This window comes from Ammospiza nelsoni, chromosome 6 (assembly GCF_027579445.1).
Source record: "Ammospiza nelsoni isolate bAmmNel1 chromosome 6, bAmmNel1.pri, whole genome shotgun sequence".
In the NCBI taxonomy this organism is placed as follows: domain Eukaryota; kingdom Metazoa; phylum Chordata; class Aves; order Passeriformes; family Passerellidae; genus Ammospiza; species Ammospiza nelsoni.
The window spans coordinates 50503650-50789572 of record NC_080638.1 but is presented as its reverse complement, the minus strand read 5'-3'; the positions used below and the strand labels follow the sequence as shown (position 1 = coordinate 50789572).

Sequence of the window (285923 nt, the reverse complement as noted above, 5' to 3'; positions counted from 1 at the left end):
ATCTGCTATTCTATACTTGAGCATGGCATGGAATCCTTCCTGTCATGCTACTGCACTGCATGGTGTTGGTGTTCATGTCCATGCTAGTCTACATCATATTTACATGACATGTAACAAAATATATGATTTGGGTAAGAACTGGTTTTCTCCAGTCTCTAATGGCACTAAAAAACTCTAAAAAAGTGTTACCACTAGGTGTCTCATTTGGTTTCAATGTACTACAACCCAAGAGCAAGAAATGCTCCACAAAATTTGACAAAAATACAATTGATTACCACTGACATCCTCTCCTTCATTACACTAGCACACCCTCAATTTAGTCACATGCATTATTGTAATCAAGCTGTCAATCAGATTTTGGAGTATTTCATTTTTTGACATAATTACAGCAGAATCCCTACAGTCTAGAACATGGGTATGGCAAGATTGATATTGTGTTACAAAATGTGATCTGACAAAAAAAGAAATGATGCTTCTGTGCAAAAATTAAAGAAACACTGAACTGCTAATGTATTTACCCTGGAAATGTGTTGCATAAGGTAGATTTTCAAGAGTCAATATAACTGCCTGCCCATTGTTCTTGTGCTTTAAATGTTTAAATGTTGTTGGTGTCATTTTTATTTTTGCTTACAAATATATAGCTTTAATTCTCTTAATTGGAACCAACTGTACGGAGAACTTTTTTGCTCTTAGGCTTACAGCAAAAGATTTAGAGAAACAATCAGAGGAGAAAGGGGATGCCAAGGAGAGACTTGGGCTGATGTTGATATTCCTCTGAGACAACCCCATCTATGAAGAACCACAAAGCCAATGGGCTGTTTCATTGGCATTTCTAAACAGCTCATTGATAAGACATTTAGAGTATATATTGATACCTTTTTCAAGAATTTCACATTCCTGGTTTTTGATGTATAGTAGAGAAAGTAATTTTTATTTTTAATAATTCAAAACATGAGAGGTGCAAGTAGAGGTGGAAGGCTCTTTAGATGGATGGAGATCCATCTGTCAGCAATTACAAGGGTTCCCCTGAACACATATGTTACAAACTTCAGCCTGGCTCAGGTGAGCGTTAGCCAGATAGAGGCCCTCTCACTTTTGGGACAGCAGTTTGTCTTTTAACCAAGAAGGTAATTTTTACCATCTGATGACTATTTCATGTCCTCTGTGAATGAGTTTGCAGACCCCAGCATCATTTTATGTAGACAGATGTCCCCCTTCACGAAAACAACTGTCACAATTGGCAATGGTTATCCCACGTGCTGGCAGCAGCACACAGGCTCAGGATGAATGGAAGGGAGACAGGAGAGCATCCTCTGGCTGCAGGGAGGCAGGAGAGGATGGTGGATGTCTGCAGTCCCTGTGGCTGCAGGGAAGCAGGAGAGGATGGTGGATGTCTGCAGTCCCTGTGGCTGCAGGGAAGCAGGAGAGGATGGTGGATGTCTGCAGTCCCTGTGGCTGCAGGGAGGCAGGTGGGGATGGTGGATGTTTGCAGTCCCTGTGGCTGCAGGGAGGCAGGAGAGGATGGTGGATGTCTGCAGTCCCTGTGGCTGCAGGGAGGCAGGAGAGGATGGTGGATGTCTGCAGTCCCTGTGGCTGCAGGGAGGCAGGAGAGGATGGTGGATGTCTGCAGTCCCTGTGGCTGCAGGGAGGCAGGTGGGGATGGTGGATGTTTGCAGTCCCACTGACCGTGCTGCATTTCAGTGTGCAGGACTGGTAGTGCAGGGAACTCCTGTGCTCTTTGCTTTAAAGGCCACTTGTTTGGATATTTGTAGACACATATTCCACTAGAATAGCTTGATGCAAATGTGTGTAGATAGCTTAGGACAGCTTCTTGTCTGATAATAAATTAATAATTGCTTTCTTTCTGATGGTAGGTGGGGAAAACTGCAAACACATTTTTCACTGAAGAGTTATGCATGGCTTTAAGAAACTGCAGAAACACACATGTAGCTTCACATACAGTCTCAGCACTTTTCCAACCTCGACTTCAGGAGACACACTGTAACTCTGCTCCTTCTCTCCATCTTCTTTCTGTCCTCAGGGTCTCATTTGCTTATTTTCCATATCACAGGCACTGGCCCTGTTATTCAGAGAACTACTGTTTTACTTGAGTATTATCTCACCTCCTAAGACCTCTGTTTTTAAGATCTGTTTTTTCAAGTTGAGTTGCTGTATTTTCATGCAGACATCTGCTGAAAGCATTGAATTAATTAATATAGTAGTAGCAGCTAGGAAAACATGATAATCAGTTTTGTCCTCTGCCACAGTGAAATTACCAGGGCAGAGAAAAATTGTGTAGAATCTGATGAGCTCTCTGTTTTTTGATTTGTTACTGGGACAATAGGTTAAATTTCTGGCTTTTCCTTCCATTCCTCCACCTCCTTTCCCTTCAAATGCTTGAACCTGACTCCATCCACCCATACAAAAGATGACCTTGCATATCTCATGGTGGAGGTGGTGAGTTCCACATTCCCTGCAGACTGGCTGCTTTTTGACAGGAGATGCTAAGTCTTGTCCCTCTCCAGCTGCCTGTAGCTCATATTTTGTTGAATTATACTAGGAAGAAAGTGTTTATTGTTAAAACAGCTAATTTTTTTCAGTAATGATGTGCCTTTGAAGATATTTAAATGGTATGAAACCTACATCAATGATATAAATAAAGAAGCAAGTTCAACAGTTTTTATGACACTGTATACTGACAGTATTCTAAACTGTCCACTAAACATTTTTCATTCTCCCTGGAATATCAGCATACTAACTGCAATATTTCCATCAATGTTCTTTTACTTGCTAATAATCAAATTGAAGCCATCAACCTTTTCATTTAGAACTACTTGCTCCAAAAAGTAAGCACAGCCATTTGAAACAATTTTGTAGCTATGTCAGATAGAATGTTAGTTTTAAATTGTTGAATTGTAAGACTGCCACCTCGTAAACATATTATAATGTATATTGGTCTATTTTGGTGAACAGCTGAATAATAATGTACTTTAAAAACAGTTTGAAATGCATCTTCTAAGATATAAAGCAGAGAGGATGACTAATATGAGAACATGGCATTTCACAGCAAACTTAATGAAAGCTTGTGAAAACTACAGTATCTCATCACCACACTGGCTGCATTGGCTGCAATACAGTCAATACTATATTGACTGCTAGAAAGGCTATAAGTATAAAGCATTCCATCTCTCCTGATGAAAGTAACTTAGCTGGGTCAAGATTGATGGGTAAAAGAGTAAATATTCCAGCTTCATGAATTTTATATAACTTATTCTTGAATATTTTTTAGAATTGTGTCCCGTCTCCTTGACCAAAGTAAACTTTGCTTTTCCTTCATTTTCAAAGAGCCTTTTGAGAATGATCATTAAAGTAGGAGCATATTTTTAATACATAATTTATCTGCGGAGCCCCAAAATAGAGCCTGTTTTGCCTGCATTTCTAGTTATAAAAACTTGAGAGGGTACAACTACTTTTAAAAGTAGATTGCCTGATGAGGTGTTTTAGCCTTTTTATTAAGTTATTTATTTAAAGTTGCAAATGTTTCCTGAGTGCTGCTCTTTACTTGGCTTTATATTGTTTGTGTGTGAGGCAGCCTCCTAGCAGAGGGCAGTTCTGGCTCAGGCATGAAATCATTGGTGCTGTTTGCTCGACCCTGCATGCAGACAGAGTTAAATTATCCCAAAGTGCACATGCTGTCTCTCTCTCCTGCTTGTGTAGATGTTATTCAAGCTCTTGTTTGGGGATGAAAAGCTCCCTTCCTGTAGTCAGCTACCATGGAGTACCTATTCAACATAGATTCTACATTGCCACTCACTCTTAATCAAGACCCCATGGTATGGCACACAGCGCTCACACTCCAGGCATCAAAAAAAACCAAAAACCTACATACTTTCCAAAATCTTTAAAAACTCCAAACAATATAACCTATATAACCAGAAACAATACAGTCCTATATAACCAGCTAAAGATACACTTGCTGCCACTTCAGCACTGATATCTTTGTTCTGTTGTTTAGATTAAGCTCAAAATGTAATTGTTTAGTGACTAATTTTTGTGTCATATGAAAGAGAGAAAGGCTATGTTTGGGAATGTTCAGAATGTGATGCAAGAAAATTTTCTCATATAAGAAAATTGAAAGGGGAAATCGTATGCATGGAAGTTTGCAATTGGTCAGATAGGCCACATAACCTTTTCCTGCAAATGTTGTTTGTCACATCTCTGAATTGGCAGAGCATCTGCTGGAAATAAAAAAACTATTATGTCATCCTAGAATCACAAAGGTGAATGGAAGGAAGAGGTATGCATGTGTAGGTGTGTACCTTCCTAGGGATATCCTGAAAAACATTTGTACCTGGTCTTTAGAACAAGCCACTTGTGAACAATTAATTCACATTACAGGTGTAATATACTGGGTAGAAGTATTTGAAGTTTTATTACTGATTAAGATTCTAATTTATTATGTATAATAATCTTTAGTTACTAAACACTCAAAAGATGGAAAGCATAAAAGACTGGAAGGACATATGGATAATTTTCTTCATAGAATGACATATTTAACTCACACACAGCCTCAAGATTGTTGGTTTATTTTTCCCCCAATGGAAAGCTAAGCATAAGGTAAGGGGTGCAGGTTATTATAAAGCATCTGAAAAGTTCCTTGTAAAACACCATTTTTAGATGAAGGGATTTTTTTTTTCAAATTAACAACATAGCATAATGCAAATCAACCTATCTGCCCTTGTGTGGTCATTTTTACCAGGGCAATATGATCCTGGATTGAACATGAATCCTTAAAGGTGTGGTCTTATAGTGTTTTATTCACTTTTGATGTGTTGTGAATTCATGTTTCACATCAATAATGAGCTGCAAAAACTTTCAGGGTACTAATAAACAAAATAGAGCATTGAAATAGTCTGTGCCCTACTAACAGAGGAAATAACACAAAAAAAAATCAAAACTATCATGAGAAATATGCACACAGAAATATTCAGAAAACCCATAGGAGATGTTCCAAGAAAGAACCAGAAGGGACATTTGCCTAGGAATAGAAGAAGCCTGGGGATTTAACAGATGAGTGACAGAGATGACAGCAGGTAGGAGTGGGCAGCTGAGGGGTTTGGTCTGGTGGCAAGGAGAAAAGAATTGCACCTGGTGTTCTGGGCACAAAAGTTGTTGGGAAATAGACAAAGCACAAAGAGGACAGACAGTCCAGACAGAAGAGGGCAAGGAGAACAAAACTGGAGTTACTGGAGAGAAGACATGGCCAACTGGAAAGCCTTTTCAAATCAGCACAGATTGTAGAGCAAAGGACAAGCAGAGGCAGGAGGAGGAAAAAGAAAATATGGCTCTTGCAAAGATCTCCACTACTCTAGTAAGATTTTTCCAGCTGAGGAAAGAGGGAAACTGAAGCAGACAAGGCAGCAGGTAGAAGATACTTGCCAACTTCAAGTTTCCCAGCCAAGTTTCTTTAGTATGGTCACACATGCTACTCTTGGCACCTGCCAAGTTGACCATTTATTTGTAATGGTTCAAAATTTTACTTGTTCCCTTTTCACTGCTTGAAATGATCCTGGGTGACTTGCATCAAAATCTAGTTTAGGATGTTATATGATGGGTGTCTGGAAAAATGTGAATTGTACAATTACACTGTATTAAGGAGCAGCTTTTTGCCTCTTACAATGCAGCTCTGCCAATGCACTTCAGGCTTAACTTGCAATACCCTGCATAAAAATCAGTGCTGTCTGTCTTCAGAGCAGTGACTCAGTCATGCTGAACTATGCCACCTCTGTGGCAGAATATAGTCTATTGTATCTGTTTTATAACCTTTATGACTCAGAATCCAACACAGTTATCACAAAAAACAGAGCAGTTCCAAAAGTGTATTTGTAATGCAGACAATTTAATACATCATCATTCAAAGAGCAGTTGAAATTTCAGGCTGGTAACAGCAAAATATGTCTTAAATAAAGACTTGCATTATTAACAAGCTGCATCATGTTTTTCAAGATCCATGGAAGAAGACAGGAAAGGGTGAGTTTGGTTCCTTTTTCCTGACCTCATTGCTAACCAAAACACATTGGACTGGACAACTCAGGGACCTGAAACATGGGTAGTTTTAGTTTCTAATCTTGTGCTGGATTTGAAGTATTGACCTGTATCAAGTCTGGTAAAAAAAAAGATTGCCAACTTATGTAAACAACTGCAAAGAGTTTAGTTGTTTCAGTACATTTCCTAGAGAAAAACAGGGTACAAATAACAAAAACAGCCTCATCTGCCTGTTTTGAAGTCGGTATTGCAGACTGAAGAGCAGCAAACTGTTAGGGAACTGTTCTGAAGTGTGTCTCTGTGGTTTCATGTCACACACAGACACAAGCTCCAACATTTACCTGACTTGGTTCCTGTTTAAGCCATGGTAAGGTGCAGCCATAACAACATTTCTTACCATGAATAGGCAAATTTTGAGCCACCAGGTTAGTGTTTACCTACTCTTCTTGATTCCTTAGTATCAAAAAGGAAACTCAGCTGCCAAAAGCTTTTTTTGCCCCCCACAGAGAAAATTTATATCCGTCTTTTACAGGAGGTTTTGAAAATGGTATTACAGAACTGTAGATAAAAGAAACTTCACAGTTTGCTATAACATGGCCATCATGGCTGCTCTGATCTTCATACCTTTAGCAAAATAGATTCTGATCCTCCTTGAGAAGTAGCTTCTTCACAAACTGAATAACTGAGTTTAACTTACACTGCTAACAGAGATTTCTTTTGTGACACATTGAGCCATCCAGTGGCACAGGCTGAAAAGACTACTGCATGTACTTGTTAATTTCTCCAGTGCCTTTCTCTATATCAGAGATGTATCAGTGGTTACAAAAAAAAACAAACATAAAAAAACAAAGCAACACACTCCCCCTCCCTCCCCTCCCAAAAAAACAAGAAAGCAAACACACAAAAAAAAAGCAACAAGACAATATCAAATCTCTGTTTAGTGATAACTGCAAAGAACTAAAGGTAATGAGCATTTCTATTCATTTAAAGTCAGACAGAAGTAGTTTCTTGACATTGATTTCATAGAGAAAGGAGATAGGGAAAAAAGAAAGAAGCAATGAAAAATTTCAAAAAGGAAAAGGTTAAAATTCCAGGTTGAGGCTGCATATCTGCCCTTAAGTCACTTCTTTACACATCTATGCTTTTCCAAGTTGAATAGTTAAAATTAGATCTCAGTCTTTGGCCACCTGCATATTCTTGTCATACCAGTTTGAGTTCATTAATTTACCCCACATCACCTCACTTTTGTCAATGCCAGAATCTTGTGACTGAAAAACAATACTTTAGTGTTTGAAATAGGTAGAGATAAGTATCTGAACACAGGAGAGAACCAATCATTGAGGGCTTAAATGAGCAACTAATTAAATATAGTGTGATTTTTAATTTTTTTTAAGATTGTAAGAAATTAAATGCTGAAGAATGGTGCTATAGCAGTAGTTGGTAGAGCTTGGCTCAGTGTGGGCAATGAAGAAAGATCATTAACAAATAAAATAGGGAGCACCTCAGGGGACACGCCTACAGACAGTCTGTCACCCACTGGTTTTAACATTTCATTTCAAAATTTAATTAGATATCAATTTCTGAATGCCTAAATGAAACCAGCCTCTCTCCATTGCACTAACATGCATCAGTTTTTAGTGATAAATTTAGGGCTGTAACAAAGTTCCTTGTCCTAAATTTTGAGGGGAAAGAATAACAACAGAAAAGCCAGAAATGACATTCTGGGTTCTAGCAACCAACAAACCATCCAACAAAAGTAAACAATTTTAATACCAATATTTAACTCATTACTGATGCACTGGAAGCAGTAGCAAGGCCTTATAAAAATAATATTTCTCACTAACTTCAGAAAGGGTAGGACTGGTGTCCCTGGTTAATAAGGAAATGCTTCATTGATCACAAAAGCAATGTGAGTCTTCCATCATTCTAGTAAAATTTATGACATGTAAGTCAGTAAGAACTATTGTAGACTGCATGGGACTCCCTACTGTCAAATAGATCATTGCAGAATCTGGCTGCAGCTACTTTAGGATGTCATAAAGAATGAAAAGTGTTCTATTTTGGAAACAAACTAAGCACTAGTCAATGTTTCCCTTTCTAAAGTAAGCAAGTCAGTTCAATGTCCAGATGATGGAGCAGGTGTACTCCATGTCACAATGTAGAGTCTTGATGTCTGCTTTCTTACTGAGACAATCAGTGTTTGGAAGAGACCAGTAGCATAGATCACCTCAAGATTTCAAGTTTGTTTGCCAAAAAATAACACAGCTACATTTTTTTGAAGTAATTGTTAGCTAGTGGGAAATATGAACTGTTGTGCAAACGTGAGAGCTGCCTTCATTACTGCTGTCATTTTCACTGGGGGTTTTTTGGACCAGCAGTTCCTATGCTTCACAAATAACACAGTTGTAGTAGGCTTAGCTGTGTTCTGCAGCAGGTGGGCAGGATGAGACTGTAAACCATCTGTCCATTCATCTATCTTAACACATATCTCCCCTATTTCAATTATACTCAGAAATCATTTCATTAGATGACTGATAAATTCATTTCCATTTATACATGGGAATGAAAGGCCTGGGGTGCTTCCATCTTTCCTTCAGACTGGGGCTCAAGTCTGTAGTGTCCATTCTTTTTGCAATAGTGCTCCACTCACTGGACAGTCTTCCTTCATCCTCTCCAGCATCTTTCCCTATCTGAGGCTCCCTATTTACCCCTTTGTATGGGCTGTAAAGAGTGAGTCAGTTTACAGAATTTGCCTCTTCATGTTAATTCACTTTATTCTGGATATTCAGCATATGAGGTATTCATAGGTACCTTAATGTAAATGGACTGATCCAGTCTTCAAGTTTCATAGCTGCACTATTCCCATTTCAGTGCAATCCTACCATTTCTCTGAGTATTGCAGTGAACTGTACTGAAGTAGCATACAGTATCCTGGGGTGATGTTAACTGTGGACTGTGTCTATCTAAAGTGAAACATCAGGGGGTTCATGTTCCCTCCAGCATGGGAAAGGACAATTTTACACAGGGTTGTTGAGCTCCTGTCAAAGAGCAGGTAGCTGTGCCAGCACTGGCAGGAGTGGCTGCATGGAGGAGACCCAAGGGTGGGCAAATGCTCCCTGGGGCTGCAGAATCTGAGACTGGGGCTGGGGCACTCTTGTACTGCAAGGGCAGGTGGAGGCTGCCCTGTGTGGAGGCTGCTGGCTCAAACAGCCCTGAAGGCTGTGCCTGTGCAGCCTGTGCCTCTCCCACGCCTCTGCAGAAGAGAGTTTCTACGGGCTAAGAATCATATGTCCTTCTTTTATTATTATTACTTTAAATTATCACCAATATTCATTACCTGGTTTGAAAGCGGGCAACACCTGGGCAAAAGGAGAATCTTTTCAGTAATGCTTACTGTCGAGTACATATTCATACAAATAGCAAAATTTTCACATGGAGCCAAACATGTTTGGACAAGGTCTTACGGGGAGGGCATCCCGTCTGCAGGCAGCTGACTGTGCAATTGGAACTGGAGCAGTCAGCTGAGAAGCTGCACCTCCTCTGATCAGTATTGCCCAAGATGACCCTGTTCCTGAGCAGATCAGCAGTGCACCTCGTGTCTCTGCCTTTCCCATAGACACTGTTGAAGTGCTAATGCGAGGAACATGGATGTCTTATTTGCTAGAAACCCTGCAAACAGAGAAATGATTAAACTGCAGAGGATAGGCACTAAGCTCAGCCCCACAACCCTGTTAATTGCTTAATATGGCATCGTGTGTAACAGATTCTCTCTGCCATGGTAAGGGGCTCTTTGTTGGGCACTTAGCCCAGTAGCAAACACAAGCTGGTTCAGCTTTGCAGGGCCCGTGGTACAGTGCAGGGGGGCTTCAAAGTCTTCCCAGAGATTGCTTCCAAACAAAGTTTCTGCCTGTACTCTGAACCAGGGGGAGGTTTCTGATGGGAATTCCTGTGCATAGAAGGGGCTGCATGTTCTCAAATCGACAGTGGACAGCAATAGCCCACTCATGCTCTGCAACAGCACTTGTGGTTGCAGCACTGAATTGATCTCTAAATTGTGAGACACTCTGAAGGTGCAAATCCTCCCACAGGCAGCACCTGGGGCCACTTCAAGGCCTCTGTTTTACTTAAACCTGAGCAACCTGCTAATGCATGGTAAGACCTGACACCTGGCCTTAGACTATTACCACATTTCCTTGATGTTTTCCTTAGCCATTGCCCTCACGATACATGCAGAAATTGAGGTACCTTCCCTCAGTGTGAAACCCCTTTATTCTGGCACAACAACAACAACAAAGCTTTTTTGTTCTTCAAAGCAGCACAAACACATCACGATAGTGAGAAGCCAGCCAAGTGTCTCCCGGGCCGACAGTGCATCCCGAGCTGCGTTCCCTGCAGGTCAGCGGGGCTCTCCGAGAGGTGCGAACCCCCACACCCCCAGAGCCAGAGAGCGCACGGGAGAAGCGGGGCGAGGAAGAGGAAGAGGAGGGTGCGCGCCCCGACGCCGCCAGCGCTGCCCTGCAAGCCCCGGCTGCATTGCTGCAAACACCGCATCCTCCTGCTGGGAGCGGGCTGCTTCTGCTGCCAGCCTCGGGACTGGAGCGAAATGAAATTAAACTCTGCTCCCAGCGAGCGGGAAGGTGAGGCGAACTTGGAGGAGCCGGGTATCATGCACGGCTCCTGCTTGCGGATGTGTTACGCACAGGCACACGCAGGCAAAGTCACACTCACCTGGGGGTCACGCAGCAGTGACAGCCACACTCCATCTGCTCACCAAGAAAGCCAACATAGTGTTAAAAAGCAGCCAGGATGCTCAGACCAGATTGGACTTTAGACAGGAAATTATCTTTTCAAATTTTGGTTGAACGATAAGAAGCTTTTAAAACTAAAGAAATGAATGATGTATGCAAAGCTGTACTTGAAATGATTCTGGTGTTGCAAATTGCCACGCTCTTACTGTGGAGCTGATGAAAATAAATGAAGCTCTGCGTTGCTGGGCTTTTTCCTCCCCCTTCTAATAAATGAAATGAAAAAGCCCCATTATTGAGCCACCTGCTTCAAATTCCTAATTGTGGTAACTGAATTCTGAAATTATTTGTTAGCTGTGTAATATCACACGCATTAAAAATACTGAGAGGCTATTAAGTTCTTTAAAACCCAGCACTGGATAAAAAGGTGCAGCTATCTTCAGATTTTTATTTCCATGAAATAACTTTTCCAGTAGAGAAATATGTTCAAATCCTACAAGTGCATCCTGAAAAAACCCTGTTAATTTACCAGTTAGAGAAGCTGCAAAGTAAAGACCCAGGAGAGGTCCATTGACATATTTAAATATTTTTAAATAGTGCTGTACGCCATGCTGTTCATATTTTTCTAGCATATAAATATAAATGTTTCAGAAGACAATAGAAGTCACATGAAATATAAATGTAATATTTCTAATGAACAGGTGAGTGTATGTACATGTCTCTGAAGTGTCTTGCAGTATGCCTGAACTATTGCTGCATGTGTGTATAAAGCATCTCATTTAATTCCTAACAGTTTCTCATTTTAATAATGTTCCAACTTAGATTTCTATGTATATAGTTTTTATAAATTAAAAAAAAGATAATTATCAGGACAAGCTAGAAAGAGTTGTTCTTGAAATATTTTTTTAATCAAAATAATGTTTCTAGTTGAAACTCATTGTTTTGATTTTTTTAATGTGAAAGGACTGGGATCTGTTAAAAAGATCTTCTGCAAAAAGTTGTTCCACACACATCCTATATGGTCTTTTTTTTTTCTCCCCACAAATACAAATATGGATAATACAAATATATATGCACACACAAATTTCTAGACAAGATGCAACCGTTTCTCTTAAATTAACTTCTTACACATAAAATCTCAGCACAGAAATGAGTAAAGGGTTAAAATAACAATCTCAGAATTCAACTCAGCTGTGACAACATCCAGCACATTGAACTGCTGAAATCTACATGGAATTAGACATCCTTTTGCCCATCGAACCAAATTAACTGGTTTGCTGTTACCTTGCACAAGCAGTATTTTCGAGGACGGGGCAGAGGAGGAAAAGGGATTCTATTGCCTATCACAGGCAGCTCTCGCAGAGCTCGCCCTCTTGCTGCCTTCCCCACTTCCAGCCTGGAGCCAGGAGTTCCCGAGCAGCCCAAGACCAAACCCCAGTGACAACAGTTCCCTCTCAGCTTTACACTGGCACACAAAGGTGTCCTGTTGGCAGCAAAACCTGGCTTCCTCAAACAAGAGGCTATTTCAAACACGAGTACAAACACTTGGAATCTGAATATTTTTAAAAGAAACAACGGAGTGAGAGGAAGGGAACAACCAAAGGGCTTTGTCGAGAAAGTGAATTTAACAAAAAAAGTTAATTGTAAATTGATTAAAACAGAGTAATTGCAAGTGGAATATAGCAGATGCTATTTAAATAACATTGTAAAAACGCTGCAAACAAGGAACAAATACAGATCTTGTGGGGATTAAGAGGAAAGAAAAAGTTACACATTCTCAGTTAATTTATTTGATTATTTTACCTCTTTGTCATATACAGATTGACAAATTCAAAGTTGTGTTTTGATTGAAATTTAAAATGATATGATGATTAATTTGTACGTACATATTTTAGCTCTTGACTTGCTTGCAAACTAGTTATTACAATTGCTGATTTGATTATGTGCTGGTTGTACTTCACAAAGAGCCTGAACCAAGGTGCTGGCAAATCATGCCTGCCTTGGAAGCTGTGCTGCCACATTGCATGCTTGGCCACCTAGGCCATATGCTGTTATTCCTGCCCCTCAGTTGGATAATGTTCTCCACCACAAAGAACTCCCAAAATGGCCACACAAAGATCTGTGCACTTTGACTTGCTGGAGATGAAGATTTCCGTGTATGCACATCTAGAAACATCGCGTTATATTAATTTCTGAGCAACATTTTCAAACAAAAATTTGGTGAGAAAGTATTTGTGAAAAATGTACAGAAGAGGGCAAAAATGTGAGTGATCCTAGTCTTGTGGCTCTTACACAAACAAATGTTTGTGAGTATTTCTGCAAAACTAACCACATCTTGTTTATAATACACTGCATGACATTAGAAAGGGAATATTTAAAAATACAGGCTCACATCTGCAGAAAGAGCAGTGCTAATTATGAGAAAAGACAGAAAATGGACATAAAATGCAGTAATATATGCAGAGGGTTTTTTTAACTCTTCTAAAAGTAAAAGGAATGAAAACCTGGTAAAAGGGGAATAAACCAAGCATTAAATATAAACATGCGTGACTATCTGTCCACAGTATCTTATTTAGATATTTCAGCTATTTATTGTCTGTTAATATCCTGTGTTCCTGTTCTTCTATTGAAGTATCAAACACCAAAGCACAAACCTTCAAACTGCTGCTGCATGTTTAATAAATACATACACACACACACACACACTTTCTGTGTGCTTAGTTAGACACTGAGAGTATGTGCTATATGTCCTGAAATACTTACATTTTTAGAGAGTGGCTAACACAAATCAGAAGTCTTTTTAATTCATCTCATGTAAAAGCCAAACTTTTCCTAACATGATTCCCTTTCAGTCTTTTGTAATGAACTTCAACAGAAAGCTGTAGGTAGCAAGTTTCATCTATATATCTAAGGCTCAATATGATTTTTTGTATTAAAAATAAAGGGAAAAGCAGGGGAAATATTTTGAAAGTCAATTAAAATTTTGTGTACGTTTTCATTTTTTAATGATAAATTAAGTTACTAATTTTGTCCGTGCTCTTTGTAGACACTGCAGGTTTAATTGCTAATTGTTAACTGCGAATGAATACATTTGCATATTAATTAGCTCCCAATTTACATTTTTAATTTGCTTCCTTCAAAAGGTGCAAGATAAAAGGTCGTGTTATTTTAAATAATTTATGCTTTATTGCATGAAATACGCTAATATGAAATGTGCCTACTAATTTTAACCCCTTTTCTAAGAAGCAAAGTGAAGAACATTAAAAAGAAAGACAAATCTGGGGGTGTTTTGAAAATCAACATTATGCCATGTTGTTCTTCTGTATTAGAACTTGCTTTTTTCCTGAAGCCCAATCTGGTTGAAAATTAATGCATTCTTTCCTTCACCATCAGTTTAGAAAGTGATAGGATATTTGAAGAACAAAACAGCTGCCAAAGGGGGATTGATTGTTGTGGTTTCCTGCAGAGGATTAACAAAAAAGGTTCTCTCTCTCTCCCTCCCCCCCACACCATTCCTTACCCCAATATATTTTCCAAGGAAAGGAAAACATTCAGTAAAAGGATAATTTCCCAAAAGTGTCTTGCTTATGAGGAAAAACTCCACATTTTTAAATAGCATGTGTACTTAACATGTCAGGCTTTTGATTTTAATAGTCTAGGATAATCAAACAGGAGAAGGATGTCCCACCTTCCATGATCACAACAAGATAAGCTTAAGGAAGAAAAGTCTGTCTGTTTATTTGTTTGTTTATTTTATGTGACCTCAAGCGTCTTCTTAGAGGGGAGTTTCAACATGCTGTTCTATACATATCAATACAAATATGGCCAGGCAAAGATGTTATTACAAGTGATCCTACTGTTTCATAAGAAAGTGTCAAATAGAAGCCTAAAAACACAGAGGCACAGAGCTGATCACATATTACCCCTGATTACATAAATATCTTCCTTTATTTTGATTTCCTTTTGTGTGCTACAGCAAATTCACTCTGAAGAGGGCTGTGCTTAGTAAGGCTTTTGTTCCCATAATTGTTGTACAAGTACAAAAGAATACTATTACTTGTATAATGTCAGAGAAAAATATATATATGTATACTTGGCTTGAGAAATAATTTTTCTTGTTAGGAAAAAAGCAGGTATACAGCCTGAACACTGTAATGCCTTTGACAGGAGGACTAGACCTGAAAAGAAGTTCTGTGTTGTGCTTTCTGCTGAACCACTATTAAATACTCATAACTGTGACCACTATATACATGAGAGATATTTGTGTCCTACATGGCAGAGGAAAATATAAGAAGCCTTAGGAACAAAATTTGCAGCACAATGGAAAAACACCTGTTTCCCTCAGCCTCCTAACCTGAATCCCTTTTCCTTTCTAGATTAAAAAGGGTATGCTCTTCCAGCCATATTCAGTAAAGTAGCTTTGATTAGATTTCCAGTAGCATATCAACTGCATTAGAGAATTTTAAACAGAACTTGTGGTTTTTGTTGCTTGACAAGTATAAAAAAAAATCTCCATAGTTCTACCACACAGAGAACACTGGGAGAAATAACAGCAACGAAGTATTATTCCCTCTAGATGTGTCAGCTGCATAATCAGATCTTCAACTGTATTAGTACAATTCTTGGATTTGTGGAGCTCTCTTTCCTTATATCTACACCAGGAAAAGTAAAGCACTGCCAATTTGTCCATTTAGAGCAATCAAGGTAACTATGAAACAGTCTCAATATTTTTAATTTCAAATTACACTGACATTACATGAAACCAACCAAGACCATCAAACTCCATCAGATTCTAGTAATGATAACTGCTAAAGGTAAGATTCTAATAACAAAATGGAGATAGCTGGAAAGAAATTGTCTTTAATAAGGAAGGGGGGAAAGGAATAAGAGAAAGGGAAGAAAAGACATGAGAGTTGTATTAACATATCAGTTACTTGGATACAGCTGATAGGGACTTTTCATAATGTACATGAAGCATGTAGTGAAGTTAGGAGCACTGTGATTTAAGAAAATCTCAGAGAACATCATCCTTTTATATGTCTTGTTCTTATCCTATCAGTATGATTGATGCTTCAGTGCATTGTACATAACACAATGCTTCCAAAAATCAAAGACTAACTGTAATTCTTTTAGATTTTTTTTTCTTTTACCTTGATCATAGGGTACAAAAAAATTCTGAAAAGCAGAAAAATGTGCAAAACTATAACTGCGGAAAAATAGCGCAGTGCTCTTTGCCACTGTTTACTTTTGAAGTTTTCCCAAACAAGCACGGAAATTTAGCAGTCAACTTCAGTTAATAAAGCTACTTATAAACAGCATAAAACATGCAGCTATGGATTTGTGCATGCAAGGATAATCTATGACATCCATCCTGATTTTGCTTAGAGTAGTAGTCAAAACATTTTTGCTTCTTGTAGGTCATGCTGGTCTGTGGCATAATTTGAATTCTCAAGCTGTTATCCATACATCATTCCCAACAACTTTCCAAAATAGAAAATAATTTCCACTTCTTTAATTAAAACAGGGAGCTACAGCGTGCATTTGGCTGGGTCCTGATTTGCTGCTGGGGAGAGCCTTGAGTTTAGGAGCAAGATCCTCAGCTGAGATAAACTGGTGAGGCTCAGCTGGAATTAACAGGGCTATCCCAGTTTATCCTGGATTTAGTCGTTCTGTATTTCTAGCATCAAGCACTGCCAACTGTTTTCAAATACACCTGAAGTGCCTGAATGTCATTATTGCTAATTGGTATCTATACAGCACCTTTGATGCAGATGGCTATAAAGCTCTTTACATATTTTTTATGCCAGATTCCACCCACAGGAAAACTAGATTAAATCAGGAGGAATGCCACCAAAAAAAAGCAGACTGAAGAGAGGGAGCAGCACATCTTGAAGCAGAAAGTGCATCTGGCTCTTAGCAGAGTGATTTTTTGCACACTGTTTGCAAATATAACCAGTTCTAGGGTAGAACAAGGCAGCAGTTCAACTGTATCCATGTACAACTAAACAAGTTGTGCATGGTAATAATTCCTTGATTTTACTTATGACAAACAGTAATTAGCTCATGATTATGTAAATATATTCTTATCCAGGTAACATTTTTCACTGCTTGTATTGCAGACAGGAGCTCTGCAGCTAAGAAATGTGCACAATTAGTAGGGAAAGAAAGTTTATAAATTATGATAAAGAGCTTCTAAGATTTACTGTGTCACAAAACCTCCCAGTGTTTCTCCCAGTTTCTTGCTACCTGTATAGTTAATCAAGCAATAATTGATCTGTAAAAAAGCACAAGGCATGCTGCAGTAGGATCAGAGTGAGACTTTCTGCTGAGGAAGACTGTTCTGTCCTGGGATAGAGGTTCTTCATCATAACCCGGAATGGTTATGTCCATTTCCCACTCAATTCATCCAGGGAGCAGTTGGCTGTATGAGTGAAGAGGTGCATGGAACCAAGAGGTGCTTCTTCACATAGAGGAGCATTAATCAGTTGAGGATTTACAAATCAAAGCCTGAGCTGATGCCAGCCACAGTCCTAGAGAAAAGAGTGGCTGTACAGAGCCCTGCTACACGTTCCACACTTGTTCTGGTGGAGACCGGGCCACTGTGCTCTGCAGTGCCACAATCTCTGTGCCGCTACTTCAGTTAGCTTTGCATGCAGTGAATCAAAGTTATCCACTTCAGATTTGACAGACTAGATTCAGTGGCCATATCCTCATCCATGTTGGAAGAGGTGCAGCCTTTTGGCAATGTTTTGGGTATGTCTGTATGGCACAAGTGCTGCTGCCCTGTGGGCACTCACATCAGCACAGTCCTGCACATGAGCCAAGGGACTACAGCAAAGAATACAGTATAGTGCTTGTGTAGATATAGATAGATATAGATATAGATATAGATATAGATATAGATATAGATATAGATATAGATATAGATATAGATTAGATATAGATATAGATATAGATATAGATATAGATATAGATATAGATATAGATATAGATACAAATTAGATATAGATATAGATATAGATATAGATATAGATATAGATATAGATTAGATATAGATATAGATATAGATATAGATATAGATATAGATATAGATATAGATATAGATATAGATATAGATATGTGCCAGGAATAGTTCAGAGCTGTAATCACAGGAGTCCACAGAAGCATTTGGCCAGACACCCTGCATGGAGGGTCTGGTCTTTGTTCCCATAATTGTTGTACAAGTACAAAAGAATACTATTACTTGTATAATGTCACAGAAAAAAAAAATATATATATATGTGGCTTGAGAAATAACCTTTCTTGTTAGGAAAAAAGCATGTATACACCCTGAACAGTGTAATGCCTTTGACAGGAAGACAAGATCTGAAAAGAAGTTGTTGGTTAACCCTCCAGAGTTCTTCCACCTTGGCTAGCTGCATAAACAGATTAGCAGCACTTTGTGGCCAGCTTGGTAGAAGGTGCAGAGATGGAGCAATGTAGTACAAGTGTCTGAGAGTTGACATTTGTACTACAACTAGAAGACAGAGATCAAGAAGTGACAAACATGCAACAGTCAAGAAAAGCTTGGGACCAGAGCAGAGCAGAGAAGGAGCTGCAAGAGGTGGACTGAAAGTTATTTCAAAGCTGATATTTCTAGTGCTATTTTATTTTTGTGAGGTATAAATGGAGCCTGGCATTTTAGAATACACTGTGACAGAGACAGGTTGTCAGAGTAGGCAGCTGACTATTCTCAATCTATCAGACCCCTGTAGCATCTGTGACTAGTTTAAAAGGCCTGTTGTAGTGTGTAAATGTGGGACATTGTGATGAATGTGTGTCACTTATGAAATGGTGGACTAGCCCTGAGAAATTATTTCATAGCAGAGGCTTGTGCCAAAGAATCACTGATGAATAAAGGGTTGCTTTCTTTGTTGAGCTGTCACTTGCTCCAGCATGCTTCTGGGACACAGAGGCAAGTTTGCCTCCTTATGAAATAGCCTTTTTTCAAGTACTTCCCAGAACTCATAAAGAGCATTACTTTTAACAAAATGCTCAATGATATTGAAAGTAGGAAGCCTGATTCTCCTTATGCTGGGTTGAGCCTTAGGACTAAAGCAACAACACAAAACAATTTGTCTGGTTTGTAAACTGAGAACATTTTCCATGTGACTGACTGGAACAGGAAGCACATGTTGAGAGCCCCCAAGTACCATTTCCGCAGAAGGATTCTGTTCACTGCAATGAGACCTTTAAGAAATATCCAAGATGTGAAAAGATATTTGAGAAATTTTCATGAAGAATTTTTAGTACCCTCTGCTGTAATAAGCAGAAGGTGTTTAATAAACATGATATGCAGCAGTTGCTAAGCAGAATCTGATTTATGTACAGTAGCAGCTAGAAGCATCTACACATCAGGGTTGTACACTTTATTTGACTGTGAATTCTGATTTTCTGATGGAAGCAATTCTGCTGAACTTTATTTATAATCAGCTTACAACATGGGTAGCAGTATTATAAATGCTTCTCGAATTACATAGCAAATCTTGTTGTCTTCTTGGGTAAATAATCATGAGCTTTAATTGTAATACAGGTCATTGTCAAGGGTATAACACTTTCCAAACCCTTCTGATAGTTGAAATCATGCAGCATTTTTAAACAGAATGCATGTCAACTCAGTGTACCTGAGATGGCATGGCATCTGCTCAGTATACATATATTTCAAAACAAATTGTTCCTAATTTTTAGTTCCTCCCATTAAATTAATTATTAAAATGTAATGGATTCCTGTATGGATCATTTGGGTTTGTGCAAGTGAAGAAGAGGGAGCCAGGAGCCCTGGTCTCTGCTCCATCAGTGTAAACAGAGCGCAGTTTCCACACCAACATAAACCTGTTATCTGTGTATCAGGGAAGCAGAGATCAGAGCCTGACCCAGAGAGAGAGCAAGGGACAGAAGTACAGGTTCAGTTCATGGTGTTCAAGAATCAAACATGGGTTTTGTCTGCAGACAGAACAGAGATGAGGATGTAAGCTGTGCCTCATATGGCATTATATGATTGCAGTGCTCTATCTTTATCTTACTAGAAGTCAATAAAATCAACAGAATAATGTTTACTTGCATCAGATGAACAACTTGACAAAGAGAAAGCAGACATAATATAGGGAAGTCTCCAAACCTCTCTTCCCCTTCCACTTCTCTTTCCAATTCCCTTTTCCTTTCTCAATATATTAGCATTTTTTAAATGAGACTTAATAGAGCTCCACAATGAATTTTCAGTGCCAGCAAGTGAATAATGACATTCATATCACTCAAGTCAAACAGATAAAAAAATCCTGCTTTAGAATGGTTCCTAAACCCAGTGAAAACATTTCTGGGCATGAATCTGTCTGCCTATTGGAGGGAAAGAAGCAACAGCACCTTGTCAAGGAATAAGCTTTACTTTTATCTGATTTAATTTGAAGTTATCAGATGGCTAGCATAATAATATTATATATAAGTATATATATACATGCTTTTTTACCCTTCTAGACAGTCTGATTTTTTTTTTTTTTGTTTCTTTCAATTCATAAGATTCCCCAAAATTTCTAAGTAGGACACTCCTCTAAGCCATTTGATGCACAGACCCTAGCATGCCAAACTTCCCCACTGAGGGACTATTCAAAGAGCAATAGTTCTTTGCTCTATTCTGCAGCAGAACACTGCACACTGCTATTTCTCAGGGTCACAACATCATATGCACAGAAATAAAAATGAAGGGGCTTCAGGAGACAGAACAAGAGGGAGTGGAAAGGATTCTTGCCTGGAGTGAGGTGGGGTTGGATCTTACGTCCTTGGCCAATGTTCTGTTCTCCTCTGTAGATGCAAAAACTTAAATGTTCCCTGCATTGTGCAGGTTCCAGGAAAATCTGTTGTGGTGCAGTGTCATGAATAAACACATCCTCAGCCATGCGAGAAGAGCACTCCAGTGTAAACCCAGCCAGACCTAACTCTGGCACGTGCAAAGGTATCACACAGCCCTCTCTGACAAAGCTACCTGAGGTGCACCAGTGCTGCCACACTGAACAGGAGCCAGACAGGGATCTGGCCCCATATTTTTCCTGAATTAGAGGATGTTTATTTCTCGAGAAAAAAATTTTCCTATATCAAAATCTGCAGAATGACCATGGATGAGGACACCTCCTCCTTGCACATGCAAGATGTGCTGGTGCTCCACCTGTGCACACACAGTGGATTCCTCTCTTGGTGTCCCACACCAAGACAGATCCTGCACTATAGTGGTAGCACAATAACCTTCAAAGTCCACTTTGTTTACAGTGTTAATGTGTTATGTCAAGCTAAGTTCTCACCTTTTTTTCTACAAGCCTGGTCTGTGAGGTTTGTATTTCCCTCTCTCAATCAATAATTGCTTAAGTAGCAAATAGAGTTCCCATCCCCCAGCACTAATAGACTCTCATGCAGTCAGGAAGCATCAAGATGAACCCTCAGTTACCACTGTGCACCCTGTTTAATGTATGCATTTTTATGGCCTCTGATGTATATGGTTCCATTACTGTCTATGAATTCAGAGTGCTGGAGCTAGTTAATGTATTATTTATTTTATTACCCCTTTGTATAAGCTGGTATTTGCAATTTGGAATTTTATATACTTTGGTTCTATAATGGTTTCATAATGTGTACACAGCTCAATAATTAAAAAAATATATCTTACCACCTCACCTCCAGAGCCAAGTGTGTTTGGGCTGCTAACTGCACGTTCTGGCCAGCACCAGTCCTGCCAGTCCCTCTGCTCCTGGCCCCAAAAACCTTGCCAGTCCCACTGTCAGGACACAGCCCTCACCCCACCCTGAGAAATGCAGCACCATTTTGTTCTTCCTCTTTGGGAAGTTTTTCAGAATTTTAGAATTTTCAGAATTTTAGACCTAATATGTGGCTGTCTGGCATGTCCCCTTCATTTCCAAGGATGGAGCCCCATGGGCACAAGGGCTGCCTCTGCCCCAGGCTCAGCCCATGCAGGATTTCACCTGAGCAGCAGCACAGGCAGTTTCCCTCACCAACAAAGCAAGTTCCTGCCAGTACAAGCCATCACTGGGCAACAGGAGGGACTGAAAAGAAGAGGTGATTTCTCTCTCCTGAAAGGGCAATCAGCATGTCCTACATCCAGCTCCAGATGCCCACTGCTAGCCTGGTGTCCTGCAGCACTGCTGATTCTCCTGCCAGCTCGTGATGAGGAGCTTGTCACTCCTCCAAATGGCTGGAAGTTCACTTTCAAAAGTTTACAGCCATATTCCTTGAGATATCACGGCCTTGCTGCCCAACTGTGGTTATGAATTTATTAAGTACTTTTTGCCTGGTTCAAATTTTCAAGCTAAATTATGACGTGTCCAAACACATACGTATAAGAAAGAACAGCACGCTATTCTTTTCTATCTTCCTCCTCATGGATGTCAGCCAAACCACATGGCACTTGCACAGAAACCCTCTGGCTTCAGTACTGGGTCTGCAAAATGCCACTCTGCCACCACAAAGGGTCTCTACCAGTTCCTTGGCTGGTAAAGGTCCTGCCCTTAAACCAGCTTGTCCACTGGACAGGAAGATAAATATTGGGGATTGTTTGATTGTGGTTCTTTGCAGCAGCACAAGCACGTGTTGGTTTTGGCTGAAAAGGCACCAGTAATTCACTGTCTGCAGAGGATTGTGCCTTACTGCTGCTGGGAGGGATTGGAGGCATTGTGAAGCTCTGGGAGAACATATTTAGGAAGGAGAGAAAAAAAGAGAAGTTATTGTGACCAGAGAAGAGAGGAGTAAGAATATACGAGAGGAGCAGCTCTGCAGGCACTCAGGTCAATGAAGAAGCAGTGGGAGGAAGGGCTCCAGGTGCTGCAGTGGGCTTCCCCTGCAGTGAAGACCATGGTGAAGCAGCTGTGCCCCTGCAGCTCATGAAGGTCCACAGAGATCCACCCACAGCCCCTGCAGGATCCCCACTCCAGAGCAGGTGGATGCCTAAAGGAAAGCTGTGATCCCAAGGGAAAGCCATGCTGGAGCGGCCTGTTCCAGAAGGACTGCACAGAGGGGGAAAAAGAGACCATGCTGAAGAGCTGTAGCCTGTGGGAAGGACTCACACTGGAGAAGTTTGTGGAGGACTCTCCTGTGTGAGGAAGCCCACACTGGAGCAGGGGAAAGACTCCTGAGGAAGAAGCAGCTGCAGAAAAAACATGTGATGAGCTGACCATGACCTCTATTCCCTGCACCATTGAGAGGGGAGAAGGCAGAGAATTGGGAATAAAGTTAACTCTGAGAAGGAGGGAGGGGCAGGGGGAAGGTGTTTTTAATAACCATTTTACTTCTCATTATCCTGCTCTGATTTGATTGGTAATAAATTCAATTAAGTCAAGTCTGTTTTGTCCATGATGGTAATCAGTGAGTGATTTCTCCCTGTCCTTATCTCAGCCCATGAGCCATTCATGAAATTTTCTCTCCCCTCTCCAGCTGAGGAGTGGAGTGGTTGAGCAGCTTTTGTGGGCAACTGGTCCAACCACAACAGATACAATCCTAAAAACACCAAATGACACAGAAAGGATTAAGGCAGGATCAGGCAGCCCAACACAGACAGGTCTTTGCACCCAGGTGTGGGAACCCAGGAAATTCCTCTGGCTGCCCTGGAGAACACGAGACCCTGTCAGGGGGCTAAATCAAAGGACCTCTGTGCCTTTGATTTAGCCCTTGGAAAAAACAATTACCAATGTTTATATGAAGAATTACAAGCCATGAAAGTTTAAGTAGAATGATACTGAATTTATCACAGGGTGAAAAATAGATTTTTTTGGGGTTTTTAGAACGGGGGTCAGGGAGCAAGATGGAGGAATATGGGTGTGTCCAGCCTTTCTCCTTCTTCTTCTTAGCCTCCATCTTCTGCTGTGATGTCAGCACTTTTAGATTGGTTTAGAGTAGAAGCTCACTGTCTAACATAGGTGATAGGTATTGGAAAGTAATTGTAAATATTATACACGCAGTTTTTAGTATAAAAAGATAACACTGCCCTGGGGGCAGGCAGAGTGCCTCTGTCTGTCCTGCTGAGCTGACCTCAGCAGGCTAGGAGAAAGAATTTTATAGATAAGATACAATAAACAACCTTGAGACCAAGAAATGAAGAGCTCTGACTCCTTCTTCAAGCGCTGGGCTGGGAAAAGAGACTTTTAACCTATCTCAGGGTCACTCTGACCAGCAGAGACCCCTGACCCAGGGGCCACCTTGCCCCAACAGAGACATCTGGCAGTGACCCTGTGCATGTAGACATGGGGAGCAGGGGCCAGAGGAGGGAGCTGAGGTGCTCAGAGCACAGTTCAAATCTGGGGAAGAACTGTGGGCCAGTAATGAGACCTGGGAAAGATTGAAATGAAGAAGCCTTAATCGTGTCATGTTCAGCACACAAAGGAGTGAGAATGCTCTCACTTTTTTCTCTCCATTTAATAAAATATCAAAGCTAACAGTATGAATAGAGAAAGAGAAAAAAAACCAAACCAAACTTTATTATGCAGGTGTTTAGGAGAAAGGAAAAACAAATGTGGGGTGAGGAGAGTTGCAGGCTATATGGCACCAAAACAGGGAAAAATATGGATCCAGACCCCACAACCCAGAGACAAAGACTGACAACACCTGGTAGAGAGGGTTAGACACCAGAAAGGATAATACTCTTCCATGACTATCAGCATTTGTATTCAAAATATTTGTGTCAGAGTATTAGATGGGAAGAGGACTGGATGACTCGTGGGTCTCCCCTGGGTAGGAAGGAGATGTGGGTTCAGTTTCAGTGTCTCTGTCACCTTCCTTGGTGAGCTGGCCGCATTCTCTCTCTGGCTCAGGTGCTGAGCACCACACCACAGAGGTTGCCTTGCTGGGTGTGTTTAAGTCCTCCTGGCACAGCCCACTGTGCTCCCAGGTGGGGACAGCAAGCACAACTCAAAGAAGTATTTCCAGTCATAAATTGTTTTATACCAGCTTCTACCCCACGAAACTGAGCTGATATAAATAACCAGTGCTAGTAACAGGTGATAGAAGCAGCAGAGTGTTTCAGAAAGAAAGCAGCTTTCCCTGTTTAATTTAACCAAGTACACACACACACACATGCAAATGAGACAGTTTTTCAAAAATGAGGATGCAGATGAGAGACTCAAGGACAGTTCTAACTTGCCCTCTGTCAATTTACAAGAGAATTTATTCCAGACTATTCATACATGAATATTTAGCGTGGCAACAATTACATCCAATGACACCCATGAGATACATAGTACTGAAGACCCTCTCCAAGGAACATGCACAATGCTTTAACTGGACTGAACATTTGATTTTTAAGTATTATTTTTTTTTTCTTTAGACCTTTCAATAATATTTCCTTTAATTATTATATTAATTTTATATCTATTGCTGCCATATTTTATAAATGAGAGGTATGATTGATTCACATGAGTAGAAATGGATACGTGACAGGAAGTAAAGGGGAGAGACAGTGGCTGCTGAGGCATGTTAAAATAGCCTGTGGTCAATCTTATTCTTAATGCAAAGACCTTGTTTTTGTTGTATAAAGGAAAAAGGAGGGGGAAGGGAGAGAGTCAGGAGCAATCACTCAGGGCTTAAATAGCATAAACCTAAAGACATATAAAAAAGAAAAGGCGCTTCAAGTCCATAAATAAGATTTAACACCAAAACCACAAAATAGCAAACATAAGGTCTATATATGGCTAGGCAGAATGCTTTTCTGTATGGATAATTCATTTATTCTCAATATGAAGCTCTCTGGTTATCATACCCTATTATAAGCTCTTGCTGTGGAACACATTATTAGTTAGGGAGGAGAAAAAAAAAGGCAATGAATATTCATGCTAACATTCCAGATACAAACCTCTGACAATTCCAGTAAAATGGAAACCAGGGAATACTGAGGTCACAACACATGCAACTAGAGTTGTGATGACTTATCTTGAGAGCTTATTTAATTCAGGGTCTACATTACACTGGACATCATTCCAAAGAGGATGTTTACCCAGGTTTGAGATGTCCTTTGCTGACCATGGAGCGTGCTTCCAAAGCAGGCAGTGCAGTGTCTGTGATCTTCAATTCACATGGATGCTGACTCCACTGCAGAAATAAATGCAACAGGCAAAGCACCAAACCAGCACCTGGAATCAGCTTTTTGGCTAAAGTAGAACCTTCCTCACTTCCAACAGCCTGCTAGTGCCTTCTAGCCCTCAAAATGCCATCCAGAGCCTGGATGATCACCCATCTCTTCTGCATTGTGCCAGGGAGAAAATCTTTTGCCAAAGTGGATTTTAGCAGTTTTACTAAGCGTTCTGACATGCAGTGAAAGAGGCATCTTAGCAGGTTAGTTTTCTGCTGGCCCACATTACTCAGTAAAAGACATTTATGGTAGTCCACTTACCACACTCTGTGTTTTCCACAAAACACAGAAAACCATATAACAATAATCCTTGGTTTAGAACAATGAAATTTCATTAAACAATAATGAGGTTTTACAGCCTGCTGAAAATGTGTTCTTTAGGAGAATGACAAGTTGCTTTACCTAAAAAAGTGGTCCTGGAAATCTTCCACAAGGCATGGGAGTGTATTTGCATCTGTGGCCTGAGAAGTACAATCCTCAGAGAAATCCACTCCAAACTCCACCTGCCATTGCATAGTTGAATTTGATAGAATAAACCCCAGACACTATGGGACTGTCTTCTAGGCAAAAGTATTAGGTTGCAGCACATTATTCACTGAGTTAGAAAAGAACAAACATTTAATTATTGCAAATTTAAAAGCAAAATTCTGTAGGACTGGGATAAGGAGATAAATCATTAAGGGATTAGATACTGCTGAACAGAGTAATGCAACGAGGTCAGGAGATGAAACTAAGCCTTTGGCTCATCAGCTTTCCCCTAAAAAAGCAATGGCACTTCCTCTCTGAAATTAATTTAGCCCTGTCCACACCACCCCTTAGACATTGTGGGAGAAGTCAGATATTTGCCTCTGTTCACTCATTTCTAAAAGAGTTTGTTTGGTAAAAAGTCTGCATCTCTGTCCTGTCCATCTGAGAACTATGACATTGGTGGCACCGTTTACCAAATTTATTCAGTAACATTTTCTTCACACATTGCAGCCAGTTTCTTGTTTTCCCACTAATAGTCCAGATGGTGACTGCTCTTTGTAAGAGGACTGTTTCTTAGTTTCCTACAGGCAAAGGTTTCTTCTGTGGTGGACATTTGAATTTGGGACTATGCCTCCTGTAGACTGTTTACCACTTACAGTTTAGCCAAGGCAGCAGAGACGAACATGAATATTTCAGGATTAGATTTGTCTCCTGTCTTGAGCATAGGCCTCCCCAAAACCCTGATAACTTATCCTACTGTATGCAAGCCTTAATATCTTTAAAAATAGTGCAGCAATAATCAGGAGCAGCTGAAGTCTCAGTTCTTATTGGGACAATACTATGAAGTCATACCATGAGGCAAAGGAGCAGCTGAAGCTGATTTGGACTCAACAGCAGCACCATCGCCCTTTCCCAATCAGGCTAATAACAGTGTTGATAAGGTCAGAATTCAGAGATAGAAAATTGTATAAATTTAAGGAATTCCTATCTGAATGAGAATTATCCAATTCTGCTCACTTTCTGTAAGCTCCATCTAAAATAGTTGCTGTTTTCTTGAGCAGGCATTAATCCAAGATTCAAAAAAGTACAAAATGAAGTTTATTTTCAATGTGTATGTTTTTCTATCAGTCAAACAAGTTTCCTCTCAGGTGAGACTTTATTAACACTTGCATTCTTTTTGAGGTGCTGTGACAAGCCGTGTGCATTGTGGCTTCTGATATCCTGAAGGATATTCCAGAGAGGATTTTAGGCACTTTGAGCCACATTGAAACTTTTATAGAGAAGCCTAAAATAAGACTAGAGCCTACACCTGGCTCAGTCTGGGCTGTCAAGGGAGGGGAGAAACCCTCCCAAATGTAATTTATCCCTTGAGATCTCAGCCACTCTATAGAAGTGTGTGTCTATTTTCACTTGGTTACTTAGGGTGCCTTTGGCAATTAGGCTCTTGCTGTAACTCAGATGTGTAAATGTGGGGACCAACTCAAGGCTTTGTGCCTTAGGGAAGAAGGTTAATGTATGCAAATGAGATTTACTTGAACTGTTTTGTCACTGTATTGCCAGAATTTTCATTTGGGCAATCATAGTATAATAAGGTTTTACTGGGCACTTAAGTTACAATTCCAGGACGTTTACAACTGCTCGAATATAGAGAAATATTTACGTATTTGTGCTATTATGGCATACAGAAGCTTTCTGATTTTGTTGCATAACCCTGACCTTGTGACACCATTTTCAGGTTTTATCTCTCTGCTCAGCATTTCCTCGTCTCATGGAGTGTTATCACTCTTGATTCATCGCCCTCAGTGACAGCTCACTCTGCTCAGTACAATCCCTGGTCTTGTACACTTTCTATTGCCTCTTCTTTCTTAACAGAAATTTTCTATTTAGTTCTAATACTAAATAAATTTGAAATAACTTAAGCTATCCTGGACAAATAAACAATGAAATCTTTAAAAATCAAATAAAACCTTCTTAATCTTTCCATCTATTACTGTAAGTAAAGTGAGATTTTTTTACTTTAATTTTTGGAGCTGCAGTCTGAGAAGAAAATAATTTTGTGCTGTGCTGACAATCATTGTTCTCAATGATGTTTGAAATACTGATTTCCTTGACTATAATCTGTAAGCCACAGATTCAGATCCTATTGAATTCACTTAGAGGAGTGGCTGAGGGAACCATTTGGTGCAGTGCCTTTTGTGACTTATGCCAGGTCACCCTCCTTCCAAGTTGTAACCACAATCCTGCAACCACTTCAGAAAGCTCCTTAATCTTCATGAAAGCTCACTGAAGACCAGTTTTCAAACGAAGAATTTTCCTGTGCACTGCTGTTTGTAATATTGGGGCCACTGTGAAGCCCAGCAAGTCCTATTCCCTCTCTGTGCTTCAGAATTTCCTGGATTTATGTTATCAGATAGAGAACAGCTTCTCAAGTGCAGCTCTTGTATGTTGAAATTACACACACATACACAAAGCCATCACTCATACAATGAATTCAGGAAAATGATGATTTAAAAAAACTCCTCTTGAAAGCATTTTGAATATGCAATAAAATAACAATACCACTGGTAAAAGAAAGGTCATAAAACAGGGCAGGGATTCAAGGCAAGAGTCAAGAAGAAATTGTACAGTTAAATTCAGAGGTTTACATTTGTGCCTGTGAATGCAAAAATTTGCATCCAAATATTTTTTTTAAATACAGCATGCTGACAAGAACAGCTATTTCGAGGAGCACATCAGCCTCTTTCTCCTCCTTTTCTTAAGTAACCTTTCAATTCAGGGACATTGCACAAAAGTTCTTACCCATGAAAATAATCCACTCACACCCAAATAGCTGCTATGGAATCAGAAAGGTAAGATAATTTTCCTTTGGCTCACCTCCCTCTGAAGGTCCTTCCATTCCCACAAAAGGCCCCTCAGTTTCCATCTCACTTCTCAGCAAATCCACATCCACAGTCACTCCAGAGCAGCACCATCCTGCCTTCATCCCTAGCATGAAGTTCCTGTCCAATTGCTGTAATTGGACATACTCTCCCTCCCTTATTTAAAAAAATAAAAAAGCCCTCCAAAAGCACACACGCTCTGCTTTCTTTGGGTCAGGTGGACAACTGAAGGTTTGCTGATGGTATTTCCAGCAATTCTCCCCCGCTATACTGTGAAAACAATGACAAGTGAACAAGAGGTACCAACCAGCTCACACTGAAACCTGTGATTCATGCAAAGAGCGTCCTTCCAGAAGTCTGTGGACTTTAAAAGCACACGTGCAGTGATTCAATAGAGCCATGCTGTGAATAGCTGGCATTGTAAATATGGAATTTATGGCCTTTCTAGCTATGATTTTTCTAACAAGCCTTTAGCAATGGTTGCTCATTCTTTCTTTGCATCTTTCAGTCTGGATTTATCTCAATGGCAGAAAAAGGCTGGGAAAATTAAAATCTGGGGCAGTGCTAGACAGCCTCTCATAAGACCACAGGTTGGAAAGCCAGGTGCAAAGGCAGGGGGTGGAAGCATCTGCTGTGTGAGAGGATAAAGCAGCTCAGCATGGCAGAGGTGGGGATGTCCCCACTACCACGAGTGGCAAATGTCCCAATAATGAGAAGTGAGGCAGAGATACAGAGTGCTATTTCTTGCCCTGTCCTTTGTATGAGGCAGGTAGAAAAATTAGTTCTTGCAGATATCTTTGTGCCAAATATGTTTCTCTTTCCTTCTGGCAGGAGTCCCTGGCAGCAAGAGGAATTCCCCTGGCTCAGAGGGGCAGCAAGCAGCAAGCACTGCTCCGAGAGGCCTGGGTGTGCCCCCTCTGCCTCCTTACCTGGCTGGAGACCTGGGTCAGGCAGGTTCTGCTTTCCTGCACATCTGGAGACCTGGGTCAGGCAGGTTCTGCTTTCCTGCACGTCTGGAGACCTGGATCAGGCAGGTTCTGCTTTCCTGCACATCTGGAGACCTGGGTCAGGCAGGTTCTGCTTTCCTGCACATCTGGAGACCTGGGTCAGGCGGGTTCTGCTTTCCTGCACACCATCCTGCCCTGAGCTGGGAGCTTGGAGGACCCACCAGGAGTTCAGGCCACCTTCTTGGTGTATTCTGCCAGAGGTCTTGCTGTGTACAGCATGACAGTATCCAGGCAGCATGTGGCACCTCCAGCTTCACCCCAGTCCCCTAGATACTCATCCAAATCTCAATGCCCATTAAGTTCTCTGATTGCCCACCTCTTTGCTCTCTACCTCTTTTCACCATCACTAATTTTGCTCCCATTTCTGCCAGAATTATGTCAGAAAGGGAAGGAGACAAGATTTCTGAGCCCCTCAAATATCCCAGTTATTGATGCTGCAAAAATAATATTAAAAATAAAAATGTGTATTGCACATACATTCCAAATATTGCCCAGCACTGGATCAATGTAAGTATATTTTTCCCTATTAAAATTATTGGGAAAAGAAGAGCCTTTTATTGGAGCTCTGATGATTTACACCAACTGATGTCCTGTCGCTTTATGCTCTTCTTATTTTCAGAACAGCAGGGAAAATTTCACTATTATAGAAAAACCCCACAGATGCTGTTATTAATTTCCTGTAAGTTTTGGAAGCTAGTAGTTGTGTTTGCTTCTCTTTTGCTCTCTCACTCTCTCTCTCTCTCAAGAACAATCAGAATAATAGAAAAATATACAATGTTGTTATGATTACATCTTTTTTTCCTGCCTTGGTCTAATTTTTCCTACACTTTTGTTTATACTCTTCTGGAAGAAGGAATTCTTTGAGCAAGAATCCTTACAAAGAGAAATTATAGTCATCTTAGACCTAATGTATCACTGAAGAAGAAAGAGGATTTATTATCCTTCAAGTATCTTTTCATGAAGAATTTATCTCAGCAGGTGGACTCAATCTATGTAGGGTAGGTAAGCATAAAATATGGTCCACAGATTTTAGAACTACTTTAAAACAGCTATTTATGCTGGTACCTTTACTAATAAGTGTTTCACTTTATACTGAAAGAGATTAAATTGAAGTTCCTCTACTCCTTGATGAAGTATACAATGGCAAATAAATGTTAAAACTGTTCTGTGGCTGGAAAGGCTTATTTTCTTACACAAAACTAATAAATTAAAAAGTATTTATCTCTTTTGTGTTTCATTTGCTTCCTCTGTTCCATCATCTTTCCTTTCCTTCCTCTTACATTCTCCCCTGCCCTAATTTTCACACGCACTCTATTACTTCACATTTTTTAGATTATCCTCTATGAGCAGAAGTAGCTTACGTGTTTGCAATACTGGTCAAGGATAACATTCATACCCTTGACAAGAGACTCTCTCAGCTTAATCTACTTCAATTCTAATTGCTGAGTTACTAAAGCCAGAGACCCTCTTGTGCTCTGTCAGTTCCTACCTTGCTGCTGAAACACCAGCAGTGATGGCAGTGCTGCTGCCAGCTTTGGGTTGCATCACATCTGCCTTGGAATTGTTTGGGAAGGGTCAGCAATTTCACATGAGCATGAAGAGATTCCCTTTACTTGAACCAGTTAGGGGAAAAATTCTATGTCTTACAAACAGTGTGGCTGTTATGAAGCTGTTGCAAAATATTAAGTACTCTTCAGCTACCAAAAAAATATTAAAAAACCCTCTTATAAGAAAAATTGAGCTAGCTACTTAGTTGAGCTATTAAATAGCCTCCTTGTTGATATGAAAGTGCCTGACAGTAAACATGACCATGTGAGGATAGACACTGTCTTTCTCATATCCCAGCAATACTCAGGTGGGTGCAGAATTGCAGCCTCTGGGGCATGGTCAAACCTGGTTTTCATAACCAGAAGAGCCATTTCTCGTTGTGCTCTTGCACGTGCCCTGGGGTAAAGCCAGGCTGGAAGGAAGCCAAGGGGCTGAGGTGGGCCATGGTTGCATGGGCCACTCCTGCTGCCTGCTCCTAAAGGCTGCTGTGAGTGTGCAGCATCTCCGCTGCTCTGTCTTCATCGTTGGCAACTGATCTCAAACAACTGAGACCAGCCAGTGTCATTTGTTTGCCTGGTGCCTGACTTTCAGTCCCTTCTGCGGCCATTCATGGTAGCTGGAACAGCAGTGAAAGTTATCACAGTGTGTGTGATATCACATCATCTGTAAGCTTTGTAGGAAATGCATTTGTGCCATGGTATTATGTGGCAAGGGCATTCTCACCACCCTGGTGACCTTTTCAAGTGTAAATCAAAATTACCTTAGTCTTAGCAAAGCCAATGTTGTTATTGCAAAGGCTGTTTTATGCTTATTGTTTCTATGTTTAGGGGTTTTTTTAAGTTTTTTTGGGTTTTTGGTTTTTTGGTTTTTTAGGTTTTTTTTGTTGGCCTTAGCACCAGAAAACCCCTTTTTTTGTAATGAAGCCTATAATTTGAGCCTAATGTGACCTGACAGAGTCAACTGACCATGCAGTTACTTGGCACCTGCTGAATGCCTCCCCGTTAAGCCAAATTTACATTAATAAACAGCAGTCATCACCATTCACTGTCACTGGCATAAATGAGTTACCTGAGACACCTCCCAGTCAGCACAAATCTTGATGAGGTGCATTCCAGTTTAGAGCCAAATTCTCCCTTCTCATCCCTTTTCACTGCTCACACCTTTGAATCCGAGTGCCCAGCAGGCCCTGGGGGCTCTGTGGCTCCTCTCCCGTGGTGGCCAAGGGCAGGATGGGCTGTGTGCTGCTGTGCTGCTGGCACACCCTGACAGCAAACAGGGCTGGCTTCCTGGCAATCTCCTCTGTGCTGCCCTGCAGCCTGGCAAACACACCGCAGGCTCTTATTTTTCCCATCCCCACCATGTGCAGAAGAAAAATGGGATCAATTGGAGACCTAGCTGAAGCCTTTCTCCTTCTCCTTCTCCTTCTCCTTCTCCTTCTCCTTCTCCTTCTCCTTCTCCTTCTCCTTCGTTTTTAACTTGTTCTTATTTTGTATAGAAGCGTTTTGAGTTCATTTAGCTTTCCAAAAGTTCTGAAACATACCTGCTCACACTACTGTAACATTTTGTTTCATTTTAAGAATATTTTTGCATGACTTTAGGACATGCCAGAAGTAGTAATGCATAATATGATTTATACAGTTCAAAGCTGTTGTGCTGTACTCTGTCCTGACATGATACAATTGTTAAATTGTTGACATAATTTATTTTATAGTTTATTGGTTTTAGCTTAGTGTAAGAATAAATAAGTCTAACTACTGCATAGTACAGTTTGAAATTCTGTCATTTGTAGATGAAGATGTGCCTTATTGGATGGCAATGACATTGTCTGACTATTTGCTTATATTCTGTTTTGGATGTGTTCTGTTTACATTGAAGTTAAATGAAGTTGAATGGTTTGGAGAATAAGTTAATGTAAAATGTTTATTTCAACACAAAACTTGTTGTAGGAAAGAAATATCTATATAGGTATTATATAATTTAAGTTGCCTTAAATTATTTAAAAAATAAAATAGAGCAAAATATAATATAAAGCAGCAGAATGTTCAGCTATCTTCAAGTTAATATTCTATCAGAATTAGCAAGGAACAACTATGACTCAACAAAGTGACAATAAATTTTAGTGGGGTTTTTCCGATAACACTAAGTCCTGTGAGAGGAAAAAAAATTGAAAACCTTAGCTTAGGTGCAGAACTTTGTTGAAAGTGATTCCACACACTCAGAAAATACACATTTTCCAAAACACTTCTTCCAATCAAAGTTTTACAGGTTCCTCCAAAACATTTCCCTTACATCATCATCTGAATAGCTCACATGGAGATAAAAAGAGGCTTTTTATTCTTAGTCTTTACTAATAATCTTATATTTTGGCACAGACATCCAGTGGTACAGGCCCACATCTCCCTCCTCCTAGGTGGTAGTGTTGGAGTTTGCACCATCTATCCCTATCCCATCAGCAGCTCAATGAACTGGTTTGGGTTGAAAACACTCATTTTTCAATCACATACAGCTGGGGAGGTGGTTCACTGAGGTGGGAGAAAGCAGCTGGAGTCAAGTACCCATAAATTGCTCATGTGTGTGCAGGAGGGGCTTTGCTGGGCCACAGAGACACAGTGACAAGCATTAAACATGTTGTCTCTGTTGCCAGGAGAAATCCTTGGAAAGAGTCACTGAAAGCTTTGGACTGGAAGGAACCTTCAAAGGTCACCTAGTCCAATCCCCCTGATAAGAGCTGGGACACCTTTCACTAGATCATATTTCTCAAAGTCCCATCCAATCTGATCTTGAACACTTCTGGCTATGGCACATCCACAGATCCTCTGGGCAACCCATTTCAGCGTCTCACCATCCTCATTGTAAAAAATTTCTCCTTAAATCCAGTCTAAATTTACTCTCATTTTTAAACTGTTATCCCTTGTGTCCTACAGGCAGAAGTATAAAATCCCTCTCCATCAATCCTGTAAGCCTTCTTTAAGTCTTGGAAGGTCACAAGAAGTGTTCCACAGCACTTTACCAGGTGTTAAAGACCTCAGCTCTCTCAGCCTTCATCTCAGACAAGATGTTCCAGCCTTCTGACAGTCATCATCAAATCTGCATCTCTGCAAGTTAGAGACAAGACTGTGGGGAACATATTAAAGGCCCTGCAGAAGCCAAATTAGATGACATCAGTAGCTCTTCCTTTGTCCAATGATGCAGTCATTCAATTCCTATGCAAGGCATGGAAAAAACAAACCCCAAGTTCTTTGTCTTTGTCAATATGGATTTCAGGTATGTGGGAGATTTTTTTTTATCTTGAGTTTGAGGAGTTTTTCCCACCTATCCAAGAATTCCTACGGGCTAGCAGAGGCATAGGTGTTGTGCATTCATTAAAAAAGTGCAACACCTCTAGAAACACTGAACCTAGTGATGTGGCATGGGCACGTTTCATTCCCAAGAAATCTTTGATGTAAATATGGAGGCCTTGGTACATGCACGTTTCTAGTGTCAGTCATCATGTTTCTCCAGGTAACCAAGAAGTTTGAAATGACAGACTAAGCCTCTTCCCCAATGACCCAATTAGCACACAGGACCACAATAATCCCACAGCTAAACACAGCACCACTTGTATGCACAAATTTAAATCCTTTCAATATTAGCAATAGTACCTGGCTCCTAGGACATCAGATCTCTGAATGCTTTACAAAGGAGCAGTATCCATCTCACAGCTGCTTTTTAGATGGTGAAACAAAGGTATCTCAGGGCAAGATGACTTGTCCCAATTCACCCTCAAGGCCAGCAGCAGAGCTGGGAACAACAATTCAAGTCTTTCTGATGCTAAAATTCCCACCTTCTCAAATAAAGCCAATGACCTCATTGCCATTTGTGATGAATAACCCATTTATTGTATACAATGAATGGAGCATTACAGCAATACAAATCTGTCATTTTCCTCTGTAGTGGATTCCTCTTGGGCTGTCATGAAGTGTCGCTTGAAACTGCTTTTTTTTTCTTACCCAAATGTGTACCCAGGGTTAAAATTCTCTGTATGCAGATGTTTATTTTTAGGTATCATCTGTATTGGTTGCTAGTGAATGCTTAACTTTCACAAAGGGTCAGAAAAGGTCATCACTATAGTAAAGCTTTGTATAAACTAACAACAACTGTCTTGGTTTCTTATTTAAGGGGAATAATATATTGCACAAAAAATACTCTGAAAATGTTCTATTGCAAAAAGAGATGAAAAATCTCTGTTTATTCAAGCCTGCAGCACGCCATAAAAATTTGGGAATTTTGAATATGCTGTATGACATACACCAATAGACAGATGATTTATGCATTGTGTAATGGGAGCAATAATAATATCACATCCTCACAAAAGAAACTTTTTTAAAGCAAAGTTAAGTTCATGCATGCATCACAATTAAACTAAAGAGCAAACCTGGCTCTGGTTCTAAAAAGAAAACATTGTCAGACATGGAAATTCCCTGTTTATGCCCAATTCAAATTTTTAACATTGGAAAGTCAGGCAGGTCATTCTTTAAGTCCTGCAATCAACGAGTGCCTTCCTGCCTGGCACTGATCTCCAGCAGCCATTTAGCTCACTGTAGGCAGAGGCCACTCCTTGGCTTTGCAAATCCAGAGTATCACAATCCCACATGAACCTGATTCCCAGTAACTGCCTGCTTGTTACCTGATATTCTTACAATCCCAGCAGCAGGATGTCCTGAACTGCTTGGGCCATTTTGTTACCATATCCTCTTCCAGCATGTTTGGAGAAGGAATTTGCAACTCTCTTTAGAAAATAAATGGAAATGCCATTTGTGAGCAAGCTTATTTGGTACCTGCAGGTCCTGAGTCTCTTCTTCTAGAAAAGGACCCTGTACTGACCTGGAGTTTTCTATTCTCTGCTCTTCTATAAGTGTGTATTGGGCTTTCTAGAGCATCCTGGATCTTGAGGTTGTAGGCTTCAAGTTTCCAAATTACCTGCTCAGATATCTGTGCACACTGTAGCTGCATGCAGTGACATTCTGAAGGATAAAAAGTCAATTATTAGTAGCACCTTAAGTCACAACAGCAACTAAAATATGAACAAACATTCGTGGTCCTTGTATGAGATGAAGCAGGAGAGAATATGGTTCTGTGTTCTGGATGATGGTTATTTGGAATAAGTGGGAAAAAATCATGGTGATTCAGGATTAGGCAATCCCTGGAGTTCAGTCCTTACTTATATTTGCAGGTTTAATACTGCTGCTCTTGTTCAGGGCATTGCTTTTGAAGAGGCTTGAATGACTAAGAAGTTCCGTTTGGGTGGCATTTGGCTGAGCAGTGCTCTGTCAGCTTGGAAGGAGCAGGGACAAAGGCACAGAAAGTCAAACCAAGTCACCATTTGGTGTAGGGCATCATTTGCACTTGAGTTACTCAGATGGAAGGAACTTCTGGAATTACATCCAGTCCTATTCTAGTTCCTCAGATTTCCCCACTCGGAAGCGTTTTACACTGCTGCAGCTGAATGCTTTTCAGAGTAATCAGACAATTTTGGACACAGTTGGACAAAGTCATTTTCTGGTTTGTGTTTCTGTACAAGAGCACATGGAATGTACATGACTTAGAAGAAAGCATTACCATTGTTCAGTGTTCCCTTTGAGGAAGGGAGGAAGAAAAATAAATCTTATCAGTGCTGAGGATTTTAAAACACTTAGATTTAACAGAAAAAAGAAGTTATTTTTAAATGTTGCCTTTTGTGAAATCTCTAGCTTTTCTTCACACTGTGTCAAGTGGCATAATAAAGTTGCCTCAGACATGAGAGGTTGTAGCAATTTCCCCTAGCCTTTCTTTTCCTTTCTATGGCAGCCCTGGGCACTGTCAGTTGTGCTCATTTTGTAGCAAACCTTGCAGTGGGAGGGAAATTGTGGGAGATCACTTGTGGAACGAGAAAATTAAAATAACAATGGAGTCATGTTGTGAGGTGCAGCCTTCTGGCACTGACTCACCACGTCCTTTTACATGTGGGTGATGGTCTGCATGACCTGTACTGACCTGGTTGACTCAATCAAAAAATTTGGAATAAAATGGTAATAACAACTATGGGATTTCAAGGGTTATTTAAATTGCCTACAAAAATCTTGGGCACATGGAGCAGGAAAAGGAAGGAAATTAATGTAGAAGCAGGATGTGAAAGGGGAATTCAACACAGAATTGTAGAATAAGTATGAATACTGCTTAGTATTTCTAATTTTAAAAAATTAGAAATACTCGTTAGAGCTACACAAAAACTGGTTAGAACTCATAATTTTAGTATGGTTCAACATGTGAAATTTTTTACTAAGGATTAGGTTCTTCAGTTGCCTTTAAACTTTAGCAGAAAGAATGGGGCAATGGATACCTTTGCTCCACACCAATGAACAGCAGAAAAAAAAAGTTGGGGGAACATCTGAGATGCTAGGACTGCTAAGAAGGGATGTGTTGTTAACAAAAGACAACAAACAAGCACATGGTATAGGGAAAAACCCTCCATGAGTTTGAAAACACGGTGAAACAAAGCAGCAGGAGACTATTGGTTTTGGAATAGTCTTCTTATCCTGCCTCCTTCAGCATTCAGATTTTGTCTTTGTCTCTCTCAGTCCTTCTATTACAGTGCTGTGTTGGTCTGGCCTTATCAGGAGGCACAGAGAGAGGCAAAGAGGGGAGTGTACCCTGTTCTGTGAAACCAGACATTCATCTGTCAATGGTCCAGAGAAACCCACAGTCCAGTGCACTGCAACAAACCTAAATTGTATTGGGAAAAAAGATGGAAATTATGCTTCCCTAGTGTCCCAAAGGAAGTGTGGGTTGGCATGGCTACACCCTGTGTAGGGTATGAGTAGAGCAGAGGGTGCTCAGCCACCATCCCATACAGGCATATTTGGTGTTCTGGGAGAGGGAGCAGGGGTAGGAGGAGGGAGCACAGTGACAGCTGTGAGTTTTCCATCAGCTTTGCTCCTCTGCAGCCCTGGCTGTGTGAGCAGGAGGGCTGGGCCATGGCTGGAGGCACACAGAGAGCTGGGCAACCCAGCCCTTCCAGGTGCTGCCACACTGAGACCTGTCCTCCACCTGCCTTTGAGAGCAGCCCACCTCCTCATTCCATGGGCAAGATGATGCCAGGTCCTGCTGTGCCTCTGCTCACTGGGGGTGAGGACTGAAATCCTTAGGCATTGCACAGGGCAGTATTAGCCAGAAGAGAGAATTTTTAATTGCACCTGTCTTCCAAAAACTTCCTAGTTTGCCTTGAGGAAATTGTCTATAGAAGCATGCACAGTACATACATACATGTCTCCTTGTTCAGAGAGAATTTGTGGGGAAGGATGTAGGATTTGTGGGAAAGGGGAAGGAAAACATCAGTATGACTTTAGTAGCATGACTGTAAAGGGAACAAAGTTGGATTAAATATAAAAATTATTCAGGTAAGGGAGAAATGTACCTTTCACCAAACTTAGACTATTGTTAGCTGTGCTTAGACTCAATTCTTAGTTTGGTTGGTGTGTGTGAAAACACAGAGAGATAGAGGGTGTGTCCTGAGTTCTGTTTGTAAGGTTTCATTGCAGCTGCTAGGATCGGATGTTTCTTTTTTTCTTTTTCATTTTTTTTCTTTTCTTTATTTTTTTTTTTTTTTTTTTGGTAAGGAAAAGAGAAACACTGTGAAAATTACTAGGCTTCTAAGGAAGTGCAGCTAGTGGAATACAGTTATCAGCAGATTGCATGCTTTGATTTGGTCTGAATAAGTTAGGTGCATGAAAAAAAGTGATTTACAGATTTCTCTGCAGTTTGCCTCTTTTGTGAGGTTGACTCACGTGCAGCAGATTAGATTGGTTTGGAATAATCACTGTGGAAAAACAAGTTGCATCTTCAAATGGTCTCCCTTTGAAAAACACTGTACAATGCACAAGTTGGAACTGAATAAAATGTTCATTCTGAGTAAATAATTCTTGATTATGTGTATCCTTTAGTTTTGTGGATTAGTGACCCACAGAAGGCCATTTCTCTTCATACCATTTTTTGTTAAGCTTCCCTTTTTTGCAAGTGTATTTCAATCTTGATTTTACTTCACTGATATCATTGCTGTTAGGAAGCATTTTATATCTGCAACTCTAAATTCTAAATTGGTCTGTCAGAGGCTCAGGCTATTGTTTTTATTCCCTAAATGCAAAACAGTGCATTTAAAACTGACCTAGTATTCTGTAACATTCATACCCTTCCCTATTCTGCATCCTTGTATAAAATGGATTATTATTTGTATAAAATGGATATTATATATAAAATACATTTCAGTATTTCAGACTTTTATATGTCCTGTGGTCCTTCCAGCCATTTGGCCCTCTGTGTTGAATGGCCGAACAATTGCATTTATTTTCCAATTATTTTTGTTGCAATGGCCAATTCTTAGACAGAGACACCAAGTATAAACAGGGGCCTCCAGGATTAAATGAACTGGTTCAGCATATGGCTGAGAGCTCAGACCTTGCCAATTCCCATCCTCTGCAGATCTCAACAAGGCATTCAGTTCACCAGAGGGTTTAATTTTCTCTCATCCCACTTTCAATATCATTATTCTTGGATATATCTTCATTGTCTCTGGAAATACATGTGGTCTGTTTCTATTAGCAGGAGCCTTGCACCACAGGTGCCTTCCACCACATCTGCCCTTGTGTATTTCTGTGGTGAATTGACCCTGGCTGCATGCCAGATGCCCACCAAAGCAACTCTGTCAGCTAGAAAGCTTCTTCTTCAGTTGGATAGGGAAGAGAAAATATAAGGAAATTATGATGATTGAGATAAGAACAGGGAGAGATCATTCACCCCTTACTGTCCCAGGGAAAGCAGACTCAACTCAGGGAAATCAGACTAATTTATCAACATTCAAATCTGGATAAGGTAATGAGAAAACCAAATCTTAAAAGCAACTTATTCCCACCTCTTCCTTCTTCCTGTGCTTAACTTCACTCCCAAATCCACTTCTTTCTCTGCACCAGGGGAGCCAGGACTGGGGGCTGTGGTCAGTTCTTCACATGGTCTGTTCCTCAAATGGGACAGTCCTACTCCAGCATGGGAGCCCTCCTACAGGAGACAATTCTCCACAAACTGGCATGGGTCCTTCCACAGGATGCAGCCCTTCAGGCCCATCCTGCTCCATTGTGGTCCCTCCCACAGGATGCAGCCCTTCAGGCTGCTCCATTGTGGTCCCTCCCACAGGATGCAGTCCTTCAGGCTGCTCCAGCTTGGGTCCCCCACATGATCCTAAGTCCAGGCACCAAACCTGCTCTAGAGTGGGCTCCTCTCTCCATGGGTGTGCAGGTCCTGCCCAGAGCCTGCTCCAGTGTGGGCTCCCCATGGGGTCACAGCCTCCTTTAGACATCCACCTGCTCTGGTGTGGGGTCCTGCATAGGCTGCAGGTGGATCTCTGCATCCTGTGGACCTCCATGGGCTGCAGGGGCACAGCTGTCTCACCATGGGCTGCAGGGGAATCTCAACTCTGGTGCCTGGAGCAGCTCCTGCCTCTTCTTCTCCACTGACCTGAGTGTGCATGTTTCTCTCACAGATTCTCACTACTCTCTTCTGCTGCAGCTGTGCAATGTTTTTCCCCTCTTTTTAACTAAATTATCCCAGAGACACTACTGGTGTCACTAAGGGGCTCAGCATTGACCAATGGCAGGTCCATCTTCTCTGGCACAGAAGCCACTCCTGTAGTCCGTAAAACCTTGTCATGCAAACCAAATAGAATTTGGCATGACAGCAATCTAATGAAGCATTTGAGTGTGGTTGGAGTCTGGGGGTGCTGGTCAGCAGCAGCTGAACGTGAGCCAGTGTGGGCCCAGGTGACCAAACAGGCCAAGGCCACCCTGGCCTGTGTCAGCCATGGTGTGGCCAGAAGGACCAGGGCAGGGATTGTCCCCCTGTACTCAGCACTGGTGAGGCCACACCTTGAACCTCTGGGTACATTCTGCTGTCCACCCTGGGCCATGAAATGTGTCCAGAGAAGGGCAGTGGAGCTGGTGAAGGGTCTGGAGTTCCTTACGAGGAGCAGCTGAGGGAGCTGGGGGCGTTTCTCCTGGAGAAAAGGAGGCCCAGGGGGGACCTTATCTCTGTCCTCAACCACCTGAAAGCAGACTGTAGCCAGATGGGGATTGGTCTCATCCCCCACTTAACAAGCAATAGGACAAGAGGAGATGGCCTCAGATTACACATGTGGAGGTTTAAATTGCATATTAAGAAAAAATTCTTCACTGAGAGGGTTGTCAAGCATTAGAGCAGGCTGCCCAGGGAAATGGTGGAATCACCATCCCTAGAGGTATTAGAAAGATGCATGGCTCTTAGGGTGCTTAGGGACATGGTTTAGCGTTGGACTTGGCAGTGCTGGGTTAATGGTTGCATTTGATGGTCCTAAAAAGTTCTTTTCCAATCAAAAAGATTCTATGAGTCTATTCTATATGTGATTGCATGATTTCCTGGTTGTCTCTTAAAGAAGAGAAAATGATGAGATATTTTTCTAAGACAAGATTCACCCTTTGTGCCAGAAGGTGAAAGCTGACCTTTGGATGCTAGAAACTTCATCCACAAATAACATTCATATTGTATTTGCCCATGAGCAGGTTTTCCCTATTTGGAAAAAAAAATCTATCTCAGTATTTTCTGAATTTATACAGTTCTTTTGTTAATGTAAAAGCTTTAGCAGGGGCTCACACACTCTAGTGTAAACACTCAGTGCAAGTGAGGACCAGAGGTGTATGCTTCTGTGAAACTGCCCTCTTCAGTTTTCACTTTATCAAATAAATTAAAGGTGCTTCATCTATACTTATAAGTACATCATTACTTCTAAGTGCTATATTATTATTATCGAAGTGTTCTTACACTGTCACAGGAAGACCTTGACATGCTGTAAATAACTTTGCCTCTCGCTTTGATACAGCACAGACTCCTGCAATTGTGTTTATTGTCTGCAGGCATTATGGAAACCTAATATGAAAGAACTGGAGAGCTCACACTCAAAATGAATGGATATACATTCTCTTTCTATTTAAGCTCATTTGCTACCTCAAGGAATGTTTGATACATCATCTTGGGCTTTGGGACTGAAAAGGTAGAAAGGGAAAGGAAAAAACCCATAAACTGAGACTTTCAGAGCTTATTTTTCTTCAGCACTCCTTCAGTAAAAGAAGGAGAGGCAAAGTATTATGGAGGTAGCAGTGCTGAACTTCAAAAGCTTCTTAGGTACAGGGTGGATGTTTAATTATCCACTCTTGTGGACAAAACCCTCTGATCACTAAACTCTCATATGATTTTTGATAGTTGCTGTCTTAAGCTAGGCAAGACAGCCTGCAAAAAACATTTCAAATATAGCAGTAATTTAGAATTTTGTCATCCAGGAGCAGAGCAGAGAGACAAATAAGCAGAAATCACACCACACAAATGGTACAATAATGGATCAAACTGCAAGATACATTAAATATCAATTTTTAATCTGTGAATATGGTGTCTTTAGCTCTAAACAAAATCTCTGGTAGCAGAAGAAAGAATGCTCATAACCATGAGTGTCTAACTAGGGAATAAAATATGGACAAATTCATAGCCACATCACCTTCCACAAAAGTCTGAAAACTTTTCTTGGTGAAAGAACTTCTTCCTAGCATTGAAACTTGCACCTATTTACACAACTGCAGCCAGAGACTTGATGAAGTCTGTAAGAGCCTTTATCGTACTGCATGCTCTTTGCAAATGAGACAGATCTATGGGAGAACAATGACATCAAAGCCCTGGAAAGAGAGTTTGCATTATTTCCAGCAACCAGAAAATTCTTACAGGATATTCTATAATAACCTGTACATTAAAATGGAATCACTTTTCAGCTATGCAGTAATCAGATATTTATACAGAGTGACAAAAATCCTTGAACCTGTTTCTTTCACCAGCCATTGCAGCTATCTCTTCCTATTAATGGCTGAGTTTCTGTTTTAACCATTCCTGTATTTCAGCTTCCATATAAACCAGATGTTGAGAGAAAAAGACTGAAAATAACAACAGCAATGGATGTAAGAGAAATACACATTCTGGCTTTGTATATAAGGCCACCCTCCCCACTACATCAAGAAAAAGCTACATTTACAACTGGCAGTGATTAAAATACCCAAATGGATATGTAAAGAATATGAAAGAAGTTGCTTATAGTGACTTCTAGCTGCCAGCTTTAGAATAACTTTCCAGTATAAGAATCATGTACAAAACCTCCAGGCAATTAGTTTTCTAATGAAGCTTGATAAATACAAGAACAGGATTATAGAGCTTCACTGCTTGTAACTGGGGGCCTGTGGATGACCTGAAGGGTCCCTTCTGGTGCTGTATCCTAATTTGCAACTAGGTTTGTTTCTGCTCAGATAGCAGAGCCAACCCAGGGCTTGAAAAGTTGGCTGGTTCAGATCTGCTTTCCTTTATCAAACAGCAGTTGCAGAATTTTTGTTGTTACTGAGATGTGAGCCAGAAGAAAGTCCCCTTAGGAAAAAGAAAAAGGCCACTGTGCTTTTACTTCTGTTTTACTTACTGTGTCTGGGAGAGAAAGCTGCTCCTAGAATATTCTATATTGAAATGCACTGATTTATGAGATTATGTATTGGATTGAAGTTTAAGAAGCATAATTATTTTAATCCCTGTGTATCCACCTTTAAATTCTGTGCCCATCACAAGGGTATCTGCACACTTTGGTAACTGAGTTGCAAGACAGAAATCATCATGAAAAATGCTGACTTTGACTTGTCACTCCAAAAGATGCCAGCAGTTTATTAGGATGTTTTTCTCAGGAAAACCTGAGTGACATCATTCAAATTTGTTATCTCTCCTACTGATTAATATAGAGAACAAAACTTTATTTTTATGTGAATAGAGGATCATTTGTTTTCAAAAGTAAATATGCCTGAAAATTGCTGTAATTTGTGGTCACATCAGACAGAAAAAAATTATGCTGCTCAGAGGTATATTGATCGCACTAAACAAATATCTAAAATATTGCCTTTTTCAGAGCAAAAGTTTTAATTTCATGCGTTAATGAGGTACAAATCTCTGTTCCAAAAGACTGTAATGACTTCTTCTTTAATTCCTCCTGGGTGGTGGGTTTTTTCAGGGCATTGAACGAGGTAGAGTGCAAACCTCTGCATGGCCTTCATAGGTCTATGGAAAATAATTTCAAATTTCAATGGCAATGCACATTATATGAGCACTACCACCTAGGCAATGACATTAGTTGCCATAGTAACCTCAGGTTGCATCACTAAGAATTTTAAATGTTGACAGTTGGGAAGCATAGCTTGAAACACTGGGAGAAGAGCAGGAAAGAGGCAGGTTTGACAGAAGTGTACAAAGTAATCAGGGGCATGAGTGCTTTCTGTTGTGCCAAGCCTGGATAGGGAACAATGGAGGACACCAATGGCATGGATATATCAAGTGTCTTCTTTCTTTCTTCCCAGATCATTGAAACAGAGGGGGAAAAAAGCTGTTTCCCACCTTTCTTATTTCTGTTTCTAAAAAAAAAACCCAGAAAGGCAACATGTCCACTTGAAACTGGTTTCTGATGATCTCATTTTGCATTTTAGACAAGCTAGAAGTACAAGTGTGTCTTGGCTGCACATGTACATGTACATCAGGGGAACCACATCTGGCTTCTCTGGACATGGTGTCGTTTTTTAGAACTTGGTTATTCTCATTCCCAGATCATTTGCACTGGTGTTGTTGTGTTGATTCTGATCATTAATGCATTAAACTCTCCTTTAACCAAAGCATTTACACCATTCCCTTTGCCACAGCATACCGTGGGCTAGTAAGTGTCAGGAATATCCAACTGTCATTTATAATAAACCATCTCTCCATCAAATCTCTCTTCAGCCACTAATTCACACAGGCAACTCAGCTTTTAGAAATACATTCCATCTAAACTTATATGAGCAGATTGAAGGAATTAGTGATTTCTTTTTGGACATATTCCCATTTAGTCCCTCATTCCAAAACTCTGCTTTTCCCAGTGGTTTTGTGGTGAAAGTAGGGGAATGCCAGGATGAGAGCCAGAGGAGCTGAATGAGGAGCTGGTGTTGCACTGCTATACCCTTACTATACCCTGTCCTTCCTGGGGTTTTTTTCTGTAGAACTCAACAGCTGTTAGTGACAGACTGACTTTGGAAAAGTATACTGGGACTTGAGTGTTTGTCCAGGAAAACCTTGAAAGAGGTCAAGTGTCAAGTGCAGCAGGAAAGTTTCATGTTTTCATTCTTAAGTTACTTGGCAAACATGATTGTGATTATATTTGAATGCTATAATAAACATTTGAAGGAATGTCCAAGTTCCAAACACAATTTCTGGATGAATTATGAGCAGCTGTCATCGTTTTCTGGGCCATGTTGTACAGAATGAACTTCTTCCTTTCTTTTTTTTTCTTTTTCTTTTTTTTTTTTTTTAATTTCTCCATCTCTTTTTTTGATCTGTGTTCCAAGTATCTGTCTGTGCTGGTGAGTCATCAACAGGTTCAAAAATCCCAGGCCCCACAGCTGTATTGGCTACAATAAAATACCTAGTATTCAAAATATATCAACAAAATGTCTTCCATGAAGCCTCTTGGTATAACATTACCTTCTGTGTCAGAGAATGAAGTGCCCTGGTGTCAAGAGCAGCTGTTTTAGGTGCAGATGTCAAACTCCCATGATGTGTCCCCAGCTCACAGCAGAGGCAAAGCTCTCTGAGTGCATCAGTGGAGTCTGGATGCCTCCAGGAAGATTTCAGCACTCTGCCACCCTTGCTCAGAACTGACTCTAGCCCATTAAGGTGAACTAGTTTTAAGCAGACTTTTGTCTTGGCTTGAGCAAAACAGTGCTCACATTTCTTCACTAACTCCCATAAAAACTGGGCACTTCTGGTAAAGATTTATGGTGAAAGACAGACCCTCCCCTGAGATACCTGCACAAGTGTTTCCTGTAACCACCACTAGTCATTTGTAGTCATTCACATAGCTCAAGTCACACTTAATTTTGATGCTTTAGGATTATAAAATATAAATTTCCACCCTTGATTTATCACTAATTTGTGATATCAGAATCCAAATGGGACATTAGACAAGCATATTAGGGCAAAGCCTAGCTGCTATGAAATGGCTATTAGAGATTACCTTTAAAATATATTTTACAGCAGCTATACTCATCTTGTTGTTGAATAATCAATGGCTGCACCTCTGTGTTAAATTTATTAGCATACCTACAAGGTGCAAGTGAGCTTTCATTATAGAAAAATGTACTGATGGCTATTTTCAAATTAAGAATAATCACATGGTGAGATATATTAAGCAGAATGGAATTGATATCAGCACTAATGTGTCACATACACTGATATTGGGTTTTCCACTAGAAAGTATATTTCTTTGCTGTTGGTTGAGATTTTTTTTAAACCCACTAAATTGGCTGACAAGCATATGCATTTCTGTGGGTCCTAATAAATGATAAAATCTCCCCTAGGCAAAGTAATTCTTCACTTTGGTTGTTTGCAAATAAACTATACACAACTGAATCAGAAAATCAGGAATTTTGTGCTATTGCTGACAGACAAGCATGTATTGTGACTAAGTCAACATATTCTACCATAGGCACAAATGTGCAAGTTCACTTTAATAATTGAGGGCTTAATTGAAATTGTTCATAAGGAATAAAGCAATCCTGTCAATTGTTTGCTGTTAATAATGACTAATGTTTACCATGGTAGTGTAACACACTGAATGGAGACGTGTTTCTCATCAGATTCTGCTTAAAAACTCTACCAGTCTCTTGCAAGAAAGTGCTTATAAAGAATGGCCACACCAGTGTGTCTCTTGTCCCATTCCAGCAACCCCCTGGGCTGTGCATGGCATCCTTCTGTGTGCATTCCATGCCTGTCATGTCCAGGAATTGGATAGTGTGGCTCACATGCCAGCACTGTCCCAAACATGGTTTCCAACAGCCATATCCAAAGGCCATGGAAAGGGGTCCCTCAGCTGGCTGTGTTGAGCCCTGCACAGGCAGGCAGCCTTACCTCACTCACCCTGGACCCCTGGCAGGGCAGGGCTCTGGACATGAATCCCAGGATCCATGGATCCATTTAACAACCTGGCTGTGGTGTCTGAGTTGCCTTGGTGGCCAGACAAGGACATGTCCTTTCTAGTCCCTTCAAGCAGCTAGGATAAGGACGTATCCTAGAGGAACTCCCAGATACGTTTTCACATCAATAGGCAGGTTTGTCAGTGGGCTTAGTAAGGAACAGCTTTGTGATGTGTGTCAGAGCTGGTCTGAAGGGATGCAAATAACTGTTGATGGTCTACACATCAGAATCCTCATTCCCAGTTTTGTTGCAAGGCAGTGGTTCTTCCACACTTGGAGGAAGTGTGGACTAGACTTCAGAGTCCACTCTCTGACAGCAACCACTCTCCCTTGCTGCTTGCAAGTGACAACAGGAAAGCAGTAGCAAAGTAGTGGGCTGTGGGATGGGTCTTTTGGGGGGTTGGGAGGATATAGTATGATATCTATATTAGTGCTATTCATAGGACCTCTAAAACCCATAAGAACACCACTTCCAGGACCTTCTGTACATGTTTCCTACTTGTGCAGATTAAAGATGTCTTTCTTTGGTGTTTTTACAGCATCTAGAACCATGAGGTCTCACTTCATGGACCATGACCCCAGGTCTGTGGACATGTAACTCAAGGATATGCTGATCCTTGAGCTGAGGTTCATGCACAGTGCTGTCACTTGCACCATTTCCATTGCAGGGACCATGAACTGAGAGCCTGAAGGCATTCCATCTAGAAAGACTCTGCTTGTCAGTCCTGTATGATGGCTACCATGACATTTTCTACTGTAGTCAGTGATGCCAAGCTGATCTTCACAAAAAACCTTTCACTGAGAGCATTCAAAAGACACAGGAAGACATGCAACTCCTTGTGGGCACTTTGGTTGCTGAGATAATGCTGGATACGGGATTCATCAGGAGACAAGCTCTGCTGGCAATTTCTCTGGCCTGTGGATGTCAGTGTTATATAGTGGGGGGAGGAAGATGTCAACATATCCCAAGGAACATTGAGAGAATGTCAAAATATCTCGAGACATTGCAGAAGCCAGAAGCCTCGTGCACACACATCTGTCATGGCTGCATGAGTGCCAAGATCATGGAGAGTGACAAAGGAGAGCAAGGAGTGTTCATGGTGACCCATGCAATCAGGCTGAAGACCAGGAAGCTCCTGTAGGGGAGCATCTTGTGAAGCCATGCCCCATTAATGCACAGTGGGTGTAACAGGGCACAGTGTTCTGAAATCTGAGATGGAGTTTGTGGTAGAAGGAATGATGTAGGAGAATGGTGGCATTCCAGAACTTTTTTGTACAGGCCACCCTGTGGATGGTCTTGCAAAAGGCCATCCCTGGGAGTGATCTAACAGAGAAGTATAGAGGTACCAGCAGCATCTGAGTTCTCAGAACAGACTTGGTGTTGTGCCTGACACAAGGACCAGAGAGCTGGTTCAGTGCTCAAGTACAAAGGGCTCTAATATCAATATAAAAATGCTGTGGTGGGAGAATAAATGTTATCTGAGGGGTATGGCTGACCCTGCCCTGTCAGGCACTCCTGAAACCATCTCTGCAGGCAGGAGAACTCTTGTACTTGGCTCTGCCTTGGGAAGACAGTTCATTTCTCACACTATTTTTTTTTAGTCTGTTAATGAAAGTGCTTTCCTAGGGTGCAAGAAGTACAAGGCAACAGGACATAATAACATGTATTAGCAGTCTCTGATATTAATAGTACAGATTGTCACATGATATGACAGTGATTAAAGTGGGCATGGATGGAGGTCTCCCTTTCTTCTGGGAGGCACTGTTCCTCTTTGCAAACAGAAAATAAACACAGCCCTTCCAGAGCATAAATGCCAATAACTGTGAAATTTTGATTAAATAATAGATATGTGTTCAGAAGGACTTTTTATAGTATGTGATTAAGAAAGATAACTAGACATCCTTACAGCTATAATGATAATAATTACTGCAATGTATAAAGTGCAGAATATGACACTGGAAAGGCCACTATTAACCTTTCCAAGGGTTATTTTTGTTGTGCTTTAGACACCATGGACAGCAGTGTTCAGAGAACTAAATAAAACTATAGCTGTGACAGTTCTTTCCAGGCATTCTCTGGTATGTTAAAAAGGAGGTGTAGAGGGGAGTGAAATACCTTCTATTCAAAACAGATGTTTGTTTAATATCTAACATCTATGTAGTCTTAGAAAAATTGTTTTGCTGAGATTTATGCAACTCTTGGTAGTTCAGAAAACTGACAACAGTGTTTCCCTGTTTAAAATAAGCTATAAATAACAGCTCCATGCCCCAGACCAAAGGCTTTTTTACTCCTAGCAAGCAAATTTGCTGTCTCTAAAGTGTGATGTCACGTTGTCCAGCAGATCACATCCATTATCGGGTAATGCTAATCTGTGAATTCCATGTTATGACATCTCTGTGCCTTGCAGCTCTGGTGGAGAATTACAGGCCAAACACCACTGTTCATAAAAACTGAATTGCTATTTTAGATCTTACCAGAATTACTTGGTGTGGAATGGCTGGGTAAGTAGGTTGGGAAAGGCAGAAGAGATTGTCTGTGATGGCATCAGGTTTTCCAGTAATAAAAGTGGATAATTTCCAGGAGCCTAAACATGAGTCAAAGCAGAATGTGAATGGAATGAATGAGTAATATCGGTACAAATCCCCTCAAAATTCTTGTAACTGGAAAAAGGGGAGCTGGCTCTGGAGCTTTGTAATTCACCTATCTGTAATAGAGTCTGGTCTCTGTACATCAGTCAAGCTTGCAAACACGTCACTGATATTCAGTTCTGCCTTCTACATTATAAAAAATTCCCTATTAGTCAGAGTCTCCACAGCTGCAAAAATTATTTTGTATGAAGGCAAGAGGATGCCATTATTTTAAATGATGGCATTGCAGTGTAATAGAGGGTGTGAAAGGAGGCTGTAAATTCTGGGTCACTGCTCTCTGTGGAGGCCCGCAAAAACATAAGCAATCCAGTCGTCCAAGCTGCTCAGGATGCTGTTTTTTTAAACACATTAATTAAATCATATTGAAGTAAATTCAGCTAAGCCAAGATTTCTTCAACAATTTATTATTGAAAACACAATTAGCTGGAGGCATTTGGAGGAGTTTTGTGAAATCAAAGGCTGCACTGCAACTGAGAGTAAGTTCTCCAACCATCAAGTCATTAATAGCAGAAAATGGACGTGCTGCTGCAAGGCACCAAATCAGAAGTAAATATATGGAACTTATTTCTGTGATTTCAAGAACAAATTCTGTATGTTAGAATATTTTCAAGCTGCTGTTACCACTTCCCTAACTTCATTCTTAAAGCTGAAACTCAGGCCCCTTATACCCAAAATTTTTGGTCTTTGGGTTCAATTAAAATGCTCATGGGTACAGCTATTGGGTTCAAAATCTCTTTTGGCCACAGAACTGATTTTTCAGGATCAGTTTCCTGACTAATTTCTCTCAATTTCATGCTTTCTTATGTAACTCACATTCTTCATTTTGCTGGATGCATCAAAAATAACTGTTACTGAAATAACAGCATGTTATCCAAACTCAGACCATGAGAAAGAAACCTCCATGCCACCCTGGGAACCATGTACTCTGGCAGCATGACTTCTCTGTGAAAGGAGCTGAGAGTTCAGTCCACAATAGCTGCGGAAGGGAGCAAATAGCAGAGGCAGCAAAATGTTCTTTAACCAGCAGAGCAGGGCCTGACACTCTCTGCAGGAGAGAGTAGCTGCATAGGCACAAAGGAAAAGCAGTTTTACATTAAATATCTGTGGGTAGTGAGGACTGAAGCCACCATTCCCATGTTAAGGCTGTAAGAGTGCTCCAAATATCCATAGTCCCATCAAACTTTTGCCCTAGTAGGAAAAAAAAAATTAAAAAAAAAAATTAAACTCAACTGACCCCAAGTATCCAAACCTAATTTCTTCCATTCATACAGCTGATAATGTAAAGGAAATCTTGAAATCCATATAGACATGGATCCTACTTCATTTAAAGTTGTGGATTCTCTTCTGTGCTGCTTCCTTTCCTGCATTACATTGAAAATAGAGGTAACAGGATTAAGGAATTTTGCCTTCCCACCTTCAGAAGCTCTTAAATGAATCAACCCAGAAGAAAAACATGTTCAGTACTTTACTTGCAAGTCCTACTGACTTTCACTGCTATTTGCTTTCAAAATAGATGTAGAAATGCTAATGTAATTTAAGGAACTCATAAGACTGCCTCAAATGCTTGAGTAGGAAGTACTAGGAAGTCACACGCAAGGCCTGATAAAGCTACATTTATTTAATTATTTTGTTGATGTGCTAAGTTCTGTTATTGAATCCCAGCTTAGCATCAGCTTTGGGGTCATAACATTGCAGGATTTATCTTAATCTGATTTGCCCAGGAAATTTAAGTTAAGATGTTCTACAAATTTGTGTTTGAGGGCTCATTCCTCTTTATGACATGGCAACTTAGTGGTCAGTTTCAAGAAAAAGTACTTAAAAGGTCCTATCAAGTATACTAACTCTCAATGAGTTCTGTGGAAACAGTTGATCAGAGGGAGGAACAACACTCTATATTCCAATAGGACATCACAGAACAGTGCCCCCACCAAAGGACAGATGCTTTTTGCCATGAGTGTGTGGGCTCCCCTGGCTGGTTTGGGTTATGCTGTGGGAATCTCTGACACTCTCAATTCTCAGGTTAGGTGGTTTATCACATTTAGCAGCCCCCTGCTACTGCCCAGGGCTCCAGGTACTTCCCTGTAATTTATACATGGCATCAGGATGAAGCAGGCAAAGACATCAATATCTGAAAGTACAGATCCTGTTACCAAGTAAGGGAAAAGGATATATTAACCTTTAAAAATCAAAAAAATAAATATTATATACTTATTATAATAAGACCAAAAAGGATATATTAACCTTTAAAAGTCTTGCAGAAACATGGGATCCTATAGGATTCACCATGGATGTGGAAAGTTATGAATTACATATTTTAGCACACACATATATATATAACTTATTTTGCAATCACTGATGGTGATAATTACATTAGGCACTTATGAAATGGCCCTCACCAAACCATCCATGCCCATTTGCAGAGGAGCCTCACAGCCCTCAGACAATACCAGGCACGTTTAGGAGCCAGCTGAAGTAAGCTGAACAAGCTGGATGTATGGCAAGGTTTGGTTACAGAGCTCTTCTGAATTTCACTGCTCCCATAAGGTGCCTGACAAAGCATTTTTGATATTTCACAATGGATGGATCACTTTTCATACATATAATAAGCACATGGAGACTGCTCTGATCTCTGAGAGTGAAACATCCAATAAGTAGTTCAGAAACTTCTAAGAGCACATATATAAACTTTAGGCAGCCCCATAAAAAGCAAAGCCTGAGCAATAAAGAGTAAAAATTAGTCTGGAATTATTTTCATGTCCTCACTGGTCTCAATTGTGACCCCCTGGAAGCTGCTAGGAATATTGTCACTGGCAGTACTGAAACATGAGGAGACCTCAAGCTGCTCTTGAAATATTACTACTGATTTCCTGATGTGAACTCCCTGACTTCACAGACAGCAGTGGAATTTGATCATGTGTGTTTAAGCTGCATTTAATATTTCTAAATGTGAGACACATCTAGAAAACAATACATCCACATATGTACATACAGGTATGGATCTCAATTAGTAATGGAAAAATTTGGCTTTTGGCAAAGTTCAGCATGGTGAGACTTTTCTGTCTCCTTTATCAAATGCTAAAATGTCCACATAAAATACATCAGTTTAAGCCAGGATGTGGCATTCCCAAGACATTATACAGGTATTTTCCCTGGGCAAAAAATGGGGTGGAAGAGCAGCCATGCCTATTCTTTGCTACTCCTCAGGTCAAATTTCAACCCCTGAGTGTGTTGTGCTGACAGCACTGTTGTTAGAAAGACAACTGTAACAGGATTTCCATGTTTACTGGAAAAGCTTTCTGTTATCTAATTCCAAAAGTTTAAGACCTCAAGATCCAAATAACCAGATGAGCACTAGTGTGTATGAAGCATGTACATGATATGTAAAATAATTTGGGCAATATTTTATTGCTAGAAAAGTGTTGTGGTTTAAACCCAACAGGCAAAAAAAGCATCACACAGCTGCTTGCTCACCTACCCTCATCCTGCTGGGAGGAAGAGTAAAAGTGAGAAAACTCAGGGATTGAAATAAGAGCAATTAAAGAATAGAAATAAATAATTATAATAGCAATAAAAACAATATTAACCATAATAATAATAATTAATTATACAATATAATAAAATAATGATATCATTAATAATAAAGTAATAGTAATGAAAAGGAAAATAAGACAGAGAGAAATAAAACCCAAGAAAGACAAGTGATGCACAGGAAAACAATTGGTCATCACCAACAGGCTGATGCCCAGACAGATCCTCAATAGTAGCCCCCAGACAACCTTCCCTACAGTTTTGTTACTGAGCATGGCATCACTTGGTGTGGGACATTCTTGTGGCCAGTTTGGGTCAGCCATCCCAGCTGTGTCCCCTCCCAAATCCCTGTGCACCCCTAGCCCACTTGCTGGGGGGATGACAGAGAGAAAAGTCCTTGGCCCTGTGCAATCTCTGCTCAGTGAGAACTAAAACATCCCCATATTATCAACAGTTTCCAGCATAAATCCATAGCACAGCCCCATGCCAGCATCTGTGAAGAAAATTAACTCTACCTCAGCCAAAACCATCACAAAAAGCAGCCTGAATTTCACAATTCCCTTTTGTGAACTCTAACAAAAATGTTAAGACACTATATTGTTGTAAAAAAGGCCATAACTGTTCATGAGTTGTGAGCTTGCCAGCTTCAGGTCCCGAAGCCATGGATAGGACACCTGTCCCCTGCACACAGACACCACAGCACCCTGAGATCACAGCTGCTCTGGTACCCATGGCTTCCTTCTCACCCAACACACTCTGGAAGGACACTTTGCACAGGTGCTCACAGGGTAGATGTGATATTAGACAGGATTTTTTAATGTATGTACAGGATATATTTCCTAATGTGTAGAGGAGAGTGAGCGCTCTCCCTTATGCTCACGGTTTGCATTTCTGATATCAGACAGTGAGCACTGCCTGGGTGTACTGATGCAGCTTTTTAACAAAACTCAAACTGAAAACATCCAGTTCTGACAGAACTGAACAGAACTCCAGAACCACAGTTCTGAGTTAGTTGGGATACAGGCAGACCCCCAGAGCACTTGGGTGTTTGCTCAGAACAGTCCTGGACACTTGACTGTGTAACTCCAAAAATATCACATAGCATCAAACTGACTTAAAATTTCCATTGGGGACCTACTGCTCCCTTGTCTAAGATATTCATAACAAAACAACAACATCAACAACAACAAAACCCAACCCAAAAAAAGTCCTGCAGGGATGACTAAGTTGCATTACTTCTCCCAGAGGTATAACGTATACAAATCAAATCAAAATATAAATCATTCCACCCTGTTGTGGGGTTTATGCACAGTTTCTTTTAATAAAATATGCAAATATTTTGCAGTAAATTGATTTCCCAGTTTCAGTTCTCTTATCTCCATATTTATTATTCATGATTCTTCTACTCCCCTACTTGAGTAGATAAAAAAGAGAAAAAAAAGGGGGGGAAAAAGCTGTGTAGAGTTCACTTTCTTTTAGGAACTAGCTTTATTATTGTTATTATTAGCACAATTTTATACTCCTAGGAGTGAAAGATAAATGTAGATATTACTTCTAATCTCAACCAAAGCTAAGAGGTAATACAATGACACTCTTTAATGCAAATCACTGCAATAAATGACTACATAGCCCAAGTGTTCTGCTGCATTACAAATTGTAATGAAAGTTTGAATTGCTGAGCAAAATGACTGTTGTTTAACCTGTGACCAAGCTGGATGGTATCAGCTCTGTTGTTAAAGGTTTATACACCATGACTGTACAGGAAATAAACCCAAATATTTCAGATATCCAAAGTTGTTGCCACATAGGCTTTCTGATTTAAAAAAAAAAAAAAGTGAATTGCTGGTCAGTTTTCTATTGCATTAGGTGATATTTTCTATTGCATTAGCTGATGTATTCAATTGCTGTTTTCCATCACTCTGTGGTTAACAAGTTCTGCAGCACAGAATCAAAACTGATCAAACGTGGGTGCACCCCTCTGGGTGCTAGAGGGGATGAAGGGCAGAGAGATGGGGAATCAGCAAAGGTCAGGGCAGCAGAGCAGGCACAGCTCTTCTCATGCCAAGAGAAGGTCAAAGACAAAGTCAAGCAAAGGAAAAATGAGACTCCAAAACCAATGTTGGGTTTCATTCCTGTATGGAGAAGATTCTGTCACAGTACAGGTATAAATTATTACAAGCATATGCTCCAAGTAAGCTCCATTTTCCTGCTACTTTCAATTTAATTAGGTATAATGATTTCTTTCCATTAAGATCCTCAGTGGATTACAGGTCTCATTTTTAAAAATGTGTCTGAGATTTAGCAATCCAATTGCTTTTTGAAGGATTTAAAGGTTTTATTACTTTAGGAATGAAGAATCAGACCTGTAAATATTCCAATAGGAATTACCGTTGAGTAACAAGCCTTCGAGGAAAATAGAGATTTTTTTTACAGATATTCTAGGTTTGTTGGACTGGCTGAAGAATTAAACTACATTTTGTTCTGATAGTACATTGCTTTACAGGAGTTTGGGTGACTATAACCATGAATTTTGATCTTTGTAGAAGCAACATATTCATCTGAAAATTCCTCAGAAGAAAAATTCCCAGCAAAACCCTAAGGTGGGCTATTTGTGAGAAGAGGGTTCTGCAAGGTTTGGCCCAAAGCACTGAAGATCAAATTCTCTCTCAAGTCAAAGAAATTGTGTCAGCACAGAATCTGGCCTTAGGTACAAGCAGTGAAAAGAGCCTGCATTGCAACTGCATTGGCATTGCAAATCAGATGGGGAAAGAAGGAAGGAAAATTCACAGAAAGACCTTAGATTTCTTTCTAATTAATCCATTTCTTCTCTGAAAAAAAAAAAAAAAGAAAAAAAAAGAAAAAAAACAAAAGGAAAAAAAGATTTGGTTTGTCTCTGCACTTCAGTATCACTTTTCACCTGGCATAAATCACTGCTTTAAATGTAATAACAACATTAAACTAACACGATGACGTGAAAAGTTTCCCTCCTGTCTCCAGAAAAGACTTTCAGGTTTATTCAACAGTAGAAAAATCCTATTTGTAGGCTGAAAACAAGTTATTTTCTGTGGGCAGGTTTTTCAATGTTTACTTTCTTGACAATCAAATAAGATGGTTTTTCATCAGAGAACCTGACACATTATTAGAAATTATGATTGGCCATCTGCTTGCTCTCTTCAGTCTCACTCACAATGCTCCCAAGGTTTGTCTTCTCTGCTTTGGTGCACGCCAGGACCCAAAGCAGAGGTCAGGCATGGCAGTGGGTCAGGGTGGGAGGGGGCACAGACTGCTGCATTTCTTACTGCAGTCAGCTATTGCTCACTGCTGCTTGCTTACATCCAGTACAGTACGTTTTTTATTATTATTTTATTAAGATGTAAATTAAATCCAAAAAACTCCGAGAAAGAAAAGTATGCTTGAAAAAGTTTGTTCGTGTTGCAGAGTATTATCTGTGAGTCCTCCAGCTAGGCTAAAAGCCTATCCCACTGCTCCTTGGGATTTCTAGTGAATTAATAATGTCACTGATGAATATTCAAAAGTAGGCAGCTATTGTGCCTCCAAGCACATAATTAATTATTCATTACACATTTTTATTCACTGAATTAAAAAACACAGGGTGCTATGGGAAATGAAGTGTAGTTCACTGCAGGGGCATGAAATTCTACACTGCCCCTTTAAGGATTATTACTCTGTATTTATAGTTGCCAGGGCAACATAAATGCTGGGCAATTAGATCATGGGTTGTCCCCGAAGACTGATGGGATAATAAGCAGTAGTCAAGTATTAAGCTGACCCAGTAAATGTCCCACATGAATAAACCTGGGCTAGGACCACAGCTGGCATCTTTCAAATAAAACTTTTACATTAATATAGTTTAAAAGGTGCATTTATCCGGGAATTGAGCATGCATCCACAGTGGGAAGGCTGCAGAGAGGACTAATACCACTTCCCAGTGGTGGTCCACGGGCTTTGTTCCTTGGGCTGGGCTTTGTGCAAAGTTAGGAGCATATTCAGCCTCTCAAAAGCTCAGGAGTGGGGAGAGCCCCACATTTACCCCCTAAGAGCCAATGTTTTGTGTTGGTGGAAGGTATTTTATTCCTTACTTATTCTACAAAACTTACTAGCAGGGGAGAAAACCAGTTTGGTTCTGAGCTTTAAAAAACAGGTATTAAAATTTCATCAAAAAAATCTGAAAAAACAACCCTACAACTATTTAACCGAGTATGATTTTGCCTTAAAAACAGTTTAACTGAAACATAGCATCAAGATAACCCCTGTAAATTATTACCTGTGAGATGTGTTACCAGGGGCATTTTCCAGACAGTAAAGAGCAATCTAAAAATATGAAATTAAAAGGATCAGAGAGATTCCCCTAAACTACTCTTTTTTTTTTCCTCGTTTTTTCACAAATATAAGCTTCAAATTCTTGCTGGCAACTGGCCATCCCTTTTTTCACTGAATTAATTTTCTGTGAATCCTTCTCCATAAGCTCAGAAATTTATCTTTCTCTCAAAACTATTTTCAAGTTAAAAAAAAAAAAAACAGAAATGGTGGAGAACCCACACACATATATTATTCAATTTTTTTCCCATTAATACTTGTTATATTAATATTTTTTTAAACTTAATTCTTTCCACTATTCCCACTGGTGACACAAGGTGATGGTTTTATTGCGCTTTTAGATCACTAATTTTGTGGAGAAAAATGGGAAATCATAGCTTATCTCTGCCTGCAGACACTTGGCCATGCTAAAGCATGAAATAGTTCTCAGTCAGAGATACAGCAATGCTTTCTATACTTTTGTAATACAGGGGGGGGGGGAAATTCCCAGGAAGTATTATACATCCCTCAGTGTAAGAGAAAAGACACATCTTATCAGTGAGTGTGTGTGTGCATAGATTTATCCTAACATACAGATACACATCACACTGCCCCAGAGAGCTGAATGCATTTGGTCATTCATTAAACTTATGGTTAAATATAATGAAATTACTAGCTTTGTAGAGAAAATATTTTGAGGAAGAAAGTAAATGCTTAGACACAATTTTTCTATGATAGTATTATTTGTCATAGATTTCAGCAGGCTATGCTTTTTTACACCTAATTATTTTGGGCATAATTCTGGCTGGCAAGAAGGGGAAAGGAGAAAGGATGACATCCTAAACGAGACAAGGATGGACACCATAAAGAGCTGAGGGGACAAACATGCACAGACTGCTTGGTCAGACACTGGGCAATGTGGGTTTGAGACAGGAGGCTTACATGCTTAAAATTAAGCATCTGCTTAATTATTTTTATGGCATCAGATCCTGAGAGCTGAACAGCTCATCAGCTCCCTCAGCCTGGTCACAGGTGTGGGTCACCTGTGTCATTTGGGATGGGAACACCATTGTGGTGCTCAGGTGGGAATTAGCTCAGGAGATGTGGCAGGATTGCTCCCAGCACAGCCCAAACCCTGAGCTGCAGGTTCAGGACTCTCCTTCAAGGGCATTCACCCTGTCAGGGCTCCCCTTCAGCACATTACACATCTGTGGGGAGAGCAAACCCTGGGAGATCACCTCTGCTGCTTCTTCCACTCACTCTTGAGTACTGAGTGCATTTCTCAATGACAAGTCAAAAGGTACGTGGGAATATTTCTAGGTACAAAATATATTCATTTTCATACTTATAAATATGGATGTGGTTATATTTTATATATATGTGTACATACACTAAAATGGGAAATGTCTAGTGCAAATTAATTCTTTTGCATTTGTGGATTTGAAATATCAGCAAAATATCATTTCTAGCAATTATTTTTAACTACAGGTAAATGATAGAGGACTGGCTGCTTCAGCAGCTTGTATCTGTTTATTAATTACAATAATGCAAAATATTGACAAAAACAATTGAGATTTCTTTCATGGCATTGTGAATCTCAGGACAATATCCTGCAGAATTAGTCAGTAATTCTCCACTTGGACGTAGTCCATGAGAAACCTGACAAAAATCAGCTGCAATGGATGCTTCTGCAGCATTCTGCTCTGGCCTGCCATTGCAGGGACACACAAAACAATAACAAGTTCATGGGAAATCTCTGTCTTAATTAATATTTAGAAAAATTAGGAACTGTCCTAGCCTGCAAGACCTAGCAAGAAAAACAGCACGATCAAATAGAGATGTTTATTTTACTAGAAGGAGCACACTATCTAAAGTTCAAAGTAGGCTCATGTGGAGATCATCAATCTATATTATAGCAGCACCACAGAGATGTGATTTACAAGGCTGCAGCTTTGGCCAGAGAGGTTAAAACGAGTGATTTCCCAAAAGTTATTACATTTTAGCCTCATGACCTGGCAGATCTCACCACAAAGTCCTAACAAGTCCAGCCCCAAACAAGGAGACATTTTCACCACTATTTCTAGATCTCCTCAAAGAAGGGATGGGTTCTATGGATAACACTTCACTGCTGGTGAAACACATCAATGGACGTTGAGTTCCCTTGGTAACTCAGCTCAAGACAAATTCCTTGGCATTCACATTTTGTGCATCAGAAAGAAAATCCTCTTTTAAGGCTGACATATCCATTCTTTGGTCCTCCTCCTACAGCAGTACACCTGTATTTATGGCAAAGTAAATGTTTATAATGCAAAAAATATGACAAACTCATTGAGGAAACAAGGAGCCTCCTTTGTTTTGTGTCCCTGCTTTCCTGGTGTTTTGTCACTAAGTTTGTCAGCTGTATGACACCTGGAGCAAAAGTTCCTTAAGACAGTCAGGCTGTCTTTGGTTTCTCTAGGAAGTACTGGGCACACATGAAGAGCTGTCTATCAGGGTTAAAAGGAGAAGAACAGCACTATCAAACTAACACACTAAATTGAAATTTCTAGTACTCAGGTTTTATTCCTAGAAGAGGAAAATTACCAACACTAACTGGAAGTGTCTGTGTAGTAATTAGCTCTCAGTGGCACAGTGCTAAAGGAGCTGGAGCCTTTGCAAGGTGCTGCACTTCAGTGTGGACACAGGAGCACACCTGGAGATACCAGCACCATGGGCCACTGCACAGCATCAACCTGACTCAAAGGATTCCTCAAAGGTCATGGGGGACAAAAGGGACAAAGCCAGGTTGGGAAACACAGATTTCATAAATTCTGGTCCTGTGTTTAATTCCTCTGTCCCTTGAAGGAGTTTGAGAATTTAAATGGACAGGTTATTGTGGGGTGATGTGTGGGCAGATTTGCTCCATTGAAGATAATTTTGATTTATGAAGGAGTTGTTGACACTGAGAAAATCACATCCCACAGTCACTGTGTTATATGGGTTAAAGCAAAAATGCTTCTGGAGATGCACATTTTCCTTCTAGGGCATCCACAGGGCAGCATAAAGGGGGCAGAGGAGAGAAGGAGCAGGAGGAAAGACTGAACTAAGAAACAGGTAAATTGTGCTCTACTAAAACAGCATTACAAAAATTATCAGGAAGGTATATCTATATTCCAGGCAATGCAGAGCAGTCAACTTAGTTCATATAGTTGAACAGGATCACTTGATTAAATATTCCACAGAAGTGTCTATTATATGATTTAACAGATCTGGTTGTGTACAATCTTATATCTAAATATATAGAGATATAGGTGTGCATGTATCTCTACAGAGAGAATAATAAAAGAAATTTTTTACCATCTGTTTCAAGCAATGCATCTGTATTAGACACTAGCAAAATGAAGGGGGAGAGAACAAAAGAATGGGAAAAGAAATTTTTATCTCCCTCAACTCCCAATCTTTAATTACAATACACAGGTAAATAAGGAGACAGGCAGACGAGCAGGCAGAAGGGCACAGATAAAAGGCCATGTATGTTCAAAGGAAACATAATTACCTGCTATTCCCTTGCTCTCTGGAAAAAAGTTCAGAGTTTCAATACTGACAGAAGCTAAAAATTGATCCACAGAAAAATGTTCACTTCACTAGAGGCTGCAAAAGAGCCTTAGCAAATGACACAGAGGAAAGTTGTTCTGAATTCCTTCAGGCAGGTTGGAAGGCAGCTCCGACTTGAATAACGCAAGAGGCCTTTGAGGCATACAGATGCCCTCCTTTCTGAAAAGTTTTTCTTGGAAAGCAAACTTCCTCCTCTCAACTCACACTTGGCAGAGAGGATTGCAGTCCAGACTTGCTATGCACATTATTTCCTTCCAGTATCAGTGGACACAGCTCAACAAAAGTTAACAGCTCTTTCCTGCTTAGAGCTTTTTATACCAAACACAAGTAGTCATCCAACCTGCCCCTTCTCCCCTGCCATTCTTCTATATCTCTATTTTCTGGCCATGCTAACTAAATTTTCCTTCTCTACTTTGCCTTCAGATGAACTCAGCCTGGGAAAATCAAATATTTATTCCTTTCCAAGACCTGTCCCCTTGTAACGTGAAGGATGCAATACATCTGGAGGTGAACAGACCGCAAACTTTCATCTCTGCAGTGTAACATGTGGTATTAATCCTTCTGTCCCCTCCCCTTAAATATCTCTATGGGGCAGAGAATAGCTATTTCCCCATGTTTCAACAATGCCCAGCAAGATGAAATCCCTAATGAATCTTTGGGCATTGATGGACCCAGGCTTGGGACAGAGCGTGCAGTCAGCAGGGCTCTGCTAGCCTTGCATGTGCTCCTGCTGCTCCTCCTCTGCTCCAGCTCAGCACCAAGCTTCTCCTACTCATTTTCAATGTTCAGGGACAACTTCCACAAGGCAGTATTAGAGATTCTTCTCCATCATCATCTTCAGCCATGTCCATATTTTCTTTAGAGCAATAATTAAAACAACATATTCAGCAGCTGGGTTATTTTTTCCCTAGATTTAATCTGTTCAGGCTCTGATTTACATATTAAAAGCACTAATTAGCCCCTCAGAGTGTCTGAGCACGGATAGTGCAATAACTGGTCATGTAGTCACTAGAGACCACTCCCTAGTGCTTTTGGTAAGATTTCATGTATACAGCCTGAGTCTCTGGATGGCAGGAATGGCCATGTGTAGAGGGTTGTCTGCTTTGTTTCACAGCATTGAGGGACCGGAGTGCCGGATTGCTTCATTCTTGCATTTTTTCTTCTCTTTGAAGTGTTGTGTTTGATCTGTCTGCCTGTCTGTCAGGTTTTCCCCCTCCCCCATTCCCCGTTGCGTCATGTGCGAGAGCACGGACCGCCTTTGGCCAATGCTGGTGCAGAAAATTCCAATCCAATCAAAGGCACAATGGCCTTTTCTCTCTGCTCAGATGCAGCATTCAAATAAACAAGAACTGCGCATTCAAAAAGAAAAAAAATTCAATAACCCTCTGAGCCATTCTTCTGGCTAAGGATATTCGAAGGAATCGTTTAATTTTCTTTGCATGTTTAGAAGTCACCTACAAAATTGCTCAGTGGTCTGGAAGCAATGTTGCATAGCCCCAGGTGAGAGGCCTGAGACTGAATCCTGATTGAGCTTGTTTCCAAAGCTGCCAGAAGCTATGAAGCCTCCAGGGTGGGAAGAAAGTCTCTCCAAACCCAACTAAACAGTTTTGATACTCAGCTTCTTCCTGGAAATGTGTAAAGGCAAGAGGAGCACCTCAACCCCAGCAATGACTGTGAATAGCCCATGTTTTGGGAGATGCAGAAGGTCCCATCACTATGGAAAAGGTACAGGGCTTTTTCCTCACATGCAACACCATGAAATGAACTTGATGCTTTTTGTTTGGGCACTGGGAGCTGGTGTCACCACACAGCACTGAGCTGCATTGCCTTGCAGCACCTGGCCCCTTGGAGGGATGTTTGCACCGTGTTCCATCAGTAAATTCCTTTGGGAAACACAACAGAGCAATTGGGCACCAGGCAGGGGCACTTCCCCCTCTTCTGAAGAAGCTATGCCATGGATCAAAGTGGTTTTTTGAACCAAAGCTGGGGAGGAAACAAGAATGAACCACCTAAACCAGTGCCAAGGGGCTCAAGTGGAGATGAAATTCTCTCCATTGCTCCACTCATGCATCTTAAATAATCTTACATCAGTATCCTAACTCCATCACCAGGCAAACCAGGCAAATGGTTTTCAGAGCAAGAAACATTTGAACATCCATTTGAACGAGATTCATAGAACCATTAAGGTTGTACATGGCCTCCAAGATCATTGAGTCCAACTAGGAAAGGGATTACTGGACAATATTCTCCTTGCTCTCTTTGCTAGCTAACCAGAGAAAGCCAGTGTTACTGTTGTGGCCCCCTGAAGGAGTTCAGTCAATGTGAGTGGGACTCTTGGGCACAAGCACCACATGAGCGCTCAGAACAGCAATTTAGGTAGGTGGAAACAAGCCTGGGAAGAAGAGAACAGGAAAAATGAGTATTCCTTGAAGTTGTTGTCCTGAATGAAACTTAGGGCTGTTATTCAAGTAAGATTTTTGTGCAGTTATGTTTCTTTGCCTAAAAGAACCTAAAGCCTAGGAAGAGTTGCAATACCAGAGAGAAAAGATGCAGATGGCATCTACATAAGTACCAGAGGGTTTGGCCAAAAACCAAGGGGAAATTGTCTTGGATGTGCCACCATCTTTGCTAACTCTTTGCTCCATAGCAGCACTATACTTTTCCAAGACTCCTATTTCAGAACAGTTTTTTTTTAAAGCTTGGATTCCAGTTACCAGGAGCCAAAGCTGCAAGAGAGCCCAGGAGACTGTATAACTATAGCTTCTAAAACTGTTGACTTCTCTTCAAGTTAAAGATAGGAAATCACAGAGTGGGATGTAGGTCTGGTGACACAACTGTGTAAACCACCCCCTGCTTCCAGCAGAGGCAGATGCCTCTGACATATTTAGAAACTTCATGCAAAGAAAAGGAGTCAACAAAATCCATTTGATTTAAACTGCAGGCTCCCTGAGGCTATCAGAACAGACCCTCTGTCTGCTGAGGGGAGGGAGCTGCTTGACTAATGCCAGCTCTTGTGAGATGCCTCTCCAACCTTTAAATGGGTTGGGAATGCTCACAGACACACTGTTCTGATTAGTAGCTTTGAAATTACAACTGACTATGCCAACGCCATAATCCACAGTGCGTGTCTCAGTGATTTCAGTGAGAAAGTCCCAGTCACAGCTGGCCATAGCCCACAAAGAAGAAGAGAATGGCTGTATTTAGGAACTCCTTCTTCAGGACAGAGCAAATATTGTCTTGGATAGATGAGAGCTGATGAGGGTTTTCCAAGAAAAACCTACAGTTTTGCTGTCAAATCTTTGTAAAGCAGTAGCTCAGAGACCTCTAGAGGAGGGAAGACCTTCAGTCCTCAAAGGACATAATTTCTTCTCCAAACTTCCTTTTAAAGACTGTCTCAAGAATTGTTTGTCAGCTCCTCTGATAATCCAGGCAGCTAATTTTTCTCAGACTTCCCAATAATTGAAGCCATATGTTTTATTTTGATGCAAGTTCTATCGCATAAAAAGATTTCTCAAGAAACATCATTATAGCCAATATTAATATTTATCTAGCTGTTGACTAGAGAACAGCTCAAAGTCAGAATTTTTAGTATGTGCATTCAAGTTTGTCTAGGTCTGCTAGAGTAGCAGATTGGAGTGCCCTGTGTAGCCAATGTCATTTGCTGGTACAGAAACTCCAGGAAGCAGAATCACAGCATCATAGAATGGTTTGGGTAGGAAGAGACTTGAAAGATCATCTAGTTCCAATCCCATTGCCATAGGCAAGGACACCTTCCGCTTGACCAGGTGTCTCAGGGCTCCATCCAATAAAAATTTTCTTTTTCTTAAAAAAAGCACCTTTGTGCTTCTCTGATGCACCTGCCTTAGAAGCTCATAGTCTTGTTCTTCCTCCTTAATCTCCCTAATCTCATGCTTTTTTCACCTCCAGCTGTCAAATGAGATATCCCCTCTATTCACAGCCCACTTAAATACCTTCTCCACTGCTTCCCTGCTCTTTAGATCTTTCTGCTGTCACTCTACCAATATCTTCTTTCCTCTGATTTCACACATAGAACATATCTGGACTTCCTCTTGTTTCTCTGTTCCAAGTCTCTGCAATCTCAGTGCTCATTTTCAGCGTCCAGATGCTTTGTGAGACTCGGTATTTTATGCCGAGCCTTTTTTATTTCAGTCTTCATAAAAGCTGGACTTTGGAGACAATAAAATAAACAGAAAAGCACATTCTATTTCCCATTGCCAAGGTGTCACAGCAGGCTCTCCTTTTGTGCTGTGCACCAGGTCATCATTCTTGGGGCACTGTTGTCTGTAAGCACATTATGGGTGTGTAACTTTGACAGGGGTAGGGGACAGAGGTTCATTAATGGCTTCTGTGCTTCTTGTGGTGCCCAGTACAAAAGTGGCAACCATCAAGTTCCATTTTATAGCCATCCTTTCAGTCTCCTTGCACTGGCAAAGCAAAACTCAGCTGCCACCATCAAAACCACACAAATTCTTGCTTTAAAACACAACGGTGCAAATTCTCAGCTGACTCACAAACTGCATCAATGAGACTTACTGCAAAGTATCCTCATCAGCCACCACTGTCTTGGCAGGGCTGGCCTGACTGTGATGTTTGTGGTTAAGTCAGACCAGCTGAGCAGCCTGTGATGTGAACTGTGCTGGGAATATTTACCCAACAAATCAGCTCTATGGTCTCACAACCTTCTCTAGATCTCAAGAACTGTTTCTCCATGAAATTTTCTCTTTGCTGTGTTGGAAATCCATGTCCATGTTGCTGTAATGGAAATCCATGTGTATCCAAAACTGGGATGAGATCTGTTTGTAGCCTCATCCTGAAGAATGCCAGGCTTTCCTTCAACTTCTTACAACAGTTACACGCAGCATACATGGAATTTGCTCAAAATAAAATTTGAACTTAATCACTACCACTGCTAACTGCTGGTTGAGACAGAGCCTTGTGCTGATGACCAGGGAAAGCATCCTGCTCTCCATGCTGTGCAGGCCTGTTTCAAGGCCTGCAGTCTGGAGTGTGCTCATCAGTGAGCTCACAGTGTGTTTCTTACCAAGCAGGCCAAAGTCCACACTGACACATTTTGGTAACAGAAAGATGTTGCTGAAAATAATTGGGTCTGGCAGCACTTAATTGTTTTCCAAAACCAGTCCATTAGTTCCAAAGCTCACTGAGTGTTTGGTTGCTCTGTAAACCAGCCACATGCCTAGATATTGTGCCCAATTCATCTGGAATGAGTTTGATTTAACAATGTGTATTTGCAACAAGCTGCTTCTGTTTAAAAAAAAAATCCTTTGTTTTATCCCAGTTACACCTTTTTCCCTTTCTCTCAGCTGTGTGGCTGCCAGTGCCCACAGGTATTCCTCAGGGATGTGGCAGGAGACAACAGAACAACTGGCTTCTTGACAAGGGAGAGGTGGCTTGCCAACTGCTACCCATTGAGTGGAGTGTATGCTTGGCTCTGGGAGGCAAACACTGCTGCAATATGCTCTCCCTGGAGAAATCCATCCTCAAAAATCATGACTTTTGCTGAAATATTCAGAGATCTCACTACGCTTTTAAAGCATGGAAGTTGAGCAGCAGAAGAACCAGATAAAAAGTATTCATTTTAGTTGTTGGAAGCAGTTATACTGTGCTTCCTCCCAACACCATTTCTGCGGGTTTTGAGTTGTTTTTCTCTGCACTGAATCCCCCATCACCAAAAACTGCACAGATAAGACAAATCCAGAGTCCAGGTGAATGCTGTCTCCTGCTTGGATTTAAAACATACTCTCCTTGGAGGAATTAAGATTCTCCACTCAAACAAGTTTGCAGATATGTGGCAATGCAACCTTTTTACTGTTTCTTTGCTGGATGCCTCCTGCCCATAAGTTCAGTCACCTGTAAATCAGCTCTGTTAGCATTACACATCCACCCAGACTCAAGATGTGCAATCAGGCACATCCTCTCCCACTTGGAACATGGAATTAATGGTGTTAGAGATGTCTGATTTAGTCCAGTCACCACATTCATTAGGCTGTGGGCAGCACAGACACCCTGATGTAACTGCAAGCTCACCACTCGACTGGATGTAGAGAAATCCAAGCTAGTTACTAATTTGAGTTGTTTCTCTAGAAGGACCTTATGGTTACAATGATCCCTAATAGCCTCCAGCGTTGAGACAGACAGAATCTACCCACATGAAAGGGCTTGAAGAATGCCAGAACACAAACACTGGGTAGCATTCTTGCATCTCAAGTGCACTGTGTTTCAGCAGCAGGGATGCATAGGCTTTACTCATCGCCTCTGTGACCTTGAGAACAAAACAGAGGAAATGAGATTTAGTTTCTCACTCAAGAGGACACTAAATTCAGTCTCTATTTTTCCCTAGCCTACTTCACCTTGCACTTTTAGATGGAAGTATTGGTCAGAAAAAAAGCAAGAATATTGCATTAGTGAGAGCATAAAAGAATTAAATTACTTAATGCGTTATGCCTCATGAGACATCAGCAACTTTTAATCAGCATGTGAGTTATTTCTTTGCACTTGCTAACTAGATGGGAGGGAGGAAGCTGGATTTAAATACAACTGTCCAAGTTCAGCCTGCCCAGCCTTAACTTCTGAGCAGAGTTACCAACCCCTCAATGCTCAAGGAGTTTTGCTAAATTGGCTGCTTCCACATCCTACATCCTCCAAACAGCCCCCACTTTCCTTCCAGCAGTCTGGAGTGGGGAGTTTGCTTCTGTCATTTGGCTTACACAGCAGCCAAAAGAGACAGTACAGAGCACACACCACCTCCAGGCAGCAAAAGTCCCCTTCTCTATGCAACATGGGACTGGAGCTGAAAGGGGTTGGCTTTTGCATGATTTCCAGACCAAAATTTCCTTGTGAGGGAGGGGGACGACAGTGCTGGCACACAGTTACCCTCTTGGAGCACTTTATCCCTTCACAAAGCCCTCCCCAGGCTGTGCATGATCCAGCCCTCCAGGACAGCTCACATTTCTGACCAGATTGTGCACAAGGTTCCAGCAACCGCCTGGAAAGTCACTCCAGCAATTAAGTGTTGGTAGATTTTTTTTTTTTTACTGCGAAGGATATGGCCCACTGTGCAGGGTATTGCAGCCACCCTCCCTGTCAGGCCGTTTCACAGTAGTATTGTGGCGCCATGGAGAGGAGCTAATTGGATTTGTTGTCACCTCCCAAAGCTGCCAGGAGCTCACGTCTGCTCTGGTTACAGATGAAGACATCACGGTGACAGGCTTAGAGATGGCTCAGCTGGCATCCTAGGGCCACTAATAGAGCCATGTTGATTTAATGTCCGAGTGGAGAGGTGCAGACAAGCTGTTCAAGTTTTCTATTCCAAACAAAGCAGAGATCTGTTATCAGTTGTCTGTGGATCAGTAAATAAACTTCCATGTGGCTCTCACAGCACCTAACCATTGCTACAGAAGAATGACAAAGTATTTTAACATTGAGATGGTACTTTTAAATGAGAGCGCTGTCTCTATGGTTTATATTGCCCTCAGGGAAATCAGTTAATTCCTTCATACATAAATTTTACTTAACTATGTAATTATGGATGAATCCTATTAGTCTTTAAATTGCTCACTAGTTAAAAGGTGTGTGTGTGTTTTCTACAGCTCTCTTTTGTGGAATGTACAGATCATCTGCACTTATGAAGATTAAAAGTCTATTTGGGGATTTTTGTTTGGTTGGTTGATTTTTCTGCTTTTAAGTAAAAGTATAAAATTTATTAGAAGACTCAAGCATTTTTTTTTTGCCTTTTCTGTGTGGTACTATCTACTCAGAGCACAAAACTGGGCTCAGGCAGCATTCCCTTTATCCTCAGCACTCCCAGTATCTCTGTCAGCACTCACCCTGGCCCCTGGCTGCCTTCACGTGGTATCACCCACCTCTCTGCTGTGCTCCATATTAAATGATCACTCGTGCCAGCGTGATGAGCGTGTGAAAGACAGCTCAGACACAACAGCGTCCTCTGATACCCATTTTCACAGCTCTGAGCCACGGCTCAAGTACAGCTCTGAGTCACATTTTCTACTTCTCAGCACCCAATGCCATATCAGGCTTTCTCCCTGCAGCACTCGGGTCCTGTTCATACATTTCAGGCTTAGGTTTCTTGAGAGCACCAGAAGTCCTGCTCTTCCCACAGCCACATTTGCAGCCAGAGTTTCAAAGGAGCTCAGCATCTCCCATCTTAGTGCCAAAATGAGAACTTTTCCCTGATGACTTGAGGCTACTGGAACACTTTGAATAATTCACTCCTGCCTAAATCTGCAGGCATGTATGAAACAGGTCTGTGGTTGTTAACATTTCTGGGACTTCCATTGGTCCTGTTCTTTCATTGCACATGAAAGAACAGGACCAATGGAGCTGTTCTTGTTGTCATATGGAATATCTCTTTGGTCAGTTTGGGTCACCTGTCCTGGCTGTGTCCCCTCCCAGGCACCCCCAGTCTCCTCCCCAGCATCACAGTACAAAAAGCAAAATAGGTCTTGGCCCTGTGTAAGCCCTGCTCAGCAATTACAAAACCAGCTCTTTGTCATCAACCCTGTGTGCAGCACAAACATGAAACACAGCCCCGTACCAGCCACTGTGAAGAAAATCACTCCAGCCAAAACCAGCAGAATATTTAATTTAGTGCCGCTCAGACCACAGTCCATAGACCCCAGTCAGACTGAGGAACCAGTGGAAAATTGAAGAACCTCAGAGAAGCAAACACAGGGGAGTAAATGGTCACCAAATGAGGGCAAGCACCCCTTGGCAGTGAGGATATGCCTCTTTGCAGGCAATTACTCATCCAATAGACATGTGGAGATAATGGAGGAAGAAGCCCACTGGAAAATCATTCTTAAAATTTGCATCTGACCTTAAAACATGGTTGTCCTCTGCATTTTGTCTTCTGAGGTTGGAGGTTCCACCATAGCACAATGAAGACAAAGGAAAGCCTTTGACTAACTGACTGTAAGTCCATGCCAGAAGCCATTTCAAGAATGGTTTTAAGGACATGAGCACAAGTAGGCTTTGATGGCTTTGAAAACTCAGCTGTGTTCCTTCATTTCTAAGGAATGCAGATTGAGATTTTCTGTGGAAATCTCACTTAAGATTTGGGTCATGAGGATAGGACAAGCTTAGACTGAATGCTCCTCACCCAGTGGGCAGCTGCTGTCTGAAAGCCTGTGGAAAGTCATCCCCTCCCTCCAGCTGATGTCTTACACTTCCAAACTGCCCTTTTCATGCAGTATTAGAGACATCTTTTTTTGTCCAGGCAATAAATTTTCGTCCTGAACAGGTCTTCATTTTTCTGGCACAGCAGAAACTGTGCTTAGAGAAGTCATCCAAAGAAGGGACACCACTTCTTTTTTTTCTAAAGGGAAACCTCCTATGTAGTTACCATAGTCAGTAATTTCCACTGACAGCGATAGTCTGGAGAATTTGGACAGATTTTCCTTCTCTTCCCTCCAGGCTCCAGTTCTAGTTCTTTTTGATAATCTCCCCCAAAGCTGTTAGGACAAATGATTCCAGCTTCCTCTACATTGCCTCATATTAAATGAGCTAATTTGTGTACTGTAGAGTCACTGAGCAGATTAAACAAAGCCACCCGGCTGGAGATGTGGTGCACTCTCCAGATTTTTCAGGCTAACCACTTCTTCTGGAAAAATAATTCCAAGGGATTTGGACTGAGATCTGGACTAGCTGAATTAAGATAATTCTGTCTCCCTAGGGCTCTATGTGATGTTTCCTTTTCTCTTCAGGTATAAGGCAAAAAAGGGTGTTGAAAAGAAAATGTTATGAAAACTACAGTTCTAGATACAGCACACAGGAAGAAGGGCAATAGATAGGGCAGGTAAAACTACTGTTTCAGCATCTGCCTGCTGGTCTCCACACCAGATGTAGACTTAGCTGAGAGAACAGTCATCAGCATAAACCTTGGCTAAGAGGGCAATACACCCCACAGTGCTTGGTAAGTAGCAGACTTCAAATTCCCTCATTTGGAACGGCCAGAGTGAAAAAACCTCACAAGCGATCTCTGAGAGCAGGTCTCTCATACACCTGTGTGGGAGCTGCAATCACATTTCCAGGGCTGCAGTACACATGCCAGCCCTACACAAGTGACCAGCACAGTCCCTCACCACAGGGCACACCTTGCTCTCCTTTCATTTGTGTCCACGAAACCCCAAAAATACTAACAGGGAGCAATTAATACCCAGACAGTAACTGCTCATATGTGTGCTGGCACAGCCTGCACTGGCTGTGACTGGAACTTGGTCTAAAGTTGAGTAACCAGAAGAAAATTTCATCAGTGAGAAGGCAGGACAAGAGGAACACTGAATGAACAAAATGATCCAAAATCTTTCCTCATGCTACAGGACAGCACTTCTACATATTGCTAGGGAAGGTGAACCCAGCTCATTTCCAGCCTCCCACCCTTCATTCTATTAATAAAGCAGTGAAACAAAAGACCATGTGGGCTCCTTTCCTAGCTATGATGACTATTTCATGTTTATCTAGATTAATTTGCTTTTATTTCCAGTGATGTCTGGTCCCAGAGCTCTGCTGCATAATGCTGCACCATTGTTCCTCCCTCCTCCTGGGGATTTATCACTCAGGCTCTTCTAAATTTCTCTTTCCTGCTACCACAAAGGGCAGGCACGCTTTGCCAAAACTAGGAAAAGTCTAAAAAGAGACTGTTTCTTTTCTACACAGGTGGTTCAAACAAGGGGGTTAAGATTTAACCACAGGAATAGCCAAACACATTTCATGCATTTACTCCTGCAAGTTCACTCTAGAGCCAGAAACAACAAAAAGCTGCTTCTCTTAAGCAAAAAATAAGTTTTCAGCTCCCTAAATGCTTTTTCTCAGATTTAGCAATTAATTCAGTGTTCACTAGGATAAGGTCCCAGTAGCTCCAGCAGCCACTGACTCGTTGCTCTCCAGCTGCCTCTCCAAAGAAGTCAGACCTTTCTGAAAGAGCCATAAATGAAGTAACCCAGGGCTCACTGCAGCAGGCAGCACACACGGCGTGCAGGAAGCAGGCTGGGGCAGCTGATCAAAGCACATCACTAAGTGCAAGTGATCATGTGCTGAACTCTTGAATAACAATTACCAATATGAAAATCATGGGAAAAAGTATCCAGAAAGGCCTTAAAAGTGGTGGCAGAACAACAGTGCTGTGTTATGCACCCCATTACATTGTTCAAGTGTAGGTTGGTAGATTTTCTTACAATAAAAAGTGACATTAAAATTTCATCTTTAGCCAAACCATGCTCAGTAAAGTGAAGTTCAATTTTAAACACTTGCAATTCATCCATCACTGAAATGAAATCATTAGTGCCAATGAAGATCAATGTCCAAACAAGGCAAAGCAACACAATTCAGCAGCATGCCACAGAACCCAGGGAATGCTGCATGCAGGAAGAAAACAGGAGTGTGATTTACCCGTGCTCATCATGGTTACCTCAATCAGTGGCCAGGAGGAGGAGGCAGCAAAAGTCCCTGTTCTTACAAGTAATGCCATAAGCTGTCAGTGCCAAAGACCCTGGCTGTGCCTCACACAGACACCAGACACTGAGTCCTTTCTGCCATGAGGGAGAATTACAGGCTTCTGAATGGGAAGAGTGCCCTTGTTAAGCACCAAAGCCAGTGGATATTGCCCTGGGAGCCTTCTTTTGTCTTGCCACAGGGATTTGATCAGGTCACAACCCGAGCTGTCACAGCACCAGTCAGTTCCAGCTCAGATTTTCTGTGCCACAAATGCTCTAACCCTGCCATTGTTGATTACCATCTTCATAGAATGGCAGAAATATGCATATATTTTTCATATTTGGAGACATTAATTCTAAATGAGTCATCAAATAGTTTATGGCTAAAATAAAAATGTTAGAGGTAGTAACACAGAAGGTGTAAAATAAACTAGAATCCTACTCTGTTATTTAAAGATAAAGCTCTTATTTATCTTTAGAGAGCTTTTAAGCAAAGTTCATTCATGACATTTCATAGTCAGACCTCTGTGCAAGCATTCACATGCTCACCTCCAAGTCAGGAGTTGTTTTGTATCAGACCCAGCACTGACACTGCAGTGAAATATTAGAAAAATTCTGCCCTTCACCTTCCCAGGCACAACCTGGACCTCTCCAAAAGTCAGAAACATTGTGTGTTTCTCTGCAGAGAAGGACACCTGACTCCAAGTCCTGCTGCTCTGAGAACACCTCAGTAACTCTGGGAAGGGGGTACAGCAGGGCCCTCTGTGGCTGGGAGAGATCTGGCTGTAGCAGCTCCAGCTGAGCTGAACTTCTCTTTAGCTTAGAAGAGAACAATACTGGGAAAGGGCAAGGGCAGCCTGGCTTTCCCTCTGATTTTCAGCTGGTTCCCTTCCCTGGAAGCTGAGCAGCACCTGGGACTTTTTGTTTCTCAGGTTCCAAGGTGTCCAGCACAGACCTGCCCTTGGCCCTGGTGCTTCCCACCCAGCCTGTGCCCTGCTGGGAGCAGCAGGATAAGCTCCTGCATGCACCAAGGTCACAGATGTGCCTGCACAGACCTCAGCTCATCTTCTTTCACCACGCCCAGCTTTGGTGAAGCTTGCAGAGACACGAAGGATATCATAACTACATTTTGTTTCTCAGTCAAAACAAGGTGAATTTCAGCTCCCTACATCGCAGTCTCTCCCACTTCACTCTGCTCTGCACCTGCAGAATGGGCAAAAAACATCCCCTATCAAGTTGAAAGGGAGGCCCTAAGGAAGTGCTCAGGTTAGTCCTGGCCAGTGTGAGAGGCTGTTCTTGATGTCCAGGCTTTAGGACAAAATCCTTATACCTGATACTTGACCCAAATCGCCACTTAAATGTGACTATGACAGTGTCACTTCAGTAATGCCAGTGCCCTGAGCCTTCTGGTGGTTATTTTGAAGAAAATACTCTCATACTTTTATAAATGTATATATGTGTGTATACTTCCTAATATGTCCACTTTTTCTAAGTGCTAAAAAGAGAAACTTTTGAAACTCAGCTCTAACAACATGGCTATGTGAGACCTAAAAGACAGACCCTGAATTCATATGCTGACATTTGTATCTGTAACTGCAGCCAGTTAGAAGTAACAGCACACACATAAAATACCATGCTGTTCTTTCATGTCACCAAAGGCTCCCAGTAACCTCATTTACCTCAACTTTCATTTTACTGCTCCTCTCATCCCCCCTTCATATCCACAAGTGATGTGGCATCACGCTGTTCAGTGCCTCCATTTCCCCTCTGCAATGTTGCAGTGTCCAGAGCAATCATTAGAAACCTTTGAGCTGTTGAGCAAACAAAGAGGAGTCCAATGCAAAAGCTTTCTGATGTCTTTACTCTTCAGTGGGTTTCCCTCAGCTCCAGAAAGTGAGTTTGCTTTCAGTAGTACAGATATCCCTGGCAAAGCTCCTTTTTCTGTGCTTTGCTGAACTCCTGAACACAGATGTCCCATTTGTGTTTCATTAGTACATCAGGCTCTCTGAGGCTTTCGACCTCTGCACCAGGCAATAATTACCTGGCACAGCCCCATTCCCTCGCCAGCTGGCCTGGGAGCTGCTCTGCTCAGACCAGGGCTCTCTCTGCTGTCAGCCCTTTCCAGTCAACTGGACAGCTCAATCAGCAGAAAATATCAAATATGGTTGTTGTTTAAGCCCAGCCAGCGTTATTTCTACTTGATCTGACAATGCCTCTCCAAAGGAGGATTACGCTTCCCAAGGTCCAGCCATGAGACAGCAGAGTTAAGATGTCTGACAGAGTTTGATGAGCTTAGAAGCCCTTTTGGCAGCAGTTTGGGCTGACCATGTCCTTCCCTTCCTGCAGGAGGGGTTGTAGATGCCTCCCTCTCCCAGGCCCAATGACTATTTAATTATTTGTACAAGGTGGAGCAGCTCTGAGGAGAGCAAGAGGGGGAGGATGAGCCTGACTTTAGTCTGGGGCTGAGGGCACTGCCTGGGATGTAAATGGGCAGTTTGCCCCTGCTCCACATTTTTGTCCCCTTCCACATGGGTTTTCAGGGTGATGGGCATCATTTTGCTTTTTCAAGGGAGTTTCAGCCTTGCCTCATCACAGAAATCAAAATCTTGGAGTTGATCCCAAACAATCCTTCCCTGCTCCACCAGAAACTACCCAAACTACCAAAGCAAAGGGAAATCCTGAGCCCAAACCAGAGCATTGCTGGCCCCCTGTCATGCTCATAGCACAGCAGCCCTCATTTTAAGGATTCTGCTACATGTACCCAAGGAACTTGTAGGATTCAGGATTAAGGATCAGTTGTTATTCAACAGTCATCATGTTTTCTGCCACAGGATAGTGCAGATTAAGAGACAGGAACAGATGAAATGATGGAGTAGCTGACACAGAGTCACAGACAAATCCAAATTACCAAGATGTGCTCCCAGTACATTTTAGAGCATATGAGACTGAGCAGCACCCAAAACCAGAATGAGAACCATGGCTGAAAGGGGAAAAGGTAAACAAGAGAAAAAGCAGTGGGACTGACTGGAGACTCCTCAAAGAGTAGTCAGACACATCATCAGCTCAGTTAAAAGGAATAACAAGGCATGGTACTGCCTGACTTTCAGAACACCAGCACTGCAGGAAGAGTTTCTGGGTGAGCTGAAACGTTCTGGGGAATTCCTACTTCTGGTTTCATTCAGCAAATCCACTGCCATCCATAAAAGTAAAGGAAGGTTTCATGGAATTGAAATAACTGCTAAAAGAAGGCAAAAAATATAGTTCATGGTGGTGATCCAACAGGAGAGAGGTATTGGAAGCCAAGTGGTCAAGTGACTTCTGCTGAGGGTTCTGCTGTGTTCAGTAGGTAATGCCACAGACTTTAAAGAAGATTTTACTTCAGTTAAAGTATCAGGAACTATCACCTTGCTCAGAGACTGCTGTGTACTCTAAATTTTAATATTGAAAAAGATGGAAGCATTCTAAAACAAAAAGTGAATCCTTTATTTATAGGAATATATGGTGTTTATGTGTCTATTCTCAAAAGCAGGAAGGTAGAAATAAGCCAGAGGAACAAGAGGGTAGAGTGAGTGATGGATAAAATGATCTAGTCAAATTAATTGAAAAATGGTAGGGTGAGATTTATAATTGAAATACTGATATTGATGAGTTCAATCTGCACAGGATAAGAACAATAATAATATTTAGCAATGATGCAGCACTTTTCATCTTTAGAGCTCATTAACTAATTAATCTTCACAACACCCCTGAGAGGCAGGTAAGTATTATTATTATTAGACCATAAGAAAGATAAATCCACAACAGAAGCAGAGGAAAGTGGAATTAAGAGCTAGAAGTGACTTTGTAAGAGGGGAGAGGGTGGAAAATAACTCCCTTGCTCAGTCACAGCAAGGGGCAATTCCATTACCAGACAAAGGTGGCCTGGCACAGGAAATATTCATATAGGAGATCCATCCTTTATTCCACACCAGAGTAAAAGGCACAAAAGATGAGGCAGGAACTCGATCAGTGAAGTAAAATTCATAAGGGGAAAGTGAAGTGAGTCCAAAGGCAGCAGAATGAGTTAATGCAAGCTAAGAATGGCAACCTTGAAACCTAACACCAAAGCAGTGCTATTTCATGCTGGAACTGAGCTATTGGACTGTATTTGAGTAGGAAAAATAATAACAAGGACTGTGTTTGTAGACGCTGAAGAATTAGCAAAGGCCTTGTTGATAAAGCCAGTGATAAAACACAGGAACTTGGCTATGCTGAATGGCAGGCTGGCAGCAGGCTCCCATCACAGAAATCCCACATATTAAAATGAGATAATTCCTGACATTTAATTCTTATTCTCTCCTCTTCTGTGTGAGAGAAAATAGAAATATTGAAGGGAAAAAAATAGGAAAAAGGCATAAGAGTAATCTCCCAAAGAAAGTAGGAGCTTGTGTGGGGAAGATTGGAAGAGCCCTGGATCCGACTGTTTGAGATTTGTGTAAATTTTTTTGTGTTGAGGGCCTTGTATTTTAGAAGTCAGAGCAAGCACAGATACAGTTGGAAGTAACAAATATGTCCATTGCATAGAAATTTTGCCTGAGATTTAACTGCCCGATTTTGTCAGTTAAAAAAAAACAAAAGAAAAAAAATTGCTAAATTGTTTGGCCAATTTGAAGAAGTTCTTCCTATTATTCCTCTGCACTTTTCTGTCAGTAAAATGGACATAGATCCAAATCTAACTTGAAGTTTAACTTCAAATTACTAAGTGTGAAGTGTTACTAAGGTGTTCCTGTGTGCCTACAAATTACCAGTCATATTATTTTAAAACACAGAGATTCTCAGACTGGCCAATGAGTATTTGTTGAGGCCAGGATTTCTGTTATGAACAAACCAGAGAGACTGAAGGCTAACAAATGACCATAATGATAAGAGGAAATCTAATGAGATAATAGCAGCTCTCTGCAAAGCTTGACAGCATTTAGTCTGTAGGTCAAAACAAACTGTGTAATTCCTTAAGTTTTTCTGTCAAAGCAGGAAAAGAGTGTGGCTATGATGAGGAATTCCACAATTACTTATGGAGACAGGAGAGACCTGGGACACTGCAGATTCTCCTTCACATCAGCATCAGGACTGGATTTTTCCACATCCTTTTTATAGGTTTTCCATTTTAAACCTAGCTGAAGCCTTATATTTAGTTTTTTGAAAATGTGGTTAACAAAAAAGAGAAAAAAAATTTTGCACTTTTTTTCTCCAGAGAAAATCCTAGGCATATTTAATTGACATGCAAAACTAATTTCTTGCAACTCTGCTCCATTCACTCAGGGTCCACCTAAGAATTTCTAAGAAAGCAAACGCATCCCAAAGAAAAAGGCCTGGTTGGGACCAGAGGCATATATAACATACAGCCTTGCTGGAAAAGGGAAACCCAGCAATTTTTTTCCTTTAGATGTTAGAATGCAGCTCTTGCACTCTTTTAGCTTTTCATATATATATATATATATATATATATATAATTTTTTTTTTTAAGGAAAAAGTGAGATGCTCTTTTGTTTTGAAGTATTCCCCATTCACAGGGGAATCACAGCTGGAGCCAGCTGTGATTAGAGGCCTCCATGAAAGCTGGAGCCTTCTGCACCTTAAAGGTGTGCCACCAGGATGCCCACAGTGTGCTCCCAATCCACGTGTTTTCATGGCTCTGTCAGAGATGTTATAAACCTTGACATGTGACTTATGCAGCAATATCACAACTTCACACCCAGTCTGGTCACCCAGGGTGAGAACAGCACTCCTGCCCTCGAAATTGTGCTGCTTTAAAGGTTCATGGAACTCTCACCACTGCCTGCTTCTCCTGGGGGTGTCATTGTTCTGCCCTTGTTTCTTTGAAAGATAAAAAATGCTTAAAAGAAGGTTTGTGTTTCTCCTTGCAGGAGCCAGGCTGTGGAAGTGAATTTGTCATTAGGAGCACTTTGGCACCCTCACTACAGGGCTGATCCCGGCACGTTGCAGCCTCGCTGTGCCATGACACCTGCAGAGCAGCTGGAATAGGTTTCTGCTGCAGCAAGGAGCTGTACAACTCACAGAATACGTAATTTCCACAAAGCCTGCTTTTAAAGGGGGGAGAAAAAAAGGAAAAACACTATTCTGTGTGCTTTGGTCCTCTGTGGGACACATGGTTTGTCTATTCCTCAACCAAGGAAGGCAAAGAAATCTTTCTGCCTTATTCAGGAATTTCCATTCCATTCGTTTCTTACTCATTATGAGAATGACTTTTCATTTAATAAACTCTTTTGCCCTGCAACAGAAATCTTTCTCCTAAAGAAGGAGGAGTGGGGGGAGGCATTTTCTATGCTTTTTATTGAGTAAGCCACATGTAAAAAGATCTGAATAATCTTTGGAGGGAAAAAAAAATACAGGACATGAATTTCAGAGCATGTGCTTTTGTGTTATTCAATATGACTGATAGAGAAGGATAAGGTTGAAGTTCAAGGCAAGTATGGAAAGTAATTTCTCTCTGCACAGTCACAAATAAAATGAGTCACGGCTCTATAGGATTAAATTAATTAAAGATGGATGTTGTGCTTGATGCTAGTTTGATAGAACTAGAGTTTGTAGTGGTTGTATCATGAACATAAGTGGGTATCTCTAGTGGGTAGCTAGTATTTTCTTTATGCTCACGAGTGTTTACTGTGGCACACAAATGCTAACCGGTTTTATCACACAGTCATTATCATATCTCCTTCCCTTTCTCTCTACTCTTCAGGTGTTGCTGCTACAAAATGATTTCATATCAATTAGGAATTCCATTTCCTTCAAGGAGCTACTGAAGGAACAGCCACCTGTAATGCAGGCTGCTAGGCTTCAGGTGCTCTCTTTCCCTACATCAAGATCAGTGTTTTTAAAATCCATGCAAGCATTAGCAGAGCATTTTTCCTAGTAAAAAGAAAAAGAAAAAAATTTACACTTTCTTCGGAAAATTTAGTTATTAGGACACTCAATATGTGTAGCAACAAAAATCTAAGTGACTTTAAAAATAAAAAGTTAAAAATATATCAGACTTTTCATTCAAAGTGAAACAATAGCAGCAAAGTGCACCGAAGTTTCTGCATTGCTGTTGAAAGCAAAGGAATTTAATTAAGCACTGTGTAAAGATGACAACTGCTTATCTAGGGGACAGTGATAAGAAACCAAACCCAAACAAAGAATTCTCAAACTTTTTAGGGGGGGACCACTAGTTTCTGTGCAATTTCATGGAAAAAAACAATTTTTTTTTCTTCACAGATGTAAAAAATTCCATTTGAGAACAAGCATTCCAAGTGTACCTTAGCACCAATTCCTAAGTAACATTAAGGAGATCTGGCATTTGGAAGGTTAATTTTCTTATCAAAACTATACAAAATCCTAATTTTGCAGAGTAGCAATTTGGAAAAAAAATCAGCAATGGGAAAATGTTGGTTATGCAGCACTAGACATTCAGTACTCAGGGGATCAATTATAAAAACACTCATTCAGCTATTTCTATTCAAATGAACACCTGAAGAGGAGGTCTCAATGGTTTTAAAAGTGTGTGGATATTAGTGGATAAATGTTAGTCCAATAAAAGAGATCATCATCTGCTATTTGTGTGCATTTAAGTTGACACTAAAAAGATCTTTGTGGAATATTGCTGCTTCTTTTTCTTTTTGTGTGTGTGCATCTTTTATCTCATATTCCCTTAACACTTTGTGAACTGAAGAAAATAGACCAAATGAGCTGTTCTTTAAGATTAAAGGGGTAGCATTTAGTTGAACACACCTGAATGTGGAAGGAGTCTATTTTCCTCACACTTATGAATATGTAATGATGTGCTTGGAGGCACAGTCACGAACCCCTAATAAGAATGCACGAGTCTGTGTTTGAAAACAGACATTTGCATTTGCCCTCTGGTCACAGTACATGGGTCATTCTTATTCAAAAATTTATTTGCTTTATTTTTCTATTCCCCCTCCTTTTCCTGCCCACCTCAAAATATTTTTTCATTTCTAGGTTTTGTTTAGAGAAAAATTAAAAATGGAGGGCTAAATCCCTCCAGAATGGTCAGGATTCAATTAGAGTGAGCTTACTCAGTGATATATACATTTATTTGTGCAACTGAAAAACTCCATTGTCTGCTTTGAGGAAGGAGTGTTTTCCAGTCTCACAAATATGTTTGCTTTAGCAACAGATTTTGGCAGGATTCAAGAAGAAACAAAAAAAAAGAAATCCCACATAGGTGCATAACACAACATTTTAAAAAGTGAAAATTGGGAATAAGGTAATAGAAATAAAGTGATCTGGACAAGGGATATATTTCATAAATTGCACAAATACTTCAGGAAAGCTACCACCAAGAAAGAAACAACAAAGCCTCGTAAATGTTAATACAGGGAGCAATCAATGTCATGCTCCAGGCTGCCAGGGTTGAAGGCAGGGTATCCAGGAGGGGAAGAACAGGCTGTAGAGATTGGTACTTAATGAGAATATTGCATTTCTCTTAAAATTTCGTTTAAAAAGCTATTGAGGAGCTACTCCAAAACACACTCAGAATTGTTGCGAGTTTTTTGCTGCTTTCGGAACAATACAGTAGTTTCAAATTAGGCACCAAAGAAGACTTTGCTGAGAGTTTATAAGTCCCTTTCTTCAGTTCTTTCTCACTCTTTTTTTTTTTTCTTCAAAGAAGAGCAAAGGAAAAAAAGGAAAACTAATTAAAAAAGAGAGAGTAAACTTGCAGCAGTTTATTCATCACCTGAATAAAAATGCTGGAGGGATAAGGCCTGTTCGCTCAAAAACAAAAAAAGAAAAAGAAATACACAGACAAAAAATCACCAAGAAGTCCAAGCAAATTCATTTGCAGAAAACGAAATTACTGAGCTACTGCAAATCACAGTGAACCATTTCAGCTGCTGGCTATATTAAAGATTCCATCATGCCTTTGCTAGGGGACAGAGAAGTGAAATGCCCGTCCTGAAGCAGGGAAGGCGCTGCAAACATTGGGAACAGGAGCTGCGAGTGCCATGTGCAGGTGTTGGAGCTCGGGGGTGTGCGGGCAGCGCTGCCGGCCCGCTGGAGCCGGGCACGGCCCCTCGGTGCGCACACCGACACCCGCACCGGCCGGAGCCCATCACTCCTCACTGCACATTTCCTCATTTTACACTGCTCTCACAAGTGACACTTCGGCAAGAAAAGCCAGCCTATTGTGGCTGCAGCCGCCGAGCAGCCCATTATTTGAGATCTAACAGTGACACCTGCAGCTGAGCCCCGCTCACTGACACACACATCTCCCTTAGAGAAGCAGAGCCTGGTTCCGAACCGCACACATCTCCTGCTTAATTATCCTCGGGTACCTCCAGTTTGCCTCTCCCACTGGCAGCACAATCAGCTTCCACACCAGCATGAATCAGCTTTTCCATTGAGAAAGCAAGAGCCTGCCATAAAGTACAGAAATAGCCCAGAAAATCTTCCTTGAGCTGGTGGAAGTAGAGCTGCCCCTGCATACACCCACAGAGATCTCCTCACAAACAGGTGTTTCAGGAGAACCACCTGCATGTCTGAAAGGCTCACCTCCATGTTGCAAAGATTTAATCACTTTTCTGCTAATTACAATATAAAACTTTACATTTGATATGAATAAAGACCAGATAACCTAGCACTTTGGATAAATCCCCTTTGTCGTCGCTGCTCCCTCCTTGGTTTTGGTTACCAACTGGTGAGCATCTGTAAAACGGTAATTCTGTCTCCCTTCACTCCCAGATAATCCATGAGTTTTCACAGTTTCACGATTATGTACAGCACTTTGTTTTGTTCTGTTTGTTTGTTTGCTTTAAGAGAAGCAATGTTGTCATTTAACTGCTACTCTGAAGGCTACTTTGAAAGGCCTGACTCTCCAGTTAAAACAAATAATATGTAAAGTTCTATATTTCATTTTTTTCATTTCCACTATTCTCACAATTTACTGCTCCATCACCTTCCTGCAATATACTAGAAAACAAACTCCTCTTTCTCTCTTAAAAGCAGAAACTATAACTATAATGCCTCCTTTGCTGTAAGATTATTTTTTTGTATCACCAAATCTTTTGACTCAGTACAACAGTTTCTAACCAATATCAGTACTGGTATTTCATACAAGCACAGTATGAATTTGGTTTTAATTTACAACTCTTGGAGGTACTTCTTTTGTCATGTAAGCTTTTAGACCTCAGATATAAACATGTGTTCACTTGAAAAAAAAGATTTCTTTATAACTTTTGTCAATATTCTGCTGATTGCTAGTTCAGTACCAGATGTGCTATGCTTAATGGTGCATATACAAGAAGCATTCCCTAATCCCTAAATGAACTCCTTATCTCTAAATATATACAGGATAAGCTATCTAAACTCAATTTAGCAACTATGCTATTAAATCTACCAGAACCAAAGAGTGAAAGAATATTGTCAAAGCCAAGTGCCTGTTAGCAAAAAACAAAAAAATCCTCCTGAAACAAAACGTGGCTAACCATAGATCAAAATCAATCAGACATAGATTAATTTCTCCTATTAGGGCATCTTGAACCCCCACATCTTCATTTCACAAGTGCAAAACCCAGTTTTAAATGCCTCCCATTTTGTTACCACCACACTCTGTCAGTCACAATTTGCTGCACAGAAATGAGTTGTCATCAGATCAGACTTTTTAACTGCATATGAATGCAGATGGATCCATTATGGGATTTAAGAGAAGTGCAAAAAAAAAAGTGTCATCTGCTGGCTGGATTACAGCACCTGGAAGCATTGCAACACCAATTCCCTTTGTTCCCAATTTCCCAATTCCCAATTCTAGGTTGATACAGCACCTGGATACCTTCATTGATGAAACTACATCACATTCAGAGCCAGACACTCCAGCCTGGCCCATCAACTCCTCAGCAATAACCCCTCCTGCTCCTGGACTGTGCAGAGGGGAAGGCAGGGGATACTTGGGACAAGAGGAAGAATGCAGTTCTGATGTCTCTGACATCCCTAATTTAATGATTTCCTGACCCCAAAAAGACTGGACACATCTATTTTATTCCACACAAGGTTTCTTAAAATAGTTCACTATCTCTGAAGGCAACAAAAGCAAGAAACTAACAGGAAGCAACAAGGGGCAAGTTACACTCAGGCCCACAAAGGAGATGACTCCTGATGTTTTCTGCCTATTGGATGTTACATGCTGTGGTGGATAAATCCATGACAGTCCACAGGGTTCTCTTCTACTTTCCCTGAACCACATTAACCCCTCTTATTTCTCCTTCCCTCAGCACGAAAGGTGCCCACTACCAGTTGTATGCAAGAGACCTTAAAAATCCACTTTTTCAACCTTTGGGACTGAAAAGGAGCACAAGAACTTTAAGGTTTGCAGAGTTTGGTCTAAAGTACAACAAAATGCTACGCAAAATGGCTGGCTGTCTTCTCAGAAAAAGTTGCACTTTTCCAGGTGCAACAGAACAAGATTCTGTTCTGCAAGAACAGAATTCCACATCAGTACAAGAGGAGAGTTCTGGGTTGGAATGAGAGAAATGGATGGAAAGTTGTCACAGAGGTGTACATTCAGTATGCATTTTGTGGCATCTGCATATGTTTTCCTCCACTTTTGTTCATGCTATTGTCTTATTACCTTGGGAGAAGTGTTAAAAAATCACCACATCTAAAAAAAAAAAAAGAAAAAAAAAAAGAAAAAGAAAGAAAGAGAGAAAGAGAGAAAAGAGAGGGGTGAAAAAAAATAGGGAGAAAAAACCAAGGAAAAATATAATTTTAAAAGAAAAGGCTATGCATATGCAAAGTTGATTCAAATGCTTTCAGATTGCGCCATAGAAAAGCTGTGGCCTAGTTTTGGAAATACATATTTCACTTTATTTTGCACACAGCTGGGTTTATATTGGCACTCACACTAATATGCAAAATGCAGTATCTTATATTCATGAATGACTCTTTATAAAATGCCAGGAGGGCACCTGCTTTCTTTTCTTTAAGTCTATATCATGACAAAGAAGCAGCCTGTATAAATGGCCAGCTTCCAGCTCTGACCACAGCCTGGAGGGATTTATGCCAGCTGTACACAGGTTTGGAAGTAAACAACATGCCCCGGTCAAAAGGAGTTCCTTACACTCCACGGAAAGAGACTGCTAATGAGATGCAACGGACGGAGGAGGGAGCGCCCGGCGGCCCAGGCTGTGCAGGGAGCTCTCACAACACAAACGAGCCCGTGAGCTCTCAGATGCGCTGCATCCTGGTCCCCTCCACGGAGCAAGGCCGCATCTTGTGTGCATCACCCAGACCTTGCAGCACAGGCTGTATCTTGTGTGCATCACCCAGTCCTTGCAGCACAGGCCGCATCTTGTGTGCATCACCCAGACCTTGCAGCACAGGCTGTATCTTGGGTGCATCACCCAGTCCTTGCAGCACAGGCCATCTCTTGTGTGCATCACCCAGTCCTTGCAGCACAGGCCATGTCTTGTGTGCATCACCCAGTCCTTGCAGCACAGGCTGTATCTTGTGTGCATCACCCAGTCCTTGCAGCACAGGCCATCTCTTGTGTGCATCACCCAGTCCTTGCAGCACAGGCCACATCTTGTGTGCATCACCCAGACCTTGCAGCACAGGCCATGTCTTGTGTGCATCACCCAGTCCTTGCAGCACAGGCCACATCTTGTGTGCATCACCCAGTCCTTGCAGCACAGGCCATGTCTTGTGTGCATCACCCAGACCTTGCAGCACAGGCTGTATCTTGGGTGCATCACCCAGTCCTTGCAGCACAGGCCGTATCTTGTGTGCATCACCCAGTCCTTGCAGCACAGGCCGTATCTTGTGTGCATCACCCAGTCCTTGCAGCCCTGCTGCAGACACGGTCAGCAAACACTTTCCCACTCCGGTGGTTCTCTGAGCTCAGGAAGTGCCAGAGCATCCGGCAAACTAATACAATGTACCCTGGCCAGCAGGAGGTGTTGGCATTTCTTTCTTTTCAAATAGATGTATCATGTCTCAGTGGTTTAGAAGGAAGCCTGTTCAAACTGCTTATCTTAAGAAGTTGCTTTGTCTGCCATCCAAATCTGACAGGATCTGTGTGCTTTGAACTTCAGATGCAAAACTCATCTCTCAGGATTTTGCCCCCAAATCAGAATAACATACATGAGACAGCTTGATAGAGATTTTTCTTTAATGTACAGTTGATTAAACATGCATTTAAGAAAAAAAAAGTTCTTAAATGAGATATGGACAACAAACAGACAAATTTCACAGATATTTGTGCAGATAATTAGAACTTCAAATCAGAATTTTTAAAATTAGACTGATGCATACTCATTATACGGTCATGTTAAAAAAAGTTAGATATTCAATATCTTACAAACTGGAGTTGGTTTTAAATATGTTAAAATCTTTATTCCTTTTACTACACTCTGCAAGATGATTCCTACCATGTGCTTTTTGGGTCTGATTAGGATTAATTATTTTCCTGACTAAACAAGGCCACCACAATAATTTTCATGTGTACTTCTGAGTTAAGCAAGGTACTGCAAGGTCAAATCAGCCTGAGTTTGCACAGAATGTTATTGACCTAATAGCTTTCCATCATTACTGCACTGCACTTGATATACTGTTTGATTGCCACACCAGAAATAGCTGCATTTCGCTGCCTATCAATCGATGTACTTTGCCAAGTGTTTGAAGAAACTGAAAAGTAACAACAGACACAATGCAGCTATAATAAAACAAGCATGTATAATATTACATCAAATTTCCTAATCAAACCTTAAAGAAAATTATATGAAGACAGAACTGGATCTGTGATCAGTTCTTCAAGAATAGTCTTTCTTCCACTTCGCAACTCCAGACTAAAGCTATGTCCCTATTCCTGCACCAGGAATAGGCAGAACTAAAAGCAAGAGAATCATTGACTGGAGAACAAAACTTGTTAAATTGAGCTGTGTTCACACATTTACCTTTGTCTCCCAAGGCCCTGCAGCAGCCTACAAAACGCTTGTTGCCAAATGTTTTGCCATTTTCAGCAGGTATCAGAACAATTGGAGGTGTTTATTCCGGGACCAGTACACTGCATACAAAGTATGAATCTTCCTGCAGAAGCAAATTTGTAACTGCTTGGAGATCTCCCTCTGCAGTCTGCACTGCAAGGTGCGAGTTTAGCAGCACAGCAGCTACAATGATCTCTTCAGAGAAACAGCAGCAGAGGTAGGACACTCTTCATTGGTTCTTATTGATGCAGAAAGCAAAAAATTTATTGATTAATTAAGTTATGACTGAATTAACTAGCAGCATTAACTATTCTTCTAAAAAGAAGAAGAATCAAACCAGAGGCTACAAGTCTGACACATCCCAAAAGGGACATTTCATGCACTAAAAGAACTATGAGAAATCAAGTCAGCCTGCTCAAGGCAAGAGCAGTGTCCTGTGTGAAGGGAATGCTCTCACATGCTGTACCACTTTGTACATGCAGCGTTTGCACATACTGTAAACTGCAAATCAGATTTCGGCATTTTTCGAACTAGCAGCAAAAGTAGGTACATGCTTTTTGTGCTCAGGTGACAATGTAGTTCCAAAAAAGTTCTGATGAGAAACAAACTCATTGCAAGTACTAAGCTTAAGGCCCTCTGAGATCTATCTCCATTTTTGTTTACTTCCTCATCCCTCTTTCATATTCCTGCTAGTCCCATTCTTGATATGTAATGTTTTTAAAGGATTGGATAGCCTCTTCTTGGATGCAGAGGAGCAAGTCATGAAGGGACATGTTTTACATGCCTTCAGAGATATTAGGTAAAAACAGGAAATATTAAACACAGAGAACTACAGTTTTGAGTTGTGACTATTTTTTTATTACTATTTAATTTTTTCACTGGGCTAGCGATAATTGTTTTTGCAAAGATTAGGAACAATTCAGTACTGTAGAAAAGCTCTGGTCATTGTCAGAATACAAATTGCAATTAGGGTTCTGTATCTGTCTCTCTCTGGTGTGAAGTCTGGTTGTTGTTTGCATTTATCTGGGAGAATCTGATTTAACCCTAGCAATTGCAAAGGAGAGTCAGGCAGACAGCTCCCACCCCTCAGCTCCACTGCTGAATTAGCAGGCGACCTTGCACAAAACAACTACTCTGTATCTTCATTTACCCATCTAAACCACGCCTATTGTATTTATTTAGCCCACAGGGGCATCAACAGGCTTAATTAATGTTTGCAAAAAGCTTTGAGATCATCAGATGAAAGGTCCAAAATATTTTAAAGTCAATGAGAAAAAAGTGGATAGGTGCCAAGAGAGTCAATTGGACAAACGGCTTCTCCTATCAGTATTGTCCATATTTCAGTTTCTGGTTTATCAGTGGAATATACACGGCTGTTTAAATAAAGTCTCACACATGTTCCACTGTGTACAGAACCAGCCACCAGTTTGGAGATCTGAAAACAGTTAGAAAGCTGTAAAAGAACACTTGGGAAGACATATAATATATTTCAACTCCAACACAAAAGAAGTCCTTTCTCCAGAGTGTTTCTGTACTCTGTAGAAAAATTCCCAGTGGCAGTTAGCAGCACATACATGGAGTTTGATTTAATATTTTTATATACTGTAATTTTTTGATCAGTGGACACTGAGAAGCATTATCACTTGACTGTTTTATGAAGAAGAGCTTGAATTTAGTATCTGCAGGCATATAACCAGTGCTTAAATAAATAAGAAACTCCCCTTTCCCCAAGGATCCTAATGCTACAGCATCTAGGTCACTGCTATTAACCTCTTCCCTAAGGATTTAGAAATAAATCCAAGATCCCAAGTAAACTCTCTTCCTCAGCTGTCTGCACCCCCATCAGCCAACACCGTTTTCATAATTTTTCTCCTAACCTGGAAATAAGCAGTTTTAGTTTAAAATTGTTCACAGAAGAGATCTAAGATATTACAACAGTGTCCTATTCCAGGCAGACCAGGCCAGCTGAAGATGGACTTGCTCAATTCATGGCGTATCCTCTCCCACTGACTCCAAAGCCAAGCCCATCTTTTGTACTCATAGGTTTTAATTGCAACCTGTCTCCCAGAAACAAAGGTTCTAAACATGCACATGTGGGAAGAGCAAGTGCTGTCTTAAACTCTCTCGCAAAAATACACCTAAAGAGGTCAAGCTTTGGATACTTTGTGGTGTCTCTTACTGAGACAGGCTAGGATAATAAGATAAAAGATGTGGATATCAAGCAAAGCATTATTGGCAATTATTCAGCATAGCATAGATTAAAATAACTCCCACTAAGTTTAGTCTTTGCAGCCTCAGTTCAGTCCCCCAGGCAGAATGAAGTAGGAGGAGTTATTTCAAAATACCAGGACTAGTAAGAAGAGTGCTGAAAGCAAACAACCAAAAATTGGAAGGTGTTCAGAAGATCTGAGGGAAAATGGTGTCACCATAGGGCACATCCTATTTGCCAGTACAGGAGGACTGACACTTGTTTCTGGGTTAAGTCAGCCAGCCTACACCTAGTTGTCAAAATGACAGAAGAATCCCTGTGTTACTTCCAGATTTTCTTCCATGGTGTTGCACAGGCTAACCCTTAAAATGTGGTGGATTTGAACTTGCAGTCTTTGCTTAGGCTAACATCTATATAAACCAAGTAGTGCACAGTGGTGGAGTAAAGCAGTGCCTTCTGCTGCTCTGATACACATTAGAAAACATGTGGGTTTTCTTTTTCTTCTTTCTAACTAACAGGAAATTAGAAATGGTAGGTTCTTTTTGTATTTCCTATGTAAACCACATTTCAAAATTAAGTGCTCCTTAAAAAAAATAAAACTGTTTACATTACCATTGTGATGCAATACAAACAGTGAACACTCATACAATAATGCCTTCTCCAATTTTCAGGCAGATACATCCATATGAAAAAACTAGAGCTTGGACAACTAGATAAATTCCTAAGTTGAACATGAGAAGCCAGTCTTCCAAAGACAACAACTAATGTGGGTGTGTTTATATTAAAATACTTTTTTTTTTTTTTTTTTTTGAAAGGCAAAATAGGATGTAGTGTGTCATCAAATGAAAACAGCACCCAGTTGCCCAATTCTGTTGCTTTCCTCTACTGGAAGACTACTCTAATACCATGCACAGGAACCTCTCCTCCTTCACGTTCCTCAGAACTAATTTACAGCAGGATATAAAGCTGATATATCCATGACAAAACAAAGATTGGAAAACTAGTGTATGAGCTTCAAGTTGTGTATGATTCATGCCTACAGGAGAATCCAATGGAACAAAGAATCTACTATATGAAAATCCCAAGACATTCTGAAATGCTAACAGTCAGTCTTTGTGAAATGTCTGATAACCTCTAATCTCATTTCTAATATAAAAAGGTTGAAACAAGGAGTCACTAGCCTTGCCAAGGTCACACATACCCAAGTCAGGATCAGAATTTAGGTTTGGCTTTACTGTGAGCCAACCTTTCAAACAAACTGCTTTGAACTACCGCAGTGATGAGTTGTTGTTGGGATTTGTGTGTTTGTTGATACATTATATAATACTTCTTACACAGTAAAAATTGTTTCACCTTTAAAATAATATGCACACGTCCCTTTTAATTTTGAAGGATATACACCACTAAAATTATGTCATAAGTGGAAGCATCAAAATGAGGTGTTACAGCTGAAGAACAAAAACAGATGACACAGAATGTTGATGAAATGCACAAGAATGGACAATTCATTCCTACAATTCTTTTTAAGTTCTTGATGTTGTCAGGTAAGGCACGTTTCATTCAGTTTGACACACAACAGTGGGTGCTGAAAATAAAGTTTGTGATACTGGAACACTAAATAATAAGAAAAGCTAAAGACATCTCTATTTTAAACAGACCTAGAAGCATATTTCCCTAATGAATGCTCAGATTACCCTTGAAAATCTAACAGGCCAGAAAGGAAAAATCATCACACTATGGTGATTATAACAGCACAAAGTGTGACTTCAATAAATTTTTAAAAATACAGTTTATATTAAATCAAACATAAAAGCATTCTTTAAGCTTAAAAAAAAAAACACCCCTAATGGTGCTAGATCAAACTTGCATTTTGACTTTATCTGCAAAGACACAACATCTGGTGTGCTTCTGGCTACACAGCTCCTATTCAGAGAAACCACTGTTGAGGCTATCAAGCAATTCCTACGTCTTTGAACACACATAAATGCAAGTGTGCTAGCTTATATCCCTACATTAAAAAAAAAAAAATTAAAGTAGTCTTCTTAGGTCAATTAATTTACAGACTTGAGATTCTCCAATACTAAGCCTGCATTTTCATGGAACAAAATTTGCCCCTTTTTCTTAAGTAGCCTAAAACATGATCAAAAATTTTATAAGTGGGAAAAAGTGCTTTGTGCCTACACTAACTACTAGAAAAATGTTTCTAAATTAATTGAACTCTTTTTATTCATAGCAATTACTATAAATATTATTTCATCCCTATTCAAGTCAAAGGCTCATTGAACAGAAGCAGCTCTTTTCTTAGTATTTTGTCGTTTGAGAAAGAATACACAAACGATGAAACAATTAATTAGTAAACTATTAAAAAAGAAGAAATTATGTCCTGTGGGAAATATCCTGGAAAAAGTATTTGTAAAATCTGTCCACAGAAGATGATCTACCACCTCTTAAACTGCAATCAGACCAAAAAGACTGATCTTCCTCCCATGAAGACACTGAAAAGCAAAACACTGAAACTGCTTTTTAAGGCATTTTTCTTGACTCAGGCTGTGAGGATCCTTTTCTCTCACTACCTATAAGGACTAGATGTGACAAGAAAAAAAAATACTCCCAGATGAGATACCACATTTAGTAATCACTAGTGAACAGAAAATCCACACACGGTTCTGGGTGATGGTAAGAAACAGTAGGAACAATCACTAATAACTCTAATATACTGTATGAGCAGATGGCCTAAATTATCAAACGTTTTATCAGTCTCACTGTTTTTCACATTGTAATGGATAAAACTTACAGATGATAAACTGTGGCTGAGACAATGAATGCTTCCATCCATCATCCTGGGCTTGTTATTCCAACCATGTGACTGAGGTGAACCAAGTTTATGATATCTTGGCAGGAGATTCCTACAGAAGCTAATACCTAGACTGAGTACATGTATAATGAATTTATTCCCCATAAAAAGCAAAAAATGTTAATTTTAAGAATCTCCATTTCATTTAATTGAACCAGATGACAACAAAATATTTTAAATTGCTTAGGCAATTCTCAAAACTTTCTGCCTTTATATTGCTGCTGAAACTGTGTTTATTCTCAAGAGGACATCAAGTTTTTTAAAAATGGCACGCTGATCCTAAATAAGAGAAATCTCCCTTTAAGAGCACAGGCTCAAAATGTAATTGAAATCCTTGGTAGAGGCTGCAGCTCCTCTCCCCACACGCTGAGCAGGCTTGGCACAGCGTCCAGGCATGGCCGGCTCTCTGCTGGGGGCAGCGTTCTCGGCTGTGAAGGCAGAGCGTGCCCTCTGTCACTCATGGCGAGCAGTCCTGTCCAACTGTCTCTTCCCGACAACTTTATCATCAATCTCTTCATTAACAGCTCCGCTGCAGACTCGCAACGCACACAAGGACAGCGCGCACGCCACAATCCTGGAGCACACGGCACGAGGCACTGCTCGGGGCACCGGGCGGGAATGCTGGAGCAGCCGACGCAGCTCAACTCTTCCACGCTCTTTCAAGAAGTATCATATTTATTGTGTTTATTTAGAATCAAGTTTCTATTTGAGGAGATTGGGAAGTTGTTTCTCAAACATCAAGGATTGCCCACCTTGCCTCCAGTTTTATCTTCAGGCCATTTGAAGTGCCCGATCAATAAAGGGAACTTGACCCAACATTCCGTTCTACTTTAGTAATTCTATCTGCTTTAGGTCAGTGTTTTACCCTAACTGAACCAAGAGCCACAGAAATAACCTCAGATAAACTGAAAAGTTTCACATGTGTAGAGTTTAGGCATTTAAATAACCTTATTCAGGTGATTGACTTCGACAAATACAAACAGAAAACAGGAATGCTAGCTCATAGATCAAGCAAAAGCAGCATTTGCAATTGTAAGCTGTCCAGTATCTGTGTGGGCCACAGCAGTTTAAATGATTGGCCAGTTCCTTAAATAAATAAATGCAGCTTAGCCTACCTAATAAACTGGGGCTTTTATCACCTTACATCAACAATAATTTTACTCTTTATCCTCTCCTATTATTTTCAGGGATTCTAGCTCTTATTTAGAGACAGTAACTTAATACAAAACCAAAGCTTAATAATGTCTACATATACCACAAAATATTTTTTCCCAACCATTACTATTCCTTTAAAGTTAACTTCAATACAGTGTGCAGGACATTTGTCATTCTTAATTTATTTTAAACATTGCACTAGAATAGATAATAAAAATACTGAGGTAATTAAGATATCCAGACTTGCTGATGGCACCTGTGATCTAGTTAATTTAGTAACATAATTCATAATTAAGAGTGGAAGGCAGAAAAAAAAGTTACCTAAAGACACCATTCCTGGATTTAGTTAGAACAATAAAAATATACCTAAACTTCATTTTAAAAAATCCTCAGTTTAAATATCCAAAACACAGATGGAATATCCAGCAGTGGTTAACCATATTATCTTTTTCATAAACATGCCCTCTGAAGTTTCATATTAAAGTCTGCATTCTTTTGGTGACAGTATTAGCTGATGTTTGTAGGTATTTCAAATTATTAGTTTGAATTTTGTAGATGTAGCAAACTGCATCTGCCTCTACCAACAAAACCAAGATGCTTTGTTTCTACTGAACAGATACTTATTACTACTATGATTATTAAACTAAAATCAGTTTACTGATTTGTATTATTGACGTTTTTCCAATATGAATACTGGATCTGTAAAAAAAAAAAAGTGAACCCACTAAGTATTCAGCTAATACATGTACATTTCTAACTGTACCATCAAGACTTGCATAACAAGTGATGAAATCTGGTAAGTATTGTACAGCCACAATGATGGCAGAGATTGATCATAGCAAAGGTACTTGACTAGTGTTTCCATGAACTTACATAAATGATTCCAGCAACACTACAACATGCAAAATACTTTTTCTACAAATACAACTTCTAAATAATATCTATTATGAGGATAAACATATTCTGCTTCCTCAGTAACTATCACAGTAGTTTTTAGTGCATTTAAGCATAGGTTCTGGCTCAGAGTCAATATTGTATGTTCTTGCTATGCTGAATTACTTTTGGCTAGTCTAGATGCTGAAGAACTGTTTTATCTTTTACTGTTGATAAAATTCATTTTTTCATGAAGTATTTACTAACAACTGATATTCATTACTACTCAGTTACCATATACTTGTAGCTACAAGTTTAAAAAAAAAGCCATTTAAGAAAAACCCAAAACAAAGAAAACCCCCCCAAAACTAAGAAAAGCACTAAGAAGTGCATTTAATAGGAAGTGGCATGCACACATACTATCTACAAGGAAGCACAACTTTAGCTAGAACTCATCAACTCGAATGTCTGATTCCAATCAGTATGTCTAAAGCCATCTGTTAAACCATGGCTTATTAATGTTAATTATTTTGGCTACAACAGTAATTTTCAGCTTCTTGTTTGCAGATCCTTATGAGTCAGTGAACTTAATTCAGGAGGTTGATGATGGGCAACTTAGAAAAACAAGCTATTGAAACCTATTGCCAGTACCTAAAAAAACATTAAAGAGAAATTTGTGTATCTACTAGCAGATTTCTACTGGTCAGAGAAAAAAAAAGATGAATTAAAGCCCTAAATAACGCCATCAGCTGTGATGAAAGGGAGATGTGGTGGGCAGGAAATAAAAATGATTAATATGTTTTAAACAAGACAATTTCATGCTGTGAAAAATATATACAACAGAAAGGTTTATTGTTTTAGGCAGGGCAATTATAATATGAAGACCATAATCATCCGTGGTTGTAGCAGTTAAAGAAATTTTAGTCAAAAGTAGACTACTTATTAAAGTTACTCACATCAAGCATTTGGAGGATTGGGCTCATGCTGATACAAAGATCAATCAAGTGATGCACAGCTACCTGCAATTTTTACTTTTATTTCAGGACATGCTAAACTACTTAAGAAGAAGAGAAATAGTGCCATCTGCTGACATAAGGAATAGGCACTTGCAAGAAAAGCCTGAGGTGCCAAAACTCTGACAGCCAATGTTTTTAAAAAATGAAGCTCAAACATTTGCTGAAAAGAGCGTACCCCCAAATTATTAAGGCACGTGTTTCTTCTAGTTTTGTCCACTTTTAAGAATTTAGGATGAAGAGATGGAATGGATGCCCTTAAATGTTTTGTGTTTTTGTCGACTCTGCCCCCACCAAAACACTGCACAATTCACAAACTTTCCCTTTAATAGCTGGAACCCAACATCCTTGAGTGTTATTTCCACTTCCTATTGCAAACATAAATGAATGCTCTCTAAGTAAGCATTATCTACTCTATTTCCTTTAGGCCACACCATATTTTGCAGAAAATTTAAGAGCTAAGTAAGAATTAAGAAAGTAAAACGAATTTAGTACAGTCAGAAAAATTGGACAACCATGGGATTGTGCTGTTTTTTATTGTGTTTTCAATGGAGAAATACATCATCTGTTTACAAAATAGCTCTTGAAAAATACAAGGAGTACAGATACTATAAAACAAAGCAAACTCCAGTCATGAGACACTACGTACATCATGCGAAAGCAACAGTCTGATCTCCAGGTTATGAAAACTAGAATTAAAAAGTCACTATACAGAAAGGTTCCAAGTTTCCAGCTTGGCAAAACTTGGGTGCAGTTACATGAAACGTTTAATAAAATGAAAAAGATTTTCTGATGTGTAAACAAAATGACAAGACTAAATTTGTGCCTGGCAATTTCGATCTAAACTCCATAGCTACACAAAATACACAGACAGCTTGTACACTTCAACTGTTAAGATATAACCTTCTTTGGGGGGTGGATGACAGCAGGCTGCACAGGGCAAGGAAAAGAGAAATATTGTATACTAGACATCTTAGACAAATGGCAAAAAAAAAAAAACCTTCAGTTACTGCACAGCCTAAGTAAAAGATAAGCTACACTCTGACTTTGGAGAATTAATTTAGAAGGATAAGGGGAAGAGTGTAAGTAATTTAACTTGTAACATGAAAGATGCATGTGTAATAGGATGGAGCACAATGGGAGAAGGGAGTTCATAAAACATGCTAATCAAAGTATGGGAAGTATGATTTGACATCCCACATATTTCAGACTTAAGTAATAGTAACATGAAGTTTGTTATCTACATCTGGTATTACTGTTGGTATCCCTCATGTTCCTCAAATACTGTTCTTTGCCATGAGAGCTTCAGTTCTTTCAAAAGAAAAAGCTGTTACTTTTTTGATAGGACTACAAGAACAAAAAATAGGAGTAAGAGAGCTTACTAGATGTCAAGTGCTTACTAGAAATATGATTTTTAAAAATTTGGTGTTGTTCAGCATGTAAAACTACTTGTGATGAACTATCTAAAAATAAAAAGGTTAAAATTTTTAGGGAAAAATCTTTTTGCCTTTATTTAAAATTTTTAGCTTTTTAATGCATACAGGACCTTTATGGAGTGTACAAAATTCATATTTAGTGATTCAAAGGCCATCAAGACAGGTGGTGTATTTCACAGGCACACAATATTTACCTCAACACTTTAGTCACGGGACAAATTCTGAATTTGTGCCTAGAGGCCCACAGGGTTATTACAACTAGGTAAGGGGCAGGGGGGAACCCAAATGAGTACATGGCTTGTTTTTATTTTGTATAAATAACTACTGTTCTACATGGTGCATACAGGCAGAAAAAATAATTTGAGAAAAAAACCCCAACAGTAAATGCAAAATATTTTCCCAAGAAATAAAGGGATAAAAAAAGGGAATAAGGAGTTCAGTTAGCTCAAAAGAAAGTTTATTTACTGTTTGATTGCTGATTTGTATGCACCTTAAAACAATCCTATAAATAAAAGTAGACCACATCTTAATCATGTCCCACCAATACCAAAACTTCCCAATTACTTCCTCAACTTATGTCTTATGACCCCAAGATTTGACATTACATTTTAAAGACTTACTGCTGCTTGATGGCAGTTGAACTAACTACACTATACACTTGGCTTTCAATGTATAGCATATCATAGAATGTCATCCAATTTGCAAATTACTACTATTGAAGAGACTCTTCAATAAAATGAAATTTTATCAGCTAAAGATCTAAAATTAGTCATACTCCAATAAAAAAGTACATAAAAGTGCATTTAAGGGATTCTTATGCCAGTTTTATCTCAATTTTGAAACAATGCATCAAACAAATTCAATCAGAATGTCAAATATGGCTACAAATAGTGTTCATGTTTTTAAAGGCAGTAATCCTTCGAAATATTTAATGTAACTGTTGCTAACACATTAATTGTACTCCTGGCTTCACATACTAACCTGGACTTCCAATCAAGCGGCGACTTTAGTCCAGAAAGGGAAGTGCACAACATATACCTAAATCCATTTGCGATTATGTTCTAGTCTTGCACCCTCCGTTCTCCTTTTTTTCTAGCATTAGAAGACAACAGGTTGAGTTGGCAGATACTGTTTATGGACCCCTGAGGTGGTTTTTACCGGTTCAATCTCAATTTTATTGAATTCTTGATAACAGGAATAGGATTTGCAGGAAGAGCAGGGATATCTGAAAGGTCTGTACTGGGTGTTTTCTGAAAAGAAAAGAAGTTTGGTTGTATTTTAACTTTGTAAATATAAAAAGAAAAATATTGTAGTAACTGGCATTAACTTTCAAAACAAAGATATTTTAAAAGTTTTTAGGAATATATGAAGGTAATTACAGATTATAAGGAGAGAAGCAGGTATTTCCTTTGCCTACAGAGTCTTTAATAAAGAAAATTTCTATATAATCTTTGTGTGCTTTTATTTTTTAGACAACTGCAAGAAATTAGCAAGTGCTGTAGATAGAGCTGGGCCTACTAATAACCTGTATTAAAGTAAAACATCCACAGAATAATGATGCTTGATCAGTACCATCAACTATCTGATCTACATGTCTAGTATTTGAAAACATCTCTTAACAATTCATTGTTAAGTCTCTGCCCTTCCTGATGAGTGATGAAAAACAGTTCCCAATCCAATGTGTGTGTCATCAGACATTATAGACTGTTGAAAAACTCTACAGTCAAATGTCTAATTTTTCATATTGGTTCAGATTTATATGACAAAAAAGTTATGAACTCTAAAAAGGTACTGTATGAATGTGTTAAGAATTTCACCTTGACAATAATCTCAACAATTTTTTCTCACTTATAAGACTTAAATGCCATTCGGAAAAATTGTATCTAAAACAAACTAAAGGAAAAGACAGAAACACACCCAAGATTCAATGAGATTAATTTATTTCTCACTTGCTGTACATGCCTCTAAGGTTGGGGTGGTTTGGTTTTTTCTTTTAAGTATTTTCACTTCCACTGTGGCAGATTATTTGCCATCCCAATAACGCAGTTATTATGCAATACTTCACATCATTTATCATAAAAAGTTTCCTTACATTATAAATGTTCAAAATTTATATAAGGTACCTTTGATACATGGGGAAATCTGCATTAAAATGACTACTCTTAATTGCTGCTTTATTAAAAATAAATCACTCAAGTTAACACTGACTGATGTGTTTGTGCACAAAGCAGCAGGGACCCAGGACAAAATAGCTCTGGGCTTCACATCACCCCTGCCCCAAGTAACCCTCCGGTTGGTGCTGATCTACAGTCTGACATGTTTCTATTTTCTGCAACATGGGCAGTGTTTTAAACAAACCAACAAGAACACTGAGAAATGACAGAGGAGGCTCACCATCCTTTGTAGTTTCCAGATTACTTTTGCTAAACAACCACACAATCTGTAAAAAAGCTACAAAGCTTTATGTAATCCCCCACAATAACAGAAAAAAATAAAATTGGTATACTTACTAAATGATCTAAAAAATTCCCCAAAGCAGTTTAGGAAGTCCATGTAGCATCTACAGTTTTGCTATCTTTATTCAGTACTGCCCATACAGTTCAAAATGTCCAGTAAGAAATACAATTATTACTATTGCAACAATTTCTATTTTCAACCAACACATTCACTACACATACTTCAATGATTCAAGTGTGCATAAAGTGCTTGATAGTGATACTTTAATCAGCAGAGCACTAAGAGAAGTTTAAAAATATTAGTAAGAAACAGAGGTGCTCTCTAAAAGTTGTTACAATACTAGAAACAAAAACTTAAGTGAATGGTACAGAATTCTTACTATTTTGCAAAGGACTTTACACTGCTAACACCAGCTGGCTAAGGAGTGACAAACTTACAACTTGTCTCATACCAAATATCAGAATCTGAAGTTACATTTCAGATATCCTCAACCTCTACCTGGAGATCTTTGAGCAGCAGCTATTTAAAGCATTTGTTTTCTTGTTAGAAAGGATTATTCTGTGATATGCAAAGCTCAAAGGAATAAACTGAGCCCCTTACTTTGAAGGCACAATTCAGAAGAGCAAATCCAGCTTCAGTCAGTTTGTATGGCAAGCCATACATGTTTAGCTACAATGCACATTCAGTAAGATCAATGACTATCTAAAACAAAAATTGTGACAGTAACAAGTAGCTTACCATAAAATGGATTTCTATTTAAAATTATACATTTATTTTTAACATCTGGACTCATTTCAGTTTCAATTCTTTCACCACAGATTAGCACATAAATACATTACACGGCAGCATTGCTTTTATAAACAGTACCTGAGGAGCTTGAAGAGAAGTTGTCTGAAGAGTTTCTGTTTGAGAATTAACATTCACTTCTGTCTCAACTTGCTCCTGAAAATAAAAAAAAACAAAAGCATCACCACAGTTACACCACTTCCAATGAGCTACTTATATACAACACCCAGCACTCCAGAACGATTTACATTGTGCATATTCAGCAAAAGAAAAATGCAAGCATTGATGCTTGCTGCATTGACACCCTTCCTTTTAGGCAGGAATCACCACACTGGAGAATGTTTCACTTATTAGGCATTTGACATCAACACAAGCTACATCACTTATCAGCTGTCATTTATTTAACCGATAAACACCTTTTATACAGAATCCTATAGCAAAACATTACATGTCACTCAACTCACTAAAGACAAAAAGTGTATTATCAAGGAGGATTACGTGAAAAGCTACAGAATTTGTTTAAAAATTCAACAGCTTTTCCACAGCTTTTGCCATTCTGCCAGTAAAGTTTTCCTGCTGCTTTAATGGGTTGATTCAGCTTTCTGAATGAATAGGTGAGTGTCAGAGACTGATTTGCAGGTAAAACAGTGGGACTACAGGACTAAAGCAGGACAATGGCACATTCTCATTTTAATAAAAACAGTCTGCTAGCTCAAAGTGTACTATGAACACACCCTAAAAAAGGAACGCATTTCAATGGATTAAAACCTGTGTTTATGTTAATTTAAGAAATTTAATTCCACCATAAATATTAAGGACAAAGACTTAGAGGAGACTGCCAATAAAAACTAACAGGATTACCTATGTCTTTTATAATCATCTGTATCCAGAGGATCTATTTTTGAAGTGAGGATTAAGTGCTTACATGTATTTCTGCCCTCACCTATCTTAACTTCAGAGACATTGCAAGGTGACTGCCTAACAAGATACAATTCCTGAAGCTATAAACCAAAGAACTTACATTTAACTTTAAGCATAAGCGTAACTTTCAGAGTATTCCAGAGACAACAGAATGTGCCCCATAAAAACTGCAGAATTCCAACTGGAGAGCTGCTATCATAAGGCTAAAAAGAGTCTGTCAACCTTTCTGTTCACCTCTAAGGTAGAAAAATTTTCTGCTAATTACAAGACACTGGAGAGGCACACTGAATCTCCTAAGTCCCCCAAAAGATTGCTGTAACTTCACACTATAATTTCACTTGCACAGAAGATTTACTTACTATCACTTGAAATTTCTTTATCTAAAAAGTGAACAAGGTGGCTGGCTTTAGGATGCTCAGCCCGACATGCAAACTCCAAACAGAATACATAGGACAATTGCTCTTCCACTAATTGACATACATCAGGTTTGGGATGCAGGAAAAGCATGGCATATTGACACATCCTTGATCTAATGTAACAAGCTGAAATATAAATATCATGACTAATTTTTTCATCATGCTTAATATCATGTACTGACCAGCAAAGAAATGACAATCCTATGTGTTTATGGATTCGGGCTCAACTTAGCATGCCAGCAGGCAATGGACTCCATCAATACTGATATGAACATTAAAAAAATAAGATATCATTTTAATTTTGTAGTCATTTTAATTTTGATATCTTTACTGGAGAGTCTAGATATAGACACATTCTTAGTCATTCCTAGAGAGAAACAGTAATTTTCCCAAATAATATATACAAAATTATACAGTCTAGGCATATATACCTTAGTTTCCATTTTTTCATGTTCATTCAAATCTATACAGCTAGTATCTTCACTTATTTCATCCTGCTGAAAAGCAAACACAGAAACTATTACAAATCATAAAATTGTATTTTAAAAAAATCAACAAGAAAATAAGGTCAAAGTGTTTAAAAGGACAGAATGAGTTGTAAGACTTAGCATATTACAAGCTTACCAAAATAATTACTTTTAAGATAAGAATCTAGATTCTAAGCATTTGTGCTAATGCAGTAATGTGTCATGTGATGAATACCAACAAAATAAAAATACTAACACCTTGGCAAGTTGAAAACATCAAGCAGCAATGCAATCAGAATAAGAAATTTCTGAAACTTGGAATATGAGAATCAGCCCTCTGGGTGAAATGAATATTCAAAGTTTTGAACATTGCTATGGTATGATCTGAAAATCTCAAATACCTCTTCAATTTTAATTTTCTTAGGAGACTCTTCTTTATGGGGAGAAGATGTCCTTTTCACTGCTGCGACAGGGCTAGGCATTTTTGTTGCAACATTTCCTGAACTTCTTGGTGATGGATTTAATAGATACGCTGAGGGAACAATTCTAGAGATGGTAGGCTTTGGTGGTGGAGAAATGGCTGGTTGTGTGGCAGTTTGAGGAATGCTTTCATTTGAAGTACCTATGGACAAACAATTTAAAGACCTTCAACAAGAGGAATTGACACAATCATTTCAGTTCAATCACTGGTATTTTTGGTCTCTAATCAAAACCCCTGACATCAAGCAGGCATCAAGGAAGTGGTACAGTTAATGGTGTAGCATCATGTTTGGAACAGCAAGTGTGCATACACTGCACAGTTTCAAGCTCATTCTTGAGCTTGAGTGCCCCCTCAGCAAGTTCACTGGTGACACCAGGCTGTGTGGTGCAGCTGACACACTGGAGGGACAGAATGCCATCCAGAGGCACCTGGACAGGCTGGACAGGTGGGTCAATGCAAACCTCTTGAAGTTCAACAGAGTGAGTGCAAGGTCCTGTGGCTGGGTTGTGGCAAACCCAGGCACACCCACAGGCTGGGCAGAGAAGTGACTGAGACAAAGTCCCTGAGGACAAAGACTTGGGGGCCATGGTTGATGAAAAACTCAACATGAGCTGGCCAATGTGCTCACAGCCGACAGCCAAGCGTGCCCTGGGCTGCAGCCAAAGGGGTCTGGGCAGTAGGTTGAGGGAGGGGACCTTTCCCCTCTACCCTGCTCTTGTGAGACCCCACCTGGAGTGCTGTGTACAGTTCTGGTGTCCCCAATAGGAGAAGGACATGGAACTGTTGGAGCAAGTCCAGAGGAGGCTGTGAAGTTGATAAGAGGACTGGAGCACCTCCCCTCCAAAGAGAGGCTGAGAAAATTGGGGCTGGTCAGCCTGAAGAAGAGAAGGCTGCATGAAGAACTCACAGCAACCTTCCAGTACCAGAAGCAGGCCTACAGGGCAGCCAAAGAGGGATTCTTTGTCAGGAACTGTAGTGATGGGACAAAGAGCAGTGGGCACAAACTGAAAGAGGGGCAATCTGGGTTAGGTATTAGAAGAAATTCTTTAGTGTGAGGTACTGAGACACTGCAACAGGTTGTCCAAGGAGGTTTTGGATGCCCTGACCCCGGCAGTGTTCAAAGCCAGGTCAGTTAAAGCCTTGAACAAACTGGTCTAGTGGGAAGTGTCCCTGCCCATGGCAGGAGGAGTCGGGGTTAGATGATTTTTTAGGTCCATTCCAAGCCCTTAACATATGATTCTGAGAAAGAATTCCTGTACCAGATATAGGGTAGCCATGGCAATGACACTCTGCTTAGCCTAATTAACCCTGCTTAAGGCAGGCTTTATGAGCCCAGACAGAGCTCTGTATAATACAGTTGTAGTATTTGTGATACCTAAGGAAATTCTACTGCTTCTGTATTCATATATACACATTGCCAAGACGGCATTAAATCAAATCCAAGAGCAATCTGACACTCCCTTTTTCACTCAAAAATTAACTTTATCACTTCTCAGGCTTAGCTTATCTAGTGACAAATATGAAGTCATCACAGAGCATCAAATAAAGAATTTATATTATATACATCCTTTTGAAAAACGCTCCATATGACAAAGCTCTATCTCATCAATTGCCTACCTCAAACCCATAAGCACACATAGGGAGATGCTCCAGGATGAGAAAAAATACACTGAGGAAATTTTTCATTAACAACTATCAGGTGATTAACATTTTGATTAACCAAAATATAAGAATGAACAACTTCTGATATGCTTCCAAATCCAAAAACCAGTCACACCATTTAAGCTCCATTTAGTGCTCATGGACAAACTAACTCACATTGATGCACCTGTGACACGATAAAAACCAGAGAGAAGTAAGACTAAACCATGCCACATGTCAAGAGTGAATGAGAGATTTCATTTTGAAAGGCCAACCAGTCGCTCCCCTTTTCCATCTATTTCTGACTTGCTCCTTGTACACTAAAGCACCATCAAAAAAGAAGAGTAGCTGATTCTAAGAAAACATTTTCACCAGATGCTTTTATTCTTTGACTTAGGAGTGAAAAATTTAAATTTTTAAGTAAAGTGTACTTTTTCTTGCAGAAAACAGAGGATAAAGTCAGCACATGCAGTGAGAATATCCGAACAGACATCAGTAAGGAACAGGTGTTTCTGCTTACATCTGAGTCTTTCGCATTCCTAGAATCAAATTCATGAAGCACAAGGAGCGGGAACATGGGAGGACAGACTACATACAGACAGTACAGAACCACCTTGAGTTTAACTACAAAATGAATTAAAAATAAATATAAAAATTGTTCTTCCAGCTTTAGATACTTTTTTCTTCATTTAGCTAACCAAACTACAGACCTACATTAGGTCATTGGAACACTATCGCTATTGTGCATAGCAAATATAAATCTCTAAGAATTAAAGAATTAAATGTCACAGCAAATATTTCTCTGATTTTTTGAATCCTTAAGAAATTATTGAACTATGTGTATGAAGAAGAACACATTACAGCATGTGTTATGCAAAGTCTAGAAGACTCAAGCTGGAAGAAAAACTGCCTTATAAACATTTCCAAAAATTCAATAGAAACCATATGCTATGCCATTTTCCTTACCCCCTGAGCTTTCACTGGAATTTATTTGTGGCACAGTGACTTCAGAAGCCTGTGTGTTGGTCACAGATGCTGCTGTTACAGCTGGCGCAGGACTGCTTCTGCTAAAAAGAGAAAAATTATGAAATGCTGAAGACATTAGTAAAGCTATGGTGTTACATGATCTGCCTTTCATCACATCATGTGTTACCAGTAACCACAGCTAGTATTTTACCTACGTTACAGAGCAGAACTTATGCCAGTAAAAAGGTAAAAGTGAGCCTTGGCAATCTACTACCAAACACAAGCAATGGAAGCTGTTTCAAATATTGAATTTAAATCACTCAATGACAGTTTTGAGACCAGAAAAAGGCTGTATTTAAAAGACAGGCAAAAATTCAGGCAGTGTCCACCCATATAATGAGCATGGGAAAACACAACAATTATTTACTGAAGGATGAAACAAAACCAGTGTAGAAGAATCAGAATAAAAAGTTTGGTTTTAATTTACACACACTATTACAATGATAATTTCAGTCTAAAATCATCCCAAACAAAGGCCTGGAGCTTCAAGTGACCAATCACAAAAATGATCCCTTTTCCATCATCAAGAAACTGGGAAGCAGTGTGTGTCTAAAATCAGCCAAAGGCAATTTCCACTTCACTTGTGACATCCTAGGTAAGACAGATTTATTTCAGTAGCAGAGATAGTGGTATCAACTACTGTTAACTGTTTACCGAGGAAGACTAACTGAAAGAACTTCTGTCAAAAGGACCAAATCAGGTATTTCATCCTATACAACATCCTATAATAGATGACTAATACTGCTGGTCTGTAGGAGATTGATGATAACTTCTATGTGTATCAAAGAGACAAACATGGGACCCTCGAAAGAAGAGAGTACACTCACTTATTGCGGTAAACTGGAGTTAAGGTATGAAAAGACTTAATACAGAAAGTTAGTATTAAGATAACTTTAATATGTACACCTTGAAACTAGGGGAAATTATGGTCCTAAGCCTAATTTGCATAGATATCATCAGTAACAGCAGGAGCACTACTTATTTCCCAGACAGAAAATCTAAACTTCTCTATTGTCTCGTACTTGGAGCCAAAACTCACAAAATACTTCCTCACCCTCACAACTATCTGCTCACTACTTCTCACAACCTCCTACTGCAGGTCCCAAGTTTTTCTATCATCATTTTCTTCTAAGCATTTTTACCCAAATTTATAATTCTTCATCAAGTTCAGCATCATTGCTCCCTATCCCCCAAATTTTGCTATAGTGCTCAAACTGCAATAAGAGTGTTTACAATCTCCATCCAATTTAGAACATTCCCACGGTGGTATCACATGTGTGCAGTATTTGCCATGTGTTTAACACAAGTAATTCAGGAAGAGAACAGCAACAAGCCTGAAAGTCTTCATTACCCCTGAGAACTTCCAGAACTGTTCAACGGACTTGTCTTCATAGCACTGGTAGGCGAAGGCACAGACGTGCTGTTATCACTGTCCATAGACAAGTCTAGGCTGCTGTCATTCAGAGCTGTCAACCTGATCCCTTCTGTTGAATGCTGCAAGCCACAAGGCAAAGGAAAATTCTGTTAGTCTAATTAAAAGTTTAAAAATCAAAAGAAATTTAAGTTAGCTAAAAATGCAAACTTAAATGGACAGTTTTCAAATCCTTTTACATGTAAATAATCCACTATCCTCTCACTAGAAGCATTGACATTTTCACGTTCACAACTCTGGTACAGATTTGTCTGAATCAATCACATTCAAAAAGAAACTGTTACTGTATTTAATTATTATATTTTTCAGCTTTATTTCAAATTTCTTTGGTTTTGTGGACTTCAAAATACTTTCATTAACTTTAAAGTAAGTGATGTACATCAAAACAAACTGATGTACATAAAAAGAATTTTTTGTAAATTTTTTAAGAATTTAAAGAGGATTTGAACTTAATCCATGGAGAAGAAAAACCCTTTTCTGACATAGTACTACTACTTTAAGTGACATATTACTTAATAATTACATTGTTTTCTGAAACAGATCTACACTTGGTGTCAATAAAGACTTCCTAGTCCTTAAAACAGCATTCAATATAAAACAGCTATAGAAATGAAGCATGTTATTCAGCTATACTTAAACAGAATATGTAGCAGTGGTTTAGCTATTGAAAAATCCAAGCAAACATGTATTGCTCTCAGATCAAGCCAATACAAAGCAGTGGAGATTTTGAAATATACTGAACTGTTCAATTCAAACTTTCACCCCTTCTTACTGACTCAACTGAAATTTAACAATAATCCAACACAGCATCTTAATTAAAAACTAATGCTACCATTCTCATATGACCACAGGTAAACTACCCAGCCAGACAACATACTATCCACATTGTTGATGCTCTGAGAAATGTAGTACTATATTCAGTGCACCTAATAATACTGCTACACTCAAATGAGATCATTTGCAGGTAAAATTAGGATCTCAAAATGTGATTTTAATTCTTTGATTAGTAAACCTAAACATCTAAGTAAACGTAAATTAGTAAACCAAAAAATCAAAAATTTGAGAGCAATAGTATTTTTATTGCTCTCATATATTTCAGAAGTTTACCTTTTTCTTTTTCTGAAGCACATGATTAGGTAGCAGTTGGTGAAGTTGCTTACGCTTCACATGCCTTGCAGCAATCTTCATATCCATCTCAAACATCTTGCTGTTTATTGCTTGCCTGTAAACTACAATTAGAATAACAGTAAGACATACTGAAGCATTTTGTAAAGTCCACTTACTTGCCCAGGCAGAAACCATTTGCATTTCAGAGCACTTATCACCCTCAAGAACAAGAATAATGTTTCCTTGTTCTAGAGGACGAAAGGGAAACTGCCTAGCATGCCAGCACTGATAGTACAAACACAAACATTAGTTTGGAAACAGGTGACCTGTTTTTCAAGAAAAATGTCTTGCAAGCACACAGTTCTCTGTATTTCCAATAAGTTTTAACTAGAAGAGCTCAGAAGCAAACTCTTTTATTTCATCTCAAAGAGATTAAAGATGAAAATAAAATTTTCTCATAAGAATTACAGCACTTACATAAAATAATTTTCTTTGCAAGTGATTTTATTTATGCAGCTCCTGCAACAAATGGGTTTTAATTCAGGAGTTAAGTGCTCATTTGCCACCTAATGTATTAAAATTACTCTGGCAACTCACACATCACTACATTTTTATACAGAAGTAATTTATGTTTAGATTTTTTCTGTTTTCTTGAGCTTTTTTGTTGCTCTGGTTTTTGCTTTTGGTTTTGTTTTTTTTTATTTCGTATGGCCATTTTGGTGGTTTTGTTTGGTTGGTATTTGTTTCTTTTAATTTTGTCTAGTATGACAAGTTATTTCTCTTCACCTCAAAACATGTGCTTCTGGTAAGTCACCATGGTAAGCACTAGTACAAGAACTGCACTGGAACCCAGAATGCTGGGCTCAAGTAAAGCCAGGTAAAAATGAAAAGCTTCTTCTTCCACACTGACTGTCTCCACAACATTGAACAAAAGCTGGGGCAGATGTATGAATACAAAACGGTTCCGTAGCTCTTAAATACAAAAAATTCAAGCGGTATCTCCCTGATTCACTGTCTATTCTACAAACATTAAGGAACCTCACTGAATAGGCTGTGAACAGGTAATTAAAAAGGTGTTAAGAGAGAGGCACACAAAGAGCTGAATGAATACTGAGTATTAAAGCAAGTACTGCACCACTTCTTGGTATTGAAGAAGCTCATAAAGCCTCTCTGTAAAAAACTACAGTGGTAACAGCTAAGGTATAGGCATGCTCAATGGAACCAGACATTGTTAAAGCATTCCATATTCCTGACATTAGGTCTTATCAAAGTTTCCATACAACAAAAACCTGGATCACTCTTCATGTCTCTCTTCCTCCCCTTGCTCCCACTAAAAAACAAGCTATTCTTTCATTCCATCCTGGAAAATAGTTACTTCTGATAAAATCTTAGGATCTATTCCAAAAGACAGGGAAAAGAAGTCTTTAGGCTGGATTAAAAACAATGAAGACAGACCCACACTAATTTCAGATTACCAAAAAAAACCCACAACACAACATCAGGAAATCAAAAAGCTCTCTTCCCCCGAGTGTCAGACATGAAAGTAAAGATTACTGAATCAATTATCTAGTATGAAACACCATGGAATAAAAGACATTTTTGTTAATCCACTGATAAATTTAGTTTCACCAAGTAACAAAAATATTAAACCCTGCTCAAATTTTTGAGGTTAAGCTTGCTAGCTTGTGTATGATAACTAATTCATCTGTTTAATAAAGATTACAAAATAGTGTACCACACTTTTAGTGAGATCTGCAAGATGTATGGATAATTTTTATCACTTTTAAACGAGAACAAACTGAAAGTGATTAGTCTAAATCCTAACTAGACTTAGGAACATTTAAAGTCATTGAAAGTGTGTTTCATGAAATAAAACCTTCAACTCCTCAGCTGAAACCCTCTGTGTAGATACAATTCTACTATTGCTATGAGCATTATGAATAAAGACTTCATTTTGAGCAAAGTCAGTAACTTCAAAAAGTTTGTTAATATCAGAACACCTAGAAAGCAAAACTCACCTGTGTCTGTAAAAGACTGAATGTCGTAGGTAAGATCAACACTTAAATTTTCTGAGTTTTCAGTTTTCTTAAACACCAACCCAATCACCCACATTGTACGGTATTCCTCCCTGGAAAAATTTATAAAAAACAGTCATGTAATACTGACAGAATTAAACAGCTTAATAAGTTATTTGCTGCAATAGACAACAGTTGTACTTTCTAGCTCTAGTAGCAATAGTTAACTGGACATAGAAACGCAAAACTCAAGTTGTCTAACAATATTTCTTTTTCATTCACAAATATGTCATTAAACACTAGACACCTACCCCCAGCAAATGAACTTAGATCATCAGTAGATTACTCCATTCAACTGTGTTCCCATATAGATACTCTCATGTAGCTCCTAGCACGAGAATAACCAGATCTCAACTAGACATAGCAACTATAAAGGCACTGAAAGTAATTAGAACCTATTACCCAATAAAGCAACTTCCATTTTGCAACTTAAACGTGTCTTCAATGCTCAAATCTCTCAGCTGTAACTGACCACAAACTGCAGGTTTCAGTTAAAACCCTCCCTTTGACAGCTCCCCTTTACACGGGATGGTGAAAGAATGAATGTCCTTTGTATATCCTGTAAAGATAACCTTTGCTGGAAGTATTCCCTGAATCAAGTCCTCTGAAATAAGAGCTAATTGGAGCCTCTGATTATGCAGGCAGTTGTAGCTATATCCACTCATTAAACTGGTGCTGAGGAGGTGCTGCCTGCTTTCATCCAGTTTTACTAGGAACACATGTGTAACAATTATATAACCTCTTAAAAAAAAGTAGCCCCATACTGTACTTGAAGCAGTTTGTGTGGAAAAGGCCCTGTGCAAGAGTAACAAGGCTTTTCACATATCCCAGTAAAGACAAATTCCTCCCCCACTCTCACACTTCACACAAAAATATGATTCCAAACAAATTAATTACAATGCTATCTTGGAAAAAGTCTTAAAAGAATTTTCCACCCACACACACCTGGAACTGCTGTTTTGAGTGGAGGAGGGAGTAAAAAACATTTTAAATCCTCAACAATCTGAAGCACTTAATACTATCTCCACTGTTTCCACAACCTGACAAATTCTAACCACAGCCATTATGATTTCAATGATCTTCATCCCAATTGCTAAATTTTATAACATTAAATGAACTCAGTTACTCAAGAGCTCTTGTATAGTGCCTGATGTTCTCCCACATTCTCAGTGCTTCCTCACAATTAAAACAGCATCAACTAAGTAGTAGTAACTTATACAGGTTGGCGGGAAATTATGCAATTAATACAGTTATTAACAAAAATAATTTCCCCTTATTTTCTGATTTAGAGACATTCTTATACACAATTAAAGAGTACCTAATTTAAATAACACCTATTTTAAATATTACTTAAGAAGAGCTGAGCATCATTTGTTTGCCTTTAGGTGCTGTCATTAAAAATTAATCCTTTTAAGATTCTATAAAAATGTCCATTTATTTATTAATGAATTTGTGTTTTAGTTAAGTTAGTTTCTCCCTACTAAACGAAGAAAATAGGTTTGCTTACTTGTCAGGATTCTCCTTGGGTGCTGGGAATGACTGTGGATTCACATGTGCCAGTGTAATGAATTCGTTCTTCTCCAGGTTTCCAACTAGAATACGGATTTTTGATTCCACCAAGCCCACCCTGTATAAATGTCATTTATTAGCAACATCTCATTAACAGGAAATAATAGAAGTATCCAACATCACATATCAGGATAAAATCCTCAACATTCTCCTTATACTAATACTTGAGACCACTAATGAATTAGTGCACGTCAGATTAATTCAGATCAATAATTTCAGTTAAGGCATTACAAAAGCTGACAAGGGAAGCTTAAGAATGCCCTGCAGCTCTCTCTGCAGCCTGATTTCACAAATGGAATTAAATACAAGACATTACGCATCGAGTAAAAGGCAGTTAGAAAGGACAACCACATATTTATCCAATATTCTTTTGGCTTCAGATCACGAATTTTAGAGGTAAAGAAATTCCCAATACTTGCCAATCTTAGAATCTAATAAAAGAGCAGAAACATGGGAAAGGGGAATTGGGGAATTTTTGTTTTGAGAAACAGCATTTCACGTGATTGAAAACATACCTCCTCACACTGCTTATTAAAAAAAGTGCACAAGGCATTTGTAAAGTAAATCTGAGACTCCTGTTAAGGAAAAATTCAAGCAACAGCCTTCACTCCCCAGTTTTTTATTTTTACTGGGTTTTTTTTCAGCCTCTACAGTCTTCATCCATTTAATTTTGAAACACTGACGCTCCACTTTCATTCATTAAGATGACACCTGATACACTAAATACTCCCTTGTCCAAGGTTGACTGGGGGCGGGGAAGGGAGGTTCTGCTTTTGCTTTTGGGGGGGGGTTGGGGTGGGTTTTTTTTTGCTTAAATCTCAAGGATTACTCACCATTCTAGTCGCTGCTTTTCTGTCGGTGCACTTGCTAGGAGTACAATATAATGCCTTTGGAGATAAAGACAATATGCTATTCTATACATATTTCTAAAACTAGACATTCAAACCTTAATATTAAAACTTTGCAGTAAACTCTACATTGTAAAAGACAGATTGTTCATTTAAGTATATACCTCACATGAAATTAAGCTTTGTTAGGTAGAAAAAGGGGCTATGTCACAAGTGTATGACTAACAGACTTCAAAATATTTTGGAGTTTAGGGCCATTTGCAATTCCACTGTAATGCCTTAAATAAAAGGTTAGGAATGTAGCACTAGTTGAAATATTTTAACACCTGATGAGATCAGAGATTAAACTATACATATCAAGAGAAAAATTGGTCACAACTACCTTTACATGTCTGCTGTCCTAGTTGCAACATTATTTCTGAATAGTGAGAAGAGTAGTTAGCACAAATGCATTTGCTCAAAATCCAAAGTAACACTTTGAAATGTGGTTTAAAAATTTCTATCTGCATTTTGGAATTCTCTGAAGGCACTTATCTGAAATTTCATAAGGAATGCTTCCTCTGATGATAATTCTTAAACTCTGAATTATTTTCCAGGATATTCAGTGTATAACCACTGTAAGCAGATTTCAAAGAGACAGTACACAAAACAAGAACAGTATTTTAAACAAAGAAATCCAAGGACAGCAGAATGGGAAAAGATAACTTTTAGCTTGAGTTCCTAATGAGGGCACTGAGGCAATCTCACATGCTTACAGGCAGGTTTTTCAGAAGCTCAGCTGGGAAGTTTTAAACATCCTAAGTCATCCAGTGCTGCACTACTCTATACAGATATGGCATATTTAGGTACCTTCAATCAAGATTTAAAGAACAGAAGTAACACAAGAGACCAGTCCCTAGCATATAGCTCACGTAGAGGGAAGCAAGGTCAATGACACTGGAAAACGATGCTACAGAGTTCTCTGGTACCACAGGCCTTCAAATCACAACAGCAAATCCAAATCAACAGATCAAATTAGCAGCTACATGTTTCTCTACTTATTTTAAGGTGGCAAGAGCCAAAATCCTGCTACATGCTACAATCCTCTGGTTTCAGTCAGGGGATGTCAATGAAACAAGGGAACTGCAAGGGAGAAATCTGGAGAAACATCTTCCCTGCTCTGAACAACACCGAGATAAAATAACCTTTTCATTTTGCATTATGGCAGTATTAACTGCTTCACAAGAAAATGTTATGGAAAAAGATAAGAGACCTGGAATTCTGTATAATTACTAATGTTGGTTTATTCTAAGGAACACTACACTTTCATAAAGATTCCTACACCACACACATCGCACACCTGCAGAATGTTTCATTCAGTAGACATGAAAATGTTTAAGCTTTTTGATATTTTTAACCACATCTGAATCAAAAAAGACAGAATTCAAACCTGCAAATATTTGAAGAAATCAGTTTCCCAGTTACTTACTAAAAGCATCCCTGTGAAACAAACTTCTGAAGAACAACATAAAAAGAAAGTAATTTGGCTATGTCTAAAAGCCTCAACTAGCTGGTAAATACTGAGAAAAAAACCCTAAGCCTTATTTATGAATAAAATAAGTGACTGCTAACTATTTTTCCTCAGGTAGTGTTTGCTGAAAAAGACCTAATTTCTTCTCACCTGCCAGCTGTTAGTGCTGAGAGGGAATTATTTTCTAGAAATTTCCTTCTACCTTTTTCAATACAATTAAATAATTTGTATTAAAAATGAAGATACCCTTAGTTTTCAGAGTCCAAGGTCTCACTGCTAAATTTTGCTAATAGAAGGTTTTCTTTATCAGTGCCTCATTCATAGTTTTATCACAAAGCATATGTGTAATTCAGAAGTGTCTATCACTTCATTATACAGAAAAAAAGGTCTTAGCTTAAGCTTCTGCCTCTCAATGGTGTCATTTAGAATCTGGGTATTATTCTAAAGTGCATCAGTCTGGGGTTTTGTTTGTTTGGGGGCTGGGATGTTTCGTCACTGTCTTCCATTCATAATTAGTTTCATAAAAATAATCTGATGTAGATAGTATAGAATTATAATACATCATTAACACACCTTTCTAAAAAATTACCCAAATTAGAGTCATATTACTTTCTGGAGGAAAAGAAAAAACAAAAAAAAACCCCAAAAAAACCAAAAAATACCAACTGAGAACACCTGAACATGTAATTTCAATTTTTCTTTATTACTTGTCTGGGAATTACACTTTTATTCAGTACTTTACAGTCCTATGAAGCCAAGAATTTAGGTGACCTTTTTAGAAGGTATATTCTTCTTATTTAGCAGAATTCTCTTAACAACATAGAAAGAATATGCTAGAGCTCATTAAATGAGTGCTACTTCTCTCAAAATCCTGCTCTCTTGGTCTTAAGCTATAAGGATTTCACTCTCATGCAACACTTCAAACTCATATCCATTTGAAATTCTTGTCATTTCCCTATAAAACACCTTATCTACACATTCTTTGTTGTTGCCTCTCCCTTCTAAAAATTTAAACCTACGTGAAGGGCAGACAATACATGTTGCAATTCCCCAGCTCCAAGTAATTGCTGATATTTTAAAAGTAAGAAAAAAATAAGTAACTAAAAGCAGATTTCTGCTTTCCTGATTTCTAATCTGCTCCTGCTAAAGTAGCCTATAGATTTCCTTGGTATATTTTAAACACAAACAGCAAGTCAAAAGTGCTTATGAAGAACAGATATTCAGCAACTAATTGCCATTGAGAGTGACAGATTACTGAAGTTATTCTTTCAGAGATTAAAAGAAATGTTTGTCTCAGAGCAAAGATCAGATGGTCTCTTATCTGGCAGAGCATTTACACACTGCTATGAATTTCAGCAGAACATGACAAGGCATCTACAATTTAAACAGGAGAAGAGTGTGAAGAGGGAAAAAAAATTCCAAATATCTTTCAGATGGAGAACTGACCAAGAGATGTAACTTTACTGGATACAGATACAGACTGCATACAATTATTTACTTTGTAAAGACTACTAACCAAAATTATAAAATCAACCTAAGGGAAAACAGAGAAAATCCTGGGTAATTTAAATTAAAGCAGACTCCATAATACCATGCCGTACTTTAAAAAAATAGAGCAAAGATATCTTGTGCAAAACAGAAAACCTGGATATATAATGTTGAGCAAAAGAAGATTTTATTGCAACACCTGGTAAAATGGCTTACGCTGGTACACATAAAAACCTGTATTAAAATGGAGATTATTTCAAATGACAATAAAAGCTTCCTATTTTTTTTTTTCTGCTTTTGAAAGAAACTAAGAAAATGTACGGGGAAACTTATGAACAACCTCTTGAACAGAAACTGATTTGTCTGCAGACCATTTTTTACTTCAAAAAATAATATAATTTAACAGTGTTTTTAAAATGTTTTAAATCTTAAGCTCCAAGGAACATAAAAGCCATCCAAATGTTTTAAAGCTTTTATCATGCAAAAGGTATAGAAACAAAACACAGACACGTTATGAAGGTCATCAGTCTCTTTTAATGGGGGAACTGTATATTTCAATCTTGTTTAGATTAGTACAAAACCAACCAACCACTCAACACAAACAAGTGTAAAATATATTTGATCTTGATTCAAGAAAAATGGGTCTCCAATTTCAACTGAGGGCAAAGAAGATGTAGTCCATATTTTAATAATCCATATTTATTATAAAAATACAACTTTCAGCAAGTCCGTATACATTTAACAAGCTTCTGCCCCACAAGTATATTACTAGAAACCCTAAAAGTGTGAAGTGTGAATTTCAGTATTTCCCTCAGAGACATTACAAAATTAGAAAAGCTAAGTGTGAGTTAATATAAGATCCAAGAGCCTTAAACTTTAATGAAAAAAATCTATTAATAACTAGTACAACTGGTAGTTAGTCAACACAATTGCAAAAATACCTTTTATTATCAGAGTAAACTGCTGACTATATTGACAGAAGAAAACACAAGTTTTGAGTACTTATTCATCTTAAGTACTGACCTTCAGAATAATTTAACATATTTTTCCTTGGAAAGGCTCATTGTTAGAATGCTTACTGACAGGACTAAAGAATATTTCTATTAGTCAAACCTAGAGTTAACTGGTGACATTCTAAATATCTGCTCAGGAACTAACTCAGGTTTCTCAAATACAGGTTTAGGACACAAAATGTACCTGAGGAGATTATATACTTTCCAAGAGAAAGGACAGTAGTGTATTCCCTCTCCCACGCTAGAAACAAATCCTAACAAAACACTTTTTGGGCATCTAATGTATGTATATTTATGATCCTGTGCTACAGAGCATTATGAGGTAGTTCAACTGATAAACTTTAAATATTCTGCCATGCCATAAAATACATACTTGTACTTCTGAAAGAAGTTGGGAGCTTCAAAAAGTTTGGACCACTCTGCCTTACTCAGCAAAATTTCATCTGTGATAGCAAGACCTAAATTATAAAAAAAAAATATTTAAACTTTTTTTAAAAAATACAGTTTAGTATCCAGAGTAAAGACAGTTTGTTAACTAAGCAAAATCCACTAAGAATTACTTCCTCCCTTTAAATTCACAGCAATTTATCAACAAGATTTATAATTCAGTCATACTTTCATTGGTCATTAGTTAAACAAACCATATTATTTAAAAAACTCAATCTGTGTAGAAACGTATATTAATTGATCTGATTATTTCCCATATTTTTGCTCAGTGGTGTAACACAGCTCCATTTTGGTTTTTTTTTTGCATATGCCACACAAACTACTCATTTCAAAGACAACAGATCTTTCTCTTACAATATTTCCCTTAGATCACCCCTTGTGCAAGGCATTTTACAAGGCAAAGAAAGAGTGAGTCATTAAGATACTGCTCTGAGAAAGCTAGCTGTAGTTGCCCCCTGCATCAAATCTACTTCTTGCTTTGATAACATCTCCCTTATTTGCTATAATTATTCATTACTTGGACAAATCCAGAGGACTCATCTTCAAGAGAGTCTAGTGACTTATATTAGGCCTAGAAACAGGCACCAAGTGGAACTATTGCTAATCCTTCATGTAACAATCTAAGCCACTAAAATTAAGTTATTATACAATTAGTTCTTATTTTCAAAGCACAAGGCACCCTCTTTCATTACCCTCAGTTTCTAAGAGTGAAGGACAGACCTGCAGAAGTATCTACTAAGTTTGCACTGTTAAGTTTAACAGGCCAAGTTCAACCTCCCTCAAAACAGTCTCACAATAAGCTTTTTAACATCCACCCACCTCCCCCTTTCAAAGCATACCCACAATAAAACTATTTTAAATCCATCTGAGAACATCTATATAGAGAGCATAAGGTAATACTTACCTTGTTTAAATTCCTCAACCATGACCATCCGTGTGGAAACGGACACATTGTACGTAGAGTTCTGCTGTGGGTATGCTGGTGTAATTATAGGCATAAGATGGTACCTATCACTGGGGTTTACCTACATATAACAACAGCCAATCAGTTTTCTTCAAGCATACACATCAGTTAACAAATTTGGATTTCTCCCTTTACTACAACCAAGTCTTAAGTTCTAAGAGACCTTCGTTTGCAGAGCAAGAGTACAGAGAAAGTTTAGAAAACAAGAAAAATGCTTTCACAAAGGACATCTTTCTGAACAACAGTGATGTGGGAGGGCTGTAACCTGTCAGCACATCAAGTTGCAGGCATTTCCAAATCCAGAAATGCCAACCAAACAGAACAATTTCCCTCTTCAATAGGAATTAGTTTGTGATCACATGAAACCAAGGACACCTCATCACCACATGACCACCTTCTGCAGAATGACTGTCTTCAGACCTTGTGAAAGATATTTTACACTTTATTTCTGTAACACTACTGAAAATTAAGAGCCATTTTAAGAAAAGAGGCTCTATGGAACCTGACAGAAGCATCACTTGCATTAACGTACTTTTATTTAACAGCAGACAGGGTAACAAAAAAAGAAAGGACACAACATACACACCAAAGTACATTAAAATATTATTAGGGTAACAATCTTGTAGAAGGTAAACAAAAGATATACCCCTGCCATTACCTTAGCCCACTTTGATTAGTTACTACAACAGTTCCCATCACACACTGACCTCAAACTTCCTGTTTCAGGAACAACAGACTCAAGAACATGTTTTTAACTGCTTCACATATTTAAATGTGAACTATTGTCAATCAGAAAAAAAAGATTTGAAGTACAGAAGGGAATACAACTCAACCTCTGATGCTTACACTATTCCCCAAAATAAAGATTAGCTGAATACTATGATTGACAAAACAGCATTGAGCACACTCATATTATGTCCTACTGAAAGCTCACAATGGGAGCCATGCATCTGCTGCAAGCTGTTTGTTTCACTGACTGCCTGAAGGACAAACATGTCCAATATCCTTAATGTAAGTGCTACAAAGATGGAGATCAAGTATTATAAACAATACACAAAACAACTAAATAGACTTCAAGTTATTATCTTCTTTGGTGCAAGATGAAAAGACACTCTACCACAACTAAATGGAACCAAGCCTATCTTGCTGTAACTTGCATTGAATTCAAGATACATGCAAAAGTAACAGGCTTTAAGTAATAAGCAAACTATTTTAAGATTAGGTATTTTCCAAAAATGCATCACTTTAAGACATGTAACTACTTATGCTGAATTTTTATTATGATCACTTATAGCAAAAATTGGGAGAAAAAGTACATTGTTTAGCAAGTGTGCTTCAAGCAGTCAATTCAGAAAATTAGGGTAACTTTGTTCTATACTCAGGAGAATAAGAGGTTACCTATGAAGATATAACACCACAACATTAAGTTCAATAAACCCACAATGAAGTTCACCTAGAATTTTTTAAGCAACCGAATTTATTGTACAGTGTGACTTAGAGGGGAAAAAATAACACACTAACCCTTGGGTCCCATACAGGCAAATTAAGATTGCATTCTTCTGGCTGTTTCAATAGCACTGGATTTGGCCATTCCCTGTTCAAAAAGATTGTAGCACTGAATAAGACTACTGGATACAACCATGTACGATACACAAACAACACTTTTGAATGTGATCCATCTTAAATCTTCTCTCAAAATAAAGCACCATTTCCTCACGACTAGGCTGGTCTAACTGGGGCTGTTTAAATAAGCTGTATTGCTGAACTACAACACAACTGCAATTAGCTCCTCCAAGGCATCAGAACAAGGCATTTTCTGTAGTCCTGAAGGTTTACAACCACTGGTTTAGATAACTAGTTAAAACTCCTCTATATTCTTCCTGAAATATATTCATCAAAGATAAATTCCTCTGTGAAGATTGACATTGAGTCCATCTTTAAGCCAGCTGTTTCATGGACAAACTACAGAACAAACAGCCAGCACAGTTACAGGCATATAGCATCATTACAAACCATATGTATTAAAAGAACGTTATAATCAAGAGAGAAAGAAACCTTTTCAATTAAACACTAAAAAGTAACACTTGTTCTCCAACTCATCTTACCCCATGAATAAAAATTATCTTCCTATAAAGAGCAGAAGTCAGTTAATCTCTTGGAATTTGTACATTATGCTCCTATGCTATGCATGTACAAACTGGAGAGAATTCCAAGAAACACATTAAACAGAGATTGCAACCAATTCCCCTCTATTACCTTGGTGTGGCAAAATATTGCTACATACCTCAAGGAGGCTATAAAGCCTATGAATACAAGACAGTGAAAGTGTGCAAATTATCTTCCCATTAAGAAGAAAAGACACTATACTTGGAGGAAAGCAACATCTTGGTGATTCTTAAAGTCTGTCAGTGTCTCATGAAGAATTCAGGTATGCAAATATGGACTTTCAAGAAAAACAGTTCTCATCTAATCTGCAAATTTCACTTTTGTCCCATTTGTTCTAAATTTACTTGGAATGTTTCCATCAGTTATTCAAAACATGTTTCTGAGCTAACTAGCTCAAGAGTATAAAATGGCATGTAATTCTGAAACACCTACCACTTTACAGTGGTAAAATATTAAAAACCCACATTTTTGCCATTGGTTCTCTTAAATTGCATTTAAGCTATGTGCCTAAACCAGATACCGGCATACCTCCTTTATCCATTATCCCAGTACCTGAATGTTAAAAGACTTGAATTTTTGGGGTATAAGCTATTATTTTGTACTATAAAAATATTTTATCTGAAGAGTATAGTTGAATTACAAAAACTACATGAGAAAATTTTAATTAAGAACTGGGTGGCTTTGGTTTGGATGCTTTAAAAAGGAGATATGTTGGATGATTTACTGAAAAACTAATCTGACAATTTCTGGTGGCAGAAACAATGCTTCTAACCTAATTTGGTAACAGCTGAAAATGGTACCATAAAAACAGGACTAAAATTTAGTGTCTACAAACAATTTTATTTTAGTTTAATCTAAATTAAAAACAAACCAAAAAAAAAACCAAAAAAAAACAAAAAAAAACATACCATTTAGAAAATACCAAGAAAAATTTATGTACAAGAGTTGATGCTATTGCATTTGGATAAAGCTGGCAAGTTCTTGCTACTAGCATAGCCCAGGACACACCGCCAAGGAAACCTAGTATATTGGAATAGATGTTGTGGCCTGTGGATCGAGAAGAGAAAGACAAAAGCAGAAACATGTCAGTAACCAGAAGAGATAGTGGAGACTTGACAAATTTTGGAATATAACTGCTTACGTTTTGCCCACAATTTGATAGCTCTCAGTGTTAACCTGAAGTTGTCAATGTTTGGTACTAGATGCAGAATTTCATCGGTTACCCGGCAACCTGCAAAAGAAAAAGGAATTAATTACAGTTGCTGTTTCCAAAGTTTTTTGCTTGCTTATCCTCCCCCACTGTCGACACTACCAAACTTTTTAGACAAGCATGCTAGAAACTCCCTTCCTATTCTGATCAATTTTGGTTTGGATTAGAAAGCTTCACATATTTTCATGTGCCTCTTTTCACTTTTCGTGTTTTATGGCAACACTCAGGCAGCCAATTCATGAGTGCATAACCACAGATTTGGACTGCTACTTGATTTTTTTGCTATTAATGAACTATATAAGCTGTTGAAGGAACAAACAAGTTCTGCTGTTATATGAACAGATGAAGTGTATCATGGAATGTGCATGCATAAGTCTTAATGGTATAAGTCCTCATGAACCTACAGAAAACCTGCCAGCCAGAGGTCAAAGTTTTGAATTTTAAAGACCAGGCTACAAAGAACAGTTTTTACTAACAGTTTTTACTAACAGTTTTTACTAACAGTTTTTACTAACAGTTTTTACTAACAGTTTTTACTAACAGTTTTTACTAACAGTTTTTACTAACAGTTTTTACTAACAGTTTTTACTAACAGTTTTTACTAACAGTTTTTACTAACAGTTTTTACTAACAGTTTTTACTAACAGTTTTTACTAACAGTTTTTACTAACAGTTTTTACTAACAGTTTTTACTAACAGTTTTTACTAACAGTTTTTACTAACAGTTTTTACTAACAGTTTTTACTAACAGTTTTTACTAACAGTTTTTACTAACAGTTTTTACTAACAGTTTTTACTAACAGTTTTTACTAACAGTTTTTACTAACAGTTTTTACTAACAGTTTTTACTAACAGTTTTTACTAACAGTTTTTACTAACAGTTTTTACTAACAGTTTTTACTAACAGTTTTTACTAACAGTTTTTACTAACAGTTTTTACTAACAGTTTTTACTAACAGTTTTTACTAACAGTTTTTACTAACAGTTTTTACTAACAGTTTTTACTAACAGTTTTTACTAACAGTTTTTACTAACAGTTTTTACTAACAGTTTTTACTAACAGTTTTTACTAACAGTTTTTACTAACAGTTTTTACTAACAGTTTTTACTAACAGTTTTTACTAACAGTTTTTACTAACAGTTTTTACTAACAGTTTTTACTAACAGTTTTTACTAACAGTTTTTACTAACAGTTTTTACTAACACTAGCTCTACTACTAGTTTTATGGCATATTTTAAGACTGTAACATTATAGATGGCAATATTAACTGCTTGATTTTAGGGGCCTTATAATACAGAATAAGTAGTACTTCATTGTTACTAAGTTGCAGAGAGCTGTTTGGAAGAAAATAGTATTATCTAAGACTACTTTTAAAGTAAGAGGCAACTACAAATTCTAGAGATTGCACAAGATGTGAATTTCAAAAAACAGCTAAGTGGATGTGATGATGTCAAATTATGAAGTTTTTAATTTGTAACAATAATCAGAGCTCCTCATGCAAACATGCTCCTCTTCCTCCTCAAGCTCTGGCCAGGCTGAAACTCCTACCATCCTGTACATAAATAACCATTTTTTAAATGAAATTATTATAGAGAATTAAGGGTTACACAATGAACTGACCTCAAACTGACAACATTTTGATATCTCCAATTTATCACTGAACCAATTTAATGCATGTTTATGCAAACACAAGTTAAAAAAAACAAACACATCTTTATAAAAACAGGTAATGCTTCACACAACAGTCTTGCAAGTCCCATTAATTTCTAGAACCATATACCAACCAAACAAGAGAAAAAAAATCATAAACAGTCTGGCCAAAAAGCAACAATCCTTCTCTCCAGAAAAGTATACAAAACTGGCAAGAACTTTATTTCCAGCTATGAAGTTGCTGTATTTTCAGTCAAATCCACAAGTACAGTATCAAGGAACCTAGGATAGTTATTTAAAGATTAGACAAGCTGATATACAAATCAGTACATACATACCATTAAGACTTCGTATGCATCTAATGTCTAAATTTTTAAGTAGGCTGTCATCTCGTAGATCTAAGTCCTCAGGAATAGTTTGCAGTGCTAATCTTGCAAACAAAATATCAATCTTAAGAACAAAAAAAGAGGCAAGACATTAGAGAATCCTAGAGAAGAAAGAACAGTTTTCTAAGTAATTTTCATCAAGTCTACTAATAGTAGTCTTGCTAGTACAAAGAATCACTTTAAAAAATACAAACTAACATCCTTCACAGACACTTAAACACTTTCAGATGCTTAATCTATCTTACAACTCCTTTTCCAAGAGGATAAAATACCTATTTAGATTAATATATAACCAGCACACACACAAAAACTATGCTGACTGCCAGTGTAAATAAAATCACCTGAGAACAAGCATCACTCCTAGGTCCAGAATACACCAACATCAGAACACGCCATGAAAACATAAATCCTGGTTTTAGCTGAAATATTCTCAAATATTCTAGAGAAGAATTCCAGAGAAGACTGAGGGGAGTCCTCATTGCATCCCCTCATGAGGATGTTGAACATGACAAGGGGGCAGGTACAGATCTCTTCACTCTCGTAACCAGTTACAGGACTCAAGGAAACAGCATAATGCTGAGTCAGAGGAGGCTTAGATTACATATCAGGGAAAGCTTTTTCACCCAGAGGGTGGCTGGGAGCTCAAACAGGCTCCCCAGGTCAGTGATCACAGCCCCAAGCCTGACAGAGTTCAAGAAGCATTTGGAAAACCCTCTCAGGCTCAGGGGGTGACTCTTGGGATGACCTACATAGGGCCAGGAGATGGACTTCAATGATCCTGACGGGTTCCTTCCAACCCAACATATTCTATGAGTCCATGAAAATTACCATGGTAATAAGAAAGAGTAGGATACCTTTCCCATCCCCTGTAAAGCACATGTGTAACTATGTGACTCATTATATAAGACCAGTATCTATGAAGAGTCTACATACCTGATTACAGAAAAGTTTTGAAAATTCAGCAAAATGCTTAGCAAGCAGATACATTTTGAAATTACATGCAATTTTTTGCTATTACTTCTGCAATACTTAAACATAAGTTTTTCTAGGCCAAGAACATCTAAAACACTATTCAGCACTGAGTTATTTTACATTGCCCTGCACACAAGGACACTGCAAAGTGCAGAAGTCAGTTTGCCTTTCCATCAGTTGATGAGAATATCAAGTGCCTATCAGCAGACTGTCTTCAAGGCAACAAAGGCACTTCACCAAATGAGGTTTTTAACCAAAGTGCTATCACTTGACCTACAAGGCAATGAAACACTGAGTACTACTGCATCAAGAACTAAACTGGTTTAGTTACATTAAAGTTATTTCAGATAAAGTGAAACTGAAGACACCTTAAAGACTTTTTGCAGGTACTTAAAACTTTGCATCCATCCATTTTAAACTATGAAGCCCTTCTCTGCAGGAAAGTATTTCCAAACTATTCAGTGCATTTTGTATTTAGAAGTCCTTAATAGCTGATCTTATCAACAACCTGTATTGCACACAGAAGTTCCTACTTGAGTCAAAAGTACTACTTCTCAGTGTAAAACAAGTTCAAAATTAACTTCAGCTTGAAATTCTGCTCTGATCTCTAGAAGGTCTAGCACCTCTAGATTCAAAGCTCATTGACATTTATTTTCAAATAAAGAAATTAACAGTGTGTCTTATGTAACTGGGGGACAGGTACTGGCAATCAAATACAAAGTACTCTACAGGAAAAAAAATTAAAATTTATTTTAAACAAGAACATAAAATTGGCATGTAAAAACTTATTTTCAGAATTTTTTTTGAAGTTTTAATAACAGGATCACCACAAAACTAAAGTCCTTTTCTTCAGTTATACTCTCTGGCATGTTTTGCCTGGGTTAGCAAAAGGAAAATGAAATTAAAATCTCTTGATACTGACATAGCTGGGCACAACCACAACTATCAGAAACTTGCCCAACAACACTGGTATGTACAAAGAGTGTACTTATGCTGTAAGAAAAAGTACTCTAATGCACTGTCAGCAACATGAGTTAAGTCTCAGTAATAAACCCAAGCCCATCAAAGCCCATCATAAATTACTAAATTGGAACAAGATATTACTTCTTTTAGAGGAAAGAGTCCTTTTCTTTTTCCCCTATTTGGTCTTGTACTTCAAATTTCTTTTTTTAAAAAGGAGAGACAAATCCAGCTTGAATGTCTAGAGGGAAAAAACCCCAATGTACAAAAACCAAACTGACCAGAGGACAGCTATGGCAAGTTTCAGCATCTAGAATGAATACCTAAGCTATGTAAACAGCAAACAGATTATCCAGCAAAATGTTCCTTCATACCCAACTGCATATGGACAGTATAAAATGGCTAACAGATACAAATTCCCAGACTGGGAGAGAAGAAATTGCCAATCTTGTGTACAATACTACACCATATCATTTGCCAGAAGATTAGCATGGTAATTCTTTCCCCTCTGTAAACTAACCTTCTTGTACCCACCAGTTACTGGTTGAGATCATCCAACTACAAGTCTCATTAACTGTGTGTATAAACAGGTTGTATGTTTTTGTCTTGTCACCAAGAGATAACAGTTTGACTGTGTAACAGTCTGACAAGAATAAACAGAGTATCTTTTGAAATCACCATGCCTGTTTCCTTAGTAAAAATCAAATCAGCAAGTTCAGTACTCCAAGACAGTTGATCCATCAGGCTGCAGCCACCAAAACCATTGTTCAGGTCACGTGTTTACAGATATGTCAAGAGATCAGGACAAAAGGAATACCTTCAGCAGCAAACTTTTGATAACTACTTAAAGGCAACAACTTTCTATAATGTAGGATAATGAAGCAAATCTTCCATGTTTGGACAGTTAATCATTAGCATTGAAAAAAAATTCTGAAGCTATATTATTTAGAAATATAAATTTATTACATGTTAAGCCTAAATAATGCCTATACAGGTCAGTAAACTAATCAGTACAAGTGGGTAGCAGAGCCAAAAAGAAAAAAAGAACAGGGAGATATTCTGCACACAGCTTTAAGTCCATCAAGAAAAACTTATTTCAGTCTTAAATCTCCACTTGAAATTACACAACTGAGGACTGTTGACAAAATCTTAGGCATGAACATAGGAAAGTCACTTTAATAGCATTCATATTACTGAATAATGACTTAATAAGATCTTAAAAACTTTGTTTTAACCACGTTCTACCAAGACAAATTAAAAGAGGATCTTTACCTCTATTCCATCAAAACAAAGTTTAATAACTGGGACAAAAGCTTCTTCAACAGCCTGGGGAAAAAAAAAAAAGGTGCATTTTATTTTCAGTATAGAGAACATTTATAAACAATAGCTACCAGGTCTAGACAATCATAATGAAATGTTATTTATACCAATGCTTTTCTTCTTTCAGGTTGATTTTTGTCAGCAATGTCTTTCTCCACCACTGAGAACTTATGCAGTAAGCACTACCTACTATGTGCTGCAGCTGTCTAGATAATAATGATCCAAACTTGTACCAACCAGTTCTGATGGTGTTACCTCAAGGTTCAACCCTTTTCTCCCTACGCAGAAGACATGATCTTTTACTCTCCACAAATATCTCTTAAGTATTCCAAGACCAAGCTATGGGGAATTCTTGCTCTAAAAGGCCTATTATTTCTGCTTCTACAGTTGGTAAAGAAATGAGGAGAGGACTGTATAACTAGGCAACCTGACATCACCTAAAGCAGTACCAGTCTCCAATGGTCAAGCACATTTTGAAAATGTGTTTTGATGAAGAATATCACGATGCAACTTCACATCTCTTCTGGAATCAGCTACAAGTACCATTTTCTTGAACTGAGCATCTGAACTAAATGCAGATCTGCAGCACATGGTTTTAGTAAAAGCAATGAACACTGCCTACCTCTAAATAAGAAATACTCTGAACTGTTGGAGGATAAACTTCCAAAAGTATTTCAGTTCTTAGAGACAACACTACTGTCTGTGCTCAAACCTTAGTTAGGTTATCTTAACAATACTGGTTGGTAGGATGGATCGACCCTAAGCAAAAATCAAATATAAAACATCTCATACTCACTACAGCAACCACTAAGAAAGTTTATGCTCCTCTAAAGATGGACATGTACAAACTTCGAATACTAGCTGGAATGATCTAAAAGTATTATGACACCCTGACATAAAGGTTATTTGCATCACTACAGTGCTACACTGGATACCATACATACCTCGCTGCAAAATCAACTACATTACCTGGAGTTAAGAGTTTACAGTAAAGGTGAATGGAAACCTGAAAATCTGAATCCTCTCAAATACAGAATGTCAATTTAAAGATTACTGAATGTGTTCAAATAAGGTGTTGAAAACAGTTGTTTCAGTGCATATAGTGTTACCACTAGATGTTTGCGTTACCCTGGTAGTTACCAACTACAGGGTGCATAGATTAGAAAAATGCTGCAGAATCAGATGCATTTATTTTATGAAAGCAGGACTAAACCAAAGACTTGCCAGCAGCTATCTTCATCTAAAAAATAAAAAACTGGAGCAGAGAAAATTTGCTCTGAGCCAATATCAAGACTAAAGCTCCCACCAGCTGACTCAGAGAGGTGTCACTGAGGTATAACAGAAACAAAATACTGCATTAGTATGGTCTTCCACTACTATAAGGGAAATCTTCATCTTTAGAAGCTAAAAATCATGCACAAGCATTTAGTAACAAAACACACTAAAAATATAGCTTCCCTTTTCAAATGCACAGTTGACAGCCAATATAAAAAGTTTAGTTAATATTAACCACCATTACTGTTTATGTAAGCATGAAGTTATAAAAAAGCAGCATAAAATCTTCATTAAAACTAAACAAGCTTTGCTGTGAACCCTGTCAAACTAACATTTATATTTGTGTCTGTCTGCTTCTAGAGAATAAGCAGAAATTTTGCCATACTAACATACATGCTAAAAGAACATTACATTCAATTTTTTAAGTGTATCTACTAAGTGAGACCAGAGAAAATTCAGAAGAACCTCTATTTATTTCAACTCTTATGATAGGCTTTGCTGCAAGTTAAGAAAAAATCTTGAAGTCTTAAAAGTAAAGTTATATTTACTAATTTAATGCAACATCTTTCAGTACAGAATTCTCCTAATCCTCAGGTCAGCAAGCTGTACCAGGTGTTTCACATACCCTCAGATCTTTCACTTCTTCTTGCTGTTTTAACTTTTCATAAAACGATGTGAAAAAATCACTTCTTTCGACATGTCTTGGTGCAACACACAGGGCATCAATATCAGCACCTGAAATTGTTAATTAGCAGAAGTGCATTAGTCAATACTTCACATGCATAGAATGCCAGCAATAGATATATTTTTATTAATAATTAAGCAGTAAAATTTAGTTTCATCATGTGGAATGGTGGTTTTTTGAAATACTAAGTCAAACCAAATGAAAAATAATTCATGGCCATTAAACATACAGAACACATACATACACTCTTGCTTCAATTGTGGAACATGTGCAATTTTCTAAGAACAAAACATGAAATTATAAGTATACAACTTCCTCTGTCTTTAAATAATTTTCAACTTTGTTTCTCAATTCATGCTGAAAACATAATATAGGAATATAATTCTTTTCTTTAGAATGAAGACTAGAGATGGTTAACCAAAAAAATTAACAAATCTAACACCACCTCAAAATACAGCATGATCAGTCATTAGCTCAAAGACATGGATTTTTATCACAAAAGGGAAATTACCTTTTGTATGAACCCCTAATCTATACGATCCAAATGTAAAAATTTTTCCTCCAACGTTTTCTATCACCGATTGTGGAAGATTCTAAATGGAGCAAAAAAAAGGTTATTTTACCTTAACAACTTAAAACAACACAAGCCATTTATTTTCAAACAAGAGGGAAAATATTGCACAAAAATTATGCTGCTGAACTACTGAAATAATCTCAGTATTCACAGAAAAGACTGAGATACTTTTGCCACTTGGATCATTTATAACATCTCAACTACATTACACATTTCCACCTCCAACCTGGTAATTGTTGCACCAATTCTACACTTCAGGTGCAACAGCTTTATGATGTTACAGAGATCAAACATTTTGCTTACCACTCAGGCATTTTAGACAGACACAGAAATAGATGATGGATTCCAATTTAGAGCAACTCAAAACACACCCTACTCTATCAGTGTTTATTACATTACTTTCAGAGACACCTGTACCACAGCATTTGAATAAAAATTTGGGGTTAGGAAAGGCATTTATTTTATGCTTAAATTGTTTAGGTACATCTACTAAAATTTCTAGTCTTTAAAAAACTGTTGAATCCACAGTACTGTGGGCAAATGGGCTATCCTTTCATAACAGGATGCAATGCTACAACCTGAAATCCTACATGAATGTTTGTTCACACATCAGAAGACAAAATAAAGCCATACTTCTATTTTCAATGTACATGATATTAACTTAAGCAGCCTTCAATCTTACATGGGTCATGATATTCTCACTATTTTGCTTTCAAGGACCAAGACACACACAGCAGGACTGTCCCTGCTCATAATCTTGTTCATATATAAATTCTCATTGCATAAGGAAAGTGTACAGAAAACATACAATCCCAAATACACATAAAGCAAAATAGCTTAAAAAAATCAGGTGTTTGTTTCCTCTTAAAAAAAAAAAAAAACACTACAATCACACAAATCTATAACCAGTCAATATGTGTGAGAACACTGATTGCTATAACCTGGCAAAAACTGTATCAGCATTATCAGCGTACAAAAGTAACATTACAGGAACAACATTAAAGAAAAAGACCACAGACAACAAAGATGCAGTAAGTTCATTTTAAGATTAAGCACTGTTTCACAAAAGCAAATACTCTAAGCCTGTGATTAGTACAGTACTATATGCAGGAATTTTGAGAAAAAGACAAGTTACATCTATCAGTTCCTTTCTTTGACAAGGTTCTACTACTATGAAGAGGCAATGCTGCTTGTAAACAAAAGAAACTACACAAGGTTGGTATCTCTTTTGATTCCCCAAATCTGAGGTTCATTCCATTTAGTACAGGAACGTGCTTTAGAGTAATCTCCCTACAGCACTCTTCAAAACACAATATTGGCAGCCTCATGTAAAGCACACCCATACCTTGCTTTCACTGATTTCTCGGATCCATTCCTTTACCAAGTTATTTAATTTTCCCAAAATTAGAATCCTATTAATAAAACAGCAGAATGACAGGTTACAAACTTAGACAAAACTAGTAGAATTTTATATCATTATAATGTTATCATCATAACACGGTAAGTCAACTTGAGTAACATTACAGTTCTAATTAGAGATCTTGCTATATATACATATATACTGAAAGAGTTACTCCCACAACATTCCCACTATTTTTCAACCCTTAGAAACATTCAAGAGATTTAAGCTCCAAAAAAATGAAAGCATGCAAGGCATACACACATGAATTCAACTCATTTGCAAAATAAAATGGTAATTTGTATAACTCATGCATCTAAAAGAACAGTGACAAGCAGTACTGAGAGGGGGGGAAATCCTCAAAAAGCTTAATAAGGAAAAAAAAGTATAAAGTCCATTACAATGAAGTAGTGATGAAGGGGAAAAAAATGCAAACCAGCCTCCTAAATTTTAAGGCCATTGTAATTCCTCTCTGTGTTTTGAGGTATTACTCTTAATTGTGAAGCAAAGTGAAAATCTTCTAGGATAGAAATCCATTTTAATTTAGGTGAAATGTACATTTTTGAGCTGAGTCTGTGGTTAGAAACCGTAGTTATTTAGCCAGACTGCAAGGCCTAAGCTCAGTGAAGTTACTTCAGCGAAGGACAGAGATAAAGGGAGGAGACAGAAGATGATAGAGACAGGGACTGCTCTAAGGGCAAGTCAGCCTGACCTTGGAATTCTTTGTGATAAAAAGGAACTAGTGGTAAAAGTCACACGAAACCCATAAAAAGGAATGTGTATGAACCTATTGTGAAACTGTATGCATATGTATTTGGGAGGGGATAAAAGGAGACCTGAGGTTCTCAGAGGTAGGCATGCCTTTTAAGGAGAGCATTCTCCGCTTGTGTCCAGCGCTGCAATAAACATACCGAGCTTTACAACTTTTATAAAGTTGTGAGGTTTCTTCTTTTCTCCGCAAAACAATTGAGAAAAATTGAGCTTACAATTCCACTAGGCGTTTAAGAAAGCATTTGAAAGAACACACACACACTTGGTGTTCAGCAGTCACACATGAACCTCATGACAGGACGCCAAACAGTGTTCACTCACCTGCGCTGCAGCTCCTCTTCCTCTTCAAACACGCCATAAGGTTTTAGGGTTTCGATTAATTTCTGGGTAAGCATGCAGTCAAACTCCTTGGGGGCAGCTAAACTGATGGGTGAGGTAATGCCATAATGCTTCTGTAGTTGCTGTGTTTGTGATCCCTGGGTTGTAACGGGACTAATAAAGGCAATTGGATAAAGTTACTGACAGAAACAAAACCAAAGAAATTTATTTTTTCTAATCAGAGTAGACAAGAGATACATACTAAGAAGAAAAAAAAGTTAAGCTTAGTGTGAGCATTTTCAGCCCAAATCACTCTGTTCAGTCTGTCCTGCTAAGGACACCAATAGAATTACCTTTCACCTTCTTTTAATATGCATTCATTTTTTTCCCCCCATTTTTTTTTTTTTTCATTCTACTAGGGCAAAACCTGTTTGGGCTCCTTCACTTTCATAAAGCCTAAAGTAAAGAGAACTCCTATGTCAAAAAGTCAAGCTGACAGCAAAAGTGAAAGACCCACTCTTGGCAGGCATAACATTCCTTGGTTATACTGCTCCAGTGCCAGCCCTGCATGTTAACACCTATTATATCCTATTTCTATCATACAAAATGAGAAATATTTTCACAAGGCTAGCTACCTATTACATGTGGAAGAACTAAATCAGTACTTCAATTTTACTTCATTATTTGTCACAGTCATCTCAAGATTTCATTCCTCATTTCCATAAAGGCTATTAAAAAAACCCCTAAATTAAAAATTGGCAAGAATATACAAAACATGATATAGTTTTCCAGAAGTTGAATCCATTTAATAACAATTTCAAGTACTATAATTTGTTTGCAATCAAGAATTTAGTCACAATGCAAGCTTAAGCACATCTGTCCCTTTGCTCATCAGCAAAAAAAAAAAAAAAAAAGCACATCAAGAAAAACATTAAAAAGTGCACATTTAAAAAAATTAACCATCAAGTAATCGTGGAGACTAGGGCAATGTCAAATTATTTTCTACTTTTATCCTTTAGCTGATAAAAAATCTGGTAGGAGTTGAATAAATCATATACATCCTAGGACTTTGGGTGTCAATGAAAACATTTTTCTTTAAAAAAATCTGTTCAGATGAATTACATAAAACAGTAATTCAAATTAAGGACAAAGGAAGCCCCTAAAACTTTTTGCTCCTTTTAAAACTTTCTTCTCTTAAAAAAAAAAAAAAAAAAAACACCAAAAAACTTGAGGAATGTCAACACAAGTAGTAGCTTCAGCCACTTAACTGCCTCTAAAAAAAGCAGCCAGAAAACAAAAAGTGTCAATGTATAAACATCCTTTGAATAATTTAACTTATACTACAAAGCAAGTTGTTTGAACTACATTTTCTCTCCTACTGCCAACTGTTATTTTGAAATAAAAAAATATATGCTTTTTAATTTAAGATTTTTCAGTTTACTTTTGCAGATTTTTTAAAGCAGTAATATAAAACAATCAATAATTCAGCTTTATGTAAAAATTTCCTAATGGTCTAATTTTCACCCATTCATAGCAAGAAACTGAATCCAATTCAGCAGATTAGACTTCACTAAAAGGGCTGGCAAAACACAGCCTGAGAGATGCTGTTACTAGATTTCAAAAAAGACACAATGTCACTCAAAACCAGATTCTGCTGAGCTAATTTCTGAAGCCACCAATGCTGACAGAGGCCTCTATATTGCCCCTACTCGTAAGGGCTATGATTCATAAATTCAAGAGCTAACAACTAAACATAATCCTTTACATTGTCCATAAAATACAGTGCATAACCCCCAGCCAAACATCAGCTCTCTCCCTCGTGTGGTGTACACGCAGCCCTGGCAGTGCCATGTGCAGCTCTGCCTCCCGAACACCTCACTGCAGCGTTCCCGCAGCCCCCACAGGCCCGCCAGAGCATGGCCACAGGGCGCGACCCGCCCTGACACTGCTCACTAAAACGACAGCTTCAAACAGCCAGTGACATCGATCACCAGATAAACACCTCTGGGAACTGCTACATAAAGCCAGCTACGGTTCTTACATTTACTTTTACAATAATGGAATAACGATGCTATCAACAGCATCGGACCTCCCCAACACAAGCGTTCCAGGTATTTTTGAGCACTGAGGAGTTAGTAAGTACCCTTGCACTGGGTTAGTGTGTAACAATTCTCAGCACAGACGCCTTCAAGACCTTACAGCTGCAGAAGACAGTTAACATATATTAACATTGAAGAAAACATAGGTAATTTCCAGATAAAAACATTTAAATTGAAGCTCTGCTGTTTACACCTCTAGTTTAAGGTTTCTGTCGCACAACAAAGAATATGAAAAAAATTCCTTTGGAAAATTCAAGAAAAAATAGTATGGCAAGAAAGTTTGTTAAACTTAACGAAGGACAGAATAAAGTAACTTATTCTGTCCATGTATTCACTTAAAAGGCAGCATGAAAGTTCATATAAACAAACAAGTAAAGGTATATCCTCTCCCTGCCTCCTACCTTCCATGGAGATCATACTCACACTCCAATATCTTCCCTTAGTCACACATGGGCTTATGGACATTCCACTTTTTACTTGTGACACATCCAGAGAAGACGTGTCACTCAAGCTCCCAATTTTATTCAAAGAGAAAGGTGAAAAGTCAGGGAAGTATCAGTGCTGACCTGCTACCCAAACAGATTAGGGATTAGCCTTGCTGGGAAGTCAATACCTTGATGGTAAATCACTTCTGCTTCTCACTGAAGTTACACATTAACAACATGCAGAGTATTAAACAACAACTGAAGTTCCATCTCAGCTACTCACTCTTGACAACAGCAGATTTGGCAGATCACCTGGGTCTGACACAACTGAAAGCATGTCTAGGGCTTGTTGAGTTGTGGGATTTTTTGTTTTGGGTTTTTGTGTTTGTTGTTTGGTTTTTAATAAAAAAGGAAAACCAAACCAAAATAACAAAATAAACAAACCAACCAAACAAAAAAAAAAAAAAGCTAAGCATTTCTTTTTAAGATCATAAAGAAAATTAAGATACAGTTTGGGGCTTTTGGGTTTGTTTCTTGTCAACCACACATAAACATGAAGATCATCCTATCATTCTGAGATGACCATGAGCTATCTGTCAATCACACAAATACAAAATAAAGTCACAGAAAATTATATAGAGTTAAATTTAACATGCTATTGTTGCAGCTCTGGTTTAATTTTTGAAGAACTTATACTAACAATTTACCATGTGCAAGCTGGGCAACAGCTACAGTGGATTTATTCTACAGCGTTATGATTCAGTATTTCAGATTCAAATATTAATTTAATCAGCAAGAAACATACATGTCTTTCTTCCCCATATAAGAATACAGACACAATCTAGTCTGTGTTAAGCTGAAGGCAGTGCAGCCAAACTTTTTCCTCAGAACTTCAAGTTTTGGTAGGCAGTATCTTTTTATATTGTTACCAGTGACTACCAAACTAAAAGAATACACCTTAGATATATGGTCACTGCTAAAACCCATTTTAAACAGAATGCAGAAGTGGAAGAAAAAAACCCGAATAAAGCTTGTAAGAAGCTTTACAGTTTCCAGAGCAAACACCTCTAAACTCCTTTATATGGAAGTGACTAAATGTTGTTCTAAGGCAGAGAAGGATTTACAGTGCATCTTTTGAAGATCAGGTGATAGCCTGAACACATCCATTTAAACTGAACACAGCACAAATACAGCTATACCTACATAACACTGTCCCATATATAACCAAGACTTTGATAATAATTCCAAGTTCTGTACTATTGTTTGCTTTTAGAACACTAGAACCTTTCTCCATCCTCAAAAAAATCAGCAATCCTGTCTTGAACTTTTTCAGATGTGCTCTGTATTTAAACCAACTTCTACTCCAACTAGAAAACCTGTCTTTCTAAACACTTGTTCTTCTTCTCTCCCTGTATTCCACATCCCTTCTAATAGTACTATTTTTAGTGTTATTTCTGTTGAGATTTTACATTTATCAAAAACAAAACACAGTTGCTGTCAGCACCACACTATCTAAATATTATGCTCCTGAAATTTGGGAAACATCACAAAAATAAAAGACACTACTAACAACTGAAATATTAAAAATACATAGCCTAATACTGAAAAAATCATAACAATTTAAATCCCCCCAAGTTTCAAACTCATCCAGATACTAAGACAAAGTACACAACTTAAGGATTCTCAATTATTATCTTCACTTCTCTCTCTATTTGCCTCCACTGATTAGCTCAGCAAAATGTACTCCTTTTTATTTGCTGATGAAGACACCCAAGTCAGATTCCTGGAACAATACTGGTCATCACACCATCTGGTTAACCAGCTGGAGCTAAATCATGGAGCTCAAGCTCCACTGTGTCCAGATTCAGACAAACTCTACTGAGGAGTTTTGCTTCATTTTAAATTTCCTTCAGCAATGAGTGACTGGCAATTCAGAGTGAAGATTCCAACTTAATGCTTACATCATCACTCCAACACGAAGTTTCAAAAATCTAGGCAGGAAACACCAATAAAGTCTGTGCAAATCAGTTACTGGGAATATGTGTTTCAAATGGTTAAGACAATACAGCTGTCCCCCCAAATAAAAGTTTCAATATCTAGCAGAATATTACTGGACCATTCCGGCCATGAATTATGTCCTCAACTGTCAGTATGAGGTGCTCAAAACAAACACTGGCTTGAACACAGGCACTGGAGCAATTGCAGGTAACAGGGGTACAGAAGAGGCTCACCTATGGCAGAAGCTCATTCACAGACATTCTGCTAACCCTGGACACTCTCCTGAGCTCTCTGGCTCTTCTGTTCACACAGAAGAACAAGAACGGCAGCATGAGCAAACAAAAATCCAATCCACAACCCATCTCACTAACACAGCTGAAGGAGAAGTTTCTCAAGTTTAAAGAAAAGAAAGGGCTAATGAACTGCACAGGCAGCAGCTGAACCAAAAACTATTCTTATGGCTATATGGGAGACAAAAAACTCAAGAGCAATTTAAGAAATTCAGTAAGGCTGAATCAAAAGATAACAGGGACTATAAACTAAGAACTAGGAATCTCACAAAGCATTTCACTGTTAAGAGATTAATTTGTCTCAGTGGTGAAATCTGCTCAGCCCAAAATAACTGGGCTTCCCAGTTCTGTGCAGTACCTTTACACTAACAGGTATAATCTCAGTCCTTTTTTAGAGTGATACTGGAAGACTGAAAGCTACTGCAAAACCATATATCCTTGCATCTAATCCTCAGCACACATTTTTGTATTATTGCTTCTCAGTTAAGAAAGCTATCACTTTATGTTATAACAACTATTCCTCTAAAGTCAGTCCACTGCTCTCCAAAGTTAAGAATAATTTAATTCCTTTACTAACAGCCTATAAAATTCTCAACTCCCTCTGCCCAGAAACACTACTTATCCATTCCCAGTCAGCACAAGGCATTTTAAATACAATGCTGTATTTCCAGCATGTAAACTGACAGTCTCTAATGAAAAGTGAAGAAAACAATGACTTTGCCTATGTCTACAGCGAAGTCCAGTGAAAGAGAAAATGAGAAGTCTTACTTCAAAAGTGAGAATCAGCTTGACTGTCCACTGGAAACAATAACTCTTAATGACAATCCAAAACTCTAATATAGAAGTTAGCAATACTAATAATACTTAAAAATTATAGATCTTATGGCACTTTTAAAATGTTCATGTATATGCCTCAAAGCACTTTTCCACTTCTTGTAACAGAATAAAATAAAACATATCCAAAGTGTTTTGCCATGAATTCAGCACACACAGACATTCAGCTCCTTACCAAGAAACAGATTCATGTTGTCTCTATTTGGAGGGTTAGAAGGCCCCAGGTTACATGAAAAGAGCATATCATCACTCTCATAAACACAGCTCCACCTTCACTGAGTCAGAAGCCTTTCTGAATAAGCCCCAGATCCAACCAAAACACATGAACAGCTTAGTGAATTCATCCTTCCCTGGTATCTTATGTTTCAGATAATGCACAGGACCATTCCATACCTAACCATGCACTCAAATCTATCTTTATGACAGGGGAAATGGTCATCCTTGTTTCTAATCAGCTTTTCTGTAAAGACTTCTTCCTTATACAGCTCCTAGTGCTCCCCACATGAGAATTCTAACAAAAAGTCATTAAAGTTTCTAAAATAAATTTTAATATTTAAAAAAATATTGAAGGCTTCTGTAAATGCCAGATATCAGCATCAGCAGTCTTACTATTGATGTACCACGTACAGGGAGAATTTGGTTTTCTACTTTTGTTAATAAGTGCAATATGAACATTGCTGAACTCTGGAGAACCCGGAACTCCAAGTCAAGAATGACAACCTCTGGTTGTATAAGAAATAAGATTTGACAAGGCCTGTCAATTGTAAACACCAGGGCTGAAAACGCAGTTTGAACAACATATTGAAAAGTCAGGCAAAAAAAAAAAAAAAGAAAAAAGAACATTTTGTCACCATGAAAGTTTGGCAGTAACATAGGGTTATTCTACTTTCACTCAACAAGATTATCGTCCAGAAGACAGAATCAACTGTCTGGAAAGAATTACAGAGGAAAAATCTTCCCAAGCTGCCTCTTTCTCTTCTCTAAAGTCAGAGGCTTCACTTCACAAACTCAAGAATTAGCATTACCAGCATTTCTACTTAGTGGCATTATAATACTTTAAAGTCTTGACTGGATGACACCAAGTCAACAATGTCAAACATACAAATGACAGAACAAATGCATAAACTGAAAAAGGCCCATTTTTGCTAACTACAATAAATCTCCTGTACTAGTTAAGTTGCCAAATAATGTTTACACTGAAAATAGAAATAACTTGGTGCCACTGTAACAATGTACTGTTATTTAAGTGTGTCTAGTTAAAGTATCGTAGACACCTACATCAAGAGAAATTATCAAATCATTCCAAAATTTTCAAAATTGAAGATGGCTGTTATTACAACACATAAAAGTAGCCCAAACTTTTATATGTTGTTACTGAGCCTTTGGAATTTATGTAGTCACAACACAATAAGCTAAGAATGAAAGCAAGTGGAATAAATACCCTCCCATTTTCCTGAGGCTGAAAAGCCTAACCAACTTCAAAAGCTGACTTCTGGTAACTTTTCATTGCCATAATTAACATGTGCAAAACTCACCTATAAAGACATTGGCGCTTCGTTATACAACCATTAGAACCTACTCAGCATAACCATGTTCCTTCCTGCATTCACCCACTGGTTCCTTCCCTGCCATAAACCCTCTCAGATAAGTTTCTATCATGTCATCCACCCCATGACTAACTTTGCAGTACTTCAGACTGAATTAACAAGCACAACAGACAACCCTGGCTATTCGCCACTTAAAAGTTGATATATTTTTAACCACAGTGAATAATCCCAAATTGTAACAGAGAGAGAAAGAGTGTGGAATCACAAACTCTTTAAATTTCTCCTTCAACGAAAAAAAAACCCCACCACACAAACAAAAAACCAAATAAACAGACCAACCGAGCAAAATACATAAACATGCCTTATTCTGAAATGTCACTTGATAACCTACACATCACTATTTCCCTCGATCTCTATCGCGTAATAAAATACTAAGATTGTGAACTTCAGAACTGAGGAGCTTTAAGTTTTGTCGTCTCAATCAGAATTTGTAAAAACGTCAGCGATGAGGGACGGGAAAAAAAAAAAAAAAAAAAAAAAAGGAAGCGAAAAAAAAAAAAAGCCAGAGGTAAAAGAAAAAATCAGCGAACAAACTGGGCTGAATAAGGTCACACTTGGTTATTCCCGACTGCCAGCAGGGTCACGGCACGGCCCGGGCAGCGCACAGGCGCCGCGGCTGCCGGCGGCGGCGGGAGGGACGCGCGGGCCCGTCCGCCGGCCGGGGGCGCTGCCCGGAGCCGCCGGGAGCGGGGGGTTCCAAGGGCAGCACGCCGGGCTCGGGGAGCCCCCCGGAACCAGCGACCCAGGGTCTCCTGCCCGGAACGGGGATAAACTGCCCGCGTGGTCACAGCGGGAGAGACCTCACGGGGCTGGGGGAAAGCGCTTCACCCTTAGCGGCCGGGGCGAGCGAGGGACAAACACGCGGGTCTCGCCCCTCCGTGCGCCCTGAGCCAGCAGCGGCGAGCGGAGGCCGCCGCACGCGTTCCCCCCGCCCCGTACGTTGCCGCTGCGAGATCGCAAAAGCGGCGACAACAAGGCAAAAGCCGTGTCGCTATCACTCCGGGGCTCGCACGATGGGGGGCGAGAAAGCGTGGAGCTCCGGCGGCGCGGGCAGCAGCGCCAGGGCCGCACACTGCGGCAGCGGAAGCGCCCGGGCCGAGGGGACCGCGCGGGGGAAGGGCCCGAGCCCCGGCAGGAAGGGCCCGGGCATGTGGGGAGCGCCGGGCTCGGGCCGGCACAACGCGAGCCCCGAGCGCGCCCCGCGAGCTCCCGGACTTACAACGGCATCGTCTCTCCGGCCCCTCCTCCTCCTCCTCCGCCGCCGCCGCCACCACCGCCGCCGCGTCGTCCCCTTCTTCCTCCTCTTCTCCCTCCTCACCCACCGCTGCCGCCTGAGGACCGGTCACTCGTCCCGCGGAGCGGCGGGAGCCGCGACCATGGCACGGGCCGGGGCCAGGCCCCGGGAGCGGAGGGAGCGGCTGTGCCGGGCCCGGCCGCCGCTGCCGCTTCACTCGCCTCTTCCCCTCCGGCCTTCTAACATGGCGCCCGGACGCTACCACAGCAACGTCCCGGGGCGGGGGGGGCCTGACGCAGCGCTGCGAACACCCCCGCACGGCGCGCACGCTCGCCCGGCCGCGCGTGCGCAGAGGGAGGCGGGGCCGCGGGGCACGCTGGGGAGTGTAGTCGCGGTGGCGCCGGCAGCGGCGCCGGCCGAGGTTTGAAAACAAAGCGCCAACGGCCGCGGGGCGGCGCGTGCGCGGGGCCGGGCGGGACGGGAGCGGACGGGACGGGAGCGGCTCGGCTCGGCTCGGCTCGGCTCGGCTCGGCTCGGCTCGCCCCGGCACCGCGGAGTCTCGGAGAGCCGGCCCGGCGCTCTGGGCTCGGAAGGGGCTCGTTCAAAGGCAGCACCGTGCGTGGCTTGGGCTGCCCCCGTCGGGCTCACTGAGCATTCGTGCCCTGCGCAAAGCAAAGCGAACGGATTGTAAGAGTTGTCCTTGAAACATCTGCCTGGAGTAGCCTGCATAAACTTTCAGAATATTATACAAAAGTCACACTCTTTATAGATTAGTTCAAAACTTTATTGTTAGAAAAGTCAGTGCATTACAGTAACTCTAGCGAAAACCTTGTTTGCCCTCTCTTTTTAAGTGTCATCTTTATTCTGAAAAATAGCACTTTCAAACTAAAAAAAGTGTCAAAAGCTACCGATTATTTTATCTTCAACTGCTTCACAGGACAAATGGTGACTTTGGCTGACAGCATATGGGACGTATAGATCACAAAAATATGTGTTTCTTTAGAGTAGGAGATATTGGTTCTGAATTCTATTCCCAACTTGTCTAACTATGAAAACAGATGAAATAAGATACTCTACAAAAACACGAATATATCTGAATAAAAACATCAGGCATTAACACATCTAAAATTCTGATACTCAAAGACAATATAAATGTCAAATGTTTCTATATCACTATTCTTTCAGCTCTTCCACTTTTCCCCCCTCCCTTTCCACAAAGGGTCCTTGCCTTCTGTTTTGACAAAATCCTGTATTTGTTTTACACTAAGTATGCAATCCCTTCGATCTCAGTCAGCACAGATATGGTTCCTGTGACAGCTGGATGAAGTCAGCAAAACTGAGAAGGACAGCCATGTGCTGGAAACTCTTCAAGAATCTCTAAAAAATATCTATCTAGTGTTGAATGCTGAAGATCATTAAATGAGTTCTACAGCCATGTGTTTGATACCAAAGTAAAGCACAGGTTTTATGACATACCTGTGTTGGTAACCTGTTTACCAGTCAGTCTTCAGAGAAGCACAAAAAGACTGTATTGTGTGAATTTTTGCCTCTTGGTAACTAGGAGGGGAAATAAGAGAGTTTGCTGCTTCTATTTATTTCCTTTTTCAGTAGAAATACTTTTCTTTTTTTAATAAAAGTTTTTCTCAGGCTAGCTGCCTACATTCACTAAGGATTAGGAAAATAATATATGGATGTGTAAATGTATCAATCAATACGTACAGCAAATGGAATGTTGTAGAAGAGGATTAAAAATCCAGTACAAAATAGTAATAAAGTATGATAAATAAAAATTAAGATTGCATAGTAAGCCTAAACAAAAATAACATGAGAAACTAAGTCTTTTTTTATCTAAAATGTATTAGGAATTTTCTCCCTTTTTGTTTCACAATTCCTGTTGCAGCTAGGATTTAACGTTTATTCCAGTCGATATCAGGACTGTTCTTGAAGAGATATTCTGCCTGTAAACAGAAGAGTTTCAAAACTACAATTATTTTCACATCTCCAACTTCAAAATATATGTAAAATAACAAAGATATAGTGGATAACATTGCTTTAAACAACACTTAAGAACGTATTAAATGTAGCTTATGGCAGAAAATGTCTGTATGTGAGAGAAAACTCTTTCCCCCAAAGACTATCCAAAATACCACCCTGACCTCACTCACACTCTTCATAGCAGTCACTGTTTCTAGCGTGGGCAAGAGAAGGAAGTGAGCCATTCATAACAGTTTTGTCACTCCAAGGAAAGGTCTAGGGAGTACCCTAGAACCTGATTTCTAGACCCACTGATCCTGATCTTTAAAAGCTATTCAGTTATGAGGGAAGATCTACAGCTACAGGTAGCTATCACTCACCAGCAGGCAAAAAGAAAACATTCCTTAGTGCCTGAAGTTGAATTGTAACACAACTGCCTTCATTTCAATCTTTTGCTTGATTTATAAAATCCTCTGTTTCAGCTTGTAAACAGCTTGGTCAGGACGTGCAGGCAGAACAGCAGCACAGCAATAACGTTACACCACCTGGATTCCTGTCTGAGTGCAATGACCTGACCCTGCTTGCAGCCCCAAGTTGAGCTGGATACTGTCCTGAGGTCATTTGCAACTGGAATTACTCTGTGAATGTCCTACAGGATTTTTTCCTTTATTTATGTGTGTATTGTGAAGGGAATTACCAAAGAGCTTGCATTTATCATTATGACAACGTGTTCAGTTGTGCCAGGGGGTGGGGGTAGCGGGGGGAGAGTGATGTCCTGCTTTCTGAAGAGTTAAAAATTTAAAATCATTTGAAAGTAAGCATAAGTAGTTAGAATTTTTAGGCTGCAGGTTGAACTTTATCTGAACCATATGGTTATGTTTTTAAGTCAAAGATGGATTGCAGTGAAACCTGGCACTAACAATCCGAACATTAATAATAGAATAGACAAAGATGCAGCTTAAACATTACTTAAAAATTAATAGCTGGGGTAGACAGCCCATAGATCATGGTATATGAACCGTAACAACCACATGATTGTAACAACCAGGACCAACCAAAAGCCCACTGAAACCGACCTAACAGGGTGTGGACGTGACCCTTTAGCAAACCCTTGGTAACAGAGAGCAAACCAATGAAGGGCAACCAGATCTCAGAGCCTCATAGAGCTCTTGGTCCCATGAGGGATGTCCTGTGAGGGATGAGAAGTCTGGATTGTAACGATGTAATTGCTCAGGGATTTCTTTGTTTGTGGACCCTCTTTTGAGGCACCTAACTCCAGCTATCAGATATCATAACAGGTTCATTGGCACAAATCAGTCTAGTGGAAATGAAAGCCTAATGTAAAACAGTTCTTTAACTTGTAGTCCTCTATGGCACAGCAGAATTGTCAGGGTACATAAGATGTGCAAAGTGCACATACTAAGGGGAAACAGATTCTGGTAGTGATTTTTGTCCTATTACTGTTTAACTACACTGGATCCTTCCCTTGATACACAGTATCAGCTGATCCCTTGAGGAGTAGTTCCTGGGTTTTAATTTTCACTATAATTGCTGGTCACCAGAACTGCAGATTCTAATCACTAATTAGTTACTGTCCTGCAAGTGGGGAGGAAATTTAAGTCCTTTCATTAATAGAGATTATTTGGGTCTATATGAGTATTCAAAAATATTTAAGAAATAAAACATAATCACCTTACCAGAAAATTGACTGGGTCATCGGGCCTGATCCTACAACATTCATTTATCCCTTGCATAAGTGTTGGCATGACATGCTTCATTAAATAGTTTCGTAGGGGAATAGACTGGGCCTCCAATAACTCTTGTTCCTGTTTTTTCACTTCCTCCTGCTGTTTAATCTACAATTAATAAAGAAAAAATATGTTTATAAAATCCATCAAATAACACTTGGCTAAATAATAGTGCTGGTCTAGAGGGAAAAAATAGTTTTAGAAGCTGTGGACAGAACTTTAAAGAACAAGCTGACAGTAATAATTATTAACTGTTTATTATATTTAGAGCACACAACACACTGAGGGTACAGAATTCAACATAATAAGGACTGACATAATCTCTTTACTAAAATGATTTTATTTTTTTCTTTAACACCTAAAAGGAGGTTTAGTCTCAAGTCTTCCAGTGGTCCTGTTTCCATAAGGTATTTGGCAAAACAGTTGAAATACACTGTAGCACTTCAAAAATTAGTACTATTGCAAAACACAGGTGGTTTCTTGAGGCTTATTTTAACTGGAGGGACGGAGAATATTTTTACTCAGTAGAGAGCCCTGGCTTTCTAATTTTTTAATTTGTTAATTGTGTGGCGTTTGTTTCTCTTTGGTTCCCTTTATTTGTTTTATTCGTATTTCATCAATGTTTTTGAGGGGCTTGAGAGTCAAATAAACTAAACTAGTCACTAAAACCACAGTGAACATCTGTTTCCACCAGCTAAATTTATTTCTGAATTCAGGTTAAATCAAATTATATTTTTACACTCAAAAAGTAAGAGGGATGAGGGAATATAACTGCTGCAAGCTTTTCTTCCTTCCATTCAATAGCACTTAGTAGCATGCATACTTGCAGCAGCTTTAGCCAGAAGATTTCTGCAACTCATTTTCATTGTCCTCTCTTCACTCATTTTATTCATCAGTAGCCTGAGTCATATAGAGATACAGCAAACAGATGATACTCTGAAGACTGCTTTTCTATACTCCAGGCAAAACACAAAAGCAATATTCAGATGAAACAGATACACCAATTTTTACCTTATTCACACAATTCAGGAGTGCTATTGAATAAATCTTGCAAGTGGTCTTTGGCCACTACTCGGAGACAGCAGCTAATTTACAGCGTCAAGGGCAAATGAACAGTTGCTTAGATCTGATCATAAGCTTAAACACACGTTTTATCTAACCCTACTTCAGCTTTGATTAATGCAGTTTGCACTTTTAAAGGTAGATGGCTTGGATTGAATCTAGCTAAATTGTGTTAGCTATTCTTAAGAACTTCACAGGGTACAAAATGCTGTTTAATGCTGAATGAAGCTGTAAACAATCAGATATTAGAAAACCCTTATATATGAGCCAACATCAGAGGAATGTAAATCTTTCTTTAATTGTCAGTAATTTCAGCATATTATTACCCAATAGATGTGTATGGGCATTGAAATATAAGAAAAGGACTTCTCCAAGGAAGGATTAATTTGTTTTTAAATAACTCTAGAAGAAGACAATAGACTTCTCTTCTGGTGAGACGGCCTGAATTTGGGTGTGAACAGGAACATTCTTACAGTACCAATTTCAGGTCATTTAACTAAACTGTCCTTGGGTGTGGAAAGGTAAATCAGGAAAAAGCATCACGAGCAAGTCTTCTGGGGTCAGCTAGCCTATATACCAAGTACTTATTAGATTATTAGCAAACAAAAACCATCCTTCAGACTGCATCAGGTAGTCCTTACCGAACTGAGTACTCAGCTCTTACACACGTTCTTGCAGGCTCAGAAACCTTTCTGCAGTGTAGGCTGGAAGATTGGGTCAGTGTTGAGCTAAAAATCTAGTTTGATAATTAAGACTTAGTCAGGCGCTTAGAAGTAAACTGAGCAAATACAAAAGTCCTGTTCGACTTGGTAAGGAAAGTCTCCACTGATTGTAGTAGATATTTATAAATGGTAAAATAGAAGAGCTACAGCACAGCAGCAACAAGAGTACTATAAAAGTGTTTTAAAGACATGCTGATACCAAAATGCAAAAAAATGCTATGTCTGTAATAAAAAAAGCATATTATGTAAGATGGGCTTTGAAATGCACTGTGGAGATAGCCTAACCCAAACCTAAATTAGGATACAAGGAACAAGAGAATTTATGCTACATTTCCCAAGTGTATTTACACAACAGATTACTTGAAGTCATCTAAAACACATAAATAATAATGTTTTCAAAAAAAAAAAAGTATTAACCTACCCACTCTTCCCATCTCTCCTTTCTTTCTTCCCTTTCCTTATCTTCTTTACGCTCTTGTTCAGCTTTTTCTTTAGCTTCTTTGGCAAGCTGTTCCTCAGCTGCCTGGCGTTGCAAAACCTCCTTTTCTTCATCTGTCAAACCATAATTCCGAGGTTCTCCAACTTCCTTGATGATCTTTGATACAGCAAGTCTGTTTTCAAAATCTTCATATACAGCTACATCTTTTAAATAATAAAAGAGAGAACCATTTCAAGGTTTTGTCAACTATCCTCAAGTATTATGCAAGGCCTAAAAATTGTGTTCATGTTATTTGAATTTTAAAGTAAAAGATGTTGTTTTCAATCGCTTACAAATGTCAACTTTTTGTTACATAGAATGAAGTTTTCTAAATCTGATTTTCTTTACCAGTTTCATCTGAAATACTTTGCCTCTTAAGCTGATGTAAGAAAGAAACATACTAAAATAAATTTTACAACGATTGTTTAACCATTGAAGCTTGCCCAGGTTTTGAACCCAAAAAAGAGGTCAACTACCATATCTCAGAGATGTTCCTGGCACCAATCTTATGTCAACTTCTCCAGATGCACAAAACCATCAGTTTTCTCCTTTTCTCCTCCCTGAATGCTACACAATAGGTTGTTAGGATGTGGCACAAACTCCTATGGTTTCACTCATGCAGATTTACAAATACACAGACCTTTCTCCAGTCAATATCTTACTGTGTTATATTTACAAAACAAATTTGTAGCTTCATGTAGGAACACAAGGACTGAACAAGACCTTCTCTTTCATTTATTCCTTCTCTACTTCTAATTGCTGGAAGTTACTTGCACAATAAACTTGACAAGAAAAAAGAAAAAATACAGAAGAATGAAGACTTTCTCCAGGGCTCCCTAGTTTCTGTATGTATTCAGTGTGTGGAGGCAGAAACAGTACAGGAATGTACATGGAAAAGAGGAAAAGTGGTTGTTTGAAGGGAGAGAATACTGAGGTAAAGTATTTGTTGAGGGGCAGGAAGTGGAATGTGTAAAAGCACAGAAGTGGGTAAGGAGACATGCAGATGGAGGGGAAAAGAAGAATCATAATACAGAATTTAGATGAGAAACCAGTCGCCCCAGCTCCACAGCTCTTTAGGAAGTTATTTTGGAAGTCATTGGCAAAGCTTTTTTCCCAGTTCTTTCTAATCACCAATTCAGGCAAATCAGACTCTCAAATACTAATACCATTTTTCCAAGAGTTAAATTGTTTGTGATTTGGACCTCAAATCCAAAGTCTGAGCATGAATTGAGGAGGAAACTAACATAATTCTATGTGATAAAGCTTATTTTACAGCTCCTTCTTTCAAAAATCAGGAATTGCATTCCTGAAGTATTCCAAATTAAAGCAGTACATTTGCTATAGCAAGCAGCCCATCATTCCGACAATTTTAGCTGCACCTGGACATACAAATTACAATGAAAATCACTTTTCTTGTCATTTAAAGTATTGCTAAGAATGGTTTCAATGTTGAATTTGAGGTCTCAAAGACTGCATTTTTTTCTTGGATGGCCATAGAAGGGTACAATGTTCATTTTACAGCAATCAGAATTAGCTACATTTATCCTAAAAACCTAATTCAATTTAAATGAGAAATGAAGTTAGCACTGATGCTAGCTGAGAGGAAAGATCACTGGAGAAGGAGTTCACAAATTAATGTCTTTAAAGGGATTGCTGTTGTAACTTTAACATGCCTTTTTGTATAAGATTTAACATGCCTGTCAACATTCCCAGTTTGCAAATGAGAAAAATGAGACACAAGATAACCAACTTGCAGTCTTCATATAGTGAGTCATCAAAGCAGAGTTTCCAGAATCTTGAAGCCCACTCCTTTGTACTAATCATATTTCAGACTCAGAAAAAATAATAATCATAAAAATGATACATAAAACCATTTTACAATTTTTTTAATTTAAGGTGGAAAAAATATTTATTATTTTGAAACAACATTTAACAAATCACAGGCACAATTTTTAACAACTTCTTTGGAATATAACTGAGCAAGCAGTTGGGTCTCTGCTAAAATCCATTGCTACTTAATTCTATGCATCTGAAAATCCAGCTGGAACATCGACTAGAATGGAGGGGTTAATGGCTGAGTTATCTTTGTGATCTGTTCCTACCATTTTACAGCAGAAGCAACACACCTGCATGCCTCCATGGGTAACAACCAGGAATCTGAACATGGGTAAGGAGACACTTCTGAGACAAACAGGACATAAAGATGATGCTCATTTGAACATGAAAACCAATGCTATACACCCAATATGAAAACCATCTGGATTGTCATGGTTGTGATACTGCAATAACTAAAATCAGTAGGCAAGTGAGTTTCTGTATTTGGAATCGGCTACAGTTGAAGAATAATCTTGAGGCATAATTCTTTGACAGCGCCTCTACTTGCATATCTGGAAGTGTATAAGCTAGGAATATGACCAGTTGGTGACACCAGACCTTAATATTTACCATTTCATACATTTACTTGTAGAATTTCCTCAATTCTAAAATAATTACACTAACTCACTATATCCTCCCACTACTACACTTCCTAACAACACTTATATCTTATTATTTTCAAAATAATCTCCATGACTGACAATAAATAAAAATCTTGGAAAATCACTTGTGGCTAGGGGGTTGGACAATTAACTTTTCATAATTCATCTCAAATAGACATTGCAAATATCAGCAGTTTGATTTTAGCTGCAGAGGTCTCGCCCCTCTTTGTTTCCTTTCCTCTCCCCCCTAAAACCCACCTTTTCTTTAGAATGCTGTCACTCTGATCTCACTGGCATGAATAATCAGATTATAGTTAAGATTTCCCAGTGATCACAATTTTCTAGATAGTATGCAGGGAAGACAAATTTTCTCTCATACAGGTATAGTGCAAAACAGATTCAGTCTCAGGCTTCCACTTTTGATTTCTAGTAATTTTCTTAAATGCTTCTTAATTTACAGATTACCCACATGTTGTCATGGGGTTGCAAAATGTGGAAAACGTAAATTTTTTTTTAAGAAATTATGTACTTTGATGTCTCATCTTTGCATACTTTCAAGCTTGATCAACAAGAAGGAAGGTTTAACCCATGAAACCGACAGCAAGCTCTAAATGATGTCCAGGTGTTACAAAAACAAATTACTTGTTCCTTGAATTACCTTGTTAAGGTGTAGGCCTGAACAAGACTCAATGATCTCAGACCAATGAGCCATTAACAAACTGGGGAAGAAGGATTTACCACTGATAGTGGACACAAAGAATGCAACGTTTGCAGGCCATAAGGGCATTTGGCAGAACGCCCAAGGAAGAAATGAATAAAGCCAACTGAGAAATTGTGCTGAAATCAGCTCCAGCTGGGTGAAAGTTAATGCCAGCAGTGAGGAAATCACAACCACCAACATATTCAAGGACCACCAACACAAAAAACCCACTGACCCAAAAGAAGAGTAACACTGAGCATAGGAAGCAAGAGAATAATTACCCAAGAGAAGAATACTAATTAATAAGAGAACTATGTAATATTTAGCCAATAAACACTAATCCCTTGGTTTGGTAAAATGTATAAATAGTCAAAAGTTTTGACAGTAGGAGCATTTGATTTGTGGACTACCACCCAGCACAGAGGTTAGCACAAGTCTGAAATCAACAATCAATGCCTCTCTTCAGGGTGTAATTATTAGTTTTTTGCCCACCAGGTAACAAATCCAATTTTTGAGGACAATAGCATCAGTGGATAAATCTAAAGAAAAAAAAATATAAGGAACCATGATGTATATGTCCATGAAAATGTACTCTTACACATATGTGAAAGGATGCCAGTACAGAGATCTGTAAACTAAGTCACAAAATTATTCTAATAATTAAAATTACAAAAATGAACAACTAACAATGCAAATTTTACAAACAGGTTAACAGTAAAAGAATATTTTTGCAGGTATATAATTATGTGCTTGTTGTATATGTATTCTGCAATGTTAATAAAAATATTATTTATATATGGATACTTACTATTTGATTTTTGCAAGTGTTACATTTGTAAGAACAAAAATTTTTTATTCATGTTATATCTACTAATTTTATTATTCCTTACCAACAAACTGAGGATGTATTTCAAGTTCATCAAAATAGTTGAGAACTGTCACATCATCAGCATTTATCTTGCGGAAGTGCTTCAGAGCTTCCAGGAACTGCTCCTCAGTATATTGAGTTCCAGCAACTTCACTCTCTGAAAGTTGTATTATTCTGTTTATAAGGAATTCATCAGATGCCATCAAAGAAAAAATAAATTCTGTGAAGAAGAACATATTGTTTGAATATATACAAAATTTCCAAAGGAATCAAGCAAAAACAGCAGGATAAAGCAATTTCTACATAGATTAAATCCACTCTATTTTAATTCTCAGCATAACCAATGCATTACATTTTTATTCCATTAAGCTGCTGTAATCACAACAAGACAGCCACTACTGTTGTTATCAGCCAACAGTTGGTGGCATTTTCACAAAAAAACACAAACAAACAAACAAACAACCCAGAAACTGAACCAAACCCTTCCTTTTAATTAAGAAAACTTCTTCAACAAAAAGTTGGCCAAGCATTGGAATAGGCTGTTGGAGAAGTTGAGATGACTGAGTCACCATCCCTAGAGGTATTTGAGAGATGTGACACTTAAGAACATGGTTTAGTGGTGGACTTGGAAGTGCAAGATTTAGGGTTTGACTTGATGCTCTTAGTGGTCTTTTCCAACCTAAATGATTCTATGATTAATTGTTCACTTTTAAATATGAGGGCAGCAGCATTACATGAAATAGATTTTTTTTTAAGTTAAATTAAACAGGGACAGATGGAGTAATATTTTAGACTTCTTGTTGGTGGCAGCAATTTTTCATCAGTTTATTTAATTAGAAAATTAAACTACTCAGTTTATTTATAAAGAAATCTATTGAACTTACCAGGTATGATAATTTGATTAAATTTAGGCATTTTGCCTGCTGCTTGTTCCTCTTCTTCTTCTCCTTCTTCCTCTTCCACTAAAACAAAAGTAAGAAATAATTGACATTTTCATTTGAAGCAACAATATCACTTTATTTGCTAAAAATGTGCCAAGTAAAACACAGGTTTGCCAATATCCAAATTTTAATAATAATTGGAAATTAATTTAACCTTGACACCAGTTTAGAGAATTCAGTAAGTAATTCATGTTGCCAGGCACCCCAGAATTGTACCTTGGGACACTAGTAGTTGTTTGCCTATACCACAGATGTATCTACATGCACATACAATTTTTAAACATGTCCAATTTTAAAACTGCTGTCTTATCTTTGGCCTCTCCTCCTGCCCAATAAATTATTCTGCAAAAAATAGAGACAAGGCTCAGAACAATGAGTAGAAATATTTTACAACTCTGTTAAAATGGTTTTTGCTACTAAGGGTCTGCTTTTATGAATAGTCAGTAAAACTGCCTGTAAAGTACCAGCTGAGCATGACCATTTGCAGAACAGCATACTAAGCTGAACAAGACTATTCTCCTGTACCTTCAAACCTCAGTTATAATTTAAACATGAAGATGATTCTTGGTCTTAATGTATAGACAGTGCTTGCTCACAATTTGAAATGTGTGTATCTACAATAGCTTACCTAATAAATACACTGTAATTTGGCCCACAAAATATGTACTGGTGCACTGGCTGGATCCCCTCATTCAGTAGCCCTTAAACATTATGAAGAAATTCTTCTACAGAGCTTGCTTAATTGGAGCTGGACAAGAGAGCATCCTCCATGCTTGTGCATTTACTTTTACATTACCAGGAAAGATAGTCTAAAAATTATCTTGTGCATAAATTAAATAAGATGCATTACAGTCTTTCTTACATTCTAATAATCACACATCACAAAACTTAGTTTTGTATCTTGCACTGCAGTCTTTACAGTGCTGATGCACTCAAATAGTATGGCTCTGAGAACAGCAATGATAATGACAACATCAGCAGCAATAAAAACAAAACCAGCAACAAAACCAAATCAAGCAGTACACACCTCTAAAAAGCTCCATTGCCTCTTCATAGGTCTCTGGGAACCCATCTAAAACATATCCCTGATTCCTACAAGGCATGGACATGAGCTTGTCCTTCATAATTTTAAGGATATACTCATCACCTAGTTTCCCTAAGACAAAGAAGGTTAATAGGTGCGTAGTTTATAGAAATAAGAGATCTGAAATTATTTTACTAACATTTAATACATTTTAATACATTTTCCTTCTACTTAGACCCTAAAAAGTTAAATATTTTGAGTTACTATTTGTATATTATGCATTGTCAGCAATCTATGGAATATTAAAATGTAGATATAAAATAAAATTACCTTTGTGTTTACAAGGATATAAACATTAGTCCTTAATGATCTAAACATGAAGTTAGTTTTGTTTTGAATGCTAGAATCAGATTTTTATAGAGGCAGTAAAGAAATACTTAGAGAAAAAAAGTCATGAGAAAGCAATAATTGTCTATTTTCATTTTACAGTAAGACTTAAAGATAGTCTTCCAAAAAAGACATGAGGTAGGTTTTACAAGTTTCATTTTCAGACAGGTTGTGATATGAATTAGTTTATTTACCTGTCCTACGTTGCCGAGAAAATACGTAGGAGGAAAGTCAGGTTTGACCTGAAATTTTGTCCTTTTGGTTCTTACTTTATTTTGCTTTGACTATTAAAAGTCTTAGATATTTATAAACCATTCTAATCATAAAAGTATGTAACTATTTTTAAAGACATTGTAATTTTAAACAACACATCAAATCATGCAGAAGAGATGCTGCCATAGGTCTCGTTACTGATGTTTCCAGGTGTGTGAGAAGTTCATTTCTTTGCAGATACACAAGATCTAAATCAGCTAAACCCTTAGCAACAGATCACATTTTTATGGGGGATCACTTTGTATCACATGGAAAACGTTAAAGACTAAGACCGAAACTACATGGCATTATTAATATACAAATGGTAACTAATATTTTTCAGCAAGGAACCTTTTTTCAATCTTTTACAAATTCTTTCCATGCTTCAATAAGCAATATTTACTTTTTAATGATGTATGAGGTTCTTAATAACCCCCACAATTTCATATCAGCGTGCACTTGTTTTTACTAAACTACTTTTATTATTGCAAGTTTGACAAAGGTATATTTCACCAGCTTTTTACTTTAGGTTATAGAAATGTTATACTCTCTGCTCTGAGAAGAAAACATGACATTATTAAAAAATTCTGAAGTAGAAAAATGAAAGTGCTATGATTAAAGAGGCACCAAAATATTTTTAAAATATGTCACTTTTAATATACAAGGTGTATTGTTGGATTGGGTTTGTGTGGACAGGTTTTGTTAGCCAGGGGACTTACAGAGGTGACTTCTCTGAGAAGCTGGTAGAAGCTTCCCCCATGTATGACAGAGCCAATGCCAGATGGCTCCAAGATGGATCTTCTGCTGAACAAATTTAAGCCAATCAGGGATGGTAGTAATGCCTCTGTGACCAAATAGCTATGTAGGGAAAAAGTCATTGTGCAGAAATAAAAAGTGGTCAGGGAAGACAGAAGTGAGAATCTGTGAGAGAAACCTGTCTGCAGACACCCAGGTCAGTGCAGAACCAGGGGAGGAGGTGCTGCAGGTGCCAAAGCAAAGATCCACCTGCAGGCTGTGGTACAGCCCAGGGTGAGCAGGCTGTCACCATGCAGCCCATGGAGGTCCAAGGGAGAGCTGAGATCCACCTACAGCCCATGGAGAGGCCCCCTCAGAGCAGGTGGATGTCTAAGGAGGCTGTGACCCCATGGGAAGCCCACACTGGAGCAGGCTCCTGGCAGGACCTGCACACCCATGGAGAGAGGAGCCCACTCTAGAGCAGGTTTGGTGCCTGGACTTGGGATCATGTGGGGGACCTGAGCTGGAGCAGCCTGAAGGACTGCATCCTGTGGAAGGGACCACACTGGAGCAGTTCATAAAAAGCTGTAGTCCATGGGAAGGGCTCATGCTGGAGAACTTTGTGGACGACTGTCTGCTGTGTGAGGGACCCCAAACTGGAGCAGGGAAAAGACTCCTCTCCCTGAGGAGGAATCAGCAGCAGAAACAACATGTGATGAACCGGCCATAACCCCTATTCTCTGTCTCCATGTGCTGCTGGTGGCAGGAAGCAGAGAATCATGAATAAAGTTAAATTCTGGAGAGAAGAGAGGGGTGGGTTCTCTGATTTTGACTGGCAATACATTTAAGTAATTTCCCCAAGTTAGGGCTGTTTTGCCCATGACAGTACTCTGTTTGTGATCTCTCCCTTCTTTATCTCAACTCATAAACACTTCATTGTATTTCCTCTCTCTTGTCCAGTTGATTCTTGATTTTAATAGGAACTAAAAGTCTAGAACACAAATTTATTTCCTAATTTCCATTTGCATAGGGTTGCACTAGCCTACCTGAATCCCATCATCATACTTTGTATTTCCTACCTTTATTCTGCTGCATGTTTTCTTTTATTGCATCTAAGAATTCCTTTGCTTCTTCTATATTTTCACCCTCTTCCTCCTCCTCCTCCTCTACAAGCTTTTCTCCTTCTCCTTCTCCTTCTCTTTCTCCTTCTCCTTCTCCTTCTACTTCACTTTCCACCCTGACAGGTTCTTTAGCCACAATTTGCTCCTGATGACAAGAACAGAAATATGTGTTGGCTCAGAAATTCTGTAACCAAATTTACTTTATACACAGATGTAATAAAAGAAAAAAATAAATAATTCCTTTCATGTGTGTTCATGAACAGTGAGATACTGAGCAACTTCCATTCTCTAAAAAGATTTCAGTGCAAATGCCAGAGATGATCAATATGTTGAAAGATAGATATTTCCATTCTCAAATAATGGGATTATAAGTAAATTTTAAATGCTGCCACACATCTTAAAATCTGAGAAATTAAAATAACAGGAATATTAGAAAACAGCAACACACCAGATCTGCAATTTTTTCAGAAATGGCATCATTTGTGCTAACATAATGGAGTTTGTAGTGCTTGCAGAGCTCCTTAGCAATGGTAGATTTGCCAGAGCCGGGAGGACCATGAATGTAAACTTTGAGAGGCTGGAAAAAAGGATAAAGATATGACATTATTCAAACAGCACATATGCTTCTATGTAAAAGCAGCAATATTTTTAATATGACTAATAGGAAATAGCAATTGTGCTTAAAACTAAAAGGATATTTTTGTCTTATTTATTTATTTCTTTTTTAATATCTCCTCTATCACCCAAAGGTCTCAAGTAACATAGTTACTTAGATGATGAAATTTACTGTTGGAGAAAAAGCATGCTTCTATTTAGTAGACTTACAGACCAATTTGTTGTGGCTAGTTAATGTTTGAATAATCCAAAGAGATGAAACACAATCCCACAGATAGGATGCAGTGAATTTTGGAATGTCTCTACTTTCCAATTGAGATAGAGTTGCTGTCATCAAAATTATTATTTAGACCTCAAAAATTCCAGATCCATCACAATCTTAAGTAATGTCTCATTTCAGCCTACCTAGCCTGAGGATGCGTAAGCGCAATTAGGATCCCAGTATGCACTTTTTAAATATGTTATGCAATAAACTCATAATCATACCTAATTAAGTGTGTATCTTAATTTAGTAAATCTGACAGTACAGACTCTGCAATAGAGTAGTGACAGAGACAGTCTAGCTAGCCTTACTTCTCCTTGCTACCTGGTATGTACTGTTTTTTTAGTTAGATGGATTTGTTCTGCGATGCAATAGTTTAACCCAAACACAGATCTGATCATTCTTTCAGAGCTATGGAGGGACTTTCAGTAAATAACTTTTAACAATAGCATCTTTATCTTTTTTACATGCCCTGAACTCTTATTCAAAGTTTGAACCAGATATAGACATGCTAAACAGCTTTATTGATACTTGGATGTAAACAGGCATTTTTCTGCACCTTTCAGTAACCTATACATCTGAATAGAGAAGTTCTAAATATCAAGCTAACATAGGAAATAGTGCAGTTGCACAGTAAATTACACTACAGAGCAGGGTAAAAGGAAGGCTATATTGCATTGGAATATCCACACTCACTGAATATATAAAGGGCACAAAATACTCACCTAACTATTGACTATTATAAAAAAATAAATAAAAGATACACTTATTATATTCCTGAGGCAAAATATACCAAGAGTACCATATACTGCATAAAGAAACTAGCTTCAGAATAGCAGCTTTCCATCATTAAGCTAATTTGTATTTACAGAATTTCAGTTTTAGGCATAAAGGAAATAAAACTCAGTCTTCTTTTTTTTTCTTTTGCCTCTTATTTAAAGAGGCAAAAAAAGAGCCTCTTATTTAAATCTTCAATTTAATTTTAAGTTTTTATGTTCACTTATTTTGCATCTATATCCATCTTCTGTGGATTTTTACTTAATTAATTTAATACTTGTGTTTATATAACCATTTCTATTGGGAATAAAGAGAGAAGAGCAGTTTAAAATACTATACCAAAGCATTACCAGTAATCCTCGAGCTTGCTTGTATTCCAAGACAACTTGAGCAATGTTATCTATCAGTCCTGTCTCAGCAAACCAGTTAATGTTGAAATTCTCTTTCAAATAAAGAGATTCCATTCGCAGGTTCACAAACAACATATCCAGTTGCATTTGCTGGAGGAACAAAGCTACATTTATGAACAGACTTAAGCTATGCATGTTAAAAGAACAGCTGGAGCAAGAGACTAGAATGGATGGGGAGAATAGAAAGAATAAAAGCATTGGGAAAGAAGGTTTACATACAAGACAAAACAGATATTTAAGCTTTTAAAAAATATTAATTTTTAATGTATGATTGTATTTGAGTGTTCTCAAATTAGAACATGCAACACTAAACAATTTTCTGTGTAATGAAAAGTTTTCATGTAACTGCAAGGAATCCCCACTTTTATAAATTTATTAAGTGCCATCTTAAAACTATCTGGCTTGCATTTTCTTTATTTCTGCTATGAACAGTTTCTTCCAGATAAATAGATGAATACAACGTAATTTATGTATTCTGTGTTCATCAGCCTTAGTAGCACTGCATTATTAACCTTTTTTAAATTTTTATCATTTTAGAGCCCTCCCATATGCTAAGGGGAACAGTGATATCAGAGCTTCAGTGTTTTATTTTTTAAATGAGGCTGTAACTCTTCAAAATTCTGTGTTTTATGATGGCTAGATTTTATTTATTTATTTTCCAAATTTAAACTCACTTTAAATATTTTTAGGCATATTTTGGGGCTAATTTTTTCTGCTCAAATAAAGAAAAAAGAAATTATATATTTCATTGTATCATACTTTTAAGTTTAAATACTTTCCTGAAGAAGTAAAAGAAAGCAAATTACTGACTGTTAGCTCTTTGCTCAGGAATGCATTTTCTTTAGGAACCTTCTCAATTTTTCCTGGTCCAATATTTTTACTGATACACTGTCAGAAAAACAAACAAAGAAACAAATAAAGCAAAAGCCACATCAGAACCACTTAAGAAATCAGATTCTTAGGAAAAAAAATGAACAGAATTTCTGTGGATAAAAGATGTGCTGTAAATTTTATGTTACGCTGTGCCTGGAAAATCAGGATACTGATTTGAAATAGATGTAAGAACAATACATTTATGCCTTGAAAATCAGGATACTGATTGAAATAGATCTAAGAATAATATATTAACTTTAATGTTTTAGTATTGAATAGTTTTTCATTGCTAAGTAACACTTCTTCCTTACTACCTGCAATTAAAAAAAAATCAAAACACCAAAACAAAAACAAGCAAACAAACAAACAAAAAAACCCACAGAAAACTTTATAATGCTCTTAAATATATGAATAAATTCCTAGTGCTTCATATGTATTTGGAGATATTTATTTTCCCAGCACTTTTACTTCAGGTTCCTTCAGGTTCTTCATTAACAATTGGGAAGGCTTTTCAGATCAATGCTACTTACTGATAACTCTCGGCATATCATTTGCATTTCATCATTAGACAGAAATTGTTAGTTACTCCTACAGCCGTTTAGAATAGATTTAAATCACACTAAATTCCATAAAATCTGTGTAGAGCATTTGTGTAGACTATTGTCAGAGACTGAAATACTACAGTTTATGACTTAAACATTTTCATGAAGGACTTTTGCCTATTGTAGCAAAAACTGTTTTACAAAGGCTGCGAAGACCACCACACCCTGAATGGGGCTCTGGCTGAGGCCCCGGACTGCTCGCTGATGAAGATAAGATAAAGTAACAATTTAGGAATGCATTCACAGAGCACAAGCCTAACACCTTCTGAGGAGTGACCCAGCCCAGGGCTATCAGCTGCCAGGCTGCTCACAGACCCTCTCACCTAAAGGTGTGGGAGGGAGGAGACTTTTTGGGGGTGTAGCGCAAAAGCCTCTGGTGAGAGGCAGTGACCGCCCTTCCTCCACTGTGCACACCGTTCAGCTGACAGGCCCTTCACTCCGAGAAAAGCTTATCCACAGCAGAAGGGGTGTCATGGCCCATCAAAGGCCCCCCAAAGGGGTCCCCAGACCCTGCACCAGAGCACTGCAGCATGTTGCAACAGATCCGCAGTGTTGCAAGGACAGTGTCAAACTGGCCCCTGCAAGGGGGACACGTGGGCATTCCCACCTGCCCAAAGCCTGCATTAACCCGCTGGATTCTACAGGCTTCTGTGTGGTGGCCCTCACCACCAGAGGAAGTCCAGATGTACGGGAGCAACGGGACGTCATTGGGACCTTTGGATGGGTGATATGCTTCCACCTAGCTCCTTCCCTTCCCTTCCCTTCCCTTCCCTTCCCTTCCCTTCCCTTCCCTTCCCTTCCCTTCCCTTCCCTTCCCTTCCCTTCCCTTCCCTTCCCTTCCCTTCCCTTCCCTTCCCTTCCCTTCCCTTCCCTTCCCTTCCCTTCCCTTCCCTTCCCTTCCCTTCCCTTCCCTTCCCTTCCCTTCCCTTCCCTTCCCTTCCCTTCCTCTTTGCCTCTTTTACTATTAAATAAAATATATCAAATTTTTGGCACCAACATCTAACCTCATTTGCTTTTAATCATGTTTTTGGGATACATTTTGAACCTTCAAACCTCCCAAACCTTTCCATTTTTTACACAGAGACTTAGTTTTCTTTGCTCTTCTGGATTTAAACTGGACCGTAACAACATCAGATCAAATAATCCAGCATTCTGGCTTCAATGATGTCACTTAGTGGACACCCAGTGAAGATAAGCATGGAAAAGGCATATGTGATACCCGTTCCAAACTCTCTTCTAATCTTCAGCTATTTTCAACTAGAACTCTCAAGGTGTTTCTTTCTCATGCACCTTTCCAGTCTTCCCCGGGCTGGTACAGCTCCCTGCCAAGAGAGGCCTCTGTAGCACCCTCTCCACTGGCAACTTCCCGTCCCCAAGAACTGTCCACTTACCCCTGTCCTCTATTTGACATTTCTAAACACCCTCATACTTATGAAAGGACACCAACCACTCTCCTTGGGATGCCTCCCTGGACCAAGGCACAGGTTTCATCTTCTAGTGAGCTCCCTGTTTCATTAAATTCTCTTTGATACAACAACAACAACAACAACAAAAGGGCTTTATGTAACATTTGCTCAATCTACATGAGCAAGTGTCCTATGAGCTGACTCTCACTATCACAGTGTACTGTTTAGCAGTGTCATTCAGACTACTTCTAGGTTTAATTTCAAAACTCTTGGAAAAACAAGATATCTTCCACAATGTGAAGGGAAACACATGGTAAAGACAGTATCTAATCACAGTTTTGTGAATCTCATAACAATTCTCCATAACTTTCGTAGGTAAAAATTTTATTAAAGTTAATTATAATAATGCAAAAATTAGTTCTGCAAGATCAAGTAAACTACTTCATTTAAAGGACAGAAGTCTTAGAGGATTTCAAAGTAATCTTTCATGTAATTTACTACTCAGGATAATTCAGGAAGACCTAGGAATGTCTACTTCAGTAAAACACATAGCTTTAAAGCCTTGCATAAATATACTAAAGAACAACAACAACAAAAAAGAAATTAAAATATCATGCTTTTATCAACTCTCTTACCTTTATTAATTCTCGAAGCGTGTGCATCGATGCATCTACTCCAAGTACATACTGAAAGGCTGGCTTGAGTTCTGCTACATTTTGCAACACTCTGAAACACAGCAAGTACAGCCCGAGCTGGAACTTGGAGAAGCATCCAGGGCTCTCCTTGTTAAAGGCAGTTCATGAAACAGCACCAAGAGTCTGAAAATTCTTGCAGAACATTTCAGAGCATGACATTTTCACACATATTTCACTTAATAAAGAAGCACAGCTACACATTTTATTTGGAAGGAAGTTAAAAGAATAAAAAGCTATATCTGTGCAAGATGTTGTCTTAGTCTGCTGTTGAGTCCACAATCCATTTCCAGTTCTGTGCAGTTAACTGGAATCACACTGTGGACTGAGCATGACTTGTCATTTATTAAAAGCAAAGCACCAGTGCAACAGTCAGATAAGGATTCCAGAAAGCACATCTGCTTCTAGAGAAACTGAAGGCTCTCTATGACTCAGTTAAAAGGGCCCAAAAGTGACCTTAAACCAATCCACCCCATTTAAAAGCCTCAGTACTCTCTAGTGGATTTCTCATCTAGCTAGGTATCAATTATTGCTCAGAGAATTTTTTTCCCCTTACATTGCTAAATCACGAACATGAATGGTTGGAATAATATTCTTGCCATCTCCAAAAACAGGTATTGCAGGAGTCTCACCAAGCCAACACATCTGAAAATCAGAGAATAAAGTGATAAAAAAAAGGAGTTACTTTTAACTAGATCTAAAAAAGGAACATTTGATTACAAGGCAAATCTGTATGTTCAAGATTTAAAGTTCAGTTTATTGAATAATTAATAGAACTGCAGTAAAGGAGACCATTCTTGAGCAGTACTGATTGCCAAACTACTAAAAGCAAAAGGGTTTTTTTAAAGACCATTCTTTAATCTTGGCAAATATTACTTTTTATCACCCTAAGGAAAAAAAAAAAATAGACTGTTGAATAGAAAGACATTTCCCTGGATTCCATTTACATGACAGACATGTTCTCACTGGAAAGTACATATGGAGATACTGTTCAAAAACTAGAGAAATATCTAAGAAAAAATAGAGCCAAAAAAAGGAAAAACACTTCCACTGTAGTTAAAACGTTTCAAAAGGATCAAATAAACACTTCTGCTCATGAAAGCATTGAACTTATGATGCCAAGGCTGCTAAAAATGAATTCAATTCCACTGCAGTTTGCCCCAAGAAATTAAATGATCCTTCAAATGTAGTTGGATGTCTACCTTAAAAAAGTAGTGGAAGAGTCCTTCCTCAGCTCCATATTGATGTCCTGAGGCAACGACATAAGTTGAAAACTTTTTTTTGTTCTGTAAAGTGAAATCAGCAAAAAGTTTTCATTAAAATCTGGGACTGCAATTGGGATACAAGTTTACACTGACTCTTGAATACATGTACACTAAATACACAAAGTGTGCAAACTGTATCACTTCCAAGTTGTAACTACATCAATTGTTGCATATCCTGTAGCTTCCTGAGTCATATTATTATTACTTCCTTCAAGAAAAGCTGTCTACAGCTGTCTTCAAAAAAATGTCTACATTTGAACAAAGATTATAAGACTAAAATAAAATTAAGAGGTAAAATTTGGAAGTTATGTAAATCAGTTGAATGAACAGGATAACTCATGATTCTACTTCCTATTTTCAAGAAAAAATAACTCTGAAATTCATTACAACTATTTTTTTCAATGCATTTTATTTGCATTTGTCTGTCTAAAGGAGCAGAAATGCTGGATTAATGATTTTACAATTTCTTACTTTCTTTTGATACACTATTACAAAAAAAAATCTTTGAACTATTTAAATGGTTTGCTAACCACACATCATGATTAACCCACATATTTTTGGCTGATCTGTGTAATGTCATAAAATTGCCTGTCTGTTACTGCTTGTATCAATGGTGAGGATGGTTATATGAAAAAAAAAGATTTTTAAATCATCATAAAGGAAAAAAGCTTTCAAATATTTTTTTAAGTGGTCACTTAAAAAATTTTTAAGAAGAAACAAAATTATTAAATAATTCTCATATTGTAAATATCCTAGGCATTATACATCTTCATCATAAAATGAAAAGAACCTGCCTTTATCACAGTGGGAATATATGTGCAGATTTGGGATCTATAATTTTTTTTGGGGGAGTGAGAATGGACCTTTTGTTGGCATCTTTATAATGTTTTAGAAACAGAAAAATAAGGCAGGTCTTAGCCAATCTTTGATTATATAAGCAAAGCACCATGTAACTCAATGACAAGTTGCAAAGTCAGTGTGTTGTATCTATTTGGCTTTATCTATACACTTAGAAAGTGAAACTTTGTCATAAAAACTACTTCAACTAAACTGAATTCAACAGCTTAGTTGAATTAATTAGTTAACAGTTATTAATCAGGAGAAACACTAAAATTAGAAGACATTACAGATAGCAGAAGAGCTTCCACACTGTAAAGACAGCTGCCTTTTTCAAACACTGCTGGGGCCACAGGAGGACTTTGCCATGGGATGAGCACAGAAGGGAGCTACAGCAGAATATCTCTAACTCCAGGCATGGCAGGGGCTGATCTGGCTAGTATGTCCTGGTTAACACATCTGGACAAAAATTCCCACTGTGGCCAACAGCATCATGAAGCAGCTGTCCATATGTGTACCAGTGGTCAAACAAAGATCACCCCTAGTTATGGGTCAGATGGCAACCAGCAACTATCACTGAACCCCTTGAATACACCTGTGTGGATACCTGGAACCTGGACTGTAAGGTAAACCACCAGCAACTTGAGATAAGGTGAAGGTGGTGTTATCCCAGACAATGCATTACAAAACATTATAAAGCTTACATTAACAAAGCTTGGGGAGAAGAATGATAATGTTGATAATGATCACAAAATGCAGAATTTACAGGCCATAAGGAAAGCCAGCTCAGCAAGTGTGCTGAAATCAGCTTCAACTGGATAAAATAGTAATTCTGGCAGGGGGAGGTCATGACCACCAAATTATGGCCTTCCCACTCAAGAAACCCATCAACTCAAAAGAAGAGAAAGACTGATCTTGGGACTAATTACCATTAGAAATGAGGGAATAATTTAACCAGTAGGTTAAGAGAACTCTGTGGCCAATGAACATTAATTCCTTTTTTTGCTAAAATGTATGAAAAGGAAAAGTTTTGAACTATCTTGGGACCCCCATCACTGAGAAGCCCAGTATGAAGAAGGACCAACATGATCCTTGGGATCTTTGGGTGGTGACTATCTTCTGCTTGATCTCTGTCCTCTGTTTTCTATTTCTTTCTATCTCTCTACCTCATATTTAGTGTTAAATAAAATCTGTATAATTGACTTCAGTTTGTGGTCTCATTTGCATCTTTATTTGGGAAGAGGTATCTCTTACTACTCGGATCTTAACACACACTGAGTTTGCTTGGGTGATTCCATGACAGATAGTGTTTGCACCTAAGAGCAGCAGCTCCCAGGGCTCCTTTGGGCAGGCTGCAGACATGTCCCAGAAGATACATAGTAATTTCTGTCTCCTAGCAGGAAAAACCTGCCTCTTCTGAATGCACAGGAGGTGCTACTTCTCATTTCCCTTAAAAGGAATGTAACACAGTGTTATGAACAAAAATTCGGTTAATATTTTTTTCTGTGAGAAAAAGTTACCACTACTGCTGGGCTGCTGCCTTTGTTATTGTAATCACGGGTCGTTGTCGTTAATGGTTGTTTTTGTATTAGTAAAAGCCCTGGCTGGGGCGAGGTAATGGCCCTTCTCCTGGGTGGGGACCTTGCCCGAGGCTAAATTTTACCTTTCTCAGAATAGGGAAGACACCTGAGAAGGTGGGGGGGGATTATGCAAAGTGACTCCCAAGACCAGAATGCTTTGTGGGACCCCCATCTCCAAACTCATGGAGAAACCCCAAAAACAACGAGCCACCTAAGAGTTGAGAGACTGGAGTGATGTCTGGACGTGAGGAGCCGAGTGCTGAGCCTGCAGAGACGCGGAACACCTTCGGACCCTCTCGCCCTGACCACGAGAGTTGACCCCGGCGGTGAGACCAAGCTGACAGAGTGGGAGGGGGATGATCTGACGGGATCAGCAGGCCCTAAAGGCTCCCAAGAGGATCTGATCCCCAGCTCTGCCCCTGGTGGACAGAGCTGTGCATATCCTCCTCCTCCTCCGAGTCGCCTTGGGAGAGACGACGGGTCGAGCTACCCAATCCTGAGCTGATCACTTTTAATATAAAGGCATTAAAAAGGAGAAGAAGTCCCCTGGCCCTGTTTATTTCACACAGGGTTTTCTTCCATGTACCTTGTGCTAACTCCTGCCTTGCGTGAAAACAAACCCTAGTTTTGCACTGAGTGCTGTATTTCACTGAAATGCATACCTCTAGAACAGGTTTAATTCCTCTAACAATAGTTACTCAGCGTCACAAGCCACCCATTGAGAAGGGACTACTTGACGTTACTTGGCTATAGGTAATTTTAAACACAGGGAAGTGTTTAGGCATGTTGCTGTTCCTCGTGGCACGTTTAGTCCCGGGTAAGGAAGCACAAGCACGTTTAGTCCCGGGTAAGGAATGTCACGTTCCCGTGCTGTTCATTAAAGCCACTAGGTGTCACTTTCTAGCTGGGATCCTCAGCTCCGGGCTGTGGTCTTTTTGGCTGGTTTGCTTGCTTCTTAAAAATTGTTTGAAGTGAGAAACAGGTCTAAATGGATTCGGGAACTGTGATGTCACTGAGAACAGAGATGCGGGATGAAGAGCTTTTTTGCCTTTGGCAGGCAGATATTTCTCCAAGGATTCTGAATTTGGCAGGACCCCAGAGATTGCAACTTCTGAGAAAAGTGACACAACCTGAATGCCCTGAATGCCACAAAGATAAAGGTAAAATATTGCTAGTGATAAAAAACAAAGATTGTAAAACTCTCAGACTGTTACTGAATTTTAATGAAAAAATAGGTGAGAGGTACACTAATGCAGAGAGGTGAAATCTTGCTTTAAGAAACAACTTCCAATAAATTGCACTCTGAACGGGCAATAAGGCTTAGAAAACCTTCTATTCTTGGTGCAAGAGCTTTTTTACACGGCTGGCTGATGAATTCTAGTGTCTGAGGTCTTTGCAGGAAACGATAACACTGTAATTTCTTTCCCTGATGGCATATTTCCTAGATAACACTGAATTTAGGAATGAGTGAAGACTGTAATCCAGAAGTCTTCAGCCATCACAGAAAGCCAAAGCTGATTCCATGGGAAGAACAGATGCTTTCGAGCCATCCTGCTCCAAAGTGCTGACAGAAACCATCCAGGGGCAGTGATACCCATTGGTGCTGCCACTGGAGTTCTGGAGCAAAGGGGCTCCTTTTGAAAGGGTTACAGCAGGTAGTATTGAAAATATTCAAGCTGCTTTATCATGTACTGCTACATATCTGTCTTCTTAACAGATGTTCAGCCTGGCAAACACTTAGTAGCTAATTATATAAATACTTTTGGTATGCAGTGACTCAGTGCTTTGGACTAGTCAGAAAAATTGCCAATAATTCATCTGGGTATCAAGTGGTGGCAGAAGTTAACACAAGGTTGATGGATGTTGTTTAAAATTTTCATGTTTTTAACACTGCAGGTGTGAAACTCATCCCATGGTCTTACAAATCCATGTTAGCATAGTAAGAGAAAAATGAATTCACCACTGCTTTTTCAAGCTAGGAACCAAATTTTTACTTGTATTCTGTATTATTAGATCCACAGTAGAACAGAATATAATTTCTAGTGCTATTTTCTCAGCAGGACATAAGACAGCAAATATATGCTCAAACTAGAGAAAAGTTTTTTTCACAATAAACTCTGTTATTAGCTGGATAAATTTCTGAAATGGACATTGAATTATATTGCTTATGGGAGACTCCTAACACAGAAAAAGAATGACCAAATGGCACCTTCATCATCAGTGTATTTTGTTGTCTTTGAACCTCCTCACTACTCCGCCACTAATGACAACAGCTTCCATTTTCCTGAATTGCAAGCTGAGCCACTATTGGTATTTATTTAATAATAGTTCTTAAAGACAAATAGAGGCATAGTCTGTTCTCCAGTAAGATTAATGGCCTAATCAGACCAAAGCAAGCAAAGCTGAAGGAGGGGATTTAAAAACATGTAAAGTGATAACATATTGTAGCTATTCTGTGTCAGCTTTATGGCCATGATTTTAGAGTAAATTATAGGGTGGAACAAAAGTCAACAAGGCCTCTGCTCCAAGAGCACAAACTATCCAGGACATGATAGGTGTGGCCAGAACATCTAAGGATTTAAATGAGTCGTAGTACTAACATAGCTTGCTGATATTTAAAGATGCTGCTTTTCTTTAGGCCAGTACTAGTATCTCATTCCTCTACAATCTTTCTTCCTTAAATCTTTCCATACAGACTCCAGCTTTGATTGTCTCTGGTACAACCAAAGAAACAGTATTTTTTTAAGATGAGCATGATTTACTCCCTACCTAAGGAAAAAAAAAAAGACATTGAGATTTATATTGTGCATATGCTTAGGTTTCAAAGGACATTATAGTATTCTCCATGCTACTATATTTTATTACTAATTTGTATCATCCATATTTATAAGGACAATATTATATTCTTAAAACTCATTCAAATGGTTTATAAATTCCATTAATATGATAAAGCTCTAAATAAGAAGGCAAACCAGCTTATTTTTATAAAAAAGTTCTATACATACAGTTTTCCCGAGTTTTGCAATGTGTTTTTCAGCATTTAGGTGATCCACAAAGCCAGGATGAGACCTTCTCTTGCGAAAGTCTTCTTCAATAAAAGGAGCTTCAGGATTTTCCTATGAAGAAAAAAAACGTTATTGATATACATTTCCTAAAACAGAACAAATTTTGAAGGTCTAGTTAAAGGAAGTTTTTAAGAAGCATTTTAAAATCTGTTTTAACTTTGTCTTCATTTGAAAACCATCAAGGTTCTGAATTTGATGCTTGAGGTTCAGCATTTTGAAAATGCCATTAGTTCAATTTCAAATTTCACAGTAAAAGATTTTTAACTTCTTTTTATATTTCTAAAAACATTACTTTTTATTATATATAGCAGTACACAAGGTTGAAAAACTTTATTTCTGTAACAATGAATTTGAGAATTGCAATAGCATACTACAAAGCACCCAACATGGCTCCTGAAAATACTTTACATATATTGATATAAAGATGTATCCATTTTAATTATGTATTTCATTAAATATGCAATGAATATGGGATTTTTTTAATGACTGAAAGACAGAGCATATTGTGGTTAGCATTTGTCCTGCCTCTTGACTAAGCAACTCCTTATGTCTTTCTGTATCATTATAGCCCAATGCCTCAACTTTTGTGAAAGAGAATTTCATCTAGCAATTTTGGCAGTGAGTAATGGGTAAGGGTGAAAGAATCCTAAAAACCCACTCACTTTACCAGCTATCATTGAAGTACACACCCAAAATATATTGTATAATTTAATGTAATTAATATTTTCCATTAAATGGCAACATCTGTTGAAAAACTATTAATGTTTTGATATTACTTACAGGGTCAAAGGGTTTGGTATTTGCCCAGGTCATTATTGTTGAAATGAGGATGAATAACTTTTGTTTTGCAAAAGTCTCTATTTCCTTATGTAGGGCTGTTAAATGAAAGCAAGAATTTTATTTTAAACTGTATTATTCAAACTGTAGTTTTGCTTCTATATAAAGGTCCTGGACAGACACTCATACCAATGTTCTGTGTGATGTCTTTTTAAGCAAATGCTCTTTGAGTTAATATAAAATAAAGATAAAAAATCATGAAAGAAAACAAATAGAGAAAGAAAGAAAAAGCTACTGAAGAAAGAAAAGCAAGCAAACAAAGTTTATTTTAATATAAAACAATAAAATTAAATTTTTTATTATGCAAATTATTCTGTTGTCCGAATGTTCATATTATAAAGAAGAAAGCATAATTTAGTTTAGCTGTCATATAAAGAATCATATTGCACTCTCACCATGAAAGGATTCCAGCTGCCTATTAGAAGAATTTGGGTGTAACAATAAGGAGAAAGTTTTCAAAAGACTGTTAGCAATATTTTTATTGGACTTTAAAGAAAAATAAAACAATTATATAAAATATTGAAACATTATTTGAATATCACAGGAGCAAATTTTCTACCCACCTCCCGATGCAAAGAGATGGGATGATGGTTGACAGTTATTTGGGGAAATTACTGCCTACAAAGATGTGCCATTTAAAGAGTTGGACCATTCCATGTCAGCTTCTCTCCCTTCTGAATATGACAGTGCATTCCATGGTTCCTTGCTATTTATCCAAATAATTTGTGCAGCATTTCTCCATCAAGGAACCCAATTTTATATTAAAGTGAACCCATGATAATTTCATTACACATTGATGGCTACATACAAACCAAATTTCTGTTCAGGTAAAGCTATACTAACCAGAAGCAGCCCATGTTGCTTCCTCAATTTGGCTTACATCCTCAGTGATATTATATAAAACAATTTCACACTCAAGCAAGTGGCTTAAGAGTTCTTCTCGAGAAGAGACCTGAGGGAAAAACAGTCAGATTCTGTCATTAGAGAAAAAAAAATCCTCTTCTAGTTAAATATCTGGATAGAATGTGGTTTTCTAACACTAGGATGTTGGAATTATTCGTAAGATCGTTACCAAACTTTTATCTGTCACATATAAGAAAGCTGATAAAATGGAAATTAAATGCTGAAATTTCTAATTTAGAGTATATGTTAACATAGATAAAAAATAGAGACTTTTAATGGTATTTTAGGATCCATATTTTTAGTGCATTTGTGAGTATTGAAAATATCTACTACTTACCCAGGTGTTTTAAACAACTATCCATTGGCAGAATAGAGAAGACATAAAAAATGTCACTTTCCTTGCAAGATAGCATCCTGTAATTTTTATTGACTTCAGATTATCTGTATTACTTGAGCAAATCCAGTAAACACTTTGGACAAAAGCAGTTAAAACTTAACACCACCATCCATAATTTCCTGATTGAACAGTTCAGCTGCATAGACATCTGAATCAAAATTTTCAAATGTTGGAAGAGATTCTTCAATAAGAAGTATAATAACCAGTTTATAACAAGCAGTTTGAGACAGAGGCAATTTCTAGTTTCAGAAAACTAAATCAAGCAATGAGCAATCACATCCACAAGAGCAAGCCTCTCTAGTTAATTAAACTCTGGACATACACATTTTTATACAAAAATGGAGGTATTCAGAACACTTAGCTGCTAGTGAAAGCTGTGATTTCAGCGAACAGTTAAGAAGGACACTAACTTTGAGTCCAGCATCACTACCTTCAAAATGGTGATAAAAGACAAAAAGAAGATGAGAGATCCTTGAAGTGTAAGCTTTGAGAAAAAAAGAAAGCAGACCGGTGGATCAATAAGATAGATTTTTGTACAAAAATTTATGAAGAGGACATCATCTATTTTCTGTCTGAGGTTCTTCCTTTTATATTTGCTCTGTCAGACCTAGAAGTGAGGAAGCCAGAGCACACGCAGGAAGCAGAAGGAGTAAAGCAGATATATACAGGTTCCAGCAGGAACAAAATTTCTTTAGCGTAGGTCATTTTACATGACCTGTGATATTTCTAATGTTGTCTAAGGGCAATCTGAAATCAGACTCATACTTACTGCATACGTTTCCTTTGCAAACTGTAGATCAGCACTCTCTGGATTAGAAAGAGTACCCACTATTTCGTAGGTTTCCCCTGTGCTCGTGGGATCAACAGGGGGTTCATTTTCTTCTCCCTCCTCTTCATCTTCTGCGCTTTCAAGCGTCGCCCCAACAACGGAAGTGGATAAATACTGCAATATACAAGACACATAATTTGTATACAAATACCTATTGAGCCCTACACAGCTTGTCGTAATCTCCAGAAGGCACCAGCACCGTCTGACCAGCCCTGCTCCTGTTGTTGGTAATGCTCTTCAGAAACAGCTTCCCATTGAGGGGAAATGCTCAGGCGCTGCTCAGGCTCAGCTGGGTGTGCCGGCTCCCCGTGAGTCCCACGCCTCACAGCCGAGAGTGCCGGCGAGTCCTGGACGCCTCCGCTCCGCCGCGGCTCCTCTCGGGCAGGGGGTGCTCACAGGGGACTTGGTTATCGCCCTCCACAGCGATCAGCTGCTGCCTGAACTCTCCCCACCGGCTTTATCCCCACCTCCTGTCCTAACTCTTTATTTTTACTCTTTAGTTTTACTCCATCTTATCCCTTTAGCTGCTCCGTTGCCTCTCCTCAGCAGCTATCTCAGCTGACCCTCCGGTCCGCCCGGCCGAGCTCCCCGGGCACCAGCCGCGGCTCCCCCGCGGGCGGAGCTGCCTGAGGCAGTACGAAGCCGCGGCCGGGAGCAGCTGCGGACCGTCCCCGCGGTCACCTTGCCGATGCTGCGGCCGCAGTAGGAGTCGAGGTGGTTGAGGAAGATGCGGCGGCCCCGCGGCGCCTCCTCCTCCATGGCCCAGCCCGGGACGCGGCCCCGTTGCCGCGCGACCGCCGGCGGCCGCACTTCCCCCCGCCGCCGCTGGGGGCGCGCCGCCCCGGCACGGCGGTCGCGCGCTGCGCGCAGGCGCCATGGGCACCCGGCCCGGGGCAGTCGCGGCCCCTCAGGCTGGGACTTTTGGCGGAACGGCACAACGTGTGTGTGGTACCGCCGAGACAAAAATAGATGTTTATTGTGTTATCCGCCGGCCTTTCCGACAGCAGGCGGGCTATGGGGCTGCCTAGGCGATTCACAGACTAACAGCTGCACCAGCAGCACTTATTCAGCGCTCCGGACAATGGAAACAACTGGCAGCCGAAGGAGACCTGAAATTGTCCCTCCTCAGTGCTGCAGATCCATAGGGGCAGCAACGCCGCGGGACAGGCATGGGAGAGCATTTTGCTCATCCTCAGTAACCCAGAAGGGGTGGAATGACATTGCTGTCCCACTTTTGGGTTAACACTGTGTTATACTACAAATGTAATACAATTAAAGAAATAGTACAAGTTTCTTCTGTTAACACCTACAAAATACCTGTTCTGAAAGTATGCTTATAATAAGCACATAAAATGACGGCTTAGAGACCTCTAAAACAAAACAAAAAAAAAACCAAACAAACAAGCAAACCCCAAAATTTAGTAATGAAACATTAGTTTGGCATTTTCCCACTTGGATTTCTAACACTCCAAGTCCTTTGCAATCACCTACCATACCTTACCTTGCCCTTTCATGACAAATTTTCAGCTGATACAAGTTTGCAACCAGTTTTCCAAATAATCCACAGCTAATTCAGATTCGTCTAAGGGCATCATGATTTCAGTTGTTCACTTCCAACTTTACAATAGCTCCACCCCCCACAAGAAAACTTCAACGCACCAGTCCATTTATTTAATTCTTTAGTCATTGAAATTGAACAAGTAAATCAGTTGCAAGGAAAAATATTCAAATATAAATTTGCTGAAGTACATTCTCCTCATAGAGGACTAACCACGTGCCACAGACCTGTGTGCAAAAGAGAGCCTATGAACAATTTTTGGAGCATGGAAGCATACCCTAGGGCAGTGGACTAGTTTCAGAAATTTCAACCCAAAAAGATAATAACCATGAAATGGAGCTCTTGAAAACAGAAGCACTAATTACAGCTGTCCTGTCATAGTTGCACATTGCTAACTCAAAGCCATTACAAAAGCTCTGGTAGGCTTGCCTGATCCGTATAACTAACCATGGCAGGTATAAGCCAACATAGCTCTACTGAAGCCACTGGAATCTGTGAGAACCAATAAATCTCTAAATGTGGCTCCAAAAAAGCAACTGCATGTACTTGTCACAAAATCATAGAAGAATAATGGGAGGATGGTTTAAATAAAGACACATAAATACAGGAATAATAGAAGATTACAAAAAAGTGTGAATGTCATAGAACGTCAGTTCAACTGTACAAGCATTTCCACCCAACTCTAATTTTTAAAAAGTCCACTATTCAGTACATACTTGAAAAGTTATAGCAGAACAATAGATTTATAAAGAGAGTTGTACCAGTTTTTAAGTAGAAAATACAAGTTATATCTTCCAGCTTGTATTAGTCTTAGCAAATTTCAATACAGCCTTTGGTTTCAAACCAATACAAGGCAAATAACATTACAGTGCTTACTTTAGTATTCATTAGGAGAGGACACTGTACAATTGAGGGAGAAAACGTGAAAACTGGGAGTACCAAAGTACTGTATTATAGAAAGTAAAGCAAAAATACTCTTGAGTATATCCTGTACATCATGTAAATACACATTCAAAATAGTAAACAGGCCTTCCAAGCCTCTCAAACAGTTGCAGTACATATTTATAGCATAGATAACATAATTTTTAGGAAATGTGTAGCCCATTATTTCTGTGCTTAATCATTTATGTTTCAGACAATACATTCATATATAAGAAGTTCATCTTGTGTATTATTTGGAGCTTGCTGATTGCCATAGACAAGTACAGATCAATTAACGCTGAGCCTTCCTTTTAACTCAGATATTGCCACTATATAAGCAATGCTCAACTGTTGAAGAACTATCTTTCAAGCTACAAAGCTGACAACTTTCAGATTTACGTATAGCAAATCAAGCAGGAATTCCTTGCAGAAGTTTTCCAGTAATTTTTTCATTAATTGGGTAGAGCAAGTAGTTACCTTCTGTTTTAAAAAGAAGGCATGAAAATTTTCAGTAAGCACAAACACAAAGAATTACTACTTATATCTATAACATTCAGTCCCTATTTTTTTAGTTTTGAATACTAAGACTTGGAAAAGAGACCAAGGTTTTTGAACATTGTATGGAGCAACTTACATGCTCAATTACAACAGAAAGTAAAATTAAGAATTTTTTCTGCTATTTATCAAAGTGGCTTTTAATAACATTGATATATATGCAAAACCATGGTAGCAAAATGTTATATACTTGTTATAACATATAAATGTTATATAATAATGTAGTAACATGAAGTAGACTTTAATCCAAGAAATGAGGCTTAAGATGTTTGTAAGGAAGATCTCAGTGCTTCATAGTAAGAATTCCTTCTGGCACTAAATCTTCCTTCTGTCTGGGTAAGTCATGACTGACTTTCTTTCTTCAAAGCTTCTAGTCTTTGTAGTAATGCATTTCCAAACACCTCTCGATATGCAGGGCTGAGAGAGTCCAACAAGGAGTAGACAGTTTCATGATATGGAGTTTGCAGTCTATCATCAGTCTGATCAAAATCATAAGCTACTACCTGCAACAAAGAATTGGGTGGTTAAATTTCTGTGGTGATGATCACCTTGGTACATGTAGCACAACACTTAATCTGTAAGAACAAAAAATACTGAATTTAAATCACAGTCTCTTCTTTCTACTGTGGAGCTTACTGGTTAGACAGTATTTAAGACAATTTCAAATACCTTTTGTCCAAATCTCAGAATGTTAGTAAAATACATTGTTTGTAAAGAAGTCTCACATCTACATGTCTGTATAAAAATTAAAAATGGTGCAAAAAAAATTTGTATAGATGTTGCATTACTGACTTTGGGTACCTGAGAAACCCAAAGATTGACATACCTGTAACAAATTACTTATTCTGGCTTCGCCATTTTGTGTCTTAAGTAAATTCCTGGTTTTTTTATTAACTTCTAGCTTTGTTGCAAGTAACTAGCTAAAGTTCCCTCTTCTAGAAGAAAACATGTAGATCAGGCTTTCATAAAAGTACAAGAGGAGTATGTGTGGTTGTCAGTAAAGTATTTTTCTAGGCACTTTTTGAATATGGTCATTGTTCAAAACAAAGAAGTTTAAGAAATTACAAAAATTGGCTTACCCTAAGTCCCGCTTCAGTGAGCTCCAGACAGTATCTGTTCCTTTCCCTGGTTTCCACATTGATGTATGCCACATCCTCTGCACAGGGAAGGGTTTTTGACACAAACATGTTACTGACAGCAAACAAAACATCATTTACAACAGCTTCGGCTTCTAGTCTCATATCTTTCACGTCTGTTCCTTCGAAGTCTCTATAATCAGAATCTTCTTCAAACCCTGTATTATTGGCCAACTCCATAGGATTGCAATCAGTCTCCATCCTGCATATAAAAACATTTATTTTAGACTTATTATACCACTGCACTCAATAGATAATAACACTATAAAACACGTTATATTTTAAACAGATGTATATATATTTTAAACATTGTTCAAAAAGGAAACTATGAGACTCAGTGACTTCCATAACTCATGAAATGAAAACCTAGAGAACTCAAACACAAGACATTCAGAACAAGTGCTAAAGAAGATTACATGAACATTTAGAAGTGGTATCAGTATCACCGAGGCTAGTTTTTCTCAGGCATGTTAACTTGTATTCTGTGGTATAGGACTCTTAAGATTCAGCGGTCATTAATTCTGCCCTTTGCTGATGCAGAATGTAGGAGGAAGACAAGTCATGCCTGGAAGAAGCGAAATCAATAGCTGCAGAAAAAAACCCCTACTGTTGGTGCATATAAGGAAGACTCAGAAAAATCTATGAACGAAATGGGTTATCAGAGACCTTAGGAACTAAAGGCAGCTGTTTTTTACAGTCACTAAAGAATAAAGCTCCTGTTCATCTTTTGCGCACAACTGCCGATACATTCCAGAGACACAGGCTGCTGCTCTTTGCCAGCAACTGGTCCCAAAGGGGCAGCCCCAGCGGGGTCACCGCCGCCCGCGGCTCCGGCAGTGGTCCCGCGGGTACCGGTGTGCCCAGGAGGGCTCAGCCACCACCTGAGGAACCCGCGGGTACCAGGAGGCCTCAGCCGACACCTGTGGAACATGCTGGAGGCAGCAGGGACAGAGAGCCCCTCGCTCGGGACGCTGCCCGAGAGCTCCGGTAGCTGAGCACGGCTGTCGGGAGTTAATGGGGGCTGCAGTCACCGATCCGCAACGTGCGGGACATTCACCCCACGGGATCCGCCGCTTCCTGCCAAATCCCACCGCCGACACACAAACAAATTCAAAAGACGCTGAAGGCGACAGAGGAGCGGGATACCGAGCTGCGCAGCCTCCCGCTCCCAGGGACCGCACCCCCGCCGCGCCCCGGAGCGCACCTACCAGCGCCGATGGGCGGCCGAGGCCCCGCCGCCCGACCCCGCACGGCTCCAGACGCGCCCGCCGCCCTGCCCCTGCCTCTCCCCGCTCAGCGCACAGCGCCCGCCGCGCTGCTTCGCGGGCCGCTCCCCGGAGAGGCGGCCCCGGCGCCACTGGCTGCACGACGCCTTCCGGGCGCGCCGCACCGCCTCTCCCGCGGCCGCTTCCGCCCCCGCCTGCTGCGCGCGGCGACGCCACTTCCCGCACGTCACGGTGCCGGTGGTCGGCGGGGGGCGCCGGCAGGAAGGGGACGAGCAGCCGCGATCGGCCTGGCCGCCCTCGCCAGCGGCGCGGAGCTGACGAGGAGGGGCTGCCCTCCCGCCGGACCCCGGCCCTTCCCCGCGCAGCGCGGCTGCGGCGGCCCCTCCGCGCCCGAGAAGATGGCGGCGGTGTCCGAGTGAGGATGGAGCTGCCTGTCAGCGCCTCTTCGCCCTAGGGCGGGCAGTGCCGCCCCGCCGGGGCGTGAGGGGCGGCGGCGGTGCCGCCCGGTAGTGCGGAGCCCCCGCCGTAGCCCGCGCCGAGGGGCGAGGCTTGGCCTGGCGGCCCCACTCAGCTGCTTCGCGCCTCCGCTCTCCGCCGGCCCCGTCCCGCCGCCCGGCCTCGCGGCCCCCGGCGTGCAGCCGCCATGCCGTGGCCTTTCTCGGAGTCCATCAAGAAGAGAGCCTGCAGGTACCTGCTGCAGAGGTACCTGGGCCACTTCTTGCAGGAGAAGCTCAGCCTGGAGCAGCTCAGCCTGGATCTCTACCAGGGCACCGGCTCCTTGACGCAGGTCCCTCTGGATAAGTGGGTAAGAGATGCTGGCGCTTCACCCCCTCGGCTCCTGCGGCGTCTGAAGGACCAGCTGATTCTCTGCCCCCGACTGCCACCCACTTCATTCTCAATACCCAGCCTCTTCTATGTAGAAAGTTATAACCATCATTAGCATTTAATCCAGGGAACTGTTGTCTGGTATGATAGCACTAAAGAAAAAAAAGTCTCGGCATTTGTTACAGATACATTTTTCTAGCCACACTTCGATTGTGTAATTTTTAGTTATGAGAAAAGAAACAAAAACTGAAAGAAGGCAATAGCTGCTAGTATTTCAGGGAGAACGAGCTAGTGTACCCCAAACTTCTAGAAATCGCTGTCGTTAACGAGTATGTTTACTGACTGCTAGAGATGGTGAGAACAAAGTAATGCCTGTGGTATCTATGCTTTGTCTTTGTCTTGGAGACGTGTTGGTTCTTAATGATAGTGTTATGCTGAGCTTAGTCTGTGTAGTTCTCTAAAGATTGTCCCCTCGTCCTGTAGTGGTGAAAGTACTTGTTGACAAAAAGAAAGCTGATTTTAGCTGGAGTTTGCTCAGCAGGTGGCCTGTCACACTCCAGTCCTGGCATGTTTTTCTATACGTATGTGTCTCTACACAGATACTTATATTTCCAGCCTACTCTAGAGACAGACCTTTGGATTACTGTGTTTGTAATATTTTGTAAAGGTTCTTGGTTTAATTTCCAACATTACTGCATTCTACGTGTCAGTCGAGTGTGTCTTGTGGAGATTAAGCGCTGCAGTGAATCGGTCACTGACTTCCAGGGTAGTGTAGATGATGAGCTTGGTCCTTTGCTTTAATGTTTTCCAAACCACATTTTTATTACAGTATGTACTGGTATTAGGCCATGCAGGGTACATTTTAAAATACTTGTGAATATATGATGTTTTCAGGTAATGGTTTTTAATGTTGTTAGTGTGACAATATGTTCAAAAGTGGTAGGGGACAGACGCTTACAGAAGTGCTCAATGTTACCAGTGTTTGAGTGTGGACTTTCTTTTGTTGTTTGCTTGTTTGCTTCCTTCTTTTCTTTTCTGGCCGTGTCTGCAGCTTGTTTTCTGCGGCAGGCTTGCAGTGAGGCTTTAATTGAATTATTATGCCCTCTAGTGGGTATCGAGCTCTCTTTGCGAGTCAAAGTGATATTATTTAAAATGTAAAATACTTAGTAACAAAGCAGTTACGGGTCGGTACTAAGTGAAGTGCGCATAACGTATACACAGTGATTAAATGAATATACTGTAATGCTTAGGTGATCTTCCCCATTTGTGGATCAGCATTTTTCGGTTCCACTTGTAAACAATTACATGTTTGAGGCTCTCTGCACGTGACTCTCATGTATGACAGATTGCAAAAGCAGATGTCACGGAAGTACTACAGCTCTTTTTTCCCCCTAGTCATTGTAACCTTGTTCTCAATGAATCACCAGGATGACTGTATTTTTACATGGCATCCATTTTTGCTGACACTTCTGTTCATCCCAGCACTGTAGATACTTTAGCCAACATGGTGTTTATTTGTACAGATATGTAGGAATTCATTGGGCTATTAATGGAATGCCTATGCCTTTTGGGGTGTGGGCTGTTCAAAAGTATCAAAATGGAATGGATGATGTTTGTGGTTGAATTTTAGTATACATTAAATGCTACTTTTGTGGAGTGTTGGTCAATAATGTGGAAACAAGTCCTGATATGAAGGCTGTGCTTCAGTTCTAAAATTTCACTTGGAATGCTCTAATTACTTCCTTCTAGGAACAGCTGGCCTATTTATGAAGCAATTTTGCTCAAGAGTGCTTCAGTTTCTTTTGCTTTTAGATAGTAAATGTCTATTTTAAAATAGTAAACAGTATGCTAAAATACACTTACTTTTTATGTGCATGGGTAGCAAAAAGACATCTCAGTCAGATTTGTTCAAAATATGGTAGCTAGCTTACTTCCTGCTATAGTAAATTATTTGTAAATTCATTCAAGTAATTGAAATCAACATATGGTATTTTTAAATACAGTTTTCATTTCTAATAATTATTTTTGCCTTATCTTATGCTATTGCCACATGTATAATTCTTAAATATAGGTTAAAATATGTTTGAGCTTTTATATTATTTATTTTATAAAATTTTAATATCACTGTATTTTAGTTGATTATTTGATTCCTAAATAATTTCATAATAGGACTATTCAGGTTCTGTTTCTTTAAAGTTTGTTATTTTCTGCTGCCTGAGTGGACTTTGGAACAGAAACTAGAAAAGCTGAACATGCAAGGCAAACAAAATTCTAAAGGCAAGGTTATTGAGAGCAACAAGTTAATGTGATGGGAAAGTTGCATCTGGAGATATAAGAATAAAGAAGTTATCTTTTCAGAAATTTACATTTTTAAAATTATTCTAAATAATTGGAATATAGTTTTAAATACCATTAAAATGGCAAAGAACTTTTAAATCCTTGGTTTTTTCAAAACTTATGATGTTGAATTTAAGCATTTTCTTATTAGGTAAAATCAGTAGCCTTGTTTAAAACTCAGCAAGGTCAAAACCACACTTTCTCTTGCCAGTTAAAGATTATGTCCTATTATTGCAACCACTGTCTTTAGTAGGGTCTTGTTTACATTAGAAAGTTGCACTCTCTGGATTTGATATGTGAATAAGATTGGGATTTGCTTCATTGAAGCCTAACTACTTCTTGTCTAAGGACTTAAGTTTTAACTACATTTTAAAATCAAACCACAGGCAGGAACTCACTTTTTTATTAGCCTAAGTGTGAAGAATATGTTTCATGTGAATGGATGTAATGAAACCTTTATAGAGCAATAGGAGAGTCTTCTGAGGATTATGGAAAACTTGAAAATCCTAAATTACTTGAAAATCCTAAATTACTTGAAAATCCTAAAAAACTTGAAAATCCTGTGTTAGAGCGACTTGAATGTAGCAGTGTTTAAATGCCACTATAAAAATACGATGTAGAAATGGCAAGTATGTTACACAGCAAGAGGGGATTGTTTGGGTCCACTGTCACATTGAAAATGAACTTTACATTGCAATTACATGCTATGAAATACTCCTGTCATAGAAACTAACTACTTTTGGTGCTTTTACTGTCAGCCTGTTTTCAGTTTTCTTCAAGTACTGCCAAAGAAAGAGCAGATTAACTTTTGTTAGTATTCTGATATTTATAAGAGTAAGTTAGCAAACTTTTTTTTGTATAGTACAAAAATGCAGACTATACAGCCACCACAGAGCAATTCTGAAAGCTAGGCAGAGTGAAATTGCAATGAAATTGATGTAGTTGAAAGTGTCAATTTTTTTGTCTGATTATAATTAATTTTCTAGTAGTGTCAAAGTGTTTTTATTTGTTAGATGCAAAATTATGGATGTGATTTTAAAAAAAAGTTATGATTTTTAATTTTTATTTTATTTTTTTTCTAGTGTCTTAATGAGATCCTGGAGTCTGCTGATGCACCTCTGGAAGTCACAGATGGATTTATCCAATCAATTTCTTTATCTGTCCCGTGGGGGTCGTTGCTGCAGGATAACTGTGCATTGGAAGTAAAAGGATTAGAGATGGTCTTCAGGCCAAGACCAAGGCTTGGTAGGCTTAATTTTTTGATTTTAGGAAAGGAGATTCTTTACAGTTTTTCAGAGTAAAAAGTCTACCCTTGCTTTAGTCAATTCTTGGTCTTATTTAAATTGTCGTTTAGCTTCCATACATTAATGATTGAGAGTTATAAAAAAAGAAACTCTCAGGTATTTGTCAGTTGGTTGTCAACTCAATTAGTTGTTGCTCTGTTAAATAATTTTAAATGCTTATAATTTTCCTGCTGTTGTATGTCTTCCAAGCCGTTTCAGACCTATAGAAATGGAAGTGTGGGCAGGAGTTTTTGCAGTTTTTGGGTGGTGTTTGTGCAGTTCTGTGAGGCAGTGTTAGTAGCTGGCTGTTGGGTGGCAGCAGGACAAACATCATGGTGTAAGACTGGGGCGGTAGGGAGGTTCTATCTTTGTCTACTTCAGGCTAAAGGATGCATCTATTTGTATGTTTAGAGAACAAAAAATGCAATTTAATTGCCATGCAGTGTGAAATAATGACTTCTGAGTACTCTAAATACATACTAACTTTGATTATAATGCTGAGGGTTGTCTGAGTTCTTCCAGCTTGTCTGTATCCATGTGCTTGTTACTGATCTGGTTTAGATTGTCCAGGTGATAAATTTTTACTGGTCATCAAGCTTCCACAAATTCTGTGGAACACATAGTTCATTTTTAGTTGTGAAAATGGTTTGAATGTCTGAAGGATTTTAATTTGGTTTCCTTCATGTAGTGTAGAGAAGGTGGAAGAAAACATTTTTTAAACATAAGAAGAAGAAAAAAAATGAGTAAAACCTATTTCTTATCTTTTGCTAGTTACCTTAAATGAATGACGTGCTTACATGTACTCTACATTTGATCTGTAGTTGTTTAATTGGAATTAAGTTTTGAGCTATGTTACTTTCTGATGTAAGATTATTGCTTTGAAGGAATGGTAGTGTTAGGAAGAAACCTTTATTTCTTCACCTGCATCAGTTAGTTCTCTGTGATGTACAGTGCTTCATAATAGACCAAACAGTGTAGCAAAAACCCCATGGTGCTGGTTTTGTCACGCATCCATAGCCATGTGGAGGTTTCCAGACCTGAATGCTTAACTGAAGTGTTTTGCCTGTTTAACACAGCTTGTATTTGAGCTGGTTTTATTTGTGTCTGCCTGTACTAGAATGTGATAGTTGAATTTGATTTGCTTTTCTAATCCATAGTTTTATAGTATTTGCTCACAATGGCCTTGGCATTAGCTGGTAGGAATGCTTTGTCAATTAAATTAATCTGGCTGATGAAAAACTTGTTCAGCTTAATATGTGCTGTGCTCTTGGATTTTATTATGTTTTGCTTACTATATCAGGTCTGTGTTAGGCATTTAAAACATGTTTTAATGTGCTAAGATAACATTTTAAACCTTGCTTAAGGTTTAAAATGCAGTGTTGTCCATGCAGGATATGTTTCAAGAGGAATAAGAAATTTTGAAATAATTCTTAAAAATTTGACTTCATTTTGCCACTTATGCCTACAAAAACATACCAATATAGTAAAAGAATGCTAGAAATTATTTAATTGCTTAAATTAAACCACTGCTAAAAATTGATTACACTGTTGATTACCCGATTTCTTGTTTATACTGAGTTTTCAAATACCAGAATCTTACCAGTGCAGTCTAACAGATTACATGAATTTTAAAGTCTTAAAGTCTATAATGAGAGATTATAACTAGATTTGTTTTTAAGTATAACTTCTTACTAAGCTGTTGAAACTTTTCTGGATGTGCCAAATATATTGGTGTGTTTTGTCTTTATAGTTTCATGAAGTCCATGTTTAATTTATTAAGACTTACTTTACTTCACAGCATCTGGATCTGAGCCTATGTATTGGTCAAGTTTTATGACCAGTAGTATGCAGCTTGCAAAAGAGTGTCTTAGCCAAAAATTGACAGATGAACAAGGAGAAGGGTCCCAACCTTTTGAAGGACTTGAGAAATTTGCAGAAACTATTGAAACAGGTATGAATCAATTATTGAGATTTGAATTAACATCTGAGATTTAATTGGTTTATGTTGTGTGGCAGTTTTACAAAATGGCATCTCAGCTGCCATAACTTACATGACTGATTTTCACTTGTTAGCATTGCTTGTAAAATCTAAAGAGGAATGTTGGACAAATGATCTTGATTTTGAAGTGGGGGAAAAAGCCCCATTTACTTCCTAAAGTATTTGTATATTTCCCTCAGTGGACAGATTGAACTCTGTCTCAGGGCAAGTTTGGTGTTTTCTTTCATCAGAATAAATCCAGCTAAATCTATGCTTGAGGGATTGATGACGTGTCTTAGTTTTGGAGATGGCTGTGTAATTCATCAATCGCTAATAGTGATATTGTTGAAAGAGAAATGGAAAAAGTTTCTTCAGCTGTGTTTGTGCAAAGCTGACCTGTTATGTTGTATGACACTTCATAATCACACCATGTTGATAGAAGTACTTCAGAAAGTTTTTTTTGTTGGAGGTGGTTTTCCTAAGTGCACAAAACTAAGGGCTTATGACCACATTATGTGGTGGAGAACTTTGTGCAGAAATGTCTGAGTTAAGGGAAATGTTTCGAGTCCCATCTGGAGATGGAATTCCTCAGCCCAGGCAGCATGCTGCTGCTGCAATGTTTAATAGTTCAGATATGGTGCACAATGAAGATGTTACTTCCCTTGAGGATCATCCACACTGAGCTACAGGAAAACTTGGTTTGATCTGTCACTTGCTGAAATGTCTGAGCCTTAGAGAGCAGTTGTATGCTGTGGATTTACATATTGGTCATTTAGTAGGAGTTTATATTGTCTCTTGAAGTCTTGTTGCCTTATTAAACTCAATTGGTAATTTCCACAGAAATAAATATTGAGAACTTATAATCAAAGACCATTTAATATGGTTACCAAAGTAATCATTCAGTAACTTGACATAATAGTCTACATTGTAACTTTTTGTTTTGTCTTTTAAGTTTTAAGAAGAGTGAAAGTTACCTTTTTGGATACTGTGTTACGAATAGAACATGTGCCAGAAAACTCTAAAAGTGGAACTGCACTTGAAATCAGAGTTGAAAGGTAATTTTTTTTTAATATGTGGATTTTTTTTCCTAAGGGACTTCTTGCCATTTCCTGTAACATACATTTTACTCATACACACAATTCTTAGTATATGGTTAGACACTTGCTCTCGAGCACCTCTTTTATAATGCTAGTGAGCATTGTCTTCATTCAGATTCCACTCAGCATGTTTCTGCTAAAATTATTTAACCATCAAATTAGGAGAATTCTTTTTTTCCCTTTACACATTTTCATCAACTTCTACAGTTAATGAATAACATTTCTCAGACATTCAACAGCCCGTGTATGTTGTTGGCTGGTCAGGCCACGTGCACAGTTAGAAAGGGAACTGAGCCCTTTGAGTAAGACACTTTAAATCTTTTTAGAAAAAAATATACAGTCCTGAAAAAAAATGCCAAAACCCTGAAAGAATTTAGGTTCTGTGTGAGCTTTCAAAAGAGCCCATGTGAATTCTGTAATTACTTTGAACATGAATACTGTGTGTGTTCTCAATATAGATTATTTTCAACCTATGGGAGAGTGTAGTCATACTTTCTTGCAAAGTATTGAGATTAGCATCAAATAAAACTGATGCTTACCAAGGATTGCTAATGAAATATATTTAGTTTTAAGCATTTATAAGCTTCAGATTAGTGTGTTCTCTGGGGTATCTTCACATTTCTGGTGGTGTCCCATAGAAAAGTTAAGATTTCCACCCATTCCCAGAGAGTATTGGGGTTTCATTTCGTGACAGTGGACAGCACTGTAAAAGTGTGAAGAGAGAGACCATGTACAAACTGAAAGGTTAAAAGGCACAAGGAGAAGTAACAATTTTCATGCACCCACTGTCTTAATTTCCTTTCTTTTGCCTCCCAGAACTATGTACTGTGATGAAACTGCAGATGAGTGCTCTGGAATTAATGTTCATCAGCCCACAGCTTTTGCTCACAAATTACTGCAGCTCTCAGGTGTCTCTTTCTTCTGGGATGAGTTTCCTGCATCAGCAAAGTCCTCCCCAGTGTGTTCAGCTACTCAGCTGGTAAAAATAAACACATTATATAAGGATATAAAGTGATGAAAGAATATATTGGTACACTATTAGATTAATTCTGAAGGATACAGGAGTTGAATTTGTACTTAAATCTATATTTGGGAAGTTTTATAATCAGTTCCTGTTGATTTTGAGGAGAGGCAAGGAAATGGACTTTAGTAGAGTCCATTTCTGGAGTAGAAATGGAGGAAATTAGAAATTTGAGTAGAAATTAAGATGTATTGTACTAGAATCTGGTTGCAACTTTAAGAACTAGAAATTCAAGATCCCTGCAATTCACTATTCTGTGGAAACTTGCTTTTCTTTCAAAGGCCTGATGCTTCACATTCTATGTGCCTTGTTTTTTCAGTTATCAGTACATGTTTGTAAAGCCTTTGTCAAATTTATAGTTTCTAAAGTGACTTTTTGTGTGATAAGCTTATTTGAAATGCTTGTGTTTTGTGTTTTTTCCTAAGAAATGGAATACATTCTTATTCCTTTATCTGTAACTTTTTAAGGCAACTGAACCAAAGCTTTCACCTAGCTGGAATCCAAAAATCATTTATGAGCCACATCCACAACTAACAAGAAACTTGCCAGAAATTACTCCTTCTGACCCTGTACAGATCTGTAAGCTGATTGGTAGAATGGAGTTAAGCCTAACATTAAAACAAAATGAAGTACTTCCTGGAGCTAAGGTTAGTCATGTTTTCCTGGTGTTTAACTAAATGAGTAGTTTTGTATTTTTTTGTTTTCTAGTACATATGAAAAAGGTGTAATATTCTCAGGGGAACAGAATTGCCATCGTTTTCATGTTGATTCTTTATGTTCTAACCTAATAAATATGTGTAAAAAAGACCTCTTCATGGTGGTCAGATGAGTCAGGACACACTGAAATCTCTTAAATGAGAATTCCTGTATGTTAGAGAGAGACTCTATTTAAGTGTTTGAAGACCAAGTAGACATGGTAGTGAGTATATAAGTAAAGCTGTGTAATATATTCTCCTTCTCTCCAATTTTTAAATTGGCTGTTGACCTGTTTTGTATAGCCTACCATATTTTATAGAAAGCATAAAGTTTCTACTGCTGTAGAGAAGGATCTTTTTTAATGTCCAGCAATTTCTAGTCAATCTTTAACTGTTCTTATTTATTTAGTTAAGAGTCCTTGAAAAGTAAGATAACATTTCCTTGGTGTGAAATAGAGAAATGCTTCCAATTTTAAAAGTATTAATATACAAAACAGAAGACCTTTATTGTTTTAAGGTCTATTTCAAAAGGTGCTTACTTGAATATCTCATAATTAATAAGTAAAACTAACTTTATTTTTTATTGCTTTGGGAATTATTAAAAAAAATAGCAGATTAATGAATTATTGATTTTTTTTTTCTGTTGAGATTGTGTATTTATTTTAAGCTGATAGTCAGCGACACATCTGCATTTATCCTGCCAAGCTACAGGTTGGAAGAAACACAAAATTATGTTTTTAGTTGTTTTATAGAAGATACTGGTGTAATGACTGTATTCTTTCCACCGTAAAAATCTATTATCCAAATAACTGATTCAACTAATGTAAATAAAAATTCCTTCAGGTTCCTTGACTGCATTTTTTCCTTTTCTTTTTAGTTGGATGTAGATGGACAAATAGATTCTGTGCATCTGTTTCTGTCACCAAGGCAGGTTCATCTTCTATTGGACATGGTAGCAGCTATTGCTGGACCAGGCAAGTATTACAAGGAACAAAAAAAAAAGATTTTGCAAGATAAAAATGTTTCTTCAGTCGAAAAAAAATTGTGTTGGTACATTACTATGAGTTTTTATCTGATATTAGTAAAATGCTTTGTAGCTGCTGTGAGTTAGGACTATGATTGATTTTTTGTCTTTAATTGCAAATTGTACATCTAATAATGAAACAAACCAGCAAACAAGGGTTGACACATGACTGTATAATAATACAAGAAATGAGGAAGTTCTAGGTGGAGAAAACCAGGAGACTGAACAAATTCTGATTCTTGCAGCTTCTGTTTCACAAGAGGAATTTAGCTTCTCTATCCTGTGTTTTAGTGTCAGGCACAGAAAATATAGAACAGGCTGTAATTGAGTTTGTCTGCATTTGTGAAGAACTAAAAGCAGTGTTTCAATTACTGCAGTAGAAGTATGAGAGTGTTATGGTTTGTTCCCCTCATCTATTTTATGTAGCAACACTTGTTAGGGTAAATAATCTTTTTGAAAGATAAGTCATATCCTGGGTGGGTGCTTAATATTCTTCTGATACTGATCTACTTGTTTTATTGGATGTGCTCATTGTTTTTGGACAACTGGAGAAGTATTACATACAGTTTCCCATGTGTGTCATCTTCAAACCTGAAACTTTATTTTTTATAATAATTTTTATATTTATTAATATAACTTAATTCCTTAATAGGAAAACCATTAAGAAGCTGTGGCCTTAGTCCCTAAAGCTGACTAAGAGAAATATACGCATCTTATATGCCATCACACTGCATATATAACCTTGAAATGTTTTCATCAGATATGCACTTAATAAATGCTAGGAGAGAGTAATCTGTTCTGAACAAATAAAACCTTCAAACCAACAAAATGCACAAATACCCACATCTGATATATAACTACACATGCAAATATATACCAATGATTCATTTTCAGATTAATTTTTGAATTTTATTAGGGATACAGGAAAAATTACAGTAGGATTTTTATCCTTTTTTTTGAATTCAGAGAGTCTGAGCAGGATAGAATTGTCCAACAAAGATAGGAAGAACCGGCCAATGCAGCAGGAGGACGAGTATCGCATTCAGATGGAGCTGAAGCGTTATTTGAGGAAAGAGTCTTTGTCTGCAGGAGCATCATCTGAACAAAGTTTCTATGAGACAGAGAGTGCCAGAACGCCTTCTAGTCGTGGCAAGTATAAAAGATGATGCAAAATTGCAAATAACCTGGTGTTAAGATTGTTTAAATTGGTTGTTCATCTCTTAATCTTACCAATTTGTGTATTAAAATAAGTTTGACTTGAAGTAATTATATGGCATTAATGGTAAAGTTCAGTAAAAAATTAACTAGTTTAGGTATCAGGCTGGACTTGATTCAGTATTTCCTTAAAATGGTTCAGTTTATGTTAATGTGAAGTATGCTAAAAACACATACAGCATGACATCTTTTCAAATGTGGTTGAGGAAATTACATCTAGAGTAATAGTTGTATTTATCTCATTTTATGTGAATACTTTTTTGCTTATTTTTAATGTGAAATACTTTGATTTGTCAAAAGGAGAATGTATCAATTTATAGAAGTTATATCAACTTGAATATGAAAATGAGGTATTTAACTGTTCTGATATTCATGTGGTTTTTTTGTAATTTGATTTTTATTTAATCTCACTCCATTGACACTACTAGTCTCATGTCAAGAAAACTTCGGACTTTTGTAAATGATATATTTAGCTGGTTATTCTGTCTAGCAGTTAGATTTCTAGACTCAAAAATACATTTCTGTTAGAAATAAAGGGTTTTTTTTAATTAGTAAATAACTATTAATTATCTGTGATTCTCTACTAGAGGAAGAAGTTTTCTTCTCAATGGCTGAAATGGACATGTCCCACAGCCTTTCCTCCCTTCCACCTCTTGGAGATCCTCCAACCATGGATCTAGACTTGTCTTTAACCAGTACATACACAACTACACCAGCAGGATCTCCACTGAGCACTACAGTGGTATAGTATTAACTGCATTTGGAATATTTTAGAAATTAACACTTCTTCCTGAAACTGTTGCATAATTGCTACATTCTTTACAATGTCAGGAGCTGTTGCAAAATTCTAGAACAATTGAAATGTTTAGAGCTGATAGTATTCCTTTTATGCAATGGAAGTGGTATTGGAATTATTCACATTTTATTTGGCTAAACCAGGAAATGTGTTTTCAAATGCCTTGAAGCTTATATAGAATGCTTCATGATTTATTTTCTTTTTAATTACTGCATGTGTACTACCTGGTTTTCTTTTAAAATAGACTACACAGGCAATGTTGTATGAAATTGTAGTATTAAATTTTTCCTCAAACAATATAAAAACTATGCTGTTGTTATCACTATCTTTCCCAAATCTGTTGTGTACCTAATGTTTTCTGTAATGAAAACCGTGGAGAGTAGTTGTAGAACTAGAAAAATATATGCTCATGAGGAGCGCAACTTTAGCCTTAAAAACCTGTGGAATTAAAAGCATATCTTGAAATACAGCATACCTGCATTGATAAGTTGAGCACTAATTCTCCATGAAATGGCATGCTGTTGATTGTTTATGCATGTTGGAGTGTTTTGGTAATTTACCTCATTGTCTATGTTTGATTTAATGTCTAACAACTCTGCAAATTTAAGGTCATATATATTTTTTGTTTTAGCTGCAACCAACTTGGGGTGATTTTCTTGATCGTAACAAACAAGAATTACAGCCTCCAAGAGGTTCCTCACTAACAGCCAATATGGTTCACCAGACATCCTTAAGAAGGACATGTAAGTAACAACAGATAGATAGTTTTGCCTAGATAATTATGAAAATGAATTGTTGTGCAGCAACTTGGTAAAAAGAAATGAAAATCAAAAGTAAGATGATTTTATAAATGTGTTATTGCTGAAAAATTACGTGAACTTAATTTTGTATTTCAGCTATTCCATCCAGATCTGTTTCTGTGGATGAATCCAGACCTGAGCTACTTTTTAGACTGGCAGTTGGAACTTTCTCAGTGTCTGTACTTCATATTGACCCTTTACCCCCACCTGAAAGTTCACTGAACCTTAACCCATTGACACCAATGGCTCGGGATTTCTTTGCCCGAATAGAAAAGATTGAGCCAGTTAAGTTTTCAACAGAAGATTTTCTGTCCTTCCGAGAAGTATTTGCAGAAGCTTGTTCTCATGATCACCTTAGGTATAACTTTGCTTATTAATAAATATAAGTAACAAAAATATATTTTAAGTAAATTTGAATAAAGTAAGTTTATTACCATATGAATTGTGTCACTTAATATTTTAACTGCATTAGTCTTCTTTATTATTTTCAAAATAGTCTTGAATTTTAACATCTGTTGTCCAAGACATCTTTTTTAAAAAAGTTGAAACAGAAAAAGAAAGGAGAATAAACATTAAAATCACCTAGCTTTTTAATAGATTAATTAAATTAGGTACAGTTTCTATGACAGAAGCCTAGAGAGTCAAGAACAATTAAGTAAATATCTTTAGAAATAGCTGTGTTTTACAGAACTATTGTTATTCCAATGTAGTGATTGCTGCTTTAAGGAGCTTAGGGTTTTACTTAGTGCAAAATATGATATCAGTAGGGATAAAGCCTAAGTGAGAACAAGATAATAAAGTCAGGCAACAGTCTCTTTTTTTGCAGAAATTTTTACCATCCCAGTACAGTGTATAAAGTAAAATATTTAAGGGTATATATATTTTCTTACCTTATGTATGTAATTTAGACTTTGTGAGACATTTGACTTCTTCATTGTCTAAGGATGTTAGTTTTATATGAACTGCACCTCAGGATAGATGCCTAAAATGTTCTTTACAAATTTCTCTATGCTGACCGTTGTTGATTATGTAACATGAGCTTCATTGTTTTTGTTGCTAAATCTGTTACAATTAGATATTTTCATGTATTTGGAGAAATTATGTTGTTTTAATGATTTAAAAATGATTGTAGTGATCCTTTTTGCCTACTTAAGTTTTGACTTTTCATAATTGTTATTGATTTATGCTACTTTTAATAATTATTAATTTTAATAATCCAGGTTTATAGGTACTGGCATCAAAGTGTCTTATGAGCAAAGACAAAGAACTGCCTCACGAAGTTTTAGTACTGACTTATCCATTGGTGAGATGGAATTCCTGGAATGCCTTTTTTCTACTGACTCTCATTCCATGCAGCCTCACTATACAGAGGTATGTTAAAAATAAAAGAGTTCCATAAAAAAGAAATGTTAATTGTATAACTGAGAATGGTAGATTTTAAAAAAGTTGTAATTAAAATGTCTCTTAATGTTTTTTAGTTTTTTAAATATGTTACAGTTTTAAGGTTAAAATTTACATTTTAATTCTGAGCTCAAATAGTGAACCAACTTCTGTCATACCTGACAGGAACAGCACCAAGTAGCCAAACTTTGTTAGTTACTTCTTAGATATGCTTAATGTGATTTAGGTATTAGCTTTTGGAAAACATTTACTCTAAGTAATGGAGTTGAGCAATGCAAAGGTTTCTTGTGGCAGTGATTATTCTTCCAGCCCTTTAGTGGTCAGAGATATCCAGTAAAGTAGCTGAATATGTGGATTGAGTAAACAGTTGAGCTGGGGCCCTGTTCACTGACTTCAGTGTGGGGTTACCTGTCTGTTCTAGCTAAAATGTCATAATGTGGCAACTCATTCTTATTTATTAAACATTTTTAACTTTTTCTTCCTGAAGCTGCTGACATTTCATTCTGAAGAAAGAAATGATTCTCATTCTATGCCATGCCTTCAGCTGCATTATAAGCATTTAGATAATAGAGGACCTCAGGTAAGGTGGGAGATATAAATGACTAAGTTTCTGTACAATAACCTTTGTCTAATTTGGTTCATTTGAACAGAAACTTGACTGTAAAACAGAGTTCTTAACTCCTACTTATTATAATTTGTTTCACTGTATTGTGTTGAAGATTTTAGTGCTTTTTCTCTTTCTTTTCAGGGTAGTCAAGGGAGACTCAGCTCTGTTCCACAGAAAGCAGAGTTACAAATAAAGTTAAGTCCAGTGTTTTGTGAGCTGGATATTAGTATCGTAGACAGATTAAATTCCTTACTTCAACCCCAGAAACTAACTACAGTGGAGATGATGGCATCTCACATGTATGCTTCTTACAATAAGCACATAAGTCTGGTAAGTTTAAAGTGAAGTTGATTAATAAACTTGCTGGGGTTTTTTGCAGGAGGAAGTCAGGGTGACAGTAAGCCTGAGACTGCTAGTTCTGATTGATTTGTGGTGGCTGAAGTGCTTTTTTTTTGGTGTGAGAGGTTTTTTTTGTTTGGTAGGTTGACTGGAGTTTGTTTGGTTTTTCCCAACTTCTGACACAGATGCATTTTGCATTCAGTGATTGTGTGCTTGAAAACAGACCAAAAGACAGTGGTAGATGCTTCACAAATTGCATAAGTCCTCAGATTCCTGAAGCAAGGAGAACTGGGCAAAAAAGAATAATCTTGACTGATTTCTCATCCCTAATCTGTCCCATCATGCTCTCCAGCAGCTGATATAAAGTATTGCTAACAATTCCACCTCTATGTTAAAATCTTTAATTGTCACAATCAGCCCAGTTGTCTCTGTGGTGTATTACCTGCTTTTGGGGTGGATGACAGAGAGAATGGGGGGCATATGCATTGCATTCTAGTGTTCTGGGACCAACAGAAAGAAAATGAAGCTTATTTGCCTTGGTTTGAGTTATCACAATAGCATTAAAACTTAAAGATTTTTCTTAAAATACTTGAGGAATGATTACCTGCATTTAACAGATTTTCTACACAGCAACAAAAATCTTCATGTAATTTTATTGCTGCATTTACTGATTATGGAAAAATCAGCTTTCAAAATGATTTAAGAGACTCCTAAAATTGTAAAACATCAATTATTTCTGTAAATATAATTGTCTTGCTATTTTGATTCCTTTCAATGATCAGCAAAAGGGGGAGGGTATGAAGGACCTGAAAGGGACAGGAGCTGGGCACCCTGACTTCTTGAAAGGGACAAATACACATGATAGTAATTCCTACTTTTTCAACAGTTTTTAAACAAGTGTCTAAGACATGGTATTTCTGAACTGCAGCTGAATATTGTTTGGTACTTTCACTATCTAATTTTGGAGGAAAAATAATTGCAAAAATAGCAGGTTTTTTTAAAGATTGCTAATCTCTGCAAAAACTTGACTTCTAAGTAGAATCTTCATGACACCTATAACAGAAAAATATCCTAATAACAAGCGCAGTTGGTCTTGATGTGTTTTTTCTGTGATACACAAATAATATTTTTTGTTTTCAGATATTACATCATCAACAGCTTTCCCCATAGTCACTTTTAATGCTATTTTCTCTAATTCAAAGGGTTTTTTATTCACTCTGGTTTGTGTTTTGTTTTTTGTTGTTTGGTTCTTTTAGCATAAAGCCTTTGCTGAAGTTTTTCTGGATGATTCACATACTCCTGCAAACTGTAGAGTTTCAGTTCAAGTCACTGCCCCAGCATTAAAACTCTCTGTTCGCTTCCCAATACCTGATCTACGGTCAGATCAGGAAAGAGGACCATGGTTCAAGAAATCACTTCAGAAGGAGATTCTTCATCTTGAATTTACAGATTTGGAATTTAAAACTGAATTTATAGGAGGGTCAACTCCAGAACAAGTTAAATTAGAGCTTACCTTTAAAGAGCTAACTGGTAAGAATGTTAATATTCAGAAGTCCTTTTTTATTTTTCTAGGTACTGTGTAGTGAGAGAAAGGTCCTCTCATATGGAGTAACCCAGGGAGTGTCTTTCCACCTGAATTTTGGAGTAGATATGATATCTCTACTGTAATTTTGTGTTCTGTACTAAATGCCAATGTAAGTCCAAACAATACTACTATGAGGAGAGGCTGTGTGTCTGGTTTGGGGCTCCTCAGTAAAAGAAAGACAAGGAGCTCCCGCAGAGGGTCCAATGGAGACCTCAAAGCTAATGAGGGGTCTGGAGCATCTTTAATATGATGAGAGGCTGCAGGAGCTGGGCCGGATCAGTCTGGAGAAGACTGAGAGGGAAATCTCATAATTATGTGAATATCTCAAAGACAGGTGTCAAGAGGATGGTGCCAGACTCTTCAGTGGTGCCCAGAGACAGGACAAGGAGCAATGGCCATAAACTGAAACACAAGAAGTTTCACATTAACATGAGGAAGGACTTCCATACATTGAGGGTGGCTGAGCACTGGAACTGGTGCCCAGGGAGGTCGTGGAGTCTCCCAGGCCCACCTTGGACACACTCCTGTGTAACCTGCCCTAGGTGGCCCTGCCTTGGTAGAGGGGTTGGGCTAGATAAATCCAGAGGTCCTTTTCAATCCTAAAAGTGCTGTGATGCCAGGACTGATTCCCTAAATAACTGTCATTGAAAAACTTTAATAATTTTATGCCTCTAATATCTTTCAAAGTAATAAATCTATGAGACTGATTTATATTGGCAATCTTCTCTGCTGTCTCATTTTGTGTACTTAATCAAGGCTGTGACAAAGTAGTGATGCTATAAATGTAAATGCTAGTATCTATGCATTAGAAGTGTTTGATTTTCCAACTACTGCTAGCTAAAAATAATGTGAAATAATTTTTGTTTCTAAAAGTTAATGTTAATTTTTTGGAAGAAGAGATGATAAAATTTGCCTAAGTAGCTTAGTAAGTAGCATTGGCTAGTTATGCTTGTTTGACTCCAACTTGAGGAGTGAGTGGCTGACCTGAAGTTAGCACTTGTCATTCATCTGTTAATTTCTAAAAAATTTCTTTCTATTCAGGTTCATTTGAAGAAGGTAATGCAGAAACACCAGTAAAATTTTTTCAGGTGTCAGGTGGCACAGATGGAGATATAACATCATCATCAGACAATTTTGACTGGCCTCGGTAAAATAAATTTTCATGTTTTTAATGTGAATTGATTAAGTTTTTATGAAGAATAGCTGTTTTTCTAATTTTCATTCAGAATGCTTGTGTGGTAAATGATTGAAAATAATTTGCAAAGAAAGAGCATGTAACTATTAAAAAGACTCCAAGAATTTATAAAAAAGCGTGGAACTTCTACATTTATAATAATGCAATGTGGTTTTTATAGTACAACTTCTGTATGGACTTGAGTAAATTTCACTGAAAGTTAGATAAATGATTAGAGACTTGAAACTTTTTCCCATATTTTTTTTTACTTTACCTTTTCTCCTGCATTCATGACTGAATACCAAACCACCCATCCTAGTTGAATTTTGCCTCAAAATAATATAAGGCATAAGAATAGTAAGAGTAATTACATTATGACTGAATTATTGCAGCTTATATCACATGCAAGGCAATACAGTGCTTCAGACTTACTGAAGACAAGGACCTGACAGCTGAAGCATGTAATAAGATATTTAAAGAGGCAGTTTTAGATTTGCTACAGAATTTGCTGTGTACATTGTTTGCCACAAAATTCAGTGGCTTTCTGACAGTAAGTTTATGGGGACATTTTTTCTTTTATAATGGCACAAATAAAATTTTTATAACAGTGTTTACATGTATAAAGCTACACCATACAGTAGAGAATTTTTTATAGCTGTTAATGTTCTAGTGAAACAAGTTTTATTTTGAGAGAGTGCTAGATTTTTGTTAGATCACCTATATGATCACCTAATGGAGTTGAAAAAAGCAGACACTTAAGGTTTTCTTTCACCTGATGGTACCACATCCCTTTGTGTGTCTAAGTTAGTTTTTTTTCTTAGTAGTATTGATTTGGGTAATAAAATACGTTATTATCTAATAAAAAAGTCCCTGGAATTTTGAGTTATTTAGTTTATGTGTATTTAAAGGCAAGCCAGTAGAACTAGTGGACATGTGACAGAGCATAAATATAAACATTTTAAGCATCTCTAATTGCTTATTCTGCTTAACTTCTCCAATGTCAGGATTGTATTGAAAATAAACCCTCTGGCTGTGCACTCTATTCTGGAAAGGATAGCAGCTGAGGAGGAAGAAGGTGATAATAACTTTCAAGAGGAAGAAGAAGGAGGGTCTCATTCTTTGAAGGATGTCTGTGATATTAGAAGACCAGAGCCTTCTCCATTTTCTTCTCGTAGGGTCATGTTTGAAAATGAAGAGGTACTACAACATTTTGTTATTGCTTTGTGCTTATGATAGAGAAAATGAATACTGTCTCACTACATGCAACTTCTGGCTTCCACTTTTGGTTTTGTTTTGTTTTTTTTTTTTTTTTTTAAGTTGTGTTTTTCTTTCTTAATTATTTTCTTTTTTCTTTCAGATGGTGATGCCAGGAGATATAGTTGAAATGACTGAGTTTCAGGATAAAACAATTAGCAATTCTCATTATGTACTGGAACTCACATTACCAAACATTCACTTAACACTACCAAACAAAAGCTTTTATGAAAAACTGTACAACAGGCAAGTATAATTGTTTTGCTTGGTTATCATAACCTGTACTCTCTGTTCTGTCTCACTTTTGATAAAAGCAATTGTCTAAGCAGGTATAGCAGGAGCTCATTTGTACAGCTTATTTAAAAACACAAAGTGCTATATAAATATTTTTCCAAGTTAACATGACACCATTGTGTCATGCACCTGATCAGTGCTATGGCAGCTGACTGCTAAGAAGTGTTTGGCAGATTTTGTGAACAAAGGGTGAAGCTAAATAGACTTTGGCTCTCAGTGAACACTTTGTTCAGATCTCTGTGCAGTGTTTCATTTTGCTCCAATCTTTCTGGTTTCTTCGTTAAACAGATTTTTATACTTCAGAAACTTGCACTCAATTTTACTCTTCCCATCTAAAAATCTAGAGCTTGCAAGACAGGAAAAAAAAAAACCTAATCCAGTTTTGTAAGGCTCAGAAAGGTTTATGAAAATGTAGAGAAAGCAAGCCAAATTTATAGATGGGTATTCATTTATATCTGTTAGTTTGCTGTCTGAAAACCAGCAAAATATTACTAGATTGTTACTATGCTGTGCAAATATGCGAGAGAGATTGTGATGTATTTTAGTCTCTGATAGACATTACTTCCAGTATTTTCACTTCCAAAGTGACAAAGCAGAACCTTCCATTGAATATTTTGTTGTAATACTTCTCTACTGAATGTCTTTACCCTGACAGACACACTCACTTGAAATCAAAAGAATGAATGTTTCCTGCAACTTAGTTGAAAATTGATGTGATCAAAATAGGGGTTTCTCAACTCTCCCTCCCACCTACTGAGCAAATATATACCCACTTAGAGTCTTTTGCGTCACCATCACATGTTAGACTTTGATGTGTGCATACCATTATTACAGAAGAGAAGTTACTTCCATTTTTTTCTTGCTTTTACTAATGAATATATTATTGTTTTGTGCTCGTGAACTTTATTTTCTCTGTTTATGGAATCTGGAATCTGTTATATAAAGTCTGCAAAGGAATTATGCTTGACTGACTTAATAGAAAATGGGAATATAGTCATATATTTTGTGTAATGATAATGTATTTCTTCCTAGGATCAGCAATGATTTATTGTTGTGGGAACCCACAGCTCCATCTCCTGTAGAAACATTTGAAAACCTTTCTTATGGTGTTGGACTATCTGTGGCCAGCCAACTCATCAACACTTTCAGTAAAGACAGCTTCAGTCAGTTTAAATCTGCAGTTCATTATGGTAATACACTTAATAAATCATCTAGAACTATAGTGCTTTAGAAGTGTAATTGGCTGAAGTGATTAAGATGTTAGTGGAAAGATTTTGTAAACTTATGGGAAAGCATAAACCAAGAAATAACAATAAGGTAGATTACTGTTTAATTGGGTAAAATAAGTGTGAAATTGAATTGCATTGCCAGTGGAGAAACAGTGACCTAGAGAATGAGTTGTACTTCATTTTGTCTATTAGATGATGAAAGTGGATCTGAGGAAGAAACGCTACAGTATTATTCCACTGTTGATCCAAACTATCGTTCACGCAGAAGGAAAAAGCTTGACTCACAGAATAAGAACTCACAGAGTTTTCTGTCTGTTCTGCTAAATGTGACACATGGATTAGTGTCAATATTCACAGATGTAAAGGTAAGGCACTGGGGCTGGAACAAGTTTTTTGTTGTTTTGACCATGGGTGGCCCCTTCATGCTGTAGGTACCTATCTGAAAGGAGGTAGTGTTTTTAACAGTAACTCTATAACCTTTATACTACTCTAACTAGGCAGTAATGCAACACAATATTTTGCAAATTCTGTGTACTTTGCTTCATGTGAGAATAACTGAAATGCAAGCAGGAAAACATGTATTGGTAGCAACTGTTGTGTTAGTTTAGACTGCCTAAATGCAGCAAACTGTCAGCAAACAATAATTTTATCATTTCTCTTCTTCCTTCAGCAGGATGATGGAAATACACTGGAAGGAAAATATGGTGAATTTTGGTTTGAGTTCAACGGTGGTTCCCTTTTCAGTGTGACTAAATATGAAGGTTTTGAGGACAGACACTATGTTTGTCTCCATTCTAGCAGCCTCAATTTATATCATCAAGGTAGGGATGGGACTGAGGTGGCTTTGGGGCTAAATTTGAAATTAACTAAGCTTGAAGCTTTTTAGGAAAAGGCTGTATTTTTTTCTCTTTTCTCTCATATGTGTCATTTGGTACAATGAATATAATTTATTGCTAATGTTTCTAAATGCTACAGTAATGCAACTTCATTATAATTGTATTTAGTTAAAGTTTAGCTCCAACTTTCCAGACCACTGCTGGTATTTACAGATACTGTGATCCTGTGGCAAATTAGCTGTACAGCCTATTCTTTACTATGAAAATGCACTCTTCCTACATGTTACTGGTTGTTTAATTGAAAAAACTACAGGTTACCAGTGGCTGCTGTGTTTTTCCTCAGTAGCTAGTTGTCATCCACTGGTGAAGAATTTTGGCTGTGTAGTTTGTCGATGTCTGGTAACCCCCATGTAGTTAAACATTTCAAGGTTTCCCCCTCAGATGCCTGGGAATCAGTGGTGGTCATGCTTCGGTGCAAGGCGTAGTTGTTGTGTGTTGAGACATTAGCCTGGCACTAGCTCATAAAATGGAGACACATGTTCTTCATGTAACCTGTAGGAGATTTCTGTCCTTTATTTCAACTTTGCTATTTTGTTGGGCAAATAAACTCAGTTCCTAATAGACACATTGAAGATGATAGCTAGAGCTGTGGTTTTAAATGTTGGATCACCCATAACCCTCCCTTCACAGTTCTCAGTTGTGCATGACTAACTTTGGTAATTAAAATAATTTTGTAGGCATGAAGCATAAAAAGGATTTTCCTTCACACTTCATCAGTGACAGCTTTGTTAATTCATTCCAAAATGTCTTTGCAGGTTTGGTAGATGGAGTTGTCCCTTCCTCTGAAGTACAACTGCCCAGCACAATACGTCCCCATTGGTTAGAGCCTACTATTTGTTTTTCTGAAGAGGATGGTCTTAGTAGGACTACTTCAGATGGTGTAGGAGTGGATAGTCCCAGTATGCTGACTGTTGCAGTCAAAATCCAATCAGATAAAATAGAGAGCAATACAAAGGTTTGTGTCATTTGTACTTTTATAAGTTGAGTTATCTCAGTTATATGGAAGCATCTAGACATGGAGTTAGAAGGGTTACAGATGAAGAAGCCATATAGTTCGCAGACATTAATTTTCAAATTACAATGTTCTCTTAGAATCTTTGTGTGGATTATAAAATTTAAGCAGCAGCTTAATTTACTAATTCTTCCAATGCTTCACTTTGCTGATCATGCTATTTTTTACTGAATACATTTTTTGAATAGTTGACATTTTTTGTTTTTGTTGAGTTTCTGTTGTCAAAATAGGCAAGAACAACTATAGAATAACACTGCTGTTAACTAGCAGTGTCATCTAATAGGCAGCCTTTGCTTACCTATTTGGAATGGGACTGTTAAATGACAGTAGCATTCATTAGTGTGGCTGAAAGAGGACCTCTTAGCTGGCATAGTGGTGACAAACAGGTTGGTTGAGTTATCTTAAGAAAGATTCTGCCGACCAGCAAAATGTTGTGGGTGTTCAGTTGTCTCACATGTGAACTACTTTAAGGTGATACTCCTGGTACTCCTATTTCTGCTGAATCCCAGAGTGAATGTGCAGACAGCCTTCCTTCCTACCACCACCACAAAACTGCCATTTCTGCAGTGTCCTGTTGCCAAAAGTATGATACTGTGTTATCCAGGGTTTCTGTATTGGAAGGCAGGGTTTTTCTAGACACCAGGAGATTGTTGGGTGCAGAAGGGTAACACAGTTTCATAATCTAGATGTGAAATAGTTACATGTTTCATGTAAGCCAAGTCATGCAACTTTGTTGTGCAGGAATTTCTGGTGGCTGTTGGACTGCGAGGAGCCACCCTTCAGCACCGTGTGTTGCCTTCAGGTTTAAGCTGGCATGAACAGGTCAGGCTGCTACTGTTTTCTTGATTACATCTTCAATTTCAGTCTCATTGCCTTAACTATCAAACTAAATCTTGATTGAAAATCTTGATGTTAGGCTGTGCTTTATTATCATACTCTGCTCATGAAAGTGTTGTTCTTTCTTTCCTGTTTTTCTTTGAGACCATTGACAGATGATAATCTTACTTTTAAATGATTTCTTGTCTATTCACTTGGTACTGTTCCTCCCATCATCCTAACTTTCTGTCCATTACATGTGAGGGAGGTCTTGGCAGGGTTTACTTCATTCTGTTGGGGTTTGGGTTTTGGGTTTTGTTTAAAATTCAGATTAAAAAAATCTCAGTAGTGCAATACTATTCAAGTACTTAAATAATCCTTAAGTTAAACATATCCTCAAAAGAAGCAAACTTGCAGTTTTGAAAGCATTTCTGTATTTTTCCTTTCTGCTCACTTTATCCCTCAAGTCTCATTTCGCAGTTGTATATTTCCTGTTTTGTATTGCTGAAAAAGCAGTACTTGGAGGACTTTAGGGAGGCAGTGAGCAGCAGTTTACACAAACACTTCTGAATGAGAAGGGTTGTTGTCATAGGTGTGGATGCAGAGGCAGAGCAGAGCAGAAAGGGCTGGAACCCCTTGATCTGTGTGTGTGCACAAGGCAAAACACCATTAGCACAGGAGCAGTGTCATTGCATGTCCCTGCCCCATACTGGATTACAGACAGCAACCCTTGACACTCAGTCTGCTCCTGTTCATCCTCCAGTCTGTATAATATACTGATTTTTACATGCATTGTTACTGTGTAACTTTGTGGAGCTGAACTTGGGGCTTTGGACTCTGCTGTGCCCTTATTTTCTCCTCAGTATAATATTCCCATGGTTTGTGTAGCCTGCTTTACACCATGTTGCTTCTTTGCTCTGTGAAATTTTTCTCAAGTAACATTTCCAAGTGCATCACAGGCAATCTTTTTTGGAGGGGGAGGGATCAAATAAAAATTGTCCAAAAAGGTAGTTAAAAGAAAAAATCAAAAGACTAGCAGTGATGGTATACCCCAGGCCTGGAATATTTTAAGAACTTCTATAGTGTAACATATTCAAGAGGGAACTATGACAGATGTTACAGAGGAGGATAGAAGCTATTTTTATGTGGCAGTACATGAAAAAGCTGTTTATACAATGAAGGTGCACATGGTTATGAGTGTATTTCCCATATCCAGCCCTCAAGAAAGACTTGAAGGAAGATACTTTGAGCAACGTAGAATTAGCTAAAAGTTAACTTTTCAGAGAGAGCAAGGAAAATACAAACACTGTAATAACAGCTACAAAGAGGGCTGAATAAAACTGTATTTGGGCAGTGTCTTAAAAATGCATTGTGAAGCTTTGTTACAAGGAGCCACTTGAGTGTATGTGGATTGGTCTTTTCCATACCTTTGAAGCTGCAGTTTTTATGGGGTTTTTTTGTGTTGTTTACATTCCGTGCTTCTCTCTAATAAGATATTGAGTAAGCATCTTTAAATATCTGAGGCTGTTCACACCTTTTCCTTCTACTAATCTAACATTTTATTGTCATACCTGTTAGAGATTTTTCTTTTTGCTCTTTTGTGATGTGTAGTTGTTTGTTAATTTAACAGATATTGAAGTATGAATATTTTTTGTGATTTTTAGATTTTATATTTTTTGAATATTTCTGATGAGCCTGTTTTGGGATATAGTCCTCCAGCTACAGTTACAACTTTTCATGTGCATCTGTGGAGTTGTGCTCTTGATTACAGGTAAGTAAAATGTAAGTGTGTCACTTGACACTGCAGCTGTATACTTACTCTTTAGGAATGTTCAAATTTGCATACTATAAATAATAGTTATTTAGGCACTTTTGGAAAAAATACTTAACAGACATCCTTTAACTAGAAGGAATTTAAAGTAGGATATGACTTACCTAGGTCTGGGAAGATGGAGTTAGGTAATCTGTAAGGCTTTGAGTGAACTTCAAATAGGTACAGAACACTAATTTGTTTTTCCAATTTGTTATTAGGCCCTTGTTTTTGCCAGTCAGATCTCTCCTTACTGTTGAAACCTTCAGCATTTCCAGTAGTGTTGCAGTAGATAAATCCTCTTCTACTCTCAGGTATGATTTAAATTATTATGAATCATGTAAGCTCCTGTAAAACTTGTAATGCCTGTCTGCTTTTTTGACCTCAGAAGCTTTCATGTTGTATAAATGATCACACTGGTTTCCGGCTTTTGAAATACACTTTGCTCACATGTAATTCTTCTGTTTTATTAGGTTAAAGAATTTTGTTTATATATACTTTTTAGTTGGATTGCTTCCTTTAAAAACAAGCAATTCTGCATTTTTAATAAGATTGCAATGTCCTGAAATGAAGTTATGTCTATTTTATGGATTAGTAAGACCTTAAAATTTCTTGTAATTTGTTACTTGGCAACAGTATTTTAATTAATTGAATATTTAATTACTAATGAAAATATCTGTAACTTCTAATAATTTTCTTGCAACTTCAGTTGAATATTCATTCTGTTTTACCTGTTCTGTTGTGAAGTATCTACCAAGTTGATTATTTTTATTGATAAAACCTTTTAAGTGATCTTTGAAACAAATGTTCGGTGAACTTTATGTAGAGAAAAAAGACAGAAATAAGTGTTAAGGCTTAAGGCCTTATTTCTTATTCTAGGTAGGATCAAATATATAAATTGAAACGTAAAAAATATGTAATTAGCCATGGGGAAAATATCTTACAGTGGTTAATTGTCAATAGATTTGAAAATTATGAAAGGCTAAAGTGAAGAGTTTGAATTTAGGATATGCTTGGTATATTTGTGTTTTTAAATATTTTTTATATACTAATTTCTTTTGGTTTACTAATTGCACAGCATTTCTCTAAGCATTTTTATTTCACCTTGTTTTTGTCTCAGGATAATTTTAGATGAAGCTGCTTTGCATTTGTCTGATAAGTGCAACACTGTCATGGTGAACCTCCATAGAGGTAAGTAAGTTTTAGATGTGACTAATCAATTACAGAGCCTAAAGAAACAAAATTACAGGCATATTCAGCATACATAAAGGTTATTTAAGAAGAGGACTGAGAAGATAAGAAGCAGCAAGTAGACCATGAGAGAATAGTGCAATCTTGAGTGCTCTGGTTTGGATTTGTGAATCCAGAAGTCAGAGAATAGCACCTTGCAATTCCTCTGGTATCATGTTACAGTTTATTAATGGCTATTTGAAAAAGCCTATGTTTAAAAATCTGGAGTTTCACAGAAAGAAATTTTTGTAGAAAAGAGACCTCATGAGATATAAAAGGTTGAACTTGAAAGGTGCTATATGGCAGAGAGTTGTAGGTTCTGAAAAGAATCATACCAGCTGGATTGCCCTCATTGAAATAATAAGAACCTTTAAGGACTGAGAAGCTTGAATCAATATTTACTAAATGAGTTGGAGAAATAATGAAACCTTGGGGCCACAAACGTGTATTTAGCTTAGGTAAGAGATCTCTAGTAGGGGGCACAGTAAAGGTTTGCCTGTTTTTGTTTAAATAACAAAAGAGGACAAATAAGTTATTCATGGCACTGAAAGATTAGTACAGTATGAACATGTGTTCTCTCTCACTTCAGCTAAAAACTGATAGAATGTTTAGTCATTCAGCTTCTGTGTGCCTTGGTTTCTCTAACTCACACAGATGGGATGAAGGTAAATATCTTAAAAGATTACACTGCACACAGATGTGGTAGTGGGAGTGATACATTGGACTGAAAAGGTTCAAGTTCTTCATTTGAGTGGATGAAACTTGAACTCTGAAAGTAATCCTCATAAAAGAAGGAAATGCAGAGATATGAAAGGCTTTGATTCCTTTACAGCTCATGCTAGTTTTAATGGGTTTAGAACTGTACATATATAGGGTTTTGCTATTTTCTTAGTAATATTTAAAATTATCATATTTCAGATTATGTTCGTGTTATGGATATGGGACTGCTGGAACTAACTATTACAACAGTAAAATCTGATTCTGAGGCAGAAAGAGTAAGTATTTAATTACTAACAAAATAAAATGTAAAATCTTCATGAGAGATTGTGATTTGAAAATTAGTTTATTGTACTTAAAATCAAAGAAGATTTTCCAGTTTACTTGTATTTTTTAACTCATTTTTTGACTAGTTAAGTAAAATAATTGAAAAATAGCTGTGTATATGTCATTTTTATGGAACTTCAGGATAATTTGAAGTTTATTGTTGTTTTTTCATTGTTGCTATCTAGACTAAACCTCGTTTTGAGCTGCACTGTTCCAGTGATGTAATCCATATCCGTACCTGCTCTGATTCGTGTGCTGCACTAATGAATCTCATCCAATATATTGCAAGTTATGGTGATTTACATCCACCTGCTAAGACAGAGGTTAAACGTGGAGTTAGCAAGCCAAAAATGAAGGTATTAGAATGGCAAAATGATAGCAGCTTAACTTTCTGATTCTTGGTAATATATTTTATTTTAATCCCTCTTCTATTTACAAATAATATGAGATTTTTGCAAAGAAATTGTATCAAGTTGTACCAATTGTATCTAATTGAAAATATATTTCAGAGTTAAAATAGTATTTTTTTCCTGTTTTGGTCACTAAACATTTCAAAACACTATGCTGTTTACCTCTTGTACTTTATTCTTATCTAAAGAAGAAAATTCCAGGACATACATGAGCTGTCCAGGTACTCTGACCTAAATACCCTGAACCATAATGTTCTAACCTACTTTATGAATGAATCACCCAGCTTGGTGTTTCAGATCACTCGAGTATTTAACAAGTTAATGTGTTTTTTCTCACAGTTTAAGAGCCGTGAAGCAAGCTGTTCTAACAAAATCTTTTTTAACATTTGTTGGTTTTGAGATGTAACTATGTATAGTTCCTCTCCTACAGGTAGAGACCTTTAGCCAGCCATCTTCCCACGGACCAGGCCTTGCTGAGTCAGAGCAGCAGATTTTACGGGATTTGATGAGTGATGCCATGGAAGAAATTGAGACTCAACAGACTGCTTCTGCCATCAAGCAAGAGTCTAATGGTGAGAATCCCCTGAAGGCATACCCCTGCATATAAAGTACAACTTTTCTGGAAAGAAAGTGGGATTGAAAGCTTTGTGTATGTAGAGATGCTGCAATAAGAATGGGAGCAGGTACTTAGGATGTCTGAAGTCTTCAAACTATGGAACAGATTCTTGCTTTTAATAATAGTAATGCAGAAGTACTCTGAGATTCTAGTCAAAAATATACATTACTGAGCTACTGAAAGCAGCAGGGAAAAAATCTGTCTCTGGGACTCTGTCAAGACCCCAAATTCTGTAGGAGTATAAGTTAGTGTGCAGGAATAAAGACCTCTCTTCTGGATGTGAGAGAGGTCCAGGAAGAAGATACAGTTTCAAGGCACAGGAAGAGCTTTTTAGCTATAAAGAATTTTTTCAATTAGCATATAAAATCAACTACCTTTTTCTATCACAGGATTATGGCTTCTGTATCATGGCTAGAGTGTAATTCAGTTTTAAATTTGATAAGGATTTTGTACTGCAAGTAGATATCCATTACTATTTCCGTGATCTCTGTTCGTTTTTTCTGTGGTAGAGGGTGAGCAGTCTCTGTGGTACTGAAAGGTTTTGATTCTGTGGTCTTACTACCAGAATAAGAAACTTGAGAATTGTATATTATTTATAGTATGAATTGATTCAAGATATAATGAGCAAATTTCCTTGATATAATTGAAGTAGCAAACATGAGTTTACTTAATTTTCATATTTCGTAAGGATTTTTCCACTGAAACATGTTTTTTCTCCACTCTCCTTCAACTCTCAGGAGTTTTAGATGACAAATCTCAAACTCAGGAGCCATCTTGCTCAGATCTCTTCCTGTTTCCAGATGAAAGTGGAAATGTCTCACAAGAGCCAAGTCCCACTTATGCTTCATTTACTCATCACCTGATAAGTGAGGCCATGGGAGATGTTCCAGCAGAAAGTGATGATTTCTGCATTCTTTTTGCACCTAAAGTTGCTGTTGCTGTAAGATCCTTTGAAAATTACTAAAAAAAATCCATATATAAACTGAATTAGAGAAAAGCTTATATAAAGCCTGGGTAAATAAGATATCATAGATTTCTGTGATTGCTTAGTGATGCTTTTCTGTTTGGAGGGAATTCATGCATTGTTGCTTTTAGGAATGAGAGCAAGTATTTTCAAATAGATATGGTTTTTCTATATCTCAGCACTGTGTAATTGTTCTCTCATCTGGGTGTTACATTAAACATTGGCAGTTTTCCTGCATCTTAGTCATGTTTAATCATTGTCATATCAACTTAAAATAATGGCATAATTACAAAAAAAAAAGTGTTAAGCAAAACCCAGCATTTATCAAAACAGCAGCTTTGCACATCTTCTAATCTTTTGTTCATTTCTCTTAATCTAAGCTCTCAATGTTTCTAAGGATCTAAAATCCTTGCCAAACCTCAGACATAAATTTTTGTGTCACTTTACACCAATGTCTGTCCTCTGCATGTTGTCTGGTGGTATTCTTCCTAATAGACAGAAGCAGATCTTTGGTCCCTGATTAGAAGCTGCATTTTCCCAGTTATAGTTGAGCTTGTTTGTTTCCAGAAGTGCTAATAGGGTGGCCTGGGCTCTTCTGTGGTTTTCTGCTTGCTTTCAACTAGTACTTAGTTTTGTTTATAGTTTGGGTGGGGAAGTTTTTTGTTTTGGTTTGGGGTTTTTTATTGCTGTTTTTAACTACTTCACAGGTTCTACTTTTTTCATATGCTTTTGTCTGTAGTTTGTAAGAAACATTTCTAAACTGATCATGTGTTGTATAAGCTTTAGAAGACAATACAGAAAGTTTTCCTTTTCATAGGAAGGAATTGGACATCTCAATAAAGATGATCTCATCTTCTCAATGTTATATGTTTTTTTTTTTAATTAGGAAAAAGAGGAAGAGCCAGTTATAAAAATAATGGTTGATGATGCAATTATCATAAAGGAAAATCATTTCAGTCAACCTATTAAAAAAACGGATACAAGCAAAGCTCCGCTTCATTTTCCTGTTCCTCTGGTACGCTATGTTGTAAAGGAAATATCTCTTATTTGGCATCTTTATGGTGGAAGGGATTTTGGGGCTGCACCACCAACCTCTCCAGCTAAAAGTTTCATGTAAGTGTTTCATCTAATTATGTGGATTAGAAAATTCAGAAATACTTTCTTTTCTTTTGATATGGAGGAATCTTCTTGTTCAATCACCAGTCTCCCTTGCTTGCTTCTTGGCTCCCTTCTCACAAGGAATCAATCATAGAATGATTTGGGTTGGGAGGGATCTTAAAGATCATCCAGATTCTCACTCAGTTCCGCTCCACAGAGTGTATTTTTCCTGTGTCTTAACCTGGACAAGCTTGGTTTGATTTTGCTGATTTTTAGAGGGGGGTGGAGGGATGGATTTTGTTTTAGGGTAATATTGGTAGTCAAATTTTCCTAAAGAGATCAAGACTTAAGAAGCATAAGTGTAAGATTTACAGGATATCATGTGAGCTAGAGAATAAAATTATTACAGCCAAAACTAAGGAAATGTTTTATGAATGTTAATTTGGTATTGGGATACATGCACCTGGCATTCTGCTTAGATGTATTTTACTTGAACAAAAAAAAATTACTTGCTTAACAGTAATGTAATTTCAGTTTTTTGTAATATAATTAAAATAGTAAGAACTTACATCTAGTGTATTTAGTTTTAGATTAACAGTGAGATAACTTTAATATGCAAAAGTATTTTTCCTTTTAATTTCCCCAGAAGTCCCCACAGTTCTCCTTCTCATACACCAACAAGGCATGGACGGAATACAGCATGTGGAGGAAGAGGAAGAAACCCAGACTTCCTAATGGAAATACAATTAAGCAAGGTGAGTAACAGAAGCAGCTTCAGCCATGACTGTCTGTGTGGATATCGTTACATGTTATACTCCTTTGATAGCACCTTTCCATTAGAGTTCAGTTATATTTCTTTCAACAGTATCTACATCTAAGCAATTACTTTGCTGGTGATGAATGTAGAATTTGTTCAACAAATTAGTATTAGCATAATATTTTTTTCTGAATAAGCTTGTTTCTAAAGATGGAGGATATCCACCACAATGTTCTTAAAAGCTTTTGTTTATTATAACCCAGTTTTGCAACTGCTGTTCTGTGTTCCTCTCTTTAGTTCCATTCTGAATAGGTATCCATGTTATGAAATTAGGTGTTCTAACAAAATAAGCAAGACATAGATATTTTGAGACTATTCAGTGTATCAATTTGATAATTGGGTATGAAATAACATCTACTTGTATCAGAGTATTGTTTCTGTGTTTCCCCTAACATATTTAGCATCCTTCAGGCTTAAGTATCTTAGCTGTTTTTAGGCTGTGCTTAGCTCTAACATAGGAACTAGATGCTTTTTTCTGGTGCTATGAATAATATTGGCAAGGAGTTAAACATATTTCATGTTAAATGGATCAATAACAGAATCTTTTTAAAATAAGATGTTTTCAAACGTTTCCATAAACATGAAAGGCATTACATTAAAATAAAGGCTTTTTTATAGTCTATGTGCATTTCTGAGACCTAAAATTCATCCCATTAACACCTCAAGCTTGCCAGAAATATGTAATGCTTAGGATAGCATTTTCTAGAAAAAACATGACATTGCAATAAACAAAAGGAGAAAGGGAAGCATTTAATATTCCACCCTGAAAACTTCATATGCAGAATGATAGCTGTCTCTCAATTTACAGATATTTAATGAGAGTTAGTGTTAACACTGAAGCAGTATAAAGATTTTTTCCACTACTTGCACCCCTAGCTTGGTACACGGCTGGGCAGTAACGTTTAAGGCAATGAAGGAGAGTAGAAGGTGGCACAGGCGGTGTTGCCTTGGGGCTCAGCGCGGGGCCGGCAGGGGCCGCTGCCGCTCTCTGTGCGCGCCCAGCAGCGTTCACTGCCGGCCGCGGTGCGCGGGGTCTGGGGAGCAGCGGGTGATGGTCTGTGGGTCACCACAGCTGGACACGAGAGCTGCATAACTTAGAATTGAAGAAAAATGCTGAATTAGCTTTATATGGAATCACTTGAGAAGTCAGTTGGTTGGGAAAAAACCATTTTTTTTCTTAAGAGGGTGAAAGATTCAAGAACTGGAAGTTTGTCTGGTACAGGCTTCACCATGATGTAAGAAATATGTCAGGATTGAGAGGAAATAGCGGAGTCAATTTAAAAAAAACAGTGGAATTCATTCCCTATCTTATGGCAGTAAGATTTCCTTATCAAAGGGTCAGTACTCTTTGTTTTGCCTTGAATTTGCATGCTAAAATGCAAATAATTGTGCAACTAGAAGTTGGAAGATTTCTACTGCTAGATATGTAAAAACCTGAACAGTGTTCAGAAATCTTAATAGTATTTCTGTAAATTTAAAATAGTAGGCAGCTTTATAAGTTCTTATATGTGGTATACTTCCCTGATTTTTGTTTATTTTTTAAAGAACTATTCTGTTGTTAAATGGTGTTTTTCAATGAAGCTGATTATGCTGGTTTTCTTTTCAAAAGGTGAAATTCCAGCATGAGGTATATCCTCCAGGTGGTGCAGAAGGTGAATCCTGTCTTTTGGAGCAGCCAGTGTCACGACAAGTTTTTATTGTTCAAGACCTGGAGATCAGAGATCGCTTAGCTACATCACAAATGAATAAATTCCTCTATCTCTACTGCAGTAAGGAGATGCCCCGAAAAGCACATTCAAACATGGTATAGCTATGAAATGTTAATTTCTTACAATTACAGTGAGAATTCTCATTGTGGGGGCTATGTGCACTTCTTAATCTTGCAGAAGCAGAAACATGAGCTTGTGCAACATTGAAGTAATATAATTTGTTGATAGTTATTTGCTTGACTCTTTGTAGATATTAAGGCTAATTCAAAAGTCAGTTTGAATGTCAGCATGTCAGGTATTAATGGGTTTGAGATTGTTAGTTTAAAAAACCAGATGTGCAGGACTACTTCGGTAGCTTTCACAATTTCACATGCAGATTTGTACTTTTATGGTAACCAGTAGTCTTACTGGTTTTATACAGGATTTAGTAATTTTTTGGGGGGGATTTCTTTTAACTTTATTTTTTTATAACATTCAGAGGAAATTTTTATTCAATACTGTAATTGCTAAGTGGAATCATACTACTAAATACAGAGATTTAGCAGTAAATGTTTTTCCTAGCTGGTGTTCTGAGATGTAATAATTGTGAATGTTAGTACTTTTATTTATCTTGTTGTTTTTTTTCAGTTAACAGTTAAAGCTTTACATGTCCGTCCAGAGTCTGGCAGATCCCCACAGGAATGTTGTTTACGTGTTTCACTAATGCCTCTTCGCCTCAATATTGACCAGGTTGGTTGTGCCAGGGCAAAAAATAAAACCATTTTTTCTTTATTGAATGATACCTGGGGTTTCTTTTAACCAGATACTTTTAACCATCGTGCATATTTTACATTTTACATTTTCTTGGTGTGATACCTTTTTTATTTAATCTTTGGATCTCTGTTGTTTCATTTATATCCATGCTAGAACTTGCCTTCTGCTCCAGCTATTACAAAGACAAATTTTTTTATTTATTTAAAAACCAAGAATATCTTAGACAAAACTATTTTCTCAGTAAGTTTTCCTCTTGGAACTTCTGATAATCTCAAAAGGTTTGGAGTCACAACTTTTAAAAATAACTACTTAATCTTGAATGATCTGGTTTTGTTTGTTAATGAAGTGACTTAATTGTCTTTAATTGAATAAGATTAATCATTAATCCTGAAGTGGTTCACATCATGTTGGTCAAGGGCACTTGACACTTGAGAAATGCTTCTGTAACCTGAAGGCTTTGTCTTGCTGTCAACTGCAGTGGCAGGAAGAGCAGAAATTGTTTTACTTTCTTTAGCAGGGCTTTGTGCAAGGTATTTTTGATATAGTCAAGAAACACTGGGGTTTTTCTAAAGCAGTAAGAGCTCTATATGTTTGTGCTGGCAAATGTGAAGTGTAGTTATTACTCTTTGTCGAAGCATTTCTTCCTTAATTTGTCATCTTCAGAGAGCTACGTGGGGTTTGGATTTTTAGGAACATAATTAGGATTTCCATACCTTTTCTTTCTTTCAACACACATTAGAGACCAGGTTTTCATTTCACTCTTAGCAAAACTGAGCTCTGTCTAGTGTGCAATAATTTTGTCTAGGAAACAATGGCCTGGAAATGCTGCCATCTAGGGAGGAAATATGTTCCTTCTTGGTTACTTTTTAAGTGTTTTATGTTTTGTACCATAAACAAAATTCACCTTTACCACTTCTATGAAATTAACCACAGCTTTTTTGGAAGCACAGGGCAGCATGCAGTTATTAGAAATACTTGTTATTACTGCTTAAGCTGTCAGTCTTATCAGCTGGAAGTCAAAATGGAAAAGAAAGTCCAGTTGTCATCAATGATAGGATGAATGAACCACCACTGTAATGCATCTGTCTGAAAAAAAAGCTGGGATGTAATAGCTTTGTGGCATTATTAAGACATGAATACCATAGATATCAATAACTTTTAATGAAGCAGTGAGGAACCCTGATTTGTAATGATTTGGTTGACTTTGACAGTACTAGAGAGGAATATAAACTATATTTAAATACCTTCTGCTGCAAATCAGAGAAAAGTTTATAACTGAGTTCTGGAACTCAGTTCTGGAACAGTCTCCAAAGTGAGAGTAGAAATGGTGAAAATAATCCTGAATTTTTAAGGCCAAGCTAGATATATGGAACAGGGTGCAGTGGCTAAGAGGGACTTCCTGGTTTCTGTCCTAGATGTTGTTGTGGTTTATACATATGTTAATGGATCAAAAAGAAATAAAAGGTTTGTTTTATGTCTGCATAGAAATAGAGCTGGAATTGTAGATAATGTTTGTAGAGAATTAGGTCTTTGTATTTATTTTAACCTGATTCTATTTTACTTTTTGCCATTAGGATGCCTTGTTTTTCCTGAAGGACTTTTTCACTAGCCTTTCTACAGAAGTAGAACTCTTGGTTACTCCAGATCCTGAAGGTATATTTCTGAAAAAAATCTAACATAAAAGTGCTGCTTCTTTGTCCTTTAATTTGGGTACATGTCTATAAATTCACATGTGAATCTTGTGTGTATAAAAACTTGTGTTGGGGTTTAAGCACTAACATTAATGACTGATTTTTTTAGAACTCAAGAGCCTTTGGTATTTAAGCTTTTTATATTAGAAATATGAACAAAGGTGTTCAACACCTGCAATCTTAATTTTATAAAAGGAGGTTGAACCAAAATTAGAGCATATTTAATAAGAGCTTCTGGAAAAATTGAGGGCTGCATATGTTATTGGGAGTTATTATTAGATAAAACTAATACATTGTCCTGCTCATTTATAAAATTGAATTCTGTGTTAGACAACTTCAAGCTATTAGACAAACATAATACTCTATGCAAGGGTATTAAATTAAACATTAAATAATGTTTATATGCTATTGAAGCAGTACTTCTTATCAATTACATTGTCTGATGCAAAAGCAGTATAAATTGAAAGGCACATTTCCACTCTGAAGTGTATTTGGATATTTCTTAGCAGCCATACTTTCTTTACCTATTTCTGTTGGGGTGTCATGCTGAAATGCACAGGTGATGAAGCACTCTGCAGTACTGCCGTTAGAACCAGATACATTATTTATGCTGATGCACTAACCTCAACTTCAGCTGCATGTAATAGCTTCTATCAAAAACTGAGAGAATCTAAATATTGCCCTGCTAATTCCTACTAATAAGCATTAGAACTTACTAAGGATGCAGTAACTGTGTAAATACAATCTCTGTGTAATCACTGTGAAAAATATGAGTCATTTTCCTGTGTTTAACTTCTTTTTCCAGTTAAAAAGTCTCCTGGTGCTGAAGTTACATGTAGTTTGCCCAGGCATGTCAGCAGCCTTAAGGAACCAAGTCCAGTCATTTCTTTTGCATCACACAAGCAAGCAAATGAAAATGGCAGCATTGATTCCATGGATGTGGTTAATGGAGAGGATGATCAGTTCTCACAAGAAGCAACATCATACAGTGATCAGCCAGTATTTTTCAGGTAAACTTTTGTTACAAAAAGTTTTAGGAAAGGATGGTGATAAACTATTCTAGACCTTCAGGCAAAGTGCATTTTTTTGTTTATTGGCTGCTTGTAGAAAGAAAATATATTTGTTTCTATCACTGGAAGGTCACCAATGATTTTTATTAACTTTTGCACACTACTTTGCACAAGGAAGTAAAAATTAAGTCTCTGCCCCATAGGGAACCAGTAATGAGTTGTTTTACAAATGCATAAAAAGAGCAGTGTTTGTATTCTTATGTCTAACTAAAAATTATCTAATATGACCAAAAATGAGTGTATATAAGGGAAGAGGATATAAGGATATAATGGAAGAGAGGTATGAAATTAAGATATCACACGAGAAACTCTAATGTAGCCCTGACTAGGAAGTGACTATCAAAGTTGTAGTTTGTTATGCAGAAGTTTTTTCATGTGCATTCAGATCATAAGTGCCTCTAACAAAAGATGTGTGCTGTGGTAAGCAGTGCAGAGTTAAATTTTAATAGCATGGCTGTGGTTTCACCGCATACATTTCATGCATTAGCAACAGAATATTTTATCAAGTTCCGCTTGCCCACAGAACCATCATTTTGTGGGTGTTTGCTTGGTATATTTTTTTAATAATCACTTCCAGGATTAGTAGCACATTTGCAAGACTTTAAAATTTATTACAAATGCTAACCTGAAATAGATTTTAATAAACCAAGAAAAGCTGAATTTGCCCCTGTATTTTGTAAATTTATTCTGAAGTATTAGCACAGTAAAAAAAGGATTTATGGTTTACAGAAAATGGTTATGATATCCTATTCCAGGAGAATGGGAAACCATGAGTTTCTTTTCAGAAGGATAATTTCATTTCCTTTTCATGTTTCTCACTATAATATTTCCTTTCTATGTTCCAGAGAATTTCGCTTTACATCAGAAGTTCCAATACGGCTTGATTACCATGGGAAGCATGTATCAATGGATCAGGTTTGTGTATAATGTTGATACTATAGAACAAACATTTGATGCTGTTTGTTTTGCTCTCCCCTCCCTGCTCCATGAATGGGAATATCTTTGTGCTCCCTAATCATTAATGATGCAATTGTGACAAATATAAAACCCTTTATTTCCCCTTAATTTTAGTAAAGCTTAACCTCATTTCACTCTTAATTTGAAAACTAGGGGTGGATCCCAAATTATAATTAATCCAGGACAGAACTTGAATGTCACATTTGTGAGCTCCATGATTGGCTTGAAATCATAGTGTAGAGCTGCAGTGCCCCTCAAAGTATGATACCACTATCTGATGCCAGAATCATGCATTTATTTTATTTTTTCCTCATTGATGCCAGAACAAAATACTGTTGTTTATTCTCCTTGTTTCCTTTCCTTGCAGTCTAGTAACATAGGGGTCTCAGTGGCAGTGGCAGAATCTATTACAGATGAAAAAAATGCCCATGCCCATGGTTCTTGTTAAAATATGCATTCTTCATTACACTTAGTTTAGAAACCAACATCAAAAAATCCTATTTGCACAACAAGACTTGTACTTTATCATGGCAAATCAGTAAGAAAATATGGAAAGCAGCAACTTCTTGAATTTGCCCAGATATCAGAAATGAAACATGAAATATGATAGCTTCAGAATGCCTGGAACACGCTAAAGCCAGAACTATGTTTACATAATTTATTTTATCTCATTATTTCTGAAGAAGCCCTCTTGTATCCAGTTTTTTTTTTGAGTAGCAGGTTAAGCCAAGTTTCTTTTTTGCAAGTTTCCATGTATATTTGGGAGACTGGGAGAGAATATTTAGACAGGATACTGGTAAGTAAGAGTTGAGATGATGAAATTATTTCTCACAGGTTGTATGGGTTGAGTAAATGTATGTGATAACAAAATATTTCACTTACAGGGAACATTAGCTGGGATTCTTATTGGGCTTGCTCAGTTGAACTGTTCAGAATTAAAGCTGAAGAGGCTTTGTTATAGACATGGGTAAGTTTCTCAAAATGTATATCAATACTGCTATTGCAAATTTGCAAATGTAAAGTAAATTTTGTCTTACAGTGCCCTTCTAAAATCCAGGATACTTCTTGATTCTAGGTGTTTTTCAAATGTATATAATTCAATAAATTCTGAGTCACAACAGAATTTAATATGTGTGCTATTCTTGATGATAAACTCTTCATTTTAGTTTCATGTTCACTTCCTATGGAACTGTATGTGATTATGCAGTTTTGAGTTTGTTTTATAAAGCATATACAATTGAAATACTTGGCTTAGCCAACAGCAACAAAAGACATTTGAAGAAGCTTTCCTTTTGTTTAAATGACATCTTTTACGTCAGTGACTAATGAATGCATTTATCTAATTAGTAATAGTTTGTTTAAAAAAGTTAATAATTGTATTTACTTTAGTTTATTAGGTGTGGATAAATTATTCTCCTATGCCATCAGTGAATGGCTTAATGATATAAAGAAAAACCAGCTACCAGGAATTTTGGGAGGAGTAGGGCCTATGCATTCGCTTGTGCAGTTAGGTAAGTTAATTCTTACTTTTGTTCAGCTACACTTGAATGTATTTGTTTCTTTAAAAACCAAACGACACCTCTCCCCTCTCAAAAAACCAACACAAACCATGCTGACTCTTGTTTTCACTTCCTTTCAAGGCATTCTGCATATGTAAGAGAGCTGTCTGACTTTGGTGTTGTGTCCTCATTTTCAGTGCAAGGTCTGAAAGACCTGGTGTGGCTGCCCATAGAGCAGTACCGCAAGGACGGTCGGATTGTGAGAGGCTTTCAAAGAGGAGCAGCTTCTTTTGGTACTTCCACTGCCATGGCTGCACTGGAACTGACAAACAGAATGGTTCAGACTATACAGGTAGAGTGTATGACTCCTGAAGTTAGATGTAAAATGAGAGGTGTGTCTAGTAAATGCTCTGTATTAAGCTAATGTCTTAATGCTGTGGATTTAAGCTAGGGAGCATCTATTAAAAAAGAAAAGCAGGTGTATGAATAGGAGAGCAGAGACTGGGCAAAGTTTGCAGCAGTCTGTGAGGTGAGATCTATGACATCAAATGCAATGGTTAGAAAACTGTGTTAAAATACTGCTGAACACCCAAGCTGCTGCTTGTTTCTTAATGTCTTTAATGCATTGCAATGTACAGTTTCATATGAAAATGTTCAGCTTCACTAAAAAAAATCACTCATGCTGAGAAGGATGAGTTCTTTGTTGCATGTGTGTTATCCACTAGTTGATTCTTACCTTTTTATAAAACATCAACTTCTCCGTGCTTATTTTTGAAAAAACAAGCCCACAAAACCAGCCAAAAAAAAGAACCCCAAACCCAAATCAATACTATTTCTGTAGATCTACACAAAGGCTATAAAACTTCCTGGATTTAATACTAAGGGAATCTTGGATTAAAGTGTTAATAAATTTATGTTTCTTAATATAAAAAATACAAAAATACAATGAAAGTACACTTTTACCACCTAATCTTGCAAAAATAATATATGTGCCTTAGGTTGAACATATATAGTCAGAAAACCAGTGCTATTAATCACAAGTGGGATTATATGTATGTGTTTGTAAGAAATACCATTGATCAAATGTTCAGTTTCTATCTTGAGCATTTTATGCAGTTTAGAGGATGCTTTTGAAGAGACAACAATTAGGAGGGGAGAAAACCCCACCCAAACCTACAGAATTCATTCCTTCATTATGGAATTAATGTATAGTTATAGCTGCACATTCCAGAAGTTCTTGTACAAACTGTAATCTGATGCAAATGAATATTATTTATGGAATAAGAATTCTTTTATTTCAGTGACATCACCCTATTAGTAGTTAAAATTTGTGATCAGGTGCTATTACACTTATGTGTTTTGCATTTGCTCCTGATGTGCAGGCAGCTGCAGAAACTGCTTATGACATGGTATCACCAGGGCCAACCTTCATTGAAGCAAAAAAGATCAAACGATTCCCTCGCCATCGCTTGGCTCCTCAGCCTGTCGACCTGCGGGAGGGGGTAGCCAAAGCCTACAGTGTTGTGAAAGAGGTGAGTGCAGAACCAATTGTTGGGAACCAAAGTTAAGAATATTTCCTAAAATGGCATTATAAAATAACAGGTGTGAGTTTAGGCTGACCAAATGGAGAAGGAGATTGCAGCTTTGAACTAGACTGTCTTCATCAATTATCTTAAACCAACAGAAATCTTGAATGGAAAAAGGAAGAAACCTAAGATGCTAGGCAGATGAGTGTGAAGAGGACTTAAATGATGGCTTACAATTATTCTGAGCCATGTAAACTTGATTTCCTGTGCTGTGTCATCCAACCTTCCCTTCTCTTTCTGCTCAACCACCTTTGCAATTACTGTTAATTCTGAGGGAAGTAGAGTTTAAGCATAACGCAGGATTTGAAAGAAGTGAAACCTTTCTCTATTATGACAGTATTTTATAAATTAGAATGCTGACCTGTTTTTATTATATTTTGTGTTATACTTTGTTTGTTGCACCTTATGTAGTGTCTATGAAGTAAGGTGTCAGCTGAGTTTCCAGAGGATTTTGTCATTTTTTCAGTAGTTCACAGTACCCCAAACCTTCTACCCTTATGCACAAGATGTGCCACCATATGAAATGAAATATTTACATCTGTTATTTTAAGCCTCATTAGAAGAACTAAATCATATTTATATCAGTATTGCTTTATTTTACAGTTATAATACAAATCACCAAGAAAAAGAATGCTTAGCAGTTTAAAACTTTCCTTAAAACTAGGAGAGGTTGCTTTTCTTGTTTAGTGTAACTGATTTCCTTTATTTTTTTAAAGGGGATTACGGACACAGCCCAAACCATTTATGAGACTGCTGCTCGTGAGCATGAGAACAGAGGAGTCACTGGAGCAGTGGGAGGAGTCCTCCGCCAAATCCCACCAACCGTGGTGAAACCTTTCATCGTTGCAACAGAGGCCACCTCCAATGTCCTGGGTGGAATGAGAAACCAGATCAGGCCAGATGTGCGTCAAGAAGAATCTCAGAAGTGGCGCCTTGGGGAGGATTGAGATTTGTAAATCTGGCTCAGCAGGCAGGTAGCAAGGCTGGAAATGCAGAAGAATGTCCCGTTGGCAGCTTTAGATGGAGCTCACTTTGTTTTGTCATGCTCATCTCAGGAACAAATGAGGTTTTCCAGCTGTTACTAGCAAAACATCCAACCAAAAATATTTATGAAGTGAAAAGCGAATTGGTACGTGCTTGTACTGTGTGTTACCAATACATTTGGTAGATAGTGCCAAACATAGTGAAGCATGCGCTGCCAACTCAGAGACATGCTTGCTCTGCTCCATTTACCATATTTTTCTTGGTAGATTTGACATCTGAAGCAGTAGCCTGTATGGTGAAGCTAAGTGGACTTTAAAGAGGTTTTCTGAATATAGTCAAAGAACTGCCTTCAATAAAGGGCTCTGCAGATGCTCTTCACTGACTAAAGGATAAAAGCTTTCATTGTGGACATGAGACATGAGGCTGTCTAGTATGGAAGCAGATAAGATAATACTGTTTAATGGTCATAAGCATCGCTTTTAGCGTGGCACTTAAGTAAGGACAAGCTTGATAACCATTCAGAGTTTAGATTCAGTGTCAATACACCTACGAACAGAATTTGTTCCTAAATATTAAATACCTACTTTTGTGGGTTTTTGAAGAACCTGAATGTTGCAGAAATGTTCTGTTGTGTTGCACTTTAAAGGATATGGCCTGTATATTGTGCTTTTTTATAGTGTGAATAAAATGTAATGTGCATTATCCTTTATGTGGTTTAGAAGCTTACACAAATTATTGAAAAGAGCATCATTTGATGATGATCCTACAGAAAAGTGTCTTAAATTTATTTAAACTCATTATATGTAAAAACTTTTTTTGTCTACTGTTACACTAATTACAATGCTAAAAATACCTACTGTTCAGGAAAATGGTTAATTCTAATTGTCACCAACAGTTCTTTGTAAGAATGAAAAATCATAAGTAAAATCAAATTATTTCATAATTTCATAGTTAGAAGACTATACAGACTTTATTTTAGTAATCTGCTTTTATTTAAAGTTCATATTGTTGCAAAGTTGCTGCTCTCACAAAATATTCTTAATTTAGATTGTGTGTCATCAGTTATTTGATAGTGAGTATTTGGGGTCCTTTAACTGAAACTGGGGACCGGTGAGAGGTTTTAAAAAAAGGACAGCAAAGCTTCTAAAATCCAAGTGGTACTGACATTATTTACCAGTTAGTAGGTGACATGTGTCTCCACAGAGCTTTACTAAGCACCTGACATTGCACCATTTTGGGGCAGTTGAAAGTCTTGGCGATAGATGTGCAATAATGAACTTTTTTTTGTCTTGTATTAGCGAAAACTGGAGAATAAAGAGTAAAGACTCTTTTGGATAGAAGAGTATTCATTTTGAATTTCAGTAGATGAAACTTTAAATGACTAGCCAGTATGTAAATTTGCTATAGTTCTGTGCTAGTCATAAGTGGAAACCCTGCCCGTATGCCGTGTGTAAAATCCCCACTGAAAGGGGGACATCAGATGCTGTTGATCAGACTTCAGTCTCAAAGGGTGATGAGGAAGTATTTTCATTCTTTGTTCAGTTAACCTGCCTCTAGCAGAAACTTTGCTGATGGGCCTTAAGGGACAAGCAGGAGTACATGAAGGAAAAAAAATTGCTGCTTGTTCATGCTGATACTATACTAAGTATTCCTGAACACCAAAGAATCTGGTTGGACAGTAAGTGATTTGAAAACGTCCCCTCTGTTGGGAAGACTTCTGCAGTCTGCTCTATTTTTCATAAAACAAAGCTCCAGGTGAAAACAAATTCCTGTGTAGGGTGACAGGTGATATTATGAAGTTGTGTTTCAATTCACTGGAATCATTGAAGTTGTGGTGCACTGAAAACCTGGTTATTTCAGCTAAATTACTTGCTGCAAGCAGGAGGAGATGCTTTTGAGAGGAAAAATACCTGCAGATTTAATAACCCAAAATATTTTCTGATGTTAAAATATTTGCTGGAGTGCATACTTCTGCTCAGTAATTAGAGAGCTTTGCTTTAATGAGCGCTCAAAGCATGAGCATTTTGCACAGGAATGAGTTCCATGTTTGCAATGTGGCACCTCCTGAATGCCTTCTCAAGAAGTGGTGGTGAATCAATGCAAGTAAGTAGCAATGCACCTTTTTCATTGGGAATTAGTATACTAGTAATTAGCTAGTACTTCTAAATAGCTAATCCAGTTCATCCACTTAATTAGCATAAATCTACATATTTTTTGCCTTTCAGACACTGCTGAAAAGAAGTAGCATTTCAGTGTTTTTTGTTTTTCAATTCTGTCAAGATCTAATTGTACTGCAAGGTAACTAGAATATATTTTTATATGAGGGCATGATGTCAAGGTGAAACATTTTTATAGTGTGTCTCTCATTGTCAGCAATACAGATTGTACAAATTTATTAAACTTCACTTTTCACTATGTAAACCCTCTCATTTGCTGCTTGCACTTTATTGAGACTTTTCAGTGAAATTGATTCTAAATTTTTTTTTCAACATTTTATTTTGGAAATGGTTTTCTAGTTCTAGTTTTTGGTATACATTCTGCATTGTTGCAGTGTTTGAAATGTTTCAAAAACCCTTAAAAATCACAGAATTTACCAAACTAGTCTTTACATTAAGACTAGTGCGAAGATTGTGTCTTGTAGGGCTCAGCTTGTGTTTTAAATCAAAAAGTATCATGTATGAGAAGGGATTCATCAAATGCTCTGTTAAATACTGTAAGAGTTTTCAAGTACTTAAAAAAAATACACAAAGTGAGATTTGACTCTGGACATATTCCCTGGAAATGGAAGCTTATGGATAACATTACTGTATTTTCCATTAGAACAAGGAGATTGTAAAGAATATTCTGGTACTTGAATTTTCCATTGAAATCAGTTGCTATAGATATGGGCAGTTTCATATTTGTAGAGGCTTTAAACTGGCATAGACAATGCTTTAATTCTCTCCAAACACTCTGACACTACTACTGCTATTCCTGTTACTTAGCTCAGCACCATCCTAATAGAACTGTCATCCTGGGTTTTATTAAATAACCAGGTGTTTCAAATAATACATGGATGAGTGGCCTGGAAGTACCTGAAAAACAGCCATCTTTTGTAAAATAAATAAACCATTCTTGCTAAGAATCTTAGCAGTGACTGAGAGGAGCAAATCATCACATCAATGCAAAGGCAACTTCCATTTTTTTTCCACTATCTCTTCTAAATCCTGCAGGTTTTCAGCAGTGCAGCGTGCCCTATGTGTACTTGCCTACTGAACAGCATTGTCAGTGACTCACTAGATAATCCCCTGTGAGTTCATCTGTGCTTAAGGGACTGTGTCTGCTTCTATTTGCTCACTAAGTGGTTGATTGTGAACATCCATTGCTTGCTTTCAGTTACTGTTCCTTAATTGAGTTGCCAAGAAAGGTTTCTTAATAAACCAAAAAGGTATTCAATGGTAATGAACAAGACACTCTTACCAACATGAAAATCTACACCTGCAAATGTGATGCTGGTTTTTCTTTGAATATTGAAATGTATGCATTTTGTAAAACAATGAAATCCAAGAACTTGTTTAGAGTAGATGAATACATCCAAGTCTTTTAAGTACCCTAAATGCCCCTGCAGGATAAGTCAGAAAATGTGTGGGTATGTATGTCAGTTTGGATCCTCATGTGCACAGTTCTTCAGTCTCCAGGCCTCATGATTTACGCTTCTGACAACTGTTTTAAGTTGCTCTACATGCTGAATCTTGTTTACAATTAAATATTAGATACTTACAGGTCAAATACATAAATACAAATCATGCATTTGTACTGGATTTCTTAACTGTAAGGTAGCTCAGAGAGAAACACGGCAATTTGTGTATATGTTTGTGTATATTTTTTACATTTTTGCACTTATGGTAGGTTTGTGGTATTGTTTGTATATAGTTTGCTAGTGTAAAGGATATAATCTCATGAAATAGAAACCACTGTTGAAGGGAATTGACTATTTCAACTTGAGTTATTTTGCTTAAAGTTCTTGTCCCCTCAGTATGTCCTTGAGAATTATTTTTAACCATGATTTGTATGGCACCAAAAGTATATATTTTAGTGAATTAAAATGCTGAAAGGCCTGAGTGCAAATAGGTTGTGTGTTAAATACATTTAATGGAAAATCCCCCCCCAAATTTGTAACAATGCAAAAATAAATATCTTAATTTGTTCCTTGAGTTGGTGTTCTCTACCTGTGAATATAACTGACACAGAAAACAGTCTCTCAAAATACCAGAATTAACTGTAAAGCTAAGAGTTATACCTAAAAAAAAAATTTCACTGACTCAAAAAAAAAGAGTTTTACAATTACATGGAGGTCAAAAGGTAGGAAATTAATTAAACTGACCGATATAACCTGAAACCACTTCTGTTTTTACATCAACAACGCTCTCTTTACCTGAGTGATCAAATTTTGTCTCCCCCATAGGCCTGTTGCTGCGTTTAGTTATTAGGAATGTATTTTTTATCTCTGTATTTACTGGAGGCTTTTAAAGCTTCATCAGCTTCCAACCTCTGTGAAGAATGCTAAATAATTCCCTTCAGGATTCTTCTGTCATGCCCACTTCATGTGTGTTTAGTTACAAGCATCTGAAAAGAGATCTTAGAATTCTGAGTACTGGGCAATATTGAATTCTGGTGCCAGTGCCAGATCCCTGAAAAAGGTGGAAATTATTTTCTGCTGTTTTTTGTAATGATGTGATAATTTGGGGGTGAGGGGTGGTCACTGTATAAGGCTGGATCACTGTTCTGGCAAACAGCAACCCTTCATTTAAGAGGGGAGCTGACTCCCACCTGTGTATCTTCTCTTCCCCCAATTTAACAAGGCCTCATGGTGGATTAAAGGAAAGTATCTGAGTTCTTTATCTCTTTGCAATACTGGGGAATACCAGGGATAATCCTGATGTCTCCAGGTTAGCCCCCAAATGAGCAGAGGAAACTAATGATACTCCAGCTACCTGAGAATTTATGGAAAGCCACCAGGAAGTCATACCAACCCAGAACAACATGAGCTGGTATCCTTGATCTCCATTCCTGGTTGAGGATGACCCAGGCTCAAGAGTTCTTTTATTTTCCCATTAGTAAATTTTGTTAGCAACATTCAAAATGTGATATTAAATAGTGAGGTATTTTCTGCCAATTAGTATTTCTAGGAAATAGTATTTTAAACTGTCTCTATTAACAGAGATTATAAAAGTAATAAAGCTCTTCCATCATGGATAACAGGTTTCAGAGCTATTTCATCCTGAAACAGAGAGATTAGATGAAAGCAGAATTTAGTGAAGGGCAACAGTGAATATTCATGGCCCCACAGACAAGTAAACAGTTCAATTTCTTAGGTCTTTCTCATGAGGATTTGGGAGGTATCTGTAGTGTAGGTCTGTTTTCAGGCTTTTATTTGTGTATCTAATTACTTGCTTATTTGTTGATTTCTTTCTTTGTTAAGAGCATGAGTGTTAAAATTTGGCTCTTGAAGGTTGAAGATTGAGGAAGGAAGCCTCCAAGGAGGAAAAGAGATGTGAAACCATTAGAGCAGAAGGAAGGTTACTTCAGTTTTGGAGATAAGGCACAGGACTCAGTAAGATGGATCTTGGTCCACTGTAGCTCATGAGCACAAAGATAAAATAAGTAGGAGCTGTTTCCACTGAAACCTTTAACTTGCACCTTTAGACTTCAACACTTGGTTGTTATTTGGTACTGAAGATTTGTTGGTGGCCCCAACAACTCCACGAATCTCCCAGGATGACTTTTTTTCCCTTCTTCTCCCTGATGAGTTTGCAAATGCTTCCTACTGTGTGTGTAGAACAGTCTCAGCGAGACTTCAGGTTGTGAGTTTGAGGATGTTTGACAGTTCTGCACTGTCATTTCAACACTGGCAGTCCTTGGCCAAATGCAGGAGCAGGCACAGTGAGCCGAACCCCAGAAGGTGAAATGGCACAGGGTGTGCTCTGAGAGTGCTGATAAGACCACAGCATGGGTATGTCTTTGCTATGCTGAGTATTGTACAGATCTGGATTCACTGCAGCTGATGGAAAGATAGCAGGGAGACCTGCAGTGATCAGTAAAGACATATGCATAACACTTGGTACTGTGGATGGCAATAGTGCTCAGTTTTATAAGCAGGTTATTTATATCAATTTAAGTTTTTAAGTTATAATTCCTGGTATTATTTATCTCTTTAGTAATATTTAACACATCTGAAACATTTCCTGGAATTATTTGATAAAATAAAATGTTTCACCTTCTTTATGGCTGGTCTCTGTGTACTCAGTGCCAGAACTGTCTTTTAGAGCCCTAAAAGTAGGCCTTTCGATTACTTTGTTCTAATAGTGTTTGCTCCTTTTCTTCTTTTCTGTGTCCTTTCTATCTCTGAGTGCTTATTTTCCTCAGAACAGGTCACAGGGCAAATGCAACATATGTAAATGAGGGGGAGCAATTACATCAGTTCCATTAGAGGAAAACTCTTACTTGATAGCTGAATTTTGTTTGCACCAGCCAAAAGTACTGTCCCAGGTCATGGTTTTTTGTTTTTGCTGCTGTTTTATCCTAAGAATTTTTGGCAAGAAGGCCCTTTTTCCTTTTCCCAGCCAGAGGTGAAGCCCTTCCAGGTAAACTTGCTAATACAATGGAGTTTGACAATTCATTCAAGAAGAAAAATTACCTCTGAGTTTGAGAAGATCCATTGACGTGGGGTTGTAAACTGGGCTCTGTCCCTTCACCGTATCTCCCAGGCACTGCAGCAAAGACAGGAGGCAATTACAAGGGAGCATGTCCCACTGCATTAACCATTAATGCCTCTGCATCGTTGCCCTGAGCCTCTCGTACAATTTAATGTGAAGATCCACACTGACGTTAAGAGAGGAGGTTTTCAGATGCAATTTCCATCATAACCATCCTGCCTTGTTGTCCTCGACCTGAATTTTTACTGATGCTTCTTCCTATTAAGCATGAAGCCCCAAGAATAGTTTCAACAGATATTTGTGAAGATGCAAAAAAGCAAGGAAGGTTGATGAATAAAGTTGAGCAGTGTTTTTATTTCTGCCAACCCTGAGATTTGCTGGTAAGTGTTCTTGTGTTTGAATTTCTTGATCAATCCAGCTACTCCAGGGGCAATCACTTGAATTTAAGCTTGCCATGCAGACAGGATAAAGAGACAATAGATTTTTCAGAGTAACATTGAATATCTGAAAAATGTTTGGGGTTTGTTTGTTTGTTTTTCCTCTCTACACATTTTAGGGGTAGATATACAAACACATTCACTGGAGTCTTCTTTGTTTTCCAAGTAACACTCTCGATACTTGTTGCTTTTGCAAAACTCATCTCTGCAGCACAGTTAATGTAGAGAAAGGACAGTGAGGCGAGTTCAGCTGCCTGAACAGAGCCTGCTGGCTGACGAGGAAGCTGGGTTAAGCATCCAGTCATCCTGAGGAAGGACAGAGGTGTTTTTTCCAAAGCACAGTCAGTGTCCATTCCTGTTGGTAGGAAAACAGAGCCTTTCTGAGCTTGCCCTGTGTTTTAGAGAACTCCCCTGAGTGCTCTGCAGTGCACTGGGGCAGGGCCATCAGGTGCAGGGAGTGACTGGCACACAGCTTTCTCCTTCCTTCTGTAACATGCTGATACCACCCCCTTTCTTTTCCCAAGGAGTTTCTGTTTCAGCCAGTTTGTGGTGTGTGTCAGGAAAAGTCTTAACTGTCAGAAAACACTAACCAAAACCAGCTTCTCAGTATACCTTGTTTTTACTGCAAAATCCAAATTGTTTTTGTCCTATTCTTGTTTGAAAATATATATAAATCTGGCTTGATCTCTCATTGCACAAGTAAATAAATGTGATGCTGGGACTCTGATTTTACACCAGTGTCCATGGAGGCAGGTGTGAGCTCCTCCTACCTTTTCCTGTATTTTCAGCTGCTGAAAAATCTTTTAGAAACCCATAGCAAAACTGAAAAACTGAAACTCTGTCCCTACTTATTTTTAGCAAGGCTAAAGTGAGAACTTGAGGAGAACTGAAAGAGAAGACTCCTTCAAATTCTTTACTGCTTGAAAATTGAAGGACCAGCTTAGAGTAAGGCAAAGAACTGGGAGCTTTTTGACAGAGTTTGGTTAGTCTCCAGGGTAACTTCCACATGACTGAGTCTGCTTTGCTGAAAGCTGTTTCCTTCTTCACATCACTTTTCTGTTTAAGACCAAGTCCACTCTGTTAGGTTCCAAGCAGTAAGAATTTACATTCCTCCGACATGCAAAGATTCTGTTTCCATAAATAACAGCTGTCTCTATGGTGAAAAAAAAAAAAAAAAAAAAAAAAAGGAGGAAATGATTTAGTTTCAGACTAGTTCTTGTTTACATAAAGTCAGCAAATAATGTTGTCTTTTATAAATCAAACTTCATCCCATGTATCTATTGTGGAACAGAAACTACTTGTGTAGAGGACAACACATGAGCTCCAGTCACTCCGGACACAAAGTGCTGGATAATTACCACTGAGATCTATGGTTGATGCTAAGTTCAATTTTAGGTGTATTATATGTACCTGTAGCTGGGAGAATTTACATCCCTATATGGATTGTAATTGTGATTATGATGATAATATTCCAGGAAGTTAAGATATGTGTGAAAGAGCAATAGACATTGCAGTTCATGCCATGACAAAGGAAACGTTTTATAAGGTTTACCAATAATTTCTCCAAATTTTCTCAGTCTCAGAGGGGACATTTTTAGTTGTTCATAATGAAATGCTGAAGTTATGACTTCAGCATAAACTGATCATAGTGACAGAAAATACTAACAAGGAAGTGGCTGCTACAGAAGAAAATGAGTGTCTTAGTCATAGTCTTTCACAGAGACCAGGGAAAGTCACAGCAAATTAAGTAGTGCTGTCTCCCAAGCCATTCACAACTAAGTGATGTATCTTAATATAACCAAAGCTGCATTAATTACTGACAATAAATTAACTCCTCTTTCAACAGAGGAAAATTACTAAAGGCTTATTTAAAAAATACGTATATATCTACACGGCTTCTCAATGAACAGTGAAAATTGCTTTGTATTGCAATGTTAAAAGTAGTTAAATGCATTGTTTAGAATGAAGAGACTCTGAAAACCGCAGTAAGAATATTTGAAAACTGAAATTTCTATTACAGTCAAATAACTTGAATCATGATGGTGCAGTGCCACATTAACTTTGGGAGATGTTACTCTCTCCAATAACAGAACACACCATCATGGTGCAGTTTAGTGGCCTGACTCACACTCATATGCTGTGGTGCTGCTAAAAAGTTTGCGTGCTGTTTGGACAGTTCAGGACATGGTTTCCCTTGCTGAATAAATTTTCCACCAGAGGACACTCAGTCAAAGGGGGAAGATGGTGAGTGAGAGAAATATGAGGAAATACAGGAAAAATATTTCTCCTGCTCACCAGCTGTTGGTCTAGTCAAAGAACCACCTTGTTTTGTGGCCTTGATGTCAGAGTTGAGTTCTGCACTGAAGTGCCTACCCTGAAAATGTTGTCATTACAGTACAAGGGTTCCACATTGCTAGAGTTTCACACCTCCTTGATGAAGGCAAGGCTCCTCCAGGCACTGACTCCTCCTTGTCCTCACAGCAGCCAACTGACTCCAGTTCCCTCAGCCAACCAACCCACTCTTTTATAACACTCTTCTTACTGGCTACAGCTGGGGCCTGTTAACACCAGGCCTGCTCCCAATCTGTAATAATTAACTCAGCTGCAACTCTTTAGGGAGTACTCTTACATTCTATACCACCTTCATTTACCCATACTATATCCCCCTACATGAAAAGACAATATTACAGCAAGCGTATGCTTTCTCTGGATACTTTTCAGTTCTTAATTTGAAAAGATCTTTCGCTTTTACCTAGCAACTGAGGAATAGGAGGTTGTTTTACAAATGTGATATTTTTGTTGAGATGCTATTCTACTAGAAATAAGTTTTATTGTCCACATCTATAATTGGGAAAAACCTGTTGATAATGATGCATAGAAATACCTTGAATTGATGATAAAACAGTTATTTCCAGAAAAATACCATCTCTAAGAAAGAGGCAGGAGCCGTGATTTTACATGAGAAAAAGAACAAGTTACATCTATGTAATTTCTATGACATTGTACTGTATTTTTTTTCATGCATTACATTTAGGTCACAGAGTGGCTAAGGCTGTCCTTCACCCTTCTTTCCAGTGGTAACTCCATCCATGTCCTGCTTTGCCTCCTGAGCTGTGCCTGGATACCTGGTTTTGTGTTTACAGGCATTAGAATTGGAACTGGATAATTAATGGGTTTTAATCTGGATCACTTTCCTGATTCAGTTCATCACAAATCTACAGATCCCTCTGTTCTGGCCCAGCTAAAGGAGAAGGAACAAATGAGTGGAGAAAAAGTTCATCTGGGGTAGGATAAACCAACAGAGTCCTTGAAAAAATATATGGGAAACTGTGGCCTCAGCAAAGATCAGTTATCTTTATGTCTTAATTTGCTCTCTGGGAGAAATTAAAGAGAATTTACCAACTTGTAAGCAGATTGCCTATGAGCACTTGGATCTGTTGTTATTTGTCATAGCAGGATATGATTTTTTACTGCTTTTGGTAATTGAGCCTGACACTTGTTTATCAAACCCATTCTCTTTGTTAACCAAAGCACAATTAAAAAATCACTTTTCCTCCTTTTCTTCTCTTTTTATGAAATGTAAAGCTCACATTATCTTGCTGTTCTCTGATTGGGAGGTTCACCAGTCAACACTTATATGCATGTATTTATTTATAATAAAGAATGTTATATATAAAGAATTGGCCTTGATAAAGATCTTGCATGATATGATCTCTTTTTTTTTATTTCTTTTGCTACATTAATTTAGTAGAAAAAGCCTTAATATTTAGCATCTTGCAACAATGCCTTTTATCTGCCGGCATCTCCATTTGTGCTGGGATAAATAATACTCTGTTATCTTGGTGAGATGACACCAATGCAGTTTTTATGCCAATTGTGATAGTAGTCTTATTGGTCAAAATCTCAGATTCTGCCAGTAGCTCAGAGGGTCAGAGGGTAGTGTGGAGACTGGTAAAGACTCATTAATATTAAAATATGCAACTTGCTTTGTGTACACTGCAGGTAACTTAAACAGTGCATTTTATATGCTATTATTTTTTCTATGTGGTTAAACCCCTAAACATTTAATTGTCCACAAAACCTGACTGTGAGTAATCTTGTCTAATGTTTAGGTTTAGCAGAACAGTGAAACAGAAGCCAGTCAAAGTTAGGAATACATGTACGTGGTTTTCATAATAAAGGAAAATGTCCTTAAGTGTTTGCTTGAAAACAGATTTCAGTTTCTATACAAATAACTGAAATTCACAGCAGTGTGTGGAGTGTGACACATTGAAGGTCATGTTTAAAGCAATGGATGATTCATATTCTCAGATACCTGATTTTATGAAGTGGCACTTTTGGATCTTCACCAAAATTCAGCTAAACAGATTATTTTCTTGAATGTGTTATTAAATCCCTTCAGATTTTCACTGACAGCATGGTAAAGTGCTAGAGAACTACTTAGTTGCAGTGGTTGTAGCTGGAATTAAACACCTTGAATTCCAGTTCTTCTGGAGAAGCAGTAATTCATTTCTACCAGGAGGGGCTGCTCAGCAACTGTTCCTGGATTGCAAAATGAATACCAGAAAAAAAGCCTAGCTGGGCTCCAGATCTGTGTATGTCAGATGTTCACACATGGTGCTCACAGATGTGCCTCCCAAATCTCAGGCAGCTCGTAGGAAAGGTTCCTTATCTCTGTGTGTGCCTGTGCATACTCTCATCAAGCCTCCTATAATGCTCTGAAACTTCTGTCATAGGGTGGAGTCTTTCACTCAATAATAGCAATGACTCTGATTTGGGTCTCCATGCCTCTGTGCCTCAGCTGTCATTAATCTAAATAATAACAAAGCTCAATAATTAACTAATATTATTATAATAAATAAAATAGTATTTTTAAAACCCCTTTTCATACCATTATGGCTTTTCTTATTACACTAACTGAGTAATTTACAGTTTTGGCAGAGAAGAGGAAGTGAAAATTCAAAACACTGCAATACTTCCAAAAAAATCCCACGCTGTTTTTACTTCACATTGCCCTACCCATGTACCAGAGCTAATCTTACTCTTGAAACACTGAAGGAAAAGCTGCCTTAGGCATCCATAACAGTGGTCTTTGAAATGTTGTCAGACTTCTTGGCTTTCTTAGATTTGTTCACAAAGTCTGCTCTGATATTTTTGGTTGTGCTCCAAAGCAACCTGAGCCTTCTCATCTGCCAGCCTGGACCAGCCAAGCTCCCTGCATGGCCCCTTGCCCTTCAAAGCTGTTGCTCATGACTGCAGCCAGCTCCTGGCAAGGCAGGCACATTTCCTCAGCATCCAGGAGCAGATGTCCTCACGTATGGGTGAGGTTATGCATCATCTCTGTCTGAGAACTTCTTTGGTAAAGGATTGCTCGCTGTGCTCTTCAAGACAGAATACTTTCGTTAGTCTTGCACAATTGTCTTGGATGGTGGCTTCTTGTCTTTGATGTCTGGCCCTGGGCAGCCAGGGTGATTCCCTGTGATGTGTCTGGTCAGCTGGAGTGAGGCAGGCACCTTCTGGAGATGAATGGAGACTGGGAAAGCTGTGCCTCTGCAGGCCATGGGTGTCTGGTCTCTAATCAAGGATGGGGCAAGTGGAAGAGAGTGGTGGTGAACTTTTGTGGGAAAGCCATGCAGGAAGGGATTTAGGTGACTTTTGGCGCCTGCTGAACACAGCCTGAGTCACCTGGTGACCTGTGTTCTCCCTTGGGGCACAGAGAGGGACGGGAGTTCTCTCCACTTTGCCCTACCCTGCTGCAGCTGTATCCCACACAAGCCACTCCTCACTCACCCTTGCCTCTGCTGCATTCTTGGAGGGCTCTCGGGTCTGTGGACCTGTCCTGGGGCCATAGGTCCCACAGGGGGGACCCTTCCTCAAGTGTCAGTGACAGGAGCCCGTGGGGAGTGTCTGTGCCTCTGGAGCAGGGGACAGGAGGCATCCCTCTGTGAGCAGACTGGTCCAGAGGCAATGATGACAGCCACCTTTGAGGATTATTCTCTTGCCAAAGCTGTAGACAAGATTTGTGGCTGAGCAGGGTTTTGGCTCTTGCTTGACAGAGCCAGAGGTGCTAAAGCATTAAGAAAGGGTGGTTGTACAACTCCAAAGCTCTTTGTACATGCAGGTTTAGTGGTTGCTGTTTGTCCACACACAGAGGAAGGAATTTGACTGGCCACTGGCCAACTTATGAACGTGCTCTTGAGAGGAGATGATTTTGATTTGCACTGTCAAAGCATATAAGGTAGAGGAGGCTTGTCTGTCCACACGTCATGAGTTATAAAGAGACAGTTCTGTTCATTCATGCAGTGTCTTTAATGAATGCAAACTGGAACACAGTAGTGAAAAGAATTCTCTTTGTATCACCAGGGATCTGGGCCTGACTGGCTTCAAAACTTCAGAGTAAAAAGTGTGCATTACTCTGCGGCACAGAAAAATGACAGAGCTTTAATCCTTTTTTTATTCCTTTTTTTAGCAACAGTCCCACTTATGTTTGGGTTGTGTTATTTTGGGGATTTTTGGGTCTCAGGGAACTTTTCTTTCCAGGACACCTTGCTTTTCATCTGGAAGAGTTCAGTTTACTGCCCTCCATGATCACTCCCACTTGAGTCAAGATTAAGCACAAGATACTGAAGTCTAAGCTTCAATTTTTTTTTCTCAGATGTTTCTCACAGAAAGCCAATGCTTTGGTTTTGAGCTCACACTTTGTAAGTGTGATAAAGATGACCATCTTCACCTTTCCAAGACCTCTCTTATGACCCTGCAGCTGCCAAAGTGAGGTGAAGGTTGTGTGTAGATGACAGTTTTTTTTACAGCTCCAAATGGCGCCTTAAACTCCAAGCCACCTGTAAAAGCTTCCAGCTCTCTTTAAATGGGTGTCTAATGCTCAGTTGCAATCCACCCAAGAGACTGGGTCAGTGCTCAGTTCAGGGTTTGCAATCCATACAATGTTGTGTGGATGTGAAAATCAGACTGGATGTCGGTGCAGAAACATCTCCTGAGCACACCTGATTCACATGAAAACCAGTCAAATAACTACCATCATCCTCCGCCTCACAGAGATGTGCTCTCCACAGGCTGTTCCACACCATGCAAACTCATATTTAGTGCCCATTTGCAGTTCTGAGTGTTGCACAGATTATTTTAGAATCCTTTGCATGTATTTGCATACCCATTTACATAAGGAGGACTTGTTGGCAAGAGTGAAAATGGAAGGGAAATGCAGTCATTAGTGTTCTGATAATGTTTCACGGTGTTTGATTCCAGAGCTCCTGCTTCACAGTTTATTTGCCCATTCAGGTAGACACTGGCAATTCTGAGTTCATAATTCTGAGTTCCCTTTTCTCATCAGACATGCTCTGGAATGATTCTGGGGCATTTCAGGCAGGACAGAATGGTCTCTACTGCTGTTCTTCCATAGGACACACGGCAGCTGAGGGCTTGGGGAGCTGGTCAGTGAGTGTTAGAAACTATCAGTGCCCAGCTCTGTGTTGCCAAGAACTGCTTCCCTGAGTGCTTCTTTTTGAGTCAAGACTGCATGGCAAAGCAATAAATGTATTTTTAAAAACTGCATTGGAATGTTTGAGAGTAACTAAGCAACACAGGTAATATGCATTGTAAATGTAGTACACAAAAGGACAAGGCAGCAAGAGTTCTTCCACTAACACCTAAGCTACACGATTGAGTCTCTGTCCTCACAGAGGTGTAAACCAGACTGGCCTTGCTGCAGACAAAGGATCTGTGCTGTTGGAGACTCCTCCTCTAGCCTTCAAGTTTTCCACGCTCCCACATGGCACTGCCTTTAGTTAGAGAGGAGTCTGCAAGGGATCATCCCTTGGAGAAGGCAGTGAAGGGGCAGCAGTGCTTTGGAAGCAGTGTTTTTGCAAGACTACACTGTTGCCTGGGGAACCTGTGTTTCTGCCAAAAGAACTTTAAAAGTGCCAAGGCACTCTGCCCCAGGGTCTTCTAGAGCTGAGCAAGGGTGCAAACCACATTCCAGTAAAGTGATTTAAGCAAGCTGTTTGCCATCACATTAGGTCTGTTCCAGTATTCTTAAATTGGCTGTGCATTAGTTATAGCTGAGAGGAAAAAGGCAAACAAGAATAAAGCAATTGTATTGATGAGAAACCAGACCATCCACAGGGATAATTTGACCTTTAGGTTCATTACATCAATGTACATTCACCACTGTCACTGATATTGCTTTGCTGATTAACTGTAAGGTCTTTAAACTTCTGCTCCCAAAAATCCTATCAGAATTGGTCACTCTTGTTAGTGAGCTCACAGAGTCACACAACCCTTGGAAGAGCCTAACTTTGGGTGGATATCTTGGTCCTAAATTCTGCTGGGAGCCTCAGGACAGGAGTTTCTAACCCTGCAGGAGATCAGGAGCCTGTGGACTGGGGCACTGTTCAGAGCCTACAGAAAGGGCTCTTCTTCCTGCCAGCTCTTGGGTTAGGTGTGGCACAGGTTCATTGTAGCCATGATATTTTCTGAAAAATCCTTTCCTTAGGATTTTTTCTTCTGAGAAGCAGAGAGGCCTCAGGAACAAAATGTAAACAATGGTTATCTGCTGCTGTGGAATGCAACAGGTGCATCTGGGATTGGTCTCATGAGGTTGTTTCTAATTAATGGCCAATCACAGTCAGCTGGCTCGGACTGTCTCAGTCACAAGCCTTTGTTATAATTCTTTTTCTATTCTTAGCTAGCCTTCTGATGAAATCCTTTCTTCTGTTCTTTTAGTATAGTTTTAATATAATATATATCATACAATAGTAAATTAAACCTTCTGAAACATGGAGTCAACATTCTCGTCTCTTCCCTCATCCTAAGACCCCTGTGAACACTGTCACAGTTCATGTCTTCTCCTTCAGCTAAGATAGACTGGAAACCTAAACTAGGTGATCTCAGGAGGTCCCTTCCAACATAAATGATTCTGTGACTTCATAATGTGAACTTTAGTCCTAGGTACACATTTCTTGGAAGCAATCTGTCTATGGTTACGGTAAAGCAGGATGATGAAATCTCAGGAGATCACTAACATTACATTTGGCAGTGTTTTTTCTTCATCTTTAATCTGTGAACAGGGAGAAAATACTCTAAAATATTTAAACTAAACAATTTAAAGGATTTACTTAATACAAAACATGCACTTAGCAAAAGTAATGCAAAACAATTTAGGTTACTGTGAAATTCTGCATAAGTATCCTTAGGAGCTTCTTTGGGCTTCTTTAGTGGTTTGGAGGCCTTCCAATCTCTCTTTCTTGGCAAGAGAATTTCTGACTGTGTTTCTGCAGGAAGGGCATTAACTGTTACCTACTGCCCTGTGAGCTGAGCACATATCCTTAGAAGTTTTCAATCCCCAGCTCCTCACTCATGGGTGCTCATGCACACAGTCTTTCTGCTTCCTTCTGTCCCATTTCTTAGGACTCAGGTGCACATCTCCTGTAAGAGACAAGGTTTCCACCGTGGTACACTGATGTGGTCCCTGAAGCAGCTCAAACATGGCTGATGAATGACATGCCCTCCTCTTTTCTGAGGAGCTGACAACATTGTCACTTCACCCCTGGGAAGGCAATAGTATCCTCATTTACTTGGCATCCACTCAAGTCATCTCACACCAGTTATTTGAATTTCAGGGCCATGTGGCACAAGAATTTACTGGCATAGAGCAGCTGCATTGGTGGAAAGAAGTGGCCAGCCTTAGGATCTCCTAAAATTCCCAGGTCTTAGGAGGTTGTTCACAGACAGTATGTGATAGGTAGGTCTCTCATGCCTTTGAAAAGAGCAGAGCTGGTTCAGTGAGTACCTGTTCAGTGAGCACACCTTGCTGTGAATCAAAAGCTTCTGTTTTCTATTTAATTTTTGTGTTTTAACAGAGCTCTACTCTCCATTTGCAGTCCTAAGTAATAATGCCATAAATTTCTCAGGCCTGACTACTGGGTCAAGTCCCTCAGAACAATCACATCTGCCCAAAACAGATGGTAATTAGAAAGGGATTTGCAACAGCTGAGAAGAAGACAAGTAGGAGTTTTCATCTAATCTTAAAGAAAAATATGAATGTTGTACTTCCCCAACATACCTATACCCATCCCCAACAGCTGCCTCTGCACTATAACCCACCTTCAGGAAAGCTTTTTTACCTTGTCCTCCAATCCTCCTTTGAGGCAAATAAGAGATGGGTGAGCAAGCAGACCAGGGGACCTCTAAGACCAGGACTATCTAACAAAGCAGGGGACACTGGGGGCTGCCTGATGCTCCAGTGTTTTCCTCTAACACAGGCATCAATGTGAGCAAAGCAATTTAAGGGTTGGAATGGATCAGGGAGATCCAGCTTCATCTGACTGCTCCTGAATCACATTTCTGGTCCCACCACTTTGCTGTTTAAGTACAATTCCCCTTCATTTTTCTTCAGGTGTATTAACTCTAATGATGTGTTCCATATATAATCTGTTGGTGATTTCACTGCTGAAAAAGGCAGTGAACCATAGGCCATGGTTCCAGCAGCATGGACATAGCTGGGGACCTGGCTTGCCCTGTGGCATTGTCATGTCTTATACTGGTGGCACCTAATCTAAGCTGTCAGAGCTGCTGCAGTGACAGCCTGTGCGTTCTGTGATTGATGTGAAGGTGTGCAGAAGAATTGGGATTGAACAAGGAGGCCGTGTCAGCATTGCAGCACCCTTTAATTTGGTCACACAGACTGTGCTGGGCAGTGCTGGTGTTTGGGAGCACTGGGCAGGAGTGAGAGGCACATCACAGCTCACAGACATTTCCAATAAGAGCATTCTCATTGTGCTTTCTGGCTTGTCAGTTCACATAGGGCAAAGATGGATATGGATCAATGCTCCTTGCACAGAGTTCTGCAGCAGTGTCTAGGCTGCAACACAAGAGACCTGCTGTGATAGCTTTGGGGATTCTGTCTATGTGTTATAAAATGCAGTTGTAAATTTGTATAAGTTACAACTGCAATTTTAAAAGGTTGAGAGAAATTAGGCATGCATGAACTCTATATTGCTTTACCAATCATATTCACTAGGAGATTTTTTTTTCCTCTGAGAAGGCCATCTTATGGGGTGGTCTGAATTCTAGATGAGATTGCAATGAAAATATTGTGTTCAAATGTGGATGGAGCACTGTAAATATCATTAGTCTTCCAGAGACACACTTGGCAGGCAGCACAGTAAGCTGCATGGAGCAGCAAGCAGAATGTGCAACATGGCTTTTCCCTGAGACTTAGAGATGCATTTCACCAAAAGCCCCTAATACCTGTCAATATTTCAACAGCTCAGGCTAACAGCTGCTGGTAAAACTCTGCTGAAGGTCCTTTAGGACACTGCACTGTGTGTGCAGCTTGCCACTGTTTATGCTGGTCTGCTGGGAAGGTCTCCTCCAGCTTGGTAAGTGCTGCTGCAAAAAACAGACTTAAACTCTGAATTGATTTCCATGTATGCAGACTGAGTGGAGACATGGAAATTGCTTCTAAGAGGTTGGGTGGGAGAAACCCAGATAGGTTCCAGCAGGAGTATCCAGCTGAACCACAGAGGCAGAACAGTTTTAGGGGCTACTACTAATCCAGCAAAGCAAAAGAGACACCTTTTCTTCTTTCCCATGTTCACAAATTCCTCCCCCCACTTTCTCAGCATTTCTGTCACATGCCAATCAGAACAAAGTGACTTGACTATCTCTGTGGAAGGGTTCTCCTTCAAAAGAGGCTCTTGCTTAGTGTTTCTAGAAGTATCCTGGCTGATGGAAGAGAAAGGTGCTTTGGATGGCTGTCCACACTGAAAATCAGCATGTGAAACAGCCAGCAGCAAGATTAAAGAGTTAATCATTCTTCAGTATGCTGCAATATATACCATCTACTGCATAATTCCAAACAATGAGCATTTGAAACACATAAAGCACGTTCATTCTCTAGATATTTGGTAAGGAAAAAAGTGGCTGTATTTTTCAAACAAAAATGCTTGTCTAGAAATGGTTCACCACTTCTAATCAAACCCATTTATCTTCATATAACTCAGTGTCAGACAGTAATTACAGTCAGTTATGTTAGCAGACACTAAAAACAAATTTGCTGAAAGGGAAATTTAGAGTATTTATTGTAGTGCATATGTGGAGGGAGGAAGAGCTAATGCCCTAGAATATTGCAAATGGTAAATTGATTGGTTTTAGACATGATGAATTAGAAAATATTTGTCTTACAGAGCACTGTAGCTTCTCCCCATTTTCCTGTAGAAGTAGAAATGGATTATTGAATACTAAAAGGTATTTTAGTCCTAGTTTCATATGTATACAAAAATAAATAAATTATTCATAGCAAAATAATGCAAATAACACTGACAAGACAAATGGCAGAAAGTAAACAAATACAAGAGCCTCCACTGTCTGCCCTACCTTTATTTACCTTCTCGTGCTGTGAGACAATCTCTGTTCACATGACTAAATAATTTTATTTATTTTTTATTTATACACATCTATTTCCTGCTGTCACTCTCAGGGCCTAGGCTGACAAGAAGAGGCAAGTCCTCAAGTTTTCTGCCTCTTGCTGTTCATCCTTTAGCTTCTTTCAACAAGGAAACACAGGTGTAAACCCAGGATCAGATGCATTGTAGCCCATTTGCCTTCCCCCACACTCCTGCTCTCACAGTCAGGTTATGAGACATTTAACTTTCCCTTCCATGACACACACATTTTTTTTCCAAACATTGAACTGTCTTGCTGTCCTTGCAATGAGTTTAGCACTAATATTCATTACTCTAATTTGAGCTAATAGCATCACAGCTGTTCAGTCTTTCTCCTCATACCTTGGGAGAATGTTCACAGAACTGTATGTGTCTCAATTCAGAGAACTGAGTGATTCTTGCTGTCTTGTCTACTCCTGAAAGGTGTACAGAAAACATCACTTCATACAGCAATAGCCTTGGACAAACAAAGGAATTTCCCTATTAGCATGTGTGAAAAAAAATATTTTGGATATCTAGTAAGATACTGCTGCTGATTCCTAAAAGGAGGATGGCTTGGCTAGTCCATCACATGTGTCTCATGCTGTTGGCTCCTGTCTCCCAGTTCTCTGCCCTCAGAGTAGTCCCTTACTCTGTCTCTGAGTTGCAGGGGCTTCCCTGCTCTGGGCCAGCCTGTTCTGGATACAATTAGTTCATGGAGAGAGGCTGTGGGGCCCTGCTGGAGGACATCATCTGCCATTATCTACTGCCATTATCTACTGCCATTATTATCTACCATTATCTACTGATTTCCACTGGTAACCAGGGACTCCAGACAAGCCTCCCACAACACAAGTGGATATGATACTGCCCAGCGCATCAGAAAACATATTGAACTGAAAAGGGAAGTGTTTCACTAAAATCAGAACACAGGATAATTCCACTAATATTAGTCTGAGTAGTTAGAATTTGACAAAAAAGCAGTCAAATAATCCCGTGCCTGAAGGAGTTGTATCAGTATTCCAAAAGTCTGGGATTGTATCCCAAAATAACTCTTCCAGACCCTTCACACCTCCTCTGGATAAACAGGATGGGTTGTGTAGAATGCCTGGAAGTGAAGCAGAGCAGGGGCAGGAAGAACAATGCATATCTAACATCACACATCTAATTTTATTCTGTTGAAGCTGTGCCCTTACTTTACATGTTTTCTCCATGGACTACTCCTTTTGATGTGATCCACCAGTGGTGTTTTGTGCAGTTTCTCAGGGACACCAAATGCTATTTAGAGGACTTCTTTTGCTTTGGACAACATGCTTTGTATTTGTAGTATGTTTGATTTTTGGCAGAGGATGAAATATGGAATATGAAAAATGCTAACAAAGTTAATTTTATTCCTGCTGGTCCAAGTAAATTATCTCATAGTAAAACATATGAATATTTCTTTTATAGATAATATTTTATTAGCAAATACAAACCTATACCTTTACCTAGAACACAGGTAGGAACACAACAGTGATGCAGCCACCTCTGAGGATGCAACAACCAGCAAGACAGGTATTGTGGGACAATTCTGGGCAAATGTTCTGCATTTGAAGTAAGTGCCATATACTCACAGACAATTGGTGGAATACCTTTTATTGTCTTGATGAAGCACTTGGTAATCTCTGCTGTTACAGTATCTGATATCTGACAATGCCCTCAGGCACATGGTGTCATTCTTGGGCTGTCCTGCACAAGTCAGGGCTGGACTCCATGGTCCTGATGGGTCCCTTCCAACTCAGCCCATTGTATGGTTCTATGATCATATACCTATTTTATTTGGACGTGCCACAAGAGATCAAGACATCTGTGAACTTTGGAAGCCTCATTATATTGGTGGTTACCTGACACATGTTGGTGGCAGTGATCCTGCTATGTGTAGGGCAGATCACAGCAGCCTCAAACAGAAGAGCCCTTTCGGCTGCACTGTTTGGTCTAAGGCTCATCTCTGGGGTGATTACTGGCACATTTAGGAGCAAACCAGGTGTGCACACAGAGCTTAAAGCAGCCTGCAAGGTGGTAATTAGAGCCCCATGTGGTGATTTAAAAAATGGCTACAGAACAGGGGAGAGCTGAAACTCTCTCTCAGAAGCCACTCTTGTGCCTTAGCCACTGGAATACTTTTGACCACAATCCTGCTACTGAAAGCCAACCCTCAAGGGCAGGGTTGGCTTTCAGTAATTATTTTGGTAATACAGCTGCTGCAGAAAGCCAAAGGGCTGAGTAGGTATAGCTGGCACCAGAGCTGGTGCACTGTGGTTTCAGGGAACTTAGATACTGGATGTACAATTGGAAGTTAGACCACGTCTTTCCTCCTTGGGCTACCAAGTGCGTGTATTGGCCTAAGATAGATAACAAGTCTTGGTTTGAACAGGGCAACAGGGCCATGTGTGAAGGAAAATGTCTTTAATGCATCACTGAGCACGTGAATGTTGCTCTTGATCCGCAGTGACAATTTACCAAGGAATTGCCTTGAAGTTCAGGATGTGTGAAGTCTCAGTAGTCTGCACACCTGGGAGTTCTTTTTGAAAAGTAACACTTTTTCTTTTCTGGAACTGGCTTCTGTTAAGTATTTTCCCATTAGCTTGAATTTGTTTCCCTTCCTCCTTCATGATCATGAAGACAACACCAGGGCTGGCTGTAGGGATTCTAATACCATTGAGAAATGGAATGTTCCTCATGTTCCATATACCTGCAAGTCAGTTTGCTGCATTCATGTTCTGCTATCATTAGCTCCCTGTTCTCTTAAATGGGCAATGACAACATTTCCATGATATCCTGACAGTGATGGTTTATCAGAGCATTTCTTTTCTCCCACACCATGGGAAGAAGAAAGTTTGCTGACAATTTTTGAACAGCTTTAAACTGTATTTAGCTGACTCAATGGTGCTTTGCAGCCCTTCACATCCAAAAGTCTGAGGCAAGGGAGGAGACAAACTGCCTCCTTTTGTAAGAAGGTGCCATAACACCTTCTTACAAAAATTTTTGGTTATTTTAGTAGATTACTATTTATCTGCAATAAATGTCTGCCTTAGAAGGATATCTAGAGTGTTAGAGTGTTAAGCCCCATCAGATGTACCATCATCCATTCTCTGACAACCACTTGCCACGTCAGAGACAGTCAATGTTCTGGCTGTGGGTGATTTGCCTTCTGAATTACTGGCATCCATGCTGGGGAGCTGGCATGCAACCAGCAGATAAGAGTTGAGCAATGCTGGCAGGAGGCCTTGCTCAGGAGCTCAGTGCTTCCTCTGATTCATGAGAGGCTGACTAAAGTTTTGCAGAACAGGCAGCCTCACCTTTACATTTTCTTGCATTTCTCATTTCTTGAAAATGTCTTAGCTGCTTTTTAATTTGTTAAATATAGTCTCTTACCTTTTTTAGTCTCTTACCTTTTTTATTTTTAAATTTGCTTATCTTTTCCAAATCTAAGCTTAACAAGTGTCTGACTTTATCATTGGAGGCTGAATTTTCTCATCATGAGATTCTCCTCATCACCCCCAATACCTTCTACAGTGTAGTCCAGCAATTTTATCACATGAAAAATATTTTTATTAGAAGCTTAATAGCTAAAGAGCATAGCAGAAAAAAAATAGACAGACTATTGTTTATTATGCTAACTATAAGATGATGTAATTTCTTTGTCTCACAAAATTATGGTAACTTCATTATGATATAATGATCAACACTCAGGGTCACTATCTCAAGTTAAGAATAGCCCTTTGTCTGCTACAAATATGTACAGCTTTCTTCTACTGTGATGCACATTAAGTGAGGTTTTGGCCTCTAACCTGTTATTCACAGCACAGTTCAGTCACTCAGGTAAGGAATGCTTGGAGCATTAATTATTTCTACTTATCCTCCTTCCAGTGATGAAGAGCATTTCTTACTCCATGATACTTCAGAGCATACATACATTTATCCATACACCAAAAATGGGACAATTTAAAAAGTTTTTTCAGGATTTGGACCTTGCAGTTTGTCTGTTGAGTTAGTCTTGTGTGATGGATGTGAGATTTATTCCAGCTCTTCCTGTGGGAAATGGTGGTGGCTGGTTTCATTTCTAGTGCGTGCCTGGAGATTTTCTCTGCAGGAGCTGAAAGCCAAATGTGAACTTTTCTATGTGTGAATTACTTCCCAGAGGAGAACATCTTTTCCAGCTGTAGCTGTATATTGGAGCAATAATGGAAAATAAGCCTCATTCCTGAAAGAAAATATCATTATCAGAGAGTGATGATTTCGTTGGAACAAACCTGAAGTGCACAATATTAAGATTGCAGCAGAGAGTTTTCTAGAGCAGTTGCTTCGTGTTTTCTTCCTAATGTTTGTCCTGTAGAATGCACTGCAACCAGCCACACATATGCATAAAACTAGGAAGTTTTGAAATCATGGGTTCCTCATTCTGTGTCATGTAATTTAATAACTCTCCAAGAACAGTGCTGGATATCATAAGGGACTCATTGAGTTGGTGGTAACAGCATGGCCAAAGTAGTTTGTGTGGACAAAGTTCTTCTGCCAGAAGTTGAGGAGCACTGCTAAAGCAGGCTTCCTCCTTCTTACTATTCACACAAGGTAGTGTAGTTTTGGTTCCAGCAGACAGCTAGACACTCTACTGACAGTGTGAGGGGGAGGAGAATCAGAAAAGATAAAATTCATGGGTTGAGATAATAGCGGTGATAATTGAAGCAAAGTAAAATATAATAATACAAATGATAATAGTAAAAAACAATAATAACAGTATTGAAAAGGTGAGAGAGAGAGAGAAATAAACCCCAAGAAAAACAAGTTATGCACAATAAGTTGCTCACAAGTCATTCACCAGTCTGTCCCCTGGCTGCAATCAATTTGACCTCAATACTATTTTTAAAGCTAAACACAACGCTGTGCCTGCTGCTAAGAAGAAAACTAACTCTATCCCAGCCAAAGTCAGGACAGATGCATTGCTGCCCATGGATTGAGCCTGAGAGGGAGATGGATTTGTTCAAGCCATGCTTACTAACCAAGCTGAAACTCAAGAATGGGCCTTGCTAACATTTTCTCTCACTCACTGTGATGGGTATTTGTGGTCCATTGCCCTCTGGAAAATTCAGATAGGACATGGCAATAGTGACCAAATGGGTCCATGGCCATTCTCCACCAGGGATAAACATACTATTTGCATAGCTTCCTGTGGTTTGGGGCTGAGAAAAGAGGGGGCAGGTTCTTCATCTAGCTCAGTAGGCTGGGAAAGATACCCAGGATTTTACTCTGAGTCATGTGTGAGATAGAAGTCTTGGCAATAAACAGCAGCTACTGAAAACTTGAAGGAAAAAACAGCTAGAACACTTAAATAAACTGTCTAAATCAGACGGATTTCTTTTGCATGAGAGTTTCAAATTCCCTTCTGAAAAAGAAAAAACAAACCCAAGCCAAACTGCTCTTGCATGGTTCAGTCCCAGGATGTGTATTCCCATCTGTTCTTTTTCTCTTCATTTGTCTTCCTGACAGACCCAAAGTCCCACCCTGCTCTTCTGTGATGAAGATGTTTTGACAAATCCTTTCCAGTGACCAAAAAGAGTGTCTACTCTTTGTCAGGGGTCCTACTGTGCTACCTGGAAAGGGGATGTTTCTTCCTGCATTTTCGCTGATGACAATATTCTTCCTATCTTCTCTTATTTCACAATGTCTTCTAATCTTTTCAGTTGTGATCAAACATGATTATTAGACTAATTTCCTTCTAGGAAACCTTACTGAAATAAATTTTTCAGTTTAATTATATGTTGTCTCAAAGGTTTCTCAGTGTAAAATTCAAGGCAGCATGTGTGTTATCAATACCATTGATTTTATTTAATATGCAGGATGGATGATTTAATTTCTTGAGGATATTGTTTGATTTATGTAAGTGTCTTCCTCTCCTACATAAGGCAGGGTGACACAAGGCTAAATCAGAAGTGGATAAGTTGCAATGTTGGAAATTCAAAGCTTAGTCATAAGACCATAAGACCATATTATAACTCATACCCTGAAGGAGACCACACTGAAATTCCAGGGACAGTCTAAGGTCAAATATTTCCTGGCCCTTGGATGTTCAATTTGCTAAACTCAAATTTCTTTAACTTCTTTTAGTGTTTCCAATCCTGACAGGGTTTTTTAAAGGGAATACAATATTCCAAGTCCCATCCTGAGATATCTACTTCTTCTTCCCTTTTTTCACAATTTGCTCTGACCTCCTCAGCACCAGGTCCCAACTCTGTGCCAGTTCATTGTCAAAGTCATTTCCCTTTCACATGCACATTGCTGTCCCCTGGTCCAGTCAGTCCCTGTCTCCTGCTCCCTCAATGTTCTCTTTGGTCACTGTGACCTCCCTGCTCGTCCCCACACTCTGGCATTGGGAAGATGCTGAGAGAGGTTTCTTGACTCCCAGTCTCCAATCAGATATTTCTCTGTTCTCCATTAAACTCCACCCATTTCCCCAGTATGATTTTGGTCCTGCCGCGTTGGTGCAGCTTTTGTCCCTTGTTCCTGTGCACCAGAGCTCACTGGGACAATGAACAGTTTCTCTGGCACCCTCCACCCTTGACCCATGGGCGGTGAAGGGGGTCCTGTTGCTCTGTGACCAGGTCTCCTGTGAAACCCTGTCACAGGCAGCTGCAGAGGGGTAAGCATCTCTGAGGATTTCACTGCTGAAAGCTGCAGTACATCTGACCTGTGAGCAAAGTGCTTTTTTCCATCCAAGATTCAACATTTTTACTTGATGTGGTATGATTTGACAGGGGTGACAAACAGCTTTCTTCCCAGGAAGATGATTCCTGGCAGGTTAGAAATCCATGTGCCTGTAGATCTCTGAAAATGCTAATGTCTTCACTTTAAGTGATCAATGTATTTTCTTCAATTTTCAGTTTTATAAATCAATCAGCTGGGTTTCATGGTATTTTTGTTATTGTTGTTAAAGGTGAAGGTTCTCTGATATGAGAACTATCTGTATTTACAGGTAGAGCTTTTGATATTGAAATGGCTTGTCCAAATGTTTTGATGTTACATTTGTAAGCCCAGGCTGTATTATTCCTTGAAATGTGTTTCACTGAATCTTAAATGCCACTTCATTACACTAGTGCTAGGAGCCCTGTATGATAAACTAAGACTGGGCATTAAGCAAAGCTTGAACAGATAATGCAAAGATAGTGCTTGTCCTAGAGAAATTAATAGTAAAACATAAATTCAATAGAGACAGATGAGAACAAGTTAAATTATACTTGCAAGCTCTTAAGGTGCAGCAGAGAAGCTTTTTACTGATCCATATTTGACAATGTTTATCAGGAGTGTGAGAAGTTACATGAGAGAAGGTAAAAATGATGCTTATTCCAAAGCACAAGCCATGGGCAGTGGAGTCTGGCAGTATTAGTGCTACAGAGCTGACATTTCAGTACTGGTTGAGAGGTGATCAGTGAAGAACCCTGAAAGGGCAAACAAGGAAATTTTATTTATTCACCACAAGAGAAGGAATCATTGGAGGGATACACACTCCCTTGTGCTGGGGCAGAACCAATTATGTTGACATTTTCCCCAAAAATTGCTGTCTAAACTGGGCTCCAAGGGTCCTGTTGCTGCTGGGCTGGGTTCTCTCCTGGGCAGCCTGTCACTGGCTTCACCAGGAGCTTTTTATTAATGCTTATTCTGAGATTTCCTTGCTGCAATTCAAGTTCATTCTCTATTTTCATGTACACCTGCAAGGCAGAAACAACCCAGCACTCCTGGGACAGGTTTGTTCAGATTTAACCCCAGCCAGCTGCCAAGCCCCATGCAGCCACTTGCCCATTCCCCCACCAAGGGATCTGGGAAAGAATCAAAAGGGTCAAAGCTGGAAAACTGATGTGTTGAGAGAAAGACAGTTTAACAGGGAAAACAAAAGCCACACAAATTAACAAAGCAAAATCAGCAATAAATTCACTGCTTCCCATGGGCAGGCAGGTGTTCAGCCACCTCCAGGAGAGCAGAGCCCCATCACAAATAACAGATACTTGGAAAGACAAATGGCATCACTACAGATGTCCCCTCCTTCCTCCTCCTTTTGTTTCCTTCTTCCTCCCATTTTATATACTGACCATAATGTCATGTGGTCTGGAATATCCCTTTGGTCGATTTGGGTCACCTATCCTGGCTGCGTCTCCTTCCAATTTCCAGCCTTCTCTCCAGTGTGGCAGCCTGGAATGAAGAAAACACCTTGTCTCTGTGTAAACCCTGCTCAGCAATAACAAAAACATCTCTATATTATTAACCCTGTGTTCAGCACAAATCCAAAACACAGCTCCATACTGGCCACCGTGAAGAAAATTAATTCTACCCCAGCCCAAACCAGCACATTCCATCACTTATTCCATACCACTTTCATCATGCCCAGGTCCCACTATTTGAAGCAACTTTATTAACCAGCACCACCCTTCTTCCCATCCTTGGACAAAATACACAGAAGTAATTTCTTTAGTCAATGGACCACCCCTAGAAAATACTCATAAAATGTGCACAAATGTTTACAAAACATCCTTTGAGTTCATTTGGTCCATGACTTCAGGCTCCATCTGCTCTGGTGGTGACTCAGTATAGGAATGGTGTTGTGTTTCTTGGAGTTACCGAGCACCCAAGCCAGCTCAGGTCTGGTCACTGATGCACTTAAACTTCTTCTTGTAAGGCCTCTCCTCCACTGATATGGGTTTCTGCGGTACTAATTCCTGCAACATGCATCTCAAATCATGGCTTACAGCAATATCAAGGCACATCCATTACAATCTCCACCCTAGGCCCTTTTTGGGCCAGGTTATCTGGTTTAACATTGCAAGGAACTCCTCCTCTTGTCCCTAGCCTGGATGCAACAAGGGTTGCATCATTAATATAGTCTGGGTGGATGAGACACCCTGGTCAGAGAGTGAGAAAACCAGATAAGTTTCCCCAGAACTGGCCTGAGAGACTTTAGGGAGTTGAAGATAAACAATGATAGCTTATTATTATAAACAACTTGCAGGTGTTTTCCTACTCTCTGCTTTCTTGTTTTTCTCAGAGATTGTTCACAAGAAGGCTGTGTTGTTAATTAGCCAACCAGGTGAAATGTATTAACTAAATGACCAATCAAGTCCCCCTGGATTGGAACAACTTATTAAAAGGACCAGTCCAAAATAAATGGTGCATTATGCCAATCTGATTTCTGGTGAGTCTGTACCATTTCTTACTCAATAGTGACAAGTTTACATCATCATCCTCCTCCATGGGCTGCAGGACACACTGCTTCACCATGGGCTGGAAGAGAATCTCTGCTTTCCCTGCTCCAGCAGAGGTTCCCACCCACATGAGACAGTTCTCTTTGAACCTCTCCATGGTGGGCCCTACTCAAGGGCTGCAGTTTTTCATGAGCTGCTGCAGTGTGGGTCCCCCATGAGGTCTCAGGTCCTGCCACAAAACCTACTCCAGCAGAGGAGCCCAAGGGTCACGCCACATTATCCTTCAGGCGTCCAGCCCTGAGTCCTCCAAGGGCTGCAGGTCAATCTCTGCTCCCTGAAGGGCTCATCCACATCCCTCCAACTCAAGGTCACAGTGCTCCCAGCCTGTCCAGTACAGCAGCACAGGAACAGCAGCAGTGCCCTGGCCACTGCCAGCCCAGAGCATCACTGGGGCTGTCACCAGAGCCCTCCTGGGCACAGCTCAGCGAGGTGAGTGCAGCACAGCACCTCAGCAAAAAGTGGCCACTAACAAACACCAGACCCTAACACTCAGGCAGAAATGCACACGTTTACAGGCATTCATGCTGGAGAGCAAATCCATTGATTGGCAAGACTCTGTTAAGTGGTTTAAGGCAGTGTTTAAACTACAGATGTTTTTCCTGACAGTTGCGCATGTGTAAAAGAAGCAGTGCTTTCATGAAAGCCCTTGTCACTTGCTCATGGATGGAAACAGGAGGTTTTCCATTAAATTCAGATTTCATACTCATTTTCAATCTATTGTGTCATAGCCCAAATATGCCACCACACTCAAGAAGTGTTTTTCCCTTTATTTGTACATTGACTAACATGGACAAGTGTTAGTCAGATGAGACAAGATACTTTCCCTTTAAAGGTCCTCATCTGTAGTGAGAAAATGGAGCTTCTTTTTCTGCATCTTTTTCATTATTTCAGCCTTCCCCTCCTTTCCCTTCCCTTTCCCCAGAAAATATCTCTGCTTGGAAGTTTTTTGAATTAAAGATTCAGCTGGGGATGTATTAAATAGATGCAGCATTCAACAGTTTACAATAGATGGGAATTAGGAATTTGACTTCAGATGAGTCAGGGGACTTCGCATGCTGTTGTTATTACTGGTGTTTAAGCCTGATATTTATTTTAAAAACATCTGTCACAGAAGCAGTGGAAGTAGTAAACCTATGACAGATTCTTCCTCCCTGATCCCTTAATCCACCCTTAATTCTTAAACCATCATTGCAGGAAGACAGACTTGCAAGTCCTCAAAAAGCTTCCACTGTTCAGATTCAAAAAGTTTGAAAGAACAATTAAAAATTAACACTAACATATTGCAATGATGTTGAATAGACAGATTTCTATAATCAAATAAGAGGTTAATTACATATTCAAAATGGAATTACATATTAAAAATTACATATTCAAAATGGAAACACTAAAAAGAACGCCAGGAAATGAGGTGCTGTTGCACTGAGTACAGGACTGAATAGGCTTTACAGTGAGGAGTTAAATGAATTATTATACAAATGATGTGTCTGGATGCTCCCTTCTGCACCAAGATCCTCTGGCTGAACAGGCTGCACTGTCTTTTTCCATGTCTGTACTCATAATTTGATCTCAGTTGCTTTACATCTACTCTGCCACTGTGGCTGTGATGGAAAAAAATTTTTCTTTTACTACAAGAGTTTGTGTTCTGGTAGCAACAAGGATTTTTAATCACAGAACTATATATTTGCTCTTCCCCAAAGGAATAGGGGGAAAGAGACAAAACATAAAAATAAATATAAGATAGAACAAGACTGTGAAGCAAAAAAGATGTTATGTAGTTTATTAATTCTGATTCATAAAACCATAAATATGTATTTAAGGATTTGCCTCAAAATAACACAGTATCAATGGTCATCATAGATACATTCACATATAAAAAATAAAAATAATCTTTACAGTACTTTATGAGCAATTTTGTAACACTTTACTGGATCACCAAAAATCAGGCTTTGAGGAGGCTACTGCGTTACCTTGCTTTTTTTACAATTTATGTACACTTTCTTTGTGTTACTTCCTCTTGTACAATAGTCATGCATTGCACATAATTAAAGTGCAAAAAAATTATTAAAATTCTCTATATCTTACTGTAAAAATGCAAATTAGTGAATTTTTTTTTCAAAATAACCAAAGTTATCCCATACCTGCTTAAATGCATTCATCAGCCAAAGATTAAGCTCATATTTGCTCTGTAATAGCTGTTGTAATTTATGAATAGTGTTATAGGTGGTATAGCAGCTGTCATCACAGATACAATGCAGCAAAAAATTCAGCTGGCTTATGGCTTTCTGCAAAGAAACCAGGTTTCTGGTATTTTGTCAAAGAGTTTTTCTTTTAAGCCACTGTTAATAGGTAAGACAGGTTAGACAATTTGGTAAAAAATTCTGGCTTCACACATTTTGCATTTGGATGGATGACACAGAACTAGAAAAGCAAGCCTGAGGAAAAAATAAGCAATCAATCAAGTGATTTACTTTAATAGATGATTAGCTTGGTCTGTGAAGGCCAGATCAGAATGTTTCATATTAATTTTTAATGCCATTTGCAGTGGCATAAAATAAGTTATAATATTAAAATGAAGAGGAACTGAGAACCATTATGTTAAACTACTCTTGATTGGAAACATGTTGAAATTTGAAGACATTTCTTTGAAAGATACCCATCTCGAAGGAAATCCACAGGGAATAAACTGTGAAAAAACTTCTAAAGCCTTTTGCCTGAAGTATTTCCCAACAAAGACATAAATCACAGGGTTAATGCAGCTGTTGGTGATAGCCAGCATATAAGAAAACTGCTCCCCAAAGTTGATCAGTTCCTCCCAGAAGCAGCCTTTGATCACTTCTGTATGGTATAATATATCAAGGAATACAAAAAAATGGTGAGGAGTCCAGCAGAAAAGAAACATCAGTACCACAGTGAGGATCAGCCTGGTTGCCTTCGTGCCTCTGTGCCTCTTGCAACCCTTTGCTCTGATTGCTTTTCGCTCTTTTGCTGTTTTTTGTAGGGACCTAATGGTGGAGAAATTGAGGAAGATGATTGCTGTGGATGGCAGCAGAAACCCCACCACATTGCCCACCAGGCTTTCAGCCAATTGCCACGGCGGGCTGGGGAAGTCCAAGGTGCAGGCTGAAATATTCCACTGGGGAAAGTCTTTCACCGTCCGGAACATGAAAGCTGGGATGCTGAGAAGGATGCAAAAGAACCAGATGAGCAAGCAGATCCCTTTGGTCATGGATTTGCTCCATATCTCCCTGTGGTTCAAGGTGTGGACAAAGGTCAGGTAGCGATCCACGCTGACGGCCACGAGCAGGTAGATGCTGGTGTACATGTTCAGGGTGATGGAGGCGCTGATGCTGCGGCACAGGAAGCTGCCAAAGGGCCAGTTGAACTCATTTTTGATGTTCTCTGCCCAGAAAGGGAGGCACATGAGGAAGACAAGGTCAGCAACAGCAAGGTTCATCAGGTAGATTTCAGCTATCTTCAGGGGGCCCTTGTGCAGTGAATAGGTGAAGAGAACAAACACATTTCCAAGCATCCCAACGACGCAGATGGTGTTGATGTACTTGGGCCCTACATAGTACACAATGTCCCACCACTCATCCAAGTCTGGGCAAACAGTTGAGTTGCTCTGATGTTCACTCTGGTTTGAGGAGGTAATATTCACTAGAGGAGTTTCAGTCATTTTTAAAAAAATTCCAAAGTGAACAGGAGACGTCTTCGAAATGAGAGAAAATAACTGCAAAAAAGAAGAATAAAAGAGCAAAAGTTGCCTCTCATGAGTGATGTAACAAACATTCAACTGCTGCAAATTCTTTGTTAGTCCTTACTGATTATTACAGGCTAGATCAATCCATATTTGATAAGTGCAGCTGTGGGAATGTTCCCAGCGTTAGCAAGGATAGAACTTCCTCTACATCCCATGAAGTTTCCTCTCCTTGCTCCCATTGTTTGAAGTGGCACAGAGGAAGGAAAGTGACAAATTAGTGTAAATATTTCTGTACATCTCCTCCAGACTGATGACAGACACAGATATGGGAGAATTCCATCTCCCTGAGAGTAGTGGAGTCATGCTGGCGACACAAAACCAGATTTCCATCCTTCCCTGCCCTTTCTCTTACTCTTATTTACCATGTTACTGTTATTGTTACTGTATTATATACTATATTATAGACATATGAATATATTATTATATTCTGCTATCCTGCTGAAGCAGGATCATGCCTGTTTCCCTGAATTGGGAAAGCTGCTCACTCTCTGTATGTGCCACTTGCTGCCTGAACTTTGCATTCCTTTGGTCCTTCTTAGTTCCTCCCACCCTGAAGTTTGGGTTCAAAACTGCTGTTAGATTAGGCATCTTATTGCCTTCAAATGTCAGTGGTTGGAATAATAAAACAGAGACTTCTCCAAAATATTACACTGAAAATTATGCCTGGAGGAAAGACTTCTGCAGCTCTGAATTTACAGCCCTCTTCTCCAGGCAAAAATTTCATTTTAGTTTGGCTGTGCCAGGCTCCAAAGTATTTAGCTCATCATAGCATTGGCAACACCTTTTTTTTTTTTCTGGTAGCTGCATGTGAGATTGTGCAGGAGTAAGAACACGGATAAAACCTTATCCTCCCATGAAAATCCACTGGACTTTCTGTCAGAGATCCACTGTCAGAGCTGCTCCCTGCTCCATTCTTCTGGTGCTGCCATGCTTGATGCCTGGATCCTGGTTTTTACAGGCATTTGGTCTCAGAACATTATGGTAGGCAAGTTATTGTTGAGCCTTTTCTGCCATCTGACATTTCAGTATTTCGTATGCAAGTGGAGCATATCAATCACAGAAAAGAATGTATTTGAAAAAATTAATATTTTGCAATCAGTCATTCTAAATGTTGACTTTCTGCTGTAGCTGTTTAACTCTGCCCTTTCAGCTTCTGTATTTTACACCTAGTAAACACCTAATGATGGCATTCCTGAAGACAGAATTTAGGGCCATCTTTCATCTCTTTCACATACATGTACAGCCTCAGTGATTTCTGAATACGAGCACCTTGCCGTGCTTATTTTGGGATGCCTCTAGGAATAAGTATTAATATTCCACATCAGGCTACCTGGTAGTAATGCACAGAACATTTTTCTTTGCTGCAGAATTCGGTGAGCAGCAAACTTGTGTCTGAGTTCATAAACTCACTCAAGCTGGCAGCCTTGATGGGGAACTGAGGTACAACTCAAGTGAGCACAGCTCCCTGGATTTCCCTCACAACAGTCTGAATGTTACCTAGTTCACAGACCTCTCACACAAACATAGATAACTTGAGAGGATCTAAAACTACAGGTAAAACACATATAGCAAATAAATGGCTGATTAGCATCAGAGAGGCTCTTTGTGAGACAGCAGAAATTGAATGTTGTTATAGCAGGAGGCTGGCTAAGGCATGAGAGAGCAATGGCAGAAAGTCTGCAAACTTTATATTTCAAAAATAATGTAGATGAAAGATAACAGTCAAATCTAAACAGAATTATTTATTATACTAAATATAGAATAAAAAGAAATGCTTATTGTCCTTGTTTGCCCTTTTTCTGAGGACTTCTTTCTATCAGCTTATGCCAGCTACTCTGCACGCTTCAGACACAATCTCTTGGCTGGAGCCACAGATTCGTTCATGATGGGCTCAGCTAAAAACACCTGGAGGTTTTATCTTTCATTGCATCTTAGATTTTATTCACAGCTAAATCCAAATTCTTGTTCAGCTAGCAATAATACCTGAGAATTCTGTTGAGATTTTCATTGCAAAAATTTCTTCAGAGTCTACTAATCAGTGTCTGAGCACTACCACAAGCCACAAGCCTTTTATAAATTTAGAGTTCCTAATGTTCTCTTGACAGAAAATGTGCTTAATTTTCCGTAATTTCTGTAAGTATTTAGAAGTAGTTAGCACTAATGGAAAATTAACCACATGAATGGTTTTCAGTTTCTGTCCTTAACCTATTCCAGTCATCTTTTATACAAATAATGACATATTTTTCTTACTTTGAACTGATTTCTGATGAATTTCCATGCACAGCTCATCTATCACCCTTTTTACAATTAGTACTCATTAGCCAGTTAGAGCAATTAGGTAAAGTGGATCATGGCTTTACACATAAACTAATACTGACCTTCAGAATTACTTTTGTGGTGAAAAAGAAAGGGAGAGCCTTTCTTTTTCTAGAAAAGAAAAAGACTAGACTGCACAGACCAGAAGCGAGAGCACAAAAGATCATTTTTTAATATAAAATATAGAAATTATTTAAATAAAGATAATACATTTAAAAAGATAGGCATACATACTCTTTGTCCTTCCTGACAATCCAGGCAAAGTTTCAAATTCGGACACAGTTGATAAACAGCAGTACAGAGGTTACTGAGAGAATACAAAGATGCATCCTGAAGCACAACTGAGTGACTGAGGGCTGTCCTGAGTGTTTTGCTGGCCATACACCATGTGTATGATGTTACATTTTGGAAGAAAGCCCCAGGATTTTTTTTTTATCTTTCCCAAACGTCAGCTGAAGAAATTTTCAAGACATGTGAAATATTTCATTCTCATTGTGAAATAATACAAGCCCTGCGTCGTGGCTCTTGTCATCCTTTGACCGCTAATTAAAGCTCTCAAATTGTCCTTGGCAATTAAAAGTTCCATTGTGTGAATATCTGTAAAAATAAGAACTTAATTAACATCTCTGAATTACAGCCTTCTCTGTACCAATGCACACAGGGAGAAATCAGGATCAGGATTTTGTTGTGTTGGGAGCTCCTTTCCCTGCTAGACATGAGGGCAGCCATGCCAAGGAGCTGGTGGTGAAGCAGCACAGAGAGGTGGGAATGAAACATGAACCTTGCTAAACCCCACTTCCACTCTTTTTGAAAAGCACTGGTTTTTGCACCCCACTATAGGTGTCCAGGGCATGAATCTCTGTGAGTGTTACTTCTCAGTAATATTCATGATGACTGCTGCATTTTCTCAGGCTTGTACCCAAATAAGCTTCTTATTTTCCTGATTACTTTCTGGGACCAAGTAGCCTGAGAGTGGTGGTTTATAAATTATTCTTATCTTTTTCATTCTGATTGTCCACTGATTAGAGCAATATTTTAAAAAGATAATATCTTGCATTTCAGATTTTACATGCAAATCAGTCTTAAGCATAGACATGTAAACAATGTAGGTTTTCAATTAAAAACAACCTACACAACAAAAAATGAGAAATTATCAAGGGACTGGAATGCTATTTACTTATAGGAAAATATTCTTCTCATTGGCTACTTAACCAACACATGCACCATATATCTCAATTCTTATTCAATTGTGTCCATTTTTGTTTGATAAGTAAGTTAAAATGAAAAGGCAGGGGAGGCTGAATGGTGATACCTTATTATGAACTTCCCTATAATGAAAAATGCTTTTATTCCAAATTTTTATTCACTAAAGCATAGTAAGATAGTTATGCAAGCAGTGCTAAAATTGATAAACAAAACATGCTCCAGTTAACACCATCACAATGGAGAAAACTCTAAGTGGCTCAAGATTTAATGTTGGTCTGTTTTTTACCATCTTGTAAAATTTTAATTTTGGCAAAGACTTGAAAACAACATGTAATTTGTGAATTACACATTATGTAAGGAATCCTAACAAATAACAGGAGGAAAATCTTGAAACAGCCCATCTCACACTGACTCATAAAGGTAAGTGCAATATGACAAGAGATCTTCGTCACAGACTTTCCAAAGTCTCCACTTTGCTTACACTACTGCATTTCCGTATTTAAGTTATTTTTTCCATAATGAAGAACATTTGAGCAATAACAAGAAGTTTGTAATTTTTCATTGCTTGGACATGAATCTCTAGGATCTGCCAAGTTCCACATTTACTCACAGACTGAATAAAAAACTGCATCTGCGTCTAAAATTTATATGAGAAATAACAAGTCTTACAAAACTTGTCACATCAAAATGAGATCAAAATACTGGTTTTGCAAATCCAACTCCTCTTTGCAAATCAAGTTTCTTGTTTTCTGTTGTTTTTCATTGCCATATTTGGAACATTTTTCAGTAATGGAGAGAGATTCAAAATTAGAAGTCTATGCATTTACTAGAAAAAGTGAATAGGCAATGCAGTAGCTCCAGCATTTAAAGATCTTAGAACAAGTCTACAGAAGAAGCTGTAACTTCAACTAGAAAGGGGATTTAATTTATTATGTCTTTACAACTTCATTCCTCATTTCAAGCTATAGAAAGTATATAAAGATCTGGTAACATTTCACAGTTTGCACAGATGTAATGGACCATGAATTGAAGGAATTTGAAGGGTTAGTTTAAAAATATCTATAAGAGTCAGTAGTTAAGGTTTTTTTTTACTGTAAAAAGTATATCTGTTTATTGGCACCTTCAGCTCAGGATGCTCACAGCAGTTTGGTTTATGTTTTAAGTTAGAATGATCTTCAGTCACACCATCTAGGCAGACTTTCCTGTAGAAAGTAAACATTTTTGGAGCTGTGTAAGAGTTTACAAATGCTAACTGAGCCTCTCTGAGCAGAATGACTAAACAAACATGTTGAATTTAGAGGTAAGACTCTCTGCTTAATTACCTCACACATTACAAGGCAGACAAATGTCTAAAATCCCAAAGGCGTCCAGAGTTCTGGTTCTTGGTCCAACAGTTCAGCCATTAAAAATCTTCATTTTAAGAGGGATGGAGCCTTTAATGATTGGGACAAAATATATATTTGGATCAGTATGTTTTAATGATTTCATTTTCTTTATTGAAATGTTTGGCAAATCAGCCTAATTATCTGCTATAACTGTTCATCTGTTCTGTAACAACAGAGAAAGTTTTTGACATGACCTTTTGAGGTAAAATTCTTTGTTCAGCTTTGTTGGATTTCTTCACATATACTATAAAGATGGCTTAGGAGAGCTTAAACTCTGGTGCAGCTATTTACAGAATATGCTATTTACAGAAAAGAATGATGCTGGACCACCACAGTGTGGTAATAACCAAGCCCTACTAACTGCAGTTCACAGAGCTTGAAACAGCCAAATATGAAGGAGCCAATATAGGTTGAATGGAATGGAAAGATGATTCAATGGCTAAAGACTGCTTAGGGATTTGGGAGATCTGAACCAGGATCCCAACTCCTCCACAGAAACCCTGTCTAAAAAAGAGCAACTTCCTCCTGTCTGCAGCGAGCACCTGCGGCTTCTGTAACAGCTCTTAAACTCTTAATTTTTCAAGTGAAGACAATAATCCACGTGAAAAATGAGACAGTGGAGAAATTAGAATAATTCCTGCCTGCAAATGCTGAAGGCCAGAAATATCATCTGGCTGTTGATATCCTTGCCATTTCTCTGGCCATGGTCCCCACCTCTGTCAGACTGAAAGGAAGTCAGCTCTCTGCATGCCAAAGTCTTGATAACAGCTGTGGCAGCCTCAGTAAAGAGAAGATAGGAGCAGAGGTAAGAGTGGGACAGGATAAAGAAGGATTAAAAGATATGACTACTGTTTGCCATCTTCAGCTCTGAAATTCTCTGGACAGAGTCTGACCTCATATTACAAAAATCCTTCTCATATTTTGTCATGTTTCTGTAAGAACAGAACCGGGCCAAGTGTGACTGGAAAATATCAGTAGGTCAGATGCAGCTTGGATGTTACACTTATTTCTTGGGTTTTTTCTTGCGTGTATAAATGGTGCATGTGAATACCACAAACGTGTCATCACACTGAAGAGTCAGGAAAATGGGAATGGAACAGTTGGTGAGCTGACACTGCCTGTGCTGTGATGTGCAGAAGCTGCTGCAGGGGCTTTCCATTGTTGCTCGTGGACCTTGAGCTATCAATAGGCAGAGAAAAGCTACCACAAATATTTCAGGACCCTTAGATGCCTTAATTCTGATTTAAACTTCCAAAGGGACTGAGGGTGGTCAACAGCACTCAGAAATGGGCCCTGAAAAGAAAGATCTCCAAGCAGCTAAAATTCTGTTGTTTCAGCTCACTTTCCTTTGGTGTACTGGGAAGCCAAGTAAGCATCTGGAACATTTGAACTTCTGACAAATCATTCCTTAGTGACAGGATACAGGCTATAGAAGAGAATGCCAGGAAATCTCATTTCTCAAAGTACTTTATTTTCTTTTGTACATGCTTACTGCATAGCAAAAAAAATGGTGTTTATATATTTACATTATTTAAATTAATGTGATATTAACATAATAACATTTTTATATTTTTATGTTATTATTAACATAATAGTATTTTATATTTTACTTCTCAGTACCAAATACTCAAAAATAACTTCTGTTGCCTCAATAACCTCTGTGTAGAGTTCATTTTGTCTAAGGGTTGCATGAACAGCATGCTCATGGATGAGACAGTATGATAACACTGGATATAACAGAAAGCCTTGTAGTGTTTCATCATAGTTGTCCCCATTGCTTCAGACAAAGAAAGGATGAGCAATAGAAGTATTTATGACATAGGATTATACTGGTTTATCAAAGAAAAACCATGGAAATTGCCTATAAATCATATACAGTGATCTAAATCCCTTAGTCTTTAAATCACATTTGCACACACATTTTGTGGTTTAGTTATTTGAAGGTTTAATACAAATTTTCCATTTTAAATGAACTTTTTTACTCCATTCAAGCTCACACAGATAAAGACCATGTAGCTGCCATCTGAGTTTACTCATGTCACCAAACTCCATTTCCCTTGGTAGCTTTAGAAGCTGTAACCTTAAGTGCTTTGAAAAGAATGAAGACTGTTAGTTTCAGCATATCTTAGATCATCTTCCACTCAGTTTTGATCAAGGTTCCTAGAGGTTAAAGTGCATACAGACAATTCAGTACACTGTGAGTCCCTTTATATGTATAATCAACTTAGCTCAAAAATACAGTCCAACTGGGGAAAAGCCATCTTGTATTAAAATCTCACAGATTAACTCTACAAAAAAAAATGTAGGTATTAATAGAATCTGAATACTTGAATACTCTGAGCTTTCAAGACCACTGTTATCTTCAGTTAGATTTCTAATGTAGTTAGATTATGCTCTTCTTCATATTCTCAGTTTCTTCTGTTTGTGAGATTATACCAGTTGTGCTGAGATTTTATAGATCCATTGAATTACATTAATTATGCTTTGTGAATACTAAGAACCCGAGTCTCTGAGCTGAAGTGTAAGCATGAATATAAATAGCATTCACTCACTCAAAATGAGTAGATGAATGCTTTCACTCCAAGGTAGAAAGGGTAAAGAATCTTCTTCTACGAAGAAAACTCAGCTAACTTCATGCAGGTGGACGCAGGTTCCCTTCCAATGCTGCTTTACCTTTTTTCAGCTACTTTTCATGCTTATTTGCTTGTGTAAATCTGTAACTAACTGAAGCAGCTGCAAAAAGGTACTTCTTGTCAATGAAAAAATCAGATTGTTTCAGATGACTGAAGAGAGAAGTTAAAAGCCCAAAAGATGGACACATCTAAAAATGCATCCTACAGGATTCACTTAACAGAACTTACTCAAATGCAAGCCTCTCCCAGACCAAAACCCTTATCTAACACACTATTATGGGTACCATACATAGCTGGAGAATCCTGACAATTGCTTCTGTACTGGGGCTCTGTTTGGAGAATTGTATGTACACCTTAGAAAACATTCCAAGTGATGTATGTGCCAAGTATCATTCAGCCATGAAAATGTAAGAAAGCTACAAAATAGGATTCAATAATGAAAAACATCCAGTAGCATTAGAAGCAGGTCTCTTTATGGAATTTCCACTAAGATCAAACAACCCTTTTCTCTCATGTAATGAACACTACCACATGTTTATTCTGTGAGCCCATAGCAGATGGATATTAGTGGAGACTGACATGCTAGAAGGCTTTCTTCCTTTAAGGATTTCCTAAAATTATGCTATTGGGGTAATGACAAAACAGACTTTTTCCTTGGGTATTCGCTTGAGATGGAAGTTCTTAAAGTGTCCAGGGAGTTTTCCATCTGCACAGACTGTGATTTTCTGCACCTCTTTGTGAACAAGTCCTTGTAGAATTCCGCAGCCTTCTTCTGGAAGTTTTTCCCAACAATCACATACAAGACTGGGTTCAGGCAGCTGTTGCTGTAGGAGCAGTATGTGGCTATCTGGGTCAGAATGTCATTGATGTCCTCCAGGCACTTGAGGGTGGGTGAGAAGTAACGGATTGTGTCGATGAATGTGCTGATCTGGAACGGAAGCCAGCAAATGATGAACAGCAGGAGCACAGCAAAGACCAGCATGGTGGCTCTCCTCTCTGTCTGGACTACCTTCATTTTTTGTAGCTCACTGCTTCGTAAGGCCTTGATGATTTGCACAGTGCAATAGGTAATTACACAGAATGGGATCACAAACCCCACAATATTCAGCAAGCTGTTGTTTGTGGGCTCCCAGAAGCTAGCTGGGTAGAGAAGAACACAGGCTGTGATGTTGTACTCTTTAAAATAATGCAAATTTCGAAACGCCATTGTAGGTGAACACATGAGCAGTGCACATGTCCAAATTACAAAACAATTCCATTTGGCACAGACGGTTCGTCTCATCCGTCCAAGGGACATGGTTTTCACCAGGGCCAGGTAGCGGTCAATGCTCACTAGTGTCAGGAAATAGATGCTAGAATATAGGTTCATGTAACTCATAATGTTGATGGCTTTACAGAAAAACTGGCCAAAAGGCCAATGAAAATTATTAGAAATATTAATGGCCCAGAAAGGTAAAGTACAGACCAACATGAGGTCAGCAAATGCCATGTTTGCTAGGTAAATTTCAGCCACTGTGCAGCTACTCTTGTGGAAACACAGGACGGTGAGCACAAAGGAATTTTCTATTGATCCCAGAATAAATATAAACCAGAGAAATCCAGGCTGAAAATCCTGTAGCCATTTCCACACATCTGCACTAACACATTCATATTGATCTATCTGATGCACTCCTGAATTATTGTGGGAATACTCTGGACTGACTGTGAGCTCCTGGGTAGTCATGTTGTACAGCTGCTTAACATTTTCAGCTGTGATGGAAACCATTTCTGTGAAGAGAAAAATAGATGACATTAGATTGCTGGATCTAGCTCATTGCTGCAAAAAGACACAATAAGAAAAGCTGTCTTTTGCTTTTCCTAATGTCCTCAAGCACAGCTTTTGAACAGGCTTGCAGTTCCCTGGGCTGCTTCTCATAGACACTGGCTGTGTCTGTAGAATGCTTTACAGACTGCAGTGCTATGGACTGCCTGGACCAATGTTCGGGAAGTAAAACAGAGGGGATATAGCAACAATAGGTATTGTTATGAATGGGTTAACTGAAGAGAATATTTAGAAGATTTTATTCACTAGAACGGAGCTGCAGCAAGTCTTTGTTAATTCTTTGAGGATGTTCATCATTATTTTGTCTTCTTATATTTTTATTGCACTAGCCATGGTCTCCTGAAGGACAGGTGTGCCTTGTGTCTCAGGTTGCTATTTCTGTGTCACATCCTGCAACATTTGACACCCTCCCCTGCAAAGCAAGAATTGACTGGAATTCAGTGGTGTTTCCTCCCCAAAGAACACCATCTATTTTCCCAAATGTCATGACTGTACAATAAAGAGGCATTTAGTTTGCAGCTCTAGCTTGCATTGAGAACACTGAGGGATCAGTGTTTGCCAGCAGTGTGCCTTTCTCAGCTTCTCACTGAAATTGTCTGTGTATTTCTGTCTCTGTGTTGCAGACTCTTTCTGCAGCCAAGTCTCTGTAGAGATAAATGGTACAGCCTTCCTGGGGGAGCTGTTTTAAGAGGTGTGCAGTGGGTGGGCTGGCAGTCTGGTAGAGACAGTGGCAATCCTGTCAGCCAGGACCTGTCTGCAGTCAGCCAGCTTGGGTGCAAGAGTACAGTCTGAAAGCAGAATACTGTAAACATTCTACAGATCAGAACAGGGAGCTATTGGCAGGCAGAAATGTCAGATGTGTACCTTAATGTTACTAGAACCAAACAGAATTTGAGTGTGCAGCATCACTCACTACTGATAAAATGCTAACTGTGTTTTCCTGTTGTTGTGTTCTTGGATAACAAATGCTGAGATATTATTCAAATGCAAGATTGGCTTCCCAGATTTGTACATACAATTCTCTGGACTGAGTCACAGAAATACTGTTTGTCTTTTTAAGGTCTTTATAATAACCACTTTATATTATCATTTGACTGGAAGCTTTTAAAATGTACTTTTAATTAAGACATTTGTCCTATTCAACCAGTAACTTGGCAGTGAAAAGGGATGGATTTGCAATTCCTGAAAGGATGAGGATTCTCACTTGTTTTCTGGTTGTTGGAATTGTTGGCTGGTATTAGTGCTTAATATGCACACAGAAGTTTGGCTATTGGTTACAGAATTGATGAAAAATTATGGTCATATTTAGTGTACTTTGTGTTAAAAAAACACTGTAGCACTTAAACATCTCAAAGCCCAGCTTGTGTGATGTGAGGGCTGTCACCAACAAATTGCAAACAGAAGTTTCAAGTCTCCCTTTCTTTCTGCGCTGGCACTTCTCACTGTAAAAACACATAGGAAGTGAAATACTAATGGATGGGCAACAAGAGGTCATCTGTGAATAGAGAAGTTCTGTTGCCTGATGCAATTTTAACAGAAACTGTTTCTTCTGCTGGTAATAGGCTGTGAACCAGCAGAAAAAAATTCAAGTGCATTGTTTTACACTTTGAGGTTGGACGTATGCACAATAAGATGAACATTAGTAATTCAGAGAGTGGTCATAAAGGTCATGTTGGCTTTTTCTGGGATTTTCCCTCATTACATTAATTTACAGAATTTAATTTACAGCAGATAGCAGCTCCAAAACTGCACATTGATTTATCTGTAGTTTCTCTGCAATTAATCTCTTTAAGAATTTGATTTAAAAGGGAAAGACCTAGAATACTTTAAAATAAGTTACTTATACCATATTACTGTGGTCTAGGAACAGTGTGCAGGGACTAGTTAGGATGTCACCAAGTCCATGACATGGGGCTTCTGGCAGCCTGCCTCCTTGGTCCTTAGCTCAAGTCCTTCCATAATGCATTGCTAGAAATAGGGGAGTGAACAAGGTAAAATGTGCTCATTATCAGTTTACAAACCTTAATGTTTAGGGTCAAAATTATGTGCTTGATACTATTCTCTATTGCACAGGAGGATCATTTAAAGTATGTGATTGATGAATAAATTATGTTTGACAAAGTCACAACTTACAGAAGGCAGTGATTTGCTGTTTTCTGGTCATATTTTGGTGAAAATAAATGTGATCCTTTCACACATTCTCTACAAATACATTTTGTGCAATGCAAGACAAACCTAATACCTCAGCAGGGGCTTTCAATAAGATTTCATGTGGCAGTCTTGGCTGAAATACTGCCCAGCCGAACTAAGCTATCATTACTGATTCTGAGGGACCCCTGCGGGGGCTAAATTTGAACCTGATGGAGTTCCCATCCTGTTGTGAGTTACCTCCTCCTTGGCAGTCTATAAAACCCACTGTCAGTCATGTTGTTCTGGAGTATCTTTTTTAATAGCATTGGGAACAAATGACAAGGTTTTGATGGAGGGTGGGAGGCAGTCATGGCCTGGAAGTGGTGACCAGCTCTGTGCCTCTGGCAGACACTGTCCCCACCAAGGCAGGAGGGCTTTGGAGTTGGCTTTGGGGCTTTGGGGTTGGCTCATGGGTGTTCTTTGGGTGTTCTTGGCAAGATCCTGCCAATGCTGCAAACCAGGAACCCTTGCAGAGGGACAGGGAAGAAGGGGTTGATCAGCTGTTGGATTGTCATTACAGGCAGGTGGAGAAGGACCCCGAAAAGGTGGTGGTGACCAGTGCCACAGCCTGAAACTGTGAGGGCTGGGCAGTGACCAGGGCACCTTGGTGTCTCCTGCCAAACTCCTGGGATGTCCTGCTGTTCAAGGACTGACCCACACATACAGCACTGGAGGGAGACACCAGAAGACAGGCATGAGTTAATCAGCAAGCCAAGGAGAACAGCAGAGTGGTTAATCCTAGAATGTGGAGGGAAAATGTTACAGCAATACATGTTGGGGCTATGGGAGTTCCTGAAAGAAAAGGAGGGGAATATGTTGAATTGGAACAAAAAGTCCTCTAAAGATCAAGAGATATGAGCTAAGGAATGGAAGGATAGGGGAAAAAAGGTCAGAGCTCAGTTAATGCTGCTGCTGGGTTAATGCAAGCTCTGGCACAGCTTTACTCCCCAGATGGGATATGCTGCTTCAGGTGAATGTTTTTCACCAGCTCTTTTGGGTCTGGATGAAGCCCTACAGCTCCTGAACTCATGACTCTGTTAGTATTGCCACTGGTGCTAATCTTTCCTTGTGTTATGCTAAACATTTCCATACAGTGAATGACTAATGTCTCATGATGGTCTTAGTCGTGTCTTATACAAGGACAAGTTCTGAAATGTGTAATGAGTTCAGGTTATTCCAATGTCACCTGCACTAATTACTCTGGGGGAGTAACAGAGAGACTTTGTAACATATTTTACAGCTGTTGTGGCTTTGCTGATTCCATGTTTTGTAGAAACAAGGTGTGAAATTTGTAATTAGTATATTCTGAGATTGTCATAATATTAACCTTGCTAATTTAGTTCTCAAAGAGAAGAGGTGGAGCCTGAAACAGATAAATGTTGTTATGATGTTAACTGCTATAATGTTGTTTGCTGGAACAAAAGAGAGAATATTAAAAAGCATAGGTACACAGTCCTGATGTTTTCCTACACAATCTAATTTGCAAGGACAAAGGATAAAGTGAGCTCAAGGCCTCATTAGTCTTTTCTGAATGAGGAATTTCTGTGATGGATGATCATCCATGACGAAAGTTGCCTAGAAAGCAGCCTTATTTTCATTTTATTTCAGGGATTTCTTAGCAAGGCCATGTGAAGGTTAGTATGACACCCAGACTGTAGCATCCCTAGCACAATTTTACAATTACCTGGCTTGCTTTAAGTGCTGTCAGTGGCCAGAAGTGTTTTCAGAGACATTCAGCTGGCTTGCCACACATATAGCTCCATGTACAGCTGAGGGCCAATGGCACAGAGGAGAGGAAAAGCTGGGAGCAAAAATACGGGTTTGAGTGGATGCAAACTGCAAACTGAGAGGCACTGGCTGACTTCTGACATGGTGATATTTTAGAAGATATATTAGCTGCGGAAAGAAGTAGCAAGGGCTGCCCCAACCTCTCCTCTGACTCTGTTTCTCTGCAGAGCCCAGCCTGCTTTGACATTTTCTATTTTTTGTGTGAGTTTGTCCTCCTGAACATCTCTGAGCCCAGCTTGGGCAGCCAAGTGTCCCTGGTGGTGCCTATTTGCCAGGCTGCCTTGCTTATTCATGGTAATATAAAAGCTACAGTCAATGTTAACACAGAAGCTGCTGGAGCCATGAGAGGAAAAAGGGCCTAACAGATCTGCTGCCACTGAAATGGGAAATAGCAGGAGCTCAAAAGCTGCTGTAGGTAAGGGAGGTTTTCTGCAAGGAAGCCTGGTAATTGTAAAATTGGTACCAGCACTGGTACCCGCACTGGTACCCCATGCAGGTACCAGTGCTGCCCTCAGGAGCCTGGATGTAAACCTGACAGACTCAGCACCTTGTTACAGGCTGGAGTGATGTCCCCAACCTGCCTCATTTGGGACCAGCAGACAGGAATTTGCTGGCCAAGGAGAGAGAAGTTTAGTTTTAACAGCTTTGGAGGATTTGGTTCCTGGACAATGTCTATTTGTGAGGAAAAGGAGGTTTTTGTTTAGTAATGGATTATAACAAAACAATCTCTGTGCATAATTTCCCCTCCAGCCATACTGACAGGTCTGGCAGGCCTGGAGCATGTGTGATGGGATGGCATAAGCACAGGCAGTGCTCAGCAAGAACCCAAAGGTGTGCTGGGAAATTGAGCTTCAGTAGTGGATTCTAACATTCAGAATTTAGTATCGACAAAAATACAGGAAACCCACCCTGTTTATAAATTCTATGCCTTCTCCATAAGGTTTATTTTGAAAGCTTCTATTTCAACCTGATCTTCTTGCAACCTTTACTCCTGGAAAAAATCTCCTTTGTCATCTATTCCCAGTTCACAGAGACTCTTGTTTCCACTTAATCCAAGCCCAGTGGGACTGCTCGTACCCCTCTTTGCCCTCAGAATGGGTTGGGTTTGTATCTTTACCTGGAAGGTAAAATTAAATCACTCTTGTAGCATCTCTGAAACATGTTCTGAAATATTCCCTGAATGTCCTTTTAATTCTGTCTTTCGTGGAGGCATTAGTTATTTTGGAGAGGTAGAGGAAGTGTGGGAAACATTCCTAAAATGTTCTGCTTTTACAGATCCCGCAATATTAATTTTTAATTTCCAATCTTTGTATAATGAATCTCTAATGGGCTTTACTACATTTGGGGTTGTAGATCAGGGGACACTTTCTGTGGTAGTGTTAACTTAAGGTTTACTGCTTTTCATTTACTCTTCACTGGCTCTTTTACCTTATGGCTGCCCTTGCAGATCATGAAGCTTCATGTTAAACCAGATTCAGGAACTTGCCTGGGACAAAAATAACCTTGTAAAAGCAAAAATTCTTTTTAACACAAATCAGCTCCATAGTTTGCCAGAAAAAGGCAGTAAAGAAAATATGCAGAGGACATACCTCTCACAAGTGTAATTTTTAGATATTTGTTGTGTAAGCCTGAAGCACACCATGGAAAGAAACTATTGCTCTGCAGTTACCATTAAAGGTATGTACAACAGCTATGTTGGGAAAAATGGGGGGAAAAAGTTGTTCTGTAAAAGTAGTTATTTCAATAATAATGAAACTAAGGTGAGAAGAGGCTACTAATTTTCCTCCCTGTGTGGGAGATGAAGTCACTCAATTCCAAGAAAAGAAAGGTGTGGAAAGATCAGAAGTCTAATCAAGTGCAATGCATAAGATATTTTTTATATATAACTTTTATGCAAAGCACTTTGCTTAATATATTTTTTCCCAGTGGAAATCTTGAATATTCTTACTTTAAATTTTCCAGAGTTACAATTCCCTAAAAAAAGAATCCTGTACTTTTTAGCTTTAGAAATCTGGTATGTTATTTTTCGATGCTCTTTATACAACCCGGTCAATAACTCTGATTACTCTGACAAAAGATATTATCTCTGTGCAAAGTAGCTATAACTGAAATGGAGAAGAACAGCATGGCTGGACTGTGGTGAGAATTGGAAGGAGAAGAAAAATATGAACCAGTTCAGAGAGAAGTAGTGTCCTGATCTCAGGACCTTTGTATAAGGGAAAGGGCCCATCTCATTATAAAGTTTTGATTTAGTTCAGATTTGGTGATGATGTTTGAGTTAGTCCATGTTTGACCTCTGACTTGCTGCCATTAATATTTTAGAAATGTTTCAATTACTATGACCTCCAAAACATTGCAAATATCCCCAATGCTGGATTTTGCTGTTTTTCTGAAAGAGCAGATTTATTACAAGAATTCTATTTAATCTGAAGTTAGGAATAATGCTTTCATCATTAGAGGCTGTTTCAGGTCAAAACACAGAATCTGCAAGTATCTCCAGCCACTAAATCATTAAATTTCACCCTTGTAATCCTCAGAAGTTTCAAAGACCCAACTGGAAAAGCCCAGAGTAGCATAGTTTGATTTTGTAACTGAGCCAGATTTGAGGAAGAGGTTGACCTTCCGACCCACATTATCCTAAATTCCTTGTGCTAATAAATGAAAATTCCAGTTGGATTAAGGTCAACAACAACAAAAAAATCATAGAATCGTAGAATGTCTTGGGTTGTAAGGGACCTTAAAGATCATCCAATTCCAAACCCCCTGCCATGGGCAGCTCTGATAACCTGTCATTCCCATTGCAATATTTATAAACGCCATGTGTTATTGTAATAAGTTAGCAGCAATTTTACTAAGATTACTTTATAAAAGTGAGTGGATTCAGTGTCTCCTGTGAAAATTTCTCAGCTGGCTTGTTACAAGGCTACATGAGCACACCAGTCAGTGGTGAGCCTAAGGACTACATGGAGCACTCTTGCCATAAAGGTTTAGTTGCACTTTTGTTGCAGGTGTTAACTCACTGGGCTGTTCCTTGGAGCTATGTAACTCCTCTGGTTTGGAAATCTTTCATGGATCCCAGCCTGTAGAAATACCCAGGAAAACATTGCTGTTGGTGATACACTGAGTGAGGACATTGCTTTTGCAGAGAAAGGCATCATTAAATTTAAAAGGGAAGGTTATAAGCAAATAAGTAATAGGAAATGCCAAATCCACCAAGCAGTGCTCTAGAGTTGTTGTGAAACGTATCATAGCAAGGCACAGCTTGGATGAAGGAATCAGATGTGAAGATAGACAATAAACCTGCTGCTAATATTAGAGAGGGTTTATCAATAAAATAAAGGAGCTCTGCAACTGTGGGGCCATCAGGAACTGAAAATGTGACACATACAAAACATGTTCATGGTGATGTGCTCACATTAATTCCATTAAGTTAAAGTTAGACCTGAATATCTGGTTTAGCATTTAGTTTTCCCTTTTGTACATGATGGATTAGTAAACACAATAGAACTGCTCTGAAATAGAACTTCTTATGCTTCTCAGCCACTTTTATAATTGTAGCTCATCAGCAGAGAAAGAAGTATAATTCCAAAACTGTCTTTCACATCCTCCCAGTGCACATTTCAATTCTGCTGTTCAAACAGCTTAGAAAGTTTAAGCTGTTCTGATTTACAGAGTTATTTTCTCCTCCATCTCTAGCTTTCTCAAGACTGCATATGTCTATGAAGAAATGAAGAATATGAAGGTCTTAAATCTGAGTGTTAAACAAATATAAGCCAGTTTGTTCCTCTCTTTGTAGTCTTTGGGCAGATGAAAGATCTACTTCGAAATCTCTATTCTGTTTAGCTTGGAATGAAAGCTGGAAATTGGGTGATTTACATGCCTGTGTACCAGGAGGCCACAAGCCTACTGAATAATGTTGGTTAAGATGTTTATCTTCATTAACCTATTTTCAGTTAGTATAGATACTTAAATAAATATTGAATCAGAATCTTCCATCTTTGGAAATATCATCAGTTTTGAGGTTTACAGTATCAATCTCACAACTCCTTCTCCCCCTCCTTGTGAATACTTGCTGCTCTTCTCTTTAGTTCTTTGGGATTTGATCTTGGACCTGCCTTAGACTTACTGCAGCTCCACAGCCTGGTGTCCCTGAACCAAGAAAACTTTCTGACTCTAACAGCAAAGCACATAAATCTTACACAGCACAAGTCACAGCTGGATCTACACCTTTTCTGTGTGTATTGCAGTGTGTTTGCTCAAAATGTTTTGACAACTGATAAGGAAAATATTCAAGCAGGAAAAAACTGACCACAGCCTCACTCTGCAAGGTGGAAGGTTATTTTGGTTTGTTTCTTTTGGCACTTCCTATATGAGAACAGGTAAGGTTAACCATGAGTGCTCATTGTCCAGAACTCAGCCAACAACTAGCATTTAGGTTAGCTTCAGGAGAGTGAGAAATCTAGGAGCTGCAGGAGGAGTGGGACTGCAAAAGCACTGCAGGAATGAAGAACAGTCATCCACATGAATTCATCCTTGAGAACATTTTCAAGGCAATCAGCATGGGGTAAGGTTCAGCCCATGTTCAGCTTAGGGCTAGGGGAGTGACAGGCTTTGTCTGCTCTTTCAGAGATAGGGTGAGCCCTGTCAGGCCCGTGCATGTGTTTATCACCCTTCTGACACTGAGTCTTATCAGTTCTCTGTATTTCCCCATGTATGTGATATTGGGTCAGCCTACTTTTGCATACTGCTGCCTTGAAATTTGTAGTTAGCATTTGCTTTCAGAAAGCTCTGAGCATAACACTGAGCTTAAGGTCTTCAGCCATGTCTGACTTGTGATCTTTTGGTTCTTGTTTACTTGATTTTCATATTTGGTCAAAATGATGTTTTGTATTTTCCATTGTTAGCTGGAAGGCCTCCTGCAAACAGGAGCTGTGGTCAGATTGTGGTTTGCTTACATTTTTGAGATTTGCCGAGTTTATGTTTGACATTGGTTCTGTTGCTGAGAAGATGATGTGTGTATTAACATAATTTATTCTTGTTCCTTGCTGGTTCACTGCCTAGCTTGATAATATCTCCCCCAGCTGAACTTGTAAGCCAAACTGTGCATTTGTACAGTGAGAGAAGCAGCCAAAGCAGTGCTTGGAGTGAAAGCAACATGCCTTGGCCCTAGGAACCTCACAGGGCTCCCTGCAGGGTGTCAGAAACTGCTGGGAAACCCTGTCTTGTCCTAACACCCCTGCACTCATGGTGTCTGACAAAGCTTGCACAAATTAGGTACAGTACGAAGAAAAATGAAGGACTATAAACTTCCTGAGTTTTATATGTCATGTAGATTTAGCAAGTCGGAAAATGCCAAAGGGGATGTATCTACTCTCCTGAGCTCTGCAGGCACCCCTGCTGCAGACAACGGATTGCTGTGCCCCATCACCACTACAAAATTAAGTGCTTAACACACTGGCATTGTGAGACCAAGTTAATATCCATTGCAGGACTCTGATACCATGTGAAAGGGCAGGTCTGACAGTATCAAACAGTACAATGTGCCTCTCAAATGGCAGACAATGCCCTGAGCCCAGTGAATAGCTAAGGTATCCAGGAATAAAGAAATTAAATGCTAGAGATCATATCAAGAGTAGGTTGTGCGCTTAGATTATATTTCTTTCTTAAAGTGAAAATTTCCTGCTTTAGAAAGCAGTCTTTCCTGAAAACCAGATAGCTCAAACCTATTGCAAGAACCAGGCTAAAACCAGCTAAACTGGAAAAGAAAAAGGAGAATTTTCACCTGACTGACAGCTCCTGGGACATGGGCTGGAGGAGCTGAGCTGTTCCTAGTGTGGGGTCTCAAAACTGGTCTTGGGGTTCATCTAGTGTAGTTACAGTCTTGATCTCAGTTTGAAAGACAGGAGAGCACTGATGAACCATGCCAGTGACATAAACTTCTTGATATATTCACTACAGAGAACAATAGGAATATCCTACAGAGAGAAATGGACGATATTAATAAAGTCTCAGAGGTGGAATGGTAAGAGGAAAAGGCTGTAAGTCCTGAAGCATATCAGTTCCCCAAGAATATTAGTTAGTGATGCTCTTCTATTTGCCTTGCTGTAGTGGAGGCACAGAAGAGCTGTTCAGCAGTGCACAAACCTCCACCCAAGGCTCCCCCCATGATGTGCACGTGGATGTCCTTTAAGGCTTTTGCTCTTTGATGTATTACTCCCACCAGACCTCTTCAGCTCAGTTTAGCCACACCTTTTCCTTAGCAGTTGAAATACTGCTCTTTTCCCTGGGTGACAGCATTAGGTTCTCATGACCATGTAAAATGTGAGGGTCTAATGGCCTAATAGTATTTTTCAGTATTGGTTCCTCTGAGCATTAAATATTTAATGGAGAGATTTGCCTTTAATATAAACTGGCTCTATGCCCTGAAAGCACTTTACTTCGAGCACCTTGAGGACATTTTGGCAGCCATTTAGGAAAAAAGAAGAGATTTGCTATCTTGAGTGCCTCCAGCCACTATAATATTTACACTGTTGTCATGTATTTGCGATAATGCAGCATTTCCTGCCTATTTTCACCTTTCTGTCACAGGTGTGGCCTTTGAGGAAAGCCCAAGTGGATCCAACAGCAAAGAGCTCCCAAAGAAGCCTACAGCATGTGTGGCTGACTGGCTGCTGTCACAAAGTCTAATAATGATTTCTTTGACAACTACTGCTTTCCTCATTTCTTATCATACAGGTAACCGATGATTTCAGTCTGCTGTAATTAGCAAAAACATAAAAGACATTTTAACCTGTCACATTGTATCTGAGAACCACATCTGCAGTGACACAGCCATCCCTTCCAGCAGCTGGACATGTCTCAGTCACAGCTGCTGTCTCCATGGCTGAGCCACAAGCTGGTGGCTCTGTGCAAGCAGTGCAGTCCTCAGCACAGGAGGCACCACAGGCAGAACCTGCCCTCCCAGTGAATCAGGAATAATGCCTTGTGTTTCCTTAATGCCTTTCACCACAGGGATGTATGGATGGCTTCACTGAGTAATGGTGCAGCTTCCAAACAGCACTTCAGGCTCTGACAACAACAGAACAGGGTAGAAAATATCTAACTACAACTATGTAATGCTTAGGTGAAATTACAGCTTTAATTTTGAACAGGTAAAATTCAGAAGAGATGATATTTACCCAGTTTGTTCAGGTTAGCACCTCTAATTTATGGATTTCTGAAGGTGGTCTCAGTTTAATTTAGAACTTCTGAAAACTGCTACACTAAACTATAAGCTCAGATTTCAGTCTCCTAAACGGGTTTTCTTGTGGATCATCACAGGGAATGGTCCCTAGCATCACTGATTTGTGTCATGGAAGCAATATAAATGTGACATGATACTCATTGTCTAAATGACAGGTTGTCATTATAAAATAATTTTAGGGTTTTGTTTATTTATTTTAATTTTAATATTCTTTTAAAAATTAAAATCAGAGTATGGCAGTGCAAGCAATGGTGAGTTCCCTTCTCAAGGAGAAGCCTAGTCTGTAATGTGCTTCACTTCCTAAATGATAAACTTCAGAAAGCCATTTTGCCTTGTCCTTCCTAGGTCAAACACATCCTCCTACGCTGTTGTTTCTTGAGCAGCTGGGACAGTCATTTCATATTATTTTCGTGTATCTGCTCCTCACTTTGCCAGTACATTAAGTATTTGCAAAGGAAAAGAGGTCAGTTTTCAGATAGCCTATTTAGAAATCCCCATACTCTATGTATTGTAGAGAAAAGCTCAAAACCACATGTACCTGTTAGAAATGGAGTGCAATTCACACTGTAGTGAACTTCAAACTGTGTTGCAATTATTTTGAAAGTAACAGCAGATAAAAATTAGATATAATACAAATGGAGCCTATTTTTCTACTGAAAACCCAGGGGAACTCTAATGACAACAGTTCTTTAATGGGAATACACCCTATCTCTATTAGAACTTAAGAGCTCAAATACATGCTGAGAGGGGGATTTGGTGATTGAACTGTGCAAACATGAATATGGCTTTCAACATTGAGAGATCTAGAAGGTTCAGGACACTTCTCCAGCTAAGAAGTAGTATAATTTACAGTGCTGATTTACAAAAATCAGTGTCTGGATTACCATTTTAATTTTGCTTTTTTATGCTTTGCCAGTATTGAAATTAAATTGTATATTAATTTATTGTTATCCCTTTGTTAGCAACAGGAGATGACAGAGCCCTGCTGGAACCTGGTGCAGACAGTTTGTTTTACGCTCTGCATATGCAGGTTCTGAGCACTGGTGTTTACAAAGAAGATATGTCCTATCTGCTCTTTCCAGAATGTCAGACCCAACAAAAAAACACAGGGTAACAATTTAGTTAGAGAGACAGATTCCCTTAGTATATGCCACAGCTCCTTCAAAGAACTATCGTACCCAAAGCTAACAAAAAGATAAAAGTTTAATGTCTTTGTCTTTGACACAGACAGTGGGATCAAGTGTACCCTGTTTGCCAGTGACCCAAGCTGTGTGATGCAGGTGACTGACACACTGGAGGGAAGGGATGCATCCAGAGGGAAGGAATTCCGCCCAGAGGGAAGGGATGCTTGAGAGGTGAGCCTACACAAAGTTCAGGAGGTTCAACAAGCCAAGTTGGGGCATCCCCTGATATCAACACGAGCTGGGATGGAGAGCAGCCCTGCCAAGGAGGACTTCTGCTGGATGAGAGGTTGGACATGAGCCAGCAATGTTCACCTGCAGCCCAGAAAGCCAATTGTGCTCCAGCCTGCATCCAAAGCAGAGTGGCCAGCAGGGTCAGGGAGGGGGTTCTGCCCCTCTGCTCTGCTACAGTTGCTGGATCATGTTCTCTGGTAGGTTAAACTCACATATTACTACTCTGAGCTATGTAGGAGATGCTTTTTAAGTTGTCAGAGTGATTTTTTGACTATCAAAACAGAAAATTTCTGAAGAAACTGATTCTTAAAGAAAGATTTTTCACAAAATATTCGGGTAATATAACAGAAAATGTTTTAAAGATGTCATTTTTGTCTTGAACAAAGGACAAGATGTACTGAGTGCTCACAGTTTAGCAGGTGACCCAGATCCACTCTTGCTCTCTATGGCTAACTATGAGTTTAATATCTTTACAAAGTGGAGTAGTTCCAAAAAAAGAAAAAAACCCCACAGACTGCAAGAGCACAATTCACTACAGTTTATCCTTCAGGCACTTGCTTAAGAAGGAAGACGCTTCTTTCAAAATCCCTTATCAGTGCTCCCCATTGCCAGGCAGATTTACCCTCTGTGTGCGCATTTCTTCTGTGGTTTGTTTTCTTGCTTTTGTTAAAAATGTCAAGACCCTTCACCGATTTTTCTCTGGAAAGGAATGTTGTCTTCTGACCAGCTTTGTTAATTTTCAAAAATAGCCTGATTTAAGTAAACCACATCACCATTGCCCTTGTGACCCATGCACTGCAGAGAGAGCTCTGTGGAATTGTCACAGCAGTTTTGGGCAGCAGGTGGTGAAGGCTCAGGGCAGGATGTCAGGGCAGGAACAATCGAGGGGAAATGAGGGAATGTGAGCTCTGGAAGGGAGCACAACCCTGCTAAAGGGAGCAAAGGAGAAGCGCTGTGTGGAAGGAAGGAAGGAAGGAAGGAAGGAAGGAAGGAAGGAAGGAAGGAAGGAAGGAAGGAAGGAAGGAAGGAAGGAAGGAAGGAAGGAAGGAAGGAAGGAAGGAAGGAAGGTGAGAAATATAATTTTTATATAAACTTTATATAATATAAAGTTTAATTTCCCAAGAGGGCAAAGGGCTCCAAACCAAACAGTGAATAAGGATTCTTGCCTAAGTTGGGTATATGCCAGGCTTATGGGAGCTTCTTCTGGGATTTTAATTTAAAATGTTAGAAAACTTAGTTAGTTTATTCAGTTTGGATCCATATTTTACCCAGCTTCAGAATAGTGCAAAATCTGAATTCTTGTATTTAAACTTTTCTTTGATTTTTAAAAGTTATTTGACCAGAGTACATTTATTCTAAGGCAAACTTTAATATATTGAACCCTTTTTGAAACCAGAAACAAGTGTGCTATGGAAACTATTTAACCTGTCTGTAGAAATACATGAGGCAAAGAGTAGAAGACTGGAACTCCAGATGTCTCATACTGAACAGTTATGAGCTGTAGCATGATTTAAATGTCAATTTGTAGACTACATCTATTGTAGAAGAAAATTAATTGTTGTTTTCTTACATTTCCAAAAATGAGTCTTCCCAAAGCATTGCAGGAAACACTTATACAAAACTGACTGCACTTTGTAAATTCTACTTCCTTCTATTTCTGGGAAATGTCCCTTTTGCTGACCCAGCTGACTGGAATTTATGAGCTATAAGGTGGCTATTCTGAAAAAACAAAAGCTTTCCAGAGGAAAGAAATAATCAGAAGGTGAGGGCACACAGTTGTCTTATGGGACTTGCCTCCACATGTTTTTTTTTTTTTTTTAATGTGCATGTTATAAATTAAAACCGCTGATGCCAATATCCCAGCCATTCATGAACTACATTCATGTCTGATTCATTATGACTGCTTTGGTCAGATGGCACTAGTATTATTTTGAAAATTTACTTGCAACTTGCAGAGGAGAAAAAAAAATACATGTGTGGACGAGATTCTTAAGTTTTAAACTGGTTCCCTTGTTCTGGTAAATAGCTATTCCAAATTCTTTGTCTTATTTGAATTTCCTATTTACTGTAATTGCCTACACAGATTGCAGGCTTGGAAGCAGATAACTGCTTTTTCTTATTTATCTGCCCATGAGGGATAGTCCCAGTTCCTCATGACTTGGAAATTCTGGCATTAACTGAGAAAAGCCAAAAGATCCTCACGCAGGCAAAGGAAAATAAATTTAAAAATGCAACTGATCCTAATAGATGCACACATCAGAAATGTCTGATGAAAATATTTGACGGCTCTTTTGTGCAATGTAAAAAATCTGGGAGGAAAGTTATGGAGGTTCCATCCACGTAGGATCATCCCCTAGCAATGGGTAGGACAGGACAGGGCTGCATGGATATGCAAAGGAACATGATGTATTTTATTTCCCTGGCAAGATTCTCATAATTTTAAATATGTTTTTGTGAGTGTACATACATATATATGTCTGTGTGTGTACACAGAGAGAAGGGAGAGAATTTCTACAAAGTTGACACTTCCTGGTCCCCTTCAGTGCCTCACACCTTTTGCCTGGTCTTTTGCTGTTTACTCAGGGACAAAGTGGCTTGTGTGCTCCCCCAGCACTATCAGGACCAGGCACAGGAAACTTTTCTAGGTGATGCCAAGGTGAACAGCCATCTGCAAGCTGGTCTTGAACAGGTAAAACAGGATTCTGCATGAGGAGCATGTGGAGGGCTCCCCAGAGTACAAACAGTGTCAGGTGGGTTTGTGTTAGATGACTCAGTGTGAGGAAATAAAGAAAGAAAAGTTCATCCTTGAGCTCAGGTATCAGACAGAGATGAGACTGTTATGATAAACTGCCTGATGAGATTGGGCTGATTGCAAAGTCCATTGTCTGAATTCAGTGTTTAACTGAAGCTGTACAGTTACAAAGGCTAGAATTTGACTTGGAGCATATCATGTGTCCCAGAGCTGGGTTTATCTGCTGTGCTAAGTAAAGGAACATGTATGGCATACATTTCTTTGTAATCTCCTAATATCACAGCTAGGACAATCAGCCTTTCACAGACCTTTCCCTCTGAAGACTGAGGTCAGAACAAGAGGATGTGACAATGACACGTTTGTTAAGCAGGCTCCAGTGAGCAAGTCACTCAGATCTGCTGATATATTCATAACACCTTATCTTCTATAATCTGTCATTACTCAGCTGATGCAGATTTGGAGGGCGCTGCAAGCATTCAGTCCAGCTGAGGATCTAGCCTGTGTAGTTACTTGTGTCTCTTTTTCCTCTGCCTCCATCTGCTTGTTTTCCTGGGGAGCTGTTTGTGCTGTCATAGCAGTAGGACCAGGAGCACAGCTCTGGAGATGCTGCCATTCTGTCTGTGTTGCACTGATGGCCAGAGGCTTTGGGCATCATCAGTGTGCAAAAGTCTTGGGACAGGCTGTGCCTCAAGGAGCTTCTGCTCTAAGCAGAATCCAAACATAATGCAAAATGTAGAATATGACTTATTCTAGGGAAAGACTGCTGCAGAATGAGGTGAGAGGTGCATGCAGAGCTGAGCCAAAATCTGTGGAGGGATAGAATGTAAGAAAAGATAATGCAGAAGGTAGTCTCACACCTGAGGAGTTGCAGCAGTTGTACTGATCACCAAAGATTAGGAGCAGGCCTGCCCTTAATAGGCCACAGCTGGGTCCAATAGGAAGATGAGTGCTACAAAAGAGTGGGTTAGCCAGCTGAGAAGAGAATTGGAGTTTGTTAGTTGTGCTGTGAGGAGAGATGGAGTTTGTTTGCTTTACTGTGAAGAGGAGGGAGTCAGTGCTGTAAAGAGCTGCCCATGAGACATCACCAAGAAGGTATGGGAACTTTTGCAATAAGATGGCAACAAAAATCTATCAACAAGTATTGCAATATTTCTAATTTCCCTACTTACTTGTTTAAGGATTGGGTCCCAATTTGAATTATGAAGGCTTAACAGTTGCTTTTTGTAAAAATGCTCAGGATACCTTATGAAACACTTCCAGTTTATTGGCCTGCCCACTACCTGTAGGGAGTTTGTCCTTCACATCAGGAAAGGGGCACATTGCTGTGCTCCATACGTGTGGTGGAGGGACCTGCTGTCCTTCTTTGGTAGCCCAGGAGACTTCAGAGCAGCAGCCCTTCAGTCAGACAGACAGCTCATAGGAAATCTCACAACCATGGCAGAGGGACAGAACACCTCCACACTGGGGTGTGGTCCCGAAGGGCTTATTCCTTCCTGCCAAAGCAGGAACACTGCAGGAGGAAAAGCATCTATGAGCAGTTCTGCCTCTGGGCATGCATGCATGAATCTTGTTTAAAAGACCTGGCTCTCTACCATGGATCACTCACTTTTTGGTGGCATTTAACTGCAATCTCAGATAAAATGAATGGGAAAATGGATTTCTGTATTTTGACAGCTCCCTTCTCTGCAAATTAACCATAGTCTGAACTGTGTCTTTGCAATACTATCACCATTCTGGGATACCTTTATGTGCAAAGCTACTGAATCTGCAAACCTGGATGATCAGATTTGTTTGCAGGGGTCACACAAACCAACCCAACCTTACTGAATCAAGTTGAGGAGTTAAGATGTAGGGGACTTAAATATAGCACAGCAGCAAAAATAAGTCAAATCCATCCTTTCAGAGACCGTCAGAAATCCTGAAATATTTTGGTGAAGTTTTATATAGCAGCTTTACAGCATCTGCATGCTTTGGACTTGCCTATCATCAGACTGAAGCTAAGTGCTTTCAGCTGGCAACTTTGCTCCTTGTGTTTCTCTGGTCTGTACCCCAATTTGTGCCTGTTCTCCAACATTTAACTCCTACATGGGGTGTTGGGCCACGACCAGAGTCCCTCAGTCCCAGCTCACTACTTCTAAGCAAATGAGGTGTCACCACTGTGGTGATCACAAGCAGTTACAGCTGGATCTGTGTGAAGCCAATCTGTGGGGCACAAGTTTCAAGTGCTGCTCTCCCCCTGCCTCGGGGCTGGCCCAGGACCAGGATGCCCTCTCCTCCCTCTGTCCCTGCCCTGGGCACCCACCGAGGGCAGAAGCTGCTCCAGCCTGTGCCTGCCGCCCTTCACGAGTCAGCACCCAGAGGCTGCTCCAGGGCTGATTGCAGAGCAGCTGCACATCACTAAAGCCAGAAAGGGCTGGCAAAGAACAGCTCTTGTCTCCACTGTGAAGTGCCCAGCTCCTTTACAGCTGGGTATCAGCCAGGCAGAGGTAGAACTTTCCATCTCCATGTATGTAGTGCGCTAAATGCAAGAAGGGAGGAAGATAAGCCTTTTGATAAGGGAGGGGGAACTCATCTGTATGGAGCACTTAAGAGGGAGCTTTAAAAAGCTATGAGTGACAAGAGAAGAAGGCTTATGAATGATTTTAAAGAAAAGTGGATGTTTTAGCTAAACAACATTTTTCTTTGTGTTTTTTTTTTCATTAAGTTTACATTGATTAGCATTGCTAATGAGTTCAGGTGTACTTCTGCAGTTGATTTAGTTACTGAGAGGGACTCTGTTTTGAAAGCAAAGCTCCATTCTCTGATAAGTGTTCCTAGACTTGTAATATTAATTTTTTTCCTACTGTGAGTTTAAAAACAGTGGAATTTGACTGCCTAAGAGAGTTTTACACCCTTCTTTTAATAAAAAACAGATTATCAAACACTGGCCATTCTTAAATGATAATTTTTAGGGTATTCATAAAGAACATCCCCAAATTCCTATTGTTTTCTGCCTGAGAAAATGCTTGAAATATTAAATAGCTACAAGAATTTTTAAAGCTGTTTTCCTGTGCAAGGATGGGATGCTTATTTCAGGAAGCTCTAACTCAGTAGGAAAGGCGGTTCTTTTGTTAGATTGTCGGTACACAATGTTCAGGTAACTCTGAGTAACTCAATCTTGTTCTTGCATGTACTCAGGGGCCCAATGGAAAACCTGGCAAAGATTTTCTCGAGGTGTCTCTGGTCAGCTATTCCAAAGTCTTTATTAACTTGGGTGTATTTATCCCTTCTGTTTGTGTTTTCACTATTCACACTGAAAAAAAAAAACCCCAAGTATATTTGGAAGTCTATAAATGAACCTGGAGTGCTAAGATGCTTCTCTTTATTTTTTTTCTTAATGATTGCACATTACCAGATAAAAGTTATATTCTATCTATATCTATGACTGATATTACTCAACTTCAATCTTAGAGACTCATATGTGAAAATAGATATTTCTTTTACCTAGATAACTGTCTTCTAGTTTCTAAGAAAATATGTACAGATGTTTAAGATAAGTGTACCCCTTTCTTAGGAGATGGCATCTCTAAGGTTACAAACAAAATATTAAAACAAGAATTCTAATAGTTAATTATTTGAACACTTTTGGCTTTATGGTTATTTGCTATTATTACACTAAGAAGGCAGCTTAGGATACTGAGTAATGGAAAACAAGTAGCTAAAAGTATATATATTTAATATATTTCAACCTTTCTTTTTTGGGTTTTTCTTTTGTTATTCTAATTACAATACCACTACTAAGTTCTCTGTTTTCATCAACACCTTAAAAGTTAAGCTCTTACTGAATATTTTTATTTGCATACATATTTTAAAAATAAACTAATAATGTAGCTTAAATGTCATCCAAAAGCTTTCTCCTTTGTAAAAGTTTCAAAGTTTTATCCTTTGCCATTCAATCAGTGCAGATGAGACAGATTAGCAGTGTAAGGTACACACATGCACTTCTACATCTTGCCCAACAAAGTTTACAATCAAAATAATAAACAGAGAAAAAATTATCAGTATGTACAGAAAATAATTGACTCTGCTTTTTCTCTACAGTTTTGTAGGTAATCTCAGCCAAAACCAAAGTTAGATGCTTGTACTTTCTGATTATTTTTGTGAGAAGAAAGAAGGAGTGCCCAGGGTATGATTACAGACATGAAGTGTCATCTGGATAGGAGAAACCCTTACCTCCAGTGCATGGGACAGTATTTGTGGCAAGTGAAGTACCCTGTGGCTTTGATACACTGGGTACTTTGAAATAAAGCATTTTTCTGCAAATATTATAGCTCTGCAAAACCCAACATATTACAAAATCACATTAGCAAAAATTATTTTTCTGCTCCAATTTTCTGGAACAGTAATATCAGCTCATTTGTCACTGAACCAGAAACATTAAGAATTAAATAAGTGGTTTCCAAGAAGAAACAAACCACACTGAATATGAAAGAGAAGTGAAAAAACATACCTTGACTGAAAATTCACCACTGAGCAGACACAAATGAGTGAAGTGCAACACGTCTCTGGGCACAGCTCCTCCTCTAGTATGAATGAGTCTAACTTAGGTTTTGCTGCCCCTCCCTGAGCACAGCAGACTCATCACTCTGTTGATGACATCATATTCCTGGATTTTCTCCCATACTATATTTTAAAAACAGTGTTCATCTACTGTATCCATTATGAGACCAGTGATATTTTAATATGGGTGGCAAACAACTCAAACAGAGCTCAGGCGCTGATGTTCCCCAGTATGTGTATAAAACAGTCATGTGTTTGTACAGCAGCCTCCAGAATGGTGCATGAGCATGCATGCACAAACACACGGCTCTTATCCTGATTTGGGTAATGCTGAGAACATTTTTTGTTTTACTGGTGTTAGAGCTAAACAAGCAGCTTTCTGGAGGACTTGGATCTTTAAAACAGAAAAGATAAAATATCTCATTTAAAGTCTAAGAGATCTTTTTTCCATGGGAAAAAATTTACTGTTTGTATTCTGGAAGACACTACTCTTCCCCTCTGACTACTCAGTCTGTTGAGAACAAGTACAGAATCCAAATACCACTTAAAGATTTATTGGACAAAAATTTCTTCAAGGCTGTGGATGAAATCTCTATATTAATCAGAATTATAGCCAACACCAGAGTATACTCTTTTACTTACTACACTGATTTATATTCTGGATGTCAAATAATTAATGGAGAACTCATTTTAGACTGCTTATTGCAGGCATAGTTGGTTTTCCTGTAATATTTACACAATTGCACAGAAATCTGAAATGGCAACCATGGTAGCAGAATTCCACACAAAGGGCATATCTTCATTCAAAGGAGAACTGATCAAAGAAAAGAACAATCCATTCCCCTAGTTTGCCACAAAATTCTAATTCTGCAGTGAACAACTCAGGAAAAATGCTGGTCTATATTGTGACTGGTATCTACCAGTGAACATCTCTGCCTCCCACCCTCCACTGGTTTGACATTTACAGCTCTACTGCAATACGCTTCATTGGTGTGCATTCTGACAGGATAGAGGATCACTGCTTGGCTTTTCAGTACTTCTCCTTTCTTTCTCAGAATCTGTCATAATGGATGCTAGGTACATTTTCTGTCTTTATTGGAACTAGTTGAGTCATGCTCTATCAGCAATACCTCCCCCTGGTCTGTCCCTGATTTCCCTGCACCAGTTCCAGTTTGGTTGAGTAATCTTGAGACTCACAATCTCCAAGATCTTCATTCCACATAGTTTTCTTCAGGGTTTTTTTTTTTTTTTAACTCCTTATGCACTTGAATAAAAAATTTACAACTACCTCTAGTTTTGGTTTTTTGGCTGTTCATATATTTATTATTAAATATTAACATTATTTTGCAAATACAGTGCCTCAAAATTCTGCTTTGATTTTAAGACAAATGTTATGTGTTTATAGGAGGGACTCTACTGGCTCAGTTGTAATGATGTAATAAAACCCAGCTCTGGCCAGATCTACTCAGCTGCACCTGAGGAATGTGGATAACTTCTGGAAGAGCAGGTGAGGAGGACCCTACAGCTTTCTCAGGAGGCTGAGGCTAATGTTGCCAGCAGCCAGTCTGCTATGGAGGCTTGCTCCATGGTGAATGGTGAGATGAATGTATGCAGTCATCTCAAAAGCTTTAGGAAGGCAAAGCTCTGCAAGGCAGGAGCTATTAGTCTATACATGCAACCAGGGTTGCCCCATCCCAGATGCAGAATCCGGCACTTTCCTTTGTTGAGCTTCATAAAATTGGTGATTCCCCATCTCTAATATGTCAAGGTCTCTCTGCAGGGCCTCTCTACCCTTGAGGGAGTCAGCAGCTCATCCCAATTTAGTGTTGTTGGCGAACTTATCTCCTCCAGTCATGCGTTCAAGTCATTTATGAAGATGTTGAAGAGCACAGGGCTGAGGATGGAGCCCTCTGGAACCCCACCAGTGACAGGTCACCAGTCTGATGTCACCCCATTCACTGTAACCCTTTGTGTCTGACCTGCGAGCCAGTTGCTCCCCCAGTGTGCAACATGATTATCCAGGTGTGGGATGGACAGTTTGTTCAGAAGGATGTTGTGACAGCAGCAAAAGCTTTGCTGAAGTCTGAAAAGATCATGCCTACTGCCTTTTCTACACCAAGCAGGTGGGTTAACCTGTTGTAAAAGGAAATCAATTTTGATAAGTAGGACTTTCATGCTGCCTGTGACCAGGGACTGCATTGTCTTTCAGGTGTTTTTCAATGCCTCCTGAATAATTTTCACCATAACTGTACCAGACACTGAAATGAGACTGCAGGCCTGTGGTTTCTGCAATCCTCCTCCTTGCCCTTCACGAAAATCGGGACAATGTTCACTGACTTCCAGTCAACTCCAAACTCCCAAGATCACTTGAAAATGATTGAGAGAGGCTTTGCAATTACATCAGCTAACTCTTTGAGGACTCTCAGATTAATACCATGAGGCCCCGTAGACTTATAGGGATCCATCTGGAGCAGCAGATACCATGAAATTTCAGAGTATACTGATCATTCTCACAGGCCTTGTCCTCCAGCTCAAGGCTCTAACAACCTCTTGGTTCATCACAGGTGCTGAGGACAGAGGTAAAGAATGCATTAAACACCTCTGCCTCATTTCTGTCCCTGTTTGTGAAGTGACCATCCTCTTCCTGGAATGAGTTGTTGTTTTTACACTGACTATTGTCATAAATATATTTGGAAAAACTTTTTGTTGTCCCCCATATTTCTGGAAGCTGCAACTCCAGCTGAGCTTTGGCCACAGGAATTTTCTCCCTACAGTGGTGAGCAGCATCTCTGTGTTCCTCTATGTAACCTGACCTTGCTGCCACCAGGCACACACTCTGAACTGGGTTATGTGGGAGCATTGCTGCTCAGTTAGCATTTATTTAAGGAACTGAGAGGGAATGTATGCAAATATTTGACTCTGTTAACTCAAGACAACAAGCAGTGAATAAAGAGTAAATATAAGGAGGGAATTGGTTGCCTAGGTAGTTGTTCAGGACTGTTGCAAGGTCTAGGGGACAAAAATCTTACCATGTAATTTTACTTACTGGTTTCTGACTTTTTCCAGGTATTTTTTGCTCTTTTTGGCCTACCAATTCTGCCGGTTTGGAAGAAGGAGGCAGTCCTTGGCTTTTTAACAGGGACTTGGAACTTTGATTTGAGCAGGAGTGCCCAGACACCTTGTGGACAGTGACTTGCACAATTGGCCATGAAAGTGATAGAAGCCACATTCAGTTAAGTGCAGCTCTTGGAATCTCTGTGTGTGTCTGTACACATTGATCAGTCTCCTCGAAGAAGTTATTTTTGCAGCTAAGTCTATGCATTACTTCTCCTAAAGACGGCGATTTTCCAAGACTCACTAATTAAAATTAGCAACTGAAGATTGCTAATCTAAAGAGGATACTGATTAATTTCCTTTTCCTTGTCCTGAAATGATTTGATTCTCTTAAATAAATTGTATCAGGACAGTTTTATAGCATTTAGAAAGGTTTTGTGTCATCACTGAGTCTTGGTTTCTTGGGATGTCTTCTGGCCATTCATTTTGGCCAGTTACATTTTTCTAATAGGAACAGTTCTTTTGTCTCCTGTGTGTTTCTGGTCCTTCAATGTGCTGCATTCATTTAAAACCTCTTTTCAGTAATGTGTAAATGCACATTGTTTTTCCTTTCTACAATTAAGAATTATGGTACATTTTTATTGTAAGGGAGATTGAATTAATCAGGATCTAGAATGAGTCTGAGCTACTGAAGGACTGTACAATCAGTCCAGTTCTAAAAGACCTCTAAGGAGATAAAATTTGACTACAGATGTACAGAATATCAACAGAGAAGCAAAGACAATTCTGATGGAAATACTTGCAGCTTACTTACCAGGAGAAAACCCCTTTGCTCCAAAACTGGATCTTCTAACCTTGTATTGTAGAGTCACACAGCCAGAATTAAACTTCTTCAGCTCTGTGCAAGTTCTGTGCACTCGTCTTTGGGAGCAGCCAAGCGGATCTCATGCTATCCCTTTGCAAGCACATACAGAAAACCACAAGGAGCAATTAATTTTGTGGTGGTCTTTTAGCAGTAAAAGTCAGATGAGCAGCCAGAAGCTGAATCTGTGCTGGATGAGATGAAGGAAATGACACTGGAAGGAGCAGAGGAGGCTTTTCTGTACCTTTTGTAGGTCTGCACAGGCTGCAGCAGGAAATGCTGCTGGAATGAGAATGATTTTTATCAGTACATCCAGAAGCATTGGAAGGAATAGAATTGTTACCACAACATTTGGCCCAGTTTCTTCGCTAGCATTAATCACAGGTTGCCTGCACCTCCAGGGAGAGGGGTGATCCAGCTCCACAAGGAGCTGGCAGTCCAGTGTTATGTGCCCTCACTCTCACAGCAATGTCAGAATCAGAATTGCTTCTCTTTCTTCTTTCCTGAACAGCTTTATCTCACCAAGCTTCTCCCAAGGGTGCCACTGCATGCTAGTGTATGGGATTAGCCCTGACATACAGTGCCACAGGGCATTAGAGTTTAGGTTATTCCTTTTCTGCTGTTTTGCATCAAGTGTTTTTCCTTTTTCCTTTGTAAACATTGGGTGGGACTAATTACAACCACTAAGTACCAGGAAAAAGCTTCAACATCCCCCCCTAGGAATAAACAACAAAACCACCCCTAACTCATGTCCTGGATTGTGCACCTATCCTCACAATCACTGAATTCCTGTAAACAACTTTACAAATTAAGTTACCTCATTCAGGAAGGAAATTTGCTGATTCTTCTTGTTAAAATCAGACTCCTTTTCACTCTTATTGGAAAATTGCTAAGTTCCTCTGTGCCCTGAAAGAATGCTGCAAAGGAAGCATGCTGCTGTCTGTACCCAACCCTGCAAGCATAGCAGTTAAGATATTTTGAATGAGCGAAGCAAACATCCTATTTCTTAAATATCTCTTGGACTGAGCATGCCCGAATTAACTGTTGTAGCTTGACACTACACTGTACAACTTTCAGCTAGAGATTGAGACTTATTTTTTGTGTGCCTCCTCAGTTGCACCAGCCTTTGTTAAAATTTCCAGTGCACACTGTTCCCCTCCTGATTTCCTCAGGCAAAATTTTACCAGTTGTTTCATTTCTTAGCTCTTTTGTGCCAGTCCATTAAGTTCCACTAAGAGAGACATAATGCAAACACAGGAACCAAGGCCTGCTTGGTGCATGAGTATGAGGTACAGCAATAACCATTTCAGTTAGCTGATGAAAATTTTATCTGTGACAATGGCTGTGGTGATAGCAGTGATTATGAGTGTCCAAATATGAGGGTAGCTGTATGAGCTGCCTTTTACTTGCACAAGGGGTAGCAGTGAAGCAGTGTGGCACAGAAGGAACTGTCAGAATTTGGCAATTTGGTAGGGCAAAAATCAGAGAGCCACGTGCCCTGGTTCTTTGTAGCCTCCCTTCCCTGCAGGTGGTGATGGGTGGATGAAAAAGTCTTGTTCTTTTATGCTTAAATGGCAGTGTGGAGCATTTCTGCACAAACTGAAATAACCTGTGTTTTCTGTGAAAATCTGCCTGAGCAAAGACTGCTGGGATTGCAGTTGGGATGCTGTGATGATTGGACTGTTATATTTTATTTATTATTTTTATTTTGAAAAGCTAATGGGTTTTCAGTCAAAAGCAGCCCTACACCTCAGGGAACAATATATTCTGTTTATGTCTGAGTCTTGTACTGTTTGTATGAAAACTCTCCTGACTTCCCAGATTTGGTGTGCTGCAGCCTGGTAGGAAAATGCAGATGTCCAAGGCAGTCTTTATAGACATTTAGATCTATAAAGGCTGAACCTAAGGGAAATTAACGTTAAGGTACAAATATTCTAATGCAACTTTATCTGCACTTTGAAGGTAGTTGATGTTTTTGCAGTATACACCTTAAAATAGCTTATTTTATTTGCAACTTACTTTTGTGACTTTCCACAGGTAATTTTATTCTGATGTAGGTACTGTTGCCTCCTTATGGCATTGTTTTGCTGACAGGGGACACTGCAATGTTGATTGAAGCAACCTATTGAATTTGAAGTGTCGCACACTGATCCTCCAGGTGCTGAAAGGACACAGCTCCTCTTGTTGTCTCTTCTTTATGATCTGCATTTAAATGGTAAAGTCTCAAGCTGAAATTCTAATACTGCAGTTCCAGACAAACTGACCATACTCAGGAGCAGTTAGCATTGGGTTTATCCACACATCTACCAAGAATTAATACAAATCACTTATTATGGGGAAAGGGATGAGTCTGACTTTTTTAACACTTTCAAAGCAGTTTAGTATGGAATTTTGAAATTGATCCAAAGGTGTTTTCCTGGAAGTATGTAACTGATTAGTTCTAAAATGAAGTATGGATAATGGAAGCTTCAATTGGGCACTTTGTTGAGCCAGGGGATTTGGCTCTTGGCAGCAGAGTGGTCACGAGCTGCTCAAGGGCTTGAATCACACGCGGGCCCAGGCAATGTACACAGGGAACAGAGGAATGAGTGGTTTAAACATTTTCTGTGTTAGTATGCAATAAAAATTAAACAGATGTAGCCATCATAATTCAGCAATATCCAAATTCCCTTTCTAAAGATATAGAAGGCAAGGATTTGATGATCATAGTAATGAAATCCTAAAGGAGTAGCTCTAAGTAGTCCTGGAGCTTCTATATGAAAATTGTAGTCTTTGTGAACTTCTTACAGTGACAATTACCTGTCAGGGACTAATTCCTGCCACAAATTGTGACATGTATGAATAATTTTCAGCTTTTTCTAAGTTTCCTGTAATAGCCTCGGCAATAGCATGATTGATTTCATTCTAAGAATTTATTTTCTTCTGGAGGAGAGTGAGGAAAGGGACACAAGACCATTGGATTGCAAGAAAACTGTGAGACTGGAGAAGGGAGAAGGTATTTTTGTTTCTGGATAAAGTGATTATTTGGTTTCATATTCACAAGCTCCTAGATACCTGTGTCCAAGTAGTCTGATGGGGATGACTTGT

General features: G+C 38.8%; 6 protein-coding genes and 1 long non-coding RNA gene across 15 annotated transcripts; 2 read left to right on the top strand and 5 right to left on the bottom strand.

Annotated features, from left to right (window-relative positions):
- Positions 1 to 96123: 96123 nt before the first annotated feature.
- On the bottom strand, positions 96124 to 140157 carry PAPOLA (poly(A) polymerase alpha). 6 transcript variants are annotated; one of them, XM_059474970.1, is made up of 22 exons: positions 139850 to 140157; positions 131381 to 131551; positions 130235 to 130301; positions 128827 to 128908; positions 128256 to 128365; positions 126308 to 126361; positions 123056 to 123167; positions 120998 to 121087; positions 120765 to 120903; positions 119212 to 119284; positions 117631 to 117751; positions 116653 to 116737; positions 112254 to 112307; positions 111359 to 111478; positions 109795 to 109904; positions 107777 to 107898; positions 106589 to 106731; positions 105178 to 105275; positions 102491 to 102711; positions 102054 to 102116; positions 100367 to 100441; positions 96124 to 98292 (listed from the first exon to the last, which is right to left on the bottom strand). In XM_059474970.1, the coding sequence occupies exons 1-22, from the start codon at positions 139855 to 139857 to the stop codon at positions 98197 to 98199; spliced, it is 2214 nt and encodes a 737-aa protein (XP_059330953.1). In that variant the 5' UTR covers positions 139858 to 140157; the 3' UTR covers positions 96124 to 98196. The 6 variants fall into 6 exon arrangements, 5 of the variants coding, with proteins under 5 accessions (XP_059330953.1, XP_059330951.1, XP_059330952.1 ...); XM_059474968.1 differs by having other exon boundaries at positions 105178 to 105278; positions 139850 to 140156; XM_059474969.1 differs by having other exon boundaries at positions 102054 to 102119; positions 139850 to 140155.
- Positions 140158 to 140666: 509 nt separating this feature from the next.
- Positions 140667 to 170462, bottom strand: AK7 (adenylate kinase 7). Its single transcript, XM_059474909.1, has 18 exons — positions 170385 to 170462; positions 169644 to 169817; positions 168418 to 168526; positions 167518 to 167612; positions 166678 to 166788; positions 161193 to 161276; positions 160547 to 160635; positions 159934 to 160024; positions 157228 to 157305; positions 156358 to 156507; positions 154802 to 154930; positions 154312 to 154498; positions 151862 to 151990; positions 150778 to 150849; positions 149916 to 150113; positions 145792 to 146012; positions 143536 to 143694; positions 140667 to 141822 (listed from the first exon to the last, which is right to left on the bottom strand). The coding sequence occupies exons 1-18, from the start codon at positions 170460 to 170462 to the stop codon at positions 141772 to 141774; spliced, it is 2205 nt and encodes a 734-aa protein (XP_059330892.1). The 3' UTR covers positions 140667 to 141771.
- Positions 170463 to 171365: 903 nt separating this feature from the next.
- On the bottom strand, positions 171366 to 175220 carry GSKIP (GSK3B interacting protein). Its single transcript, XM_059475135.1, has 3 exons — positions 175082 to 175220; positions 173817 to 174075; positions 171366 to 173240 (listed from the first exon to the last, which is right to left on the bottom strand). The coding sequence occupies exons 2-3, from the start codon at positions 174072 to 174074 to the stop codon at positions 173079 to 173081; spliced, it is 420 nt and encodes a 139-aa protein (XP_059331118.1). The 5' UTR covers position 174075; positions 175082 to 175220; the 3' UTR covers positions 171366 to 173078.
- Positions 175221 to 175340: 120 nt separating this feature from the next.
- Positions 175341 to 221208, top strand: ATG2B (autophagy related 2B). Of its 2 annotated transcripts, none has more exons than XM_059473613.1 (42): positions 175341 to 175904; positions 179344 to 179506; positions 181343 to 181495; positions 182475 to 182577; positions 183436 to 183598; positions 184108 to 184287; positions 185213 to 185309; positions 186326 to 186508; positions 187162 to 187316; positions 188002 to 188113; positions 188267 to 188528; positions 189391 to 189541; positions 190059 to 190151; positions 190320 to 190508; positions 191774 to 192047; positions 193144 to 193249; positions 194281 to 194473; positions 194634 to 194776; positions 195857 to 196014; positions 196246 to 196418; positions 196724 to 196874; positions 197705 to 197904; positions 198703 to 198783; positions 200442 to 200548; positions 200809 to 200901; positions 201708 to 201778; positions 202736 to 202812; positions 203047 to 203217; positions 203702 to 203843; positions 204625 to 204827; positions 205738 to 205964; positions 206596 to 206704; positions 208376 to 208570; positions 209103 to 209204; positions 210803 to 210881; positions 211725 to 211929; positions 212835 to 212904; positions 213831 to 213913; positions 214336 to 214457; positions 214643 to 214797; positions 215828 to 215977; positions 216748 to 221208. In XM_059473613.1, the coding sequence occupies exons 1-42, from the start codon at positions 175743 to 175745 to the stop codon at positions 216976 to 216978; spliced, it is 6237 nt and encodes a 2078-aa protein (XP_059329596.1). In that variant the 5' UTR covers positions 175341 to 175742; the 3' UTR covers positions 216979 to 221208. The 2 variants fall into 2 exon arrangements, with proteins under 2 accessions (XP_059329596.1, XP_059329597.1); XM_059473614.1 differs by having other exon boundaries at positions 185213 to 185313; positions 186330 to 186508.
- Positions 221209 to 247700: 26492 nt separating this feature from the next.
- Positions 247701 to 252323, bottom strand: BDKRB1 (bradykinin receptor B1). Its single transcript, XM_059474744.1, has 2 exons — positions 252182 to 252323; positions 247701 to 249601 (listed from the first exon to the last, which is right to left on the bottom strand). Exon 2 carries the CDS (start codon positions 249545 to 249547, stop codon positions 248462 to 248464), a length of 1086 nt encoding a protein of 361 aa, XP_059330727.1. The 5' UTR covers positions 249548 to 249601; positions 252182 to 252323; the 3' UTR covers positions 247701 to 248461.
- Positions 252324 to 256034: 3711 nt separating this feature from the next.
- BDKRB2 (bradykinin receptor B2) lies at positions 256035 to 283029 on the bottom strand. Of its 3 annotated transcripts, XM_059475254.1 has the most exons (3): positions 282789 to 282840; positions 262868 to 262984; positions 256035 to 258938 (listed from the first exon to the last, which is right to left on the bottom strand). In XM_059475254.1, exon 3 carries the CDS (start codon positions 258934 to 258936, stop codon positions 257794 to 257796), a length of 1143 nt encoding a protein of 380 aa, XP_059331237.1. In that variant the 5' UTR covers positions 258937 to 258938; positions 262868 to 262984; positions 282789 to 282840; the 3' UTR covers positions 256035 to 257793. The 3 variants fall into 3 exon arrangements, with proteins under 3 accessions (XP_059331237.1, XP_059331236.1, XP_059331238.1); XM_059475253.1 differs by lacking the exon at positions 262868 to 262984 and having other exon boundaries at positions 282789 to 283029; XM_059475255.1 differs by lacking the exons at positions 262868 to 262984; positions 282789 to 282840 and adding an exon at positions 278871 to 278919.
- Positions 275418 to 282335, top strand: LOC132075082 (uncharacterized). The gene is made up of 4 exons (XR_009418710.1): positions 275418 to 275473; positions 280326 to 280427; positions 280701 to 281043; positions 281987 to 282335. It is a non-coding gene; the product is annotated as an uncharacterized LOC132075082 (long non-coding RNA).
- Positions 283030 to 285923: the final 2894 nt, after the last annotated feature.

What these genes read in the sequence shown, in the direction of transcription:
- PAPOLA (XM_059474967.1), bottom strand. An exon ending in AGTTCTGGAAGTTCTCAGGG is followed by an intron (nt 105,279 to 106,588) that starts GTAATGAAGACT and finishes TTCTCTTTTTAG; the next exon opens with CAGAAGCAGTCCTGCGCCAG. An exon ending in TTCCAGTGAAAGCTCAGGGG is followed by an intron (nt 102,712 to 105,177) that starts GTAAGGAAAATG and finishes GTTTGTCCATAG; the next exon opens with GTACTTCAAATGAAAGCATT.
- ATG2B (XM_059473613.1), top strand. Translation starts at nt 175,743, where the DNA reads ATGCCGTGGCCTTTCTCGGAGTCCATCAAGAAGAGAGCCTGCAGGTAC. An exon ending in TGCAGAAACTATTGAAACAG is followed by an intron (nt 181,496 to 182,474) that starts GTATGAATCAAT and finishes TTGTCTTTTAAG; the next exon opens with TTTTAAGAAGAGTGAAAGTT. An exon ending in GACAATTTTGACTGGCCTCG is followed by an intron (nt 193,250 to 194,280) that starts GTAAAATAAATT and finishes CTCCAATGTCAG; the next exon opens with GATTGTATTGAAAATAAACC.
- BDKRB1 (XM_059474744.1), bottom strand. Translation starts at nt 249,547, where the DNA reads ATGACTGAAACTCCTCTAGTGAATATTACCTCCTCAAACCAGAGTGAA.
- GSKIP (XM_059475135.1), bottom strand. Translation starts at nt 174,074, where the DNA reads ATGGAGACTGATTGCAATCCTATGGAGTTGGCCAATAATACAGGGTTT. An exon ending in TCACTGAAGCGGGACTTAGG is followed by an intron (nt 173,241 to 173,816) that starts GTAAGCCAATTT and finishes TCTTTGTTGCAG; the next exon opens with GTAGTAGCTTATGATTTTGA.
- AK7 (XM_059474909.1), bottom strand. Translation starts at nt 170,462, where the DNA reads ATGGAGGAGGAGGCGCCGCGGGGCCGCCGCATCTTCCTCAACCACCTC. An exon ending in CGCTTCGAGAATTAATAAAG is followed by an intron (nt 157,306 to 159,933) that starts GTAAGAGAGTTG and finishes TTTTTCTGACAG; the next exon opens with TGTATCAGTAAAAATATTGG. An exon ending in ATGACCCAGTCAATTTTCTG is followed by an intron (nt 141,823 to 143,535) that starts GTAAGGTGATTA and finishes TTCTGTTTACAG; the next exon opens with GCAGAATATCTCTTCAAGAA.
- BDKRB2 (XM_059475253.1), bottom strand. Translation starts at nt 258,936, where the DNA reads ATGGTTTCCATCACAGCTGAAAATGTTAAGCAGCTGTACAACATGACT.